The sequence below is a fragment of the Phyllobates terribilis genome, unplaced genomic scaffold (assembly GCF_046119375.1).
Source record: "Phyllobates terribilis strain yellow unplaced genomic scaffold, ASM4611937v1 Scaffold_5__5_contigs__length_657084704, whole genome shotgun sequence".
NCBI classification, from domain to species: domain Eukaryota; kingdom Metazoa; phylum Chordata; class Amphibia; order Anura; family Dendrobatidae; genus Phyllobates; species Phyllobates terribilis.
This window is the reverse complement of record NW_027362765.1, coordinates 59,652,883-59,874,213: the sequence shown is the minus strand read 5'-3', so window position 1 is coordinate 59,874,213 and position 221,331 is coordinate 59,652,883. Positions and strand designations below refer to the sequence as shown.

Sequence of the window (221,331 nt, the reverse complement as noted above, 5' to 3'; positions counted from 1 at the left end):
GGCTGAACTGGATGGACGCTTGTCTTTTTTCGGCCTTATAAACTATGTAACTATATGCACTGCAGTCTGCCAGATACACTGCCTGCCTAATTCCTGCTATCACCACTGAATATATGCAGCTGGATTAGTCCTCAGAAGGACTGTTAGTTCAGATGGATATATATATATATATATATATACATATATATATATATATATATATATATATATATATATATATATATATATATACAGTGGTAGCCAAAAGTATTGGCACCCCTGCAATTATGTCAGATAATACTCAGTTTCTTCCTGAAAATGATTGCAATCACAAATTCTTTGGTATTATTATCTTCATTTAATTTGTCTTCAATGAAAAAACACAAAAAGAATTGTCCTAAAGCCAAATTGGATACAATTCCACACCAAACCTAAAAAGGGGGTGGACAAAAGTATTGGCACTGTTTGAAAAATCATGTGATGCTTCTCTAATTCGTGTAATTAACAGCACCTGTAACTTACCTGTGGCACCTAACAGGTGTTGGCAATAACTAAATTACACTTGCAGCCAGTTAACATGGATTAAAGTTGACTCATCCTCTGTCCTCTGTCCTGTGTCCTTGTGTGTACCACATTGAGCATGGAGAAAAGAAAGAAGACCAAAGAACTCTCTGAGGACTTGAGAAACCAAATTGTGAGGAAGCATGAGCAATCTCAAGGCTACAAGTCCATCTCCAAAGACCTGGGTGTTGTCAGATCTTCCCGTTGTTGTGCACTTAGGCTTTCCCTCACCTCGCGTGACATTATCACCAGCCGTACACATAAAAAAAAAAAAAAAAATACTAACAAGTGACTTTTTTTTGGGTGCGTTTTTTTTTCCTCTCCCCTAGTTCATGGATTTCTGTGCTGGCAGAGCAGCTGCGGAGGTTGTCACCAGAGGTGACTGACCTTGAATCTGAGGTTCAACAGCAATGGCACTGGCTGCAGACTCCTATTGTTGGGGACTCTGCGGGTAGGTCGGTCCAGATTGAACCCAAAGTTGCCCTCCCGGACAGGTTTTCGGGAGGTCTGGACCAGTTTTTTTGTATTCAAGGAAGCTTGTAAATTGTATTTCAAATTTCGTCCTTACTCCTCTGGAGATGAGGAGCAGCGAGTGGGGATTGTGATCTCACTGTTACAAGGAGATCCTCAATCCTGGGATTTTTCTTTGCCACAGGGTTCTATTTGTCTCCAGTCAGTTGAAGGGTCTTTGGGGGCTTTAGCTCTCATCTATGATGACCCTGACCGAATTTCCCTGGCTGAATCCAGGCTGCGCTGCCTTCAGCAGGGGAATCGGTCAGTGGAGACTACAGCTCTGAATTCCATAGGTGGGCAACCAATACCAAACGGAATGACCCGGTTCTTAGGCTAAGTGCCCACGATGCAGAAATGCTGCATATTTTTTCCGCATCTCCCTGGCAGGAAAAATGCATGCGGATTTTACATGCGTTTTCCTGCCAGGTAGAAGCGTTTGTCAAGCATTTTTGCATGCATTTCTGCATGCGGGTTGTCAAGCGCTTTTCCAAGCGATTTTAGCATCACTTGGAAAAGTGCTTGACAACTTGGTCACACTATATTAATCCATGCAACCGGCATGGATTTATATAGTGTGACCAAGTTATAGTTAACAAAAAAAAAAGAATGAGAATGGTAAAAAATAAAAATTATACTCCCCTTCCGGTGATTTCTCTGCTCCGTCCGGTCTGTTGTATGGGTCGCGGTGGTGTTAAAGGACCTGCGGTGACGTCATTGAGTCATGTGACAGGTCACGCGACCGCCGACGTCAGCAGTCGCATGACCTGTCACATGACGTCATGGCAGGTCCTTCACACCACCGCGACCCATACAACAGACCAGACGCAGCGGAGAAAACACCGGGGGACATCGGAAGGTAAATATAATCTTTATTTTTTATTTTAAATTCTTTTTTTAACAGGTACTATGGTACCCGAGTCTGGAGGAGAGTCTCATCTTCTCCAAACCTGGGTATCATCCGCAAATAGAATCGCATAATATCTCTGTGTGCAAATGTGTTCACACGGATATTATGCGTTTTAATGCAAGTCAATTGTGGCAATTACGCTGCGTGTCCGCAAAATTAATGGACATGCTGCGTATTTTTCCGCAATGATAATTCGCAGTGAAAATTTCCGCAGCATGTGCACAACACATGCGGATTATCATTGGAGACCATGGGGCACGTATTGCCAAGCGTTTTCGCTGCGGAAATTCCGCTGGCAAAATGCTTGAAAAATGCATAGTGGGCACGCAGCCTTAGAAACCAATTTTATCAGGGCCTTACAGAAAGGTTGAAGGATGCTTTGGCAGTGTACGAAACCCTGGAGTCATTGGAGGCTGCTGTGTCATTGGCTATGTGTGTTGATAGATGCCTGAGGGATAGGTGGGTACGACCACCTTCTCCTGAGCCCTCTTTCCAGGGCAATGCCCCTTTGCCGGGGGGTGGTCTGGGGATGACCAGTACTGGTGGAGTTAGAGGAACCCATGCAGTTAGGGGATGCTTCTGCGCCATATGTTTCCACTGACATCTGCAAGAAAAAGGGTGTGTGTTTTTTTGTGGGAAGAAGGGACATTTTATTGGGGCTTGTCCCTTGATTCCTAAGCAAAAAGAGACTTTATTAACCCTTGGGAGTCTGGAGTTGGATGATCAAGGGGTATGTTTGTCTTCTACCTGCAGTTCTTGGTTTGTCCTGATGGCAGAGGTGGTGCTAGAGAACAGGACTGAGAAAATTTCTGTGTTTGTAGACAGTGGAGCTGAAGTCAGCATGGTTGAAGCTGATTTTGCGAGAACTCATGGGCTTGCTTGCTGTACTTTAGCTAAGCCCATTCCTATTTATGCCACTGACTCAGCACCACTTGCACAGAACGCTTTGACACAGATTGTACATAGTATAAGACTGAAGGTGGGATCTGTTCATTAGGAGTTAATTCCTTGTTATGTTCTGGAGGGCCTTCCCACTTCAATGGTACTGTCTTTACCCTGGTTGGTGAAACATAATCCGATAGTTGATTGGCAATCCAGAGAGATTGTTGAGTGGGGAGATTACTGCCATGAGAACTGCTGAAACATTTCCCTTTCTGCAGTCTCTACGGAGACCTTACCTGCGTGTTTTTTTCCCCCAACATCATTTTTATTTTATTTTCCATGACACAAATACATAACATACATCAAATCTGGTACAAAGAGCAGTAAGAGTGCCCGTATGCAGACTGGGTCTATAACAACTCTATTCACATATTTAATTGGTATAACAACAAACAACAAAATGAATTAGTTGACAGTATGTCGTATATCTCATTGAAGCTGTCATGGATAATGAATGCATTTATATCTATGCGAGAAGTCCTGGCCCATTGATTGTTCTCCTCACCTTTCTCTCCTCCATTTTAAGTTAAACGAAGTGGACCTAAGTTATTTTTGAGATCTTCTAGTATATACCATGCTGTAGATGTAAAGGGTTCTACCATTTTGCTTTTGTCCTCTATTGAACAGCAATTTATAATAAACTGTTTGCATTTTAGAAGGAATTTGCCTGCTTGCTTCTCTTTATTATATAGGGCCAATATAAGCCAGGTCTGTAGTAACTTTGGAGGACTCCCCATTAATTTGTTAGGGTTGTTTGTTAGTCCAAAAATGCTAAAAAAGGCTAAACATGGAGAAAGGACATATCCTGGTCCCCCTGTGATGTTAAGGGGAATTTGTCACGACTTTGGAGTTATCAGACCTCTACCATGGGTATACAGGGTATTGAAAAGTAAATCTATACATATCTGTATGGCCCATGGTAGCGGTCTGAATGCAGAGAAATGTAGATTTATCTCCTTGTTTTTTCACAGGCTTGGCGTCCCCTGGATGCCAAGCTATCCCTGCCCATCTGCTTATTATGCTACCAAATCCCCGCCTATGTCCACGTTTACCATATTTCCCCCCTCCCCGCACATCACAGGGCCCTGTGACGTGCGCTTTTTTCCCTCACTTCCCGGCGCATGTTCAGCACCGCACGCCTCGCACACGCGCGGCTCCGCTCCGCACACCTCGCACACACGCGGCTCCTCTCCGTACACCTCGCACACATGCGGCTCCGCTCCGTACACCTCGTACACGCGCGGCTCCGCTCCGTACGCCTCGTACACGCGCGGCTCCGCTCCGTACAAATCGTACACTCCGCTCCGTACACCTCGTACACACGCGGCTCCATCCTGTACGCCTCGTACGCACGCGGCTCCGCCTCGTACGCACACGGCTCTGCCCCGTACACCTCGTACGCACACGGCTCCGCCCCGTAGGCACGCTTCTCCTCTCCGTACACCTCGTACGCGCGCGGCTCCGCTCCGCACACCTCGTACGCGCTCCGCTCCGCACGCCTCGTACGCGCGCGGCTCCGCACGCGTGGCTTCGCTCCGTACGCCTCGTACGCTCGCGGCTCCGCTCCGTACGCCTCGTACGCTCGCGGCTCCGCTCCGTACGCCTCGTACGCTCGCGGCTCCACTCCGTCCGCCCCGTAGGCACGCTTCTCCTCTCCGTACACCTCGTACGCGCGCGGCTCCGCTCCGCACACCTCGTACGCGCTCCGCTCCGCACGCCTCGTACGCGCGCGGCTCCGCACGCGTGGCTTCGCTCCGTACGCCTCGTACGCTCGCGGCTCCGCTCCGTACGCCTCGTACGCTCGCGGCTCCGCTCCGTACGCCTCGTACACGCGCGGCTCCGCACGCCTCGTAAACGCGAGGCTGCGCTTCGTACTCCTCGTATATGCGCGGCTCCGCTCCGTACACCTCGTACACGCGCGGCTCCGCTCCGTACGCCTCGTACACGCGCGGCTCCGCTCCGTACAAACCGTACACTCCGCTCCGTACGCCCCGTACACGCGCGGCTCCGCTCCGTACGCCCCGTACACGCGCGGCTCCGCTCCGTACGCCCCGTACACGCGCGGCTCCGCTCCGTACGCCCCGTACACGCGCGGCTCCGCTCCGTACGCCCCGTACACGCGCGGCTCCGCACCGTACGCCCCGTACACGCGCGGCTCCGCTCCGTACACGCGCGGCTCCGCTCCGTACACGCGCGGCTCCGCTCCGTACACGCGCGGCTCCGCTCCGTACGCCCCGTACACGCGCGGCTCCGCTCCGTACGCCCCGTACACGCGCGGCTCCGCTCCGTACGCCCCGTACACGCGCGGCTCCGCACCGTACGCCCCGTACACGCGCGGCTCCGCTCCGTACACGCGCGGCTCCGCTCCGTACACGCGCGGCTCCGCTCCGTACACGCGCGGCTCCGCTCCGTACGCCCCGTACACGCGCGGCTCCGCTCCGTACACGCGCGGCTCCGCTCCGTACGCCCCGTACACGCGCGGCTCCGCTCCGTACGCCCCGTACACGCGCGGCTCCGCTCCGTACGCCCCGTACACGCGCGGCTCCGCCCTGTACACGCGCGGCTCCGCTCCGTACGCCCCGTACGCGCGCGGCTCCGCACGCGTGGCTTCGCTCCGTACGCCTCGTACGCTCGCGGCTCCGCTCCGTACGCCTCGTACGCTCGCGGCTCCGCTCCGTACGCCTCGTACGCTCGCGGCTCCACTCCGTCCGCCCCGTAGGCACGCTTCTCCTCTCCGTACACCTCGTACGCGCGCGGCTCCGCTCCGCACACCTCGTACGCGCTCCGCTCCGCACGCCTCGTACGCGCGCGGCTCCGCACGCGTGGCTTCGCTCCGTACGCCTCGTACGCTCGCGGCTCCGCTCCGTACGCCTCGTACGCTCGCGGCTCCGCTCCGTACGCCTCGTACGCTCGCGGCTCCGCTCCGTACGCCTCGTACACGCGCGGCTCCGCACGCCTCGTAAACGCGAGGCTGCGCTTCGTACTCCTCGTATATGCGCGGCTCCGCTCCGTACACCTCGTACACGCGCGGCTCCGCTCCGTACGCCTCGTACACGCGCGGCTCCGCTCCGTACAAATCGTACACTCCGCTCCGTACGCCTCGTACACGCTCGGCTCCGCTCCGTACGCCCCGTACACGCGCGGCTCCGCTCCGTACGCCCCGTACACGCGCGGCTCCGCTCCGTACGCCCCGTACACGCGCGGCTCCGCTCCGTACGCCCCGTACACGCGCGGCTCCGCTCCGTACGCCCCGTACACGCGCGGCTCCGCTCCGTACACGCGCGGCTCCGCTCCGTACACGCGCGGCTCCGCTCCGTACACGCGCGGCTCCGCTCCGTACGCCCCGTACACGCGCGGCTCTGCTCCGTACGCCCCGTACACGCGCGGCTCCGCTCCGTACGCCCCGTACACGCGCGGCTCCGCTCCGTACGCCCCGTACACGCGCGGCTCCGCTCCGTACGCCCCGTACACGCGCGGCTCCGCTCCGTACGCCCCGTACACGCGCGGCTCCGCTCCGTACGCCCCGTACACGCGCGGCTCCGTACGCCCCGTACACGCGCGGCTCCGCTCCGTACGCCCCGTACACGCGCGGCTCCGCTCCGTACGCCCCGTACACGCGCGGCTCCGCTCCGTACGCCCCGTACACGCGCGGCTCCGCTCCGTACGCCCCGCACACGCGCGGCTCCGCTCCGTACGCCCCGCACACGCGCGGCTCCGCTCCGTACGCCTCGCACACGCGCGGCTCCTCTCCGTACGCCTCGCACACGCGCGGCTCCTCTCCGTACGCCTCGCACACGCGCGGCTCCTCTCCGTACGCCTCGCACACGCGCGGCTCCGCTCCGTACGCCTCGCACACGCGCGGCTCCGCTCCGTACGCCTCGTACACGCGTGGCTCCTCACGCCTCGTACACGCGCGGCTCCGCTCCGCACGCCCCGTCCACGCGCGGCTCCGCTCCGCACGCCTCGCACACGCGCGGCTCCGCTCCGCACGCCTCGCACACGCGCGGCTCCGCTCCGCACGCCTCGCGCACGCGCGGCTCCGCTCCGCACGCCTCGCACACGCGCGGCTCCGCTCCGCACGCCTCGCACACGCGCGGCTCCGCTCCGTACACCTCGTACACACGCGGCTCCGCTCCGTACACCTCGCACACGCGCGGCTCCGCTCCGTACACCTCGTACACACATGGCTCTGCTCCGTACACCTCGTACACACGGCTCCGCTCCGTACACCTCGTACACACATGGCTCTGCTCCGTACACCTCGCACACACACGGCTCTGCTACATCCACACTGTAAACCCCTCCTGACCCCACACATAACCTTCCCCTCATCCAGCACCATGACAACCAGCACAGCAAAGTCCTGCATCCACTGAGGCCCCTGATCATGTGACCCCTGACTCCTCCCCTCCTGTGACCTCATCACAGGTCCTGTGCGCACAGAACAGCCATATATGTGGTGGCGGCTCTGCAGGTGGAGGTATGTGGAGAACCCCATTAGTATTAACCCCTCAGTGCTGAGCCTGTTTAGGTGTGATGTCACTACCGCATTCTAACATTCATAACCTTTTTTTTCTCTGAAAAACAGGACACATATTGCCCTCAAAGTACAATGCCCCTTTTATGTCCCTCACACGATATTTTACCCACACCTCCCCCCACTATAGTCGTTGACTCTCCCAAGCTGAGTGCAGCAGATCTACAGGCATATCTCCCAACCATCCCGTATTCAGTGGGACTGTCCTGGCACGGCACAGCTGTTCTCCCAGCTTCTATACTCACCTATGACGTTTCCATCGCTCCATAGCTCCTCCGTACATAAATTATCCTGTGGCATAGGCGGAGGATGCAGATACAGGTGATATCAGGACAGTGCACAGACCTCCCTGACTTCTCCCAAATCTGAGACTACCCCCCGGATCCGGGATGGTGGGGAGAAATGGTGGATGTGTGAGGGGCTGTTCGCTGTACATTCTGATGGAAGTAATTGTGGATAAATAATTTCAGACAATCGATCTATTTATCTTTGTTGAGATCTCTGTATTTAGCTTTTTTTTATTATTTTAGTCATATTTCTATTGGAGCCGCTCTATGGTACCTTTTTTAGTCCCCTGGCTATAATGTCAACCCATTGAAACAAGTCGTGGAACGCCAATGGGGAATCAACATCAGCCCCTCCCTCCATCTAATCACCAAATAGGTTAACTGTCAAGATTGGAGTTATCGCTGATCATGGCTGTTACAATGAGATCCTATGGTGAATTATTAGTAGGTCATGGTGCTCACCTCGACATAGTAATCACAATGATTACATAGGCTTACATAGACACTCTGGTGCATTCACTATGTATGTAAAGGTGTGCAGCCTACCTCAGCAAAGTACATCAGGGTACAAGAAGTGATCAGCTCTTCCTTAGATCCACCTTCCCTTCCCTTACATACTCACCACTACCACTTTACCTACCACACAATTCTTCTATGTTATTCTTCTGGAATCATTCACTCAGTTCACAGGTGAGCTCTTCATCACCAAACACCTTTTTAGCCTATATGGCACCATTTAGGCTGGTTTTATACATCCATGTTTTGGGGTCCATGCTCGGACAGACTTTTTGCATGTTTCTTGAGTTGAGCTCCGCAGCCTCTTAGACTTACGTGAGGCTGATGAGTTCTTCTCAGGAGACATGCCCACCAGTGTGTACACTATGGTCCGAATACAGACTGTGAAACTGGCCTTACATTAGGGAAGATAAACTGATCACTTATTTCAGTTCCCCAGGAATGAAAACATTTTTAAAAGTAATAAGGTAATCACTGCCATTTCTTTACAAATATGGTTTGTGGCCAGATTGACGGTTTCACCGATAACAGATTGCAAGGTGGATTACAAGCTTGTATAATCATGGCAGTGCAAAATTAATGTTCAAACCAAGAACAGGCACTCGGTTCAACATTAAAATGGCCAAACATTTGAGTTCACCTTACTACCTACCTGTTTTCTATCTACCTCTACCTTCCTCTGGTTCCTGTGAAGTCAAAGCTGTCAATAATGGAAGAGGGGCTGGAGATAGATGCAAAACATGTAGGTGGAAAGTAGCACAGAACTATTCAACCACAGCGAGAGTGCACCGAGCACCTGGTTTAAAATTTTTTTTTTTTTTTTTTTTTTGCTGACAGACTACCTTTAAACTACACGCAACTAGCTGTAGTAGGATTTAGTCATTTGCAGCAGGGCCTGCATTAGGCTGACTAGGACCAGGCCAACTATAGATCATGACGGGGCTTGTCCTTACTGAATACCTCTGCTTTTGGCCGGTTACACACATCCATGTTTGAGGTCTGAGTATGAACCAAAATGTACTGACCAGCTGCGGGTCTCCTCACAAAACTCAAAAGCCTCATATATGAATAAATCAGGAGACTATAATGCAATGTGGTGGGAGGAGATGGGGTTAAATCTGTGCTGCGAAAGATGATTGATGGAGCCAATGAAGGATCGGATAAAATGCAGTTCATTTGTTGACGTGCTTCGAAGTACATACACCTTCTTCCTCAGGACAAAAACAAAAGACTTGTAATTTCGTCCTGAAGACGGTATATATATTTCAAAACGCGTTGACAAACTGTATTTTTTTCGATCCTTCGTTGGATTTATCCGACATCTTTCACCTGAACAGGCAGCACAGGATTAACCCCATCTCCTTCTACAACATTGCGCTTTAAATCCATGTGGGCCTTTCTTAGTAATTTCTGTGGTTGTGGTCACACAACCCGAGGCAGGTGAGCAATTCCCTCACCTACACAACCTATATTTTAACCAATTAAGACCCTGTTGCACTATTGTTTTCTTCCAGCTCTTCCACTTTAAATCAGGAGACTCACAGCCAGTCCGAGTCTCTCTCTGTCACTGACCTCAGATATAATGGAGGAGGCTCTATCTCTATCAGTGACCTCAGATATAATGGAGGAAGCTCTATCTTTCTGTTACCTCAGATATAATGGAGGAGGCTCTATCTCTGTCAGTGACCTCAGATATAATGGAGGAGGCTCTGTCTCTCTGTGTGACCTCAGATATAATGGAGGAGGCTCTATCTCTGTCAGTGACCTCAGATATAATGGAGGAGGTTCTATCTCTCTCTGTGACCTCAGATATAATGGAGGAAGCTCTATCTTTCTGTTACCTCAGATATAATGGAGGAGGCTCTATCTCTATCAGTGACCTCAGATATAATGGAGGAAGCTCTATCTTTCTGTTACCTCAGATATAATGGAGGAGGCTCTATCTCTGTCAGTGACCTCAGATATAATGGAGGAGGCTCTATCTCTGTCAGTGACCTCAGATATAATGAAGGAGGATCTATCTCACTGTTACCTCAGATATAATGGAGGCGGCTCTATCTTTGTCAGTGACCTCAGATATAATGAAGGAGGATCTATCTCACTGTTACCTATGATATAATGGAGGCGGCTCTATCTCTGTCAGTGACCTCAGATATAATGAAGGAGGCTCTATATCTGTCAGTGACCTCAGATATAATGGAGGAAGCTCTATCTCTCTCTGTGACCTCAAATATAATGGAGGAAGCTCTATCTTTCTGTTACCTCAGATATAATGGAGGAGGCTCTATCTCTGTCACTGCCCTGCGATATAATGGAGGAGGCTGTATCTCTGTCACTGACCTCGGATATAATGGAGGAAGCTCTGTCTCTGTCAGTGACCTCAGATATAATGGAGGAGGTTCTATCTCTCTCTGTTACCTCAGATATAATGGAGGAGGCTCTATCTCTGTCAGTGACCTCAGATATAATGGAGGAGGCTCTATCTCTGCCACTGCCCTCCGATATAATGGAGGAGGCTGTATCTCTGTCAGTGACCTCAGATATAATGGAGGAGACTCTATCTCTCTCTGTGACCCCAGATATAATGGAGGAGGCTCTATCTCTGTCAGTGACCTCAGATATAATGGAGGAGGTTCTATCTCTCTCTGTGACCTCAGATATAATGGAGGAAGCTCTATCTTTCTGTTACCTCAGGTATAATGGAGGAGGCTCTATCTCTGTCAGTGACCTCAGATATAATGGAGGAGGCTCTATCTCTGTCACTGCCCTCAGATATAATGGAGGAGGCTCTATCTCTGTCAGTGACCTCAGGTATAATGGAGGAGGCTGTATGTCTGTCCCTGACCTCAGATATAATGGAGGAGGCTCTATCTCTGTCAGTGACCCCAGATATAATGGAGGAGACTCTATCTCTCTCTGTGACCTCAGATATAATGGAGGAGGCTCTATCTCTGTGAGTGACCTCAGATATAATGGAGGAGGCTCTATCTCTGTGAGTGACCTCAGATATAATGGAGGAGGCTCTATCTCTCTCTGTGACCTCAGATATAATGGAGGAGGCTCTATCTCTGTCACTGACCTCAGATATAATGGAGGAAACTTTGTCTCTGTCAGTGACCTCAGATATAATGGAGGAGGCTCTATCTCGGTCAGTGACCTCAGACATAATGGAGGAGGCTCTGTCACTGTCCTCAGATATAATGGAGGACGCTCTATCTCTGTCAGTGACCTCAGATATAATGGAGGAGGTTCTGTCTCTGTCAGTGACCTCAGATATAATGGAGGAGGCTCTATCTCTGTCAGTGACCTCAGATATAATGGAGGAGGCTCTATCTCTGTCAGTGACCTCAGATATAATGGAGGAGGCTCTATCCCTGTCAGTGACCTCAGATATAATGGAGGAGGCTCTATCTCTGTCAGTGACCTCAGATATAATGGAGGAGGCTCTATCTCTATTACCTCAGATATAATGGAGGAGGCTCTATCTCTTTCAGTGACCTCAGATATAATGGAGGACGCTCTATCTCTGTCAGTGACCTCAGATATAATGGAGGAGGTTCTGTCTCTGTCAGTGACCTCAGATATAATGGAGGAGGCTCTATCTCTGTCAGTGACCTCAGATATAATGGAGGAGGCTCTATCTCTTTCAGTGACCTCAGATATAATGGAGGACGCTCTATCTCTGTCAGTGACCTCAGATATAATGGAGGAGGTTCTGTCTCTGTCAGTAACCTCAGATATAATGGAGGAGGCTCTATCTCTATTCCTTGATTTTCCCTTCCCTTTTTCCTAGTCTTACCCTTTGAATTGTATTGTTCCTTTTGGAATTGACATGTTTTGGTAAAACCCAGAATGTACAGAAACATGAATGAGAAGAAGATGAATCTATGGGCAACATATTCAGCTGCTGACTCGGAGGAAGAAACTACTTGTTACTGTGTGTTGTCTAAAATAAATCGGTTTTATCAATAGGTAAATATGAAGGAAGAATTCTCAGAATACTGTAAAATAATAAAAGTAGTAATATTCACATTGATGATCTGTCAGAGCTCCCGTTCCAACACTGCCAGCCTATATATTCCTGCTTGGTCTTGATGAACTGTGGCCTAAGCAGCTCCAGTCATTAGAGATAAGAGAATTGAACTTCTACACTTTGCACCTTCTGTATGTTTCCCTTTTTTATATCCAGTAATTGTATTATTACATGGGATCTTTATGATGGTACATCGGCTTCTCTTCTCATTCAGGTCTCTACAATATTGGATCCTCTCAGTGGAGATCTTCTATATAAGAGAATATTCCTGATTGATCCATCAATGATGGATAGGGACAGGGACAAGATGGCGGAGAGGATATTACACCTCACCCTAGAGATCCTCTTCTGGCTTACTGGAGAGGTGAGAGATTCTGATAACATCACATTACATCATTCTTATCTATGGGAATAACAGATGGACAGAACTGGAGAGGTGAGGACTCTGGAAATGTCTGTAGTGAGATTTATTAATGTGTCTCTCCATAACCAGGATTACACAGTAGTGAAGAAGACCTCTAGTGAGCGCTGTCAGGACCCTGTGTCTGAGGGATGTGGAAGAGCCCTGAGCTCAATCACCGGGCCTCCACCTCACTCCCTGCTACATGAGGACATCAATGACCAGAAGATCTTAGAACTCACCTGCAAGATGATTGAGATGCTGACTGGAGAGGTGACACTGCTGGGAATACTGGGACATTATACAGTAATTCTATGAAGAAATCGGGAGGGGTGACAGTATCATTGTATGTGTCAGGTTCCTATAAGGTGTCAGGATGTCACCGTCTATTTCTCCATGGAGGAGTGGGAGTATTTAGAAGGACACAAAGATCTGTACAAGGAAGTCATGATGGAGGTTCCTCAGCCCCTCACATCACCAGGTAATAGACAGGACTAAATACATACAGCCTATATTTATCTGTATGTAAAGAATGATTTTAATCCCCATATGTGTTTCTCCCAGTTCTATCCAGTAAGAGGACAACACCAGAGAGATGTCCCCGTCCTCTTCATCCACAGGACTGTAAAAAAGAAAATTCCAACGTTCCTCAGGATTATCAGGTAGATGGAGGGAAGTTGTAATGAGATCTCCCCTATGATGTGTAGACAGCTGTGAAGGTCTTGTGTTCAGTCTTGTTTTATTCACCTGTATTATACACTGAATGGACAATTTATTAGAGACCATATGAGATCACTTCATCAAGCCAGCTGTGTCTCAGTACACCGCACAGACCAGAGCTTCGGGGAAACAGGGAGAGCTGAGTATTTTTTTTTTTACATCATTCTGCGGGGGAGGGAGGACACAATACTATGTAAGGGGGCTATGTGAGGACATCATTCTGAATGGGAGGTGGTGTGGGGACATAGTACTGTGTAAGGATACTATGTGGAGACATCAGTCTGAATGTGGAACTGTGTGGAGACATGAGTGTGGGTTGTGTGGGGACATAATACTGTGTAAGGGGTCTGTGTGGGGACATCATTCTGCGTGGCGGAGCTTTTTATGTAAGGGGGCTGTGTGTTGACCTAATATTGTATAGTGATGTTGTGTGGGGACTTCATACTCTGTAGGGGTCTTTGTGGGGACATCATACTGTGTGGGGGGTCATCATGTTGTGTTGGGAGCTGTTTATCAAGGTACAAGTGTTGAATAACTGGAGCAGGGTGATTTACTGCTTTTATATAAACTTTATAAAAAGCAGAAGCAGTACATTATATGTATATTTTGATTAGCTGCTTCAGGTATGAAAACATTGCAATAAGTCCTATAGTAACATGTATTTGCAGTAGCTGCTAATCAGCAGACTTAATTCTACTCAATACTAAGTGATAAAAATTAATATAAAACAGTAATAATGAGCAGAATTAATTTTGGCCGGTTGGTTCTGCCTTCCACAACAGCCAGTGTCTCCTGTGGCCCCTTTGGAAAAATGAATCGCTCTCCCCTGCTATAGATCATCTCCAGGACGAGAATGAACAGGTTGTCCAGAGCAAGTCAGGAGCGCCATTTAATTTGCGGCAACTGCAAGAAGCTATCATGCCAATATTCCTGCAGAACCGTTTCACTACCTAGTAGAATCTCTGACTCAACAATTTGCTGAGTTCCCGAAAGCCAAAGGAGGCCCATTGGTGCTGCTAATGGGTGTCTAATAATGTGGCCATTCATTGTATGTCTTATACTTGGTGGAGATGACAGGATAAAGCTGATCATAGACATTAGATGTTGTCTGGATCTTCTCAAAATTTTCTGGTTATGGAGTCTGCTGGTTAGAATTAGGAGCCGACAGGTTGGATTTATACAGGAGACCTGCAACAATGTGGTAACTACTGCTGTCATCTTGATAATTTATGTCGTTTCTCTTCTTAGAAATCATTTCACACAATTTCTCCATTTATCTGTAACTTTTAAAATCTTTGTTTCAGGGTGAAGAATTTACTCATATTAACACTACAAAGACACATGTGAGGAGTGATGAGCGGCGTGAAGAGGAGATTCCTACAGATAACCACACAGGTGAGTAGTGACCACTAAAATAATAGAAGTCATAGATTCTGCTCAATCAGTGTTTGCTACAATTATGTGTTTTTTTCAGTGTGTTACCCAGAGTTTTGATGTGGATTTCACTGGCAAAAAAAATTGATGCATAAGTGGAAAAAATTTAAATCACCAAATTGAATTAGGGCAGCATGGTGGCTCAGTGGTTAGCACTGCAGCTTTGCAGCGCTGGGATGCTGGGTTCAAATCCCACCAAATACAACATCTGCAAGGAGTTTTATCTTCTCCCAGTGTTTGCGTGGGTTTCCTCTGGGTTCTCCCTTTTCCTTCTACACTCCAAAGGCATACTGATAGGGAATGTAGATTGTGAGCCCCAATGTTGACAGTGATAATAATGTAGGTAAAGCGCTGCGGCATATGATAGAGCTATATAAGCAATGCATAATAAATAATTTAAATACTGCTTTTTTCCCACATAGAAAAAAATTCAACGCTTCATATGAGATCATCATTTTCCCTTCCCCAATGACAGCACACCTGAGAGAGGATCTGCCCTTCAAGGACAGGAAACCATCTGAAATAAAAGGGCGGCACCTCTCCCTCGCTTCAGTTGGTTTCCTGTCCTTGATAGGAAGCCTCATGAAATATCAGGCGGCTGCCATAGGAAGAACACTTACCCAGGCCTGTCCCGGCCTGGAAGAGCGGACTGTAGTCCGTGGCGCCGGCCTTCAGGTGCTGGAAGAGCCGTCCGAAGGTTCCCCGGGGACCTGTCGCATGTGCTGGCGCAGGCGGTGCAGAGGTCCTGGACTTCCGGACACTGCCACGCCACCCTCCCCCGGTCGCCCATGTGACCGGTCACGTGCCTCTGACGTCGCAGATGGAGACCTTATGGAGACCGCAGGGACCAGCCGGTGGTGACCTCTTCCTGTCTCCCATAAAAGGGAGAACCTGAGGTCAGGAGGTTGCTCATCAACATGTCGGACATGGAGCAACAGCAGCTGTCGCCACAGCCACAGTCGCCACCGCCTGCATCGCCATCTTCATCTGCTCGCCGGTCCAGAGGGTCCAGTAGGAGGAGCAGTGGTGGTCCGAGTCAGAGGGGTAAAGCATCTCGGGACTCCTCGGTCTCCAGGAAGGATGCGTCGCGTATCCTGAGAAAACCTCCAATTCCGGTATCTGCAATGGCGGGGTGAGTGATCTTCGTGAATGTCACTATATATATTGCTAACGGGCCCTACTGTGTGTTTAAATCACCAGGAGGAACCCAGGAAGGTAACCGCCAAGAAGCGGAACAGAGAATGCGCTATTTGCAAGTGCCCTCTAGCGATAGACTGGCAGAAGGAGCTCTGCACGGACTGCGTTCAAAAAAGCATATGTGAGGGAACCCCGGATTTTGCAGCTAGCCTCAGATCGGTCATCAGATCGGAGGTAGAGGGCTCCCTTAAAGCACTCCTGAAGAAAAGGAAAAAAATTATTTCTGATCTTTCCCCTGACTCTGGTTCCTCCGTGTTGTCGAAGGGACAGGGCCATAGTGGGTCCTCATCCTCCTCCTCTTCAGACAGCGATAGGGAGGGGAGACCGTGTTTTCCATTAGAAGACACAGACAAATTAGTGAAGGCCGTCAGGACCACTATGGGGTTGAAAGAAGATAAGCCCATTAAGTCCCTAGAGGATATCATGTTTGCGGGATTGGAGGAAAAGAAAAAACGTACCTTCCCAGTGAATGCTAGAGTCCAGGCTCTCATTAATATAGAATGGAAGAAGCCTGAGAAAGTGGGGACCTTGCCTTAATCTTCAAAGAGAAGGTATCCCTTTGATCTAAAAGACTCGGAGGTCTGGGACAAGGTGCAGAGAATCGATGCGGCAGTCTCTAGGTCTTCAAAAAGATCGGCACTTCCTCTTGAGGATTCGGGGGTGCTTAGAGACCCCTTAGACAAGAAGGCGGATTCCTTTTTAAAACGTGCCTGGGAATCCGCAGCAGGGGGTCTTAAGCCGGCCATTTCTGGAACATGTACAGCTCGTTCCCTTATGGTATGGTTACGGCAGCTGGAAGATCAGCTAAAAAATAAAAAGACCTCAAGGGAGAAAATATTAAACAGTCTCCCCCTGCTACATGGTGCAGCTGCCTTCCTAGCAGATACCTCCGCTGACTCAGTGAACCCGGCTAGACATGCTCTGTGGCTTAAAGGATGCCCTGGGGACTTGCAGTCAAAAGCTAGACTGTGCTCTATCCCCTGTGACGGACAATTTCTTTTTGGGAAAGAATTGGACGAGGTCCTTGAAAGAGCAAGTGACAGAAAGGGTAGATTCCCTGGGGTTTCGGCGGATGCCAGGAAAACCTATTTTCGGAGGGGAAAATTTAGTAGAGGTCGCCCCCCGGGAGAAAAAAGGAAATGGGACTTTAAGAACAGAAAAGAGTCTGGTTACATGTTCAGCGGTTCCTCCGCTGCCCCCAAGAAACCTCCACAATGACGCCAGGCCACAGGTGGGAGGAAGACTGTCCTTTTTTCTTCGTGCCTGGGAAAAAATTTCCTCCAGTCCCTGGGTCCCCGACATAGTGAGGGAACGACTAAGGATTCAATGCCTTCAACGGCCAGGTGGTTCGTTTTTGATAACTCCGGTGAGAAGATCCCCAGAAGAACAGCGGGCCCTGGAATCGGAGATTTTGAGCCTAGTGGACAAGCAGGTACTATGCGAGGTGCCGGACAGTCAAAAAGGAAGGGGATTTTATTCCCCTCTCTTTTTGATAAGAAAACCGGACGGGTCGTTCAGGACTATTATAAATTTAAAGGGCCTCAACCGGTTTGTCAGCAACAGTACGTTCAAAATGGAGTCAATAAACTCTACAATAAAGCTTCTTTCCCACAATTGTTTCATGGCAGTGATAGATCTCAAAGACGCATACTATCACGTCCCAATTTTCCCAGGTCATCAACAGTATCTGAGAGTTGCTCTTTACATTCAGGGGAGCCTCAGACACTTCCAGTTCCAAGCTCTTCCCTTCGGGTTGTCAATTCCTCCAAGGGTATTTACCAAGCTGATAGCAGAGGTAACAGCCTTTCTCCGCATCGAGAATACAATCATAATACCCTATCTGGACGACTTCCTTATAGTGGGGGATTCAGAGGAACACTGCATTTCACATCTGAATCAGGTCATAGCGGTCTTGCAGAGCTTGGGCTGGATTATCAATGGCAAGAAATCAAGACTAGAACCCGCAAGGATTCAGGCCTTTTTGGGGTTTACACTAAATTCAGAGAGTCAGACTTGTCTTCTACCCGACAGCAAGATAGACAAAGTCACGAATGTGGTGTTGGCAGCCATACACACTCCAGTTTGTCCCTAAGGGAGGCTATGTCCCTGTTGGGAACCCTAACGTCTTGCATTCCGGCGGTCAAGTGGGCCCAATTTCACACAAGAAACCTTCAGTGGGAAATCTTGTCAGCACAAAAGTTGTTAAGAGGGCATTTAAACAGAAAGGTTCATCTCTCCTTGCAAACCAGGAACGCCCTCTTGTGGTGGACAAGCAGGTCACATTTGTCTCGGTGGGGGGGGGGTCCAGTGGGACACGCCGGTACAAGATATCATCACGACCGATGCAAGCAACTCGGGGTGGGGCGCTCACCTGAATGATCATATGATTCAAGGCCATTGGTCGTTCTGGGAAAAAGGGGTCGTCAAATTTAAGAGAGCTATGGGCGGTGAGGAATGCTTTAGAAGGCTTCCTCCCTTTACTCCAGGGTCGCCATGTCCGGGTTATGTCGGACAACAGAACCACTGTGGCCTACATAAACCACCAGGGGGGAACAAGATCTTATTCTCTTCTGGAGGCAGTAAGCAGGCTTTTTCAAGTAGCAGAAAAAAATCTCCTCTCATGGCGCTACACATACAGGGCATAGACAACACGAAAGCAGACTTTCTAAGCCGCAACAAGTTGAGGCAAGGGGAATGGGCCCTGAACCCCACTGTGTTCCATCAGATAGTACAGCTATGGGGTCTACCAGAGATAGATCTGTTCGCCGACAAAGACAACAGGAAGGTGGAGAAATTCTGCTCTCTAGACACAAGGGGGAACTCTTGGGCAATAGATGCTCTCCAAATTTCCTGGAGCTTCAAGCTGGCCTATGCATTTCCACCAATAGCCATGATACCTTTAGTGGTGAGAAAGATCAGGAAGGATCAAGCGAGAGTGATACTCATAGCCCCCTTCTGGCCAAAAAGACCATGGTTCTCCCTGTTGAGGATGATGTCACAGTCAGACCCATGGATCCTACCGGAAACCCCGGACCTTCTAGCTCAGGGACCAGTATTCCATTCTCAAGTGAAGGGTTTCCACTTAGCAGCATGGAATTTGAGAGGGCAATATTGAGGAGCAAAGGGTTTTCATCAGGGTTAGTGTCTACCCTGTTAAAAAGTAGGAAACCTATAACCACCAAGATCTATGGTAGAACGTGAAGGAAGTTTTTGCAGTTCCTGGGGAAACCGTTAAGCCAAAAACCACCAATTAATTCAATACTGGAGTTTTTACAGAAAGGGTTTGAGTTTGGCCTAGCTACCAGTACACTTAAGGTCCAGGTTTCTGCCTTAGGTGCGTTATATAACCATAACCTCGCAGCAAATAAATGGGTTACAAGATTCATTAAATCTTGCGGTAGATCTAGGCCAGTCTCAATTCCCAAAGTTCCTCCATGGGACCTAAATTTAGTACTTGACGCACTAACCATGGAGCCCTTTGTTCAGGGCTTGTCAGCAAAATATATAACGCTCAAAACTATTATTTTGGTAGCTCTAACATCAGCCCGTAGGGTAACTGATCTACGGGCCCTGTCCATAAATCCTCCATATACGCAAATATTTGAGGATAGAATAGTTCTGAGACCTGATCCAGCCTACCTTCCTAAGGTTGCACTAAAATTTCATAGATCTCAGGAGATTGTTCTGCCCTCCTTTTGTAACAGCCCAAAGAACTCAAGGGAACAAAAGTTTCATAATCTTGATGTCAGAAGGGCTATGTTGCAATACATGGAAGTCACTAGCCAGTGGAGGCGTAGTCAGTCCTTGTTCGTAGCCTTCCAGGGGAGTAGGAAGGGTTATGGGGTAACAAAAGCAACAATAGCCAGATGGATTAGGGAGGCCATTTGTTTAGCTTACTCTTCAAGTAACACCCCGATTCCTGACGGCATCAAGGCTCACTCCACCAGGGCTGTGGCTACCTCCTGGGCAGAGAAAGCAGAGGTATCGATAGATCAAATCTGTAAGGCTGCTACATGGTCGTCACCATCTACCTTTTTCAAACACTACCTTTTGGATCTATCCTGCCTGTCTGACTTGACCTTTGGTAGAAGGGTGCTACAGGCGGTGGTCCCTCCCTAAGGTGTTTCTTTCTCCAAAATTCTCTCAGGTGTGCTGTCATGGGGGAAGGGAAAACACCAAGGTTTCTTACCGGTAGCTGGTTTTTCCAGAGCCCATGACAGCACCCGTATATTCCCCTCCCTTTTCTCTCACCCTCGGGTGTGCACGTGTGTTGGGTGCTATTTGATATGGTGTTGGATTTTGTTTATAACTCCTGTTTTACGGAGGTCCTCTCAATGCTCTGTAACCAACTGAAGTGAGGGAGAGGTGCCGCCCATTTATTTCAGATGGTTTCCTGTCCTTGAAGGGCGGATCCTCTCTCAGGTGTGCTGTCATGGGCTCTGGAAAAACCGGCTACCGGTAAGTAATCTTGGTGTTTTCTATAAATACTGCTTTAGTGTTGTTTTTCAGTTTGCAGAACAAGCTATCACAGTTTCATATTTCTTAAGGGGGTGTAAGAAAGCAGGAGGTAGGTAGATATGTGTCACTGAGGTGGTAACACTACTTTTCAAACCCAGTCTGAGAAGGAAGGGTGAAAGCGCACACCCCCGGAAAAGGCTGAAGAAACACCCAGTTGAACTTCTAGCAGAGATTTCACATACTGTGCTCCAAAAGCACCAAATGTGAATATCTCTGTAATGGAGCAACACAGCACAAAATGGAAAAGAGCGGCATAATCAGGAGAGCTCAAGGATTTTTCCAAGGTATTTAACTCAATTGTTTATAAGTAAGTGAGGTTAATCTCTGTATATGTTTTATTGGACTGTATTTTGAACATACTGTGCTGATGGGAGACCCAGTTTGACACTGGTAACACATTTATATACCAACTTCATGGCAGTAGAATATTACTTTTTGATATTTTTAAGGGGTTAGGGAGGGCACGTGTTGCTTTTGTGTTTCGTTAGATTGCACTTCAGTATTAATCTAAGTGATTAATCTAAGTGATTAATAAAGCTTTTTTTATATTGATACATAATCACTTTTGTGGAGGACGGTTTTGAGGATTATTTTGAGGTTGACGTTTGAGTATTCACTGAATGTTTCATTAAATATAAATAACGTATGTAATAGTTGGCTTCCACAGTAAAGTAAATAATGAAAAGAGCACAAACCTGCTGGTCTAACATCATACAGTAATTTATTAGTCCCTGCTATGACTCTTACTGTTTTCATCACAGCCCTAATAACTGAATTTTACTGCAATTTCTATAGAAATGTTATAAAACGTATATTATGCAGGGAGTCCCCTGCCTTACGAACATCGGACTTCAGTACGACCTCTAGTTAAAAATATTGGCTGTTCAAAAATAACCCTAATATACTCACCTTACCACTGACCTCTCCAGCCGCTGGACAGTTCTCTTCTTTCCGCCATTGCGCACTGTTCACTACACACCAGGACTCCTGGCTGCCTCCATGCTGGAGCTCACTGTGTGTCTTAAAGAAGCACTTCCGTCAACGTTTTTATCATCTTAATATATTGCAGTCATCATATGATATGGCACTGTGTACTTACAATTGCTCAATCTGCCTTTCTACCCAGTTAATTATTCTCTTTTCTCTGTTCTTTGTAGAAACAGGAAGTGTCTTGTCCCTGCATGACTCCTTCCCCTCTTCAACGCCTGACCCAGCTGTTACCTCTTCCCCCCTGCCATAGACTTTTGCAGTGATTCATGACTTGTGCAGAGAAAATTGACCTCCTGTTTCTACTTAGAGCTTAAAAGGATTCAGCTAATCCGTTTTCAATCACAGGATGTCATAGACGTAATTGAAAACAGAAGAATTATCTTAGTAGAAGGGCCAAATGAGTAATTGTAAGTACACAGTGCCATAGAATACAGTTATATGAAAAAGTTTGGGCACCCCTATTAATCTTAAGCTTAATGTTTTATAAAAATTGGTGTTTTTGCAACAGCTATTTCAGTTTGATATATGTAATAACTGTTGGACACTTAACTAAACTGGAAATGTTTTGTAAAGAGGAATGGTCAAAAATACCTTCATCCAGGATCCAGGAACTCATTAAAAGCTACAGGAAGCGACTAGAGGCTGTTATTTTTGCAAAAGGAGGATCTACTAAATATTAATGTCACTTTTCTGGTGAGGTGCCCATACTTATGCACCTGTCAAATTTTGTTTGAATGCAGATTGCACATTTTCTGTTAGTACAATAAACCTCATTTCAAGGCAGAAACATTACTGTGTCCAACAGTTATTACATATATCAAACTGAAATAGCTGTTGCAAAAACACCAATTTTAAGAAAACATTAAGCTTAAGATTAATAGGGGTGCCCAAACTTTTTCATATAACTGTATGTATGATTGCAATATTTTAAGAATATACAAATTTTGATGGGAGTGCTTTTTAAGGTCATGACGTCATCGCAACCTTGTGACACGCAGTAAGCTCCTGACGATGGAAATAGGACTAGACTGCAAAATGAGTATTGGTTAAAAAAATAAAATAAGATTCACCTCTCTGACTGCCCTACCGCTCGCCATCCGATCTACTTCTTTCCACTATCTCATGCTGCATCTCCAAGACTTCTCGGTGAGCCCCGACCCAATTGGTTACTGCGCGTTACCATTAAAGTTGTGAACTTTTATTGCGCAATAACCTAGGAGGCCTAGACGCGATCATGAGTCATGGGCTATATTGAAAAGGACGGTGATGCGGTGCGCTCAACAACAGAAGGAAGAGTACTGAGTGGTGGGCGTCGAACAGTGTGGCTGTGGTGAGGTGACTATTAATTTCTGTTTTTTTTTTTCCTGGCCCTGTTCCATCTTACTTTCTTATCTGGTTAATGAACAAAGCTACAGAATGTATCTACTTTGTAACCCAGGGGACTGCCTGTATTATAATTATTAATTTAATTTCAAGGCAGTATAATTGAAAAATAATAATTTCACTTTTATTCTTGGCAGATGAGTGTTTCAGCCGATCAGATGAACATCTGATATTTTCAAATTTTAAAGCAGATGATCATGGCATCACACCAGATACATATGAAGAAGATGCCACTATCCCAGAATCTCTTCACAGCGAAGATCTATCAACTGATCCATTTCAAACTCTCCTATCTTTTAATTTATCACATCTGATAAAGCAAGACAGAAATAACAGAAGGGATGATGAACATCAAAAAGCACAGACAAATAAGAAGTCATATTCATGTTCAGAATGTGGGAAATGTTGTTCTATGAAATCTGATCTTGCTAAACATCAGAGAATTCACACAGGGGAAAAGCCATTTTTATGCTCAGAATGTGGGAAATGTTTTAGAGTGAAATCAACGCTTCATAGACATCAGAGGATTCACACAGGAGAGAAGTTATTTTCGTGTTTTGAATGCGGGAAATGCTTTACGCAAAAATCAACCTTGGTTACACATGAGAGAAGTCACACAGGGGAGAAGCCATTTTCATGTTCAGAATGTGGGAAATGTTTTACACGGAGAAAACATCTTGTCACGCATGAGAGGATTCATACAGGCGAGAAGCCATTTTCATGTTTTGAATGTGGAAAATGTTTTATTGAGAAGTCAAATCTTACTGCACATCAGAAAACTCACACAGGGAATAAGCCATTTTCATGTTCAGAATGTGGGAAATGTTTCACAAAGAAATCAAGTGTTGTTAAACATCAGAAAGGACACACAGGAGAGAAGCCATATTCATGTTCAGAATGTGGGAAATGTTTTTCAGAAAAATCACATGTTATCACACATCAGAGAATTCACTCTGTGGAATAGCCATTTTGATGTTGAAAATGGTGGAAATGTTTTACTGAGGAATCAGATTTTCATAAACATTAGAAAGCTCACACAGGGGAGAAGCCGTATTGATGCTTAGAATGTGGAAAATGTTTTAAACAGAAACACCCTCTTGCTGTACATCATAGAATTCAGATAGGGGAGAAGCCATTTTCATGTTCAGATTAACAAAAAAAAATTTCACTTATAAATCAGATTTTCATAAACCTCAGAGACTTCATGCATGAGACATGTCATTTCCTTTTTATTTTTAAAATCATTTTAACAAATTGTACAAGAAAAAAAATACAACAGAGCTCCTGGTATCCTAATAATATCCTGTGGAGATTCCGGTGTTTTTGTTGGCCAATTTCACCCTGGCACTGTCCCCCGAGGATGCCTCTTGGTTGTTTGATGAGTCACTTTGTTATGTCAGGCGCCACTCAAGAAAATCAGAAGGGAGACGATCCTTAAGTGCTTTGTCATGATGAGAGTGGTTAAAGGGAACGTGTCACCAGAAAAAAACACTATTAATCTGGAGGTATGGGGTTCATCTGCTGGTTAATAGCGTTATTACGCTGGCTGGCACCTGCACATAGCCTAACGCTGCGAGGAGAAAATTAACTTCTCCCCAGTAGCTTTCCCGTTTCAGTCACGGAGGCGCCGCAGGACTGGTTCAGTCACCGCTCTGAGTATACAGAGCAGCAGCTGTAACCGCTCCCCCGGCCCTGACTGACAGCCAGCCCTAATGCAGAGCCAGTGCCAGTCAGGGCAGGAGGTGCGGTTACAACTGCAGCTCTGTATACTCAGAGCAGTAACTGGACTGGCGCTGCCACCATGACTGAGACCACCAGGGCGGGGTCGCGGTTGGAGCCACAGGGGTGGCGCCAACGCTAGTTCAGTCACGGCTCTGAGAATATAGAGCGGTGGCTGTAACCGTGCCCCTGGCATTAGGGCCGGCTGTCAGTCAGGGGCGCGGTTACACCTCCTTTACTTCCTTACATTTTATTGTGACTTCATCTGAAATTTTCTTTAAAAAAATATAATTTTTTTTTTTTTAAATTGTTAAGAATTTTTTGGAAAAAGAGAAATAGCGTATTATCAGGAAAATCCGTGTTCCCTAATCTGTGAAGCATTTGCACGGAGGTTGATTGCCTTAGAGCCAACACTTCCCCATGTGCGCATTTCCTGCAAAGGGCAGCTCAGAAATGGAGAAATAGTTTAAAATTATCAAACCAAAATTTAGACTTTCAAAGCCTCTATTGTTCTTTACCAAAATGATCCATTTTTTTCCAATATTGTTAGGAAATTTTTGGGGAGGTGTAATTTACATATTACCAATAAAATCTGAGCAGATCAGAAAGGGAAAAATTGTCAGAATCGGTTAAACTGCTTAAAATTATCAAACCAAAACTTCCATTTGTGAAATTTCCTTGCACAAAATTAACCATCTGCCAAAACAGAAGCACTAATTACAATATATACTGTATAAAGTGGCGACTGAAAGGGTAACAATGTTTTGAACTTTTGAATTTCAGGCTCCATATCTCACCATCCACTACTGCTTCGAACGTGAGACTACCATCATTTTATAGACGATCATCTTGGCTATCTCATTCATACATTTGACTTGCATCTATTTTAGCATATGATTAGTTATGCAGATTCTAGTAATGTCACTGCATTGTTACTGTTTTGCTTCTGGTTGTGGAAAAATCTTTTTCTTCCTGTATACTACAAATTACAACCTGTTCTCACATTTTCTAATAGATCAGTGTGTTGCCTGGTTGATTCCCTAGTAACTGGTTCAAATCGAGAAGCAGCCATGAAAAAGATTTCCCAAGAAAAGAGAAACCGCATCATCCAGCTCATTGAGAACAGTCTCTCTGTGAAGAAAATTGCTAAACTGCATCATGTGAGTGCCATGACAGTTGGAAGAATACGAAATGAAGTCCAGCCATTCAAAAGTCGAGAGGTGGACGTCCAGGCAAAACATCTAAGTCAACAAGTCAGCTCATCACAAGGTCTAAAAGGCCTAAAGTTTAAGATGACACGCTTCCTTTGTATTGTCGGCAAAATATATATATACACATATATATATATATATATATAGTCATTTTATTTTTTCATTTTAAAAATTACAAAAATGGAAATGGGCTGATGCAAAAGTTTGAGCACCCTTGGAGATTTGTGAGCTCAGATAACTTTGACCAAGTTTTCAGATCTTAATTAGCTAGCTAGGGTTATGGCTTGTTCACTATCATCGTTAGGAAAGACTAGGTGATGCAAGTTTCCTAGCTTTATAAAAACCCAGCCTCCTCTAACCTTGTGTCAAAAAACAGCAGCCATGGGTTCTTTCACTCTGAAAATGGTGGAGGCCCACAAAGCAGGAGAAGGCTATAAGAAGATACCAAAGTGTTTTCAAGTTGCCCTTTACTCAGTTCGAAATGTAATTAAGATTTGGCAGTTAACAGGCACAGTGGAAGTCAAGATAAGGTCTGGAAGACCAAGCAAAAATTGAGTGAGAGCTGCTAATAGGATTGCTATAGAGGCAAATCCAAACTCCAACTTGACTGAAAAAGACTTTTAGAAAAATGTAGCAGACTCTAGAGTTGTGGTACATTGTTCTACTGTTCAGAGACATTAGCACAAATATGGCCTTCATGGAAGAGTCCATAGAAATAATGAAATCCCAGCACTCACATCAGTTTCAATGCTTCTTTCTCCACACTGAAAGCTTTTGACAAAAGCTTGAGATGGACTGAAATGTCTTTCCATGTGGATATTCATTAAAGAAGCATTGAAACTGTTGTGAGTGCTGGGATTTCATTTTTTCTATGGACTGCAGCCTTCCACATGCACAACAGATCCATACGGAGTGCTGACCCCTCTATTGAACTTCATGGAAGAGTCATCTGAAGAAAACCTCTCCTGCATCCTCACCATAAAATTCAACGCCGGAAGTATGCAAAAGAACATCTAAATCTAAAAATAAAAATCTAAAAAACCTGATGCATTCTGGAAACAAGTCGTGTGGACCGATGAGGTTAAAATAGAGCTTTTTGGCCCTAATGATCAAAGGTATGTGTGGAGAAAAAAAGGCACAGAAATTCAGGAAAAGAACATCTGGACCAATCATTCTTTGGGGTTGTGTTGCAGCCAATGACACGGGGAAAATTTCAAAGGGAAAAATGAATTCAATTACATTTCAATAAATTTTTAATGCAAACATAACACCATCTGTAAAAAAGCTGAAGTTGAAAAGAGGATGGCTTCTACAAATGGATAATGATCCTAAACATACATCAAAATCCACAATAGACTACCTCAAAAGACACAAGCCAAAGGTTTTACAATGGCCTTCACAGTCCCCTGATCTGAACATCATTGAAAATCTGTGGCTAGACCTCAACAGAGCAGTGCATGCAAGAGGACCCAGAAATCTCACAGAACTGGAAGAATTTTCCAAGGAAAAATTAATGAAAATCCCTTAAATAAGAATTGAAAGATTCTTGGCTGACTACAAAATGCAGGGTGGCCGAACTTTTGCATCGGCCCATTTTCCTTTTTGTAACTTAATATGTAAAAGATGAAAATATGTATCTATGTTTTTTTTGCCTAAAATACAAAATAAATGTGTCATCTTTAACCCTTTTAAAGCCCATGACGTATTAATACGCGTCTGTGCCCTGGGTTTTAAGAGCCTGACCCGTATTGATACGTCATGGCGATCGCGCGCGCACACAGGCTGTGCGGGCGCAATCGCTGCCGGGTGTCAGCTGATAGTACCGGGTGTCAGCTGTGACAATCTGCAGGGAGCGGTCTCGCATCGCTCCCGGCACATTAACCCCTACAATGCTGCGATCGAAGTCGATCGCAGCATTGCGGTGGCTAAGGGGAGGTGATCGCAAAACTCACCTCCTCTTCCAGCCTCCAGCGCTATATGCCGCGGCTTCCCGGATGTTGCCATGACGGGCCGATGTCGTCATGACAACGTCCGGGTCACCGGACAGCAAGAAGATTTTTTGGTCATGCGCAGTGCATGACCAAACTATCTTCTCACTGTGCAGCGCTGACAGCCTACATAGCACACACGCTTTATCATCATACTGCCAAACAAAAAATGGAATAACACGCGATCAAAAAGACGAATATAAATAAAAATGGTACCGCTGTAAACGTCATCTTGTCCCGCAAAAAACAAGCTGCCATTCAGCTCCATCAGCTGAAAAATCAAAAAGTTATAGCAGAATAAAGCGATGCAAAAAAATTATTTTTTCTGTAAAATAGCTTTTATTGTGTAAAAGCGACAAAACATAGAAAAACTATATAAATGTGGTACCGCTGTAAACGTACTGACCCGAAGAATAACGCTGCCTTATCAATTTTACCACACGCGGAACAGCATAAAAAAAAAAACCATAAAAACAATTCCGGATTTGCTGTTTTTTGTTTATTCTGCCTCCAAAAAATCGGAATAGAAAGCGATCAAAAAATGTCACGTGCCTGAAAATGGCACCAATAAAAACGTCAACTCATCCCGCACATGACTCTGTCTACCAAAATATGGAAAAATTATAGCTCTCAAAATATGGCGATGCAAAAACTAGATTTTACAAAAAAATGCGTCTTTTAGTGTGTGACAGCTGTCAATCATAAAAACCCAATATGATTCTGGTATCTCTGTAGTCGCACCGACCCGAAGAATAAAGTCGTCTAATCACTTCTACCACACGAGGAACGGCGTAAAAAATAAACGCTAGGGCTGGGGTTGGGGTTAGGGTTGTGCTAGGGTTAGGGTTGTTTTTTTTTTTCAAAAGTTAAAGAAAAAAAAAAAGATGACAATATGGCAACTATTCTTGAGCACAAGTGCTCGTTATTTGAGTTTGCATCAGGTGGTCGGGTATGCATTGAGTATCGTGGGTGCTCGAGTGACATGCTCAAGTCTCCGCCCCATATGCTTCGCGGCCAAAAAAAACTTGCGGGGATTGCCTGCCATGCACGAGCGATCCCCGCATTTTTTTTTTGGGTGTCTAATAACCATGAAACATGCGGGCGGGGACTCGAACAGGTCACTCGAGCACCCTTGATACATGGTGCATACCTGAGTACCCGATGCAAACTCAAGTAGCGAGCACTTGCGCTCAAGACTAATGACAACATATTCAATATGATGACCTAATGTTATCAAATTCTGTGTCGTACCTCTGGGTTCAAAATGTTCACTATACACCTTGATAAAATCCTTGAGGGGTGTAGTTTCCAAAATGGGGTCACTTGTGGGGGGGTTTTCACTGTTTAGGCACATCAGTGGCTCTCCAAACGCGACATGGCGTCCGCTCTCGATTCCAGCTGATTTTGCGTTCAAAAAGTCACACAGTGCTCCTTCCCTTCTGAACAATGCCGTGCGCCCAAACACTGTATTTTCCCCACATATGGGGTATTGGCGTACTCAGGAGAAATTACACAAAAGTTTTTGGGGTCCATTTTCTCCTCTTACCCTTGTGAAAATAAAAAAATTGGGGCTAAAACATCATTTTTGTGGAAAAAGTTAGATTTTTTTATTTTCACGGCTCCATGTTATAAACTTCTGTGAAGCACCTGGGGTTTAAAGGTGCTCAACACACATCTAGATAAGTTCCCTGAGGGGTCTTGTTTCCAAAATGGTGTCACTTGTGGGGGGTTTCCACTGTTTAGGCACATCAGGGGCACATCCGCTAATTATTCAAGCAAATTTTACAATCCAAAAGTCAAATGGCGCTCCTTCCCTTCCGAACCCTGCAGTGCGCCCAAACATTGGTTTTACCCCACATATGGGGTATCTGGTTACTCAGGAGAAATTGCACAACAAACTGCATGGTGCAATTTCTCCTGTTACCCTTATAAAAATGCAAAAGTGGGGGCTGAAAAACATTTTTGTGGGAAAAATGTGAAAATTTTATTTTTACGGCTCAATGTTATAAAGTTCTGTGAAGCACCTGGGGGTTCAAGGTGCTCACCACTAGTGTTGAGCGAGTATGTTCTGTTAACCCTTTCGCCGAGTATGCTCGGGCCGAGCTCCGAGTATTTACAGCTGCTCGGTGATATGGTTGAATCGCTCCCGTGTGCATGATTTGCAACTGTTTGACAGCTTTATTACATGTGAGGAATGTGTAAGAAATAGACATTCTTCACATGTAATAAAGCTGTCAAACAGTTGCAAATCATACACACGGGAGCGATTCAACCATATCACCGAGCAGCTGTAAATACTTGGAGCTCGGCCCGAGCATACTCGGAACAGAACATACTCGCTCAACACTACTCACCACACATCTAGATAAGTTCCCTGAGGGGTCTAGTTTCCAAAATGGTGTCACTTGTGGAGGGTTTCCACTGTTTAGGCACATCAGGGGCTCCCCAAATGCAACATGGCGTCCGCTAATTATTGAAGCAAATTTTACATTCAAAAAGTCAAATGGCGCTCCTTCCCTTCCGAACCTGGCCGTGCGCCCAAACAGTGTTTTTTCCCCACATATGGGGTATCTGTGTGCCCAGGGGAAATTGCACAACAAATTTTGGGGTCCATTTTTTCCTGTTACCCCTGTGAAAATAAAAAAAAATAGGGTCTAAAGTAACATTTTTGTGAAAAAAGTTAAGTTAATTTTTTTCTTCCACATTCCAAAAATTCCTGTGCAGCACCTGAAGGGTTAATAAAGTTCTTGAATGTGGTTTTGAGCACCTTGAGGGATGCAGTTTTTAGAATGGTGTCACTTTTGAGTATTTTCTGTCATAAAGACCCCTCAAAGTGACTTCAAATATGATGTGGTCCCTAAAAAATGGTTTTGTAAATTTTGTTTGAAAAATGAGAAATCGCTGGTCAACTTTTAACCCTTATAGCTCCCCAATAAAAAAAAATTTGGGTTCCAAAATTGTGCTGATGTAAAGTAGACATGTGGGAAATGTTATTTATTAACTATTTTGTGTGACATATCTCTCTGATTTAAGGGCATAAAAATTCAAATTTTGAAAATTGCAAAATTTTTGCCAAATTTCCATTTTTTTCACAAATAAACGCAAGTGATATCGAAGAAATTTTACCACAATCATGAAGTACAATATGTCACGAAAAAACAGTCTCAGAATCAGGGGGATCCGTTGAAGCGTTCCAGAGTAATTACCTCATAAAGTGACAGTCAGAATTGTAAAAATTGGCCTGGTCATTAACGTGCAAACCACCTTGGGTTGTAAAGGGGTTAACTGTAGGCCTTTTAGGGATCTTTTCATCTTCAACTTGCTTAACTGTTCACAATAACAGTAATTTTGACCAGGGGTGCCCAAACTTTTACATGCCACTGTACAACAAACTGATTAACATCACCAAACAGGGTTGCACCGCCTAAACAGCCAGGTTCAGTCATATCTGCACTGTGTCCTTCATCCAGTAGATTCCCTGAGCATTAATCCTATTGCCTTCTGGGTCGACAGATTAGACGAGTCTCAAGAGCTGGAACAGTTTCTGCTATCGTGTTCTGTCATGTTCAGTCTCCAGTCTAATGTCAAAGAATGTCATCTAGGCATCCGCTTCCTGTGCATTATGTCATCTACAATGAAGTACTGCTGCCAGGGATGTCGTTGCTGGTCCTTTATTGTCAGACATCTTCTTGCCTACCCCATCCTAACTCTACTGTATAGTTTTTGCCACAGAGGAGCCATGGCAGCCAACAATCTTGTAGCTGCCCAAATTGATATTTCAGTGCTAGACAATACGGCTGCTGCCAGAGTGGCCATGGCCTCTTCCTTATTCTCTACCATGCAGCTTCTGACACTGCACAGACACAAAACTTCTGGCTGTATGTAACAGTGATAGACTGTACTGCTCATGCAAAACGTACTCTCTTGAGAGAACACAAACATGAAATAGCTTCCAAATTAGGGCTAATTTTGGAAAGGCTTGGTGACAAGTAGTTGCTTCTTTACTTTAAAAACAACTTGCCTGTTCCAGTTTCCTAAAATAAAGGATAATTTTTGGACAACTTGATAAAAAGCCTTTGTAATTACTTAATCATTTTGTGAATAGCAAACCTGTTGCAGATCCCAAAAAGGGATAATTTTTGTGCACTTCTATTTGAGAAGATGTTACAGTACCACTGATTTGTTTCTTTTTGGACAACTTCTGAAAAAGCTATCATTACGTCATTTATCAAAGAACAAAACTCTTGATACTCCACAAACAGGGATAACTTTTGCATTCCTTGTGTGATAAACCCGCAGCACCACTATGTACACATCGTACACACACAGTCCTGCATACACTGAGGCACCTGATCCTGTGATCTGTGGCTCCTCCCCTCCATGTGACTGATCACATGACTGTGACATCATCACAGGTCCTGTGCGCACAGAATAGCCATATATGTGGTGGCGGCTCTGCAGGTGGAGGTATGTGGAGATCCCCCATTACTATTAACCCCCTCAGTGCTGGTGGCATTTCTATTCTCGTTCCCATATAACTTACTGACAGACATTTCTTCTCTTTCTCTGGAGCCAGAACTTCTGTTATTTCCCGCTGATGTCGTCGTATGGGGGTTATTTATGGGTCGTGTTTAATAGAAGGTTCTGGGAACATAGAAATTATTAATGAGGTTTATTCCTTCTCTGGGGCAAGGAAACATATCGTCTTCTAAGTCGCCTTCTGCATTGTCACCAATCAGCCGCGCTCGGTTCTCCGCCCATAGACAAGGAATACAGAGAAGGGCACTTCTCCTGGGGAAATCTCTCTGCGGTCATATATTATTATTTTTATTTAACAGCCTTTGGCTTGACTTTAATCCATGGCAATTTGATGAGTGAACGATCTGTAGGAAAATTATAGCTTAGTCATCCTTGCTTAGAGTGACATCTCTGGCTTGATTTGTTCCAAGATTGATTTGTTTGTTCCACTTGCCATCCATGGTATTGAAAGCATCCTTCTCCAGCACTACATTTTGAAGACGGGGATTCTTCCGTCTTGTTTTTTTTCGTCCAGGTTTCACATACTACAGAAAAGACCACAGATTATGTATGAACCGTGTCTTCATTGCCAGTGAACTGTCCCTCGATTTGAAGACCTTGTCCGGTGAGTTCATTGTTGATTTGCGCATAGCTATCCTATTGATTTCCAGTGTTGTTGCTGCATTTTGAGTGATCGTTGATCCAAGTAGGTTGAAGTCCTTCCCAGTTCATTGCTGTCCATCTCACATTATCCACGGTGGTGCCTGGCAGTAGTCAATATCGTTGTCTTTGTGTTGAGTAGCAGTCACATGTTCGAGCTTTCCATCTTGACACTCCGTAATAAGTCTTTCATTCCATCTACGCTTGTTGCTATCAGTGTTGTATCGTCAGCATATTTAAGATTGTTGATGATTCATTCAGCAATTTTGATTCCTTCTTTTTTTGATAAGTCCAGCCTTCCTGAAAATAGCTTCTGAGAATAAGTTGTATATACCAGACTTGTTGCTGTCGCAATGACTTGGGGCAACATTTATAATTGCGGCTATTATAATTAAAGAGAACCTGACAGCTGATATATGCTGACCAACCCATGGGCAAAATGTACCTGGCACAGGCTGCATGATTTCAGCCTGGTACGTTTGACTCAGTAACGTTGCAGCGCTTCAGAGAAAAACATACTTTAAAAGCTGCTGGAGAACGAGCCTTATATGAGACCAGTCACACAGGTGGGTCCCCGGCGGCTTCTCCACTTCCGTCCCCTTGAGTGACAGGTCTATCCCTGCATGCGTGTACAGGAGAGACCTCTCACTCTGAGAATGTGGGCAGGGAGAATCTGCTGGGCATCCGCTTATCTGACTAGTCTTCATTGCGGCAGCATCCTTGGCATCTTTTAAAGTACTTTTTTTTTTGCTTAGAAACGCCATAGTGTTTCAGAGTCCAACATACATGTCTGAAAGCATGCAGCTAGTGCCTGATACAATCTACCCATGGTTCGGGCAGTATGTATCGGCTGTCAGGTTCTCCTTAACGACTCCTGTAAATCTCTCTCATGGCCACTCCCTGGGACATTCCTAGTGTCATTGTTTTTTGTATTTCTGCCAGTCTCATTTATGGAGTTCCTGTTACCTGTGCAGCTCCTGTAGTGATAATCTCTACCATTATCCGTATAGATGACAGATTCTCGAGGAAGGACATAAAGCATATGGGGTTCAGGTCGCGCTCCACCTTTATGACACATAGTTCGCTCTCTGTGTCTCCACCATCCTCGGCTTCTGATATCGGGGACATTTAAGGAGGATTCCTGTCCCCAAATCCGACCCTTTCACAATGACACAGCGCCAAGTGTCACAGACATCTAGGTAATGCAAATACTAGGCAGAAAACCAATGGAGCCTTACATTATGCAATCGGATTGTCCAGCTGTAGAAAAAAAATATTTAATGAATGTATTATATCACCTCCACTTCAGTGCTGATGTCCGCATGGTTTTCTTCTGTGTCTGTTTACGTCACTGCAATGATGATATTGGTTGCAATGGTGATACCCAGCATGCCTGTGATGTGATTGTTCTGCTCCATAATGGTTCACAGAGATCATGTGTCCTACATGCTGCCATCACCACTGCCGTCAGTGATTAGCTGTAAAATTCATGTGAAGGTATGACTTTTCTTTTATAAGATATTAAGTATTCCAGTCCATACAAAGAGAGAATGCAACATATACATGGTATATCTCCTCATGATTCCCCTTACTATCTCCAGTTATTATATTATTACATGGGATTCTTGATGTTACATTGGCTCATCTTCTCCCCATTCAGGTACTTACAATATCGGATCCTCTCAGTGGAGATCTTCTATATAAGAGAATTTTCGTGATTGACCCGTCAAGAATGGATAGGGACAGGGACAAGATGGTGGAGAGGATATTACACCTCACCCTAGAGATCCTCTTCCGGCTTACTGGAGAGGTGAGAGATTCTGATGACGTCACATTACATCGTTCTTATCTATGGGAATAACAGATGGACAGAACTGGAGAGGTAAGGACTCTGGAAATGTCTATTGAGATTTATTCATGTGTCTCTCCATAACCAGGATTACATATTAGTGAAGACCTCTAGTGATCGCTGTCAGACCCCTGTGTCTGAGGGATCGGGAAGACCCATGAGCTCAATCACAGGGCCTCCACCTCACCCCCTGATACATGAGGACATCAATGACCAGAAGATCCTAGAACTCACCTACAAGATGATTGAGCTGCTGACTGGAGAGGTGACACTGCTGTGAATGCTGGGACATTATACAGTAACACTATGAAGGGATCGGGGGGGTGACGGTATCATTGTATGCGTCAGGTTCCCATGAGGTGTCAGGATTTCACCGTCTATTTCTCCATGGAGGAGTGGGAGTATTTAGAAGGACACAAAGATCTGTACAAGGACGTCATAATGGAGGTTCCTCAGCCCCTCACATCACCAGGTAATAGGGCTAAATACACACGGCCTATAATTATCTGTATCTAAAGAATTAATTCAGGCCCTTTATGTGTTTCTTCCAGTTTTATCCAGTAAGAGGACAACACCAGAGAGATGTCCCCGTCCTCTTCTTCCACAGGACTGTAAACAAGAAGATCTTGATGTTCCTCAGGATCATCAGGTAGATGGAGAGCAGGTGTCATGAAATCTCCCCTATGATGTGTAGAAGGATGTGAAGGTCTTGTGTTCAGTCTTGTTTTATCCACCAGTATTACACTGAATGGCCAATTTATTATTACATTTTTATGGTTTGAGCATCCCTGTATGGAATTACATAATGTCGGAGAAACTCAAGCAATTAGTTTTCCATGGATCAGTTGCAGTTTGAATCCACATTAGAATGGGAGAGCTATCTGGGTGACTTTGAATGTATTTTATTTCCAATAATATTTAAGAATTCAATTGGGATCAAGGAATAACTTTCAGTGAAAGTGGATTCTGTGAATATAAGCAACTCATAAATTAAGAGATTCAGCAGAGTTTTTCAAGAATTGTCCCGAAGAGCAGGAGATGCACAGTCATGTAATGCAGATGAATACAACATTGGTGCTACAACTAAAGTGTCCAAACTAAAATTTCTTCAGCACATATGTTTACCTAGGCTTTGTGGCCAACCATTGCTGTCTAAGGGAAACAGAAAGGAGGAAGGGTACAAAAATATATCAATGAGCAGTGGATAAACATTGATAAGAGGAATCCAGATTTCTGTTGCACCATACTGATGGGAGGGTCAGAAATTTGAAACACTCTATATGAATCCATCTACTTTATATCAGATGTTAACATATCAGTATGATGAGGTGGATTATCATTGTGGGCAATATTTTTTGGCACATTCTAGGTCCTCTGATACTTGTACCATTGGACAGTAATGTTTAACTAAGCATTGTGGTCAACCGAGTTCATCCCTTTATGGTAGAAGGACAATGCACTGTGCTAGAAGGGTTGTATAGTCATGCTTTGCTTCTGGGTACATGACAGCACATTTTTTTTTGCTGCCCCAACGCAATCCTATTCTCCTTTGCCATGGAAGGTCCGATGGGCTATGGGTGTCTATAATAAAATGGCCATTCAGTGAAAGTTTTGTACCTGGTGGAGATGACAGGATAAAGCTGATCATAGACATTAGATGTTGTCTGGATCTTCTCACAATTTTATGGTTATGGAGATTGCCGGTTAGAATTAGGAGCCGACAGATTGGATTTATACAGGAGACCTGCAGATATGCGATACCTAGTGCTGTAATTTTTGGTCATCTTGTTAATTTATGATCTTTTCTGTCCTTCAAAATAATTTTTTACAACTTCTCCATCTCTCTGTAACTGTTACAATCTTTGTTTCAGGGTAAAGATCTGCCCCATATTAATACTACAGAGACATATGTGAGGGGTGATGAGCGGTGTAAAGAGGAGATTCCTACAGATAACTGCACAGGTGAGTAATGACAAAGTAATTAATTTAGGCTTAGCCTGAAACCATCTGGTTTTGGATTCACTCTGGTCTCTAATAGGTGTAACAGAGAATGACTTATAGGCACAGAAGTAACTTTTTACTTATTTCTATGTGATATACTGTACTAGTAGTTTTTGCCTCATTCCATGGAAACTAGGCAAATGGGCAGCACGGTGGCTCAGAGGTTAGCACTGAAGTATTTAGACGCTGAGGTTCTGGGTTCAAATCCCACCAGGGATAACATCTGCAAGAAGTTTGTATGTCCTCCCCGTGTTTGTTCTGGGTTCTCTATGTCCCTCTAAGAAACTGGACGTGCCAGAGTTCCATTCATTATCATTATCATTCCAGACAATTTGCTCTACTAAATAACAATGGCCAAGCACCTCCGCTAAAGCCCCCGTCTCACATAGCGAGATCGCTAGCGAGATCGCTGCTGTGTCACGGTTTTGGTGACGCAACAGCGACCTCACCAGTGATGTCGCTATGTGTGACACTTTGCAGCGATCAGGCCCCTGCTGTGAGGTCGCTGATCGCTGCAGAATGTCCTGGACCTTTTTTTGGTCGTTGCCCTCCCGCTGGTCAGCACACATCGCTGTGTGTGACCAGCGGGAGCAGCGATCAGGCTGGTAACCATGATAAACATCGGGTTACTAGGGGCACAGTCGCACCTAGTAACCCGCTGTTTATCATGGTTACGAGCCTGCTAAAGTGAGCGGTAACCTCCCGCTCACTGTAGCAGAGTGGTAACCATGATAAACAGCGGGTTACTAGGTGCGCGTGTGCCCCTAGTAACCCGATGTTTACCATGGTTACCAGCCTGTTCCTGCTTCAGCAGGCTGGTAACCAGGAGCAGGACATCGTGGAAAGATTCTTTCCACGAGGTCGCTGCTCCCCTGATCGTTGGTGAGCCTGCCTGTTTGACAGCTCACCAGCGACCACATAGCGACGCAGCAACGATCTCTGACAGGTCGTATCGTTGTCGGGATCGCTGCAGCGTCGCTAAGTGTGACGGGGCCTTAACAGAATTGAGGAAGATCTTTCAGCCTCTTAATTCGTTCTGAATCCGGGCCCGGCACATTTTGCCCTGTTGAGTTAAATTAAGCCACAGGCTCCTGTCCTGATAGATTCCTGCTCTCAATTCCTTTAAGTTTCAGCTTTGCAACCAAACTTCCCCTGAGCCCAAAGAGACTTTGCTTTATCAGGCGCTGACTGGCAGTTTGTGGTAATAACCCTGCCAGATCGCTAGTTGGCATAATGTAAGGTCAGAACTATGATGGTATCTGATTTTCTCTGAATCTCCAACTTTCGTTCTTAATCAAAGTTGTTGTCTGGGCAAATAACATTTTTACCAATGGCTTAATACCATATATTAGAAAATAACAAACAAAGCTATACTCGCTTATCGTCACTTACTTGGATGCAACGCTGGCTGCTCCATGGTGTGTTTACACCGGAAGGGAGACATCAGCAATATCAAGGACCAATATGGCCTGTGACTGGCTGCTAAGATCAGGTGACTTCAACAGTGGGCTGCCAGTGACTTCTCCCTCCTAGCGTACACCCAGACCACGGAGTGGTCTATGCTGGATTGAGACATGTTCCAGAAGGTAAGTATAGCTTCATTTGTCATTTCTAACATTCCAAGCTACTGGTAAAATGTTAATTTTGCCCGGACAACCCCTTTAATCAAAACATTCTATGCAAATGCTTTCACTTTGGTTTCTCTTGAACTGGTCCAAGAATTTCACCTTTAGCGGAGCAGTACAGATGCCACCGGCCGTCCTGCTTAAACATGGCCCTAGTTCCAACAAAATAAAACCGGAATCCTATTCCATAATTCCTACCTGGATTATTCAGACGAGGCTGACTGCTTTGAAGGTAACACTTCAGGACAGGCCTCTGGGACACTCTGTCAAGGTGCCCAAATGCTAATGGATGCAAATATAAGCTTTTTAATTGCTTCAGGTTAACTGTATGCTTCTGGAGCTGAAATTACAGTGGCTGATAGCACCAGACTTGCCCTCCAATAGTTCATCGTTAAAGGATTTAAAGTGTACTCATTCCAATTACAGAGCATGGAAATAGTCCTGCATTTTTACTTTTTGTCACTATCTCACTCGGGTGTGGGTAAAATGCTCTGCTGGCGGGAAAATAAAGTTATATTTTAGCTCTCAGAATATGACGATGCAAGCCCAAATAATTTTTTACAAAAAGTAGTGAAAAACATCGAAAAATATATAAATCTGGAATCTCTGATTGTTCTGATCCAAAGAATAAAGTTGTCTTATCACTTTTACTGGATAAGTGAATATAAAATAAAAAGTAAGAACAATTCCTAAATTGTTGCTTTTTGTTCATTCTGTCTTCCAAAAATTGTAATAAAAATTGATAAAACAAATATTATGTACCTCCAAGTGACAGAGAGAAATCAATATAAGTACATTATAGCATATGTAATATTATTCTGTGCACAAATATACAGCTCTACATTTGCTGTACATTAGATGTCATTGAAGTCTTGCTTCATATGAAATTTTGTATGATTTCCTTTGAGGATTTAATTTTGATGTAGAAATGGGCAATTTTTTAAGATACATAAATTGTATATTCCATCGATAAAGAGTATGTATCAAGAAATAGAAATTTTTATTATAAATGAACAACTTATGCCACTACATGTTTAAGGTAGATTCTGACAGCTTAGAAAGTCAGTATCTGTCTAAAAACATTTTATTTCTATAACTATTTTTCAATGGAAGTGCACTGCCATCTTTTGGATGGCACAGCTACTCATTGATCCCTCAGTGAAAAATATGACATCCAGCTCCCATTTAACTCCCCCTTTTCTCTTCACTACAGAAGAAACATCCAGAGCTCCTATTACCGGTATAACGCCAAAGTGTCCACAGAAAATACACCGAGGTAGTATACGTACGTCTAGGGTTTCTCATCTTGCGCCCTTTTAATATTCTCACATCAAGCACTCCAGCTTCAAGGTACCCTATAACTGACACTATCATCCTAATAGACCAACGTGGCCGCCTGCCGCGAGCCACACATCACGGGCCTGCGAGTCACATGTGACTCCCAAGCCACAGGTTAGAGATGCCTGACCTAATAGCACTGACTTCCAGCCTCGTTGTGAGTCTCCAGTGAATATTTCACTAAAAGTAAATAAATCTTTCATATTTTACAAAAATTGTTGACAGGCACACTAAAACTATCTATGGAGTAGTTGCCTTTAACAGCAAACCACAACTTAGCAACCTATCATCATAATTTATTAGTCTCTGCTTTGAAATCTATTCTTCCCAACACTGCTCTAAATCAGTTTATAAATATTTTAATTTTAGTAAAATTTTTGTAGAAATGTTATAAAATGTAGAATATATTTCAACATGTTGTAATGATAAATTGTTTTATTTTTGGCAGATGACTGTTCCAGGAATTCAGAGACACATCTGATATTTTCAGATGTTAAAGCAGATGATACCACACCAGATACATATGAAGAACAGGCCATTATGCCAGATACACCTCAAGCCCTCCTCGGAAAAAATCCCTTTCAACAGCTCTTATCTTCTGATTCATCACAGACTGTTGAGCAAAGTAGACAAAACAATTGCGATAGAGAGCGAGAAAGATCTCACACAGGGAGCAAGCAATTTTCATGTTCAGAATGTGGGAAAAATTTTAAGAGGAAATCAGATTTTTTTAAACATCAGAGAATTCACACAGGGGAGAAGCCATATTCATGTTCTGAATGTGGAAAGGGTTTTGCTCAGAAAACACATCTTGTTAGACACAAAAAATATCACTCAGGAGAGAGACCATTTTCATGTTCAGAATGTGGGAAATGTTTTATAGATAAATCAGAACTTGTTACACATCAGAAAAGACATACAGGGGAGAAGCCATTTTCATGTTCAGAATGTGGGAAATGCTTTTCAGAGAAATCAGGTCTTCTTAGACATCAAAAAATTCACTCAGGGGAGAAGCCATTTTCATGTTCCGAATGTAGGAAATGTTTTACAATGAAATCAAGTCTTAATACACATCAGAAAAATCACTCAGGGGAGAAACCATATTCATGTTCGGAATGTGGGAAACGTTTTCACAAGAAATCAAATCTTATTAGACATCAAAGAACACACACAAGGTAAAAGCAGTTTTCATGTTCAGAATTTGGAAAATGTTTTACAGAGAACTCAAGTCTTGTTACACAATAGAGAACTCTCACAGGGGAGATGTTTTATGTTTTTAAGTTTTAAAATAATTTTGACAAATTTTGCAAGATAAAAAACAACAGTCTACATGAGTCTACAGTCTCCATTTGTACACAATTGGATTGATGGAGTCCAAACTCCCTAGAGATAGTTTTCAAACTATTTGAAGTCTGATGAGCATCAACAACTCTGCTTTCATGGTCTTTAGAAATCTCCTTTCTTCATGCCATGATACACTTCTACAAACTCATGTTGTGAACATCAGAATTTAATAGATCCCTGTTCTTTAACCCCTTAACGACCACCCATATGCATTAAAACGGTGGCCTAATTCTCTCATCGCCGTTTTAAAAGGGCGATTGGGAATAAGGGTATGGCGCCCCCCCTTCATGGCAGGATAGCGTAGACCCTGGAGAACATGGTCCGGGACGATTTTTCCGGTCCCCAACCACGTGATTGCAGTTATCCAATGAATAACAGCGATCACGTTAAAAAATGTGTGATCTGCCATTAAATCATTTCTCTTTTCTCTGACATGATATACATCTCAGAGGATAGACCAATGATGTCCCTGAGGCCCCTCGGAACCTCCGCCATCTACCGATCCATCCTGCTCCATCCCCAGGCCCTCCACTTCCTGTTCATTAAGAAAAATGGCAGGTGTATGCGCAGTGTGCCCGCAGAGATTTCCCTGCCGGCACCCGGCATCAGCAGGGATTTTTCTGCTTGGTTCCTGACTTTTGATCACTGTAATAGATCCTATCACAGTGATCAAAAACCCAATTAGTAAATTATTCCCCCCGTGTCATCCCCTTAGTCAGATTAAAGAAAAATATTTTATAATTTTTCTCTTTCTTTCAGGGTTGGGGTTCGGGTTTTTTCAAAAGTAAAAAAAAAAAATGATGACGATATCATGATATATTCAATTACCTAATATTATCAAATTCTGTCTAGTACCTCTGGGTTCAAAATCTGCACTATACTACTGGATAAAATCCTTGAGGGGGTGTAGTTTCCATAATAGGGTCAGTTGTGGGTGCTTTCTGCTGTTTAGGCACCTTAGGAGCCCTGCAAATGCGACATGGAGCCTGCAATCTATTTCAGACAATTTGTGTTCCGAGTCCTGTTATTTGTCCAAACAGAACTTTTTGACTACATCTGGGGTATCGCTGCGCTCAAAAGAATGTGGGTAATAAACTTTGGGGTCCATTTTTTGGTGTTACTTCTTGCAAAAGTAAAAAAATTGGAGCTAAAGCAACATTTTATAGGTAATTCCTGTGTAGCACATGAAGTGTTAAATTTTTTTTCCTGACAACAGTTTTGAAGTATTTGAGGGGTACGTTAAAATGGTATCACTTTTGAAGAGTTTCCAAAATATAGGCTCCTCAAGGTTCATTGAAATCTGAATAGGTCACAAAAGAAACAGATTTTGTAAATTTGTGGAAAAAATTAGAAATTACTGCTAAATTTTTAACCCCTCTAACATCCCAACAAAATAAAATGTCTGAAAAATAATGCAGAGGTAAAGTATATATATGGGAAATGTTATGTATTAATTATTTTGTACACCATGACTAAAAGGTTAAGGATATAAAGATTGAAAGTTTGAAAATTGCGATTTTTTTTTTTTTTTTTTCCAAATTTGTGCCAAAATTGCAATAATTTCAAAGATAAATGCAAGTCATATTGAACAACTGTTACCACTATCATGAAGTACAATATGTCAGAAAAAAATATTCACAGAATCATTGGGATACATTGAAGCTTCCCTGAGTTATTACCACATAAAGTGACACTGGTCAGATTTCTAAAATTTGAACTGGTCATTAACCCCTTAAGCCCTGCGGGTGGTTTGCACGTTAATGACCGGGCCAATTTTTACAATTCTGACCACTGTCACTTTATGAGGTAATTACTCTGGAACACTTCAACGGATCCCCCTGATTCTGAGATTGTTTTTTCGTGACATATTGTACTTCATGATTGTGGAAAAATTTCTTCGATATCACTTGCGTTTATTTGTGAAAAAAATGGAAATTTGGCGAAAATTTTGAAAATTTTGCAATTTTCAAAATTTGAATTTTTAAGCCCTGAAATCAGAGCGATATGTCACACAAAAGAGTTAATAAATAACATTTCCCACATGTCTACTTTACATCAGCACAATTTTGGAACCAAAATTTTTTTTTGTTAGGGAGCTATAAGGGTTAAAAGTTGACGAGCGATTTCTCATTTTTCCAACAAAATTTACAAAACCATTTTTTTAGGGACCACATCACATTTGAAGTCACTTTGAGAGGTCTTTATGACAGAAAATACCCAAAAGTGACATCATTCTAAAAACTGCACCCCTCATGGTGCTCAAAACCACATTCAAGAACTTTATTAACCTTTCAGGTGCTTCACAGGAATTTTTTGAATGTGGAAGAAAAAAATGAACATTTAACTTTTTTCACAAAAATGTTACTTTAGACCCAATTTTTTTTATTTTCACAGGGGTAACAAGAAAAAATGGACCCCAAAATTTGTTGTGCAATTTCCCCTGGGCACGCAGATACCCAATATTTGGGGAAAAAATACTGTTTGGGCGCACGGCAGGGCTCGGAAGGGAAGGAGCGCCATTTGACTTTTTGATTGTAAAATTTGCTTGAATAATTAGTGGACGCCATGTTGTGTTTGGAGAGCCCATGTGTGCCCAAACTTTGGAGCTCCCCCACAAGTGACCCCATTTTGGAAACTAGACTCCCCAAGGCACCTTTCTAGATGCATAGTGAGCACTTGGAACCCCCAGGTGCTTCACAAATTGATTCGTAACAATGAAAAAGTGAAAAAAAAAAACACTTTTTCATTTTTATGAATCAATTTGTGAAGCACCTGAGGGTTCCAAGTGCTCACAATGCATCTAGATAGGTGCCTTGGGGGGTCTAGTTTCCAAAATGGGGTCACTTGTGGGGGAGCTCCAATGTTTGGGCACACAGGGACTCTCTAAATGCAACATGGTATCCGCTAACAAATTGAATGGAAAATCGGCTCAAATTGTTAGCGGACACCACATTGCGTTTGGAGAGCCCCTCTGTGCCCAAACTTTGGAGCTCCCCCACAAGTGACCCCATTTTGGAAACTAGACCCCGCAAGGCACCTTTCTAGATGCATAGTGAGCACTTGGAACCCCCAGATGCTTCACAAATTGATTCGTAATAATGAAAAAGTGAAAAAAAAAACACTTTTTCATTTTTACGAATCAATTTGTGAAGCACCTAGGGGTTCCAAGTGCTCACTATGCATCTAGATAGGTGCCTTGGGGGGTCTAGTTTCCAAAATGGGGTCACTTGTGGGGGAGCTCCAATGTTTGGGCACACAGGGACTCTCTAAATGCAACATGGTATCCGCTAACAAATTGAATGGAAAATCGGCTCAAATTGTTAGCGGACGCCACATTGCGTTTGGAGAGCCCCTCTGTGCCCAAACTTTGGAGCTCCCCCACAAGTGACCCCATTTTGGAAACTAGACCCCCCAAGGCACCTTTCTAGATGCATAGTGAGCACTTGGAACCCCCAGGTGCTTCACAAATTGATTCGTAATAATGAAAAAGTGAAAAAAAAAAACACTTTTTCATTTTTATGAATCAATTTGTGAAGCACCTGGGGTTCCAAGTGCTCACTATGCATCTAGATAGGTGCCTTGGGGGGTCTAGTTTCCAAAATGGGGTCACTTGTGGGGGAGCTCCAAAGTTTGGGCACACAGGGACTCTCCAAATGCAACATGATATCCGCTAACAATTTGAGCCGACAATTTGTTAGCGGATATCATGTTGCATTTGGAGAGTCCCTGTGTGCCCAAACATTGGAGCTCCCCCACAAGTGACCCCATTTTGGAAACTAGACCCCCCAAGGCACCTATCTAGATTCATAGTGAGCAATTGGAACCCCAGGTGCTTCACAAATTGATTCATAAAAATGAAAAAGTGTTTTTTTTTTCACTTTTTCATTTTTACGAATCAATTTGTGAAGCACCTGGGGGTTCCAAGTGCTCACTATGCATCTAGAAAGGTGCCTTGGGGGGTCTAGTTTCCAAAATGGGGTCACTTGTGGGGGAGCTCCAAAGTTTGGGCACAGAGGGGCTCTCCAAACTCAATGTGGTGTCCGCTAACAATTTGAGCCGATTTTCCATTCAATTTGTTAGCGGATACCATGTTGCATTTAGAGAGTCCCTGTGTGCCCAAACATTGGAGCTCCCCCACAAGTGACCCCATTTTGGAAACTATACCCCTCAAGGATTTTATTAAGGTGTATAGTGAACATTTTGAACCCAGAGGTACGGCACATTATTTGTTTACATTAGGTCATCATATTGAATAAGTTGTCATTATTCTTGAGCGCAAGTGCTCGCTACTTGAGTTTGCATCGGGTACTCAGGTATGCACCATGTACAGCGTGTGCTCGAGTGACATGCTCGAGTCCCTGCTCCGCATGTTTCACGGTTATTAGACACCCAAAAAAAAACATGCGGGGATCGCTCGTGCATGGCAGGCAATCCCCGTAAAGTTTTTTGGCCGCGAAGCATATGGGGCAGAGACTCAAGCATGTCACTCAAATACCCACGATACTGAATGCATACCAGAGCACCCGATGCAAACTCAAGTAGCGAGCACTTGCTCTCAACACTAGTCGCCATATCGTCATCTTTTTTTCTTACTTTTGAAAAAAATCCCAACCCCAGCCCTAACCCTAGCACAACCCTAGCCCCAGCACAACCCTAGCCCCAAACCCAGCCCTATCCCTAGCCCAATCCTAACCCAAGAGTTTATTTTTGACGCCGTTCCTTGTGCGGTATAAGTGATTAGACGACTTTATTCTTCGGGTCGGTGTGATTACAGCAATGCCAGAATCATATGGGGTTTTTATGACTGACAGCTGTCACACACTAAAAGACGCATTTTTTGTAAAATCTAGTTTTTGCATCGCCATATTTTGAGAGCTATAATTTTTCCAGATTTTGGCAGACAGTCATGTGACGGCTCGTTTTTTGCGGGATGACTTGACGTTGTTATTGGTGCCATTTTCAGGCATGTGACATTTTTTGATCGCTTTCTATTCCGATTTTTGGGAGGCAGAATAAACAAAAACCAACAATTCAGGAATTGTTTTTTTATTCTGTTCCGCATGTGGTAAAATTGATGAGGCAGCTTTACTCTTCGGGTCAGTATGTTTACAGCGGTACCACATTTGTATCATTTTTCTATGTTTTGGCGCTTATACACAATAAAAGCTATTTTATAGAAAAAAATATTTTTTAGTATCGCTTTATTCTGAGAGCTATAACTTTTTTATTTTTCGGCTGATGGAGCTATATGGTGGCTTGTTTTTTGCGGGACGAGATGACGTTTTCAGCGGTATCATTTTTATTTATATGCGTCTTTTTGATCGCGTGTTATTCCACTTTTTGTTTGGCGGTATGGTGATAAAGCATTGTTTTTTGCTTGTTTTTTTTTTTTTTTTTTTACCGTGTTCACTGAAGGGGTTAACTAGTGGGACAGTTTTATAGGTCAGGTTGTTTCGGACGCGGCGATACCAAATATGTGTACTTTTATTGTTTTTTTTTTATTTTTTTTATAATAATATTTATTGATGGGTACATTATATTTTTATTTTTGGTGTATTATTTTTTTTATAATATTTTTGCACATTATTTTTTTTTTTTTTTTTTTTCCACTTTCACACAGTTTATCCACTTTATTACTTTGTCCCACTCTGGGACTTTCACTTTTTTTTTCTGATCGCCTGCATGGCACAGGAATGGAGCACCATCCCTATGCCATGAAGGCTGTCAGAAGTGCACAGTGTGAAGATTGCTTGGAGATGCACTGCGCATGTCCAAGCAATCTTCCTGCTCTCTGGTGACCCGGATGTTGTCATGACGACATCGGGTCGTCATGGCAACACCCGGGAAGCCTTTGCAGACTGCGCTGGAAGCCGGAAGAGGAGGTGAGTATCGCCGATCACCTCCCCTTGCCCCTGCAATGCCGCGATCGACTTCGATCGACTTCGATCGCAGCATCGCGGGGGTTAATGTGCTGGGAGCGGTGCGTGACCGCTCCCTGCACATAGTACCGGGTGTCAGCTGTGACAATCAGCTGACACCCGGCGGCGATCGCGCCCGCACAGCCTGTGTGCGCGCGCGATCGCGATGACGTACTAATACGGGTCTGGCTCTTAAGTCCCAGGGCACAGACGCGTATTAGTACGTCAGATGTTATTAAGGTGTTAAAGTCAAAATTAGCTCAGTCACTAAGGGGTTAAATAAAGAGGATCACCCACTCACACTTGTCATCCGCATTGTTGAAAACACCAGCCTCTAATTTCACCTTCAAAGTATTTGCCAATCTTAAACGTCTACATACTTTGACCATTCACGACTTTTGATATTGGATCATTTTCCTCAATAAAAAAAAAATAACACAGCTTAATATTTTTGACTCATTTATTTTAGTTAGTTCTCTTTATCTGCATTTTAGAACTTGTACAAAAAAGAAACCTGATATATTTTTAGGTAAAATTTAAGCAGAAAAATTGAAAATTCTGATAGGATCACAAATTTTAACCCCAATCCTGTTTTTACTTTCATGACCAGGTCAAATTTTACAATTCTGACTAGTGTCACTTTATGTGGTAATACCTCTAGAACTCTTTAATGGATCCCAGTGATTGAGAATGTTTTCTCGTGACATATTGTACTTAAGAATAGTAGTAAAGTTCAATATGACTTGTGTTTATTTGTGAAAACATCGGAAATTTAGCAAAAATTTTGAGGTCTAAGGGGGTAACTTTTCTCCTTATGGAGAGTAACATCAATACACCCAGAATCACAGTGTTCATATGTCCACCATATTAATTTTACACCTATACATATGACATGAGAACTATGGTAATATAAAACGTAACATTTATTATTCATAATAAAATAAAATCACATAAAATGTTTCCAAAGGGAAGAGAACCACATAAAAGGAAGAAGTCAGGCTAGGGATATGTGCATACAAATATAACTAGGCATCCAAAACCATCATTTATATGATACTTCTGACAACTGTGCTAAAACCATTCCTAGTACAGATATCATCAGATATATGGAGGATATCCTCGTCAAAGCCAGTGGCGAAACGCGCGTTGGATCCGGTCAGCATCTAGGGGTCAGTAACACTCAGTACTATGCTTTTCCATTTTTTCAATGTACCACGATAACTTCTGACACATAATCTACTTTTATAACTAGTAGCCAACTGTTGGTTTTTACATTGCTATATTTTCCTCAGTGTTCAGTATATCGGGGATAGCGGAAGAGGGGAATAAATATGCACTAAGCACTTTATATTTATATGTACTCTCTCTATATATCTGATGATATCTGTACTAGGAATGGTTTTAGCACAGTTGTCAGAAGTATCATTTAAATGATGGTTTTGGATGCCTAGTTATATTTGTATGCACATATCCCTAGCCTGACTTCTTCCTTTTATGTGGTTCTCTTCCCTTTGGAAACATTTTGGCTGTGTGCACACGATGCGTTTTTAATGCGTTTCCGCAGCGTTTTTGCAGCTGCGGAAACGCATTAAAAACGCATGGTAGAAGGGCAGCAATATTCCCCAATGATAATCCGCATGTGCTGTGCACATGCTGCGGAAATTTCCGCTGCGGATTATCATTGCGGAAAAAAACGCAGCACTACCAATTATTTTGCGGAAGTGCTGCGTCTTCGCTGCCATTGACTTGCATTAGACCGCATGGATTACGCATCACTGTATATGTAGATACGTAATCCAAGCGTTCTAATGTGCGGATGGTACCCGGGTGTAGAGGAGAGTCTCATCCACACCCAGGTACCATTAAAAAATCTGTAAAAAAAGAATAAAATAAAAAATAAATGTATACTTACCTTCTGTCGGCCCGCGCACCGCTCCTGCTTGGTTCCCGGCACTTTGCAGTGAGTTTAAGGACCTGCGCTGACGTCAGAGTCATGTGACGGGTCACGTGACGCTGACTTCGGCAGGTCTTTCAATTCACTGTTGCCGGCAAGGGAGAACGGAGTGAGCGGGACTCCGGGGGCCATCGGAGGGTAAGTATACATTTATTTTTTTATTTTTACCACTCTCTCGGGTCACAGTATATAAATCCATGCTGTTTGCATGGATTTATATAGTGTGACCTAGTTGTCACAAGCACTTTCCAAGTGATGCTAATCGCTTGGAAAGCGCTTGTCAATCCACATGCGGAAATGTCAGTGGGTAACCGCTCCATTTCCGCATGTCCCTGGCAGGAAAACGCATGTACAATCCGCATGCGTTTTTTTCTGCCAGGGAGATGCAGAAGCGCTCAGGAAAAAATCCTGAGCATTTCTGCATCGTGGGCACATAGCCTTAATGTGATTTTATTTTATTATGAATAATAAATGCTGCGTTTTATATTACCATAATCCTTATGGAGAGTGACACACCAGCTCTGTCACGTCAAGGTAAGGAGGCTTATTTGCCGTGCAATGCTCCTCTGGGAAATTTAATATGCAAATTGCCTCTTCCGAGAAAAAGAGGACCCCTTAGACCTCAGTCCAGAGCCTCTCACCTAGCCAAATCACTTCTCATACTTTGCACTGACAAGGGCCAACAGCCCGAAACACCGTGTCTGCAAATTGAGATTCTGATTAGGCTTTTATCCTAAGTCATATTGCACGACTCGTTAAAGGGTTGATTGTGACTTGTAGGATTGCTGCTTCCAATAGTTGGCGCTATAGAGTACAAGTCCTCTTTTTCTCTGAAGAGGCAATTTGCAAAAATTTTGAAAATTTTGCAATTTTCAAACTTTTAATTCTTATGCCAGAGAGTTTAACCAGAGAGTTATAATCACAAAAATTAATTAATGAATAACATTTCCCACATGTCTACTTTACATCAGCATCATTTTTGAAACATATTTTTTTTTGTTAGGAAGTTAGAATGGTTAAAAGTTGATCAGCAATTTCTCATTTATCGAACAAAGTTTACAAAACCATTCTTTTTAGGGACCACATCACAAGTGACTTTGAGGGGCCTGTATGACAGAAAATACCCAGAAGTGACACCATTCTAAAATTCTAAAAGCTACACTCCTCAAAGTGCTCAAAACCACATTCAAGAAGTTTATTAACTATTCAGGTGATCCACAGGAATTAATGCAATGTGGAAGGAAAAAACTAACATTTAACTTTTTATTTACATAAAAATTTTACTTTAGCCCCAGTTTTTTTATTTTTACAAGGTTAACAGGAGAAGATGGACCTCAAAATTTGATACCTCAAAGAATTTATATAGATGTGTGGTGAGCACCTTGAACCCACAGGTGTTTCACAGAATTTTACAACGTTGAATTGTGAAAATGAAAAAGAAATATTTTTCTCACAAAAATGTTTTAGCCCCAAATTTTTTAATTTTTACAAGTATGGACCCCAAAATGGACCACTTGGGTCACAAGAAAATGGACCCCAAATTTGGTGTGCAATTTCTCCTGAGTACCTCAATACCTCATATGTGGTCACAAACTACTTTTGATGCACAGAGAAAAGCTCAGAAGGCAAAAATCACCATAGTGGAGTTCAGATTTTGCTGGAATGGTTTGAGGGTGCCATGTCACATTGACAGAGCCCCTGAGGTGCCAGAACAGCAGAACCTCCATAACTGACCTCATTTTACAAACTACACCCCCCAATGAATTCATCTAGGGGGGCATTGAGCACGTTGACACCACATGTGCCTCACTGAATTTTATACCATTGGACGGTAAAGAAAGAATAATTACATTTTAACACTAAAATGCTGTTTTAGCTCCAAGGTTTTAATTTTTATAAGGGCTAATAGGAAAAAATGGACCTCAGTTTGTTGTGCCACTTCTCCTGAGTACACCAATACCCCCCATGTAATAATTACATTTTTACCACCAAAATTTGGTTTAGCTCCAGATTTTAAATTTTCACAATGGGAAATGGGTAAAAATGGCACCAAAATTTGTCCCACAATTTCTGATGAACACGGCAATGTCCCATATGTGGCTGTACAGTACTGCTTAGTCATATAGCGAGAATCGAGAGGGACAGAGCACTATTTGTCTCCTGTAGCATAGATTTTCCTAGAATAATTTTCAGACTCCATATACAGAGGCCCTAAGTGCTAGAAAAGCAGAATCCCCCCCCCCCTCAAGTGACTCCATTTTGGAAATTATACCCCACTGGAAATTTATCTACAGGTGTAGTGAGGATTTTGACTTCATGGGTGTTTTCCAGAAACAAGCAGCAGTGGATATTGCGGAGTGAAAATTGCAAATCTGCTATTGTAGTGCCCAGTACGTTGTAATGCTCAGTACATTATGGCCAGCTCATGCTTCCGGAGACACGCACCCATAAATAAGGCAGGCTCTTTTTGCTATAGAAATGCAAAACATGTGGACGCTAAATGTGGTTTAGGCGCACTGTGGGGCTCAGAAGGGAGAGCGGCATTTGCATTTGGGAGCGCTGAATTTCTTTTGAGGGGCGAGGAACCATTTCGCTTTTCCAGAGCCTTTGTACTACCAGTAACATGGAAGCTCCTAGATTTCCGTTAACAGATGATGGACCTGAGTGGGGACTTGCTTTTTTTAGTGGATTGATTTGAAGCTTTTGTTGTGAACATTTTACATAACGTTTGGGATCACATTTATCCTGTGCTCTACGCTGAGCACTTATTTTGGGGTTTCCATTTAAATCTCTTAAGTGACGTGATTCAGGTGAAACCCCCAAAGGTTACATTCACTAAAATGAGGCAGCAGAGCTACTCTGTACTCCATCTGGCCCCTGTTCAGCAGTGTCCTTCCTTTCAGAAGTGCACAAAACTGTGGTGGACCGTGCTTTTATGCATGCCTAAAAAGACTTGACACTGCTGGATCATAGGCCTAACGGTGTCCACAGTGTTCCCATGTGCCTCATTATAGGGAATGTTCCTTCAGAGGTTCAGTCTGAATCATGTATTTCAGACATTTGCACGGAAACCCTGATGTAAGCGCTCAGCGCTACTGGCAGCGAGAGTCGGGTGTCAGCTATGATGTTAACTGAACACCCAGCAGCGATTGCGTGTTCACAGCTCCTCTGCATGCAAAATCATCATGACATACCCAAGTTTTCTTGTTCATAGAATGTTTGTGAGCAAAACGTATATATTTAAAATGCAAAGGATACAATAACCCTTCCAGTGTTAATAGTAACATAGTTTGTAAAGCCGAATAAAGACTTGCGTCCATCAAGTTCGACCTGTTAGTTCTGTAATTGCTAAAGTTGATCCAGAGGAGGGCAAAAACCCCAAATGATTTGGCCAATCTTCACCTGAGGAAAAATTCCTTCCCGACTCTGAAACCAGCAGTCAGAATAAATCCCTGTATCAACCTACTATTTTATTTTATTTTTAAGTATATGCTGAAATCTGCCTGGTATCTAGAAATGCATCCAGTCCCCGCTTGAACTGGTGTAGTGAATCCGACATTACCGTCTCCTCACTCAGTGAATTCCATATTCTCACTGCTCTTACCGTAAAGAACCCCTTCCTATGCTGGTGCTGAAACTTTTTCTCTTCCAGTCTTAGTGAATGTCCTCTTGTTACCGTAATATCCCTCCTTTTGAACAAATCTCGGGCAAGATCTCTATACTGTCCCCTAACATATTTGTACACATTTATTATGTCCCCCCTCAACCTTCTCTTTTCCAAGCTGAATAGTCCTAGTTTTGCCAACCTCTCTGGGTATTGCAGTCCCTCCATTCCCTTTATTAATTTTGTTGCCCTCCTTTGTACCTTTTCAAGCTCATTTATATCCTTTCTATATATTGGGGCCCATAACTGAGCACAGTATTCCAAGTGTGGTCTGACCAGTGCTTTGTACAGTGGAAGAACAATGTTCTCATCCTTTGCAGCTATACCTCTTCTGATACATCCCATTACCCTGTTTGCCCTTACAGCAGCGGCCTGACTTTGGGCACTCCAATTTAGTTTGCTATCAATCAAGATGCCCAAGTCCTTCTCCATCTCTGAATTCCCCAATGATTTCCCATTCAATGAGTACTAGTGACTTCCATTTTTCCTTCCCATATGTATGACCTTACATTTCTCCTCGTTAAACCTCATTTGCCATTTAATGCTCCACCTACCCAGCTTATCCAAATCCCTCTGTAGGTCTGCACTGTCCTCTTTTGTATTAATTGTTTTACATAACTTTGTGTCATCTGCAAATATTGATATTTTACTATTTATCCCGTTGACTATGTCGTTAATAAAGATATTAAATAACATTGGACCTAGTACAGACCCCTGTGGTACCCCACTAGTGACGCTTACCCAATCTGAGTATATTGCATTTATAACCACCGTCTGCCTTCTATCCTTTAGCCAGTTAGCTACCCACTTGCAGACATTTTCCCCCAGCCCCATCATTCTCATTTTGTATACCAACCTATTATGTGGCACGCTATCGAACGCTTTTGAGAAGTCGAGATACACGACATCCACTGGTTCCCCCTGATCTACTCGAGAGCTAACCTCCTCGTAGAAGTCAATCAGGTTTGTTTGGCAGGAGCGATTCCTCATGAATCCATGTTGGTTCGGGATTAAAAGATTATTAGCATCAAGATGCTCCGTAATTGCCTCTTTAATGAAGCTTTCAAAAATTTTGCCCACAACGGACGTCAGACTCACCGGCCGATAGTTTCCGGCGTCACTTTTCGCTCCCTTTTTGAATATTGGCACTACATTCGCCTGTCGCCAATCAAGTGGCACAGACCCAGTCTCAACAGAGTCCTTAAATATAAGATATAACGGTCTGTCTATCACATTACTTAGTTCCCTTAGTACCCGTGGGTGTATGCCATCAGGTCCTGGTGATTTGTTTATTTTAATGTTACTGAGGCGTTTCTGTACCCCAGCTTGGGTTAGATTTGTCATACTTAGTGGAGGATTAAGCTTGTCACTTCTCATTTCTCCTGTTAGTTCTATTTCCTTTGTGAAAGTTGTCGAAAAAAAATTATTTAATAGATTAGCTTTATCCTCATCTTTCTCTATGATTTTGCCTTCCTCACTTTTTATCGGTCCAATATTATCCGATTTAATCCTTTTACTATTTATATACGTAAAGAACAGTTTGGGATTTGATCTACTTTCCCTAGCAATAGGTCTCTCTGTTTCCTCCTTCGCTATTTTTATTTGTTTTTTACAGGTTCTCGTTTTTTCCTTGTAACACATTAGTGCTTCCTTACTGTTTTCCTGTTTTAATCTCTTGAATGCCTCTTTTTTGCTATTTAACGCCCCTTTTACGTTCTTGTTCAACCATATTGGTTTCCTCTTATTTCTGGCCCTTTTATTCCCATACGGTATATATCTCTCGCACTGAGTATTCAGAATTCTTTTGAAGGTTTCCCATTTACTATTCGTATTCCTTTGATTAAGAACTTTGTCCCAGTCAATAAGTTGAAGGCTTTCTTTCAGCTGATCAAACTTCGCCCTCCTAAAGTTTAATGTTTTTGTTGTTCCCTTATTGATAACCCTACTGAAGGGCATTTTGAAGTCGATAATATTATGGTCGCTATTACCTAGGTGCCCCCCTATCTGTACCTCAGTTATTCTATCAGGCCTATTAGTCAATATTAAGTCCAACACGGCCTTCCCTCTCGTTGGTTCCTGCACTAGTTGGGAGAGATAATTATCCTTAATATTTGTCAAGAACCTTTTACCTTTCTGAGATCTACAGGTTTCTGTTTCCCAGTCAATATCCGGGTAGTTGAAATCCCCCATTACAATCACTTCATTATGTTTTGCTACTTTGTCTATTTGTCCTAATAGCAGATTCTCATTCTCCTCTGTTATATTTGGTGGCTTATAGCAGACCCCCAGTAATATTTTATTATTATTTTTAGTTCCCTCTATCTCTACCCACATGGACTCGACCCCCTCTTCTCCCTCTCCTATATCTTCCCTTAGTCTGGGTTTTAGACATGACTTTACATATAAGCAGACTCCTCCGCCTTTCCCCTGTTTCCGGTCCCTTCTAAATAAACTATAATCTAATAAATTTACCGCCCAGTCGTAGCTATCGTCTGGCCAAGTCTCTGTTATACCTACGATGTCATACCTCTCCTCCGATATAAGCGCCTGCAGCTCATCCGCCTTATTGGTCAGGCTTCTTGCGTTGGTCAGCATGCAAGATAAAACTTTGGGGTTATTTAGCATCCTATTCTTCTCTAACGATCTAACTGTACTATCCCCACCCCCCTCTCCACCCTCATTATATTCACTTCTTCCCTTCCCCCTTGCTTGCCTCACATCCCACCTATTTCCTTGGTTTCCCCCCCCCGTCTCTAGTTTAAAAACTCCTCCAACCTATTAGCCATCTTCTTCCCCAGCACCGCTGCACCCTCCCCATTGAGGTGCAGCCCGTCCCTACGGTGGAGCCTGTAGCCGACCGCGAAGTCGGCCCAGTTCTCCATGAACCCAAACCCTTCTGCCTTGCACCAACTCTTTAGCCACTTATTCACCTCCCTAACTTCCCGTTGGCGCTCCTGTGTGGCTCGCGGGATTGGTAGTATTTCTGAGAAAACTACCTTGGAGGTCCTTGCCCTAAGCTTCCTACCTAGGTCCCTGAAATCATTTTTAAGGACCCTCCATCTACCACTCACTTTGTCATTGGTGCCGATGTGGACCATGACCGCTGGGTCTTCGCCAGCCCCACCCAGTAACCTGTCAACCCGATCCGCGATGTGCCGGACTCGAGCGCCAGGAAGGCAGCACACCGTTCGGCGATCCCGGTCTTTGTGACAGATTGCCCTGTCTGTCTCCCTAATAATAGAGTCACCCACTACCAGAACCTGTCTTGCCTGCCCTACACTTCCTCCCTCCCCCTCATTACTGGAGCATACACTCCCCCGGCGGTCAGAGGATCTGTCGTGCTCCAATAATGCCGGTTCTGAACCAGCCTTCCTATACTTCTTCCCTCTATCCCTCCTAACTGTTATCCATCTCCCTGCCTGTTCAGCCTGCACTTCCCCTCTATGCTCCACCCCCAGTATTGACCCATTGAGTGTCTGCTCGGTGAGCAGCAAACTCCGTTCCATGTTGTCGATGCTCCTCAGTACCGCTATCTGAGCACTTAGATCCAGAATTTGGGCTTCCAAGTGCACGATATGCTCACATCTCTCGCAGCAGTATGGATCCTCGAGCGGTTGCTCACGGAATGCATACATTGCGCAAGATGTACACTGCACGGCTCCGGCCAACATGGGCGTCATTCTAAATATGGGGAAACAGTCAGTATATATATACAAGTACAAAACACAATTATTTATATATAGGTGTATGGACGGGGATCAATTAGGGATGTGCAAGTGTATCAATTAGATATCGGCGGGTGGGGGCATAATGCAATAAGATGACACCATACATGAATTGCACTCAACTTATGACATCTTTGTTAGGGTGTTATCCAACTATCAGTGAGGAATTAAAACATTTTCCATCTACCAACTTTAGACGAATAAATTCTCCAGGTTGTTAACTATCAAAAGACATTTTTTTAATTTCTGATGCAATTAAATGTTATAATCCTGGTGGAAAATGAGGTTAAAGAGCACATTTAACTATCAATTTTGTAAGTTTTACAACATGAAATGGAATCTGTAAGAATATAGATTCCCATTGAAAAAAAAATAAAGCTGGATCCAAAATGGCCGACTTCAAAATGGCCGCCATGGTCACCAACCGTCTGGAAAAGTTTTCCCCCTCCCATATACTAATGTGCCACAAACAGGAAGTTGATATCACCAACCATTCCCATTTTATTTAGGTGTATCCATATAAATGGCCCACCCTGTATAATTGCGCAGCATGGATGCATGGGATCAGCATTTCTAGCTTAAACATTGGTCAGTAATAGGTGGATGACTGACAGATGTAGGGCTGGTGCTCCGAGAGCCCTGCCAATTTCAGGCAACACACATGAAGAAGACCCAACTTGGAGTCCAAACATTTCCAAAAATTAGGGGCATACACCAGGAAAAGCGGCATCAACTGACCCACAGTAGAAATGTTATAATGGCACAGCAGCAGTCAACCATGAGGTACCATGGCTGATTGCTGCTGTTCCATTATAAAATTTCTACTGTGGTTCAATTGAGGCCACTTGTCTGGTGTCTGCCACTAATTTGATGTGTTTTGGCAGCTTTTGAGCCAGTTTGAAAGTGTTGTGTATGCGTTTGGTTTTGCCCCCCCCACCATTGAATCCAATGGCGTTTGGATATGTTCTCATCTCGGTACCTAATGGCAGTCAGGCTACCTCTGGCGAGCACATGGAGGGCTGTGCAGCCCTCCAAAGAAATGCCACCTCACACCATTACTGACCCACTGCCAAACCTGTCATGCTGAATGATGTTGCAGGCAGCAGATCGCTCTCCACGGCATCTCCAGACTCTGGCAAACTGTGGAGGAACGTAAGCAACCCTGCCTGCTTACATAAATTTCTGAGTACAAATCTCTGTAAAAATTATGAAACTGTGAATGAGTTTTTGGAAAAAAGCTATCAAGTTATAGATAGTGGAAGAGATGTATGTGACCAGAATGAACACTCATTTCCAGCAGATGATACCTAGCACCTGTCCTTATACTAAATGCAGCTAACAGTGGTATTAGGGGAATATTATTTTTTTTTTCATTTGCAATTCGGTTCGGTTAAAGCCTCCTCTTTAATTGTGAGCAGCCAGGGTTTCAGTAGACAGAGAATCGGGATGGTGGCGCTGATTATGGCGTCATTGCCGCTCACCATCTTGGTCGAGTCGTCCAAGTTTAGGATACGGCACAGATGTCAGACATCCATGTCCACTCATCAGCTGTTATGTATGGAGGCTGACCGGAATACTGACGGGCATGTTGAAGTTAGTACTCAAAAACTGCCCGCTGCTGCTCACAAAGCCTTGCCAATATATGTTATGTTGAGTTCTAACGCAAGGTGATATCGCTTGCTAGTCAGTGAGCTGGAAGTTGCAAACGCCGCTGAAGCACTGCCATTGTGGCGGAAGCTGAAGCTGACTTGTGGAAATGGGCACACATGCGGCATACTTTCACAAGCAGCTCAGGTGGATCAGGGTAGGTTTTGAGAACCACTGAACCACTAAGTTGAGCATGTGGGCCAGGCATGGTATGTGTGCGATGTTGCCAAGCATCAGAGCTGCCACCAGGATCCGGCCATTGTCACACACGACCATGCTTGGATGTAGGTTCAGTGGCGAGAGCCACTGATCAGTCTGGTCTGTTAAACCTTTCAACAACTCGAAGCGGTGTGAAGAAACAGCACCAGGGGGCCCCGCAGAATCCCACTGCTGCCACCAATGTGAAGAAACGGCACCAAGGGGGCCCTGTAGAATCCCGCTGTCCCCGCTTCTTCCGATAGATCCACACCCCGCCACCCACCTGACTTCACACTACGCCAGATGGAGCACGTGATACGGATCTACTCTTTGCACCAACGTGATGCTCCGCACCCCCTCAAGGACGAGTAAGGTCAGATTGCCACAGTTCTACACCGTCACCTCCTGTCCACGCAGGTACAGAGAGGCACCAGGGAGTGGGACAAGGTGGTCTACTCAGACGCTGACATGGCCTCACACTTTCTCACAATCCTGACAGGCTGAGAGACTCCAGCGAAGCAGAGCCTGGTCGGCCTGGATAGAGCTGCCACCAGTTTCTATTTGATTTAACAGACTTATATCAGGCTAGAAACCAGCCCGGTAGCACGTTCGTTGGACCAAACAACAGACGTAAGGTTCGTGGATCGAGATACAAGAACAGCCCAAGATTAAATTATATATTTAATCGCCATAAGGGCTCACTAAACACTCTACTATATACTCTATGTTATACATATACAGTGGTCAGAGTTACAAATACAAAAGCATTGTACATCAAGCATAACAGATCTTAAAGTCAGTTACCAGTAGATGGAAACATGGCTCGGGGGATGGGCAGGCACATGGGGAAGGCATGTGGGTCCTGCTTGGTTGCTGGACTTATCCCACACATCTTGATGTCACCAGCTTCCCCAGGAAAAGACAATAGGCTTTTGGCTACAGAGACCTTCAAACTCTCTGGGAACTCCCACTCCCATCCCACGGCTCAATCTCAAGACTCCACCCCTGTTCCTTCCTAGCTAAGACACTCCAAGAAGTAAAGTGGACCATACCTCCTTACTGAAAGGTCCCAGGGAACTGGTTCTGGTGTCAACCAACCCGGCTGGGCCCCTGCTACGTGTGGAAACCAAACACACTGGTTTTAGGAGGTTCCAAAAGCCTGGGACATGTATCTCCTCATCCCTACACGCTAGATTGGGCTAGGATGCAGTCTGGCATTTGCCATCTCCCCCTGAGCTAAAAAATCCATTTTGTGAATAGCTGGGACATATAGTTCTCCCACAACTTGGTATTGAAATATAGTACCTTAACAAAACAGCACATGTTAGTGAACAAAGGAAAGGATCACAGCAGGGAGCCTGCCTGTCAGCTCAGCTCACAGCTACAGAGGGACACTCGCACAGAAGCCCCCCTCCCTTCTCTCTTACAGCTGGGAGTTGGGTTACGCTGTGCCTGGAAACCTGACAACCAGGGCACATGTGATTATTCTAGAATATTCTTCACACCTCCCCCCTTTAGAGGGCGTGAGGGGGCAGCACCACTCGGTGTTCCCCCATGTGCCCATCTGCAACTTCCCCTTGTCGGCATTGCCATGCTCGAGACCCTTTCTGTGGCAAATAGCAAAATGGTACTGCTGGAGCACGAGGCTCCAGTGCAGCAACCTCCCATTTGTTCCGGACATGGTGTGTAACCAGCTGAGGGGGTTGTTTCCATGGTGAACTGGCGTCCGTACAAGTATGGCTGCAGTCGCTGCAGGGCCCACACAATTGCCAGACATTCCTTTTCCATTGTGGAATAGGCCACCGCCCTTGGCAGGAGCTTTTGGCTCAGGTACAAAACGGGGTGTTCATGGCCTGTAGTGTCAACATGGCTGAGCACCGCACCGAGACTAAAGTCACTGGCGTCGGTCTGCACTACAAATGGCCGCGTGAAGTCGGCTGCCGGTAGTACAGGGGAGCTAGAAAGGGCGGTCTTCAGCGCCTGGAAGGCCGTCTCACAATCATTTGTTCAATCGACTATGGAGGGCAGCTTCTTCTTGGTGAGGTCTGTCAGGGGTTTCGCCAAGCTACTATAGTGAGGGATGAACCTCCTATAGTACCCGACGGGGCCCAGGAAGGACATCACCTGTTTCTTGGTCCTGGGGGTGGGCTAGGATGCGATGGTATCCACCTTCCCGGGCTCTGGCTTCAGAGCTCTCCCACCAACCCAGTGTCCCAGGTAGTGGACCTCATTCATACCCAGCTGGCACTTTTCCAGTTTAATGGTCAAGCCTGCCCGTTGGATCCACCCGAACACCTGTGCCAGATGCGGTAGGTGATCCTCTTAGGTGGGACTGAAGATGGCAATGTCATCCAAGTACGCAGCCTCGTATCCTTTGAGTCCCTTGAGCAGCGTGCTGACCATCCGCTGAAAAGTGGCAGGGGCATTCTTCATGCCGAAGGGCATCACCGTGGGCTCGTACAGTCCGAATGCGGTGAGAAAGGCAGAGCGTTCCCGTGCCTCGCGGGTCAGGGGAATCTGCCAATATCCCCTGCTCAGATCCATGATGGTCAGGTACTTAGCCCCTGCCAGCTGATCGAGCAGGTCATCGATGCGTGGCATTGGGTACACACCGGTGACAGTGACAGCATTGAGCCCCCTGTAGTCCACGCAGAACCGGGTTGTCCGGTCCTTCTTTGGGACGAGGACCACAGGCGAGGCTCAAGCACTGCTGGAGGGTTGGATGACCCCCAGCTTCAGCATCTCATCAATCTCATGGTGCATGTGCTGCTGCACTTCAAGGGAGACCCAATATGCTGAGCGCCGGATTGGGGGGTGATCTCCGGTGTCCATGTGATGGACAGCTGAATCTTTCCTTCCGTGCTGGTTACTGAACAAATCCTGGAAGGGGCGCAGGGTCGCCCACAGCTTGGACCGTTGGTCCGACAACAGCTGGTGGCAAACCTCCACGTCCTCAATGGTCCCACCCGCCCTGGCCTGGGTGAGCATGTCTGGGAGGGTCTCCGCCTCTTTATCCTCTGGTAGGTTGCACATGGGAAGGGCGCAGCCCTCCCGTTCATGATGTGCCTTCATCATGTTCACGTAGAAGGCCTTCCGCCTTCCCCAGGCGTGGTCCAAGGTGACCAGGTACGTCACGGCATTGAGCTGCTGGTGTACGAGGTACGGGCCTTCCCAGGCTGCCTGAAGCTTGTCCTGGAGTACGGGGACTAGTACTCACACCTTTTGACCCATCTGGTAGGTCCTCTCACAACCATTCTGGTCGTACCATCGCTTCTGGTCGGCCGGGGCTTGCGTCATATTGTTGTGCACCATCTGTGCCAAGGCCTGCATTTTGTCACGGAAGCGCACGACATATTCAATGACCGACACTCTAGGGGTGGCTAAGTCCCCTTCCCAGACCTCCTTCACCAGAGCCAGAGGGCCCCGTGCCAGCAGTACAGGAGCTCAAAGGGGGAGAACCCCACTGAGGCCTGTGGAACCTCCCGGTAGACAAATAGCAGGTGTGGGAGGTACCTCTCCCAGTTGCGCCCGAGGGAGTCAACCAAGATCTTAAGCATCTGCTTCAAGGTGCCATTGAACCGTTCGCACAGGCAATTGGTCAGTGGGTGGTATGGGCTGGTCACCAGATGCTGCACCTGTATTTGCTTACAGAGGGACTCCATCAGCTGCGACATGAACTGGGTCCCCCGGTTGGTGAGCATTTCCTGGGGAAAACCCACTCGGGAGAAAATCTCCAGAAAGGCGGTGGCCACCTTGTCGGCCCGAATGGACGACAAGGCTACTGCTTCTGGGTACCGGGAGGCATATTCTACTACCGTCAGTATGAAGTGTTTCCCATAGCTACTGGGAGTGGCCATCAGGCCAACCAAATCCACAGCTACTCTCTTGAAAGGCTCTTCAATGATGGGCAGAGTTACCAGTGGGGCTTTGGGGTGCCGCCCCGCCTTCCCCACCCTCTGACAGGTGTCACGCGAACGGCAGTAGGCAGTCACCTTGGCCCCCATCCTTGGCCAGTAGAAATGCTGGGCTAATCTGGCTTTGGTCTTATGGATCCCTAGATCTCTGGCCATCTGAATCTCATGCGCCATCCGCAACAACTTCGCCCTGAACAGATAGGGTACCACTAACTGTCGGTCCCTGGGCCACACCTCCGGTGAACCTCGCTGGACCGTTACCCGGTACAGTTGTCCTTGGTCCCAGACCACCCGCTCGAGGTCTAAGTCCGAGGGAGGCTGTGCCGCCTGCTCCTTTAGAGCTTTCAGGCTGTCATCAGTCTCTAACGCTGCCTGAAACCCCTGACTGGACGTGACCAGAATAGATGAAACTGCCACGTCTTCTGTCAGTTCCCCGGTACCTGTCTCCTGGCCTCCGCCTGACCCGGCAGCCACTTGGTCGGAAGGGGAGAAGCCGTCAGACTCCCGAGGGGCTCGGGTGCCACCACTACGCGTCACAGCGGCCACGGCTGCTGTGTCCGCAGGTAGCGCCCGCTTCTCCTCTGCTTCTGACCAAGCCTCCAGTCTAAACGGACTACTCTGGCCTTCTGACATCCCGGTTGTGGGGGAACCTTACCATAAGGCCTTACCTGGGAGCCCCGCCCTCCATGGCATGCTCCTCCTCCTCCGCTGTTTGCCCTCTGTCGGTGGCCTCGGTGACACCCTCACAGAACGAACTGTTCCAGCCAGCCGGCTGGCCACACTCAAAGGCTTTATCACAGCCAACTTGATCAATCTCCTCCCCCGCAGGGGAGAGGGACACAGTACATCACCCACCCCCGCATCCCCATCAGTAGGCATGTTAATAACATTGGACTCAATAGGGGTGGACATGATGCTGTTCGGGGAGTCAGGCCTTGGGGGTTCAGTGGCCACATAGTGGGACACTAGCCGCCCCAAGTCCCTCCCAAGTAAAACACTTGCGGGAATGTTTGGGATTACCCCCATCACCTGCAAGCCCACCCTCCCCCCCCGGCGCCCCAGTCCAAATACACCTTGGCGACGGCAGCGCCGACTCGATGCCTCCAGTCCCGGAGAAGGCGAGAGTTTTTCCAGGTATCAAATCCTGGGGCAACACCAGTTCAGGCCGCACCACAGTCATCTCAGCACCGGTGTCTCGTAGTCCCAAGGCCCTGGCCTGGCCTATGGTGACAGTTTGCAGGTTGTCAAGGGACCTCCCACCCCCCCCCCCCCCCACACACACATGAAACAGTCACCGGTCTCTGGGACGGGGACGGGCTCTTGTAGCGCTGGGGACACATGGCCTTGAAGTGGCCCGGCTGTCTGTTGGCAAGGGTGACACAGTTGGGGTTCCACTACCGGCGTGGAGAGGGAAGCATGGGTAGGTGCCCCCTTGGGCTTGGGAGCAGGGACAGCAGGTACCGCATTCAACTTACTCCCTCTCCAGCTGGCAAGTTTCTTGGCCTCTGAAGCCCGGTTGTTGGAATACTCGTTGGCAAGTGTCGCTGTTGCACAGGCCCCCTGTGGCTTCCGGTCACTGAGGTACTGTTGGAGGTCCTCCGGGCAGTTCCACAGAAACTGCTCAGTTGTGATGAGCTCCTTCAGCTGCTGGACGGTGGTGAGCTCCAGTCTTGTGGACCATTGGTCAATGGCTCCCAGTAGGGCCCGCATGTGATCGACCCAGCTGTCTGCAGGACCCTGCTGCAGACTCCGGAGCTTCTTCCGGTACGTCTCAAAGGTCAGGTTGTACTGCCGAACCAGACACTGCTTGATGTCCTCATAGCTCAGTGTGGTCTCACTGGGCAGGTACCCAAAGATTTCCAGGGCCTTACCCCCAAGGCGAGGGGTTAAGACCCGGACCCACTGGCCCTCAGGCAGATGGTACTGACAGCATATTTTTTCAAATGCCAGCAAGAAAGTGTCCAGGTCCCCTCCTTTGTCCAGCAGGGGGAAGTCCTGTGCCCATAGCTTCGGGACTCAGATCTCGGGGGACTCGGTACTGGCTGGGGCCTGCCGCTGAAGCATTTTCTTCTGGTTCTCCCGCTCCCGCTGACGTTCTGCTGCAGCTATTGACTCGCGACGTTCTTGGTGCTCGTGCACCTCACGATATTCCGCCAGGAGGGTCTCTAAGATGGCCCTTTCCCCAGCCTGGAGACTCGCAAGGGCAACTTGCATGAGGGGATCAGAGCCTGCCTGGCCGGGGGGATGGGCAGGTGGTGGGCGGTCCACTGCAGGACCAGCCGCTAGCGACACTCTCCCTGGGGTGCCTGGGCGGGACTCCCCTCCTTCTGGAGCGACATCAACTTCCACCTCCTCCCTACCATCTGGAGCATTGGACATCTCAATGATTCTGCTCCTGGTGCCACTGGCCATCCTTGCACACCACGGTCACTGACACCGAACTGCAACCTGATGCACCCACACACCTCACAGTATTTGCACTCTGACTGTCTAGTGCTGAGCTGATCTTAGGACCCCAGCAGCAAAAGCTACTACTGGCAGTCCATAGTGTCTGTGAGTATGCATAACACACTCACACACACTATTATCCCGATCCCACATCGCTTGCCACCAATGTGAAGAAACGACACCAGGGGGGCCCCACAGAATCCCACCGCTGCCACCAGTGTGAAGAAACGGCACCAGGGAAGCCCCTGTTTCCGCTTCTTCCTGTGGATCCACACCCCGCCACCCGCCTGACGTCACACTACGCCAGACGGAGCACGTGATACGGATCTACCCTTTGCACCAACGTGAAGTTCCGCACCCCCTCAAGGACGTGTATGGTCAGATTGGCACAGTTCTACACCGTCACCTCCTGTCCACGTGGGTACAGAGAGGCACCAGGGAGTGGGACAAGGTGGTCCACTCAGACGCTGACGTGGGCCCACACTCTCTCACACCCCTGACAGGCTGAGAGGCTCTCGCAGTACTCCAGTGAAGCTGAGCCTGGTCGGCCTGGAAGAGCTGCCACCAGTTTCTATTTGATATAACAGATTTATATCGGGCTAGAAACCAGCCCGGTAGCACATTGGTTGGACCAAACAATAGGGGTAAGGTTTGTGGATCGAGATACAAGAACAGCCCGAGATTAAATTATATATTTAATCGCCATAAGGGCCCACTAAACAATCTGCTATATACACAAGGTTATACATATACAGTGGTCAGAGTTACAAATACAAAAGCATTGTACATCAAGCATAACAGATATTAAAGTCAGTTACCAGTAGATGGAAAGCATGGCTCGGGGGATGGGCGGCCACATGGGGAAGGTATGTGGGCCCTGCTTGGTTGCTGGACGTCTCCCACGCGTCTTGATGTCACCAGCTTCCCCAGGAAAAGACAATAGGGTTTTGGCTACAGAGACCTTCAAACTCTCTGGGAACTCCCACTCCTACCCCCTGGCTCAACCCGAAGTCTCCAAATCTGGTCCTTCCTAGCTAAGAGACTCCAAGAATTAAAGTGGACCATACCTCCTTAATGGAAGGTCCCAGGGAACCGGTTCTGGTGTCAACTGACCCGGCCGGGCCCCTGCTACTTGTGGAAACCAAACATACTGGTTTTAGGAGGTCCCAAAAGACTTGGACGTGTATCTCCTCGTCCCTACATGCTAGATTGGGCTAGGATGCAGTCTGGCATTCGCTATCTCCCCCTGAGCTAGAAAATCCATTTTGTGAATAGCTGGGACATATAGTTCTCCCACAACTCAGTATTGAAATATAGTACCTTATAGTATAGTATAGTATAGTAACAAAGCAGCACGTTAGTGAACAAAGGAAAGGATCACGGCAGGGAGCCTGCCTGTCAGCTCAGTTTACAGCTACAGAGGGACACTGTCCCTGAAGCCCCCCTGCCTTCCCTCTTACAGCTGGAAGTCGGGTTACGCTGTGACTGGAAACCTGACAACCAGGGCACATGTGATTATTCTAGAATATTCTTCACAGGCGGTATGCAGCTTGTCACCTCAGAAGATTAGCTTCAGCAAAGCCTGTTGCCGCTTGGCTGAGGCAGTGCTGCAGTACTTACAGCTTGCGACTGATGTTGACGTTCCAGAGATGGAGGGTGAGGAGGTGTAGGAACTGCAGTAAAAGGAGGGGGAAACCCTTATGGAACCATGGCCCGCAATCCTCGGCTTCGGTAGCACGTGTTAAGTCCCAGGGTTCGACTGGATCCCAGCTTCCACAATATTCACCCAGTTTGCCATCATAGAAATGTAGTGTCCATAGTCACAAGCATTTGTCCATGTGTCCGTGGTTAAGTGGACCTTCCCAGTAACAGCGTTATTCAGGGCATGGCTGATATTATGGGACACATGCTGGTGTAAGGCTGGGACAGCACACCGGGAGAAATCGTGTCGACTGGGGACCGAGTACCAAGGAACGGCGACCGCCATGAGGTTGCAAAAAGCTTCCGTCTCTACAAGCCTAAATGGCAACATTTCCAGTGCAAGCAGACTGGAAATGTGGCTGGTTAGTATTGTGGCCTGTGGGGGGGTGGTTGCGTATTTACGTTTGCATTCCAAAGACTGGGGTAGGGACAACTGAAAGGTGCGCTGGGACAAGGACGTGGTTGCTAACGGTGGTTGCAAGTGTGTAACGACAGGTGGAGGGTGGGAGACATCTTCACCTGCATTATGGACAGTGGATTGGTGTGCACATACAACAGGGGGAGAGGCTGTGGTGTCACACGCAGACACTGTTTCTGGACCCTGACGTTCTGCCCAACTAGTCGGGTGCTTTGCTGTCATGTTCCTGAGCATGCTGGTGGTGGTCAGGCTGGTAATTTTGCTGCCCCTGCTGATGCTGGCATGACAGATGTTGTAGGGCAGCAAGGGTAATTTTAAAACGTAACCTTTAACCAGTTAGTTAAGAATAATCAACACTTGTTAAAACCATATATAATGGTATATGTTAGTACCCAGAGGTATACAATAACACTGTTATACATAAACCAGACTGAGAATAGAACTCCACAAGAAGAGGGCAACGAATTTGTGGAGCTAATTCCCCGTCTAGAGAATAAATACTGATATGAACCAACCAAAAGCCAATGGACAATGACAAAAAAACATCAATATGCATCTATTTTTGGAAAAAGCCAAACCAGGAGTGTGTTTGGCACCCCTAAGGTTCAGCACATCTAACCATGTGCATATCAGTAATAGACAGAAATATATATACGCAATGTGGACTATACCGTTAGGCAAGACACACATAAAGAATCACCTCAGTGGTGAATAAGACATAAATTAAATGTAAAACGAAACATCCTCACCCGTTGTTGAATTCTCCGTGGTAGTTAGTCCTGGGATTGTCTCAATGGAGGGAGCCGTCATCAATAGGGATAAGAAAACACAGTGGCATGTCAGTGAAGGCATATGATTCTGCCCCTATTTCACCCTAGAGGGGGATACTGAACTGCCCTGTTCCCATTAGCTCCCACCCTGACAAGGGCAGTCCACAGCTACCACTATAATACACAGACCCTGCACTTGCCCTTAATATGCCTCTCATGCATCCCGACGCATTTCATCCTTCTCAGGAGTCACCAGGGGACATACGCACATGACAGAGCTGGGTACTATGCTATTCTGCTGTATTAAGAGCCAAAGTGTACTTCACTACATACTCAAAAGGAGTGCACGAGGGAGTCAATAGAGGGGATATATATAACAGGGTTAATCAAAAGAAATCACAAACAGGTGACCACTATATGCATTTAGTCCAATCTGTGGTTCCCCTAGGTATATATGTAAATTAAGAGCCCACCATCTTACCCTTATCTGAAGTGTATAGCCATGTGGATCTACGGAATGCGTACAGTCCAGCGCACTCACAAACCAAAGGAAGCGCAAATGTCACTTCCGGAGGCGGGGATAGAGGAGGGACGCATTGCCAGTATCATCCCTGCCCGAGTTGGAACGCATGCTGAGACACACACGTCATTTCCGGTCCTCTGGCTCCACGCTGAGAACAGATATCAGCGTGAAGCGCATACCGGAACGCAAGCGTCACAACCAGGGGCGTCACATCCAGTGCTGCTAGTGAGCCGGGCTGTCAATCAGGAAGCTCGTCCGTGGGCCGCTTAGGCTCCAATCACAGGGTATGAAGTTATTGATTACTGTAAGCCACATATCACACACCCCACAGAATTTTTATGAGGGTACATAACGCATAAATGCCACAAAGGACAGTATATCCATTAGATGGGAGAAGCAACCAACATAACCTCAGACAAGGATTACAGAGTCGATAGTGAAGTAAAATAATATACATATATACTGATCATATGGGCAATAAAAAATCAGCAACCAACCACATAATTGATTAGTTCATATGCGGGAGGTCTAACATTCTAGTATACACTGAAGTAGTCAAAGTGACAAGAATTGAAATATAGGATTACCTTTGGCAGTGTAGGATGGAATAAAGAGAAAGAGTCGTGGAAGTATAGAATATTACTCCGGTATATTATGAACGAGTAGATAAACAAAGGGATATATAACAAAATATTAAATGAAACAGCTATATGTAAGCTGTTCATTTAGGCCCCTGGGTGCAACAGTGTCCAGATAGAAAATCCATTTGGCCTCAGCCTGCAGTACCAATCTGTTCCAATCCCCCCCCCCCTGAGGCTTGGGTATCTGATCATTACCCATAAACTTGATCACTTTCACATTACCCTCATGATGATTATTAACATGTCGGGCGAGGGGTGTGTCTCGAGCATGCTCAATATACCCTAGATGCTCGCCAATCCGGCGCCTAAATTCATGTATTGTTTTCCCTACATGACAGATGTTGCAAATTACCTTTTTGGGGTTAACTGGATAGTCTTTAAAAAAATGACGACATCCGGGTTACCAGACAGCAGGAAGTTAGGTAGATCATGCTCAGTGCACGGTCAAACTAACCTGTGTGCGCAGGGCTGCAGCATTTCTATGATATGCAAGCGATCTGGGTTAAAAAAATGAAATTCCCATAGTGGGACAAAGTGTAAAAGTAAAAAAAAGATTCAGAAAGTGAAAAAGAAAAATATATACTGTACCCATAAATATATATTATTATGGGAAAAAAAATCAACAAACCAATAAAAGTACACATTTTGTATCGCCGCATCCGGTACTACCTGACCTATAGAACTGTTCCACTAGTTATCCCCTTTAATTAACACAGTAAAAAAATAAATAAAAAACTAGGCAAAAAGCTATGCTTAATCATCATTCCGCCGAACAAAAAATTCAAAAAAAGTGATCAAAAAGACGAACTTAAATAAAAATGGTACCACTGAAAACGTCATCTTGTCCGGCAAAAAAACAAGCCGCCATACAGCTCCATCAGCCGAAAAATTAAAAAGTTATAGCTCTCAGTATAAAGCGATACAAATAATTTTTCCTATAAAATAGTTTTATTGTATAAAAGCACAAAACATAAAAAAACTATATAAATGTGGTACCGCTGTAAACGTACTGACCCGAAGAATAAAGCTGCTTTATCAATTTTACTGCACGCGGAACGGCATAAAAAAAAACAAAAAGAAAACCATTCCGGAATTGTTGGTTTTTGTTCATTCTGCCTCCTAAAAATCAGAATAGAAAGCGATCAAAAAATGTCACGTGCCCAAAAATGGTACCAATAAAAACGTCAACTTGTCTCTCAAAAAACAAGCCATCTCATGACTGTCGGCTGAAAGAAGGAAAAATTATAGCTCTCAAAATATGGTGATGCACGAGAAACGGCGTAAAAAATAAACTCTAGGGTTGTTCTAGGGTTAGGGTTGTTCTAGGGTTAGGGTTGTGCTAGGGTTAGGGTTTGGCTAGGGTTAGGGTTTTCCTAGGGTTAGGGTTGTGTCAGGGTTGGGCAGGGTTAGGGTTGTGTTAGGGTTAGAGTTTGCTAGGGTTAGGGTTGGGCTAAGGTTGTGATAGGGTTAGGGTTGTGTTAGGGATTGGCTAGGGTTAGAGTTTGGCTAGGGTTAGTGTCAGGAAAACGACACTTTGTCAGACCTTGCAGCTCTCTGGCGCCCCCTTATCCTGCTGGTCAAACCCGGTATTGACCGAGGATAAGCACGGGTGCAGCTGCTCTAATTTATGTCGACTATTGCGGCACGTGATGTGACAGGACGTATATATACCACCAGTTCCTTCCAGGAACGTATATATACCTCCGACTAGCCACCCTCAAACCACAATATCACATAAACACTGGTATACTGCCACCACCGATCGCTTGACAGGTGGATCGGGTACCCGTTAGGTAACGTGAATTAGCGGGTGAGGAATGTGTTTGCTCGACATAGGACAAGAAGAACGAAGCTGGTAAATAATAATGATTTACTCACGAAAGTGGGCAGTGTTTACAAAAGATATACAAGATATTATAAAAGAGACAATGTACATATATGCATAAAACAGTTATTAAAATAAAAGGGATAAGTAATAGCAAAACCTGTGCCACGAGGTGATGGTCTCAGATTCTGTGGGGGGGACGGCTCCCCGGAAATTAGATGTGATTCTTCCACGCAGCGTGGTGTGCATGCGTCTGACGTCCCTGGCAAGAATCTGCTGGTTTATGGCCGTTCTGGTTTTTAGTAAAGGGGCCAAAACCTTAGGAGACACCCATGGTGTTTACCTCACACGTGGGCTCGGCTTTGTGAACCCACCCAGCTGCAGAAGACCTAAAAATCCTTCAGATTTCATATCTTGGTGTGGGGGGGTCCCACATCCAAGATGGAGACATCATGTTTGCCATCACCACTATTCATGAAGATGGATATCAAATATGAAATCTCTATGATGCTCAGAAGCTCAGAACCCATTTCCCGGGCTTCCGGTGGTCTCCTAGTCACAAAAACCACACCATCACAATTGGAAAAAGGTGACCATCTCAAAAATGTGGTCCCTGTGTTTGTGACAGTCATGTGCATTAGTAAAATCGACATTACACGTTTGTACAGCTAAACAATAGGATTGGAGGGAAAAATCCAGGGTATACCAGTATGCTTTCTCTGGGCTGAGGCTTTATGACGCTCATAAAAATTCCTGCCATGTTCCCCAATGATAATCCGCATGTGCTGTGCACATGCTGGGGAAATTTCCGCTGCGGATTATCATTGCGGAAAAATCCGCAGCACTACCAATTATTTTGCGGAAGAGTGGCGTTTTCACCGCCATTGACTTGCATTGGAACGCATGGAATCTGCATCACTGCATCTGTACATGCTGATTCCATGCGTTTCAATGTGCGGATAGTACCCGGGTCTGGAGAAGAGGAGACTCTCCTCCGGACCCGGGTACCATAGAACGTGTAAAAAAAGAATAAAATAAAAAATAAATATTATACTTACCTTCTGATGGCCCCCGGTGTCTTTATCCGATGCGTCCTGGCTTGCTGGCAGCTCGCGGTAGACTAAAGGACCTGTGGTGACGTCATTTAGTCATGTGACGGGTCATGTGACCGCTGACGTCAGCAAGCCATCAAAATATGAGTATATATTTATTTTTTACCATTCTTTTACAGTCACACTATATAAATCCATGCTGGTTGCATGGATTTATATAGTGTGACCAAGTTGTCAAGCACTTTCAAAGTGATGCTAAAATCACTTGGAAAGCGCTTGACAACCCGCATGCGGAAATGCATGTGAAGAACGCTTCACTTCCGCATGTCCCTGGCAGGAAAAACGCATGTACAATCCGCATGCGTTTTTTCTGTCATGGAGATGCAGAAACGCTCAAAAAAAATCCAGAGCATTTCTGCATCGTAGGCACATAGACAAACAAGTAGGTAGGAAGGCACACTTAGATCTTTGGCTATGCCAAGGGTCCATAGAATCTTTTTAAGTTGCAATGTATGTAGTGGAAAAGTTATTTCACAAATGGAAGGCACAAATGTAGGTTCAGAATTGACATGACAGTTTAATTAATGTAAACATAAACTTGCTTATCTAGAAGCACATAGAGCCCAACAGAGTTATACACGTGTATTTTATAAGCATGAGTCATATACAGTGGGTATGGAAAGTATTCAGACCCCTTTAAATTTTTCACTCTTTGTTTCATTGCAGCCATTTGGTAAATTCTAAAAAGTTCATTTTTTTTCTCATTAATGTACACTCTGCTCCCCATCTTGACTGAGAAAAACAGAAATGTAGAAATTTTTGCAAATTTATTAAAAAAGAAAAGCTGAAATATCACATGGTCATAAGTATTCAGACCCTTTGCTCAGTATTGAGAGGCACCCTTTAGAGCTAGTACAGCCATGAGTCTTCTTCGGAATGATGCAACAAGTTTTTCACACCTGGATTTGGGGATCCTCTGCCATTCTGAATCTTATTTATCATAGTCTGGGAGTCCTTCATGTGTTTTTGAGCAAACCCTATGCGAGCTTTCATATGTCTTGCACTGAGGAGAGGCTTCCGTCAGGCCACTCAGCCATAAGGGCCCGACTGGTGGAGGGCTGCAGTGATAGTTGACTTTGTGGAATTTTCTCCCATCTCCCTACTGCATCTCTGGAGCTCAGCCACAATGATTTTGGGGTTCTTCTCTACCTCTCCCACCAAGGCTCTTCTCCCACGATTGCTCAGTTTGGCTGGACGGCCAGGTCTAGGAAGACTTCTGGTGGTCCCAAACTGCTTCCATTTAAGGATTATGGAGGCCACTGTGCTCTTAGAAAACTTGAGTAATGCAGAAATTCTTTTGTAACCTTGGCCAGATCTGTGTCTTGCCACAATTCTGTCTCTGAGCTCCTTGGGCAGTTCCTTTGAGCTCATGATTCTCATTTGGTCTCACATGCACTGTGAGCTGTGAGGTCTTATATAGACAGGTGTGTGCCTTTCCAAATCAAGTCCTATCAGTTTAATTAAACACAGCTGGACTCTAATGAAGGAGTAGAACCATCTCAAGGAGGATCGCAAGGAAATGAACAGCATGTGACTTAAATATGAGTGTCTGAGCAAAGGGTCTGAATAGTTATGACCATGTGATATTTCAGTTTTTCTTTTTTAATAAATTCGCAAAAATTTCTACATTTCTGTTTTTTTTCAGTCAAGATGGGTGCAGAGTGTACTTTAATGAGAAAAAAAATGAACTTTTTAGAATTTACCAAATGGCTGCAATGAAACAAAGAGTGAAAAATTTAAAGGGGTCTGAATACTTTCCGTACCCACTGTATAGGCGTCTTATTTGGATTCTATTGGTAAGTGCATACATTTTCTAATAATCAGTTAGTAGTCTAAATTGTGTTCCCTTTCTCTAGTAGACTGTAACTGTTGTATTATTGCTGGTACAATTTGTCAATAAAATTATTAAAAAAAAGAAAATGTATTTTCCATTCTGTGAGTTTTCTGATGTTTGGCAAGTTGTGATTTGTCTGTAAAACATTTCCCACATTCTGAACATAAAAACGGCTTCTCCCCTGTGTGAGTTCTTTTATGTGAAGCAAGATTTTCTTTCCGATTAAAACATTTCCCACATTCTGCACATGAAAATGGCTTCTCCCCTGTGTGAAATATCCGATGTGCAATGAGATGTGATTTCAGTGAAAAACACTTCCCACATTCTGAACATGAAAATGGCTTCTCCCCTGTATGAATTCTCTGATGTCTAATGAGATTTGTTTTCCGATCAAAACATTTCTCGCATTCTGAACATGAAAATGGCTTCTCCCCCGTGTGACTTCTCAGGTGTCTAACAAGATTTGCTTTCCGATTAAAACATTTCCCACATTCTGAACAAGAAAATGGCTTCTCTCCTGTGTGACTTCTCAGGTGTCTAACAAGATCTGATTTCAGAGTAAAACATTTCTTACATTGGAAACATGACAATGGCTTTTCCCCTGTGTGAAATGTCTGATGTGTAACAAGATGTGACTTCAGTGTAAAACACTTCCCACATTCTGAACATGAAAATGGCTTCTCCCCTGTGTGAATTTTCTGATGTGTAACAAGATTTGTTTTCCGACTGAAACATTTCCCACATTCCGAACATGAAAATGGTTTCTCCCCTGTGTGACATCTCAGGTGTCTAACAAGATCTGATTTCAGAGTAAAACATTTCTTACATTCGAAACATGACAAAGGCTTTTTCCCTGTGTGAATTCTCTGATGTTGAAACAAATCTGATTTCTTTTTGAAATATTTTCCACATTCCGAACAAGAAAACAGCTGCTCTATTGTGCCATCACTTTGATGTTCACCATCGCTTCTGTTATTTTTATTTTGCTCAGCAGTCTTTAGTGAACCAGAAGATTGGATCTGTTGAAGAGGATCAGATAATAGATTTTTGCTGTGGTGGGCTGGAGTTATGTCTGGAATAATTGTATATTCTTCATATATATTTTGTGTGATACCATGGTCATCAACTTTAAAATCAGAAAATATCAGATGTGACTCCGAGCTCCTGGTACAGTCATCTGCCAAGAATAAAATTGAATTTATTATTTTTAAACAATACATTAAAGCTATAATATTTATGCATTTTATATTATTTCTATATAAAAATAAATACACAAGTTATATTAAAATTCAATTATCAGCTGATTACAGTAATGGTAACAACAGCAGATGTCAAAGCATGGACTATTAGATTGCGATGTTAGCCAACTACTTCATAGTTTCCTTGGTGCCAATCACCAATCTTTTGTGAACTATGAAATATCTATATTTATTGAAACATTTAGTGTAGACTCATAATGGGGCCTATAAGTCAGTGCTATTAGTTACATACCTTCTGACTGAGAGCAGGTAAGAGTAGTATGGTCATCTACAAATAAACCATGGCTTTGGCGAAAGTGTGGGGCTGATTTGCACTATTTTGTTGTGTTTTTACTGGAGCCAAGTGGTGGATATAAAAATAAAGGTCAAGTCTTTTGGACAACTGAATACATAAAACATTGGTTTCCATCACAAATCTACAAATATGGGATAACTGGGGGATTGGAAAAATAACTTGCAAGTCTCCTCTGCAAGCCATAGTTGCCAGTCCCTGGTACCTTTGCAGATCGAATAGAGCAAGATATATAAACTATATATTCCACAGACAAAAATGTTATCATTTCTACATCTATCAAGATTAGTTTTTGTTAATTTACTGTATATGCTGTAATGTACTTATGTTGGCATGACCCCGCATGGTTACTTCACACCAGTTGCTACAATATAGTACATGATCAGGCGAATGATGATTCTGCACAATTAGCCAATCCAAATACAAAACCTTTTTATGTCAATTTTTTGGGAGACAAAATGAACAAAAAGCAGTAATTCACAAATTGTTTATATTTAAATATTTTTACACCATTTATTTTTGAGCAAAAGTGATAGAGAACGTTATTCTTTGAGTGAAATGGATTACAGAGATACTAGTTTATATACTGTATTTTTCTCTGTTTTGCACACTAAAAACACTTTAAAAAAATTGTTTGCATCATCATATTCTGAGAGTTTCAGTGTAAATTTTTATTTTTACATCGATGGCTTTTTTTTGCCCACTCTGCACTAAGCGAGGTAGTGATGAAAAATCACTTTATATCCTTTCATGAAGATCTATCGGAGGGCAAGTCTGGTGCCAGCAGCCGCGATAATTATAGCTCCTATAGCATATACTAAAGCTGCTGCAGAAAAAAGCTCTGAGTTGCCTCTCCAGTGATCTTGGCTAAGTATTCCGAAATCCTAAAGTGTTTCTTGTGAAAAAAAAAACAATGTTCAAAGCAGACAGCCACTCCTGAATACTCTGGCTAGGAATAATGCAATGGGATGGATTCCGGTTCTGTTTTGTTGGTACTGAGACACTGAAAGAGGGATGGCTGGGTGTATCTGTATAGAATCATTAGAGGAACCAATGAAAAAGCAGTTGTCAAGAAGGTTTTCATTAGTCAAGATTCAAGAATGAAAGCCATATACGAAGCTAACCAAGAGATCTAAGTCTCTTTGTGTTATGCGGGTGAGGGGGTAGAGGAGTATGGCTGAAAAGATGAAACTCCAATGAACTGATGGAAAGGTAAGACCAGGAGTGGAGCCTGTGGCTTAATTTGACTCAACACAGGAAACCTCACCAGGCCCAGACATGGAAAGGATTTACAGACTGAAAGATCGTTCTTGATTCTATGGGTGGTGGTCCGTAGTCTTTATAGGTAGAGCGATTTGTCTGGTAAATTCTGATAAGAAAAGAGACTCCATACTGACTAGCTACAATCTTCCCTGTGGTCCAAAGCCAGCTTCTTAGAGAACAAATAGTGCTAAGTCATGCAAAATTGAGCAATAACAGGTTTGTGATGCCCTTAAATATCTGGGACTGTTTGCAAACCACCATGAACTAACTAGTACGTGTCTACGGTTAGTGACATGTGTGGGTAACTCCCTGAACCTCCATTGATCAGGGATTGGAATTCTTCCCCATGAACGAGGAATTCCCAGTAAGTGCGCTTCATAAGCTCGCGTTGATTAAATCCTTGCCCATTGTACACACGTCATTACTACTGATTGGATGGCTTAGTAAGGTCTTTCGATCAGCCGCACCAGGGTGTTATGAACATGTTCACACTCACACCAGAAAAACGTCACACTGGTCACTGTACAAACTAGAAAGGACCTAGCCCCACAACTTAAAACCACCTCAGACCTGGCTCCTTAAAAGGCCGTCGAAGGGTTTCTCGTTATTCCTGAGGAACTAGAGGGGAAGCCACAACACACTACCAACAAGGGGAAAGGAAGGATACGAGAACCCAAGGTGAGATACTAAAACACATTCAAATAAGGTGAAGGGGTGAAGGTTAAGGAGTACCAAAAATAAAGGAAAAAGATAGACCTGCCAAGAACCTAACAGTGGTAAAAGGAAAAGGTGCTGGGAGGGAATGCAAACCAACTTACTGCAAGAATAATACTGGAGTTTATCCAGCTAGGTAAACCCCTAAGATAAAGAGCTGGAATCCCTAAATATACATCCACCAGGAAATATAGGCAGCAAACAAGTGCAGCAAAGGCAGAATATATATAGCCCAACCCAGACTGTAATAGGGCGAAGCAAAACGGAACAATGGGAAACATCTAAAGAAGAACAATCCCAGAAAGGAAAAATAACGGCAATAGGAACCAACAGCATTAGGATAGGGAAGAAGAGTGCAATAGTCCAGCAGGCAGGAAAACCTACCACGGAGCAAGAGTTCACCTGATCGAATCCCCAAAACTGAGCCATGACACAGGATCTCTCAAGGCGGTGATCAAACTTGACTATTTAGAGGAAATAAAAGTTATTTTCAAGTTGTCTCTTGAGCAGCTCAGAGATATGCAGTCTCTCCTTACTTTCTGGATGTTTGGTTGGGCACTCCTTAATGACAGTTCAGGTAAGCAGCTTCATTCAGCTACTACAAATTAACAGTCTGTCAGTATTTGTTCTGAGTTCTTATATTTAGATAGTAATAACAAGAACTTTGCACAAACACATGGCCAGTGGTGCAATTTGAAGCTTGTGGGCCCTAATGCAAAATATCCAATGGGGCCCCCAATTAACAGGTCTTTCGCAGTAATAGTCTTTTCATATGGGACAAAGGGACCATTGGGGCCCCCCTAGTGTCCAGGGCGCAGGTGCGACTGCACCTATTGTTACGCTCTTGCACATGTCTCAGAAGAGTGAGAGCTTTGATTATAACTGTTGTGGAAACTAGATGTGATTCTGGGTGCTGTGCCAAGGATTGTGATTTTGCTGAAATGATAAGAGTCCTGATCTGAAAGGGGGGACTAGATAACTGCTGAATAGAAATCATGGGCTGGAGAGAGCTGACTGGAATGTTATGAGTTAACTCCTCTCTTGGAATGTAATTTTTGCCAACACTTAGCCAGGTACTGGTGACCAAGCTCCATGAAAACCAGCAGTACACTATTAGAGATAAAAGCTGTCATTACAGAAGAACAACAGCTGATAGAACAAGCAAGTCAATAGTAAAACTTGCTTATTTTCCTACTTTCTAACTAACTAAAGCAATTTAATAAATTGAGAATACCACATTAACAAAGTTACAGTAGATAAACCTGCAGAGGATTATTAGCCCAGTCCAGAATCGCCCCAATTTGCAAACTGTAAAGCCAGGAAGTTGAAAGCTGAACACAATGACAAGTCCAATCCTGATCAGGGTTCCTTCCCTTTGCCGGTGCTCCCAGCCAATGGACGGGTGATAAGAGATTGCACAATTAGGTGGTAACACAGGCAAAGAGAGCAGCAGAATCCCCTGCGCCCTGCCTAAAATAATACCCTATTGCACGTACCACGCCCAGAAATCACCTCTTTCAAGGGCAGAAGAATGAGAAGTCTTAAGGAATACCATTTTATCTTGTACACAAGATTGTTTTTTGTTTAGTTGTATTTTTTGTGTGATATTTTGATGAAAAAACATCTTTCTTTGGCATGTTTTTTTTACATAAAGAATAATGTAACTTTTATAGCTCGGGTTATACGGGACACAAAATTATCAATAATGTGCATATGTTTATTTTTACATAAAAACCGTTGTTTTTAATGGTGAATTTTTCCTGTTTTGTTTTTTAATAAATGTAACTATTTTTTTCCTTTTAATACTTCGCCCACTATTGGATTTGAACACTCACTCAATAAGCAGATTGCTGGTCTAATACACACGCAATACTTTTATATTGCAACAAATCAAACCTTTCAGTTTTACGCTGACGCACGATCTATTAGAATCTGCCTATGGCTGATCTCAGTACTTCCTCTTCTGGCCGGATGGGATCATAGTTGAGCAATTATCACTGATCACAGTGGTGACCAAAGGATATCTGATATTTGCAACTTATTGACTACAGCAATCAAGTATCAATAAAGCCAGGAACGAATATATGGAGATCAACGCGGTATTTATTTTTTGTTTAGGGAAAAAAAAGCTCCATTTCAATTTTGCAAAATTTAAAAATCATCAGGTTTGTCGGCCAGTAAAATACACGTAAAAAACCTTGAAGGAACATAACCTAAAAAAAAAATCAATACATAATTGTAGCAGCCAGTAGCTGAGTAGAATCTGTGACTTCTCTGCATTAAGTGGTTACTACTCACCTGTGTGGTTCTCTGTAGGAATCTCCTCTTTACTCCACTCATCACACCTCTCATATGTCCCTGCAGTATTAATAAGGGTCAGAGCTTCACCCTGAAACAAAGATTGTAAAAGTCATAGACAGATGGAGAAGTCACATGAAATGATTTAGAAAAACAAAGATGAACATAAATTAACATGTTGATAAAAAATGACAGTAGTAGTTATCACATACAGGTCTCCAGTATAAATCCAACCTGTCGGCTCCTAATTGTAACCAGCAGTCTCCATAACCGGAAAATTGTGAGAAGATCCAGACAACATCTAATGCCTATGACCAGCTTTATCCTGTCATCTCCACCAGGTATAAAACATACACTGAATGGCCACATTATTAGAAACATCGAACTAGTGGCTCGCTGAACCTCCATTCGGACAGGGTATCTTTTTGCAGTTGCCTCAAATTAGAGAGACAGGGCTTTCTACCTTATCCCGAAGATACTCTTCAGCACTAAGATCTATGGACTGTGAAGGTCAGAGAAGAATGAGAAACTTCTCTGCGATGTTTCCAAAATCAATCCATGACTATACGACTCTTATGGCAGGGCGCTTGAAGGGTTGAACCACAATGCTTTGGTGAACACTACTGTCCAAATGAACAGAAATCAGAGCACCCAGGATGTGCCACAAAAACTTTCTCAACATCATTACTTCACCTCCACCAGCCTGAAATATTCACACCCCAAAGAAAGATACATGGATGCCAATTTCAATGGGATTGAGGTCATGACTCATTGCTGGCTATTTTAAAAAAGTAATTTTTTTTATTTTTCAACCATTCCTGTTTACTTTTGGATGTGTGCTTTGAGTCATTGTCTTGCTGGTGGACCCATGATCTTCGATTCAAACCAAGTTTTCTTACACTGGGTAGGACATAATAGCTCTAAACTCTCTTGATAATTCTCTGGTTTCATGATTCCTGTCATACGGTCAAGGCCTCCAGTACCAGACGCAGCAAAGCAACCGCACAGCATTATGGATCCTCCACCATGCTTAAATGTTGGTAAGGTGTTATTTTCCTTATAAGCTTCATTGCACTGTCTGTAAACAAACTGTTGCTTTGCATTGCCAAAAAAGCTCTATTTTTGTTTCATCTGTCCACAGAACATTTTCCCAGAAGGATTGTGGTTTGTCAAGGTACTGGGAAAGATCAGTCTTTCCTTTTTATGTCTTTTCTTCAGCAATGATTTCTTCCTTGCCTTTCGCTCGTAAAGCTCTGCTTGGTTTAGTGTGCGGAGTATTTTACTTGCAAAAACCATGATCCCAGATTGTTCCAGGTTGGCCTTCAGGTCTTTGGATGTTTGATGTGGTGTTTATTCCACTGTTCGCACCAACCTTTGAAGACATCTCTTGTCAATTTTCCTCTTTCCCTGTCCAGGAAGGTTCTTGAAGGTTCCATACTTGGCAAACTTCTTAATAACATTGCGCACAGTTGAAACTGAGATACCAAGGTTTTTGGAGATGGCCCTTTGGAAGTCTTGTGTTTGCTAATAGTAGCAGTTCTGATGTCCTCACCATTGTGAAAAAGGAACAGGGCCTACCATGTGTCTTTTTAAAACAGTGAAGTCATCATGGCTAATTCATGTCACATGGGCACCGACAATTAATCACAGGAGAATCTCTTTTGTGATTTGCCACAGGCGAGTCAAAATATGTTTCCATACTAAATTAACATAGAGGGTGCCAATACCAGTGACACAGCAAGCTTTAGGATTTTCTATGTTTCCCTCCCATCGGTTTTGGTTTTACTTTATTGTTCATCATTTGCTCTTTTGTATTTAACATGAGTGCACTATAAAAAAAAAAAATGTTTCACTTGATTCATTTTTTTCAGGAGATATTTCACATTATGTACCTTAAACTTCATGGGTGCCAATAACGATGAGCAGGACTGGATGTAAATAATATACAAAGCTGCCTAGATAGGTCGTCATTCACATTTTTATGTGGATTTACACCGAGAAGTGATCTACAAAAACTGCTGCACTCTGAGTTTAAGGGTCTAATTTATATACAGGCTTCTCTAATAAATTGGCCATTCAGTGTATAATACTGATGGGTAAAACAGGACTGAACACAAGACCTTCACAGCCTTCTACACATCATAGGGGAGATTTCATGACACCTTCTCTCCATCTACCTGATGATCCTGAAGCACATAGGGATATTCTTCTTTACAGTCCTGGGGAAGAAGAGGACGGGGACATCTGTCTGGTGTTGTCCTCTTACTGGACAGAACTGGAGGAAACCCAAACAGGTACTGAATTACATATAGGGAGTGAATTAATTCATTACATATAGATAATTATAGGCCGTGTGTATTTAGTCCTATTACCTGGTGATGTGAGAAGCTGGGGGACCTCCATCATGACGTCCTTGTACAGATCTTTGTGTCCTTCTAAGTACTCCCACTCCTCCATGGAGAAATAGACTGTGACATCCTGACACCTTATAGGAACCTGATACATACAATGATATTGTCATCCCCCGATCCCTTCATAGCGTTACCATATAATGTCCCAGCATTCTCAGCAGTGTCACCTCTCCAGTCAGCAGCTCAATCATCTTGTAGGTGAGTTCTAGGATCTTCTGGTCATTGATGTCCTCATCTATCATGGGGTGAGGTGGAGGCCCTGTGATTGGGCTCAGGGGTCTTCCCCATCCCTCAGACACAGGGTCCTGACAGCGCTCACTAGAGGTTTTCTTCACTACTGTGTAATCCTGGTTATGGAGAGACACATTAATAAATCTCACTATAGGCCTTTCCAGAGTCCTCACCTCTCCAGTTCTGTCCATCTGTTATTCCCATAGATAAGAATGATGTAATGTGACGTCATCAGAATCTCTCACCTCTCCAGTAAGCCGGAAGAGGATCTCTAGGGTGAGGTGTAATATCCTCTCCGCCATCTTGTCCCTGTCCCTATCCATCCTTGATGGTCAATGAGGAAAATTCTCTTATATAGAAGATCTCCACTGAGAGGATCCGGTACTGTAGGGACCTGAATGGGGAGAAGATGACATAACAGTATTATTATTAGAGCACTATTGACTCTCTGGTGCTGTATACATGAAGACGCTTTACATATATATATACAATACAGTAACATATCAGTGACCAACCATGTACAGAGGGGAGAGGACTCCGGCTTCATGGACTCACAATCTTCAGGATTAAAAATTATAAATTGCAGGAAATCTCCAGTAATGAAGGCTTCAGTGAGATAATTCCAATCTAAGAACTCACCTGTCACCTAAAGCTCCGTCAGCGGCTTCTCATGAGAGAAACAAAGATCTACTGCTGCTTACAGGACCTGTGATGAGGTCACAGGAGGGGAGGAGTCATGGGTCACATGATCAGGGGCCTCAGTGGATACAGGACTCTGCTGTGCTGGATGAGGTGAAGGTTATGTGTGGGGTCAGGAGGGGTTTACAGGGGGGATGTAGCAGAGCCGCGTGTGTACGAGGTGTACGGAGAGGAGCCGTGTGTGTACGAGGTGTACGGAGCAGAGCCGTGTGTGTACGAGGTGTACGGAGCGGAGCCGCGTGTGTACGAGGTGTACGGAGCGGAGCCGCGTGTGTACGAGGTGTACGGAGCGGAGCCGCGTGTGTACGAGGTGTACGGAGCGGAGCCGCGTGTGTACGAGGTGTACGGAGCGGAGCCGCGTGTGTACGAGGTGTACGGAGCGGAGCCGCGTGTGTACGAGGTGTACGGAGCGGAGCCGCGTGTGTACGAGGTGTACGGAGCGGAGCCGCGTGTGTACGAGGTGTACGGAGTGGAGCCGCGCGTGTACGAGGTGTACGGAGCGGAGCCGCGCGTGTACGAGGTGTACGGAGCGGAGCCGCGCGTGTACGAGGTGTACGGAGCGGAGCCGCGCGTGTACGAGGTGTACGGAGCGGAGCCGCGCGTGTACGAGGTGTACGGAGCGGAGCCGCGCGTGTACGAGGTGTACGGAGCGGAGCCCCGCGTGTACGAGGTGTACGGAGCGGAGCCCCGCGTGTACGAGGTGTACGGAGCGGAGCCGCGCGTGTACGAGGTGTACGGAGCGGAGCCGCGCGTGTACGAGGTGTACGGAGCGGAGCCGCGCGTGTACGAGGTGTACGGAGCGGAGCCGCGCGTGTACGAGGTGTACGGAGCGGAGCCGCGCGTGTACGAGGTGTACGGAGCTTAGCCGCGCGTGTACGAGGTGTACGGAGCGGAGCCGCGCGTGTACGAGGTGTACGGAGCGGAGCCGCGCGTGTACGAGGTGTACGGAGCGGAGCCGCGCGTGTACAAGGTGTACGGAGTGGAGCTGCGTGTGTACAAGGTGTACAGAGCGTAGCCGCGTGTGTACGATGTGTACGGAGCGGAGCCGCGTGTGTACGAGGTGTACGGGGTATAGGGAGCGGTGGCGCGTGTGTACGAGGTGTACGGAGCGGAGCCGTGTGTGTACGAGGTGTACGGAGCAGAGCTGCCCGTGTACGAGGTGTACGGAGCAGAGCCACGCGTGTACGAGGTGTGCAGATGTATTAGTTAAAGCAATGAAGTGGGATGAAATATAACTTTTAATACAATATACACACGGCTCCACTCTAAAATGTCGCCCCTCCTGGCTACATGAACAAACAAAAAGGCACAGACTTTCATGCTAAAAAAAGAGACCTATTCCTATTTAAATATCCATTAATTATCCTAGAACTTATTACAGTCTTTGATTCCCTCCACACAGGATTAAATATGTCACAAGGATTTATGATTTACTACAAAATCTGAGGAATCTGCTCCAGAGGCAGTGAGGGCATCAGGTCTGGGACTATAAAACTTTCACACCACTTACCTAAGCTAATGAAGGATTCACTCTCTGAGCTCAGTTTGTTTGTTTTCCCTTCAAATATGGTGGAGGTTGGTTCAATGATATTCAGGAGTTTTGCTGCCTCTGGCACAGGATGCCTTGACTATGTGCAAAGCATCATGAAATGTGAAGATTCCCAAAGGATTTTGGGTCGCAATGTAGTGCCCAGTGTCATAAAGCTGGTTTGCATCCTAGGTCATGGGTCTTCCAGCAGGACAATGACCCCAAACATACTTCAAGAAGCACCCAGAAATGGATGGAAATAAAGCACTGGAGAGTTCTGTAGTGGTAATTCCAGCTCCAGTAGCTTCAAGCCTCCCACCACTAAACTTACATTCAGAAGCTACAGAGAAACTGCGAATGGACACATTAAATCAGTAAAAAATTTTTAACTTTGATTAATTTCGGTCAAATTTCAAAAATGTGTGACAGATTAATTTCTGTCAACCATGATAAATTTCTGTCAACCTTGATTCATTTCTGATAGAAATTTTCACCGCAAAAATTATGAATCGGTTAATGAGTGTATGGAAAAGAAAAAATCAATCAAATTATAGACTATGGAAGAGATGTATGCGACCAGAATGAACACTTATCTCCAGCTGATGATACGACCTAGCACCTGTCCCTATTGTAAATGCAACTTACAGCGGTATCAATAGGGATTAGAATATCAATAGGGAATAGATTTTTTTTCTGTTTTGCAGCACAGAGTATATGGCAATAATCCCGGACTAGATGCTTGTAATACGCTATCTCTACTGCTATAGCTCACCCGTACCCAAATTGCAGATAAGAGAGGTAATATTGTACAATAAAAAATACATTTTAGCCGGCCCCGAAGAGTTTTTTTGGACGTGGTCGCAACAAACTATGAACGAACGCAAGCCATCCTGCCTGCTTTCATAAATTTATGAGTAAAGATCACCGTTAAAAAATATGAATCAGTCAACGAGTGCATGGAAAATATCAATCAAGTAATGCACTGTGGAAGAGATGTATTAGACGACAATGAATAACACTCATCTCCAGCTGATGATACCTTGTACCTGTTCCTATTGTAAATGCAGCTAACAGCGGTATCAATAGGGAATAGAATAGATTTGTATTTTTTTCTGCAGCACGCAGTAAAAGGCAATAATACCTGGCGGGATCAGTGTAATACGCTATCCATACTGCAATAGCTCACCCGTAAACGAATTTCAGATAAGAGAGGTAATATTGTAGAATATAAAATCGACTTGAATTGGCCTTCCCATTATTAAGTACTGGGTCTCCTATACTGTTATTACGTATATGTTATAATACCCCCGGCGGCACTAAAACCATCTCTGACAAAACGCTAGCAGCCAGGACCTCCAAGGCATAGAGAGACAGTTCATGCCACGTGTCCAACTTGGATACACAATAGTTGTAAGGCACAGAGGAATCACAGAAGTACAGTTGCAAGGGAAGTCCTTCAGCATCTTCCAAACATTTTCCCTCCTTGTCAGAGTACTCCGCACATCAGAGCCTGGGTGCTGGGAGGGTCTGAGAAAACTGTCCCAGACTTTTGACAGCGTTCCCCTGCCTCTGCCGCATCTGGTTTGTTTATCCCATGCCTGTACTCCTTGGTTTTCCAAGAAACTGTGACCTCTGCTGCCACCATTGTCAGATGGGAATCTTTATAATAATTCTTCAACAAGGGCCATCTGGTACTGCAACACAACATAGGAGTGGGTCTCCTATACTATTATAGTGTATACAGCAAGTTCAAGGGCTGTCAAACATTAGGACACACTCCAATACCAATTTGAAGAGACGTAGTGGATGGCCTCAGTTAAAAATGTATTTTCCATTATTAAGAAGTGGGTCTCCTAGACTGGTAATGTCCATGCACTAAGTGCATGGGCTGAAAAATATTGACCCTTGAGCGGTATACATATATATTATATATAAAGTTAGTTGTAGGCCTCTAAAAATAGTTCCTACAGGTATCATAAACACCCTTAAAAAAATGATGTGGGCGTTGCATGATGGTCACCCTGGTGATATGGTGGTGGAGGATGAGGAGAAGGAGGAGGACAACATAAAATAGAAAAAAATCCTGAAGCGTATACCCATGTCTGGATGTGAAGGGGTGCATGGGAATAGACACCCAAAAAAAACAAACAATGGATTTGACTTTATGTTCCACTGCTATCATCCAGTGGTGTTGAGAAGTCTGGCCCAATTCAGCACTTGTTAATTTTGATAAGAGTCAGCATTTTCAGTTGACAGGTGGATGCGCCTATAAGTTATAATGCCCCCGGCGGCACTAAAAACCTGCTCTGAAAAAATGCTAGCGGCAGGGCAGATCAGGACCTCCAATGCGTAGAGAGACAGTTCATGCCATGTGTCTAGCTTGGATACCCAATAGTTGTAAGGCACAGAGGAATCACGAAGGACGCTGGTACATTTGCCAAGATACTCCTTCAGCATCTTCCAAAACTTTTCCCTCCTTGTCAGAGTACCCCGTGCATCAGGGCCTGGGCGCTGGGAGGGTCTAAGAAAACTGTCCCAGACCTTTGACAGTGTTCCCCTGCCTCTGCTATATCTGGTTTGTGTCTCCCTCTCCTATATTCCTTGATTGTCTAATGAACTGTGACCTCCAGAGTTGTCAGATGGGAATTTTTTTAATAATTCGTCAACAAGAGCCTTCTGGTACTACAACATTTTATTAGACCTCTCCGCCACAGGAAGGAGAGATAGAAAATTCTCCTTGTAGCACGGGTCTAGAACTGTGACCAACCAGTAATTACTGTTGCCCAAAATGAGTACAACGCGAGGGCCACGGGAAAGACAGCGGAACATAAAGTCAGCCATGTGTGCCAGACAGCCAACAGCCAAGACTTCCCTGTCCTCACCAAGAGAACGACTGTCCATGTTCTTCTCCATCTCCTCAGGCTATCCACGCTGAACAGACGGTATTAATGTGGTGTGGGTAGTACCGTCTGTAGCGCAGGAAACCAGATCTTGTTCCTTCTCTTCTTCCTCCTCATTATCACCAAATCCACATTGAGATGAGATGAGGCTGGGTTGTGTACCATCACCCTGTATAGTTCCTTGCTCCATCTCATTGTGCTCCGCCTGCAAAGTCTCCTCTTTAATTGTGAGCAGCGAGAGTTTCAGTATGCAGAAAAGCAGGATGGTGATGCTAATTATGGCACCATCGCTGCTCACCATCTTGGTCGAGTCCTCAAAATTTTGGAGGACAGCACAGATGTCAGACATCCATGCCCACTCATCAGCTCTTATGTGCGGAGGCTGACCTGAATACCGACGGGCGTGTTGAAGCTGGTACTCAACAACTGCCCTCTGCTGCTCACAAATCCTTCCCAACATTTGCAGCGTTGAGTTCCAACGCATGGTGACATCGCACACCAGTCGGTGACCTGGAAGCTGCAAGCGTGCTGAAGCACTGCCAGAGCGTGAGGAAGCTGTACTGACTTTCTGAAATGGTCACATAGGCGGTGTACTTTCACAAGCAGCTCAGGCAGATCAGGGTAGGTTTTGAGAAACCGCTGAACAACTGAGTTGAGCACATGGACCAGGCATGGTACGTGTGCGAGGTTGCCAAGCCTCAGAGCGGCCACCAGGTTCCGGCCATTGTCACACACGACCATGCCTAGATGTAGGTTCAGTGGTAAGAGCCACAGATCTGCCTGCTCTGTTACAGCTTTTCACAGCTCTGCAGCGGTGTGCGATTTGTCACCTAAGCAGATAAGCTTCAGCAGAGCCTGTTGTCGCTTGGCCGAGGCAGTGCTGCAGTGCTTTCAGCTTGTGTCTGATGTGGTTATTTTGGAGATGGAGGCTGAGGAGGAGGCGCAGGAGCTGTAGAATGTGGGGGCAACCTTGATTGACCCAGGGCCCGCAATCCTCAGTATCAGGAGGACGTGTTCCATCCCAGCGTCTGACTGGGTTCCGGCTTCCACAATATTCACCCAGTGTGCTGTCAGTGAAATGTACCATCCCTTGCCACAAGCACTTGTCCACGTGCCCGTGGTTAGTTGGACCTTTTCAGTACGTTCGTTGGTGAGGGCACGGGTAATGTTCTGGGACATGTGCTTGTGTAAGGTAGGGATGGCACACCCAAGATTCTTTTGAAAGACACATTTTGTCACCTTGGCAAACAAATTGTTCTCTCATATGCACTGCAAAACCTGATGGACTTGTATTCTGTGAGTAGATAGATCTGGGGAGAACAACAGGATGTTCCTTCACTGAGGAAGCGAACAGGACGTCCGTGAAACGCGTATGAATGTAGTTTATTAATAAAAAAATATTTCCATTAATCCTTTGATCACCGGATCATCTTTTTATACGGAGGAGCGCGGATATCTATACACCTTTCTTCTGCCATATCCACCTGTTGATGTACCTTGGAACCCTGATTTGGGCTGGTGTTGTCTGCAGCTCTCTACACAAGCGCCTACATGTGTTGTCCATTAATACAACTCTACGAAGTGAGCAACTTATCTGCATATAATATTATTTATCATTTGGTAACGGCACCATCTGCGCCCCTTTCTCTATTGATAAATTCTTGCAACACGGCGGGTGCATTGCACAGACCAAAGGGCATGACGAGATACTCGTAGAGACAGTCATGAGTATTAAAGGCCGCCTTTTACTCTTCACCCTTGCAGATCCAAATCAAGTTATAAGTCCTTCTTAGATCCAATTTGGGGAAAATCTTACCCCTATGTATTCAGTCAAAAAGTTCTGAAATCAGGGAAGGGGTACATGTTTTAATGGTGATTTTGTTAAAACCTGGTAGTCAATACAGGAACGTATGGAACCATGCTTCTTTGTCAAGAAGACAAAGTCGGCAGAAGAGGACTTACAAATGAATCCCTTGGCAAGGTTCTTTTTTATATGTTCTGACATGACCTGCATCTCTGGAAGGTATAGGAGGTATACCCAGCCTTTGCAATCCCCAAAGGAATAATTACTGTAACATACCTGGCGGCGTCCTTGCATAGTGGTCCATCTCCCACTGTGCAAGAGCGCGCACTTGATTTCCAGTCCAGACTGCCACTCTGGCTTCTTTCAATACTGTCTGCTTTACTCTGCTCTGGCTGCTTAGGACGACGCCCGCCGAACTTCCTGTTTCTTGTAGCTGCTGCAGACACACCCCTAATGCGTCCTCAGCCTATTGCTGTCTGTCACCTGGTATTTAAACCAGCTCCTCCTTGGAATCCTTGCCTGAGCATCTTGTTCTGTCAGTTGGCTTTTAGTCACTGATGTGCCAGGTCCTGTCTATGTTTCCTGCCTTGCGGTATCAGTTCCCGTGTCTGAACTGTGTCCTGTCTGTGCACTCTAGGCAGCTGTCTTTCTGCCTTTCCTGGAGGCTGTAATTCCAGGCCCGTGTGAACTCGCTCTTAGCCTGTTCATCCCGCCCTCTGGGGGCCGCATACCCAGACTCGCTCCTGTATCTCGCTTCAGTAACTGTTCTTGTGTGAACTGTCTCCTAGCTTCTTACCTGTTTTGTGTTTATGTCCGTTTGCTCCCTTTTTCTGCAGTGTCTGAACCAGCACTTGGCTTTACCTAGGCTCGTTCCTGCATTTTGTTGCAGTAACTGTTCTTGTCTGAACTGTCTCCTAGCTTCTTATCTGTTTTGTCTTTATGTCCGTTTGCTCCCTTTTTCTGTAGAGTCTGAACCTGCACCTAACTTCTACTCATTGTCATTGTACTTCCATTTGTGAGTTGGAGTCCTTTCGCTACTTCTTTGCTAGTACCTTGTGTGTATATGGTTCTGCCTTTCTTTTCCAGTCTGTTCCGTGTGAACAGAGCCCTGTCCCCTATGCTTTGTCTTTGTTTACCGCTTCGGCAATTTATCTCTGTCCTATCTTACTTACCGCTTCGGCGGTTCCTGCCCGCTCAGCCTTGTCCACCGCACTTGCGGTTTCGCTCTGCTCAGCCTTGTCTACCGCGTCTGCGGTTTCGCTTTGCTCTGCTTGATTACCGCATCTGCGGCTCTGAACCCGTCTCCCAGTCTGTACTGGACCCTACCCAGCCTGCGCTCTAGCCTGCCTGTTCCTGTATTCCCCGGTGTGGGTCAACAGCCGTGTCCGGGGTCTGACCTGGAGTGGCACCTGGTCCCTCTACTCGGTTCCTCCCTGGTGCACTGGCGTCGTATGCCATCGTGCGACCTTGGCCGGATCGGGCAGATACTTAGTTACGCCCCTCCAGGCACTCTCCGGTTCATGGCACAGTGGAATCACTAATCACGCACACGCCAGTCAGTCCGGGCGCGTGCATTACAGCATGCTCAGGCCATGGTTCCCGTTGAGCCCCATGGCCTTCGCTCTCTGAGACGTTTTTTAGTGAATACGTGCATCTAGTAGAAATTTTTTTTTTTTTGCTGCAAGCTGAGTTCCAGGTGAATTACGCACCCATCCAGATGGAGCTTTCTGCACCCGTTCCTGCGGATCCGCCACGGTACTATGGGGATCCAAGACAGAGTCGTGCATTTGTGGAGCAATGCATGCTATACTTCAAGTTCAATTCATGATGTCTTACCTAGCGGGTGATGCCTTGAAATGGATCACCCCCTATGGGAAGCACAGGATCCTATCGTCCTGGACCTGCAGGCCTTCCTGGTGGCCTTTCTAATGGTCTTCGATGACCCTAACCCGGAAGCCCCTGCTGAAGCTTCACTTCCCAATATCCCGGAGCAGCCCCGATGGGTAATGTGTGTGGGTAGCGCACTAGTCCTCCTGCCCGAAGAGACTACTGCCCACCCAGAATCCACACAGGATGACTACGCTCTCCGGAATACTTCTCCCAACCTCAAGAGGCAGTCCAGACGTGCTAGGCGTAGAGGCAAGCCGTCACGCCAGGGTATGTCCTCCCTAAGACCTCTTGACCCCAACCTTGAAGTCCCTGCTGAAGCTTCACTTCCCAGTATCCCGGAGCTGCCCCGACGGGTAGTGTGCGTGGGTAGCGCACCAGTTCTCCTGCCCGAAGAGACTGCTCCCCACTCAGAATCCACACAGGAGGACTTCCTGCACCCGGTATCGGATACTTCACCTACTTTTCCCGGTGAGCCTGTCCAAGGGTACTCCGAAGCAGTGATTACCTCAGAGTCTGTGCACCTCTACAACCTGGCGGAGGACCCCCTGTTGCCTCCTGAATCCTCCGGGATACCACTTGATGACAAATGGAGAGAGACTTCCCTACACCCGGTACCCGATACTTCGTCCGCTCCGTCCTGTGAGCTTGACAAAGGGTACCTCAAAGCGGTAGTCACCTCCGAGTCTCTACACCCCTCCGACCGGGCGGAGGACCTCCAGTTGTCTCTTGAACCCTTCGGGGTGCTACCTGGTAGCGAATGGACAGAGACTTTCCTATACTCTGCACCTGATACCTCGCCCGCTTTGTCCAGTGAGTCCGACCTAGTGTACTCCGAAGCAGAGGTTACCCCCGAGTCTATACATCCCTCCGACCAGGCGGAGGACCTCCAGTTGTCTCCTGAACCCTTTGGGGTGCTACCTGGTAGCGAATGGACAGAGACTTTCCTATACTCTGTACTTGATACCTCGCCCGCTTCGTCCAGTGAGTCTGACCTCGTGTACTCCGAAGCAGAGGTTACCCCCGAGTCTCTACACCCCTCCGACCAGGCGGAGGACCTCCAGTTGTCTCCTGAACCCTTCGGGGTGCTACCTGATAGCGAATGGACAGAGACTTTCCTATACTCTGTACCTGATACCTCGCCGCTTGGTCCAGTGAGTACGACCTAGTGTACTCCGAAGCAGAGGTTACCCCCGAGTCTCTGCACTCTTCCGACCCGGCGGAGGGCCTCCAGTTGTTTCCTGAATCCTCCGGGGTACCACCAGATAACAAAGGGACAGTGACTTTTTTACACCTTGTACCTGATACCTCGCCCATTTCATCCTGTGAGCTTGACAAGATGTACCCTGAAGCAGAGGTTACCCCCGAGTCTCTGCACCCCTCCAACCCGGCGGAGGACTTCCAGTTGTCTCCTGAACCCCCTGGGGTGCTACCTGATAATAAGTGGAGAGAGACTTCCTTGTGTGCTGTTCCTGGTACTCCACCCGTTTTGTCTGTTGCTGAGGATGGCTGGATAGGAGGCCGCATCCTAGATACCCAGATGAGACCAGTTTTGTCTCTTCCTGTGGACAGTAGAAGTAATCTCCTTGAAGAGAAGGATTGGCCCTCAAATTCCCTGCGGAAGATTCTGGCAGGCCTGAAGAAGAGGGGGCGTAATGGGGGGGGTACTGTAACATACCTGGCGGCGTTCTTGCATAGTGGTCCATCTCCCACTGTGCAAGAGCGCGCACTTGATTTCCAGTCCAGACTGCCACGCTGGCTTCTTTCCATATTGTCTGCTTTGCTCTGCTCTGGCTGCTTAGGGCAACGCCCGCCAAACTTCCTGTTTCTTGTAGCTGCTGCAGACACACCCCTAATGCGTCCTCAGCCTATTGCTGTCTGTCACCTGGTATTTAAACCAGCTCCTCCTTGGAATCCTTGCCTGAGCATCTTGTTCTGTCTGTTGGCTTTTAGTCACTGATGTGCCAGGTCCTGTCTATGTTTCCTGCCTTGCGGTATCAGTTCCCGTGTCTGAACTGTGTCCTGTCTGTGCACTCTAGGCAGCTGTCTTTCTGCCTTTCCTGGAGGCTGTAATTCCAGGCCCGTGTGAACTCGCTCTTAGCCTGTTCGTCCCGCCCTCTGGGGGCCGCATACCCAGACTCGCTCCTGTATCTCGCTTCAGTAACTGTTCTTGTCTGAACTGTCTCCTAGCTTCTTACCTGTTTTGTCTTTATGTCCGTTTGCTCCCTTTTTCTGTAGAGTCTGAACCTGCACCTAACTTCTACTCGTTGTCATTGTACTTCCATTTGTGAGTTGGAGTCCTTTCGCTACTTCTTTGCTAGTACCTTGTGTGTATATGGTTCTGCCTTTCTTTTCCAGTCTGTTCCGTGTGAACAGAGCCCTGTCCCCTTTGCTTTGTCTTTGTTTATCGCTTCGGCAATTTATCTCTGTCCTGTCTTACTTACCGCTTCGGAGGTTCCTCCCCGCTCAGCCTTGTCCACCGCACTTGCGGTTTCGCTCTGCTCAGCCTTGTCTACCGCGTCTGCGGTTTCACTCTGCTCAGCCTTGTCTACCGCGTCTGCGGTTTTGCTCTGCTCAGCCCTGTCCACCGCGTCTGCGGTTTTGCTCTGCTCAGCCCTGTCCACCGCGTCTGCGGTTTTGCTCTGCTCAGCCCTGTCCACCGCGTCTGCGGTTTTGCTCTGCTCAGCCCTGTCCACCGCGTCTGCGGTTTTGCTCTGCTCAGCCCTGTCCACCGCGTCTGCGGTTTTGCTCTGCTCAGCCCTGTCCACCGCGTCTGCGGTTTTGCTCTGCTCAGCCCTGTCCACCGCGTCTGCGGTTTTGCTCTGCTCAGCCCTGTCCACCGCGTCTGCGGTTTTGCTCTGCTCAGCCCTGTCCACCGCGTCTGCGGTTTTGCTCTGCTCAGCCCTGTCCACCGCGTCTGCGGTTTTTTCCCTGCTCAGCATTGTCCACCGCGTCTGCGGTTTCGCTCTGCTCAGCCTTGTCTACCGCAAGTGCGGTTTCGCTCTGCTCAGCCTTGTCTACCGCAAGTGCGGTTTCGCTCTGCTCAGCCTTGTCTACCGCGTCTGCGGTTTCGCTCTGCTCAGCCTTGTCTACCGCGTCTGAGGTTTCGCTCTGCTCAGCCTTGTCTACCGCGTCTGCGGTTTTGCTTTGCTCTGCTTGATTACCGCGTCTGCGGCTCTGAACCCGTCTCCCAGTCTGTACTGGACCCTACCCAGCCTGCGCTCTAGCTTGCCTGTTCCTGTATTCCCCAGTGTGGGTCAACAGCCGTGTCCGGGGTGTGGCACCTGGTCCCTCTCCTCGGTTCCTCCCTGGTGCACTGGCGTTGTATGCAGTCGTGCGACCTTGGTCGGATCGGGCAGATACTTAGTTACGCCCCTCCAGGCACTCTCCGGTTCATGGCACAGTGGAATCACGCACACGCCAGTCAGTCCGGGCACGTGCATTACAATTACGTTTAGCTGGAGAGAACAGTTTAGAAAAGAACCCACAGTAGACAGATTTCTCAAAAGAAGTAATTTGCAGAAGAACTGCCCCAGCACAGAAAATTAACTTTGTTATGGTTGCGGTGATCATTGAATGTTAGAGTTGGAAGGGACATCCACGGTCATCGTGTCCAACCCCCTGCTCAATGCAGGATTCACTAAACCATCTCAGACAGATGTCTGTCCAGCCTCTGTTTGAAGACTTCCATTGAAGGAGAACTCACCTCTTCTTGTTGCAACCTGTTCCACTCATTGATCACCCTCACTGTCAAACTATTCTCTAATATCTAATCTCTATCTTCTTCCTTCAGTGTCATTCCATTGCTTCTCGTGTTTCCATGTGTAAATGAGAATAAGGATGATCTCTCTATATTGTGACATCAGATATTTGTAGACTGCTACTAAGTCTCCTCGCAGCCTTCTTTTTTGCAAGCTAAGCTTTCTTAGATCCTTCCACCACAACCTCGCTTTTTCCCACTCAAATTGGATGTGCCCTTCCCTTCTTTTAACACGCTGTTTAGCAAGCCTATGCCCAGACATATGAGTCACCTGTCACTAAATTACCAATCAGTATTTATTTGCTCAGATAGTATGGCTGGAGTACGTTATTGGCAACCAAAAATTAGATTTTCTACTGTGGATCCCTGGATACAGCTGAATCTCTGTGCAAACCAATTACAAGATGAGATGTGGCCTGCTTTATGTAGCACGGTAGTAACAGAAAAAAATTGATTTTTTTACTGTGGCGCCCTGGATACAGCTGATTCTCTGCACAAACCAATTACAACTACAAGCTGAGGTGTAGCTTGCTTTATATAGCATGATAGTAATAGAAAAAAAATAGATTTTTTACTGTGGAGCCCTGGATACAGCAGATTCTCAGCGCAAAACAATTACAAGCTCTGATGTGGCTTGCTTTATGCAGCACAGTAGTAACAGAAAAAAATTGATTTTATTCTGTGGAGCCCTAGATACAGCTGAATCTCTGCGCAAACCAATTACAAGCTGACATGAAGCCTGCTTTATGTATCACAGTAGAAACAGTAAAAATTAGATTTTTTACTGTGGAGCCCTGGATACAGCTGAATCTCTGAGCAAACCAATTACAAGCTGAGATGTGGCCTGCTTTATGTAGCATGGTAGTAAGAGAAAAAATTTGATTTTTTACTGTAGAGCCCCAGCTGAATCTCTGTGCAAACCGTTAACAAGGTGAGATGTGGCCTGCTTTATGTAGCACAGTAGTAACAGAATTTTTTTTTTTTTTTACTGTGGCGCCCTGAATACAGCTGAACCTCTGCGCAAACCAATTACAAGCTCAGATGTTGTCTGCTTTATGTAGCACGGTAGTAACAGTAAAAAATAGAATTTTTACTGTGGAGCCCTGGATACAGCAGATTCTCAGCGCAAAACAATTACAAGCTCTGATGTGGCTTGCTTTATGCAGCACAGTAGTAACAGAAAAAAATTGATTTTATTCTGTGGAGCCCTAGATACAGCTGAATCTCTGACCAAACCAATTACAAGCTGACATGAGGCCTGCTTTATGTATCACAGTAGTAACAGAAAAAATTAGATTTTTTACTGTGGAGCCCTGGATACAGCTGAATCTCTGAGCAAACCAATTACAAGCTGAGATGTGGCCTGCTTTATGTAGCATGGTAGTAAGAGAAAAAAATTGATTTTTTACTGTAGAGCCCCAGCTGAATCTCTGTGCAAACCAATTACAAGGTGAGATGTGGCCTGCTTTATGTAGCACAGTAGTAACAGAATAATTTTTTTTTTTACTGTGGAGCCCTGAATACAGCTGAACCTCTGCGCAAACCAATTACAAGCTCAGATGTTGTCTGCTTTATGTAGCACGGTATTAACAGTAAAAAATATAATTTTTACTGTGGAGCACTGGATACAGCAGAATTTCAGCTCAAAACAATTACAGGCTCAGATGTGGCCTTTTTTATGTAGCACGGTAGTAACAGAAAAAAATATTGTTTCAAAGGTGTACTCTGGCATGGAGCACAATATCCGCACAACAGAGTTCTATGCTGAAATGTGGCCTGGTGTCTCTGTCTGGACCACACTAATAGCAAAAACGATTAATCGGCTGGAAGGTCGATTTCCCAGCTACACAGGATCCTATCTATCTAAACTATCTGAGGCAACACCCAGTGGTGAACAAGAAAGTGGGTCTACATTGGAACTGGAAAATTCCTTGAAATTCTCACTTAGGAAGCGTACGCGTATTTGGTGGAACAAAGCTTCCCTGGAGCATTATCTTGCTAAGAATGTGATTCCTAGAGGTCTACGGGTAAAGATACTCCCTTCCTTCCCCGTGGAGGATGCATTCATTTCAGTCTATATGGGAGGAAGCGTGTAATACCAGCTCCAGGTCGTTAATTGAATTATTAATCGGGATGAACAAGAAAAGTTTGGAAACCCTGGAAAGCGAGATTGAAGTTACTCAGAATAAGCTCATAGAGGTCTTAACACCTTTGGGATGGAGTCATTTAAAATGGAAATAGATGAGCAGTATCAGGTTTAGGAAAAAAAGGTACAAGAGGTCAAAGCCAAAAAAATTTGTTGAGATCTTCAGGATTTTAAAAAAAAACTGTATAGAGATGGCAGAGATTACAGTCCCTCCAACGATCATCCTCTATCTCGTCTCTATCACCCTTGGAGGACAGGATGGATACACAGGATAATCCACGACTCTATCTCTCCATCAGAGGAAAACATAAGGGGAGCAATTATATGAAAAGAAATGGCACCAATTGGACACCTGAGGTCATCAAAGGTGCAGGTGATCAACTTGTCACAAATTTCCCTGACTAAATACAAGAGGAAGTATTGGGTTTGGGGCTTACTTTTTCTCCCACTGAGCCTTTAGATCTATTTTCAGGTATAAAGGATCTACACTAGTTCGCAAGAAAACTCGTACTTAAGAAACTTAATGAAAAGACCCCGACAGACGAATGTTGGATTCCAAGAGATAAAGATGCGATAGCAATTGTGGAAGAACTACATGAGGAAAGAGAGTCATCACCTATGGAAGGTAGGTTTGTGGCACCTAGACCAAAAAGATTTACCCCTCTTAACCTATTTCCGGGTGTGGAACTATTTGTTGAACTGGTAACAGAGTAATTGAAAAGGATTCCCCTGAGTATACAGAATGATAATCTTTCCAGTGAATAAAAATATACTCTTCATGAACTTCAACAAATGAAAGGGATTGTTATCAAGCCGGCAGGCAAGTGTGGTAACGTGGTGGTATGGCCTACAACAATGTATGAGAGGGAGGCACTTTGGCAGCTGAGAGACGGTGAATGTTACAAAAGACTTTCATTTAATCCTACTACTGTCTTCCAGGCACAACTACGTTATATTTTGAAAGAGGCATTCCAGGATGCCTGATACCGAAAGACATTAAGGAGGTCTGGTCCCTGAATACCCACTGACCCCCCTGTCTGTACTTCCTCCAGAAGGTGCGTAAAAGCCTGATATCTCCGCCTGGTTGCCCAATCGTTTCCGACAATGGAGGATTATGCGAGATGGTGGGTACATTTTTGGACCACCACCTCAAGCCACTTGTGGAGCATCTCCCATCATACCTGAGAGACTCTGGATGTTCTCAGTAAAATTGCCAACATTAGCCTCGAACGAGACATGTGGTTGGTTACTTTAGATGTGGAGTCGCTTTACACATCAATAAAACATTCAGATGGTTTGGAGTCAGTTGAATCCTTTCTGGGGATAATGAACTTGGATTAAAGATTCATCCAGATTTTGATGGCATTACTGTAGTTTTCTCTCACAGACAATTTTTTATTTTCAAAGAGACCCTCTACCTGCAGCTCCAGGGGACAGCAATAGGGGTGGTCTTTGTGCCCTCATATGCTTGTCTGTTCCTCGAAGGTATTGATGTGGACTCGATATATTGATGATATCCTGGTAATTTGGCAAGGAACCAAAAAAGATCTCACCTTTGTTAACCAATTGAATGACAATAATAACAAAAATAGATTGACAAGTTATTACAGCCATTCCAGCTTGGAATTCCTGGATCTACGTATTTTTTCAAAGGTGATGACAGCCTCCTCCATACGGATATCCATTGAAAGGACACAGCAGTAAATACCCTATTGCATGCCTCCTCTTCCCATCCACGATATCTGAAGGAGAACATTACTGATGGTCAATTTTTAAAGGCGAGATGTGTATGTTCTGATGATGCATCCTTCTCCAAACAGGCCAGGGACCTTACAAATTGGTTCGAAGAACGGTGCTACTCCAAATGGACTATGAGAAGAGGCTGGAGAAGAGCCTACTTTTCTAAGAGAGAGGACCTATTACATTTGAAAAAATGATCACCACCAGATCAACAGGTGAGAATTATTTCTACCTTCAATGAAAAGTGCCAGCTTGTTAGGAATGCCTTGGGGAAATACTGGCCAAATTTTGAAACAAGACCCGGTTCTATCTAAATGTACTACACCATCTCCCTCTATTACGTATAGGAGGGCAAAGAACTTGAAGGATTTTTTGGTCCATAGTTACCATAAAGACCTAGGGCCGGAGCGAGCTTTCGATTCTAAAGGACCCAAATCGTGATTTTTCTGTGCAAAGATTGCGCAGCTTGTACGAACCTGGAACATTGTTTTTTCTTCCCATCAAGTGATGGACGTAAGGAGTTTAAAATCACACAACATATCTCTTGCAACACGGAAGGTGTGATTTATCACGCGTCATGCCCCTGTGGCCTCATCTATATTGGACTCACTTCCCGCCAACTCGGAATACTCGTCAGGGAGCAGGTGTGTGACATAAAAAACGTACTGGAGTCACTAGATGGCACGTTACTGAAACCCATCCCGAAACACTTCAAGTCCTTCGGATCCGTGGCATTGATCGAGTGCTAATCGACAAACGGGGTGGAAATTGGAGAAAGACCCTGGGCCAGTTGGAAGCTAAATGGATTATAAAAGTTGACTGCATATGCCCTAAAGGCCTCAATGAGGTTCTTAGTTTCTCCCCTTTCTTGTAATTTGATTTTGTGTATAGATTTTTAATGTTTTTGAATATTGTTTTTAACCTCTCACTATTTTCTTTCTGATGCACGCTATCCAGCTTGCCACACGCACCTATCCTTGAGAACAGCTGCCGGACTACAGTACGTTCATCTCCACCTTGGAGGACTTTATTGCCTCTTCCAGGTCACTTGGTGTGTGAACTGCTTTCCAACAATTCATTTGTCGGTCATCAGCTCACACACTCTTTTGAAGTTATTATTTTATATTGGCTATACTCATTTCATATCTTTCTTTTATTGATGTTTCCTCATCTGTCAATATACTAGTATTTATAGGTGCTCCATATTGGAATACTCTCCATGCTTTCTTATTATGATTTTGTGTATTTAAATCGATGTTGATACCTTGTACCAACACATGACTATACAAGATGAGGCTGGTATGTTGTAATAATACATTCTTCTCCCGCGTTTGCATTCGTGTGGTTGTAATTCTGTATGCACTTGCACTTTATTCATGTATTTTTTATTACGCACTTTCACTGGATATGATATATATTCCGTTGGGGAGCTTTGTATTGGTACTTAGTTATTTTTGCAGCATCTAATTTTTCTTGTCTTGCTGTCATAATTTTCTGTATGTATTTTTATATATACCTTACTAACTTGTTCTTACCCATGTATCTTATGGTCACACTTATAATAAATATTATATCCTTTCACTTTGCACCCCTTTGTCATTTCGGCAGTATTTTTACCTTCAGAACCCCCATATCATCCTTTTTGTGAACGGTGGGGTAAATATTATATACTATTACTTTACTTGTTACATAGATTGCCTGCTCACTTATACTTTATTTTGTTTTTGCACTACACTTTTTTCTTTCACCCAATGTACAGTCACTTTTTGTATGTGGAGGATATTGGCACATACCTTCCCCTGTCTGTGTGTCTTCTTTCACCATCGTTTCACTGCACTTTCATCACACATGCACTATTTTATCTCCTTTGGCCATTTCAAGGGATGAAATATACGTGATTTATTAATAATCTGTCTCCTTTTTGTGTATGTTTATATCATTATATATCTACTCCTTCTATGTTCATGGCGTGCTTATCCCTATCTGTGCGGCTGCATGTAGCTGCTGGTCATGTGCGCTCTCACCGGCTGACTTGCGTCTGGTTGCCTTGGATACCCATCCCTCTGACGTCGCACTCCTGCCTCTCCTTATTGACGTGTCAGCGGAGGGCAAGTACCTGCCACGTCGCACGCCGATTCTCATGGCTTCTGGTGCATGACCCCGCCACCAGAAGCACCACAACACCCCAGCAGATCTCTGACTCCGTTCAGGGTATATATACACCGCCTGCACATCTCCTCTACACAACTGCTCCCCGAAGAAGCAGAACGTAAAACACGCGTCGGGGCCGCTCTCCATTCTACTTTCAGGTCATGTACAGTGCTTGGCATCCACTTGGTACTTGGCTGGAGACTTTCCTTTACTATGTGAACTGTTCACATTGTATTTCTATCATTACCTTCTGAATTGATTCCTTCTGGCTACATGCAGATTCTGACTGGCTTCTTGACATCCCATGCAACGTATTGTTAAATTGTCTCTATATTAGATTTTCCTCTGTATTATAATTATGCACATGCATCTTATTATCTCCCTAGTATTAAGGCTGCTGTTATATCCATTGCTGCTACTATGATGCACTAAGCACTTTATATACTGAACTGCCTAGGTGATACATTAAGCACCTTAATATTGTAGAGGGTTATGCTGCTTGCCCATTATGGTTTCTTCTGTGCCCATTATTTGAGGAATTAGGTGGGGCCTTTTCTGATTCAGGAATTTGTGACATACTTACCTTATATATTACGGGGTCTCAGATGTGGCTTCTGTGGATATTGTTACTATAACTCTTATATGCATCCTATTGTATTTCAAATACCTGTATACACCCCCTTTATGGCCACTCTGAGTACTGTTATTATTAACGTTGCTGTTACATCAATTGCTGCTCTTATGATGCACTAAGCACTTTACAATTGAGCTGCTGATGAAATATATTCAGTATCTTATTATTATAAGTGGTTTATGTTGCTCGCCTATTATGATCCCTTCCATGCCTACCATGTGAGTTAGTGTGTGATGTCCACATCCCATCTTTGTTCTTTACTTATTATCACCCCTGTCTTTTCCCCAGCTGAAGATATTTAACCCCTTGCCTTTTCATTGTACCTTTACTCTTGAGAAAAAAGAAACCACACTAGCGCTTCACAAGATAGTGATGGGAGAGCTGCTGGTAGTATGCAGGCCCTGTGTGTATTTCTGCCTGCAAAAAGTAGTAATAGAAATAACAACAACTACCGCGCTAATCTGGGATTGAACTCCACAGCCCTGCTTAGATGCATGCAAAAAATAGGCAAAACAAGAATGATTCTTATAATTCCTACCTACACATTCAGTTTAAGTGTAGCTAAACACTAGTTGTTTGCAGACTGAGTTGTTCGAAATGCTTCGGTTGTTTGTGGCCATTTCCAGACTCCATACTCTCGGCCGTGATGTCACATTACCACGCCCCCCCACCAGTCTTGCAATCACGTGACAGCGTTTCTGGCCGGAGCGCACCGCTTTTGAACATCTCCGCAGAGCTGCAAGGAGGGATATCTACGGGAGGACACTCCCGCTTCACACCGTCGGCTCAAGCAAGACCTGCACAGGCACACTGCGCACTGTTTCGGATCCGGCAGTTGCCCTCTGCTTTATTGAGAAACCTGCTGTTTGGTTCATTGCCTTATTGGAGCAGATCATTCACCACCTACTATTACTAGTAGCACCTTTCATGCGGCACTTAATATATGCTACTAGCTGGTCATAAGTAACACTAACCTTTAATTCCATAACTTCCTTTTCTAACGACTGGCTTTTGGGCATTCTAAAAGGGTCCACCTATTTGCACACACTGCAAACAATTAGTGTTTAGTTACACTTAAATTGAATGTGTAGGTAGGAATTATAAGACTCATTCTTGTATCAGCCTCCCCGTTTTACCTACTTTTGGCATGCATCTAAGCAGTGCTGTGGAGTTAACTTACTGATTAGCACGGTAGTTGTTGTTTTTTATATTACTGTTTTTACTCCTGTTTGAGGATTGTTTGTTTTTACATATATTCCTTAATAAAATGTTGTACTTTTACTCACTACGCTCCTGATTCCTTTTCTTTTTTTGGGTTACATATTAGTTTGGAAGAGCGTTTATTTAGACCGGTTCCTCCTTTTGGATACTTGCAAGCAACCGCCTAGCTAACTATCTCACTCTCTCACTATCCGGTAGAAGCAGCAGGAGCAGCCTTTCTGGGCTGTTACACTGAAAAATGTCGCTAAAACATGTCCTCTTTTTATATGAAGAGGGACATGTGACTGCAGAAGCCAATGACACAAGCCCTTGTGTCTGTACGTTGTGGATGGTTCCTGTGCTCTGATTGGCTTGCTGGAATCTATACACATTAAGTTAAGAAAAAAAAATTTAGATTAACAGTCCGCCACTACTCTGACCTCTCCCCACACCCTCCCCTCATCAAACATGCCCCCCTTCTTAGCTCATCATACAGCACCACTAACCTAGCCAAAGTCCTAAAAAATACACTAGTGGAAACGATTTTGAGTAAGAACGCTCGGGGGTTCAATCACAAATCCGAATGTGCAATGTTAATGCCGAATTTAAAAAAAAACAAACGTTTTCCGAACATGTTCGCTTATTTCTTTTGATCAAATTATTTTATTGAAAAACTCCAGATACAAATTTTCCATCTTTCAATTAACCTAAATGACATTGTAATTCCATAATATAAAACATGAACAAAGTATCTCAATTTCAATTCCCTAACCCACCCTAAACCCAACATTTCAGAGAGAACCATTTTCAGAGCAGTTCTAGAATAACGGAGTATAACATTCTTAGAAGAGGGAAGAGGAGAAAGTGACAAACAAAGGGATAGCATTGTTAATATTCTATCTCTAATTAGAAGATTTGCAGGCAACCCTAGAGTATCCAACCATGGACTCCCTATCTTTTCGAATTTGCATATACAGTTCCGTTTATGATGGACTCTTTCAAACCAGATTATATTATTTATCCTTCGTTGTAGCTCTCCCAAAGATGGAGGTTGTGTGTATAACCAGTGAAATGCAAGAAGTTTACGTGCTTGAAATAAGATATGAGAGATGCCTATGAATAGAGAGGGCAAGTGGGGATCCACTCCATCCTCAAATATTCCTAATATACGGGGATCTATTAACATTTTTACTCCATACACCCTTTCTAACAAAAATATGACCTCATTCCAAAATGAGTAAACAATGGTGCAGCGGTCTCAGGGAGCGCCAAAGGAATACTGGACAATTTAGTAGATGTCAACCGACTTTTATTCTTCCTCCAATACCACTGCCACAACGCGTTTCAACGGTCTAAGCCGTCTTCATCAGGTGGGGTAACGGGGAATGTTACAATGACAGCTTTATAAAGGGGTGGTATTTTACAAAATTTAGACCACGTGTTGTAATCAATTAACCCTTTCATTGAAAAACTCCATATAATACATTCTTAACCAATTAACCTCTTATTTCCCCTGGAAACAGCATTGTGCACTAAAAAATCCCTACATGGATTCTTAAAATCACAATTCTTAGTAAAAACTTCCTATTTGTAAAAAAATAAATAAGTTTTTTTTTTTTTTTTTTTTTAAATATATTTATTACCAACTATTAAAAATTATTAAAATCATCCTGGGGACCTTCTTGGGGTGTCTTGACAGTGTTATACTGCAGTTTCCAGCCCCCAATTCAAAAGTTGAATTTCTTAAAGAGACAGTGCACTTACATATAAAATGGCCGAAAATAACCCTGTACAATTACCCACTACGATTATAAACCCCATAAATGTTTAAAAACACCCTGGGAACCTTACCAGAGTGTCCTGACAATGCTATACTGCAGTTTCCAGCCCCCAATTCAAAAGTTGGATTTCTTAAAGAGACAGTACACTTTCATATAAAATGGCCGAAAATAACCTTGTACCCTTGCCCACTGGATTATAAACCCCATGAATGTTTAGAAACACCCTGGGAACCTTACCAGAGTGTCCTGACAATGCTATACTACGATTGTCAACCCCCAATTCTAAAGTTAAGTTTCTTAAAGAGACAGTACACTTTCATATAAAATAGCCGAAAATAACCTTGTACAATTGCCCACTGCTATAATAAAACTCATAAAACCCAATGCTATCCATTATCATGATCGGAACCTATGCTTCCAGTAAACTAAGTAACTGACGACAACATGAAAAAAGAACTAAATACCAGCCCGAAAGGGCAAGCAAATCTCCTGCTATGCTACGTCATACCATACCTTTAATCCTGTGCAGGTAGCCCCGCAAGCCATCATTAAACGGCTGATGACAACCCGAGAAAGATATGAGAGGGACAACATTAAACCTTCTCAGATTTAATGGTTTGATGTGTTTTCAATCGTAAGGTTCAAACCCTCAGGGTACAAAGTGCCCATTTTGTATATCCAAAAACTTTCTTTCTTTATAAGTGTACTCAATCGTTCTGGTCCATTATCCACAATGTGGTCAATAATGGTTATTTTCATCTTACTCGGGTCTTTGTGGTGATGGTTTGCATAGTGTCTGGAGACACTATGTAATTGATATCCTGCCCTTATATTAGATCTATGTTTATTTAATCGGGCATGGGCGGTCTGAATTGTCCGGCCGATGTATTGCAAGCCACAAGGGCACTCCAGCAAGTACACTACATAGGTGGATTGGCATGTTAATCTCTGCTTGATCTGGAAAACCTCATTAGTGGTATTAGATTTAAAGGTTTTTGCATTATTGATTATAACGCCACAACACATACATTTAGGTGTATTGCATGTGAAGCAGCCTCCTGTGTTAGGATTAGTCGTCACATCCCTTATTTTTTTCTTTCTATTCGTGTTGCTGGGAGCAAGCAAGGTTTTTAAACTTCTATTCTTCCTAAAGATAATATTTGGTTTCTCTGGGATACTTTTGGAGAGAATGGGGTCACCTTTTAAAATAAACCAATGTTTTTGTAATAACTCCCGTACTACCGACCTGGATTGGCAAAATGTAGTAATTAAACTCCACTTTGTCTTTTCCTCTGTCCTTACAGAAGCCCTATCCGGATTCTCCCTTCTGTCCAAGCACGAGTCCTGTGATAGAGTGCATGTTCTTTTATATGCATCTTTTAAAAGTTTTTTTGGATAGCCTTTTTCCAAAAATCTCTTTTTGAGAATCTTGGATTCCACCTTAAAGTCAGAATCCAGAGTACAGTTTTTCCTGACTCTCCAATACTGCCCATAAGGCACATTTTTGATCCATCCAGGAAGGTGTCCACTGTTGAATTTGAGGTAGCTATTCACATCTACTGGTTTAAAAAACGTGGATGTGAATATTCTCCCCAGGTGGTCGAACTGTACCCATAGATCTAAGAATTGGAGAGAAGTGGATGATGCTGTGGCCGTGAATTTTAACCCCCAATCATTGTGATTTAGTTTGTCCGCAAAGCTCAATGCCTCCTCCATTGATCCATGCCATATAATGAATAAATCATCTATAAAGCGCCTATAGAAAAGTACTCCACTCGTGGATGATCCCGGCTGCGCGATGAGGACGGATTCCACCGCACCCATAAAAAGGTTAGCATAGCTTGGTGCGAATCTCGTCCCCATCGCGCAGCCCTTGATCTGTTTATATAACCCATCCTCAAAGGAAAACACATTGTTCTCCAATATGAACGCTATTGCGTTCAGAATGAATTCTCTTTGGTCTATAGGCATATTAGTGTCTCCAGTTAAAACCTCTTTGATGACCTTTATTCCCAATGTATGTGAAATATTATTGTAGAGCGCCACTACATCCAGAGAGAGAAAAACGCATCCCTCCATGGGTGGTAGAGCCCTTAATTCTTTAATTAATTGTGACGAGTCCTTTAGATATGATGTTAATCTCAGAACATATGTCTGCAAAAATAAATCTACATAATGCGATAGATTACTTGTAATGGATTGGATCCCTGATATTATTGGGCGTCCAGGAGGATTTTTTGGGTCTTTATGCAGTTTGGGCAGAAAATAGAAAAAAGGTATTCTATATTGTGCAATGTCTAAAAAGTTCTTTTCTTTTTTATTGAGTATTCCCTTTTCATAAGCTTTCTTAATTAGAAGATTATACTTTATAAAGATACTGATATTAGGATCATCCTCCAACTTCTCATAAAATTCCGTATCACTCAATATTCTCATGCCCTCTTCCACATACCAAGATCTATCCATAAGGACAATTCCTCCTCCCTTATCTGCATTACGAATGATAATATCATTATTTTCTCTGATAGATTCAATGGCTGCTCTCTCTTCTTTTTTCAAATTATCTCTCATTTTCATGCGGGGAATTGACCTTACTTCCTTTAATATTAATTGTTGGAATGCCTCAATATGTGACCCCTTATGGTGTAAAGGATAAAATTTTTTATTTGGGTGTTTGATGTCTACATGTATCATTTCATCTATTGTGGTTCTATCTTTTTCTGTCTCTTGTTCATCATAGGGGGGTTTTCTCTTAACATTTTTACCATTTTTTTCTTCAAGTAAAAAATGTCTTTGTACAGTGAGTTTCCTAAAAAACTCATTAAAGTCAAGGTAAAGTGAGAATGTATCCATTTCTGCTGTGGGACAAAATGAGAGCCCCTTACTGAGAAGGGAGCGTTCATCATTAGTAAGTGTATAGCTCGATAAGTTATATATACCACTATCCTGATCATCAGGTTTCTCTATTTGTATCATGCTTATGGGGTTTAACCTGATTTTGTCTTTTTCAGACTGGTGCTCTGTGCCATGGGGTTCTCTTCTTCTAGTTCTTCCACTGCCTCTACACCCTCTTGTTCTCTTTTTCTTTTGGGGTGTCGCCCTGGGGCCACCCGAAAAAATTGAGTGATTTTTGAGTCTTTTAGGTTTGTTTGGGTAATAGATTTTGGTAAGTTACCTTCGTTGGAATTTCTTTCCTTTTGAGGTGCATACATATTTAAATTTGATGTCTCTGTGATTACAGGTAAAATTTCCAATTGACCCCCGACCGTAATACCAGCGAAACTATCTATATACTCATTTTCACCCGTGTTTTTCATATTACTATTTTCCTTTTCGTTTGTTATTATATCCTGTGTCCATATTTCAGTGTTCTGATCTATATTTTTTTCAATTTTATCTGTATTGATGTCCAATTCTAAAATGTATGTTTCACTGGGAGAATCTCCAATTGGAATTTCCATATCTTCCAATTGAGCCATTGACCCAGAGCCACCCGTTGTTTGAGTTGAAGTCACCTCGTGTATAGTAATTTCAGAGAAACTGATATTCTGAGTTTCTCTGTTAATTACTTGCATGTCCAGTGTTGTTATTTCTCCATGTATGCATGCTTTTCTCTCTTTATTTGACGTGCATTCTTTATTTGGTGAAGATTTATTAGTGCTAGTTCCATTATCTACTCTTATATTGGAATCATTTGCCCTGGAAGTTATAATACTAGTTGCTTGTTGTTGGTTTGATTTCGTTTCTTTTTTCTTTTTCTGATTATTAGTGATTTTATTCATATGTTGTTCATAATACGCTCTCTGTTTCTCTGTCTTAAGGAGAGTAAATGACCTTTCCTTATTGGAATTGGTAGATGTATCCATTTTTTCTCCTTTTCCTTTTTTATCCCTCCCTTCCACATCTAATTGTGCTCTTGATCGCTCCTCAGGTGCATTTATTGGGATGGTGGTAGGCATTTTTTCATACTCACTTATCCTTTCCTTTCTATCCCTCCATAATTTCATAGCTTTCTTTCTAATTAGATCCTCTTCAAATTTATTTAATTTGACTTTTAGTGCCAAATCAAATTCTTTGAAGTCAGGAGACATGGAATACATTTCCAGGTTGTCCCTGAGACATTTAACCCTCTCCAATGCTATCATGGCTAGTGAGTCCCTCTTACAAATTAACATTTTCATAAATCCCATTGAGCAAGATGTGGAATATTCATCCCATTTCTTTGTAAATTCCAGATCTTGCGGGAACGAGGATTTTTGGATTAGCCTCAGTCCCCTGGGAGCTATGTTTTCCTCAATATAACGTCCAAGAAACATTGTGTCAATATGATTAACTATCTCCACCTTGCTTTTGTTTTCTAATTCAAAAAACAGGTCAGCCATATGTTTTTTATCAGCTTCACTAAGGTGGGATAAAGGATTCTGATTAATTCTATCTGTACCTTGAATGTTATTAGCCAGACCTATTGCATCTGCAATCAATAATTCCCTGTGGGTACATCTATTCATCATAAAAAAATCCATCACTCCAACAGTTCAAATTGTTTCGACAGATGAGGCTAAACACCAATGTCACTTTTATCCAACTCCTCTTGCCGTTATTTTTTTGATATTAATTCTCAGTTCACAATTCACAATTCAATCAGTCACGTGGTCCTAGTAAGACGATCTTTATGCATGTAATGAATAATCCTCTAAACAGTTCCTGGTGTCCACTTGCAGCAGCCTTAGTGGTTGTTTCAACCAACGCCAAAGCGTTAATCACATGTGAAAAGAAAAGAAAGGGCGCATGTGTAGACTCACAGGGCTATTTGCTTAATTTAAAAAGTGCCAGTACACTCACCTGTGAAGGTTGTGTACGTCTACACAACCAAGATTAAGCGTGTAATTAATGAGGCTCCGGGTCACCTCTATTTGTAGTACCGTCCTGTCGGTGTTTGCCTCGCAACTCCGTGCTCCTCAAGTGGTCACACGATCCTGCTGGACCAGATACCACGTCACCGCAGGTCCTCAGTAGTTTAACCCGGTGGTTGGATACCGCAGGTCCTCAAACATCCAAATAGACCAGGCCGCTCCTGCCGCTTTAGCTCCGCATGGAGATATCTCACAAGTAAACAATGGTGCAGCGGTCTCAGGGAGCGCCAAAGGAATACTGGACAATTTAGTAGATGTCAACCGACTTTTATTCTTCCTCCAATACCACTGCCACAACGCGTTTCAACGGTCTAAGCCGTCTTCATCAGGTGGGGTAACGGGGAATGTTACAATGACAGCTTTATAAAGGGGTGGTATTTTACAAAATTTAGACCACGTGTTGTAATCAATTAACCCTTTCATTGAAAAACTCCATATAATACATTCTTAACCAATTAACCTCTTATTTCCCCTGGAAACAGCATTGTGCACTAAAAAATCCCTACATGGATTCTTAAAATCACAATTCTTAGTAAAAACTTCCTATTTGTAAAAAAATAAATAAGTTTTTTTTTTTTTTTTTTTTAAATATATTTATTACCAACTATTAAAAATTATTAAAATCATCCTGGGGACCTTCTTGGGGTGTCTTGACAGTGTTATACTGCAGTTTCCAGCCCCCAATTCAAAAGTTGAATTTCTTAAAGAGACAGTGCACTTACATATAAAATGGCCGAAAATAACCCTGTACAATTACCCACTACGATTATAAACCCCATAAATGTTTAAAAACACCCTGGGAACCTTACCAGAGTGTCCTGACAATGCTATACTGCAGTTTCCAGCCCCCAATTCAAAAGTTGGATTTCTTAAAGAGACAGTACACTTTCATATAAAATGGCCGAAAATAACCTTGTACCCTTGCCCACTGGATTATAAACCCCATGAATGTTTAGAAACACCCTGGGAACCTTACCAGAGTGTCCTGACAATGCTATACTACGATTGTCAACCCCCAATTCTAAAGTTAAGTTTCTTAAAGAGACAGTACACTTTCATATAAAATAGCCGAAAATAACCTTGTACAATTGCCCACTGCTATAATAAAACTCATAAAACCCAATGCTATCCATTATCATGATCGGAACCTATGCTTCCAGTAAACTAAGTAACTGACGACAACATGAAAAAAGAACTAAATACCAGCCCGAAAGGGCAAGCAAATCTCCTGCTATGCTACGTCATACCATACCTTTAATCCTGTGCAGGTAGCCCCGCAAGCCATCATTAAACGGCTGATGACAACCCGAGAAAGATATGAGAGGGACAACATTAAACCTTCTCAGATTTAATGGTTTGATGTGTTTTCAATCGTAAGGTTCAAACCCTCAGGGTACAAAGTGCCCATTTTGTATATCCAAAAACTTTCTTTCTTTATAAGTGTACTCAATCGTTCTGGTCCATTATCCACAATGTGGTCAATAATGGTTATTTTCATCTTACTCGGGTCTTTGTGGTGATGGTTTGCATAGTGTCTGGAGACACTATGTAATTGATATCCTGCCCTTATATTAGATCTATGTTTATTTAATCGGGCATGGGCGGTCTGAATTGTCCGGCCGATGTATTGCAAGCCACAAGGGCACTCCAGCAAGTACACTACATAGGTGGATTGGCATGTTAATCTCTGCTTGATCTGGAAAACCTCATTAGTGGTATTAGATTTAAAGGTTTTTGCATTATTGATTATAACGCCACAACACATACATTTAGGTGTATTGCATGTGAAGCAGCCTCCTGTGTTAGGATTAGTCGTCACATCCCTTATTTTTTTCTTTCTATTCGTGTTGCTGGGAGCAAGCAAGGTTTTTAAACTTCTATTCTTCCTAAAGATAATATTTGGTTTCTCTGGGATACTTTTGGAGAGAATGGGGTCACCTTTTAAAATAAACCAATGTTTTTGTAATAACTCCCGTACTACCGACCTGGATTGGCAAAATGTAGTAATTAAACTCCACTTTGTCTTTTCCTCTGTCCTTACAGAAGCCCTATCCGGATTCTCCCTTCTGTCCAAGCACGAGTCCTGTGATAGAGTGCATGTTCTTTTATATGCATCTTTTAAAAGTTTTTTTGGATAGCCTTTTTCCAAAAATCTCTTTTTGAGAATCTTGGATTCCACCTTAAAGTCAGAATCCAGAGTACAGTTTTTCCTGACTCTCCAATACTGCCCATAAGGCACATTTTTGATCCATCCAGGAAGGTGTCCACTGTTGAATTTGAGGTAGCTATTCACATCTACTGGTTTAAAAAACGTGGATGTGAATATTCTCCCCAGGTGGTCGAACTGTACCCATAGATCTAAGAATTGGAGAGAAGTGGATGATGCTGTGGCCGTGAATTTTAACCCCCAATCATTGTGATTTAGTTTGTCCGCAAAGCTCAATGCCTCCTCCATTGATCCATGCCATATAATGAATAAATCATCTATAAAGCGCCTATAGAAAAGTACTCCACTCGTGGATGATCCCGGCTGCGCGATGACGACGGATTCCACCGCACCCATAAAAAGGTTAGCATAGCTTGGTGCGAATCTCGTCCCCATCGCGCAGCCCTTGATCTGTTTATATAACCCATCCTCAAAGGAAAACACATTGTTCTCCAATATGAACGCTATTGCGTTCAGAATGAATTCTCTTTGGTCTATAGGCATATTAGTGTCTCCAGTTAAAACCTCTTTGATGACCTTTATTCCCAATGTATGTGAAATATTATTGTAGAGCGCCACTACATCCAGAGAGAGAAAAACGCATCCCTCCATGGGTGGTAGAGCCCTTAATTCTTTAATTAATTGTGACGAGTCCTTTAGATATGATGTTAATCTCAGAACATATGTCTGCAAAAATAAATCTACATAATGCGATAGATTACTTGTAATGGATTGGATCCCTGATATTATTGGGCGTCCAGGAGGATTTTTTGGGTCTTTATGCAGTTTGGGCAGAAAATAGAAAAAAGGTATTCTATATTGTGCAATGTCTAAAAAGTTATTTTCTTTTTTATTGAGTATTCCCTTTTCATAAGCTTTCTAAATTAGAAGATTATACTTTATAAAGATACTGATATTAGGATCATCCTCCAACTTCTCATAAAATTCCGTATCACTCAATATTCTCATGCCCTCTTCCACATACCAAGATCTATCCATAAGGACAATTCCTCCTCCCTTATCTGCATTACGAATGATAATATCATTATTTTCTCTGATAGATTCAATGGCTGCTCTCTCTTCTTTTTTCAAATTATCTCTCATTTTCATGCGGGGAATTGACCTTACTTCCTTTAATATTAATTGTTGGAATGCCTCAATATGTGACCCCTTATGGTGTAAAGGATAAAATTTTTTATTTGGGTGTTTGATGTCTACATGTATCATTTCATCTATTGTGGTTCTATCTTTTTCTGTCTCTTGTTCATCATAGGGGGGTTTTCTCTTAACATTTTTACCATTTTTTTCTTCAAGTAAAAAATGTCTTTGTACAGTGAGTTTCCTAAAAAACTCATTAAAGTCGTAGCATAGCAGGAGATTTGCTTGCCCTTTCGGGCTGGTATTTAGTTCTTTTTTCATGTTGTCGTCAGTTACTTAGTTTACTGGAAGCATAGGTTCCGATCATGATAATGGATAGCATTGGGTTTTATGAGTTTTATTATAGCAGTGGGCAATTGTACAAGGTTATTTTCGGCTATTTTATATGAAAGTGTACTGTCTCTTTAAGAAACTTAACTTTAGAATTGGGGGTTGACAATCGTAGTATAGCATTGTCAGGACACTCTGGTAAGGTTCCCAGGGTGTTTCTAAACATTCATGGGGTTTATAATCCAGTGGGCAAGGGTACAAGGTTATTTTCGGCCATTTTATATGAAAGTGTACTGTCTCTTTAAGAAATCCAACTTTTGAATTGGGGGCTGGAAACTGCAGTATAGCATTGTCAGGACACTCTGGTAAGGTTCCCAGGGTGTTTTTAAACATTTATGGGGTTTATAATCGTAGTGGGTAATTGTACAGGGTTATTTTCGGCCATTTTATATGTAAGAGCACTGTCTCTTTAAGAAATTCAACTTTTGAATTGGGGGCTGGAAACTGCAGTATAACACTGTCAAGACACCCCAAGAAGGTCCCCAGGATGATTTTAATAATTTTTAATAGTTGGTAATAAATATATTTTTAAAAAAAAAAAAAAAAAAACTTATTTATTTTTTTACAAATAGGAAGTTTTTACTAAGAATTGTGATTTTAAGAATCCATGTAGGGATTTTTTAGTGCACAATGCTGTTTCCAGGGGAAATAAGAGGTTAATTGGTTAAGAATGTATTATATGGAGTTTTTCAATGAAAGGGTTAATTGATTACAACACGTGGTCTAAATTTTGTAAAATACCACCCCTTTATAAAGCTGTCATTGTAACATTCCCCGTTACCCCACCTGATGAAGACGGCTTAGACCGTTGAAACGCGTTGTGGCAGTGGTATTGGAGGAAGAATAAAAGTCGGTTGACATCTACTAAATTGTCCAGTATTCCTTTGGCGCTCCCTGAGACCGCTGCACCATTGTTTACTTGTGAGATATCTCCATGCGGAGCTAAAGCGGCAGGAGCGGCCTGGTCTATTTGGATGTTTGAGGACCTGCGGTATCCAACCACCGGGTTAAACTACTGAGGACCTGCGGTGACGTGGTATCTGGTCCAGCAGGATCGTGTGACCACTTGAGGAGCACGGAGTTGCGAGGCAAACACCGACAGGACGGTACTACAAATAGAGGTGACCCGGAGCCTCATTAATTACACGCTTAATCTTGGTTGTGTAGACGTACACAACCTTCACAGGTGAGTGTACTGGCACTTTTTAAATTAAGCAAATAGCCCTGTGAGTCTACACATGCGCCCTTTCTTTTCTTTTCACATGTGATTAACGCTTTGGCGTTGGTTGAAACAACCACTAAGGCTGCTGCAAGTGGACACCAGGAACTGTTTAGAGGATTATTCATTACATGCATAAAGATCGTCTTACTAGGACCACGTGACTGATTGAATTGTGAATTGTGAACTGAGAATTAATATCAAAAAAATAACGGCAAGAGGAGTTGGATAAAAGTGACATTGGTGTTTAGCCTCATCTGTCGAAACAATTTGAACTGTTGGAGTGATGGATTTTTTTATGATGAATAGATGTACCCACAGGGAATTATTGATTGCAGATGCAATAGGTCTGGCTAATAACATTCAAGGTACAGATAGAATTAATCAGAATCCTTTATCCCACCTTAGTGAAGCTGATAAAAAACATATGGCTGACCTGTTTTTTGAATTAGAAAACAAAAGCAAGGTGGAGATAGTTAATCATATTGACACAATGTTTCTTGGACGTTATATTGAGGAAAACATAGCTCCCAGGGGACTGAGGCTAATCCAAAAATCCTCGTTCCCGCAAGATCTGGAATTTACAAAAAAATGGGATGAATATTCCACATCTTGCTCAATGGGATTTATGAAAATGTTAATTTGTAAGAGGGACTCACTAGCCATGATAGCATTGGAGAGGGTTAAATGTCTCAGGGACAACCTGGAAATGTATTCCATGTCTCCTGACTTCAAAGAATTTGATTTGGCACTAAAAGTCAAATTAAATAAATTTGAAGAGGATCTAATTAGAAAGAAAGCTATGAAATTATGGAGGGATAGAAAGGAAAGGATAAGTGAGTATGAAAAAATGCCTACCACCATCCCAATAAATGCACCTGAGGAGCGATCAAGAGCACAATTAGATGTGGAAGGGAGGGATAAAAAAGGAAAAGGAGAAAAAATGGATACATCTACCAATTCCAATAAGGAAAGGTCATTTACTCTCCTTAAGACAGAGAAACAGAGAGCGTATTATGAACAACATATGAATAAAATCACTAATAATCAGAAAAAGAAAAAAGAAACGAAATCAAACCAACAACAAGCAACTAGTATTATAACTTCCAGGGCAAATGATTCCAATATAAGAGTAGATAATGGAACTAGCACTAATAAATCTTCACCAAATAAAGAATGCACGTCAAATAAAGAGAGAAAAGCATGCATACATGGAGAAATAACAACACTGGACATGCAAGTAATTAACAGAGAAACTCAGAATATCAGTTTCTCTGAAATTACTATACACGAGGTGACTTCAACTCAAACAACGGGTGGCTCTGGGTCAATGGCTCAATTGGAAGATATGGAAATTCCAATTGGAGATTCTCCCAGTGAAACATACATTTTAGAATTGGACATCAATACAGATAAAATTGAAAAAAATATAGATCAGAACACTGAAATATGGACACAGGATATAATAACAAACGAAAAGGAAAATAGTAATATGAAAAACACGGGTGAAAATGAGTATATAGATAGTTTCGCTGGTATTACGGTCGGGGGTCAATTGGAAATTTTACCTGTAATCACAGAGACATCAAATTTAAATATGTATGCACCTCAAAAGGAAAGAAATTCCAACGAAGGTAACTTACCAAAATCTATTACCCAAACAAACCTAAAAGACTCAAAAATCACTCAATTTTTTCGGGTGGCCCCAGGGCGACACCCCAAAAGAAAAAGAGAACAAGAGGGTGTAGAGGCAGTGGAAGAACTAGAAGAAGAGAACCCCATGGCACAGAGCACCAGTCTGAAAAAGACAAAATCAGGTTAAACCCCATAAGCATGATACAAATAGAGAAACCTGATGATCAGGATAGTGGTATATATAACTTATCGAGCTATACACTTACTAATGATGAACGCTCCCTTCTCAGTAAGGGGCTCTCATTTTGTCCCACAGCAGAAATGGATACATTCTCACTTTACCTTGACTTTAATGAGTTTTTTAGGAAACTCACTGTACAAAGACATTTTTTACTTGAAGAAAAAAATGGTAAAAATGTTAAGAGAAAACCCCCCTATGATGAACAAGAGACAGAAAAAGATAGAACCACAATAGATGAAATGATACATGTAGACATCAAACACCCAAATAAAAAATTTTATCCTTTACACCATAAGGGGTCACATATTGAGGCATTCCAACAATTAATATTAAAGGAAGTAAGGTCAATTCCCCGCATGAAAATGAGAGATAATTTGAAAAAAGAAGAGAGAGCAGCCATTGAATCTATCAGAGAAAATAATGATATTATCATTCGTAATGCAGATAAGGGAGGAGGAATTGTCCTTATGGATAGATCTTGGTATGTGGAAGAGGGCATGAGAATATTGAGTGATACGGAATTTTATGAGAAGTTGGAGGATGATCCTAATATCAGTATCTTTATAAAGTATAATCTTCTAATTAAGAAAGCTTATGAAAAGGGAATACTCAATAAAAAAGAAAAGAACTTTTTAGACATTGCACAATATAGAATACCTTTTTTCTATTTTCTGCCCAAACTGCATAAAGACCCAAAAAATCCTCCTGGACGCCCAATAATATCAGGGATCCAATCCATTACAAGTAATCTATCGCATTATGTAGATTTATTTTTGCAGACATATGTTCTGAGATTAACATCATATCTAAAGGACTCGTCACAATTAATTAAAGAATTAAGGGCTCTACCACCCATGGAGGGATGCGTTTTTCTCTCTCTGGATGTAGTGGCGCTCTACAATAATATTTCACATACATTGGGAATAAAGGTCATCAAAGAGGTTTTAACTGGAGACACTAATATGCCTATAGACCAAAGAGAATTCATTCTGAACGCAATAGCGTTCATATTGGAGAACAATGTGTTTTCCTTTGAGGATGGGTTATATAAACAGATCAAGGGCTGCGCGATGGGGACGAGATTCGCACCAAGCTATGCTAACCTTTTTATGGGTGCGGTGGAATCCGTCCTCATCGCGCAGCCGGGATCATCCACGAGTGGAGTACTTTTCTATAGGCGCTTTATAGATGATTTATTCATTATATGGCATGGATCAATGGAGGAGGCATTGAGCTTTGCGGACAAACTAAATCACAATGATTGGGGGTTAAAATTCACGGCCACAGCATCATCCACTTCTCTCCAATTCTTAGATCTATGGGTACAGTTCGACCACCTGGGGAGAATATTCACATCCACGTTTTTTAAACCAGTAGATGTGAATAGCTACCTCAAATTCAACAGTGGACACCTTCCTGGATGGATCAAAAATGTGCCTTATGGGCAGTATTGGAGAGTCAGGAAAAACTGTACTCTGGATTCTGACTTTAAGGTGGAATCCAAGATTCTCAAAAAGAGATTTTTGGAAAAAGGCTATCCAAAAAAACTTTTAAAAGATGCATATAAAAGAACATGCACTCTATCACAGGACTCGTGCTTGGACAGAAGGGAGAATCCGGATAGGGCTTCTGTAAGGACAGAGGAAAAGACAAAGTGGAGTTTAATTACTACATTTTGCCAATCCAGGTCGGTAGTACGGGAGTTATTACAAAAACATTGGTTTATTTTAAAAGGTGACCCCATTCTCTCCAAAAGTATCCCAGAGAAACCAAATATTATCTTTAGGAAGAATAGAAGTTTAAAAACCTTGCTTGCTCCCAGCAACACGAATAGAAAGAAAAAAATAAGGGATGTGACGACTAATCCTAACACAGGAGGCTGCTTCACATGCAATACACCTAAATGTATGTGTTGTGGCGTTATAATCAATAATGCAAAAACCTTTAAATCTAATACCACTAATGAGGTTTTCCAGATCAAGCAGAGATTAACATGCCAATCCACCTATGTAGTGTACTTGCTGGAGTGCCCTTGTGGCTTGCAATACATCGGCCGGACAATTCAGACCGCCCATGCCCGATTAAATAAACATAGATCTAATATAAGGGCAGGATATCAATTACATAGTGTCTCCAGACACTATGCAAACCATCACCACAAAGACCCGAGTAAGATGAAAATAACCATTATTGACCACATTGTGGATAATGGACCAGAACGATTGAGTACACTTATAAAGAAAGAAAGTTTTTGGATATACAAAATGGGCACTTTGTACCCTGAGGGTTTGAACCTTACGATTGAAAACACATCAAACCATTAAATCTGAGAAGGTTTAATGTTGTCCCTCTCATATCTTTCTCGGGTTGTCATCAGCCGTTTAATGATGGCTTGCGGGGCTACCTGCACAGGATTAAAGGTATGGTATGACGTAGCATAGCAGGAGATTTGCTTGCCCTTTCGGGCTGGTATTTAGTTCTTTTTTCATGTTGTCGTCAGTTACTTAGTTTACTGGAAGCATAGGTTCCGATCATGATAATGGATAGCATTGGGTTTTATGAGTTTTATTATAGCAGTGGGCAATTGTACAAGGTTATTTTCGGCTATTTTATATGAAAGTGTACTGTCTCTTTAAGAAACTTAACTTTAGAATTGGGGGTTGACAATCGTAGTATAGCATTGTCAGGACACTCTGGTAAGGTTCCCAGGGTGTTTCTAAACATTCATGGGGTTTATAATCCAGTGGGCAAGGGTACAAGGTTATTTTCGGCCATTTTATATGAAAGTGTACTGTCTCTTTAAGAAATCCAACTTTTGAATTGGGGGCTGGAAACTGCAGTATAGCATTGTCAGGACACTCTGGTAAGGTTCCCAGGGTGTTTTTAAACATTTATGGGGTTTATAATCGTAGTGGGTAATTGTACAGGGTTATTTTCGGCCATTTTATATGTAAGTGCACTGTCTCTTTAAGAAATTCAACTTTTGAATTGGGGGCTGGAAACTGCAGTATAACACTGTCAAGACACCCCAAGAAGGTCCCCAGGATGATTTTAATAATTTTTAATAGTTGGTAATAAATATATTTTTAAAAAAAAAAAAAAAAAACTTATTTATTTTTTTACAAATAGGAAGTTTTTACTAAGAATTGTGATTTTAAGAATCCATGTAGGGATTTTTTAGTGCACAATGCTGTTTCCAGGGGAAATAAGAGGTTAATTGGTTAAGAATGTATTATATGGAGTTTTTCAATGAAAGGGTTAATTGATTACAACACGTGGTCTAAATTTTGTAAAATACCACCCCTTTATAAAGCTGTCATTGTAACATTCCCCGTTACCCCACCTGATGAAGACGGCTTAGACCGTTGAAACGCGTTGTGGCAGTGGTATTGGAGGAAGAATAAAAGTCGGTTGACATCTACTAAATTGTCCAGTATTCCTTTGGCGCTCCCTGAGACCGCTGCACCATTGTTTACTTGTGAGATATCTCCATGCGGAGCTAAAGCGGCAGGAGCGGCCTGGTCTATTTGGATGTTTGAGGACCTGCGGTATCCAACCACCGGGTTAAACTACTGAGGACCTGCGGTGACGTGGTATCTGGTCCAGCAGGATCGTGTGACCACTTGAGGAGCACGGAGTTGCGAGGCAAACACCGACAGGACGGTACTACAAATAGAGGTGACCCGGAGCCTCATTAATTACACGCTTAATCTTGGTTGTGTAGACGTACACAACCTTCACAGGTGAGTGTACTGGCACTTTTTAAATTAAGCAAATAGCCCTGTGAGTCTACACATGCGCCCTTTCTTTTCTTTTCACTCATTCCAAAATGGGCCTATCTGTCTACACTTCCACATCATATGCATTAAATGTGCCTCATCAATCCCACACCTACGGCATTTTGCATCATGGTGATATCCTATCTTGTGTAAAAAGCTTGGAGTTTTGTATACTCTCTGAATTAAATCTAGTTGAGAGAGCCTTTGGGCCTCACAGGGAGATAATTTGGGAACAGTTTCTAGAATCTCTCACTATTGCTCCATCGATATAGGGCCTACATCCCCCTCCCATTTAGCTTTAACTGTCAGAGGGTGATTATTCAGTTGGGATGACAATAGGCATTTATATATGGTAGAAATTAAACCCTTTGTATGACCTGTAGAAGCAATGGTATCTATTAGGGGATGATGTTTGCTAGGATTCATTAGACCCGATTGAGCTGAAAGAACATGTTGGATTTGTAGGTATTGGTAAAAAGTGTTACGCAACAAATTGAATTGCTCTTTGAGCTGTTGAAAACTTTTAAGGACAGATTTTATAAATAATTGTCTATCGACCAGATCCCTTTTTTCTCCCAATCAGAAAAGCCCTTTAACTTTGATACTTCACCCAAATTGGGATTATGCCATAGCGGTGTGTATTTTGTGAATCTCTTAATACCCATAAATTTCTATTCTCTGTCCCACACTCTATAGACTAATGCCAGTGTGGGAGCATCCCATTCAGCATTCAGACTCCAGAAGACACAGAGGTGAAGCCCATTTCATATTCTGTAAAAGAAGAGCACCCAACTTGCCCATGTCATCTCTACTTCCCCATCCAGTGCTGTAATTGGAATGCAATAAAATGCAGCCATGAATCAGGAATGGCCAGTCCACCCTCATCCTTATTATGTTGGAGAGTTTGTAGTTTTATTCTAGCATGCTGTTTATGCCATATTAATTCACTGAACATGGTTTGTACTTTACGAAGCCAACAGGGAGCGTTATGTAGCACATCTAAAAATTGTGGCATAAGGATCATCTTGATAAGATTTCATCTACCTATAACTGATAGGGGGAGTCTGGACCATGCATTCACCTTAGTTCTAAATCTATCTAACAAAGCGTCTACATTTAATGTTCCATATTCTTTAGGCTTGGTACTGACAGTTATTCCCAAATATTTAAACTTGTCTACAATTTGTAACTGAGATTTTTCCACTATTGGAGAATGGGGCCGAGGATCTACTGGCATCAGGACAGATTTATTCCAATTAATTGATAAACCTGACAACCTTCCGAAGTCTGTTATAATTGACACTATTGGACTAACTGAGGGTGTTACATTATCTATAAAAAAGCAGCATATCATCTGCATAGAGACTCACTCGCTCTTGTATTTCTCCACATGAAAACCCAGTAAAATCTCTTGAATCTCTTAAGCAACACGCCAAGGGTTCAATGGCCAGGGCAAAGAGAAAGGGCGACAATGTACATCTCTGTCTAGTGCCCCTTTATAATTTAAAGGGAATCATCAAACCTTTGGAGTTATCAGACCTCTCCTATGGGCATACAGGGTATAGAAAAGTAAATCTATACATATCTGTATGGCCCATGGTAGAGGTCTGAATGTAGAGAAATATAGTTTTATGCAGTCACAGTGACTCCCCGGCACCTGCGCAATAGAGCACTGCTGCACTGTGCTCAGCCAAACGAGCCTGGGAAGAAACAAAGCGCGCTCCCTGTGAGCCATGCGCCGGGAGGTGAGGGAAAAAAGCGCACGTCACAAGGACCTGTGACGTGCGGGGAGGGGGTGAAATATGGTAAACGTGGACATAGGCTGGGAATTGGTGGAATAATAAGCAGATGGTTGGGGATAGCTTGGCGTCCGGGGAACGCCAAGCCTGTGAAGAACCAAGAAGATAAAACTACATTTCTCTGCATTCAGACCTCTACCATGGGACATACAGGTATGTATAGATTTACTTTTCTATAATAATAATAATAATAATTTTTTTATTTATATAGCGCCAACATATTCCTCAGCGTTTTACAATTCAGACAATTTACAGACATTATTGGCACTGTCCCCGTTGGGGCTCACAATCTAAATTCCCTATGTCTTTGGAGTCTTTGGAGTGTGGGAGGAAACCGTTGAACCCGGAGGACACCCACACAAACAGGGGGAGAACATACAAACTCCTTGCAGATGTTGTCCTTGGTAGGATTTGAAACAAGGACCCCAGCGCTGCAAGGCTGCAGTGCTAACCACTGAGCCAAGGTGCTTGCTTTCTTGGCCTTGTTTCAGAGAACATGAATGACAACAAAAACCCTGCATGCCCATAGTAGAGGTCTGATAACTCCAAAGTGGTGACAGACTCCCTTTAAAAGTCTCAGAGAGTTGACCATTCACTTGAATTTTAGCAACTGGGGAGTGGTATAACAGCTGGGTTAACACCCAGAAATTTATAAAAAGGTTGCAATCATCATTGGCCCCAATCATCTCCCTCTCATGTCCCGACTCTGCATTGAAGCATTATAACAAAATAATGCTATGCGCCCTGGATGAAGCCACACCTCCTACACAAAGAAAGATTCAGCATAGACGGCGACAACCCTGGCACACGCCTCAAACACGTCTTCTCCAGAGGTACTCCAGGTGCGCTGAACGGCTGTGGAGAAAATGAAATTTGCCCGAAGATTTCCTCCATTATAAATTTATGCTGAAAACATATAACTCTGCCCTTCACCTCTCCAAACAAACCTACTTTAACAACCTCATCATCTCACTTTCCAATAATCCTAAATGACTCTTTGACACGTTTCATTCTCTCCTCAATCAAACAACACAGGCCACGACCACCGACCTCAGCGCTGACGATCTGGCCAATTATTTCAAAGAAAAAATTGACCATATCCAACAGGAAATTTTCTCCCAATCCCCAAATGCATGCTCTCCCCCTGCCACATTGTATCTTGCTCACTTTCTGACTTTGAACCAGTCATGGAAGATGAAGTGATCAGGCTCCTTGCATCTTCTCGCCCTACCACCTGCACCAGTGACCATATTCCCTCACATCTCCTTCAGTCCCTTGCTCCAACTGTCACCACTCACCTAACTAAAATTTTCAACCTTTCCCTCTCATCTGGTATCTTTCCCTCTTCTTTTAAACACGCCAGCATACAACCATTACTTAAAAAAACATCCCTTGACCAGAACTGAACGGCCAACTACAGACCTGTTTCCAATCTTCCCTTTATCTCTAAACTCCTGGAACGCCTGGTCCACTCCCGTCTCATCCGCTATCTCTCAGACAACTCTCTTCTTGACCCTTTACAATCTGGTTTCCGCTCTTTACATTCTACTGAAACTGCCCTCACTAAAGTCTCTAATGATCTACTAACAGCTAAATCTAATGGTCACTACTCCCTGATGATTCTCCTGGATCTCTCTGCAGCATTCGACACTGTGGATCACCAGCTCCTCCTCACTATGCTCCACACTATTGGCCTCAAGGACACTGTTCTCTCCTGGTTCTCCTCCTATCTCTCTGACCGCTCCTTCTCTGTGTCTTTTGCCGGCTCCTCCTCCCTACTTCCCCTTACTGTCGGGGTTCCTCAAGGATCAGTCCTAGGCCCCCTTCTTTTCTCCTTATACACCGCTCCTATTGGACAAACAATCAGTAGATTCGGTTTTCAGTACCATCTCTATGCTGATGACACCCAATTATACACCTCTGCTCCGGACATCACCCCTGCATTACTACAAAAGACCAGTGATTGTCTTTCTGCTGTGTCTAACATTATGTCCTCCCTCTACCTAAAACTGAATCTGTCAAAAACTGAACTACTCGTCTTTCCTCCCTCCACTAACCTACCTGTGCCCGATATTGCCATTTCCGTTTGTGGCTCAACCATTACTCCCCAGCAACAAGCCCGCTGTCTTGGGGTAATTTTTGATTGAGATCTTTCTTTCACTCCTCACATCAAATCACTCGCTCGTTCATGTCATCTACACCTCAAAAACATCTCAAGAATCAGGACTTTTCTCACCTTTGACTCAGCAAAAACTCTTACTGTAGCTCTTATTCATTCTCGTCTTGACTATTGCAACACTCTACTAATCGGTCTCCCTCTTACTAAACTCTCCCCTCTCCAATCCATCCTTAACGCAGCAGCCAGGATCATATTCCTCGCAAACCGCTACACCGATGCCTCTTCCCTGTGCCAGTCATTGCATTGGTTGCCCATCCAATATAGAGTTCAATTTAAACTTATCATGCTTACCCACAAAGCGCTCAATGCTTCAGTACCCCCCCTACATCTCCTCTCTTGTCTCAGTCTACCACCCTACACGTGCCCTCCGTTCTGCAAATTACTTAAAACTAAAATCCTCCATAATCTGAACTTCCCACTCCAGTCTCCAAGATTTCTCGCGTGCTGCGCCAATTCTTTGGAATGCACTACCCAGGACAGTTCGATTAATTCCCAATACCCACAGTTTCAAGCGAACCCTAAAAACACATTTCTTTAGACTGGCGTATCGCCTAAACACACTCTGTCCGTCCCAGTTTTCCCCCATATTAAAATCTTCTTCAACTTCAGGTTCATACCAACCATGCACTTAATACCCTCTGTCAGGACTGTACACATACTGGCTGGTGATCAGTCCATGTATTATTATTTATCCTATTTAGTATATCAAGGCTGCATTATACAATATATGTACTTTTTACCTTTTGTGTCTCCCCCATTTCCTCATAGACTGTAAGCTTGCGAGCAGTGCCCTCACTCCTTTCGATATGAGATATGCTTATTCTGTATTGTCTGTATATGTCCCCCCTAAAATTTGTAAAGTGCTGCGGAATATGTTGGCGCTATAAAAATAAAAACTATTATTATTATTATTATTATAAGGACCAAAGCCCATCTTTTTCAAAATTGCCCACAGATAACTCCATTCCACACTGTCAAATACTTTGGCAGCGTCTAAGGACTTAACCGCCTTGTGCCATCTCCCTTTGAGCTCATTTGGAGGTTGAGGAATAGACATCTCAGATTTATAGATGCATTTGGCATAAATCCAGATTGATCCTCATGTACTACTTCTCTGATAGCTTTAATCAATCTATTGGCTAAAACCTTAGCTAGTAGATTCATATCCACTGGGATATACCTTGAACAGGCCCATCTATAATATAATCGTAAAAGCGTTCCTCTGTCTGAAGCCTCTTTAGACTGCGCAAGCGCGACACGCCTGCACAGTCTGGCTGCAGACAGAAGAACGCATCGAGCCGTTACAGGTAAGAGGAGTTTGTATGGCGCCGGAGATTGCGGTATGTGTAGACACTGAACGGTCTCTGGTGCCATACTTACATACTTACCTGACCAGGAGGAGCGTTGCCGCGGCGCCTCTCTTCTGGCCGGAGACCGGGGGCGGAGTGAAGGCGTCGGAATCGGCACATGCGCAAAGCGTTGTCCGGCGTCATTTTACTGAAGACACATTTGCAGTGTGTCTTCAGCAAAATGGCCCTGGACAGCGAGGTATGGGCACGCGCGTACTCCGGCGCCACACTACTCCCCCCCGACCTCCGGCAGAACAGTACACAGCAGTGTTGTAGCACAGGAAAGAGGGTGAGTATAAGTGTTTTTTTTTCGTATGTGTGCAGCGTGATAGGGATGAGGGGTGCCATACATACCAGGATTGGGAGGTGAGAGGGCCACACATACCAGGATTGGGGGATGAGGGGTACCATTCATACCAGGATTGAAGGGTGAGGAGACCATACATACCAGGATTTGGGATGAGGGGTACATGCATACCAGGATTGGGGGATGAGGGGTACCATGCATACCAGGATTGGGGGATGAGGGGTACCATGCATACCAGGATTGGGGGATGAGGGGTACCATGCATACCAAGATTGGGGGTGAGGGGACCATGCATACCAGGATTTGGGGGTGAGGGGTGCCGTACATACCGGGATTGGGGGATGAGGGGTGCCATGCATACCAGCATTGGGGGATGAGGGGTGCCATGCATACCAGCATTGGGGGATGAGGGGTGCCATGCATACCAGCATTGGGGATGAGGGGTGCCATGCATACCAGCATTGGGGATGGGGGGTACCATGCATACCAACATTTGGGGTGAGGGGGTACCATGCATACCAGAATAGGAATGAGGGGTACCATGCATACCAGGATAGGAATGCGGGGTACCATACATACCAGGATAGGGATGAGGGGTAGCATTCATACCAGAATAGGAATATGTGGTGCCATGCATACCAGGATTGGGGGATGAGGAGTGCCATGCATACCAGGATAGGGATGAGGAGGTCATACATACCAGGATTGGGGATTGGGGATGAGGAAGCCATGCATACCAGGATGAGGGATTGGGTGCCATGCATATCAGGATTGGAGGATGAGGAGGCTATACATACCAGGATTGGGGGATGATTGATGCCATACATAGCAGAATTGGGATGAGGGGTGCCATGTATACCAGGATGAGTTGTACCATACATACTAGAATAGGGATGTGGGGTACCATGCATACCAGGATGAGGGATGCGGTGCCATTTATACAAGAATGAGGGATTTATAAACAGCAGCCAACATATCAAATAACAAAAAAAAACGGGTTAGAATCCCGGAAAACTGGGCCTTACCCAGACAGCCTACTCACAGCATATATCAAACCAAACAGAGACTAGGAGTATAAATGGCTTACAAAAGAAGATTGTTTATTAATAGATAAATATACAGTACAAAAATGCATTTTAAATATCATAAATGTAGGAGAAGGGGAAAAAAAGTTCAAAGTGCCTAAACCAAGGTCCCCAAAGGTTCACTGCATCCCATCCCAAATGCTAAGGAATTTGCAGCCATCAAAATTTCAAGCCACACCCACCACTGCAGTAGTGGCCCAAATGGATGTGGGAAAACCCCACTTGCCAGGTAGGAAACAGTATATACTTACCGCAAAGTGGATGGGAACGCAGGGAAGGGGGGAGCCTCAGGGTAGCAGGCGCACCTCGACGCACGTTTCGCTGTAACAGGACAGCTTTCTCAAGAGGAAGAATGAGGGATGCGGTGCCATGCATACCAGGATGAGGGGTACCATGCATACCAGAATAGGGAAGAGGGGTACCATGCATACCAGGATGACGTATGGGGTACCATGCATACCAGGATGAGGGATGGAGTGACATGCATACCAGGATTGAGGGATGAGGAGGCCATACATACCAGAATTGGGATGAGGGGTGCCATGTATACAAGTATGCGGGGTACCATACATACCAGAATAGGGATGAGGGTACCATGCATACCAGGATGAGGGATGGGGTGCCATGCATACCAGGATGAGGGGTACCATACATACCAGGATAGGGATGAGGAGTGCCATACATGCCAGGATTGGGGATGAGAAAGCCATGCATACCAGGATGAGGGATTGGGTACCATACATACCAGGATGGGGGGTGCCATGCATACCAGGATTGGGGGATGAGGGGTGCCATACATACCAGGATTGGGATGAGGGGTGTCATGTATATCAAATTTGGGGTGAGGGGGCCATGCATACCAGGATGAGAGATGGGGTGCCATGCATACAAGGATTGGGATGAGGGGTGCCATGTATACCAGATTTGAAATGAGGGGTGCCATGCATACCAGGATTGGGGATGGGGGGTGCCATGCATACCAGGATTGGGGATGGGGGGTGCCATGCATACCAGGATTGGGGATGAGGGGTGCCATGCATACCAGGATTGGGGATGAGGGGTGCTATGCATACCAGGATTGGGGATGAGGGGTGCCATGCATACCAGGACTAGGGATGAGGGGTGCCATGCATACCAGGATTGGGGATGAGGGATGCCATGCATACCAGGACTGGGGATGAAGGGTGCCATGCATACCAGGATAGGGATGAGGGGTGCCATGCATACCAGGATTCAGATGAGGGGCCATGCATACCAGGATAGGGCTGAGGGGTACCATGTATACTAGGATGAGGGATGGGGTGTCATGCAAACCAGGATGATAGGGATGATGGATGGGGTACCATGCATACCAGGATGAGGGATGGGGTGCCATGCATACCAGGATAGGGATGAGGGATGGGGTACCATGCATACCAGGATAGGGATGAGGAGTGCCATGCATACCAGTATGGAAGTGAGGGGCCCAGGCATACCAGGATAAGGCTGAGGGGGCCATGCATACCAGGATTGGGTATTAGGGAGTCATGCATATCAGGATGAGGGGTGCCAAGCATGCCAGGATTGGGATGAGGGGTGCCATGTATACCAGGATTGTAAATGAGGGGTGCCATGCATAACAGGATTAGAGGTGAGGGGTGCCATGCATAATAGGATTGGGGGTGAGGGGTGCCATGCATACCAAGATTGGGGGTGAGGGGTGCCATGCATATCAGGATAGGGATGAGGGGTGCCATGCATAACAGGATAGAGATGGGGGCAGCACAAATACCAGGATGGGGGCAGCACATACCAGCATGGGAGACCATATACCAATAAAAATGCTCACCACCCGGGCGTAGAACGGGCTCAATAGCTAGTATAATAATAATGGCACTTCCACAGAGCAATTTAAACCTACAGGAAAACGGAAGCTAGAGCCATCCAAATAGTATTACAATGAATTTTATTGCACAAACAAGATAAAACAATTAAAATAGGGAAAACTAGTTCAGAATAGACACCATTAACCTGTAGTATCAAACCATTCCACAAGAGGGACCAATTCCCCATAGACAAGAGAGTTTAGAGTTAGCACATGAATGTAAATTACTACCATTCGGGTACATGTATAACTCAGCTATGCTGGCAAAAAGGAGTTCATAATAGATGCAGTGCAGTTACATTAAAGTGTATATATGCTGAGCGGACACTCAGCAAATATACTATAAGCTATAGTGCTTAGCATAGTGCATAGTAAATCCAGTAGAGTTTGAAGTCAATATCCAGAGAAAGTGCTTAACATAGTGGCTTTCTGACACATCCTCAGGTTGTACCTTCCATCCCCTGCACTCAGCATCAATGTTTCTCTTTGGTGTATTCCCTATTTAACATCTTTCTGCACTATGTTAAGCACTTTCTCTGGATACTGACTTCAAACTCTGCTGGATTAGCCTATGCACTATGCTAATCACTTTAACTTTAGAAGAAATGTTTACTTGAGTCTGTGCAATAACATCTATTAATTGATAGATATTTTCCCAATAATATGTATTTAACTATATAAGGGACTGTATGTCTCCCTGGTATTGGCTACAAACTAAAAACTTGCAAAGTATTTTTTACATCCTCAACACAAATATAGCTACTCCCCTGTGTGAGATCTCTGGTGTTTAACAAGTCGGCATTTTTGTGTATAACATTTCCCACATTCTCGACATGAAAATATGTTTTCCCCTGTGTGAATTCTTTGATGTGCAACAAGATGTGATTTCTTTTTAAAACATTTCTCACATTCAGAACATGAAAATGGTTTCTCCCCTGTGTGCATTCTCTGATGTGTGACTAAAGAGTATTTCTGTGTAAAACATTTCCCACATTCTGAACATGAATATGGTTTCTCCCCTGTGTGACTTCTCCAATGTTCAACAAGATACGATTTTTGTGTAAAACACTTTCCACATTCTGAACATGAAAAAGGCTTCTCACCTGTGTGACTTCTCTTATGTGTAACAATATATGATTTCCTTGTAAAACATTTCCCACATTCTGAACATGAATATGGCTTCTCACCTGTGTGCTTTTTCTGATGATTAACAAGAATTGATTTTTGTATAAAACATTTCCCACATTCTGAACATGAAAAAGGCTTCTCCCCTGTGTGACTTCTCTCATGTGCAACAATATGTGATTTTTGTGTAAAACATTTCCCACATTCTGAACATAAATATGGCTTCTCACCTCTGTGTATCTTCGCATGTTTAAGAAGACTTGATTTAGCTGTAAAAAACTTTCCACATTCTAAACATGAAAAAGGCTTCTCCCCTGTGTGACTTCTCTCATGTGCAACAATATGTGATTTTTGTGTAAAACTTTTCCCACATTCCGAACATGAATATGATTTTTTTCTTGTTTGAGTTTTTTGATGTTCACCATCAATTCTGTTTTGTCTTTTTTGCACAACAGTCTGTGATGAATCAGAAGATATAAGCTTTTCAAAATGATCAGATTGCAGATCTTTACTGAGAAGGGCTGGAGACAAATCTGGGATATTGTCATGTTTTTCCCATGTATCCGGTGTGATAGTATGATCATGTGCTGTCAAATCTGAAAATGTAAGATGTGCCCATGATCTGCTAGTACAGTCATCTGCCAAGAATAAAATGGAAATTCGAACAATTTTGAAATTAGATTACCGGTAATAATTATAATATTTATACTTTGTGTACCATTTCAATACAAATTATATTACAATTTAATGAGGAACTGATGAAGGCACTGCTGGCAACAGTAAATATGAAAGCTGGGACTCATAGCTTATTAAGCTAGACCATTAGGTTTCTGCTCTTTTCGTCTTTCGCTTTGCCACTTTATAGGTCCATGTTTTAGTGTACCTGTTACCAAACCTCCCAAAAAATCCTCAAAACTATCCCACCACATTCAATTTCAATATAACAAATATAGAATCAATGAACAACAATGGAGAAAATGTTTATGTCACGATATACAACACTTATAACAACATTGAAGTACAGTTGAATGAAACACACAATTGCTAACAGTGCTAACCACTAAAGAATACAGAAAACTAGATTGAGCCCAGAGCCACAAAGTGGGTATATATATATATATATATATATATTATATATATATTATATATATATATATATATATATATATATATATATATATATATATATTATATATATATATATACATACACAGTACAGTCCAATAGTTTGGATATACCTTCTCATTTAAAGATTTTTCTGTATTTTCATGACTATTAAAATTGTACATTCACACTGAAGGCATCAAAACTATGAATGAACACATGTGGAATTATATACTTAACAAAAAAGTGTGAAACAACTGAAAATATGTCTTATATTCTAGGTTCTTCAAAGTAGCCACCTTTTGCTTTGATGACTGCTTTGCACACTCTTGGTATTCTCTTGATGAGCTTCAAGTGGTAGTCACCGGAAATGGTCTTCCAACAATCTTGAAGGAGTTCCCAGAGATGCTTAGCACTTGTTGGCCCTTTTGCCTTCACTCTGAGGTCCAGGTTACCCCAAACCATCTTGATTGGGTTCAGGTCTGGTGACTGTGGAGGCCAGGTCATCTGGCATAGCACCCCATCACTCTCCCTCTTGGTCAAATAGTCCTTACACAGCTTGCAGGTGTTTTTGGGGTCATTGTCCTGTTGAAAAATAAATGATGGTCCAACTAAACGCAAACCGGATGGAATAGCATGCCGCTGCAAGATGCTGTGGTAGCCATGCTGGTTCAGTATGCCTTCAATTTTGAATAAATCCCCAACAGTATCACCAGCAAAGCACCCCCACACCATCACACCTCCTCCTCCATGCTTCACGGTGGGAACCAGGCATGTAGAGTCCATCCGTTCACCTTTTCTGCGTTGCACAAAGACACGGTGGTTGGAACCAAAGATCTCAAATTTGGACTCATCAGACCAAAGCACAGATTTCCACTGGTCTAATGTCCATTCCTTGTGTTCTTTAGCCCAAACAAGTCTCTTCTGCTTGTTGCCTGTCCTTAGCAGTGGTTTCCTAGAAGCTATTTTACCATGAAGGCCTGCTGCACAAAGTCTCCTCTTAACAGTTGTTGAAGAGATGTGTCTGCTGCTAGAACTCTGTGTGGCATTGACCTGGTCTCTAATCTGAGCTGCTGTTAACCTGCGAATTCTGAGGCTGATGACTCGCATAAACTTATCTTCAGAAGCAGAGGTGACTCTTGGTCTTCCTTTCCTGGGGTGGTCCTCATGTGAGCCAGTTTCTTTGTAGCGCTTGATGGTTTTTGCAACTGCACTTGGGGACACTTTCAAAGTTTTCCCAATTTTTTGCACTGACTGACCTTCATTTCTTAAAGTAATGATGGCCACTTGTTTTTCTTTACTTCGCTGCTTTTTTCTTTCCATAATACAAATTCTAACAGTCTATTCAGTAGTACTATCAGCTGTGTATCCACCAGACTTCTGCACAACACAACTGATGATCCCAACCCCATTTATAAGGCAAGAAATCCCACTTATTAAACCTGACAGGGCACACCTGTGAAGTGAAAACCATTTCGGGTGACTACCACTTGAAGCTCATCAAGAGAATGCCAAGAGTGTGCAAAGCAGTCATCAAAGCAAAAGGTGGCTACTTTGAAGAACCTAGAATATAAGACATATTTTCAGTTGTTTCACACTCTTTTTTTTAAGTATATAATTTCACATGTGTTAATTCGTAGTTTTGATGCCTTCAGTGTGAATGTACAATTTTCATAGTCATGAAAATACAGAAAAATCTGTAAATGAGAAGGTGTGTCCAAACTTTTGGTCTGTACTGTACATATATATATATATATATATATATATATATATATATATATATATATATATATATATATATATATATATATATATATATATATATATATATATATATATATATATATATATATATATATACACACACACACACACAAACATACAGTGCTGGCCAAAAGTATTGGCACCCCTGCAACTCTGTCAGATAATACTCAGTTTCTTCCTGAAAATGATTGCAATCACAAATTCTTTGGTATTATTCTCTTCATTTAATTTGCTTGCAAGGAAAAAACACAAGAGAGAATGAAGCAAAAATCAAATCATTGATCATTTCACACAAAACTCCAAAAAAGGGCCGGACAAAAGTATTGGCACCCTCAGCCTAATACTTGGTTGCACAACCTTTAGCCAAAATAACTGCGAACAACCGCTTCCGGTAACTAGATTGGCTACTAAACGCAAGAATTTGACAAGTAATCAACAGGATAAAAAAACTAACACAAGTCTACGGGTAATTAATTTATCATCTCATAATCTCAGTTCAGCACAATGTGAAGTACTGAGTAGAGGTTTGTCTTTTGCACCAACTAACCCATTTCATCTGTTTACAGCCATGAAAGATCTCTATATCTTTTCCCGTAAACTGATCATGAAAAAACTACATAATCGTGGTACATTGGATTTAGGCCTGGATAGTGCAGCTGAGCGGGAAGCCCTCTCCATTTTGGAGGCATGATTACAAGAGCAGAGCATTGAGAAACAAGGTATGTTTCCTCAGGATGTGATTCCCAGATCGACGAGGTTTCCCCCCTTGTCCTTATGTCCAGCTGTTGAAATCTTCACTAAATTAGTTTTGGATGATTTCAAGAAAATCTCTACACAACCAAGACATAGTAATCTTAGCTATAGACAAAGACAAGCCTTGAAAGAGCTGCAGGCACTTGATGATGTAGTCTTCAAGGCTGCGGACAAGGGGGGAAATATCGTCATCTGGCCAATAAATAAATATGAGAAAGAGGCTCACAGACAACTGAGAGATAGAAACACTTATGAAAAACTAGCCTTCTCACCCCTCGCTTCCTTTTCGGCTCAGCTGCACTCTATACTTTGTGAAGCCTTTGATCAAGGCATTATCACAAAACAAATTTTTGAGGGACTAATGGTAAAATACCCAAAAGTCCCAACTTTTTACCTTCTTCCAAAAGTCCACAAGGATCCCGTCGACCCTCCTGGCCGTCCAATTGTGTCAGGAATAGATGGTTTATGCGAACCAGTGTGTAAGTTTATAGATTACTATTTAAAACCTATGGTGGAAACCTTACCATCATTTGTTAAGGATACAACGGACGTGCTAAGGAGGGTGGACGGGATCTTTGTGGAACCAGATATGTTTGCTGGTTACTGCGGATATTGAATCCCTTTACACTTGCATTGACCATGAAGATGGTATTAGAGCTGTCCGCTTCTTCCTGGGGAGTTCAAACTGGGACAGCCAATTGGGTGATTTGGTCCTTGAATTGCTCCGGTTCATATTAACACACAATTTTTTTGTTTTTAAGGATACATTCTATTTGCAGAGACTCGGCACTGCCATGGGGGCGGCCTGCGCGCCCGCGTACGCAAACCTTTTCCTGGGTTTCTGGGAGAGGTGTTTGTTCGGGGATGCGGGGGCGCGGGCTGCCGACCATGTGCAGTGCTGGCTGCGATATATCGATGATCTTTTCATTATTTGGCAAGGTACTGCCTGTGATCTGGAGCAATTCATGGACCAACTTAATGACAACCCTTTTAACATTAAACTGACCTTCCAATATAGTGCGAAAAAAATTGATTTTCTAGATATCTCCCTTGAGGTAGATGAACAAGGATATATCCAAACTGATGTCTTTGGCAAGGTACTGCCTGTGATCTGGAGCAATTCATGGACCAACTTAATGACAACCCTTTTAACATTAAACTGACCTTCCAATATAGTGCGAAAAAAATTGATTTTCTAGATATCTCCCTTGAGGTAGATGAACAAGGATATATCCAAACTGATGTCTATCGCAAATCTACATCAGTGAATGCATTATTACATGCTGATTCAGCACACAACGTTTCTACGGTCAGGGCTGTCCCAGTTGGTCAATTCCTCAGATTGAAGCGGATATGCTCTTCTGAGGCTAAATTTGAGGATCAGGCCATGGACCTTTCCCGACGTTTTGCGGAGAGAGGCTACAGCAAGCGTTGTGTTAAACAGGGGTATAGGAGAGCGAGGGCTACCCCACGCAATATGCTGTTGGGCTCCATTACAAAATCAAAGGAAAATTTTGGACCACCTAGATTCATCTCCACGTATAATCAAGACTGGTCGCTTATGAGAACAATTATGCAACGACATTGACTGAACCTTCACTGGCTCCGCATATTTCAGCATCTCCTCTCATGACTTCCAGGAGATGCAGAAATATTAAAGATATTCTGGTTAAAAGTCACTACATTGCGCCTAAGCCTAATCCATTTGGGTCAAGGGGACCAAGAAAGGGGTGCGTACCATGTGGTCACTGTCTGGCATGCACCAATGTCTCTCGCAGCACTGAGTTCTCTAATTCCTCTGGAAGCCACCACTATAAAATTAATGAATATATTTCATGTGGGACTTCTAATGTTGTATATCATGCAACTTGTGGGTGTGGAAAAATATACATCGGACTCACATCTAGAGAAATGCGGGTGAGGATTAGAGAGCATGTGAGAGACATTGGTGCAGCAAGGACGGTGGCAGACATTTCTTCATTAAAAACTATTCCACGCCATTTTAGGCAACATCATTACAGTAACCCCAAAACCTTCATGGTACAGGGAATTGAGGTCATCCATGGTGGCATCCGAGGAGGCAACATAAAAAAACTTCTAGCTCAGAGAGAGGCTAAATGGATAGTAGAACTGGGAGCTGTGATTCCCAATGGCCTCAATGAAATGTTAAGCTTCGCCCCGTTTTTGTGAACAATAGTAACCCTTTGGTATATTTTTTTAATGCTATTTTATCCTATTACATTTTTTATTGCTTTGTTATGTCTCTTGTCCTGTTTATATATACTTTTTCTTCTCTCTTCCATAGCTTGACCCATTATCCTGCGGCATGAATTGGCACCACCCTTCAATCTATGAATTCATACCATTTGGACTGGATTTATAATTGTCATTTGGTGTTTTTTATATAAATATATGTATGGGTTGCTGCCACTAACCTGTGCTAAATGGTGTGCGCATGTGTGCTGCGCTGTCTGTTGTCCCCGCTCCGCCCCCGGCATCTTTATGGAGCCTGTTTGTTGTCTGGGAGCCATGGTAACTTACCCTGCTCTTCCTGACACGTGCAGTCTGCCTTGATGGCCGTGGGCGGTGCGGCTGACGCGCACGGCTTAGTGCACATGTGCCGACATACCATTACGCGATTGGTCCATTGTGACCATGTGACCGCAGGTCCTGAACATACTTAAATCTGCATGGAAGGTTCTTTTCTGCATTCCCCCCGAGGAAGTGATTTAACACATCAAGCGAAACGTGCGTTGGGGATTTTTCTTGTGGGGCTGCTATTTAGCAATGGGTAAGCGTGCAATACCATGATCTGAACATTGATTATAGGGGTTTATGTGCGGACACGATCTGTTATACTAAAAATACATATTTTTATAGACTTTTACTGTATGCAGCACTTAGACAACTATCCCACTAGGGGTTAAACACTGTGGCACCTTTTTTATCCATTGTTATTTCTACTCTCTACGATTGGTTAATCTGAATATATGTATATATGCAGCCCCACTTTTTATGCCGGGTTGTTCCTTGTTGTATGTCCTATGTCTTTAAGTGTTTAATAAAATATTTGCCTTTTTATTATTGCCAAAAAAACTCCTGTGGTTTGTGGTAGCATGCATAAATATTATATATATATATATATATATATATATATATATATATATATATATATATATATATATATATATATATATATATATATATACAGTGCTGGCCAAAAGTATTGGCACCCCTGCAATTCTGTCAGATAGTACTCAGTTTCTTCCTGAAAATGATTGCAATCACAAATTCTTTGGTATTATTCTCTTCATTTAATTTGCTTGCAAGGAAAAAACACAAAAGAGAATGAAGCAAAAATCAAATCATTGATCATTTCACACAAAACTCAAAAAAAGGGCCGGACAAAAGTATTGGCACCCTCAGCCTAATACTTGGTTGCACAACCTTTAGCCAAAATAACTGCGAACAACCGCTTCCGGTAACCATCAATGAGTTTCTTACAATGCTCTGCTGGAATTGTAGACCATTCTTCTTTGGCAAACTGCTCCAGGTCCCTGATATTTGAAGGGTGCCTTCTCCAAACTGCCAGGTGTTCTATGGGATTTAGGTCTGGACTCATTGCTGGCCACCTTAGAAGTCTCCAGTGCTTTCTCTAAAACCATTTTATAGTGCTTTTGGAAGTGTGTTTTGTGTTATTGTCCTGCTGGAAGACCCATGACCTCTGAGGGAGACCCAGCTTTCTCACACTGGGCCCTACATTATGCTGCAAAATTTGTTGGTAGTCTTCAGACTTCATAATGCCATGCACACGGTCAAGCAGTCCAGTGCCAGAGGCAGCAAAGCAACCCCAAAACATCAGAGAACCTCCGCCATGTTTAACTGTAGGGACCGTGTTCTTTTCTTTGAATGCCTCTCTTTTTTTCCTGTACACTCTATGTTGATGCTTTTTCCCAAAAATCTCTACTTTTGTCTCATCTGACCAGAGAACATTCTTCCAAAACGTTTTAGGCTTTCTCAGGTAAGCTTTGGAAAACTCCAGCCTGGCTTTTTTATGTCTCGGGGTAAGAAGTGGGGTCTTCCTGGGTATCCTACCATACAGTCCCTTTTCATTCAGACGTCGACGGATAGTACGGGTTGACACTGTTGTACCCTCGGACTGCAGGGCAGCTTGAACTTGTTTGGATGTTAGTCGAGGTTCTTTATCCACCAGCCGCACAATCTTGCGTTGAAATCTCTCGTCAATTTTTCTTTTCCGTACACATCTAGTGAGGTTAGCCACAGTGCCATGGGCTTTAAACTTCTTGATGACACTGCGCACGGAAGACACAGGAACATTTAGGTCTTTGGAGATGGACTTGTAGCCTTGAGATTGCTCATGCTTCCTCACAATTTGGTTTCTCAAGTCCTCAGACAGTTCTTTGGTCTTCTTTCTTTTCTCCATGCTCAATGTGGTACACACAAGGACTCAGGACAGAGGTTGAGTCGACTTTAATCCATGTTAACTGGCTGCAAGTGTGATTTAGTTATTGCCAACACCTGTTAGGTGCCACAGGTAAGTTACAGGTGCTGTTAGTTACACGAATTAGAGAAGCATCACATGATTTTTCAAACAGTGCCAATACTTTTGTCCACCCCCTTTTTTAGGTTTGGTGTGGAATTGTATCCAATTTTGGCTTTAGGACAATTCTTTTTGTGTTTTTTCATTGAAGACAAATTAAATGAAGATAATAATACCAAAGAATTTTTGATTGCAATCATTTTCAGGAAGAAACTGAGTATTATCTGACAGAATTGCCGGGGTGCCAATACTTTTGGCCAGCACTGTATATATACAGTACAGACCAAAAGTTTGGACACACCTTCTCATTTAAAAGATTTTTCTGCATTTTCATGACTATGAAAATTGTACATTCACACTGAAGGCATCAAAACTATGAATTAACACATTTGGAATTATATACTTAACAAAAAAGTGTGAAACAACTGAAAATATGTCTTATATTCTTGAAATGAGGTGTGTCCAAACTTTTGGTCTGTACTGTATATATGTATATATATATATATACACACACACACATTATAATGTATATATAATGTGATACTAATGGCAACGGAGCTTTTATCAGAACAATATTTTCATAATACAGCCCAATAATTTCTGAACAGGTTTTAGCCCCTTAAGAACGCAGTCTATATTTAATTTAGCATTTTCATTTTTTTCCTTCTCTTTCTCCAAGAGCAAACTTTTTCAATTTCAGTAACAACATAAACATTATGGGGGCAGTAGTTCTTTTTTTTGCGTGGAATGAATTGTATGACACCATTCACTTTACCATATAATTTACTGAAAAACAGGAAATTAAGAAGCCAAAAGTGAGGAAAAACAGTAACTACACTTAATGGTAATTTTGTTTCCTCAAACCGTGACAGCCCCCATATATGCTCACCATTTTTTATTGTACTCATCCACTATGTGATGTTAAAAAAAAAAAACTAACAAAGTAGCACTCTGTAGCGCTAAGTATGCAAACATGAAATATATGGAATTTGAATAACATTACTGCTCAGGAAAATAGAAATAATTGAGAAATCTTAGCACAGAAATTGGCCAATTGATGTGTACCTGGCAGCCACGGTAAAGCGTTCCTCGTTACCAAGACCTACCTAGGTGTTTCCTCTCTTAGAGACTAACATCTGCATGTGTATGGGAAGGTAAGACCCTGCTGTCATTGTAATAAGCCTGTGGCTTAGAGGCGGAGTGCTCAGTCAGAAGGCCTAAGCATATAAAAGAAAAAACTGACCGGCTCATGCAAAACAGAAATAGGTGTGTACAGGTGCTTACTAAGTAAGCTATCTGAGAAATCTTAGTGCATAAATTGGCTAATTCATGGGTACCTGGTAGCCACGATAAGGCGTTTCTCGATACCAGATACTAAGATTTCTCAGTTATTTTTATTTTCCTGAGCGGTATTGCCATTCAAATTTCATATATTTCATGTTTGCACACTTAGCGCTCCAGAGTGCTACTTTATTTGTAAGTTATATATATGGAGATTGCTACTCTTAGTAAGCACCTGTACACCGCAGTTTTCTGTTTTGGATGTGTCGTCCGTTTTTTTTGTTGAAAAAAAAAGTTGCTTAATAAATGAATGTTTCTTTAATTCCTATTAAAGTTGCCATTTATTGAGACTCATAAAAAAGTTTTTCCGTCAATTGAGCTGTATGAGGAATTGTTTTTATTTGTGAGCTGATATTTTTTATTGGAACAATTTTATTGTTTTTTACCTTATTTTATTTCAGGAGTGACAGCAATATTGTTTAGCACCTCAGGGGACCTAAACTTGCAGTCACATGAGCCCTTCTTCTGTATTTTTTTGTGTGGAAAAAAAAAACACTATTTAAATTTAGTCAATTTAAAAGATTGCCTTCCAATTTTTCTGCCAGTGCAATCACACATTAATATTCAGTGTTACTAACCCTAAAAACATTAACACATATTTCTACAATCCAGTGATTGAGAACAATTTGTGACTTCTCTGCATTTAGTGGTCACTACTCACCTGTGCAGTTATCTGTAGGAATCTCCACTTTACACCGCTCATCACCCCTCACATATGTCTCTGTAGTATTAATATGGGGCAGATCTTTACTCTGAAACAAAAATTGTAAAAGTCACAGATGGAGAAGTCCTGTGAAATGATTTAAAAGATGAAATAGCTGCAGGTCTCTGTATAAATCCAGCCTATCGACTCCTAATTCTAACCAGCAGCAGTCTCCATAACAAGAAATTGTGAGAAGATCCAGACAACATCTAATGTCGGTATTTCAGTTTTATCTTGTCATCTCCACCACTTGATTAGAGACACCCTACTAGCGCTGGACCTCCTTTGGTCTTCAGAACCTCAGCAAATTGTTATGTTGTCAATTCCAGTAAGTGTTCTGCATTAATATTGAGGACAAGATAGGTTTTTACAGTTGCCACAATATAGATGGAGGTTCTGACGTGCTCTGAACAACCTGTTCTTATTTGGAAAGCAGATGTTCTATAGGATTAAGATCTGAACATTATAAGGGCCGGTTAAGCAATAAAAATGTACTGTCATGTTCCTAGAAGCAATCCATGACTATACAACCATTGTGGCATCGAGCATTGTCCTGCTGTAAGTGTCCTTCTGCCAGAAAAGGATGAACTTAGTTGACCACTGGCCACAAAGCCTAGGTAAGCTCCTGTGCTGAAGAGTTGTTTATTGGGACACTTTTGTTGTAGATCCTGCATTGTATTCAGCGACAGGACATGACAGTGCACCGCCTGTTCTTAGAACAACTCTGACTTCTTTCATTGATGAGTTGTTTGTAGTCATAGAAGCTGTTTTTGATGGATGTTTTCCCTCAATCACAACATTTCTCAGTATAATCTCAACACCACTGTATGTAATAAATATAAAAAAATTATGTTTCCATTATAATATAGATTCACATTGCAAATGTCCACATAAAACTGATCATGGGATTTCTCGCTGTACTCTGGAGTCACTGGTCACATTTCAAAAGTTTATATTAGAAAAGTTTCGGTGTCTCTAATAAATCAACCGTTCAGTGTAAAATACTGATGGATAAAACAAGACTAAACACAAGACCTTCAAAGCCTTAAACATATCACTGGGAAGCAGGGGCGTAACAACCACGATCGCAAAGTTTGCAACAGCAACCTTTGATGCCAGAACAATCTTCAACTGGATATGCGTCCTCGGATGCACAGGCAGCTGAAGTATATTGCAGCGCAGAGACTTATCGAATCAGTGCCAGGCAATACACGCTGCTGGCCAATTAAAGACAAGCAGCTGACATCGACGTGACTGGGGGCACATGGCAGTGATGTCATGCACTCCCGTCGCTTGCACGCTAAAGTCTGCAGCCGGCTTAAGAAGAGGACGTCACGCAGAGGGGGATCGGAGGGAAAGTGAGTATAATGGTTTCTTTTTATCTATGCATTAAAGAACAGAAGCACAATGGGAGATATGTACCCCAATGGGGAATATATATACCATGATGGGGAACATACATACCAGGATGGGGAATATTTATACGAGGATGGGGAATATATATACCAGGGTGGGTGAAATACATAAAACAGGATGGGGGATATATACCAGGATGAGGCCCAGGATAAGGAGCATATATACAGTACCAGGATAGATGGCATATATATATACCAGGATGGGAGGACGGGGGCCAAGTCCAAATCTTGCACCAGAGCCCATCGGACTTTAGTTACGCCACTGCTGGGAAGATCTCATGACACTTTCTCTCCATCTACCTGATGATCCTGAGGAACATTGGGGTTTTCCTGTTTACAGTCCTGTGGAAGAAGAAAACGGGGACATCTCTCTGGTGTTGTCATCTCACTGGATAGAACTGGAAGAGACACATACACTGAATTCATTCTTTACATACACATAATTATAGGCAGTGTGTATTTAGTCCTGTCTATTACCTGGTGATGTGAGGGGCTGGGGATCCTCCATCATGACATCCTTGTACAGATCTTTGTGTCGTTCTAAATACTCCCACTCCTCCATGGAGAAATAGACGGTGACATCCTGACACCTTATAGGAACCTGACACATACAATGATACCTTCATCTCCTGATCCCTTCATTACGTTACTGTATAATGTCCCCGCATTCCCATCAGTGTCACCTCTCCAGTCAGCAGCTCAATCATCTTGTAGGTGAGTTCTAGGATCTTCTGGTCATTGATGTCCTCATGTATTAGTGGGTGAGGTGGAGGCCCCGTGATTGGACTCAGGGGTCTTCCCCATCCCTCAGACACAGGGTCCTGACAGCGCTCACTAGAGGTCTTCTTCATTACTGTGTAATCCTGGTTATGGAGAGACACATTAATAAATCTCACTACAGACATTTCCAGAGTCCTCACCTCTCCAGTTCTGTCCATCTGTTATTCCCATAGATAAGAATGATTTAATGTGACGTCATCAGAATCTCTCACCTCTCCAGTAAGCCGGAGGAGGATCTCTAGGGTGAGGTGTAATATCCTCTCCGCCATCTTGTCCCTGTCTCTATCCATCCTTGATGGTCAATGAGGAAAATTCTCTTATATAGAAGATCTCCACTGAGAGGATCCGATATTGTAGGGACCTGAATGGGGAGAAGATGACGATGTAACATCATAAAGATCCCATGTAAGAAATCTCCGGATCTGTTACCGGCTTCACATGATCACTACATCCAGTCATGGCCCCGTCCTGCCCCCGGTATAACACACAATCACATTATAGTCACATACAGGGATTTATCACAGAATATCTCCAATCCAGCACCAAAAACACAGAACAAATCTAAAGGAAAATCTAAAATATCTGAATCTTTATTAAATATTTCATAAAAACAAAACACAAAGTTATAAAGTGCCGGGAACATCCACAGAGATCAGGACGGCAGAACCGGGGACGTCAGTAACAGATAATGATAGAACATTAATATCTCCTGATAGTGACAACATGGAGCGGGCGACGGCCATAATGGAGACTGTACAGTAACAGAGCAGCGAGCGACGTCAGGAGGGAAGTGACCCAATCTAATCCAATACAGACAGACCCTGATATAGCGACACAGACGGGAACACGCTCTGTCTCCTGGAATGTGACCGCAGCACTGAGGGGGTTAATAGTAATGGGGAATCTCCACATACCTCCACCTGCAGAGCCGCCACCACATATATGGCTGTTCTGTGCACACAGGACCTGTGATGAGGTCACAGGAGGGGAGGAGTCAGGGGTCACATGATCAGGGCCCTCAGTGGATGCAGGACTCTGCTGTGCTGGTTGTCATGGTGCTGGATGAGGTGAAGGTTATGTGTGGGGTCAGGAGGGGTTTACAGGGGGGATTTATGAAATAAAGCAAAGAAGTTGGATAAAATATAACTTTAATACAATATATAAAATGTTGCTCTCTTCGGCACATAAATAATAATTTTTATTTATACAGCGCCAACATATTCCGCAGCACTTTATAATTAAGCGGGGACATGTACAGACAATAAATTCAATACAAGGTGAGACAGTTTCAACAGTTACATCAGGAGTGAGGTCCCTGCTCGCAAGCTTACATTCTACAAGGAAATTTGTGGAAACAACAGATGAGAAGTGCTTAATATTTCAGGTCCAGCAATTATAATAAATAGGGATTTTTTTTATATAAGGCTGGATGGTTCGGTCATCAGCCCGTATGTTTAAGTGCAATTATCAAGTGCGATTATCATGTGCATGGAGGGTGTGGAGACAGATGAATACGAGGGAGGAGCTTCTGAATGATATTTAGAAGAAGGGAACAGGGGAGAGTTAGGTTAGTGAGTAAAGGTGGCAGGCTTGTTTTAATTGTTTCAAGAGATGTGTTTTTAAAGTGTGCTTAAAAACGTGGGTGCTAGGAATCAGTCGGATTGTCTGGGGTAGTGCATTCCAGAGAACTGGCGCAGCACAAAAGAAGCCTTGGAGACGGAGGTGTGAGGTTCAGATTATGGAGGATGTTAGTCTTAGGTCAGTTGCAGAAAGGAGGGCATGTGTAGGGTGATAGTCAGAGATAAGGCACAAGGTGGAGGCACCGGTATTGCGCCTGGGCAGAAATACGACCCTGGCTGCCGCATTCTGGACGGATTGGAGAGGAGAAAGTTTGGTTAGAGAGAGGCCGGTCATAAGAGAGTTGTAATAGTCCAGACTAAAATGAATAAGAGCGACAGTAAGAGTTTTAGCAGTTTCAAAGGTGATAAAAGGTCGGATTCTGGAGATGTTTTTAAGATACAGGTGACATGAGTGAGTGAGTGATTGTATATGAGGAATAAAGGAAAGTTCTGTGTCAAATATAACCCCAAGATAGCGGGCATGCTGCTCGGGAGTTATGGTTGAACCCTCCAAGGTAATTTCAATGTTAGGTAGAGTTAGGTTAGTAAAGGGGAGAAACACAAGAAGTTCAGTTTTGGAGAGATTCAGTTTAAGATAGAGGGAGGACATGATGTTAGAGACAGCAGACAAACAATCCTTGGTATTTAGTATTAGGGTGGAGATGATTTCAGGGGATAAAGTGTATAATTGGGTGTAGTCAGCATAGAGATAATACTGGAAGCCAATCTACTAATTGTTTGTTCAATCTGGGCAGTATACAAGGAGAAGAGGAGGGGGCCTAGGACTAAGCCCTGAGGAACCCCGATAGTAAAGGGAAAAAGAAAGGAGTAAGAGCCGGCAAAAGACACAGTGAAAGAGCAGTCAGAGAGGTAGGAGGAGACCTAGGAGAGCAGTGTCCTTGAGCCTGATAGAGAGGAGCATAGTGAGGAGGAGCTGGTGATCCACAGTGTCAAATGCAGCAGAGAATCAGTAGGGAGCAGTGACCATTGGATTTAGCTGTTAATAGATCGTTAGAGAGTTTAGCAAGGGCAGTTTTAGTACAGTGTAAAGAGCGGAAACCAGATTGTAAAGGGTCAAGAAGAGCGTGATCTGAGAGATAGCGGATGAGATGAGAGTGGACCAAGCATTCCAGGAGTTTAGAGATGAAGTAAAGATTAGACATCGGGCTGTAATAAGCAGTGTACTTCTTGTTGAGGATTTTTTTTAAGTAAAGGGGTTATGATGACGTGTTTAAATGAGGAGGGAAAGATACCGAAAGAAAGAGAGAGGTTAAATATTTTAGCTAGGTGAGTGGTGACAACCGGTGAGAGAGACTGCAGGAGATGTGAGGGAATAGGGTCACTGTTGCAGGTTGTTGGCCAAGAAGAAGCTGTACTTCTGTAACAGGCTCAAAGATGGCAAGTCAGCTTGACATGTGGCAGGGAAGGGGATCTAGGCATTGAGTAAATTGGGCAGAAATGTCCTGATGGATGTGGTTGACTTTTTCTAGGAAATAAGTGGCCAGATCTTCATTGCTGAGGTTGGTGACGGGGGCCTGTGCTTCATGCCACAGGAGGCAGTGTAAGGTTTCAAAAAGTCATTTTGGATTGTTAGCTAGTGAAGTGATATTGTTTGGCCAGATGAAGGGAAGAGTTATAAGTTTTGAGCATGAATTTATAGTGGATGAACGCCAGTGCTAAAAGTGATTTTCTCCACTGATGCTCAGCGCACCTTGGGCATCGCTGAAAAAAAAAGTGTTTGCATCATGAACCAGGGTTTCAGTCATCTCTGTGGGGTCTTTCTGTGTATAGCAGGTGCATCTTCATTTAGTTCACTCTGTAATTTATTTATAACGTGACAATGCTTAGTCTGTTAACTAATTCCCAGCAGCCTAGAAACTTTGATGGGTGTTCCCGGTAGCCTGCAAGATCTGATGTATGTTCCATCTCATCCTGACTTTGATAAGGAGATTTCAGGTGATCTCACTGCACAAGCTCTTCATTATCCCTTTGGAAACTATCCATAGTATTTCGCAGACCATTCATCTGGGTAGCTGACACCTATGTCTAAACATCTGCAATGGGTAAGTTGTGTCAAAAATAAGATGTCGTTACTAATTATTCAGTGTATAACACCAAGAAGCAAAGTACAAATTGCTGTTCTTCAGTCAGCGTAGGGGTAATACATTAATCAATACAAATTGCTTAATGCAAAAAAAAATAAACCCCTAAAGTAAAGACTAGTGATGAGCGAGCGTGCTCGTCACTGCTCGGTACTCGTATGAGCATCTCACTGCTCGAGATGCTCGGCGCTCCTCGAGTATTTCCGGGATGCTCCCTCCATGCCGAGTAGCCGGAGACAACTGATCCCACACTTGGACACTCCGAAGAGCTGTTCACTTTTCCATTTATAGATTCGGGCCTCCCGCCCAGCCAGGTTCAAGCGGGGCAAGAGGAGAACGCATGTAGCATTGCCCAAATATTTGAGCTGCCACGGTCACACGAAGGCGACAGTGAGAAACTGTCACAAGAGGTGGATGATGATAAGTCACAATTACCACCAAGTCAGGAGGAGGCCCAGGGTGCATACGTGGAAGACGAGGTGGTGGGAGGAATAGCATCACGACAGGTAGGAACAAGCAGTGTGGTTGCCACAGATACAAGGCGGGCAACTGCTCCCCGGAACACCAACACGACGGAAGTTGCCAGTCCCACTGTTAGGTCTTCCAGAGTCTGGCTCTTTTTTTTAAGACTGTCCAGATAACCCCAAAAAGGCCATTTGCACCATCTGCCAGGCCATCAAAAGTAGGGGCTGCAAAACTATCAGCCTGACCACCACCAGCATGCTCAGGCACATGACAGCAAAGCACCCGACTAGGTGGGCCGATCGCTAAGGTCCAGAAACAGTGTCTGCTGGTGACACCACTGCCTGTTGTGCATGCCTTGTCCATGGCACAGGAGAAGATACCTCCTGCCCTGCACCTGTTGTTGCACACTTGCAACTACCACCACCAGCAACGACGTCCTTGTCCCAGTGCAGCGTTCAGTTGTCTCTACCCTGGTCCTTGAAACGCATGCGTAAATACGCAGCCTGCACCCCACAAGCCACACTACTAAACTCACACATTTCTCAAATTGTTGTTCATGAAATGTTGCCTTTTAGGCTAGTGGAGACGGAATCTTTCCGCAACCTGATGACGGTGGCCATTCCTCGGTACTCGGTCCCCTGCCGACACTACTGTATTTCTTATGGTGTGCCATCCCCACATTACACAAGCACGTGTCCCAGAACATTAGCCGTGCCCTCAACAATGCAGTTACTGGGAAGGTCCACCAAACACGGATACGTGGACAGCTTGAAACTGCCCAGGCGAGAGGCCCGAATCTACAAATGGAAAAGTGAACAGCTCTTCTGAGTGTCCAAGTGTGGGATCAGTTGTCTCCGGGCACTCGGCATGGTGGAAGGAAGGAGGATCAGGGTGAGTAATATGTGGTCCAGACTCACGGCTACTGAGACTTGACCATGTGGAAGACAGGGTGGAGGTGGTGGTGGCCAAGTGACTGGAAGCATTATTTGCTATCCAACCAATAAACTTTTTACACTGCTCTGTGTTCAATAGTGGGTGCTCTGCGGTCCCCTAGTAATTGTGACAGGAAGGTAGAGTGACAAGATGAGGGTGTTTGTTGTGGCACAATTTCACCTTGCCCACGGCCACGTCCTCAGCCTCTGCATGCACCATCACAATCACGTCCACTTCCCCATCCCTTGCCACGCACCTTGCTCATTTTAAATGGTGGAGAATATTTTCCACGTTCACGAGAAATGGCTGATTTTGGAACGCAGTTATATGTAATACGTCTGACAGAGAACCACGGCTTTAAATTGTAGGCCTGTAATTTACTAATATTATTCTACACGAAGACCTAGTGTAAATAGCTTCACCGACACACTGCAACGGAATGAAAATGGAAGAAATGTATTATTTTTTAAGTCTTCTCGGTGATATGTCGGACAGAGAACCATGGCTTTAAATTGTAGGCCTGTAATTTACTAATATTATTCTACACGGAGACCTAGTGTGAATAGCTTCACCGACACACTGCAACAGAATGGAAAAGGAGGCCACTATTTTACACGTTCAGTTCAAATTTCTGGATTTTTATCACTGAAATATGGAACAGATCTGGCTTTATTCTGCAGTGAGCAGAAAATGGTGTACTCTGGATTGCTTTTTAAGCAAATAACCAGGATTAAGATAAAAAAAAAATTTCCCCTGGCCCTTGATATCTGGGGCTATGTCTAGAAATATCTGTAATTATTAGAGAAGCAGCAGCAGACAGGACATTCAATGGACCCTCTTGTGCTGTATCATACACTGCACTCTGCCACATACACGGCTTGCCTGCCTAGCACTGATTATATGCAGCTGGATTAGGCCTCAGAAGGAATGTTAGTTAGATGGATATACAGTGGGTACAGAAAGTATTCAGACCCCTTTTTTTCACTCTGTTTCATTGCAACCATTTGGTTAATTCTAAAAAGTTTTTTTTTCCCCGTTAAAGTACACACTGCACCCCATCTTGACTGAAAAAAAAAACAGAAATGTAGAAATTTTTGCCAATTTATTAAAAAAGAAAAAATGAAATATCACATGGTCATAAGTATTCAGACCCTTAAGTCACATGCTGTCAATTTCCTTGTGATCCTCCTTGAGATGGTTCTACTTCATTGGAGTCCAGCTGTGTTTAATTAAACTGATAGGGCTTGATTTGGAAAGGCACACACCTGTCTATATAAGACCTCACAGGTCACAGTGCATGTCAGACCAAATGAGAATCATGAGCTCAAAGGAACTGCCCAAGGAGCTCAGAGACAGAATTGTGGCAAGGCACAGAGAGTGGGTCAGTGAACAGGATTGCGGACCCTGGGTTAATCAGGGTTGCCCCCACATTCTACAGCTCCTGCACCTCCTCCTCCTCCATATCCAAAATGACCACATCAGTCGGAAGCACTGCAGCACTGCCTTGGCCAACTGGCAACAGGTATTCCTGAAACTAATATGCTTAGGGGACAAACCGCACACCTTTGAAGAGTTGTTGACCACTTTAACAGAGCAGGCAGTTCGGTGGCTGTCACCACTGAACCTACAGCTAGGCATGGTTGTGTGTGACAATGGCAGGAACCTGGTGGTGGCTCTGAAGCTAGGCAACCTCACACACATACCATGCCTGGCCCATGTGTTCAATCTAGTGGTTCAGCGGTTTCTCAAAACCTACCCAGATCTGCCTGAGCTGCCTGTCAAAGTACGCCGCATGTGTGCCCATTTTCAAAAGTCACCTACAGCTTCTGCCACCCTCGCCATGCTTCAGCAGCGTTTGCAGCTTCCAGCTCACCGACTGGTGTGTGATGTCACCACGTGTTGGAACTCAGCCTTGCAGATGTTAGGAAGGATTTGTGAGCAACAGAGGGCAGATGTTGAGTACCAGCTTAAACACGCCCATCGGCATTCAGACCAGCCTCTGCACATAAGAACTGATGAGTGGGCATGGATGTCAAACATCTGTGTCGTCCTCCAAAACTTTGAGGACTCCACCAAGACGGTGTCTTCTGAAACGCTCGCTGCTCACAATTAAAGAGGAGACATTGCAAGCACAGCACGATGAGATGTAGCAAGGAATCATACAGGGTGATGCCATCCCAACTCGGATTGGGTGCTAATGAGGAGGAGGAGGAACAGGAGTTGTTTTCCTGTGCTACAGACCACACCACATTCATACTGTTTGTTCAGCCTGCATGGCCTGAGGAAAGGGAGAATGAGGAAGAGAGCATGGACAGTCGTCCTCTTGCTCAGGACAGGGAAGACTTGACTGGTGGCAGTCTGGCACACATGGCTGACTTTATATTACTCTGCCTTTCCCGTGACCCTCACATTGTACGCATTTTGGCCCACAGTAATTACTGGTTGGTCACACTTCTAGATCCACGCTACAAGGAGAACTTTCTATCTCTCCTTCCTGCAGTGGAGAGGTCTAGTAAAATGTTGCAGTACCAGAAGGCCCTTGTTGCAGCTTTATTAAAAAAATCCCATCTGAAAACGCTGGCGGCAGAAGTCACAGTTCCTTGGACAACCAAGAAGCACAGGTGAGGGAGACACAAATACGATGCAGTAGAGGCAGGGGAACACTGTCAAACGTGTGGCACAGTTTTCTCAGACCCTCCCAGCGCGCAGGCCCTGATGTGCGGAGTACTCTGACAAGGAAGGAAAAAATTTTGGAAGATGCTGAAGGAGTACCTTGCCGACCATACCAACCTCCTCCATGATTCCTTTGTGCCTTATAATTATTGGGTATCCAAACTGGCCACATGGCAAGAACTTGCTCTCTACGCCTTGGAGGTCCTGGCCTGCCCTGCCGCTAGCGTTTTGGCTGAGCGGATTGTTAATGCTGCCGGGGGCATTATAACTGTTAGGCACATCAGCCTGTCCAGTGAAAACGCTGACAGGCTGACTCGTATAAAAATGAACAAGGGCTGGATTGGGCCAGACTTCTCAACACCACCGGATGATAGCAGCGGAACATAAAGTCAAATACAGTGGCTTTTTTTGGGGGGGGGTCTATTCCCATGCACCTCTTCACACCCAGACATGGGTATACGCTTCCTTATTTTTTCTATTTCTATTGACCTCCTCCTTCTCATTCTCCTCATCCTCCACCACCATATCACCAGGTTGACCGTGATGCAACACCCACATAATTGTTTTGTAAGGGCGTTTATGATGCCCGTAGGAAATTTTTTTAGAGGCCTACCTCTAACATTCTGTATGTTATATAGTATGTTGTGTTCATGTATACCCCCCAGGGGTAAATGTTTTTCAGCCTATGCACTTAGGGCATGGGCATTACCAGTATAAGAGATCCATTCCTTAACAATGGTAACAATTTTTTAATGAGGACCTCCTCTATGTCTCTTCAAAAGGGGTATTGGAGTGCGTCCTATTTTTTGCCAGCCCTTGCAGTCACTGCATGGGCATTATAAGTTTAGGAGATCCATTCCTTAACAATAGTAACAATTTTTTTTAATGAGGACCTCCTCTACATCTCTTCAAAGGGGTATTGGAGTGCGTCCAAATTTTTGTCAGCCCTTGCAATCACTGCATGCGCAATAACAGTATAGGAGACCCACTCCTTTATAATGGGAAATTTTTTTTTACTGATGCCCTCTTCTATGTCTCTTCGAGGGGTATTGGAATGCGTCCTAATTTTTGGCATCCCTTGTAGTCACTGCATGGGCATTACCACTATAGGAGACCTGCTACGTAATAATGGGAATTTTTTTTAAATCAGGCCCTCTATGTGTCTTCAAAGGTGTATTGGGGTTTTTCTAAATTTTGGGCAAGCCTTGCAGTCAATGCATATGCTATAACAGTATAGGAGACCCACTCCTTAATAAAGTGAAATTATTTTTTTTAAATCAGGCCCGCTATGTGTCTTCAAAGGTGTATTGGGGTTTTTCCAAATTCTGGCCAGGCCTTACAGTTACTGTATATGCTGTAACAGTATAGGAGACCCGCTCCTTAATAATGGGAATTTTTTTTTTAAATCAGGCCCTCTATGTGTCTTCAAATCTGTATTGGGGTTTTTTCCATATTTTGGCCAGGCCTTACAGTTACTGAATACACTATAACAGTATAGGATACCCGCTCCTTAATAATGGGAATTTTTTTTTAGATCAGAAACCTCTATGTGTCTTCAAAGGTGTATTGGGATTTTTCCAAATTTTGGGCAGACCTTACAGTTACTGTATACGCTATACCAGAATAGGAGACCCACTCCTTAATAATGGGAATTATTATTTTAAATCAGGCCCTCTATATCTCTTCAAAGGTGTATTGGGATTTTTCAAAATTTTGGGCAGGCCTTACGGTCACTGCATGGGCATTACCATTATAGGAGACCCGCTCATTAATAATGGGAACAACAAAGTATAGCCAGCTGAAGGCCCTCTAACGATAGTGACGACCGACTGCTGGCGCTTTAACAATAGTAAGGGCCGTCTAATGGCCCTGTAAAAATAGATTTGTGACTTTCAGAGTACCTCCTTCATAAATGAAACAGGATGTGTCTGATTATGTCTCACATACCACATGGGCAGATAAGGTAGTAAAATGTTTCAGGTATGTTTCACCATTGAAAGCAATGCCAAAGTACAAAAACGCATCAAAAATGCTACGTGTGAACATAGCCCAAGGTGTGGAGGAGAATTTTTTGGGGGTTTTATTTATTTTGCTTTATATGCAAGTCATTAACCTGGAAAGAATGTTCCTTAACATTTTCCCAGGAAAATCCATTTTGGTTTTGTTTTTGTATGTTTTATTGTCAGTCTGTAAGTGGTGTAATACTCTGACAACATTGTTCACAGCAGTGACCTGGGAGTCAGAGATGCTTCCAGGGGTCTTCCCCATGCTGTTCCCATGTCATTTGAACACTGTTCCCATTGATTAGGGCAATTTTTAGTCTCCCTGCAGACATCCGGGGGAGGAGAGGGGGCCGCCGGAAAAATGCTTGAGTTTCCCATAGACTTACATTGGGCTCGTTGCTCAGATCAAGCACCCAAGAATTACGATTTGCTCGACCCGAACAACGAGCACCCGAGCTTTTTACTGCTCGCTCATCACTAGTGAAGACCTAAATTAAAATTTAGCTTTTATTGTATTGGTTAATAATAAGGATTAAGTGAATTAAATATAAAACCACATAGTGTGATTGACAGGTATTCTTGGATAGTGATTAGTTCATCTTATTTGGAGATCTCACCATTGAATTCCCTAGCTGAAAAAATATATAGTAACTAGTTATCAGACTAGATGGCTGCTGACCACTATAATATCTTGTATAGGTTATACCCTATTATTGCCTATACAATTAAAATGGAGAAGCATTTACCTCCCCAACAAGTTTTACCATACTGGTGTCATCAGGGGACTGAGGCTATAATGGACTGGTCATCTGACAACCAGTCCTTATAAACCTTTGGTTTTGACTCACTAGCTTATCAACTAATAGGTAACCTTCTCTCTGATTATCCAGTAAAATCCCTATACCAAGGGGTCAGCCTTAACCTATCAGCCTACTCCTATTATAATGTCCAAGTTCAGACTATCCACATTAGGCACCCCTTATATCAATCAAGCCTATCCTCCTATTGTGATGCACATCTGTGTGTCCAGTAGAAGACCCATAGACTTCAGGAGCCGGGAGCGTCATGCCGTTAATCACTGAACGCTTCCGGGATTCTGGCAGTGACATGGCTGCACCTGCGTGATACGTCAACCATCACCGCGCATGTCAAATGCGAAGTGGAGGGTGAGAGGCGTATATCTGTAAGAGCCCATGCGCAGCTTGTGCGAATTTCAGTGAACTTAGAGAAAAAAGAGGATAAAGAATTACCTGCCCGTGTCTTTAGACGAAGACTGGGGTAAAGTGCTAATGCTAAGAGTTATTCAACATGCAGTGGCATTTAGATATTCTTATTCAATTCACTGGATTACACAGTCAGGAGAGGGCCCCTGTGCAAGAATAGTATATGGGGCCCCAGTGCAGCCGCACAGGTTGCACCAGTGATATGTCCGCCTCCATACCTATTTGTTGGGATTCACGAGTAACCTCTAAAAGTCTCTGTGAATAATAAATGCATATCTTATAGATTTTTTTGTATAAAAAAAAATAGAGGCATTATTATAGACAAAAGCACAGAGGGAAAAGAAGACAATGAAGAAGTGTGTATTCTGAGGAGGAGCTACTATGCTATTATATTTAATGTTGTCCTAGAAGTTATTTAGAGAGTAGGGATGAGCGAATGTGCTCGGTGATACTCGGATATCACTTGAGTTTCTGGGTGCTAGGATGTGCTCGTTGCTCAGCGAGTATTGGGCGGTGCTCGACTTCAAACTTGAATCCCTTCCCTGCATGTTTGGCGCCTGTTACACAGCCAATAAGCAAGCGGAAATTGCCTGCGATTCACTGTAATGCAGCAGCCAACTTGGTAGTGGCATTACTGTGAATGGCTGGCCGTATGACATAATCAGGGATTATAAAAGAACGGCGCTGCCAGGCTCAGCACACTGATGCCATTGTACAGCTCTGTGACAGTTCGTATTGGAGGGAAAGAGTGCTTGCCCAGGCATGTGTGTGCACCATATAACGAATCAGAGTCCTGTAGTGTTGTTACTGGGTCTGAAACTGAACCATCATACTAAAAGCCCTTGTGATGGCTAATCCTTTGCTTTGCTGTTTGTATGACGTACATTATGCATTTATTCTAGGGAAGGGAGAGGGGCTGGAAACAGTCTGTAAGCAGGAATTAGGACTTTGCAGTCCCTTGCAAAATATATAGGTGCAGCATTTTTTTGAGGGTGAAAAAATTGAATATATTTTGATCCATCGAGTATTACATGCTTTGGGATACATTTTTGTGATATATAACACTCAAAAAAGCATTAAAATATTTTGCTGGGTTAAATTTCTCAGCCATACAGTATTCCATGTTCTGGGGTACATTGCTGTGATAACTAACACTTCCTGCTCTTTATTTTGCAGCCCTCTAGCCCTGTCTATGACCATTTTACAGCGATTTTAAAGCACCGAAGTTCGGGTATCATTCGGTCCCCATTGACTTGTATTGAGTTCGGGTTCGGGGTCAAGTTTGGACCTGAAGTAAACTTTTTACTGTATGTTTGGCGAACCCAAACATCCACTGGTTCACTCATCTCTACTTGTGATATATACTGTCGAACTTGCTTTGTGTGAAATTTCATTGGTTTGAGATATAAAAACAAAATTGGGCTGCTACAGGTGTAGCAATTTTGTTGTTCAAAATTGACGATTGTCATATATACGGTAGAACTTGGTTTGTGTGAAATTTCGTTGGTTTAAAAAAAAAAGTTGGCCTAATACGGGTGTAAAAATTTGGCTGTTCAAAAATTTACTATTGTCACATACTGTAGAAATTGGTAAAAAAACAAAAATTGTCCTGCTACAGGTGTACAAATTTGATCCCTCGGTACTTGGTCCCCAGCCACCACTATTTCTACCGTTGTGGTGTCCCCACCTTCTACCAGCACGTGTCCAGGAACATCACTTGTACCTTTACCAATGCAGTACTTGCATTGTCCACTTAACGACCGACATGTGGACAAGCGCTTTTGGCCAGGAATGCTACATTTCCCTGATGGCACACTGGGTGAACATTGTGGAAGGCAGGGCTACCGACGCCAAGGATTGTTGGGCCTACTTCTATCAGGGTTTCTTTCACCTCCTACAACAGTTCCTGCACCCCTCCTGCTCCTTCTCATCCACCATCTCCGATGTGCTCTCTCAGAGCATGTCGTCCACATCAGCAGGAAGCTGAAAGCTTTGCAGCAGTGCCTCAGCAAGCGGTAACAGGCTCTGCTGAAGATAATTTGACTAGGAGACAAACCGTACATCGCGGCAGAGTTACTTGAAGGAATAACAGACCAGACAGATCTGTGGTTTTTGTCACTGAACCTCCAACCAGGCATGATCGTGTGATAATGGGCTTAAAGAGCACCTGTCATCAGGATTGTGCTCAGTAAACTACATACACTGTCAGATGGGCGACATTACACTGATTAAAATGATACCTTGGTTGATGAAATCCATCCTGTGGTTCTTGTTTAATCTTTACTTTCAGTTTGGAGATAATGATATGCTTATGCTTCGGGGCGGCCTGTGGGGTGAGCTCTATCTGGTGCTCTGCTTACATATTTATCTGTATGCTCTTACGTCAGCTCACTGATCATTCAGTGACTTGCCTCCTATTTTACATAATGCATCTAGTAGTGCGGAGCTAGGTAAAAATAGGAGTCAGGGCAGTAAACGATTAGTGACCTGTCATAAGAGCATACAGATGAATATGTAAGCAGAGCACCAGTTAGAGCCCACCCCACAGGCCGCCCCGAAGCACGAGCATATCATTATCTCCAAACTGAAAGTAAAGATTACACAAGAACCACAGGACGGATTTAATCAACCAAGGTATAATTGTAATCAGTGTAATGTCGCCCACTTGACAGTGTATGTAGTTTACTGAGCACAATCCTGCGGACAGGTGCACTTTAACCTGGTGGCAGCTGTGAAGCTTGGCAGATTCACACAGGTACCATGTTTGGCACATGTGCTAAACTAGGCAGTTCAGCAGTTTCTGAAAACCTACCCAGATTTACCGGAGTTTCTGGGCAAGGAAAACCGCGTCAGTGCCGTCGCTCTGGCAGTGCTGCAGCAGCGCATGCAAGTGACAGCTCACCGACTGGTGTGTGACGTGACCATGTGCTGGAACTCCTCACTGCACATGCTGTTAATGCTTTGTGAGCAGCAGAGGCCAGTTGTGGAATAACAGCTCCAACACGCCCGTCGATATTCTGGTCACCCTCCACACATAACTGAAGATTGGGCATGGATGTCTGACATTTGCGTGGTTCTCCAAGACTTTGTGGACTCCATAAAGATGGTGAGCGGCGTTGACGCCATCATCAGCACAACGATCCCGCTTCTGTGCCTACTTAAACAGTCGCTGCTGACAATTAAACATGAAGCTTTGCATGTGGACCAGGCGGAGACTGAGAAAGAAATGAGACGAAGATACTACTCAGCCCAGCCTTATCTCATCTGCTCAGCACGGATTGCGTAACAATGAGGAGGCTGAGGAGGAGGAACAGCAGCTGGTTGATTGCGCAAAACAGGGTAGTACCCACACAACCTTCATCCCGTCTCTCCTACCTTGATGGGCTGAGAAGGTGAATGAGGGGGAGGAGGAGGAAAGTAGTCATCATGGTGGAGACAGGGAAGTGTTGGCTGTAGGGACCTTGGCACATATGGCAGACTTTATGTACCACTGAGTTTACCGTGACTCTCGCGTAACATTCATCTTGCACAAAAAAGAGTATTGGTTGTTTACCCTGCCAGACCCACGCTACAAGGAGAACTTTGCATCTCTTCTTCCTGAGGCGGAGAGGTGTTCTAAAGTGGTGCTATACCAGAAGTCCCATTGTGGAAAATATGTTGAAAAAATTACCATCAGACAGCGCTAGCAGCAGAGGGCAAGCTGATTGAGGCACTTCAATTCGTGCTTCAACGGTGTATGGATGTCCCTGCTATTAATTTTGGCCAGGATTTGCACTTAGTGCATAGCCTTTATGAGTCTGGGAGTACCAATACATTACAATTTAAACAGAATGTTATGAGGCCCTCCTTTATGTCTAATATAAATACAGGATGCTTGAGTCCCTCGGAGTCCCTAATTTTTGGGACGTCTTGCTTCCTTCATAAATTACACTGAAATTTCCATTTTTTTAATAAAAAAATCAAACCAAAACAAAACCAAAATGAGTTTACGTAAACTATAATAAGTTTTTTAAATACTTGTTAAATTTTGCTTTATGTACAAGTCATTATACAGGAAAAAAATGTTTCTTAACATTTTTTTCCTGTAAACTCCAATTTCTCATTGATTTTTAAAGTTTTATGGTCAGTTCTTAACCCCTTCACCCCCAAGGGTGGTTTGCACGTTAATGACCAGGCCAATTTTTAGAATTGTGACCAGTGTCACTTTATGAGGTAATAACCCTGAAACGCTTTAACGGATCCCACTGATTCGGAGACTGTTTTTTTCGTGACATATTGTACTTCATGATACTTGTAAAATTTATTCGATATCACTTGCGTTTATTTGTGAAAAAAAATCGGAAATTTGGCGAAAGTTTTGAAAATTTCACAATTTTCAAACCTTGAATTTTTGTGCCCTTAAATCAGAGATATTTCACGCAAAATAGTTAATAAATAATTTCCCACGTCTACTTTACATCAGCACAATTTTTGAACCAATTTTTTTTTTGTTAGGAAGTTAGGGTTAAAAGTTGACCAGTGATTTCTCATTTTTACAACAAAATTTACAAAACCATATTTTTACGGACCACATGACATTTGAAGTGACTTTGAGGGGCCTTTATGACAGAAAATACCCCAAAGTGATACCATTCTAAAAACTGCACCCCTCAAGCTGCTCAAAACCACATTCAAGAAGTTTATTAACCATTTATGGGCTTCTCAGGAATTTTTGGAATGTGGAAGAAAAAAATGGACATTTAACATTTTTCGCAATTTTTTATTTTTGCAAGGGTAACAGGAAAAAATGGACCCCAAAATTTGTTGTGCAATTTCTCCTGAGCACGACAATACCCCATATGTGGGGGCAAACCACTGTTTAGGCGTACGGAAGGGTCCGGAAGGGAAGGAGCGCCATTTGACTTTTTGAATGTAAAATTTGCTTGAATAATTATCAGACACCATGTTGCATTTGCAGAGCCCCTGATGTGCCTAAACAGTGGAAACCCCCCACAAGTGACACCATTTTGGAAACTAGACCCCTCATTGAACATATCTAGATGTGTGGTGAGCACCTTGAACCCCCAGGTGCTTCATAGAAGTTTATAACATTGAGCTGTAAAAATTAAGTTTTCACATTTTTCCCACAAAAATGTTTTTCAGCCCCAAATTTTTCGTTTTCATAAGGGTAAGAGGAGAAATTGTACCATAACATTTGTTGTGCAATTTCCCCTGAGTAAGCCGATTCCCAATATGTGGGAGAAAACCACTGTTTGGGCACACGGCAGAGTTCGGAAGGGAAAGAGCGCAATTGGACTTTTTGAACGTAAAATTTGTTTGAATAATTAGCGGACACCATGTTGTGTTTGGAGAGCCCCTGATGTGCCTAAACAGTGGAAACCCCCCACAAGTGACACCATTTTGGAAACTAGACCCCTCAGGGAAATTATCTAGATGTGAGGTGAGCATCCTAAACCCCCAGGTGCTTCACTGAAGTTTAGAACATGGAGCCATGAAAATAAAAAAAATCTAACTTTTTCCACAAAAATGATGTTTTAACCCCAAAATTTTTATTTTCACAAGGGTAAGAGGAAAAAATGGACCCCAAAAACTTTTGTGCAATTTCTCCTGAGTACGCCGATACCCTATATGTGGGGAAAATACACTGTTTGGGCGCACAGCAGGGTTCAGAAGGGAAGGAGCACTGTGTGACTTTATGAACGCAAAATTGGCTGGAATTGGGAGCAGACGCCATGTCACATTTGGAGCCCCTGATGCGCCTAAATAGTGGAAACCCCCACAAGTGACACCATTTTGGAAACAAGACCCCTTAAGGATTTTATAAAGGGGTATAGTGAACATTTTGAACCCAGAGGTCTGACACAGACATTAGGTCATCATATTGAGTAAGTGGTCATTAGTCTTGAGCGCAAGTGCTCGTTACTTAAGTTTGCATCGGGTACACAGGTATGCACCATGTATCGCGGATGCTCGAGTGACATGCTCGAGTCCCCGCCCTACCTGTTTCACGGTTATAAGACACCCCAAAAGAAAACGCAGGGATCGCTCGTGCATGGCAGGCAATCCCCGCAAGTTTTTTTTGGCCGCAAAGCATATGGGGCGGACAATCGAGCATGTCACTCGAGCACCCACGATATTCGGTGCATACCTGAGTGCCCGATGCAAACTCAAGTAGCCAGCACTTGAACTCAACATTAGTCGCCATATCGTTATCATTTTTTTTTTTTACTTTTGAAAAAATCCCAACCCTAGCACAACCCTAACCCGAGAATAACCTCAAACCTAGCACAACCCTAACCCTAGCCCAACCCTAATCCTAGCACAACTCTAACCTTAGCACAACCCTAGCCCAGCCCTAACCCTAACACAACCCTAACCCTAACACAACCCTAACCCTAACACAACCCTAACCCTAACACAACCCTAACTCTAGCCCAACCCTAACTCTAGCCCAACCCTAACTCTAGCCCAACCCTAACTCTAGCCCAACCCTAACCCTAGCACAACCCTAACCCTAGCACAACCCTAACCCTAGCACAACCCTAACCCTAGAGTTTATTTTTCATGCCTTTCCTCGTGCAGTATAACTGATTAGATTACTTTATTCTTTGGGTCGGTGCGATTACAGCGATATCAGATTCATATCGTTTTTTTATGATTGACAGCTGTCACACACTAAAAAATATTTTTTTGCAAAGACCAGTTTTTGCATCACCATATTTTGAGAGCTATCATTTTTACATATTTCAGCTGACAGAGTCATGTGACATTTTTATTGGTACCATTTTCGTGCACGTGACATTTTTTGATCGCTTTCTATTCTGATTTTTGGGAGGCAGAATAAACAAAAACCAACAATTCAGGAATTGTTTATTTGGGCTTTTTTTTATGCCGTTCCACGTGTGGTAAAATTGATAAATTTTTCTAGAAAAAATAATTTTTTTGCATCGCTTTATTCTGACAGCTATAACTTTTTTATTTTTTTGGCTCATGGGCTGTCTGGCGGCTTGTTTTTTGTGGGACAAAATTATGTTTTCAGCTGTACCATTTTTATTTACATTAGTCTTTTTGATCGCGTTTTCCTCCATTTTTTGTTTGGTGGTATGATGATAAAGCATCGTGTTTTTTTTTTTTACCTTGTTCACTAAAGGGGTTAACTAGTGGGACAGTTATATAGGTCATGTCGTTCCGGACGCGGTGATACCAAATATGTGTACATTTATTGTTTTTTTCAGAATAATCTTTATTTATGGGTACAGTATATTTTTTTTGGGGGGGGATTTTTTTTAATATTTTTACTATATATTTTTTTTCACTTTCGGATTCTTTTTACTTTTACACTTTGACCGACTATGGGACTTTCATTTTTTTAACTCAGATCGCCTGTATAGCATAGAAATGCTTGTCCTGCACACAAGTTAGTTAGACTGTGCACAGTCTACCTAACATTCTGCTGTCTGGTGACCTGGATGTCGTCATGACATCGGGTCACCATGACAACCACCGGGGCCCCACACAGACAGCGCGGGACGCTGGGCAAGATGTAAGTGGCGCTTACCTCCCCTTGCCACCGGAATGCTGCGATCGACTTTGATCGCAGCATTTCAGGGGTTAATGTGCCAGGAGCAATGCGGGACCGCTCCTAGCACATAGCACTGGGTGTCAGCTGTGACAATCAGCTGACACCTGGCGGTAATCGCGCCCGCACAGCCTGTGTACGGGCGGAATCGCCGAGGTGTACTAGTACGTATCTGGCCCATAAGGCCCAGGGCGCAGGTACGTATTAGTACGTACAATGTTAGAAAGGGGTTAAAGTGGAGTAAAAGTGTGACCCCATTGTCCTCAGCAGCGATCTGGGAGTTTGAGATGCTTCCAGGGCACTTCCCCATGCTGTTCTCCTTCAATTCAACACTTTTTCCATCCATTTGAACATTTTCACTGCTCCCCAGACCTCCTTGTAGGGACTGCAGGAAAAATGCTCAGATTTCCCATTGACTCCCATTATACTCGTTACTCAGAATAAGCACTCGAGCATTAGAAATAGCTCGATTTAAGTAATAAGCATCTGAGCATTTTCGTGCTTGCTCTTCTCTAGTAGCTATAATGAGGTAATGATTTCTCTAACACCAAAGAACTTGCGGTCAGCCATATATCAAGTCCTTAGCTTACTAGATAGATAGATATCAGAGTATGTAGGTGATTGTGTACAATATACCATAAGTTCCATCATAGGATGATTATCATAGAACGGATGGTTAGGCTAAGAGCAAAGAGCACATCTACAGAGAGGAGAATATCAGAAAGTATTTCTTCACCAGGGAGATGTTGATTCCAAAAACCAGTTCCTTTTTAAGGAAGGAGGGTACATAAGGCAATGTATACATTAGAAAAAAGCTATGAAGTTTAAACCCTCATTCAGACCAGATGGACTATGGGGAGCCAAGTCTGTTAATCCATCTGGCTTCTTCTTGTAGGAGAGCCCTGTCCAAATTTCTGTTCCTAGGCCCCCAGTTTAATGTGTTTAATGTCCCAAAATTTTAAGTCTAGAGAATTGGCTATATGAAACTCTCGTTTTTCAAAGTTTTCATTTGTACAGATAATGGTATATGAACCATGGTATTAATTGTTTGAGCAATGATTAAAGACCAGATGGTCTGAAACGCATCTGCCCTATGTTGTGCCCATCAGGGGTTGTGACTTTATGCTGATATACATTCTTGATTTTAATGTTTCAATAAACTTCTGATTTTTATGGGATCTCTGAAGATGGATACGTTTTCTCCCTTATCGATTGGTTTTCCTGCGGCTCTGCTGGTTTTCCGTGCTCTGGAATCTTCAAGGGTGAGCAGACTTTTTCTTATTATTATAATATTGTTTGTGAGGATCTGGCCACTTACTAAAGACTATCAGACTTTTTCCAGAACGGAACTCCGTTTCCGTAGATAATATTATTGTGTTGTATTAGAGATTTGCTTACTGTGTTTTATTAATGTTCTGCTTGCTAGTCAGTGTATGTGCACTACTTTAACTTGTAAAGTGTCCATCATTCCAGTAATCTCATCAGTATCTCAGGAGCCTTAAACCATTGTTCAAACAGCGTCTAGGCCCATTGTGTGGAGGTTGAAAGTAGATCCAGCGGAGCTGTCAGCACAGGGAGTTGCACATGCAGTCCCAGGTGATGAGTTTGGCCTGAGAAAAATACCTCCACTAATGCACAGTTAGTTTTGAAGGGGCGGATCCCAGTGAAGGAGAAAAAAAACTACATGTTTAGTCAGGAGTTGGTGGAATGTCATTGAAGAAATAGGATCTAATCTGAGGACTTGGACCATAAATGGATCGATGGCATATGGAGTGTTGGAGATGAGTAACTGACTGGGCTGGATAAATCTGCTACAGTTGTGGGATCTGTCGTTTGGATTTAAACTTTCTTAAAGGACTGTTGCTACTGGATACCTGTGCTTCCATCATTTTATCTGGCGTCTGGAGGATCTGGGGACTGGAACTACAGACTATACTGGCTGGAGATACGAAATTTGTGGGCCAACCAAAAGTTGGGAGACAGTGAGTATCGCTTGGCACAAAGGCAGTGGAACTACTGCCCCGGGAAGGGGATCTTGTGGACTGAGACAACTGTATTCTGGACATTTACCTGGAATTGCTGTATTACCATGGATGTGAGGAATAAAATATTTTTGCATCGTTAACCTGCCTAGGTGATTATTTACAGCTCACAACCTCAGATCTTCACAGTATTAATAGTGCTGATATGTTTGTATGTCCTTCTCCTAAATTCTCGTATAGTTTTACCAAAATATATTTTGGGGCAAGGGCACATAGCTGCATAGATCACCCCTTTTGTTTTACAATCAATACAGTCTCTAATGAAGAAACTATGATGGTCCAATGGAAATGGATAATTTTAATAGATTTCTACTATCAAGGCCAAAAGTCTCATCATCAGAACAAATCCATGATATTCTCTTAAAACAGAACAATCTTATTATCATTCTGTTCCCATTATTTCTCGGTGACCTATATACACAGGTCAGTAAACACTCGCACATTGATTTCTACATAGTTATTTAACAATCTGAAATCAGCCAATCTCAATGGCCGAGAAAGATTAAAATAATGACATTTATTTAGTCTTGAAAGAGACATATAAAAGGGAACAAACAATTACAAGTATATACTGTAAATGTACCATAAAAAATATGGTGAAAAGTTGTTGGATTTAAAAACCACCTTAATAGACAACCTATACAAAAAAGGTTCACACTCCAGCGGTGATGAGAGAACTCTGCTGCATAGCCTATCTAAAGATCTTGTCACAGTGGGAACCATCAATGACTTAAAAAAAAAAGGTTTAGATGAATAATTAGAACAAAATAAAATGAATTCTTATGTAAATGTGTAAAATTATTGTTCTGAAACCAGTCTGATCAACATTCGAAATCAGAAATGAAAGATTGCCATTTTAGGGAAGATAAGTTCATGCATTATGGTTTTGCCTATACACCATCCTTTCATTGCTATGTTCTCCCACTCCTCAGGTGAACTTCAAGGAGCAGCATAGCCTCATTATAAACCCTTCAATCATCTCTCCTCCTCTCATTGCATTGTCAACTCTGCTCTACTGCCCCCCCCCTCACACACACACAATGCCTGTTTGGAGATGAATCACACTTAAGTCTGTTGTGATGAAACCAAGTTTTGAGCACAACAGATATAACCTTGATTACAGACACATCTCCGGACAAGTAGTTTGGGAAAAGGGGCAGTACAGCACAACTGACAGTGCTAGGAGAGTAGAAGACCTGATTCTGTAGATAGGCACGAGAACATCATTATTTTATCCTGGTTCTCTTTGTTGTACAAATCAAAGTCTCTGTAACTCTCGCCCAAATAGTTTGCCAGGTAGGGAGAGGGAGTTCTCATCCCAAATAGGTCTCCCATTTATTCATATACATGTGGCGGGATGCCTGGGTGGGTAGGGAGTCATTTATCATTGAGTATATTTCTGAAATTAGCCCTTTAACCCCTTAAGCCCCGCGGGTGGTTTGCACGTTAATGACCGGGCCAATTTTTACAATTCTGACCACTGTCACTTTATGAGGTAATTACTCTCGAACGCTTCAACGGATCCCCCTGATTCTGAGATTGTTTTTTCGTGACATATTGTACTTCATGATTGTGGAAAAATTTCTTCGATATCACTTGCGTTTATTTGTGAAAAAAACGGAAATTTGGCGAAAATTTTGAAAATTTTGCAATTTTCAAAATTTGAATTTTTAAGCCCTGAAATCAGAGCGATATGTCACACAAAAGAGTTAATAAATAACATTTCCCACATGTCTACTTTACATCAGCACAATTTTGGAACCAAAATTTTTTTTTGTTAGGGAGCTATAAGGGTTAAAAGTTGACCAGCGATTTCTCATTTTTCCAACAAAATTTACAAAACCATTTTTTTAGGGACCACATCACATTTGAAGTCACTTTGAGAGGTCTTTATGACAGAAAATACCCAAAAGTGACATCATTCTAAAAACTGCACCCCTCAAGGTGCTCAAAACCACATTCAAGAACTTTATTAACCCTTCAGGTGCTTCACAGGAATTTTTTGAATGTGGAAGAAAAAAATGAACATTTAACTTTTTTCACAAAAATGTTAATTTAGACCCAATTTTTTTTATTTTCACAGGGGTAACAAGAAAAAATGGACCCCAAAATTTGTTGTGCAATTTCCCCTGGGCACGCAGATACCCAATATTTGGGGAAAAAATACTGTTTGGGCGCACGGCAGGGCTCGGAAGGGAAGGAGCGCTATTTGACTTTTTGATTGTAAAATTTGCTTGAATAATTAGCGGACGCCATGTTGTGTTTGGAGAGCCCATGTGTGCCCAAACTTTGGAGCTCCCCCACAAGTGACCCCATTTTGGAAACTAGACCCCCCAAGGCACCTTTCTAGATGCATAGTGAGCACTTGGAACCCCCAGGTGCTTCACAAATTGATTCGTAACAATGAAAAAGTGAAAAAAAAAAACACTTTTTCATTTTTATGAATCAATTTGTGAAGCACCTGAGGGTTCCAAGTGCTCACAATGCATCTAGATAGGTGCCTTGGGGGGTCTAGTTTCCAAAATGGGGTCACTTGTGGGGGAGCTCCAATGTTTGGGCACACAGCGGCTCTCCAAACGCAACATGGTGTCGCTAACAATTTGAGCCGATTTTCCGTTAAATTTGTTAGAGGACACCATGTTGCATTTAGAGAGTCCCTGTGTGCCCAAACATTGGAGCTCCCCCACAAGTGACCCCATTTTGGAAACTAGACCCCCCAAGGCACCTATCTAGATGCATAGTGAGCACTTGGAACCCCCAGGTGCTTCACAAATTGATTCGTAACAATGAAAAAGTGAAAAAAAAAACACTTTTTCATTTGTATGAATCAATTTGTGAAGCACCTGAGGGTTCCAAGTGCTCACTATGCATCTAGATAGGTGCCTTGGGTGGTCTAGTTTCCAAAATGGGGTCACTTGTGGGGGAGCTCCAATATTTGGGCACACAGCGGCTCTCTAAATGCAACATGGTGTCCGCTAACAAATTTAACGCAAAATTGGCTCAAATTGTTAGCGACACCATGTTGCGTTTGGAGAGCTGCTGTGTGCCCAAACATTGGAGCTCCCCCACAAGTGACCCCATTTTGGAAACTAGACCCCCAAGGCACCTATCTAGATGCATAGTGAGCACTTGGAACCCCCAGGTGCTTCACAAATTGATTCGTAACAATGAAAAAGTGAAAAAAAAAAACACTTTTTCATTTTTATGAATCAATTTGTGAAGCACCTGGGGGTTCCAACTGCTCACTATGCATCTAGATAGGTGCCTTGGGGGGTCTAGTTTCCAAAATGGGGTCACTTGTGGGAGAGCTCCAATGTTTGGGCACACAGGGACTCTCTAAATGCAACATGGTATCCGCTAACAAATTGAATGGAAAATCGGCTCAAATTGTTAGCGGACACCACATTGCGTTTGGAGAGCTTCTCTGTGCCCAAACTTTGGAGCTCCCCCACAAGTGACCCCATTTTGGAAACTAGACCCCCCAAGGCACCTTTCTAGATGCATAGTGAGCACTTGGAACCCCCAGGTGCTTCACAAATTGATTCGTAATAATGAAAAAGTGAAAAAAAAAACACTTTTTCATTTTTACGAATCAATTTGTGAAGCACCTAGGGGTTCCAAGTGCTCACTATGCATCTAGATAGGTGCCTTGGGGGGTCTAGTTTCCAAAATGGGGTCACTTGTGGGGGAGCTCCAATGTTTGGGCACACAGGGACTCTCTAAATGCAACATGATATCCGCTAACAATTTGAGCCGACAATTTGTTAGCGGATATCATGTTGCATTTGGAGAGTCCCTGTGTGCCCAAACATTGGAGCTCCCCCACAAGTGACCCCATTTTGGAAACTAGACCCCCCAAGGCACCTATCTAGATTCATAGTGAGCACTTGGAACCCCAGGTGCTTCACAAATTGATTCATAAAAATGAAAAAGTGTTTTTTTTTTCACTTTTTCATTTTTACGAATCAATTTGTGAAGCACCTGGGGGTTCCAAGTGCTCACTATGCATCTAGAAAGGTGCCTTGGGGGGTCTAGTTTCCAAAATGGGGTCACTTGTGGGGGAGCTCCAAAGTTTGGGCACAGAGGGGCTCTCCAAACGCAATGTGGTGTCCGCTAACAATTTGAGCCGATTTTCCATTCAATTTGTTAGCGGATACCATGTTGCATTTAGAGAGTCCCTGTGTGCCCAAACATTGGAGCTCCCCCACAAGTGACCCCATTTTGGAAACTAGACCCCCCAAGGCACCTATCTAGATTCATAGTGAGCACTTGGAACCCCAGGTGCTTCACAAATTGATTCATAAAAATGAAAGTGTTTTTTTTTTTCACTTTTTCATTTTTACGAATCAATTTGTGAAGCACCTGGGGGTTCTAAGTGCTCACTATGCATCTAGATAGGTGCCTTGGGGGGTCTAGTTTCCAAAATGGGGTCAGTTGTGGGGGAGCTCCAATGTTTGGACACACAGGGGCTCTCCAAACGCAACATGGCGTCCGCTAACAATTTGAGCCGATTTTCCATTCAATTTGTTAGCGGACACCATGTCGCGTTTGGAGAGCCCGTGATGTGCCTAAACAGTGGAGCTCCACCACAAGTGTCCCCATTTTGGAAACTATACCCCTCAAAGATTTTATTAAGGTGTATAGTGAACATTTTGAACCCAGAGGTACGGCACATTATTTGTTTACGTTAGGTCATCATATTGAATAAGTTTTCATTATTCTTGAGCGCAAGTGCTCGCTACTTGAGTTTGCATCGGGTACTCAGGTATGCACCATGTACAGCGTGTGCTCGAGTGACATGCTCGAGTCCCTGCTCCGCATGTTTCACGGTTATTAGACACCCAAAAAAAAACATGCGGGGATCGCTCGTGCATGGCAGGCAATCCCCGTAAAGTTTTTTGGCCGCGAAGCATATGGGGCAGAGACTCGAGCATGTCACTCAAATACTCACGATACTAAATGCATACCAGAGCACCCGATGCAAACTCAAGTAGCGAGCACTTGCTCTCAACACTAGTCGCCATATCGTCATCTTTTTTTCTTACTTTTGAAAAAAATCCCAACCCCAGCCCTAACCCTAGCACAACCCTAGCCCCAGCACAACCCTAGCCCCAGCACAACCCTAGCCCCAGCACAACCCTAGCCCCAGCACAACCCTAGCCCCAGCAGAACCCTAGCCCCAAACCCAGCCCTAACCCTAGCCCAATCCTAACTCAAGAGTTTATTTTTGACGCCGTTCCTTGTGCGGTATAAGTGATTAGACAACTTTATTCTTCGGGTCGGTGTGATTACAGCAATGCCAGAATCATATGGGGTTTTTATGACTGACAGCTGTCACACACTAAAAGACGCATTTTTTGTAAAATCTAGTTTTTGCATCGCCATATTTTGAGAGCTATAATTTTTCCAGATTTTGGCAGACAGTCATGTGACGGCTCCTTTTTTGCGGGATGACTTGACGTTGTTATTGGTGCCATTTTCAGGCACGTGACATTTTTTGATCGCTTTCTATTCCGATTTTTGGGAGGCAGAATAAACAAAAACCAACAATTCAGGAATTGTTTTTTTTTTGTTTTTTTTTTATTCTGTTCCGCGTGTGGTAAAATTGATGACGTAGCTTTATTCTTCGGGTCAGTACGTTTACAGCGGTACCACATTTGTATCATTTTTCTATGTTTTGGCGCTTATACACAATAAAAGCTATTTTATAGAAAAAAATATTTTTTAGTATCGCTTTATTCTGAGAGCTATAACTTTTTTATTTTTCGGCTGATGGAGCTATATGGCGTCTTGTTTTTTGCGGGACGAGATGACGTTTTCAGCGGTATCATTTTTATTTATATGCGTCTTTTTGATTGCGTGTTATTCCACTTTTTGTTTGGCGGTATGGTGATAAAGCATTGTTTTTTGCTTGGTTTTTTTTTTTTTTTTTTTTACCGTGTTCACTGAAGGGGTTAACTAGTGGGACAGTTTTATAGGTCAGGTTGTTCCGGACGCGGCGATACCAAATATGTGTACTTTTATTGTTTTTTTTTTATTTTTTTTATAATAATATTTATTGATGGGTACATTATATTTTTATTTTTGGTGTATTATTTTTTTTATTTTTTTATAATATTTTTGCACATTTTTTTTTTTTTTTTTTTTCCACTTTCACACAGTTTATACACTTTATTACTTTGTCCCACTCTGGGACTTTCACTTTTTTTTTTCTGATCGCCTGCATGGCACAGGAATGGAGCACCATCCCTATGCCATGAAGGCTGTCAGAAGTGCACAGTGTGAAGATTGCTTGGAGATGCACTGCGCATGTCCAAGCAATCTTCCTGCTCTCTGGTGACCCGGATGTTGTCATGACGACATCGGGTCGTCATGGCAACACCCGGGAAGCCTTTGCAGACTGCGCTGGAAGCCGGAAGAGGAGGTGAGTATCGCCGATCACCTCCCCTTGCCCCCGCAATGCCGCGATCGACTTCGATCGCAGCATCGCGGGGGTTAATGTGCTGGGAGCGGTGCGTGACCGCTCCCTGCACATAGTACCGGGTGTCAGCTGTGACAATCAGCTGACACCCGGCGGCGATCGCGCCCGCACAGCCTGTGTGCGCGCGCGATCGCGATGACGTACTAATACGGGTCTGGCTCTTAAGTCCCAGGGCACAGACGCGTATTAGTACGTCAGATGTTATTAAGGGGTTAATGGAAGGAGATCGCCTACATATATTCTCAAAGGCTGAGGGGAGACACACTTGAGTAAAGTTAAAAAGGGAAAAAGAAAAATACTTTATCTTTAATGGTAACAACGCTCTCACTCAGGGAGATTAAATATGTCCTTTATAGATTTGAGAGGAGAGCAGACAGTTCTCATATTGACGTAGACTTTGTCCACAAATCAGAACAGGCTCACCGACGACCAAGGAAGAATCATGGCTGAAGTCATGCTGTGTGAGAAATGTGGATGAAATAAGAAAGATATAGGGATTTGCTTGAGGAAAGAGAAAAGTCTATTTTGTTTTACAAACACATCTCTTCTAAATTTAATTGGATACAGTAAGGCTGTTGAGGGGATTGGAGAGGGAAGGCATTACTTGCCATGAACAGGTGTGATCCACAATTTTTTGTAAATCAGGCGATTTACTGAAGCCCAAGAAAGGATTCTGCATATCCAAAAGGCCTCATAATATTTATTTAACTTCATCTGTGACTGTAATTCTGCCTGGCATTGGCTACATACTAAAACGTGCAAAGCATTTTTTACTTTCAGAACACAAATATGGCTACTCCCCTGTGTGAGATCTCTGATGTTTAACAAGATTTGATTTCAGTGTATAACATTTCCCACAATCTCGAGGGGGCCATGGGGATCAATCCATTAGGCTGATTGATCCTCTGGTGTTCATTTCCATCTATGGTATGTTTTGGGGTATTTTTCTCATAGTTTTTTTCTGCTGATCTTTGAACACATGGGTATTTATTTCTATGGGAACATGATCGTGGCCCTATTATGGCATTATGCACTATGCATTTCCTGGTGTTCTTAGAAGCTACATAGAAACACACATTCTATGATCCATGCATACTGTGGATAGGATTGTCCTTGTGGTTGATATATGATTTTTGACCACTATAAGGACTCTGTTCCATATGCATTTGGCACCCTTGGTTGCTTTTAGCCTGATATTTGTGGCTGTCATACATTATACTGTTGTGATATATGGTTTTGTAACGGTTTTAATATTTATATTCAATAAAATTGTGATATATTTTTGAAGCATGTCTAAGACTCCATTATCCTCCTCTTGTTATACTAAAACTTGCAAAGCATTTTTGAGATCTATGTGAGATCTCTGATGTTTAACAAGACTTGATTTCAGTGTATAACATTTCCCACAATCTCGACATGAAAATGGCTTCTCCCCTGTGTGAGTTCTCTGATGTTGAACAAGACTTGATTTCACTGTATAACATTTTCCACATTCTCGACATGGAAATGGCTTTTCACCTGTGTGAATTCTATGATGTGTAAGAAGATGTGATTTCGTGTTAAAATATTTCCCACATTCAGCACATGAATATGGCTTCTCCCCTGTGTGAGTTTTTTCATGTGTAACAAGACTTGATTTCTCTGTAAAACATTTCCCACATTTTGAACATGAATATGGCTTCTCCCCTGTGTGAATTCTTTGATGTGTAACAAGATGTGATTTCTTTTTAAAACATTTCCCACATTCAGAACATGAAAATGGTTTCTCCCCTGTGTGCATTCTCTGATGTGTGACAACATGGTATTTCAGTGTAAAACATTTCCCACATTCTGAACATGAATATGGTTTCTCACCTGTGTGTCTTTTCTGATGTTTAAAAAGACCAGATTTCTCTGTAAAACACTTTCCACATTCTAAACATGAAAAAGGCTTCTCCCCTGTGTGACTTCTCTCATGTGTAACAAGATGTGATTTCCTTGCAAAACATTTCCCACATTCTGAACATGAATATGGTTTCTCACCTGTGTGTCTTTTCTGATGATTAATAAGACTGGATTTCTCTGTAAAACACCTTCCACATTCTGAACATGAAAAAGGCTTCTCCCCTGTGTGACTTCTCTCATGTGCAACAAGATGTGATTTTTGTGTAAAACATTTCCCACATTCTGAACATGAAAATGGCTTTTCCCCAGTGTGACTTCTCTCGTGTGCAACAAGATGTGATTTTTGTTTAAAACATTTCCCACACTCTGAACATAAATATGGCTTAATTTTTGTGTGAGCTCTTTGATGTTCACCATCAATTCTGTTATTTTTGTTTTGCATAATAGTCTGTGATGAATCAGAAGATAGAAAGTTTTCAAAAGGATCAGATTGTAGATATTTACTGTGAAGGGCTGGGGATAAATCTGTGATATTGTTATGTTCTTCACATGTATCCAGTGTGATAGTATGATCATGTGGGGTCAAATCTGAAAATGTAAGATGCGCCCTCAATCTGCTGGTACATTCATCTGCCAAGAAAAAAATGGAAATTATAACAAACTTGAAATTAGACTAGATTATGATATTTATACTTTCTATAACATTTCAATACAAATTGTACTAAAATTCAATTAGAACTGATGAAGGCACTGGTGGCAACAGTAGATATCAAATCAGGAATGCATAAATTATGTTAGACCATTAGATTTCTGTTCTTATCATCTTTTGCTTTGCCACTTTATAGGTTCATGTTTTAGTGTACCTGTCACCAAACTTTTGTGAAATATAAAATGTGTATTGATATTTAGTGAAATATTCAGTGAAGACTGAAAGAAGTCAAACTCCCAAAAAATCCTCAAAACAATTCCACCACATTCACTTTCCATATAACAAATCTAGAACCAACAAACAACAAAGGAGAAAATATTTATGTAACAATATACAACAATTATAACAACACTGATGTGTAGTTGAATGAAAAACACAAGTGACACATGGGCTAACCACTAGTGATGAGCGAGCGTGCTTGCCACTTCTCGGTACTCGCACGAGCATTTCACTGCTCGAGATGCTCGGAGAGTACTTATGGGATGCTCGGGCGGTAGCTCGGGTCCCCACCCCGCATGTTTGGCGCTCTTTAGACAGCCAATTAACATGCAGGGATTGCCTGCCACTCACTGTAATGCAGTAGCCATGTTGGCTGTGGCATTACAGTGATTGGCTGGCCACTTAGCGTTATCGGGTCTATATAAGACCTGGTGACCCTATGCTCGTCACAGTCTACCCCGGAAACAGGCAAAGTAGGGAGAGCTGCTGCTGAGTGAGGGAGAGAATTGGCGGCTTATTAGTTAGGTAGAGGTATTCCACAGCAAGAAATATATCCATGTGAACAAAGAGTCTTTCTAAGGACTAATCCAGCTGCATATATTACTGGTGATAGCAGGAGTTACACAGGCAGAATTTGTGGACACTGTATACAGAAGAATAGGGTCCATTGCACCTTCTGTCTGCTGCCGTTTCAGATATCTACAGCCCTAAATATCAGGGCTAATTTTTTTTGCTCTTAATCCTGATTATTTGCTTAAAAAGCTATACAGTACACCATTTTACTGCTCCATTTGCTTGTTAGCAGAATAAACCCAGTTTTTTTTTATTTTATTCGCATTGCTATATTGTGGAAGCAGAGAAACTTTTCCATCATCAGACGTGATCCCATATTACTGGGGTAATAATCGTAAAATTTTTTGGAGCGTGACAAATATTACACTCCAATTAAAGTCTGCCAGTTGTGTGTTCAATCTATTCACACTTGGTCGCTGACGAATACCATATCTCTAACACCACCGCCTAAAACCATGGTCATCACACGTGATCCCATATTACTGCGGTAATAATCATCACATTTTTTGGAGCGTGCCAGATACTACACTCCATTTAAAGTCTGCCAGTTGTGTGCTGTTCAAACATATTCACACTTGGTCACTGACCAATACCATACTATTAGGCCACTGCATAAAACCATGGTCATCAGATGTGATCCGATATTACTGCGCTAATAATCCAGAATTTTTGAGGAGAGTGCCAGATATTACACTCCATTTAAAGTCTGCCAGTTCTGTGTTGTTCAAACCTATTTACACTTGGTCGCTAACCAATAACATATCTGTGAACAATGTTGTCAGAGTATTACGCCACTTTTACGAACTGACAATAAAACATACAAAAACGAAGCTAAAACGGATTTTCCTGTAAGAAATGTTGAGAAACATTCTTCGCAGGGTCATGACTTGTATATAAGGCCAAATAAATAATAATAAATAAAAAGTTATGAAATGTGGAAGAGATTTATGCGACCAGAATGAGCATTAATCTTGAGCTGATGATACTACCTAGCAGCACCTGTCCCTATTGTAAATGCATCTAACAGCATTATCGATAGAGAATAGAATAGATTATTTTTTTTCTGAAGCACCAGTACCACGCAGTATAAGGCAATAATACCTGGCTAGATCGGTGTAATACGCTATCTGTACTGAGATACCTCATCTGTAAACAAATTTCAGATAAGACAGGTAATATTCTAGAATATAGAATCTATTTGAATTGCCCTTCCCATTATTAAGGAGTGGGAGATGTAAAAAAAAAATATATATATATATATATATATATATATACATATACATATACATACAGTGTGGCCAAAAGTATTGGCACCCCTGCAATTCTGTCAGATAATACTCAGTTTCTTCCTGAAAATGATTGCAATCACAAATTCTTTGGTATTATTTTCTTCATTTAATTTGTCTTCAATGAAAAAACACAAAAAGAATTGTCCTAAAGCCAAATTGGATATAATTCCACACCAAACCTAAAAAAGGGGGTGGACAAAAGTATTGGCACTGTTTGAAAAATCATGTGATGCTTCTCTAATTCGTGTAATTAACAGCACCTGTAACTTACCTGTGGCACTTAACAGGTGTGGCAATAATTAAATCACACTTGCAGCCAGTTAACATGGATTAAAGTTGACTCAACCTCTGTCCTGTGTCCTTGTGTGTACCACATTGAGCATGGAGAAAAGAAAGAAGACCAAAGAACTGTCTGAGGACTTGAGAAACCAAATTGTGAGGAAGCATGAGCAATCTCAAGGCTACAAGTCCATCTCCAAAGACCTGAATGTTCCTGTGTCTTCCGTGCGCAGTGTCATCAAGAAGTTTAAAGCCCATAGCACTGTGGCTAACCTCACTAGATGTACGGAAAAGAAAAATTGACGAGAGATTTCAACGCAAGATTGTGCGGCTGGTGGATAAAGAACCTCGACTAACATCCAAACAAGTTCAAGCTGCCCTGCAGTCCGAGGGTACAACAGTGTCAACCCGTACTATCCGTTGGCGTCTGAATGAAAAGGGACTGTATGGTAGGATACCCAGGAAGACCCCACTTCTTACCCCGAGACATAAAAAAGCCAGGCTGGAGTTTGCCAAAACTTACCTGAGAAATCCCAAAGAAGAATGGTCTACAATTCCAGCAGAGCATTGTAAGAAACTCATTGATGGTTACTGGAAGAGGTTATTCGCAGTTATTTTGGCTAAAGGTTGAGCAACCAAGTATTATGCTGAGGTGCCAATACTTTTGTCTGGCCCATTTTTGGAGTTTTGTGTGAAATGATAAATGATTTGATTTTTGCTTCATTCTCTTTTGTTATTTTTCCTTGCAAGCAAATTAAATGAAGATAATAATACCAAAGAATTTGTGATTGCAATCATTTTCAGGAAGAAACTGAGTATTATCTGACAGAATTGCAGGGGTGCCAATACTTTTGGCCACCACTGTATAAACATACACAGTACAGACCAAAAGTTTGGACACCTTCTCATTTAAAGATTTTTCTGTATTTTCATGACTATGAACATTGTACAATCACACTGAAGGCATCAAAACTATGAATTAACACATGTGGAATTATTTACTTAACAAAAAAGTGTGAAACAACTGAAAATATGTCTTATATTCTAGGTTCTTCAAAGTAGCCACCTTTTGCTTTGATGACGGCTTTGCACACTCTTGGCATTCTCTTGATGAGCTTCAAGAGGTAGTCACCAGAAATGGTCTTCCAACAATCTTGAAGGAGTTCCCAGAGATGCTTAGCACTTGTTGGCCCTTTTGCCTTCACTCTGCGGTCCAGCTCACCCCAAACCATCTCGATTGGGTTCAGGTCTGGTGACTGTGGAGGCCAGGTCATCTGGCATAGAAACCCATCACTCTCCTTCTTGGTCAAATAGCCCTTACACAGCCTGGAGGTGTGTTTGGGGACATTGTCCTGCTGAAAAATAAATGATGGTCCAACTAAATGCAAACCAGATGGAATAGCACGCCGCTGCAAGATGCTGTGGTAGCCATGCTGGTTCAGTATGCCTTCAATTTTGAATAAATCCCCAACAGTGTCACCAGCAAAGCACCCCCACACCATCACACCTCCTCCTCCATGCTTCACGGTGGGAACCAGGCATGTAGAGTCCATCCGTTCACCTTTTCTGCGTCGCACAAAGACACGGTGGTTGGAACCAAAGATCTCAAATTCGGACTCATCAGACCAAAGCACAGATTTCCACTGGTCTAATGTCCATTCCTTGTGTTCTTTAGCCCAAACAAGTCTCCTCTGCTTGTTGCCTGTCCTTAGCAGTGGTTTTCTAGCAGCTATTTTACCATGAAGGCCTGCTGCACAAAGTCTCCTCTTAACAGTTGTTGAAGAGATGTGTCTGCTGCTAGAACTCTGTGTGGCATTGACCTGGTCTCTAATCTGAGCTGCTGTTAACCTGCGATTTCTGAGGCTGGTGACTCAGATAAACTTCTCCTCAGAAGCAGAGGTGACTCTTGGGTCTTCCTTTCCTGGGGTGGTCCTCATGTGAGCCAGTTTCTTTGTAGTGCTTGATGGTTTTTGCAACTGCACTTGGGGACACTTTCAAAGTTTTCCCAATTTTTCGCACTGACTGACCTTCATTTCTTAAAGTAATGATGGCCACTCGTTTTTCTTTACTTAGCTGCTTTTTTCTTGCCATAATACAAATTCTAACATTCTATTCAGTAGGACTATCAGCTGTGTATCCACCAGACTTCTGCACAACACAACTGATGGTCCCAACCCCATTTATAAGGCAAGAAATCCCACTTATTAAATCTGACAGGGCACACCTGTGAAGTGAAAACCTTTTCCGGTGACTACCTCTTGAAGCTCATCAAGAGAATGCCAGGATTGTGCAAAGCAGTCAACAAAGCAAAAGGTGGCTACTTTGAACAACCTAGAATATAAGACATATTTTCAGTTGTTTCACACTTTTTTGTTAAGTATATAATTTCACATGTGTTAATTCATAGTTTTGATGCCTTCAGTGTGATTGTACAATGTTCATACAAAATACAATAAAGGGGGAAATTTATCAAACATGGTGTAAAGTGAAACTGGCTCAGTTGCCTTTAGCAACCAATCAGATTCCACTTTTCATTCCTCACAGACTCTTAGGAAAATGATAGGTGGAATCTGATTGGTTGCTAAGGGAAATTGAGCCAGTTTCACAGATCTAGTTTTCACAGATAGATCTCCACCAAATCTGTTTTCTTTTCAGATAATTCAGATAACACATAATGGCAAATAATTTAAATACAGATCAAAGAAAATGGATTTTATTGGAAATCTCAAAATGCTGAAACCGTTAGAGCAAATTGGGTCGAAACATTTGGTACTCAAGTCCCAAAGAGACAAACCATTTACCGCATTCGTGACAAATTCAATGCCACTCGCTCAATCCTTAATGCTCCAAAAACTGGTCGACCCAAAACAGTCTGTACAGAACATAATAAACAACTTGCTGCTGAAACATTTGTTCAGAGTCCAAAAAAGTCCACCAGAAGAGCCTCTTTGGAATTGGGAATTTCACGAGCTTCTTTCATGCGAATCCTGAAATCTATTGGGTGGAAAGCTTATCGTCCACGTCTAATTCATGGTTTATTGGAGGATGATCCAGACAGGTGGCTGCAATTTAGTGAGATTATGCTTAACGAAATTGAAGAAAATCCAGTAATTTTAGATAACATTATGTGGAGTGATGAAGCTTCTTTCAAATTATCCGGCCATATTAACAGACATAATTGTATTTACTGGTATAATGAGAACATGCATTTAACATTAGAGCAACAACTAAATGAGCCTGGAGGCAATGTTTGGGGTGGTATTTCAAGTTTTGGTGTTTTAGTACCAATATTTTTTGATGGAACAGTCACAGGAGATAGTATCTCGAAATTCTAATGAATCAAGTTGTTCCCCAGTTACAGCAACAGCCTAATTCAAATGAGCTTGATTTCCAACAAGATGGGGCCCCTCCACACTATTCAAGAGTAGTCCGCGAGTATCTTGATGAAACATTTCCTAATAGGATTGGCCGAAGAGGCCCACTTCATTGGCTGGCACTTTCACCAGACTTGACCCCAATGGATTACTCAAGGACAAAGTTTATAGTCGAAAACCAAAAAGTGTCAGTGATTTGAAAAATTACATAAGAGATGCTTTCACTGATCTAAAGAATATGGCTGTGGTGAAATACAACTCTCACCGAGAGGCAGTGCCAGACTGAAGAACATTGGGCCCACCAGAGGATTTGATTCTGAGGGCCCACCTTTCTCTCCCACTCAAGAGCCCCATGGCAGCTGCAAGGTTTGCACTCTGAACTCTCCTGAAAGAGAAGCCAAGGCCCACCGGAGGATTCTCGAATTCTCTGATGGGCCAGTCCAACCCTGTCGAGAAGCACTCCTGGCTAAGAAAAGTCTGTGTGAAGGTTCCCGGACACTCTATGGCTGCTTTTTTTTACTGTGGACTGGCTCCAGCTATCTTTAACCCCTTTAAAGCCCATGACGTACTATTCCGTACCTGCGCCCTGGGCTTTAAGAGCCAGGAACGGAATAGTATGTCATGGCGATCGCACCCGCACACAGGCTGTGGGACGCGATCGCCGCCGGGTGTCAGCTGATTATCACAGCTGACACCCGGTACTATGTGCAGGGAATGGTCCCGCACCGCTCCCGGCACATTAACCCCCGCGATGCTGCGATCGAAGTCGATCACAGCATTGCGCTGGCAAGGGGAGGTGATCGCAATACCTCCTCTTCCGGCCTCCAGCGCTGTCTGACGCGGCTTCCTGAATGTTGCCATGATGACCTTATGCCGTCATGACAACATCCGGGTCACCAGACAGCAGGAAAATAGTTTGGTCATGTGCAATGCATGACCAAACGATCTTCTCCCTGTGCAGCGCTGACAGCCTGCATAGCACAGGTATGGTGCTCCATTCCTGTGCTATGCAGGCGATCAGAATAAAAAAAGTGAAAGTCCCATAGTGGGACAAAGTATAAAAGTAAAAAAAGTATCAGAAAGTGGAAAAAAAAAATAATTGTAAAAATATTAAAAAAAATAATACATCAAAAATAAAAATATAATGTACCCATCAATAAATATTATTATGAAAAAAAACAAAACAATAAAAGTACACATATTTGGAATTGCCGCATCCGGAACAACCTGACCTATAAAACTGTCCCACTAGTTAGCCCCTTCAGTGAACACGGTTAAAAAAATAAAATAAAAAACAAAGCAAAAAACAATGCTTTATCACCATACCGCCAAACAAAAAATGGAATAACACGCGATCAAAAAGACGAATATAAATAAAAATGGTACCGCTGAAAACGTCATGTTGTCCTGCAAAAAACAAGCTGCAATACAGCTCCATCAGCCGAAAAATAAAAAAGTTCCAGCTCTCAGAATAAAGCGATGCAAAAAAATAATTTTTTCTATAAAATAGCTTTTATTGTGTAAAAGCGTCAAAACACAGAAAAATGATATAAATGTGGTACCACTGTAAAAGTACTGACCTGAAGAAAAAAGCTGCCTTATCAATTTTACCACACGCGGAACGGCATAATTTTTAAAAAAAAAAAAAAAACAATTGCTGAATTGTTGGTTTTTGTTTATTCTGCCTCCCAAAAATCGGAATAGAAAGTGATCAAAAAATGTCACGTGCCTGAAAATGGCACCAATAAAAACGTCATCTCATCCCGCAAAAAACAAGCCATCACATGACTCGGTCGGCCAAAATATGGAAAAATTATAGCTCTCAAAATATGGCGATGCAAAAACTAGATTTTACAAAAAATGCGTCTTTTAGTGTCTGACAGCTGTCAATCATAAAAACCCGATATGATTCTGGTATCGCTGTAATCGCACCGACCCGAAGAATAAAGACGTCTAATCACTTATACCGCACGAGGAACGGCGTAAAAAATAAACTCTCGGGTTAGGGTTGGGATTTTTTTCAAAAGTAAAAAAAAAAAAAAAGATGACGATATGGCGACTAGTGTTGAGCGCAAGTGCTCGCTACTTGAGTTTGCATCGGGTACTTGGGTATGCACTGAGTATCGCGGGTGCTTGAGACCCGCCCCATATGCTTCGCGGTCAAAAAATCCTTGCGGGGATTGCCTACCATGCACGGCCGATCCCCGCATGTATTTGGGGGTGTCTAATAACCGTGAAACATGTGGGTGGGGACTCGAGCAAGTCACTCGAGCACCCGCGATACATGGTGCATACCTGAGTACCCGATGCAAACTCAAGTAGCGAGCACTTGAGCTCAAAACTAATGACAACTTATTCAATATGATGACCTAATGTTATAAAATTTTGTGTCGTACCTTTGGGTTCAAAATGTTCACTATACCCCTTGATAAAATCTTTGAGGGGTGTAGTTTCCAAAATAGGGTCACTTGTGGGGGGTTTCCAATATTTAGGCACATCAGGGGCTCTCCAAACGCGACATGGCGTCCGCTCTCGATTCCAGCCAACTTTGAGTTCAAAAAGTCACACAGTGCTCCTTCACTCCTGAACCCTGCCGTGCACCCAAACACTGTATTTTCCCCACATATGGGGTATTGGAATACTCAGGAGACATTACACAAAAGTTTTTGGGGTCCATTTTCTCCTCTTACCCTTGTGAAAATAAAAAAATTGGGGCTAAAACATCATTTTTGTGGAAAAAGTTAGATTTTTTTTATTTTCACGGCTCCATGTTATAAACGTCTGTGAAGCACCTGGAGGTTAAAGGTGCTCAACACACATCTAGATAAGTTCCCTGAGGGGTCTAGTTTCCAAAATGGTGTCACTTGTGGGCGGTTTCCACTGTTTAGGCACATCAGGGGCTCTCCAAACGCAACATGGCGCCCGCTAATTATTCAAGCAAATTTTACAATCAAAAAGTCAAATGGAGCTCCTTCCCTTCCGAACCCTGCCGTGCGCCCAAACAGTGGTTTTCCCCCACAAATGAGGTATCTTCTTACTTAGGAGAAATTGCACAACAAACTGCATGGTGCGATTTCTCCTGTTACCCTTAAGAAAATGCAAAATTGGGGTCTGAAAAACATTTTTGTGGGAAAAATGTGAAAATTTTATTTTTACGGCTCAATGTTATAAACTTCTGTGAAGCACCTGGGGGCTAAAGGTGCTCAACACACATCTAGATACGTTCCCTGAGGGGTCTAGTTTCCAAAATGCTGGCACTTGTGGGGGGTTCCCACTGTTTAGGCACATCAGGGGCTCTCCAAACGCCACATGGTGTCCGCTAATTATTCAAGCAAATTTTACAATCAAAGTCAAATGGCGCTCCTTCCCTTCCGAGCGCCCAAACAATGTTTTTTCCCCACATATGGGGTATCTGCGTGCTCAGGGTAAATTGCACAACAAATTTTGGGGTCCATTTTTTCCTGTTACCCCTGCGAAAAAAAAATATATATAAATAAATAAAATAACATTTTTTTGAAAAAAGTTAATTTTTTTCTTCCACATTCCAAAAATTCCTGTGAAGCACCTGAAGGGTTAATAAAGTTTTTGAATGTGGTTTTGAGCACCTTGAGGAGTGCACTTTTTAGAATGGTGTCACTTTGGGGTATTTTCTGTCATAAAGACCCCTCAAAGTGACTTCAAATGTGATGTGGTCCCTAAAAAAATGTTTTTGTAAATTTTGTTGGAAAAATGAGAAATCGCTTGTCAACTTTTAACCCTTATAGCTCCCCAATAAAAAAAAAAATTTTGGTTCCAAAATTGTGCTGATGTAAAGTAGACATGTGGGAAATGTTATTTATTAACTCTTTTGTGTGACATAGCTCTCTGATTTAAGGGCACAAAAATTCAAATTTTGAAAATTGCAAAATTTTCAAAATTTTCGCCAAATTTCCGTTTTTTCACAAATAAACGCAAGTGATATCGAAGAAATTTTACCACAATCATGAAGTACAATATGTCATGAAAAAAAACAATCTCAGAATCAGGGGGATCGGTTGAAGCGTTCCAGAGTAATTACCTCATAAAGTGTCACTGGTCAGAATTGTAAAAATTGGCCTGGTCATTAACGTGCAAACCACCTTGGGTTGTAAAGGGGTTAAGACTTAAGATCTGCAATCTGGCACCTTGGCAAAGCCCAATTCTGTTCTCCCTCTGATATCTAACAAACAGGTCACGCTGGAGAAACTTGCACCTACTGACACTCAGTGTCTTCAGCTCCTTTGTGAGAAACAAATGTTTGGGCAGACACTGTCTACCAAATAAAATTCCTGAGATGGAAATTGTGGATGGCTTCGCTTCTGGTACTGGGTGCTAATACCACACCATGGCATGCCATAATTCACTGGATATTCCTGGCTGGTTGGAGACAAACTCATTCCCACAGAAAAGTACCAGTGTCTCGGAACGACAAGGGGACGTCAAGCGGACAGCACAACACACGGATGCAACTGGAGATAGAGGGGGAAGGAGTGCCCTAGAGGTAGGGAACAAGGAAAGGGACACCTGCTGACACCAACCTGTGTCTCTAAGCTCCCCTATCGTCCCTAGACGGGTCCTTCTCCCCGCGCGTGATCATGTACCTAAGCCCTCTCTGGCCCTGGACTTAACCAGGCTGGTGCGTAGGCCAGTGAGACACTAATCTCACCACTACAATAGGACAACACAAGGAAGGGAAGACACACAGTGGCAAGAAAACAACATAAAATACACTTATCTCTCCAACAGAAAACGTCACTGCTGCAATAGCAACGAACACCACAGCTTCTCCAGAGACTGGCTCCTTCAAAGAGGTCAGCATAGAATGAACTATAACCAGTGGTCAACTGATGGATCATGTGTTTATTTAAAGGGAGGTGGGAGTGGCACCAATCAACATCAGCTGACTATTAACAAAAGGTTGCCAGGAACAGACTAACATTAACCCTTGCTAGCCCCAAAGGAAAAAACGACATTTAAATTACAGCATAACCAGAGCTGCCACGAATCTCCAAATTGTTCGTGACAACCAGCAAGCTAAGGAGATGGCGGCCTCTATCATCATGAAGGAATTTGCCTGTTGTCTAGGAGACCAACCTTAGCTGCTGTCTACCCTGTGAACATTGTGTTGAAGCTTGATTGACCCAGGGCCTGCAATCCTCTGCATCGGGAGGACGTGTTCTGTCCCAGGGTCCGTCTGGGTCGCGGCTTGCATAATATTAACCCAGTGTGCTGTCAGTGACATGTACCGTCCGTCGCCACAAGCACTTGTCCACGTGTCAGTGGTTAGGTGGTCCTTCCCAGTAGCAGCGTTGGTGAGGGTACGGGTAATGTTCTGGGACCCGTGCTTGTATAAGGCGGGGATTGCACCCCGGGACAAATAGTGGCAGCTGGGGACCGAGTATTGAGGAACAGCCGCTGCCATGAGGTTGCGGAAATTTCCGCCTCCACGAACCTAAAAGGCAAAATTTCTAGTCCAAGCAGTCGAGAAATGTAGCAGTTTAGTATTGTGGCCTGTGGGTGGGTGGGTGGCTGGATATTTGCATTTGCACTTGAGGACTGGGGTAGGGACAACTGAACGCTGAGGGACAACTGAGGAATATGCCGACTCCAAGTAAAAAAAATCTCCCAGATCCATGCATTCCTCAAACAAGAATCTGCAAAAACAATTGTGCATGCTCTCATCATCTTCCGCCTCGACTACTGCAACCTCGTGCTCTGTGGCCTTTCTTCTAACACTGTTGCACCCCTCCAATCTATCCTAAAATCTGCTGCCTGACTAATTCACCTGTCTGCCAGCTATTCCCCGGCCTCTCCCATCTGTTAATCCCTTCACTGGCTCCCCATTGCCCAGAGACTCCAGTTCAAAACACTAACCTTGGCATGCAAAGCCATCCACAACCTGTCTCCTCCATACATCTGTGATCTAGTTTCCCTGTACTTACCTGCATGCAACCTCCGATCCTCACAAGATCTCCTTCTCTACTCCCCTCTTATCTCCTCTTCCCACAATCGCATACAAGATTTCTCCCATGCATCCCCCCTATTCTGGTACTCTCTACCCCAACATATCAGACTCTCGCCTACCGAGGAAACCTTCAAAAGGAACCTGAAGACTTACTTCTTCCAACAAGCATACAACCTGCAGTAACAACCGGTCCATCATACCGCTGCACGACCAGCTCTACCCTCACCTACTGTATCTTCACCCATCCCTTATAGACTGTGAGCCCTCGCGGTCAGGGTCCTCTCTCCTCCCCTGTACCAGTCGCCGTCACGTTTTTTTTTTCAAATTATTGTAACTGTTTTTGCTATGTATACCCCTTTTTCACATTTAAGGCGCTATAATAATAATAAATAATAATGATGATGTGGTCCAGACTCATGGCTACTGAGACTGGACCGTGTGGAACACAGGGTGGTGGTGGTTGAAAACTGACTGGAAGCATTACAGTATCTATTTATCTGCTATCCAACCAACAACCTTTTCACACTAGTCTGGCTTCAAGAGTGGTATTCCGTGGCCACCTAGAAAGTGGGACAGGAAGCTACACTGTAAGTGCTTGTTGTGCTCCCTCAGCAGGCACAGTTTCATCTTGCCCACGGCCTCTGCATGCGCCATCACTATTACGTCCACTTCCCCTCCCTTGCCACACGCCTTGCCCATTTTAAATGGAGTTTAATATTTGTCACGTTGCCAAAAATGTCTGTATTATTACCGCACTAATCACATCTCATGACCACGGTTTTAAGCAGTAACCTAGGATGCAGAGATGCTTACAGGGCTCTTCCCCATGCTCTTTCCATGTCATTTCAGCGCTGTATGGATGTGTCTGATCATGTCTCACACACCACATAACCAGACAAGATAGTAAAATATTAAAATCACATTTACTGGTGAATGTATTTTTCACCGTTGAAAGCAATGCAAAAGTGCAAAAACTCATCAAAAACGCTACCTGTGAACATAGCCCAAGGTGTGGAGGAGTATTTTTTTTTTTTGGCCTTATATACAAGTCAACACCCTGAAAGAATGTTCCTTAACTTTTTTTTCCAGGAAAATCCATTTTGGCTTCGTTTTTCTATGTTTTATTTTGAGTCCGTAAAAGTGGCGTAATACCTCTGACAACATTGTTCACAGCAGTGACATGGGAGACAGAGATGCTTCCAGGGGGTCTTCCTCATGCTGTTCCCATATCATTTTAGCACTGTTTTCATGGATTTGTGCAATTTTTAGGCCCCCTACAAATCTTTGGGGAGGGCCGCCGGAAAAATGCACGAGCTTCCCATTGACTTACATTGGGCTCGTTGCTCGCTCATCATCACTAACCACTAAAAAATACCGAAAACTATTCTGAGCGTTGCGCAGAGCCGCAAAACGGGTATTTAGTGTTACTATTGGCAACGGATCTACTATCAACACAATATTTTAGAAATAAAGCCCAATAAAACCTGTTCAGAAATTAACCTCTCAAGAATGCAGCCTATATTTGATTTTCTTTTTTTCTTTTTTTTCTTCTCTTTCTCTAAGAGCCAACTTTTTCATTTTCCTGACAACACAGACCTTATGAGAGCAATTGTTTTTTTGTGGGATGAGTTGTTTTGTATGACACCATTCACTTTACCATAAAATTTACGGAAAAAAGGAAAATAAAGAAGCCAAAAGTGAGAAAAATCTGTAACTACACTTAGGCTATGTGCCCACGATGCAGAAATGAAGCAGAAAATTTCTGCAGCATTTCTGCATCTCCCTGGCAGAAAAAACGCATGCAGATTGTGCAAGCGTTTTTCCTGCAGAATACATGCGGATTCACATGCGTTTCCGAATGCAGATTGACAAGCGCTTTCCAGGCGATAGCATCACTTGGAAAGTGCTTGACAACTAGGTCACACTATATAAATCCATGGAAACGGCATGGATTTATACAGTGTGACCGTAAAATAAAGCTATACTCGCCCCCGATGCCTCGGCGTGGCTGCAGCGCTCGTTCCTGTCTGGTTCCTGGATGCCGGCATATCGCGAGACACAGCGCTGAAGGGCCTGCGGTCTCATGACTGTGACGTCACCGAAGGTCCTTCAGCGCTGCCAGCATTCAGAGAGAAGCCGCCTGACAGGTGAATATAAACTTTATTTTTTATTTTATTCTTTTTTTACAGATACAATGGTACCCAGGTCTGGATGAGCGTCTTCTCTCCTCCAGACCTGGGTAGCATCTGCACATTGAATCGCATATAATCCGCGTGTACAAATGTACAGACGCGCATTATATGCGTCTTAATGCAAGTCAATGGCGGCGCTTCCGCAAAATTAATGAACATGCTGCGGATTTATGAGCGCTGCAGAAACACTGCGGAAAAATCCGCACCATGTGCATTGACATTGCGGAATGCCATTGGGGACCATGGGGTGCGGATTACCATGCGTTTTTGATGCGTTTCCGCTGCGGAAATTCCGCAGCAGAAACGCATGAAAAACGCATTGTGGCCACGCAGCCTTAAGGGTAATTTTGTTCACTCAACCATGACAGCCCCCATACATGCCCACTATTCTTTATTGTACTCATCCACTATGTGTTGAGGGTTTTTATAATGAGTTATTATCAAAAGAAAAAGTGGCTAAAAAAAGTTGCTTGATAAATATTTATATAAATCGTGGCAATTTTCTTTTTTTGCTTTTTTTTTTTTTTCAATTTATGTTTTTGTATTTTCTTTCTTGTATTTCTTCCAAGAGCCATAACTTTTTTATTTCTCTATGTCGGGGTTTGATTTTTTTTTTTTTGAGAGACAAATTCTCGATTTGAATATTTATTTTATCATACAACATACTGGAAAACAGTAAAATAATTTAGCAATTGCTGTTTGGGTTTTGAGTTCATTGTGTTGTAAAATTACCTGACAACATGATTCTCCAAGTTAGAACAATTACAGTGATGCAAAACTTGTAAGGTTGTAAAAAAAAATTGGTATAAGTTGCCATTTATTGAGAGTCAAAATTTTTTTCCATCATTGGAGCTGTATGAGGGATTTTTTTTTGCTCGGTAACCTAATACTTTTATTGGAACAATTTTATTGTTTTTTACCTCATTTATTTTCAGGAGTGGCAGCAATATTGTTTAGCACCTCAGGGGACCTAAACCTGAAATCACATGAGATCTTCTTCTGTATTTTTTGTGTGGAAAAAACACCATTTCATTTAGTTAATTTAAAAGTTTGCCATCAATTTTCTCTGCCAGTCCAATAACACATCAATATTCTGTGTTACAAACCTTAAAAAGATCAACACACATTTCTACAATCCAGTGACTTAGAAAAATCTGGGACTTCTCTGCATTTAGTGGTCACTACTCACCTGTGCGGTTATCTGTAGGAATCTCCTCTTTACACCGCTCATCACCGATCACAAATGTCTCTGTAGTATTAATATGGGGCAGATCTTTACCCTGAAAAAATAATGTAAAAGTCACAAACAGATGGAAAAGTCGTGTGGAATGCTTTAGAACAGAAAAGATGAAATATCTGCAGGTCTCCTGTATAAATCCAATTTGTCGGCTCCTAATTGTATCCAGCAGTCTCCATAACCAGAAAATTGTGAGAAGATCCAGACAACATCTAATGTCTATGATCAGCTTTATCCTGTCATCTCCACCAAGTATAAGACATACACTGAAGGGCCACTTTATTAGAAACATCCATCTAGTAGCACTTGGACCTCCCTTGGTTTTCAGAGCCTCAGCAAATTATGTTGTCAATTTCAATGAGTGTTATTCCTTCTGCATAAATAATGTCCCTTGAAGACAAGATAGGTTTTTACAGTTGCCACAATATAGATGGAGGTACTGACATGCTCGTAACAACCCGTTACTTGTAAAGCAGATGTTCTATAGGATTAAAATTTGAATACTATAAGGGCTGGGTAAGCAAGAAAAACTGTACTGTCATATTCCTAGAAGCCACGACCATTGTGGCATTGTCCTGCTGTAAGTGTTCTTCTACCAGAAAAGGATGAACTTAGTTGACCACTGGCCACAAAGCCTAGCTAAGCTCCTGTGCTGAAGAGTTGTTTATTCGGGCACTTCAGCTGTAGATCCAGAGTTGTATTCAGCTGCAGGACATGACTGTGCACCACCTGATCTTAGAATGATTCTTGACCAACACCTCTGACTTCTTTAATTGATGAGTTCTTTGTATTTCCATTCAAGAAAGTTTATATTAGAAAAGTTCAGTGTATCTAATAAATCGACCAATCAGTGTATAATACTGGGGGATAAAACAAGACTGAACACAAGACTTTCACATCCTTCTACATATCATAGGAGAGATTTCATGACACCTTCTCCTCATCTACCTGATGATCCTGAGGAACATCGGGATCTTCTTGTTTATAGTCCTGTGGAAGAAGAGGTCGGGGACATCTCTCTGGTGTTGTCCTCTTACTGAATAGAACTGGAGGAAACACATACAGGGACTGAATTCATTCTTTACATACAGATAATTATAGGCCGTGTGTATTTAGTCCTGTCTATTACCTGGTGATGTGAGGGGCTGGGGAACCTCCATCATGACATTCTTGTACAGATCTTTGTGACCTTCTAAATACTCCCACTCCTCCATGGAGAAATAGACGGTGACATCCTGACACCTTATAGGAACCTGACACATACAATGATACTGTCATCCCCCCGATCCCTTCATAGCATTACTGTATAATGTCCCAGCATTCCCAGCAGTGTCACCTCTCCAGTCAGCAGCTCAATCATCTTGTAGGTGAGTTCTAGGATCTTCTGGTCATTGATATCCTCATGTATCAGGGGGTGAGGTGGGGGCTCCGTGATTGGGCTCAGGGGTCTTCCCCATCCCTCAGACACAGGGGCCTGACAGCGCCCACTAGAGGTCTTCTTCACTACTGTGTAATCCTGGTTATGGAGAGACACATTAATAAATCTCACTACAGAAATTTCCAGAGTCCTCACCTCTCCAGATCTGTCCATCTGTTATTCCCATAGATAAGAATGATGTAATGTGACGTCATCAGAATCTCTCACCTCTCCAGTAAGCCGGAAAAGGATCTCTAGGGTGAGGTGTAATATCCTCTCCGCCATCTTTTCCCTGTCCCTATCCATCCTTGAGGGGTCAATCAGGAAAATTCTCTTATATAGAAGATCTCCACTGAGAGGATCCGATATTGTAGAGATCTTAATGGGGAGAAGATGATAATGTAACACCATAAAGATCCCATGTAAGAAATCTCCGGAGCTGTTACCGGCTTCACATGATCAGTACATCCAGTCATGGCCCCATCCTGCCACGTTTATAACACACAATCGAATTATAGTCACATACAGAGATTTATCACAGAATATCTCCAATCCAGCACCAAAAACACAGAACAAGTCTAACAGAAAACTCTAAAATATCTGAATCTTTATTACCCCTGGTATGTGTGACATTGCAATTCAGCTTTTTGAACCCCAATATTCCTTTGCCTCTGCTACTCAGTGCTGGTATGCTGCTACCCTATCCCCACTTTTCTTTACGACCCATTCGTTTACTCTGATTGCAATATCCTACTCAGTTTGATTAACTGATCAAGAAGAGGAGTCCAGGCCTCCTCCCCATGTTTCACACCTTAATGCATTTGTTTGCAAATATATTGTGAGTTAGAAGTCTGCATAGGCTTCAGTCTGCAGTTCATCTTTTAAGTGTATTGCAATGAATTAAGACCACAATTGAACCAGAAGGGAACTGAAATTAGCTGGATAAATATTCACAGTACACAAAGCTTTGGTTTATCTACACTCTCACTCCCATAGTCCTTCACTCCATACTAACCTCCCCTAATTCCTACACCTAGTAATGAACTGATTATCTCTCCCTCCATCCATCTCACCTCTTCCTCAGATCTATTCCTCAACATAAAAACCTTTGTCTCCAATCACAGACAGCCACCTCATGCCCTCTACCGCTCCCACCTACTAACATTTTCTTTGCTCCTCACTGCCGGAGATATCTCTCCAAATCGTGGTCCTCCTCACCACATCCCCAGTCACTTCTACCTCCCATCCATGATCTATCACAAATTTCCGCAACTTTTCTAACCTCATAACCAGTGGCGTAGCTAGGGTTTTGGTTCAGGGGGGACGAAACTTCTGAGTGGGCCCCTAGCCAGGTAACCCTGATTACAAAAATAGTGTCACACCCAGATAGTGGATGTAGGAGAACCGCAGCAGATGACAGTGCTGTTACTGAAAAAAATCTCTATATATAAAGACCAGTACTGCTATTACCGCCATATGGTGACATATTGCTAGATACAGAACATATAAGAGATCACAGCACAGTTATGTATAGTAACTTACATCTGACGTTCTTTCTGATTAAATTGTACACTTTTCCCATCTTTTCCATCTGGCCCAGACCGACACGACGACTTCTCCATCCAGGACTCAGAGTCTCAGGTCTGCAGAGATCACAACAAAGACACATTTGACTCCTTACATTTCAGGCCCTGTCCCCATCTATTCCCAACCTGCACAAACACCTCTTCCTGCTCATACCCCAATACTGAGCCTCTGTTGCTGTACGTGTCCATATTACTGCACCTTCTGTGTGCTCTCAAGATGGTAAAACAAGCCTCTAAAATATAGCAATGCAGTGTGCAAGTGCCCTAGAAAACAGTGACCACATTTTGCCCCCTAGAAAGTAATAATGCCCTCTGTGTGCCCCTCTGACAGTCACAATAACCTGAGTTCCCCTATAATGATAAGTGCCCACTTAACATTTAATAATGTCCTGAGTCTCCCCCCATGTACAGCTCCCCTATACACAGTATGATGCTCTCCTATACACAGTATAATGCCCCTCACTGTATAGTACCCAACACACAGTATACTGACCCCTTAGTAGCCTCCAAACTGATTTCTCCAACACTGTATGATGGACTCCACACTGTGCAAAGACCCCACATTATCTTCCACACTGTATGACGGCCCCCACACTGTGCAAAGACCCCACATTATCTCCCGCACTGTATGATGGCCCCCACACTGTAAAAAGACCCCACATTATCTCCCACACTGTATGATGGCCCCCATACTGTACAAAGACACCACATTATCTCCCACATTGTATGATGGCCCCCACATTATACAAAGACCCCACATTATATGATGGCCCCCACACTATACAAAGACCCCACATTATCTCCCACACTGTATGATGGCCCCCACACTGTGCAAAGACCCCACATTATCTCCCACATTGTATGATGGCCCCCACACTGTAAAAATACCCCACATTATCTCCCACACTGTATGATGGCCCCCACACTGTGCAAAGACCCCACATTTTCTCCCACATTGTATGATGGCCCCCACACTATACAAAGACCCCACATTATCTTCCACACTGTATGATGGCCTCCACACCCACATTATCTCCCATACTGTATGATGGCCCCTACACTGTGCAAAGACCCCACATAATCTCCCACACTGTATGACCCTAACTGTAATCCCCAGACTGTATAAATAACCTCCATATAGTATAATGCGCCAGATAGTCCTCAATATAGTATAATGCACTCCCCATAGTATGATAAGGATAATCCTCCCCATAGGCAGTCTTTAGCATAATCCCCCCACTCCCCATAGGCAGTCTGTAGCAAAATCCTCCCACCCCCCCATAGGCAGTCTGTAGCATAATCCCCCCATCCCCATAGGCAGTCTGTAGCATAATCCCCCCACCCCCCACAGGCAGTCTGTAAAATAATCCCCCCACAGGCAGTCTGTAGCATAATCCCCCCACAGGCAGTCTGTAGCATAATCCCCCCACCCCTCCATAGGCAGTCTGTAGCATAATCCCCCCATCCCCCATAGGCAGTCTGTAGAATAATCCCCCCACCCCCCTATAGGCAGTTTGCAGCATAATCCCCCCACCCCCAATAGGCAGTCTGTAGTATAATCCCCCCATAAGAAAAAATAAATAAGCACAATACTCACCCCTCTCTCCTCCTGGTTCCCCTGCTGCTCTGAGCGCCCGGCCCGCACACATCTTCAGCACAGCCGGCCGGGCACCAAGTGATGATGTCAGTGAAAACAGACACAGAGGATGCTATGGGGACTGATGGGAGAAGGAGCATCGCTCCCTCTCCCATCACTGAGCTCACGGTTGCGGTGAATGGTGGGGGGGCCCCGATGCTGGAACCGGGGACCCCCCTCCTGCTCAAGGTCCCCATAGCGGCCGCCAGGCAGTGCCTGCCTGGAGTGTAACTGTAGTGGCATGCTGCTCACGCCGCTACAGTTAAAATAGTGTAGCTCAGGGTGGGCCCCCTCAGAGCGCGGAGCCTGGGACGACCGCCCCCTCTGACCCCCCGGTAGCTACGCTACTGCTCATGACCATTCGCCCAGCTCCGCTTCTCTAGTGCCACTAACAGGAGGTCTATGGAACGCTCGCTATGTCTGCAACAACCTTTCATACATCCATGATCTTTACATTACTAACAAATTTTCCTTCCTCGGCGTCACTGAAACTTGACCTCTCCAGCTGCACTTTCTTACAGGGGACTCCATATTTCTCACATCCCTCACCCAAGCAGAAAGCATGGTGGAGGAGTTGGTTTTCTCCTGTAAGATAACTTCTCTTTTATCCCAATTCCGCTATCACCCTCCATTACTCTCCCTTCTTTTGAGGTGCACTCTGTGCGCATCTACTCCCCCTCCAACCGGCTGTCATTTACCGTGCCCCAGGGCCAGCCACCACATTTTTGGACCACTTTACCACCTGGCTACTTCATTTCCTTTCCTCTGACATCCCGACTATCATCATGGGTGACTTCAACATCCCCATTACACTTCCCACTCAGCTGTCTCTAAGCTTCTATCTCTCACTTCCTCCTTCAGCCTTCCTCAATGGTCTTCTGCAGCCACTCACATCTCTTCACTGGCTCCCCATGCAAAACCATCCATAACCGATCTCCTCCATACATCTGTGACCTGGTCTCCTGGGTCTTAGCTGCACGCAATCTCAGATCCTCACAAGATCTCCTTCTATACTCCCCTCTTATCTCCTCTTCCCACAATCGCATACAAGATTTTTTCCATGCCTCCCCCTACTCTGGAACTTTCTACCCCAACATATCAGACTCTCGCCGACAGTGGAAACCTTCAAAAAGAACCTGAAGACTCACCTCTTCCGACAAGCCTACAACTTGCAGCAACCCTTGTTTCACCATACCGCTGCATGACCAGCTCTACCCTCATATACTGTATCCTCAACCATCCCTTGTAGACGGTGAGCCCTCGTGGGCAGGGTCCTCGCTCCTCCTGTACTAGTGGGTGACTTGTTTTGTTTAAGATTATTGTACTTGTTTTTTATTAGGTATACCCCTTTCACATGTATAGGGTCATGGAATAACTGGCGCTATAAAAATAATAATAATAAATATTTCATAAAAACAAGATAAATGAAAACAAAGAGGAAAATAGGGGTAAGAAGAGTCAGCTCTCTGGTAAATTAGTGTTCCTTGGAAGGTCATCGCACGGAACCGCCCTGGTAGGGGTCTAGCACATGCACAGCAGGAAAAGAAGATTTGTCCAGCAATTATATTTTTAATAAAAATGAATTTCTCTTTATTGAGTAAAATTTAAAAGATAATCCAGTGGATACAGTCAAAAGCAACTACCATGCACCCTCCATGGCGATCCAGAGCCACGCGTTTCGACTCGTTAGGTCTCAGTCATGATTTTTGAGATCATGACTAAGACCTAACAAGTCGATCTGGATCGCCATGGAGGGTGCATGGTAGTTGCTTTTGACTGTATCCACTGGATTATCTTTTAAATTTTACTCAATAAAGAGAAATTCATTTTTATTAACAATATCATCGCTGGACAAAAACAAGATAAAGTTATAAAGTGCCGGGAACATCCACAGAGATCGGGACGGCAGAACAGAGGACGTCAGTAACAGATAATGATAGAACATTAATATCTCCTGATAGTGACAACATGGAGCCGGCGACGGCCATAATGGAGACTGTACAGTAACAGAGCAGCGAGCGACGTCAGGAGGGAAGTGACCCAATCTAATCCAATACAGACAGAGACCCTGATATAGAGACACAGACGGGAACACGTTCTGTCTCCTGGAATGTGACCGCAGCACTGAGAGGGTTAATAGTAATGGGGGATCTCCACATACCTCCACCTGCAGAGCCGCCACCACGGTAAACGCTAGAATGTATGGGCTCCTTCCAGGTATGACGTCATTTCCGGGGGGCGTGTCCTGACTGTGCATTACGGGCGCGTTCTAGTTTAGCAGCAGACGCCATAGCCTCATGCAGAGGGACTGGGAGACAAGCTGCTTGTGAAGCTGCAGGAGGAGGTCAGTGCTGCGGGCTGGTGGGGGCTCTGGGTGGGATGCACGCTTGGGGGATGCTGCGGGCTCTGGGGACATGCTGGGTGCTCTGAGGGGATGCTGCCGGTTTGTGGGGGCTTGCTGTGGGCGCTTTGGGGGGATGCTGTGGGTTTGTGGGGGCATGCTGGGGGGGATGCTGCGGGTTTGTGGGGGCATGCTGCGGGAGCATGTTGGTGGGGATGCTGCGGGTTTGTGGGGGCATGCTGGGGGGGATGCTGTGGGTTTGTGGGGGCATGCTGGGGGGGATGCACGCTTGGGGGCTGGTGGTGGCTATGTGGGGGATGCGGGCTCTGAGGGGGGGCATGCTGCGGGTTTGTGGGCGCTCTTGGGGGCATGCTGGGGCCTCTGGGGGGATGCTGTGGGTTTGTGGGGGGGCTCTGGGGGGGATGCTGCGGGTTTGTGGGGGGCTCTGGGGGGGATACACGCTTGGGGGCTATGTGGGGCATGCTGTGAGCTCTGTGGGGGCATGCTGTGGGCTCTGGGTGCTCTGGGGGCATGCTGCTGGTTTGGGGGGGGCTCTGGGGACATGCTGCGGGTTCGGGGGGGCTCTGGGGGGATGCTATGGGGCTCTGGGAGGTTTGTGGGGGCTCTGGGGGCGGATGCTGCGGGTTTGTGGGGGCTCTGGGGGGATGCTATGGGGCTCTGGGAGGTTTGTGGGGGCTCTGGGGGCGGATGCTGCGGGTTTGTGGGGGCTCTGGGGGGGATGCACGCTTGGGGGCTCTGTGGTGGCTATGTGGGGGATGCTGCGAGCTCTGGGGACATGCTGCGGGCTCTGGGTGCTCTGGGGGGGCATGCTGGGGGCTCTGGGAGGGCATGCTGCGGGTTTGTGGGGGCTCTGGGGGGATGCTGTGGGGCTCTGGGAGGTTTGTGGGGGCTCTGGGGGGCATGCTGCGGGCTTTGGGGGGTTTGTGGGGGCTCTGAGGGCATGCTCTGTGGGGTTTGTGGGGGCTCTGGGGAAGGGGGTGCAGGATGATGGTGCACGCCTGTGGGGGCTCTGGGGAAGGGGGTGCGGGATGATGGTGCATGCCTGTGGGGGCATGCTGTGGGCTCTGGGTGCTCTGGGGGCATGCTGCTGGTTTGGGGGGGGCTCTGGGGACATGCTGCGGGTTCGTGGGGGCACGCTGCGAGCTCTGGGGGGATGCTGTGGGTTTGTGGGGGCTTTGGGGTGATGCTGCAGGTTTGTGGGGGCTCTGGTTGGGATGCACGCTTGGGGGCTCTCTGGGGGCTGATGGTGGCTATGTGGGGGATGCTGCGGGCTCTGGGTGCTCTGTGGGGGGCATGCTGTGGGTTTGTGGGGGCTCTGGGGGGTCATGCTGCGGGTTTGTGGGGGCTCAGCGTGGGATGCACGCTTGGGGGCTGGTGGTGGCTATGTGGGGGATGCGAGCTCTGGGGATATGCTGCGGGCTCTGGCTGCTCTAGGGGGGGCATGCTGTGGGCTCTGGGGGGGGCATGCTGCGGGTTTGTGGGGGCTATGGGGCTCTGGGAGGTTTGTGGGGGCTCTGGGGGGATGCTGCGGGTTTGTGGGGGCTCTGGGGGCGGATGCTGCGGGTTTGTGGGGGCTCTGGGGGGGATGCACGCTTGGGGGCTCTGTGGTGGCTATGTGGGGGATGCTGCGAGCTCTGGGGACATGCTGCGGGCTCTGGGTGCTCTGGGGGGGCATGCTGGGGGCTCTGGGAGGGCATGCTGCGGGTTTGTGGGGGCTCTGGGGGGCATGCTGCGGGCTTTGGGGGGTTTGTGGGGGCTCTGAGGGCATGCTCTGTGGGGTTTGTGGGGGCTCTGGGGAAGGGGGTGCGGGATGATGGTGCACGCCTGTGGGGGCTCTGGGGAAGGGGGTGCGGGATGATGGTGCATGCCTGTGGGGGCTCTGGGGAAGGGGGTACGGGATGATGGTGCACGCCTGTGGGGGCTCTGGGGAAGGGGGTGCGGGATGATGGTGCACGCATGTGGGGGTGCGGGATGATGGTGCACGCCTGTGGGTGCTCTGGGGAAGGGGGGCGGGATGATGGTGCACGCTTTTGGGGCCTCTGGAGAGGGGGGGGGATAATGTTTGTAGAGGGCAGTCTGCTTGGATTTGGGGTGGGGGTTTATGCTTTGGGGCCCTCTGGTTGATGTGGGGGGATTAATGCTGGGGGGATTTGGGGTGGTGGGTTAATGTTTCATTGGGGGACACAAAAAACCATTGGTGTATGTTGCTGACACTATGCAAAAAAGCTTAGCTCTTCCCCAGAAGAGGGTGCATCATCAACTGGCATGAAGCTAATCCGTTTTAGCTTAGTGTCAGTAGGAGGCAGACATGAGTCTGGACCCAGGCCAATCTCTACCCTAGGGTGTTTTCACATTGCTTTCTGTGTCACCGTCGGGGAATACGTCTACTGTGTCTGAGAGTCCGCCTCCTCTAGGCGTACTCTCCCGAAAAAAGTGCATGTTCGCTCTGCCATCACCATTGCAGTCTATGGCCCCTGTCAGCGCATATGTCAGACCCCGTTTTGCTGGGGATTTCGGACGTATACCCCGACTGGGACACAGAACGCAATGTGTATGTAGCCGTAGGTTTTTTTTTTTTAAATTAATGATTCCCCTTTTTCTTTCAGATACTGTTTGTGAGGGCGACAGTGGAATTGTTTCACTACTGTATCCTCTGTGGTCTACGAGGCAGGACCCTAACACAACAAGAGTGTTTGGGATTCCCTGGCACTGTCCTTGGCACTAATCTTCTGCCCGCTCGCCCCCCCAGATCCAGAAGGATCAGGTTATCTTATGCCCAGCTTCATCATCGGTCTGCGAAGAAGGATTCAGGTTCTTCACCATAGATATATCCTACCAGGCAATGAGGGTGCTCGATTCGCCACCTCCACTTTTTCCAGAGGCTCCTGCGGCACCTCTTTTAAAAATCCAGACTTCAGTCTAGACTTTCTCTGGTGGCCGGGCCAAACCCCTGGCTGCCTAAACAATCACACACGCCGGCTCTTCAGCGCTTTCCGCCCTCTACCTTTTAGGGCACACTTTGCATTCTGGTGTGCAATTTCCTGTTACTGCCTCTTTCTCCTCCTTCTACTCGGCGCCATCTTTCTGTCGCCAGTTTATAACGCTGCCTCAGCTCACCTGAACTCTGCTGCCTCATTGCCTGGTTCTGCCGGATCACCGCCACCTTCAGCCTCTCAAGGTCTTCAGGATGCAGTGTCTGAGTAATCTCTGCCACCGGGGGCAGCTCTTTATCCACAGCCTAGCTCCCCTCTAGCATCTGTTTCTTTCTCTTCTCTCTATACCTAACCCCAGGGAGTCTCATTTTGCATGTTTCTTCTGTAACAAAAGGTTTCCTTCTGGTCAGACCTGGTCCCTCTGCCAGGACTGCAGTCTGCCCACAATGTCACCTCCCCAGGAGCACCTCACTGCCTATAACAAGAGTGTGTGCCCCCCCTGCAGCCGCCTATTCAGCCCTGGCAGGCGGCAACGTCACCATCCACATGGCCGCATAGCTGAAATCGTGGAACGTGGATTCAGCTTCCAAAAAGTCCACCAGCCTCACCTTCCAGGGCTCCTGCCTTTTCGAAGAGCTAGATAAGATGATCTCTAATGCCATGGGGGTACCAGTATTTTGTTTCCGCAACAGAGGGCCAAATGCCCTCCTCCCAAGAGACGCACAGGCAAGTTTTTTTGCGTCCTTTCGGAAAATTTCAGTGTAGAACAGCAGCCAAAAGGACAACTCTCCGGCCCGCCAGGAAAAGAAGAGACCTTCCTTTAGGCTAGCCCCCTCCTGGCATCAACGAACCCGCCAGCGCCGGTAGGGATCTAGCAGATTCTCTTCGGTATGATGCAGTGTTCCCACCTGGGATGTTTCTCAGGGTCGGTGGCTGTCTCCTTTTGGTTCTGGGATGAGTGGCTCTCAGTAGTCAACAACGCTTGGGTCTGAGATGTTGTAGACTACAGCCACAAAATAGAATTTTCCATGCTGCCTTATATTTGAGACCAATTTCCCCAAAGACCCCCTTCACTTATTCCCGGGTTTTTCAAGGCTATTGATTTGCTATCCAAAGCAGGCATTATGATCTCAGTTCCAGGACGCTGAAACATCAGACACCGGAGGCAGGCCGAGGGGTCGGGGCAAAGACCTTACCCACAATCCTCCCATAAATGCACTTTTATAAAATTAGAATTATTTCTATACATAATGTTAAAATGTTATTTCTACAATTAAACGTTTGAGGTTTCTGTTCTGAATGTAAATAAAACATTTCTGATTAAGTTTCCACATTGTATTTTAGCCTTTCATTTTACTCATAGGGCAGGAAAAGCCCATGATGCATCTGTGTAAGCCATGTAAAAGGTACTATAATAACATGGCTTAGAAAGGTAACCCACTTTTGAAACAATGAAGTTCACTTGTACAAGCTGCATAGATGAAAACCCGCTTAAAGGGAACCTGTCACCTGGTTTTCCCCATATAAAGTATGGCCACCACCTGTATGCCATAGAATGCTGTATATAAGTCCCCAAGCCGATCTGCATAACGTAAAAAAACACTTATATTAGGCTCACCTACAGGGTGGTCCCGTCCAATGGGTTTCTCTAGTGTTAATCTGGCGCCTCCTCTTCCTGAGATTGCCGTCCTTCTTTCTTCAAGTGGATGACGTGTCCTACATTATCCAGACAGTGTCTTTCATTGCACTCCTGCGTAGGCGCACTTCTCTCTGCCTTTTCCCCGCACAGAGCAGTGAAGTGTGCCTGCGCAGGAGCATGATGGCAGATGCTGTGTGGCTAGCGTTGGATGTGTAGTCCACATGAAGCAGAGCAGGAGAATTGTGTCGGATGAAGACCAGTGACATCGATAGGACTGGACGTTACTAGATTGTGCTGGCCGTGCACTAGACCACACGTGAGGACGGTACTAGATGGTGCCTGCCCTGCCTCTGACCACCGTGAGGATGGTACTAGAGTGCGTGCTGTGCCGCCAACCACATGCTGCAGATAGCAGAGCAGAAAGGCAGTTATCTATAATATAACCGGAGATGTGCATCTCAGTTTGAAATACACTGCTCAAAAAAAATAAAGGGAACACTCAAATAACACATCCTAGATCTGAATGAATGAAATATTCTCATTGAATACTTTGTTCTGTACAAAGTTGAATGTGCTGACAACAAAATCACACAAAAATCATCAATGGAAATCAAATTTATTAACCAATGGAGGCCTGGATTCGGAGTCACCCCCAAAATTAAAGTGGAAAAACACACTACAGGCTGATCCAACTTTGATGTAATGTCCTTAAAACAAGTCAAAATGAGGCTGTGTATTGTGTGTGGCCTCCACGTGCCTGTATGACCTCCCTACAACGCCTGGGCATGCTCCTGATGAGGTTGCGGATGGTCTCCTGTGGGATCTCCTCCCAGACCTGGACTAAAGCATCCACCAACTCCTGGACAGTCTGTGGTGCAACGTGACGTTGTTGGATGGAGTGAGACCTGATGTCCCAGATGTGATCAATCGGATTCAGGTTTGGGGAACGGGCGGCCAGTGCATGGCTTCAATGCCTTCATCTTGCAGGAACTGCTGACACACTCCAGCCACATGAGGTCTGGCATTGTCCTGCATTAGGAGGAACCCAGGGCCAACCGCACCAGCATATGGTCTCACAAGGGGTCTGAGGATCTCATCTCTGTACCTAATGGCAGTCAGGCTACATCTGGCGAGCACATGGAGGGCTGTGCGGCCCTCCAAAGAAATGCCACCCCACACCATTACTGACCCACTGCTAAACTGGTCATGCTGAAGGATGTTGCAGGCGGCAGATCACTCTCCACGGTGTCTCCAGACTCTGCCACATGTGCTCAGTGTGAGCCTGCATTCATCTGTGAAGAGCACAGGGCGCCAGTGGCGACTTTGCCAATCCTGGTGTTCTGTGGCAAATGCCAAACGTCCTGCACGGTGTTGGGCTGTGAGCACAACCCCCATCTGTGGATGTCGGGCCCTCATACCACACTCATGGAGTCTGTTTCTTACTGTTTGTGCAGACACATGCACATTTGTGGCATGCTGGAGGTCATTTTGCAGGGCTCTGGCAGTGCTCCTCCTGTTCCTCCTAAAACAAAGGCGGAGGTAGCGGTTCTGCTGCTGGGTTGTTGCCCTCCTACGGCCCCCTCCACGTCTCCTGGTGTACTGGCCTGTCTCCTGGTAGCACCTCCAGCTTCTGGACACTACGCTGACAGACATAGCAAACCTTCTTGCCACAGCTCGCATTGATGTGCCATCCTGGATGAGCTGCACTACTTGAGCAACTTTTGTGGGTTGTAGAGTCCGTTTCATGCTACCACGAGTGTGAAAGCACAACCAACATTCAAAAGTGACCAAAATATCAGCCAGAAAGCATTGGTACTGAGATGTGGTCTGTGGTTCCAACTTGCAGAACCACTCCATTATTGAGGGGGTCCTGATAATTGCCAATAATTTCCATCTATTGTCTATTCCATTTGCACAACAGCATGTAAAATTAATTGTCAATCAGTGTTGCTTCAAGTGGACAGTTTGATTTCACAGAAGTTTGATGTATTGGAGTTCTATTCTGTTGTTTAAGTGTTGCCTTTATTTTTTTTGAGCAGTGTAGTTTAGAGCATATCTGCTATGTTATAGAGGCCTCATCCACACTAAAATACTTTCTTCTGTTACTAACGTCATACACTGGGGGACATCTGAGGGTGCCAAGGGAGGGTGGTTCACTGCTATTGAAGGGGGGTTGGTGGTACCAGACAAATTGTTAGTGAAGGTGCAAGAGGCGAGGAACAAATGGAAGAGGTGATGGGGGAGAGCAACAGTCAACATGAAGAGGATAATCATCCCCTCTCTGTTCGTGTTTGGTGGGAGGGGACAGAGGAAACAAGCTTCAGAATTACCCAGCCACCAACACAGCATGGGCTTGAACCTCTTGGAAGAGCCCAACATATGAGTGCCTTCTTGCTGCCCTATCTGCAACATGATCCTCGTATAGTTATGATTCTAAATAATGCTGACTACTGGCTTGTAATTCTGTTCGATCCATATTATAAGAGTAAATTTTGCCACATGCTTCCCGCCCTGAAAAAGGACCCTCGAATACTGGAGTATTGAAACACGTTTTTACAAAACCTTAAGAGAGTTTTTTCCCATGACAGCAATGAGGCACACAGAATGCATTGCTGCTCTCCACTTCCAACCTGGCACGTCAATTTATCATCGCAAAAATATTAGTAGCAGCAGTAGTGTAAGTGGCAGAAGCAATTTCTGTGAGTCATTTCACACATTTTTTAGACCAGCTCATGCACCAGGCACAACAAGTCTGACACATGAACGACTGGAGAGGATGGTGCACTCCTGATTGAGTCTCCATCTGCTGGGTTGGCTGTAGTGGAAGAGGTTTTGGTCTCTATTATAATAGTTATACTTTAGTGAAATTAATTTTTTGGTGCAGATATTGATCTTAGTGAAATTAATTTTTTGGTGCAGATATTGATCTCCACACAGGGGTACACAAACATGTTAAACTTAAAATTGATTTTCAATAAACAACCATTAGCCAACCCATCAAACGCATCTACTGCTTCTTCCTCCTCTTTTGTTACCATGCCAAGTATTGTCAAGCAGGTCTCCGACTGCAGAACCTCCGGTTCTTTACCCCCTTCAATCAGGCTGAGTGAGAGCCCATCACCTGTAATGGAAGAGGACATGCCTGCTGTTTTTGACCGATCTCCGAGAACGAGCACACCACAACCTTATCCATTGTAACATCTCTGTCTGCATCTCACTCACGGTCTAGCTGTTTGTCCGTTCCACCGTACTCCGCCCTTTCTAAGCACTGCAGCCAGCAAAAGATTGTTTCTTCCTACACATGACAAAGCTAAGAGACTGAACTCCACCATCTCCAATCTGTTGGCCACGGAAATGGTGGTGTCAGGCCCTAATGTTTTGAAATGTGAACACTCCTGGTTGGGTCTTCATTTGCTGGATTCGCTGTAGTAGGTGTCGGTCCCCATTATACTAGTTCTATATCTAGTGAAATTAATTCTTTGGTACAGATATTGTCACAGGAGTACACATGATATAATCGAAATTGGTTTTCTTTGCACTGTGGTATATAAAGCAGGCTACAGTTCATCTTTTAATTGGTGATGATATTGTTCTCCAGACATGGGTACCCATTAGTGTTGAGCGAGCACTAAATGTGCTCAACTTAGTGATTCAGCGGTTTCTCAAAAATTACCCAGATCTGCCAGAGCTGCTCATGAAAACGCCACGCGTGTGCCCATTTTAGTAAGTCAGCTACAGCTTTCGCCACCCTGGCAGTGCTTCAGCAGCGTTTGCAGCTTCCAGCTCACCGACTGGTGTGCGATGTGACCATACATTGGAAATCAACATTGCAGATGTTGGGAAGGATTTGTGAGCAGCAGAGGGCAGTTGTTGAGTGCCAGCGTCAACATGCTCGTTGGAATTCAGGTCAGCCTCCACACATAACAGCTGATGAGTGGGGATGGATGTTTGACATCTGTGTTGTCACCAAAACTTTGAGGATTCCACCAAGATGGTGAGTGGCGATGACGCCATAATTAGCATCATCATCCCGCTTCTCTGTCTACTGAAACGCTTGCAGCTCACAAAGACAAGGCCTTGCAGGCAGAGCAAGGAACTATACAGGGTGATGCTACACAGCCCAGCCTCATCTTATCTCAAGGCGGATTGGGTGATAATGAGGAAGAGGAGAACATGGACAGTCGTCCTCTTAGTGAGGACAGGGAAGTCTTGGCTTTCTTGGAAGTCTTAATACCCCTCTTTCAGTCTGTGGGAAAGCTGTATGAGTGTCGCTTAATAATGACCTTCAGTGGTTTTGCTTATGCATGTTAGTTCTGAAAACGCATTGTAGATCAGGCCATTGCCCAACTCTGTAGTCATGAAATTCAAGGCGCAAAGAAACATTTTTGTGTGTTGAAGCACCACCAAGAAGTGTGAGCTGATGTTGGACGGGCTGTCATTGCTTATGGAAGAAGCTGCATTAAAGGACTTTCCTGGGAGAAATGACAGCCGGCGTACATACGGTTTCCCTCTATGCCAATCCTTGCACCAAGCTAAATAATATGGCTGTGGTGAAATGCAATTGTCACCAAGAAGCAATGTCAGACTGAAGAACAGTGGGCCCACTAGAGGATTTGATTCTGAGGGCTCACCTTTCTCCCCTGCTCAAGAGCCCCATAGCAGCTTTAAGGTTTGCATTATGAACTCTCCTGAAGGAGAAGCCAGGGCCCACCGGGGGAGTCTCCGGTTCTCTGGTGGGCCCGTGCAACCCTGCCGAGAAGCATCCCTGGCCAAGGTTCCCAGACACTCTATGGCTAGTTTTTAACTGTGGACTAGCTCCAGCAATCTATAACATTGCAATCTATAAGATCCATTCACTGGCTCCCAATTGCCCAGCATATCCAGTTCAAACTACTAACACTGACCTACAAAGCCATCCATAACCTTTCTCCTCCGTACACCTCTGAATTAATCTCCCACTATATTCCCTTTCGTAATCTTCGGTCTAACATGCTGGAGTAACTTGCACCTACTGCCACTCAGTGTCTTCAGCTCCTTGTGAGAAACTAATATTTGGGCAGCCATTCTACCAACTAAAATTCCTGAGATATGGAAATTGTGGATGGCTTCATTTCTGGTATTTGGGTGCTAATACCAAACTGTAGCGTGCCATTCGCTGGATATTCCTGACTGGTTGGAGACCAGCTCATTCCCACAGAAAAGTACCAGTAGCAAGCTAAGGAGATAGTGGCCTCTGTCATCATGAAGGAGTTTGCTCGTTGTCTAGGGGACCGATCACTGCTGCTGTCTACCTTGTGAACATTGTGTTGAAGCTTGCGAGGATTAAGAGGTTACATTGGCGAGTCTGGTTTTTATACTAAAGATCCTACTGTTTTTATATTTTTAAATGAGCACACACCGACCGTGATTTCTGCAGCAGCGCATCCAGGCCGGGATAGTGGCAGAGAAATTGCTGTACCATCAGGTAAAGGATGCAAGACATGCAAGGCAAGTGTGTGAGGTTGCCCCGGTGTGTGAGGTTGCCCCGGCATAGGGTCGCCACAATGTTTGCACCGTTATTGCACACAACCTTCCCTTGCTCCTGGTTCAGTGGAGACAGCCATTGCTCAAACTCGGCCTGGAGAGCTGTCCACAACTCTTCACCTGTATGACTGTGATCTCCAAGGCATATTCATTTTAACACTGCCTGATTGCGGTGAATCATGGCTGCGCAGTACGGAGGTGGGGGGATTCTTTCTGCACTGTTGGAACATGTGTCTCTTTAAGGCAGAGGTTGAGGGCGCAGATGGAGGCCCTAGAGGAGGCACAGGCATCGGATAAAGTGTTAGATATAGAGGTTTGTCCCACAACACTTGCTGTCTAGGGACACCTTGATGTCTAGTGGTCCAGTTCTCCATCCCCTGATGTGTAGTAATTTAGTTATCCAATCATAGCTGTTTAGTTGTTTAGTTTTCCAACCCCTGTTGTCTATTAGTTTAGTTCTTCATGTTCTGGTGTGCATTTGTTTCATTCTCCAACCTTAGCTGTTTAGTAGTTTAGTTCTCCAATCCCTGTTCTCTATTAGTTTGGTTCTCCATCTTCTGGTATCTAGTGGTTTAGTTCTCCATCCCTTGGTGTATAGTACTTTAGTTCTCCAACCCTAGCTGTTTAGTAGTTTAGTTTTCCAACCCCTGCTGTATATTAGTTTAGTTCTCCATGTTCTGGTGTGTATTTGTTTCATCCTCCAACCCATCCAGGCACACCCCCAGGGGTTAACGTCTGATGACGAGGGTTTGGATTCTGTTCGGATCCTACTTCGTCCGGGCCTGGATCAACTGAAAAAAAATTTGGGCATTGTTACACATGCTTTCCCCCTCTCTTGAGTCTGTGAAGCTTTGTATCACACCTCTGATTCCCCGGAATAGAATGTGTGAACAGCTCTGCAGACTCGCCCATTTGTAGTTCCCCACAGTCAGTTGAGCAATTGGAGATGGAGAGTTGTGATGCGGGGGAAAACAAGGGTAATTGGGGTGCCACCTCTGAGTACTGTACTATGTGTGATGTTAAAATGGAGGAACAAGAGCAGAGGCCACTTGATGTGACGCTTGTCATCCACTGGAGCACATATTCTTTTTGGCCCTCATCTACAAAGCGTACCGCTGTCTCTGCATCACCGACTTGGCCCTAGCTTGGATCTCTTCATACCTAACCGACCGGACATTCAGTGTCTCCCACTCACACACCACCTCTACCTCTTGTCGGTGTCCCCCAAGATTCAGTTCTAGGACCCTGCTCTTCTCCATCTACACCTTCAGCCTGGGACAGCTCCTACAGTCTCAAGGCTTTTAGTAACACCACTATGTTGATGACACACAGATCTACCTCTCTGGACCTGATATCTCCTCCATACTAACCAGAATCCCACAATGTCTGTCAGCTATTTCAGCTTTCTTCTCTGCTAGATTTATAAAACTTTACATGGTTAAAACCAAATTCATCATCTTTCCACCATCTCATTCGCCCCCCCCCCCCCAACTGACCTATCCATCAAAGTCAATGGCTGCCCACTCTGATCTGTCCTTCAAACGTCAGATCCAAGCCCTTTCCACTTTCTGCCGACTACAACTCCAAAATATCTCTGGTATCCACACATTCCTCAACCATGAATCTACAAAAACACCAGTACATGACCTCATCCTCTCCCGCCTCGATTACTGCAAGCTCCTACTCTGTGGCCTCCCTTCTACCACTCTCGCACCCCTCCAATCTATCCTAAACTGTGCTGGCCAGCTAATCCACATGTCATCCCGCTATTCCCCAGCTTCTCTCCTCTTCCCGCTGGCTCCCCGTTGCCCAGAGACTCCAGTTGAAAAGCCTAAGTTTGGCACACCAAGCCATCGAAAACCTGTCTCCTCCATACATGTGTGACCTAGTCTCCCTGCACGCAACCGCCCATCCTTCCAAGATCTTCTCTACTTCCCTCTTATCTCTTCTTGCCACAATCGCATACAAGATTTGTCCCGTACTTCTCCCCTACTGTGTAACTCTGTACCCCAACACATCAGACTGTCACCTACCCTGGAAACCTTGAAAAGGAAGCTGAAGACCCACCTCTTCCGACAAGCCTTCAACCTGCAGTAACCCTTGCTCCAGCATACCGCTGCACGACCCACTCTACCCTCACCTACTGTATCCTCATCCATCCCTTGTAGACTGTGAGCCCTCGCAGGCAGGGTCCTCGCTCCACCATACCCCTGCATGACCAGCTCTACCCTCACCTACTGTATCCTCACCCATCCCTTGTAGACTGTGAGCCCTCGCAGGCAGGGTCCTCTCTCCTCTTGTACCAGTCAGTGACTCCTTTTCACATGTAAAGCGCCACAGAATAAATGTTGCTGTAATAATAATAATTATAGTACTTGTACTCTGGGTCAATTGATGGCACTTTCCTGGTGTTGGCCCCTAATTTGATGCATTTTGGCAGCTTTTGGACCAGTTTGAAGGTGTTGTGTATGCGTTTGTTGTTGCCCCCCATTGAATCCTATGACGTTCGTCAATGTTCGGCAAATTTTGCAAATTCGACAATCGTAATCTGACCCGAACATTGAAACATTCGCTCATCTCTGCTCACTAACATATCCTGAACAGGAACCCATACATTCTGATCAGAGGCGTAACTAAAGTCTGATGGGCCTGGTGCAAGATTTGGACCATCCCTCACCCAGGAAAAAAAAAAAAATTATATATATATATATATATATATATATATATATATATATATATATATATATATATATATATGTATGACTTCCATTTGGTATATATGCCCCTCATCATGGTCCCTTATCTTAGAGCCCCATACTGGTATATAAGGTATATATCCCCCATTCTGGTGCTGTTCTTTACTGTATAGAAAAAAAGCAAAGCATTACACTCCCCGGGGGTGAACACAGAAGTCATAGTGCCCCATAGTCCCCCCTACAGTATTTTGCTCCTACTTATAGTATAATGCACTCCCCATACTCCTCCATACACTATAATGAACCCCATAGTACGCCATACAGTATAATGCACAGCCCATAGTCCTCCCTAATGTATAATGCACTCCCTATACTCCTCCATATAGTATAATGCACCCTCAATAATCCACCATACAGTATAATGCACACCCTATAGTCATGCATGTAGTATAATGCACAGCCTATAGTCCTCTGTATAGTATAATGCACAGCCCATTGTGAAATATGTGCCCCATCCTGGTATATGGCCCTCATCCAGGACCCCATCCTGGTATATGGCCCTCATCCTGGTATATATTCCCCATCCTGGTGCATGGCACTCATCATGGTATATGGCCCCATCCTAGAATATGGCCCTCATCCTGGTATATGTCCCCCATCCTGGTATATGGCCCTCACCCTGGGCCCCCATCCTGATATAAGGCCCCGCTGTTGGTCAATACACAGAAAAAAACAATAAACACTCCTACTCACCTTCCTAGCACTCACCATGCTGTGTGGCGTCCACATCTGAAGCTGGCAGCTGATCTTGGTTGATTTTGACAGGAGTACATAACGTCACTGCCATGTGCCCCCGGCAGCCTCTGATTGGCCAGCAGCATGTATTGCGGAGCACGGATCCGGCAAGTTTGTGTGCTGCAATACACTTCAGCTGAATATGTGTTCGAGGATGCACATTCAGCTGAGATAGGGGCTGGCGCCGGCGAGCCCCTTATCCGCCGGGTACGTTACGCCCCTGATTCTGATGTTCTATTGTATACCTGGCAGGAGCCAATATATTGTGATGACTTCACGATTATATACCACCAGGAGCCCTTACATCCTAGTGTCTTTAACAGTCAAATGGCTAGAATGTATGGGCTGCAGTCAAGACCTGGAAGGAGACCATACATTGTAGGCTACATTCTGCTAGCTTCATTAACATATACCTGGGAAATGATCATAGATTCTGCTGGCTCCAATAATATATACCTGACAGGAGCCCATAGATTCTGCTGTCTCCAATAATATATACCTGACAGGAGCCCATAGATTCTGCTGTCTCCAATAATATATACCTGACAGGAGCCCATACATTCTCCTGCCTCCAATAATATATACCTGACAGGAGCCCATACATTCTCCTGCCTCCAATAATATATACCTGACAGGAGCCCATGCATTCTCCTGCTTCCAATAATATATACCTAGCAGGAGCCCATACATTCTCCTGCCTCCAATAATATATACCTGACAGGAGCCCATACATTCTGCTACCTCCAATAATATATACCTGGCAGGAGCCCATAGATTCTCCTGCCTCCAATAATATATACCTGACAGGAGCCCATACATTCTGCTACCTCCAATAATATATACCTGGCAGGAGCCCATAGATTCTCCTGCCTCCAATAATATATACCTAGCAGGAGCCCATACATTCTCCAGCCTCCAATAATATATACCTGACAGGAGCCCATAGATTCTCCTGCCTCCAATAATATATACCTGACAGGAGCCCATAGATTCTCCTGCCTCCAATAATATATACCTGACAGGAGCCCATAGATTCTCCTGCCTCCAATAATATATACCTGACAGGAGCCCATAGATTCTCCTGCCTCCAATAATATATACCTGACAGGAGCCCATACATTCTCCTGCCTCCAATAATAAAAACCTGACAGGAGCCCATACATTCTGCTATCTTCCAGAATGTATGGGCTCCTTCCAGGTCCTGCAGGCCCTGACTACAGCCCATACATTCTAGCTGGCTCACTAGTGAAGACGCTAGAATGTATGGGCTCCTTCCAGGTCCTGACTGCAGTCCATACATTCTAGCTGGCTCATTAGTGAAGACGCTAGAATGTATGGGCTCCTTCCAGGTCCTGACTACAGCCAATACATTCTTGCTGGCTCATTAGTGAAGACGCTAGAATGTATGGGCTCCTTGCAGGTCCTGACTACAGCCCATACATTCTAGCTGGCTCACTAGTGAAGACGCTACAATGTATGGGCTCCTTCCAGGTCCTGCAGGTACTGACTACAGCCCATACATTCTAGCATCTTCACTAGTGAGCCAGCTAGAATGTATGGGCTGTAGTCAGGACCTGGAAGGAGCCCATACATTCTAGGCTCAGCCATACCTCCACCTGCAGAGCCGCCACCACATATATGGCTGTTCTGTGCGCACAGGACCTGTGATGAGGTCACAGGAGGGGAGGAGTCAGGGGTCACATGATCAGGGGCCTCAGTGGATGCAGTATTCTGCTGTGCTGGTTGTCATGGTGCTGGATGAGGGGAAGGTTATGTGTGGGGTCAGGAGGGATTTACAGGGGGGATTTATTAGTTAAAGCAAAGAAGTTGGATAAAATATAACTTTAATACAATATATAAAATGTTGCTCTCTTTGTCACATAAACAATAATAATAATAATTTTTATTTATATAGCGCCAACATATTCTGCAGCACTTTACAATTAAGCGGGGACATGTACAGACAATAAATTCAATACAAGGTGAGACAGTTTCAACAGTTACATTAGGAGTGAGGTCCCTGCTCGCAAGCTTACATTCTACAAGGAAATGGGGGGAAACAACAGATGAGAAGTGCTTAATATTTCAGGTCCAGCAATTATAATAAATAGGGATTTTTTTTATATAAGGCTGGATGGTTCGGTCATCAGCCCGTATGTTTAAGTGCAATTATCAAGTGCGATTATCATGTGCATGGAGGGTGTGGAGACAGATGAATAGTAGGGAGAAGATTCTGAATACTACACTGCTCAAAAAAATAAAGGGAACACTCAAATAACACATCCTAGATCTGAATGAATGAAATATTCTCATTGAATACTTTGTTCTGTACAAAGTTGAATGTGCTGACAACAAAATCACACAAAAATCATAAATGGAAATCAAATTTATTAACCAATGGAGGCCTGGATTTGGAGTCACCCTCAAAATTAAAGTGGAAAAACACACTACAAGCTGATCCAACTTTGATGTAATGCTCTTAAAACAAGTCAAAATGAGTCTCAGTATTGTGTGTGGCCTCCACGTGCCTGTATGACCTCCCTACAATGCCTGAGCATGCTCCTGATGAGGTTACGGATGGTCTCCAGTGGGATCTCCTCCCAGACCTGGACTAAAGCATCCGCCAACTCCTGGACAGTCTGTGGTGCAAAGTGACGTTGGTGGATGGAGCGAGACATGATGTCTCAGATGTGCTCAATCGTATTCAGGTCTGGGGAACAGGCGGGCCAGTCCATAGCTTCAATGCCTTCATCTTGCAGGAACTGCTGACACACTCCAGCCACATGAGGTCTGGCATTGTCCTGCATTAGAAGGAACCCAGGGCCGACCACACCAGCATATGATCCCACAAGAGGTCTGAGGATCTTATCTCGGTACCTAATGGCAATCAGGCTACCACTGGCGAGCACATGGAGGGCTGTGCAGCCCTCCAAAGAAATGCCACCCCACACCATTACTGACCCACTGCCAAACCGGTCATGCTGAAGGATGTTGCAGGCAGCAGATCGCTCTCCACGGCGTCTCCAAACTCTGTCACGTCTGTCACATGTGCTCAGTGTGAACCTGCTTTCATCTGTGAAGAGCACAGGGCGTCAGTGGCGACTTTGCCAATCCTGGTGTTCTGTGGCAAATGCCAAGCGTTCTGCACGGTGTTGGGCTGTGAGCACAACCCCCATCTGTGGACGTCGGGCCCTCATACCACCTTCATGGAGTCGGTTTCTAACTGTTTGTGCAGACACATACACATTTGTGGCCTTCTGGAGGTCATTTTGCAGGGCTCTGGCAGTGCTCCTCCTGTTCCTCCTTGCACAAAGGCGGAGGTAGCGATCCTGCTGCTGGGTTGTTGCCCTCCTACGGCCCCCTCCACGTCTCCTGGTGTACTGGCCTGTCTCCTGGTAGCACGCTGATAGACACAGCAAACCTTCTTGCTACAGCTTGCATTGATGTTCCATCCTGGATGAGCTGCACTATCTGAGCAACTTCTGTGGGTTGTAGAGTCCGTCTCATGATACCACGAGAGTGAAAGCACAACCAACATTCAAAAGTGACCAAAACATCAGCCAGAAAGCATTGGTACTGGGATGTGGTCTGTGGTCCCTACCTGCAGAACCACTCCTTTATTGAGTGTGTCTTGATAATTGCCAATAATTTCCATCTATTGCCTATTCCATTTGCACAACAGCATGTGAATTTGATTGTCAATCAGTGTAGCTTCCTAAGTGGAGAGTTTGATTTCACAGAAGTCTAATTTTCTTGGAGTTATATTCTATTGTTTAAGTGTTCCCTTTATTTTTTTGAGCAGTGTATTTAGAAGGAGGGAACAGGGGAAAATTAGTTTACTGAGTTGAGGTGGTAGGCTTGTTTAATCAGATAGGTTTTTAAAGTGCGCTTGAAGACATGGTGGCTAGGCATCAGTCGGATCGTTTGGGGTAGAGCATTCCAGAGAACTGGCGCAGCACGAGAAAATGGAGACGGAGGTGCGAGGTACGGATTATGGGGGATGTTAGTCTTAAGTCATTTGTAGAATGGAGGGCACGTGTAGGGCGATAGACAGAAATGAGAGAGGAGATATAAGACGGTGCAGAACTATGGAGAGCTTTGTGGGTGAGAACGATGAGTTTATATTGGACCCTGTAGCGAAGGGGTAACCAATGTAATTACTGGCACAAGATGGAGGCATCTGTGAAACAGCTGGACAGAAATACGACCCTGGCTGTCACATTCAGGATGGATTGGAGAGGAGAAAGTTTGGTAAGAGGGAGATCGATCAGAAGAGAGTTGCAGTAGTCCAGACGAGAGTGAATAAGAGTAAGAGTGACAGTAAGAGTTTTAGCAGTTTCAAAGGTGAGAAAAGGTTGGATTCTGGAGATGTTTTAAAGATGCAGGTGACAAGAGCAGGGGAGTGATCGGATATGGGAAGCAAAGGAAAGTTTAGTGTCGAATATGACCCCAAGGCTGCGGGCGTGCTGCTTGGGAGTTATGGTTGAACCCTCCAAGGTAATTTTGATGTTAGGTAGAGTTAGGTTAGTAGAGGGAAGAAACACAAGAAGTTCAGTTTTGGAGAGATTCAGTTTAAGATAGCGGGAGGACATGATGTTTGAGACAGCAGACAGACAATCCTTGGTATTTTGTATTAGGGTAGAGGTGATGTCAGGGGAAGAAGTGAAGCGTATAATTGGGTGTTATCAGCATAGAGATGATACTGGAACCCAAATCTGCTGATTGTTTGTCCTATAGGGCAGTGCATAGAGAGAAGAGGAGGGAGCCAAGGACTGAGCCCTGCGGAACCCTGATAGTAAGGGGATGAGGAGGGGAAGAGGAGCCAGCAAAAGATACAGTGAAGGAGTGGTCAGAGAGGTAGGAGGAAAACCAGAGAACAGTGTCTTTGAGGCCTATAGAGCGGAGCATAGTGAGGAGGAGCTGGTGATACACAGTGTTAAATGTGGCAGAGAGATCCAGGAGAATCAGCAGGGAGCAATGACCTTTGGATTTAGCTGTTAGTAGATCATTTGAGACTTTAGTGAGGGCAGTTTCAGTGGAGTGTAAAGAATGGAACCAGATTGTAGAGGGTCAAGGAGAGAGTTATCTGAGAAATATCGGATTAGATGGGAGTGGACCAAGCGTTCCAGGAGTTTAGAGATGAAAGGAAGATTAGAGACAGGTCTGTTGTTAGCAGTGCAGTTCTGGTTCAGGGATGGCTTTCTAAGTAAATGGGTTATGATGGCATGTTTAAATGAGGAGGGAAAGATACCTGAAGAAAGAGAGAGGTTAAATATTTTAGTCAGGTGACCACCGGTGAGAGAGACTGCAGGAGATGTGAGGGAATGGGGTCACTGTTTTAGGTTGTAGGCTGAGATAAAGCGAGGAGCTGGGTAACTTCTTCTGTAACAGGCTCAAAGAAGGCAAGTGAGCTTGAAGTGTGGCAGGGAAGGGGATCCAGGCACTGAGGAGATTGGGCTGAGATGTCCTGGTGGTTGATTTTTTCTAGGAAATAAGTTGCCAGATCCTCACTGCTGAGGTTGGTGATGGGGACCTGTGCTTTAGGGCTCAGGAGGGAGTTTAAGGTTTCAAAAAGACGTTTTGGATTGTTGGATAGTGAAGTGATGAGGGTGGTGAAGTGGAATTGTTTGGCCAGATGAAGGGCAGAGTTATAGGTTTTGAGCATGAATTTATAGTGGATGAAGTCTTCTGCTAAAAGTGATTTTCTCCACTGACGCTCAGCACACCTTGAGCAACGCTGAAGAAAACGTGTTTGCATCGTGCGCCAGGGCTGCTGTTGTCTGTGTCCTTTCTTTCTGCATGTAGAAGGTGCTGCTTAATCTGGGGCACTCTTCTGTGTATTATTGTAGTGTGACAATGCTAAGTCTGGACAGGAGAGGGAGGAGATGAGAGCTAAAGATGTGTGTAGATTGTCCATAAGCTGCTGGGTATTAATGGTACATGTATTCCTATAAGTGTGGAAAGTGGGGGTGTCCCGGGTGAGGACACAGCTCTTGACAGAGAAGGAAAGAAGATTGTGGTCCGAGAGCGAGAGAGGGGAGTTAGTAAAGTCATGCAGCGAGCAGAGACCGGAGAAGACAAGATCCACAGTATTCCTGTCTTCATGCGTAGGAGAGTTAGTAAACTGTGAGATGCCGAATGAGGAGGTTAGAGAGAGTAGATGAGAGGCAGATTGGGAGAGGGGATTATCGATGGGGATGTTAAAGTTTCCCATGATGAGGGTGGGGATGTCACAGGATAGAAAGTGAGGAAGTTAGGTGGTAAAGTGATCCAGGAACTGACGGGAAGAGCGTGGAGGACGATACACAACCGCCACTCTCAGGAAGAAGGGTTTGAAGAGTCTGACTGTGTGGACTTTAAAGGAAGGAAACATAAGTGAGGGAACCAGGGGGATGTTATGGAAAGCACATTGTGATGAAAGGAGCAAACCAACACCTCCACCCTGTCTGTTCTCAGGTCTGGCAGTATGTGAAAACTTCAGCCCACCAAATGAGAGAGCAGCAGCGGCGGTGGTGGTGTCTGACTGCTGGATCCAGGTTTCTGTAATAGCCAGAAGGGTAAGGGAATTAGAGAGGAAAAAATCGTGAATGTAATTTAGTTTATTACAAACACAGAACGTGCTTTCCAGAGAGCACAATGGAAAGCGATAGGAGAGGGCATGAGCTGAATGTTAATAACATTAGCAAAGTTTCTATATGCAGCTGGAGGAGAGTAGTGTATTCTAGTGGAGGGAGGTTCAGAGTTGGGGGAGATGTCGCCAGCGACTAGGAGAAGGAGAAAAAAGAGAAAGAGCAGGTGGTGCAATGATTTGTATGAACATTTTGAGTGCTGTATGGAGGTAGAGGATGGTTTGGAGCGGGTGAGAAATGTCAGTAGAGTCTCAGAGTTATACATGGGAGGGATGGATATGGAGTGAGTGCACAGAATGTGTTAAAGAGCGGACAAGTTGTGAGAAAGCAGAAGTTAAAACATATAAGAAGCGGAGTGATATGACCAATGCATAATGCAGTATGACTGACCGAGAAGCGTGTTTGTATGAATGTCTTATGCACCTTACCTGTCTCCTGGTCTGTCCAACTGTCATGTATAACTGCTTATTAAAAAGCACTTTGAACTATTGCACTTAAAATGTTTTGCACGCGTGTCTAGCACGCGTGCTATCCCAAGCCAGAACTGAAGATATATGAAATGAAATATTTGCTAGACTCAAGCACCAATTGGCCACATTGAGTAATTATCCAACTAGCACAAGGCCAGAGCAGGCATTACTATGCAGGATGAACAAACCAATGTATAACAGAGAGGCCATAAAAGAGCTTTGAACACTTTAAAACAGCAAAAAAAAGGGGAAAAAAAAACCACAGGAGCAATGAATAAATACCATGCATGCAAAAAATCTTGCTAGATAATATGGGTCTGTTCACACTTGTCAGACAGCATACAAATGGAAGGATGAATAAATACCATGCATGCAAAAAAATCTTGCTATATAATATGGGTCTGTTCACACTTGTCAGGCAGCACACAAATGGAAGGATGAATAAGTACCTGTGTGAAGAAGAGAGGAGAATCGGCTTTATGCTATTGTATAACTGCTTATTAAAAAGCACTTTAAAATATTGCACTTAAAATCTTTTGCACGCGTGCTATCCCAAGCCAGAACTGAAGATATAAACAATCAAAACCACACAGACAATCATGAGGATAGATCTCATAATGTTGTAGTCATATTAATGAGAGATAGAAACAATCTCACCCAAATCCATGAAAGGAGGCTCAAAAATTATCCTTCAAACGATTAGGGGGGAATTTTTCCAATATCCACAGTGCACCCTGGCCAGAAGGATCTCATGCCAGATTATCTCCCAATGCATTTCCTCTATTTAGATTCATCAGGGGAGTTGTGCTGGTTAGGATAATATCCATGCTGAGTAGTCAGCTGATAGCCGCCGTTGTGGCTTTAGATCCTATTAGTGATGCCCCCTCACTAACAGTGTACGGAGCGTAGCCATGTGTGCATGGAGATGCATCGTGTGTATGTGTGATGTATGCAATGTTACGAATCGTTCTGTGCTTCCACCTGGTAATGGAGCTGGTCCAGTACTACACTACTCCGTTCGCAAGCGCCGCCATTGTACTGACCCTGGAGGCGGAGTTACTACGCGTGCAGGGAAACTGGCCCAGTCTTGTGGAGCATCGAGTTCTGGTGTTGTAGGATGTGTGAAGATGTGGGACGCCGTGTCCCTCATTGATTTCTCTGCCCAGGGAAGATGGGACGCTGCCCCGATTGCCAAGCAATGCAGGATGCTGCTTTGTTTGGCAATAAGCAATGGTGGGATTTCGTCCAGCCTGCTTTTGAAGTTAGCACGGCGTAGCTGTCTGGTGATGATTGGGAGGTTATCAACACCTGATCATTAGGCGGGCTATATAATCCTCCCTGCTCAGTCGTTTTCTGTTTATTGCAGTTCCCTATGTGCTTGGTGGTGAGTGGTGCAACATTAGGTTTTGCTATCTTAGCAAGATTTCTCATTTTCTCTTTTGGTTACACTTCCTGGGGTTCTTGCAGAAGTACTCACTTGTCCTCAACTAAGCACCAGTCACGTCACCAGACACCAGCTGTCTGGCAACAGTGGTCCTGGGTAGGGCTCTGCCAAAGTCTCCCCTCCATTTACCGAGAGCTTGGTGAAAAGTATTCTTGGCTCTCAAAGGCTCACCTAGCTGGGCAGCTTGTGCCAAGTGCATCTGTGGCTGTGCTTTTGCTAGTTTGGTGACAGTCTTGCTGGGTCCCTCTGTGAAGCGCATAACATGCAAGCCTTACATTACCAAGCACAATGCCTTTCTTCGTGTGAACTCAACTATGGAAGCCACCACTGGACTCTGGAGCGGTGGAAACATGTTCTGTGAAGTGCTGGATCACACTTCTCTATATGGCATCTGATAGACAAGTCTGAGTTTGGCAAATACCTGGAGAACATTACCTGCTTGGCTGAATTGTATCAATTGTAAGGTAAGCCTGTTAGTGAAGAGAAATTTAATGTGTCACCACAACAAGGCATTTAAGACAATTGTAACTTCTAACCTTGAGGTAACAATTTTGGAGATGGCCCTTTTCTGTTCTCCATGATTGTTCCCTAGTGCACAAATGACAAGGTCCATAAAGACAAGGTTGGGTGAGTTTAGTGTAGATCAAGGGTGGGGACCCTCACCTACTTTGAAGGCAAAGTGGATTGATGATCCATGTCCTACTATTAGCTACTGTTAGTTAATTTCCAGCAGCCTAGAATCTCTGATGAGTGTTCCTGGTAGCCCGCAATATCTGATGTATGGTGTGAAGAATATTCAAGATAATCCCATGTCAGTCATTGTGCACTGTTTGGCGGGGATTATAGAGAGCTACAAATGCAAATCTGAAACCGGATACTCTTGCAAGGGAGGGGGCTGAGAGGCAGGGAGTGACATGCCCCACAGCAGCTGTGAGCAGCACAGGAAGGCCCCTCCCACAGGCCATGTTGTCTTTTGTGTAAGATACTATAATTCAACACAGAGTTATGGGAATACAATACATCCCAGTGATAAACCAACTAGATTTTTGGAAACCCAAGAGAATGGGGAATGTCACCCTAGCTTTCAGCACAGTCCTGCACTTAGGGAGATACCCAACACAGCCTTGCGGGGGCCCCTAGGACCCTGATGCTTGGTATCCATGCATAGCAGGGCCCGGCTGGGTCCGATGACACCAGAACTGGCTCCCTAGGACCGTCCATTAACCCCTTAAGCCCCGGAGCATTTTCCCTTTTTGCATTTTCGTTTTTTGCTCCCCTTGTTCCCAGAGCCATAGCGTTTTTATTTTTTGGTCAATATGGCCATGTGAGGGCTTATTTTTTGCGGGACGAGTTGTACTTTTCAACGCCATTACTAGTTTTACCATATCGTGTGCGGGAAAACGGGAAAAAAATTCCAAGTGCGGTGAAATTGCAAAAAAAGTGCAATACCACAGTTGTTTTTTATTTATTTTTTTTCCACGTTCACTGAATGCTAAAACTGACCAGCCAGTCTGATTCTCCAGGTCATTACGAGTTCGTAGACACCAAACATGTATAGGTTCTTTTTATTTAAGTGGTGAAAAAAATTCAAAAATTTGGTTAAAAAAAAATAAAAAAATAGCACCATTTTCTAAGACACGTAGCGTCTCCACTTTTTGGGATCTTGGGCTGGGTGACGGCTTATTTTTTGCGCACCGAGCTGAAGTTTTTATTGATACCATTTTGGGGTAGATACGATGTTTTGATCGCCCATTATTGCATTTTATTGCAATGTTGCGGGGACCAAAAAACGTAATTCTGGCGTTTAGAATTTTTCTCTCGTTACGCCTTTTACCGATCGGATTAATTCTTTTTTTATATTGATAGATCGGGCGATTCTGAACGCGGAGATACCAAATATGTCTATGTGGGTTTTTTTTTTTATTATTTTATTTGAATGGGGCGAAAGGGGGGTGATTTCAACTTTTATATTTTTTTAATTTTTTTTATATTTTTAAAAACTTTTTTTTTCCACTTTTTGCATGCTTTAATAGTCTCCATAGGAGACTAGAAGCAGCAATTAACTGATCACCTCTGCTACATACAGGGGACGAGCAGGTCCCCTGCATGCAGCAGAAATGGTCCTGTGCTATGAGCGCCGACCACTAGGTGGCGCTCATAGCGACCAGATCATGACAACCATAGGCGTCTGCTGCAGACCCTGGGTTGTCATGCCCACCCATCGGTGACCCGCGATCACGTGACGGGGTCGCCGGTGGGCGGGGCTTAGGACGCGCTTCCAGGAAGCGCGCTTTAAATGCCGCTGTCGGAGATTGACAGCGGCATTTAACATGTTAACAGCCGCGGGTGGATCGCGATTCCACCCGCGGCTGTTGCGGGCACATGTCAGCCGTAAGAATCAGCTGACATGTGCTCGGTTCAGTGAGGGCTCAGTGCAGCAGCCCTCACTGAACAGGGGGGAGGCCAAATGTGCGTACTAAGACGTCATGCGTTGTTAAGGGGTTAAGGAGGTATAGCCCATGTCAGGGATTCCACCAACGACAACACCAGGGAGATAACGCAGTATCTCACTGTGCCGTCACGCTGTCAGTATTTTGTCCGGAATCGCGAGCACACGATCCAGACTACACACTAACTTAGGTATCGGCAAGCGACCAGTGAGCGTATGGCATCACATCTCTGGGTTCAAAAGCATGGAATACGTGTTTAGGCCCCCGTACTGTCACTGTCAGCTTCACAATAGCCCAATTATTATTATTCTCTGCCACCACGGGCCGAGTTTGAATTATAATACAGGCCTGGCCGGACACCTGCATTTTGGTAGCGTATATGGCTTCGGGGAAGGGAACGATTACAGGACAAAAGAGACAGCGCTATTAAATTTTATAATTAATCCAAAAGGGAGGCAATGTTTAGGAAAAATATATACAAGGATGTTACAAAGGAGACATTAAATACATAAACAGTTACATAAAATAAACAGGATAAAAGAAGAAAACTTACGCTATACAGTTCGCAGGGATGAATCAGCATAGGTGGAGGAGGGGCTCCCCAGTTGGATTTGAACGTTATCGAACGTGACCCGTTGCTTATAAGTCTTATATCCCCCTGGCAATGAGTGCTCCTCTAATGTCCATGGGCTCTCTTATACCTAATCGGAAATTTACCCACACGCCCCTTGTGGTGACTAGAGATGAGCGTTGTTCGACTCGAACTGTTCGCCAATCTCAAATTCGAGCTGTTTTGGGCGGTGTTCGAGCCGTTCGGCGAACACGAACGATTTGAGAAAAATTCGGCTGTTCGAGGTTATGTTCGATAACTGTTCGTGCACCAAAATCATAACTGGATTTTTTCTCAGTAATGATGAAAATTAATGTTAATACGCAGTTTGAGTGTACAGCGGGGTGGGGGGAGGGGCAGGGGATGGATCTCTGCAGGAATAATGAAGATCTCCATTTTTTTTTCTCTTTCCCGCATTTACAGTGGGGAGGTGCAATCTGTCAGCCTATCAGCAGCGCACACACGGAGCGAAGTGCTTTTTTTCACACAAGCAAGGGCATGTGTCATTGGCAGTGTATGTCACATGTCCTTGCCCTATAAGACCAAGCCATTTTCCCCGTCGCCACCATTTTCTCACTGCTGCAGCTGCGTGTTAGACGGCATCGCTGTTGCTGTGTGCGCTATACCTTGTTAATTTCAAGCCAATTTTCGCACAAATCTACAGATAGCTTGGGAGTAGGGAATAGTTGTGATTGCAGTCCTTTTAAGGACTAGGTTACAGCATTTCCTACGACTTTTATCAGGCAGGTCTGTGCTCTTAAATAGATAGATTGTGGGAGTAAAGACTAATTGTAATTGCAGTCCTTTTCAGGACTAGGTTACATCAGTTCCTATCAGTTTTTGCCAGGCAGGTCTGTGCCAGTGCTGTGCAAGTTTTTTTCACAGCATTTGGCTAAATCTAGCAAAGCTAATCCTTTTTGGCCTATTGCAGAGTGTGTTAGTCAGTGGAGTAGCCTATCTGTGTTGCAAGATATACCACCTGTGTATAGAATACCAATTTTTTTACTGCACCTAGTGAAGTAAAATCTTTTGGGCATAGCATCATTCTATTAGTCCATCTATACTGACCTCCATCAGGTTGCAAATTGAATATATTTTTTTTCTGCATCTAGCTCTGAAAAAATATTTGGGCTTCTAGCAGTGTGTGGGACTTGTTCTATTAGTCCATCTATACTGACCTCCATCAGGTTGCAAACTGAATATAATTTTTTTCTGCATCTAGCTCAGAAAAAATATTTGGCCTTCTAGCAGTGTGTGGGACTTGTTCTATTAGTCCATCTATACTGACCTCCATCACGCTGCAAATTCAAAATAATTTTTTGTCTGCATCTAGCTCTGAAAAAATATTTGGCCTTCTAGCAGTGTGTGGGACTTTCTCTATTAGTCCATCTATACTGACCTCCATCAGGTTGCAAATTAAAAATAATTTTTATCTGCATCTACCTCTGAAAAATATTTGGGCTTCTAGCTGTGTGTGGGACTTGTTCTATTAGTCCATCTATACTGACCTCCATCAGGTTGCAAACTGAATATAATTTTTTTCTGCATCTAGCTCTGAAAAAATATTTGGCGTTCTAGCAGTGTGTGGGACTTTCTCTATTAGTCCATCTATACTGACCTCCATCAGGTTGCAAATTAAAAATAATTTTTATCTGCATCTAGCTCTGAAAAAATATTTGGCCTTCTAGCAGTGTGTGGGACTTTCTCTATTAGTCCATCTATACTGACCTCCATCAGGTTGCAAATTAAAAATATTTTTTTGTCTGCATCTAGCTCTGAAAAAATATTTGGCCTTCTAGCAGTGTGTGGGACTTTCTCTATTAGTCCATCTATACTAACCTCCATCAGGTTGCAAATTCAAAATAATTTTTTGTCTGCATCTAGCTCTGAAAAAATATTTGGCCTTCTAGCAGTGTGTGGGACTTTCTCTATTAGTCCATCTATACTGACCTCCATCAGGCTGCAAATTAAAAATAATTTTTATCTGCATCTACCTCTGAAAAAATATTGGGCTTCTAGCTGTGTGTGGGACTTGTTCTATTAATCCATCTATACAGACCTCCATCAGGTTGCAAACTGAATATAATTTTTTTCTGCATCTAGCTCTGAAAAAATATTTGGCCTTCTAGCAGTGTGTGGGACTTTCTCTATTAGTCCATCTATACTGACCTCCATCAGGTTGCAAACTGAATATATTTTTTTTCTGCATCTACCTCTGAAAAAATATTGGGCTTCTAGCTGTGTGTGGGACTTGTTCTATTAATCCATCTATACAGACCTCCATCAGGTTGCAAACTGAATATAATTTTTTTCTGCATCTACCTCTGAAAAAATATTTGGGCTTCTAGCTGTGTGTGGGACTTGTTCTATTAGTCCATCTATACTGACCTCCATCAGGTTGCAAACTGAATATAATTTTTTTATGCATCTAGCTCTGAAAAAATATTTGGCCTTCTAGCAGTGTGTGGGACTTTCTCTATTAGTCCATCTATACTGACCTCCATCAGGTTGC

The 221,331-nt window shown here is 43.9% G+C and overlaps 1 protein-coding gene and 1 pseudogene across 1 annotated transcript; one reads left to right on the top strand and one right to left on the bottom strand.

Annotated features, from left to right (window-relative positions):
* The first annotated feature begins 7,307 nt into the window (after positions 1–7,307).
* On the top strand, positions 7,308–42,778 carry LOC141271450 (uncharacterized; annotated as a pseudogene).
* Positions 42,779–73,331: 30,553 nt separating this feature from the next.
* On the bottom strand, positions 73,332–193,550 carry LOC141271449 (uncharacterized). The gene is made up of 24 exons (XM_073681521.1): positions 193,430–193,550; positions 189,589–189,689; positions 188,275–188,424; positions 187,966–188,145; positions 187,759–187,882; positions 187,578–187,675; positions 186,582–186,672; positions 170,215–171,404; positions 141,674–141,847; positions 141,468–141,591; positions 141,291–141,388; positions 139,534–139,624; positions 128,988–129,987; positions 114,646–114,737; positions 107,336–108,631; positions 106,526–106,649; positions 97,092–97,142; positions 96,608–96,665; positions 82,176–82,250; positions 81,867–82,046; positions 81,661–81,784; positions 81,466–81,563; positions 79,289–79,379; positions 73,332–74,639 (listed from the first exon to the last, which is right to left on the bottom strand). Exons 3-24 carry the CDS (start codon positions 188,350–188,352, stop codon positions 73,534–73,536), a joined length of 6,543 nt encoding a protein of 2,180 aa, XP_073537622.1. The 5' UTR covers positions 188,353–188,424; positions 189,589–189,689; positions 193,430–193,550; the 3' UTR covers positions 73,332–73,533.
* Positions 193,551–221,331: the final 27,781 nt, after the last annotated feature.

Coding starts and splice junctions, on each gene's coding strand:
- LOC141271449 (XM_073681521.1), bottom strand. CDS start 188,352: ATGGATAGGGACAGGGAAAAGATGGCGGAGAGGATATTACACCTCACC. Junction 139,625..141,290: donor ATGTTCCTCAGGATCATCAG/GTAGATGGAGAG, acceptor TTTTTGTTTCAG/AGTAAAGATCTGCCCCATAT. Junction 79,380..81,465: donor ATGTGCTTCAGGATCATCAG/GTAGATGGAGAG, acceptor TCTTTGTTTCAG/GGTGAAGCTCTGACCCTTAT.